The sequence below is a fragment of the Musca vetustissima genome, unplaced genomic scaffold (assembly GCF_032173495.1).
Source record: "Musca vetustissima isolate MV318-11 ecotype Yass unplaced genomic scaffold, APGP_CSIRO_Mvet_v1 utg6272, whole genome shotgun sequence".
Lineage (NCBI taxonomy): Eukaryota > Metazoa > Arthropoda > Insecta > Diptera > Muscidae > Musca > Musca vetustissima.
This window is the reverse complement of record NW_026879433.1, coordinates 1-262,358: the sequence shown is the minus strand read 5'-3', so window position 1 is coordinate 262,358 and position 262,358 is coordinate 1. Positions and strand designations below refer to the sequence as shown.

Sequence of the window (262,358 nt, the reverse complement as noted above, 5' to 3'; positions counted from 1 at the left end):
AAAACGTTTGGTGGCGGTGTTGGAAAAATGCCTCGAGGGACCACGGAGGTCGAAGGGTTTATTTCCGAGCGCGAACTGTTGAATGGGGCTTATTTTTACAAAAGTTACACCTAAGGGGGACGGGGCAAATTCGGGAGCTATGGTCGGGGCGTAAACAATTATAGCAATAGTGGTGATACGCCACCGCACGTAAACGCTTCTCAACCGACATTCTCTTAAAACGCGGACATTTATATAGGGGATGAGAGCGGGAACACAATCTACACGGGGATGGGGGTTTGGCAAATTCCGCTTTGGCAACCTGACGCGGAGGATTAATAGTTTGGGTTGTAGGTGCTGGAACGAGAGATGCGGTAGGAGCCACAGAGGTGGTGGGAGCAAGATCCATTGCTGGTTTCCCACTTGGAGCCGCAATTTCCTCAACGGTAACCCTAAACTTCCCGATCGGACATCATCTCGTCATCGAAATCCGACAAGACTACCTCAGGGAACAATTCTTGCCATATCTAACACAAACAACAACACGAAAGATAGAGAGATAGAGAGCTTAATTAGGCAGCACAACTAACTTCATGACTGGCCGCCTGACAATACCCTTGGGAGTTCGGACATCTACTACACGAACCTTACCGTCATCACCGGGATGAGTTTCTACAATATGTCCTAATCTCCAAGACGTAGGTGGCAATTTCTCATGACGAATGATTACTAAATCACCTACCTCAACATTTCTCTGCGGATATTTCCACTTATATTGCCTATTCAAACTAAACAAATTTTCTTCTTTCCACCTTATACAAAATTGATGCGTCAAAGCTTCCAATTGCCTATACCGATTTACCAAGCTCAATGGCGGTTCTTCAACAAGAGGTTCTGGGGGCGAAAGAAGGGGTGAGCCAATAAGTAAATGACCGGGCGTAAGGGCAACTAATTCCTCAGGATTATCTGACATTGGATACAGGGGTAGAGAATTCAAGCATGTTTCGATGCGAGCTAGAATTGTAGAAAATTCTTCGAAAGTGAAAGACATAGACTTGGCATGCCGTTAAAAATGTTTTTTAAAACTTTTCACAGCTGCCTCCCATAGACCACCCATGTGGGGAGCTCCAGCTGGTATGAATTGCCAAGTAAGTTCCTGATACCCCAAAGTAGAACAAACGATATCACGACTTTCACGAATAAAAGTTCTAAAATCTTTTTCAAACTCGTGCGAAGCTCCAATAAAATTAGTCCCGACCTATGAACCGATAGAATGTGGCCAGAAATGAAGCAGATGAGAGATCAGATGCTGCCTCTAAATGTACAGCTTTGGTTGTAAAACAAACAAAGACGCAGACGTACCCTTTAGTGATACGACAAGGACGTCCAATAAATGACTTAATGTCAAAGGGACCGGCAAAGTCTACTCCAGTTGTTGTGAAGGGCCTATTCAACGTAGTTCTTTCTGGAGGGAGTGCAGCCATTATCTGTGGACACGATCGATTTTTCTCTAGCCAACAAACATTACAACGATTAATAACCGTGCGAATAAGTGTTTTTACACGAGGAATCCAAAACTCTGTTCGAATAATACGCAACATAAGCTGATTTCCACCATGAACAGATTTTGCATAAGCAAATTCCTCAAGAAGACGTGCAAACCGACTACTGTAAGCCAAAATAATGGGGCACTTTTCTGTTTCTGATAATGTGGGGGAGTTCACTAAACGTCCATTTAGACGCATAACACCAAAATCATTTAAAACGGGGTTCAAGGGGAGGAGGGAGCTTGAGGTTGGCAAAGGGCGTTTATCTAGCAAATTTTTATACTCCTCCGGGAAATAAAACTTTTGTGTCAATATGGCTAAAGTATTTTTGACCAGTCTAATTTCCGAGGAGGTCGGAATTTTAGTGGAGAAACAATATGGCCGTGGGCGGGGATGAGTTTTATGTATGAACCGATACATATAGGCTAACGATCGCAACGCTTTATAAAGGGAGGAATATCTATTTAAGAGATTTTCGTATCCCGATATAAATGAAAAGTTAACTTTAACGCTACGGGCTTCTAAATTTGTGTCAAGGGAAGTGACATCAGGAATATTCCAAACAGAACTATCTAAACTCAACCAACTGGGTCCCTTCCACCAAATAGAACTCGCAGCAAGTTCTGAAGGCGATGTTCCACGACTTCCCAAGTCAGCCGGGTTATCTTCAGACCTGACGTGAAACCAATGACCATTTCCAATATTTTGTTGAATGCGACAGACTCTATTGGACCACCAAAGTGGTCCAAGTAGTGGGAGTTTTTCTTAACCACGCTAACACTATGGTCGAATCGGTCCAACAATAGGTTTTATGAATTGGAATCTCTAAGTCATTCAATATAGGCTTTAAGAGTTCCGATGCTAATACCGCTACACACAATTCTAGACGAGGCAACGAAATAGTTTTAATGGTTGCTACTCTTGTCTTAGAGGCCAATAAATGAACAAAAATTTCACCTTGAGGGTTTCGAATACGAATATAAATTACCCCCGCGTATGCTTTCTCTGAAGCATCAGAAAACACATGCAACTCTGCTAATGAATTTGGTTCATATTGAACCCAACGAGGAATTTTTATAGAGTTCACATGAGGGTAATTTTTAACAAACGTTTGCCAGGAATTATTGGTAGGAATAAGAAGACAATCATCCCATCCTATATTGTCTAACCAAACCTTTTGCATTATTATTTTTGCTACCACTATAACAGGGGCTAACCATCCAAGGGGATCAAACAATTTAGCGATATGAGAAAGAACTTCTCGCTTCGAATAGGTAGGTTTGCAAGGAATAGGATTCACACAAAAGTAGAACGAATCTAAACTAGCATTCCATCGTATACCCAATGGCTTGGAACTACTTGCCTCAACGAAAGAAAGAACCTGAGCGTCAACTAAATGGGTTGCGGTCCACTTCCTCAATTCAAATTTAGCGGTGGATAGAGAATCAATAAGCTGGTCTCGAGCAAGCAAAGTTGATTCATCCACATACATGCTATTGCGTAGGATTTTTGAAGCTAAAGGAAATTCAGATTCACAATCATCAGCCAGCTGAAGTAAGGTACGAATTGCCAAAATAGGAAGCGCAATTTACACCAAACGTGACAGTTTGCAATTCGTAATCAACAATGGGATCATTTGGGGATTCTCTAAACACAATTCTTTGAAGCGGTGTATGTTGTGGGTGGACGCGTATTTGACGATACATTTGCGTTATGTCGCAATTAAACACGAAACGGAATAAGCGCCATCTTAATATCAATAAGACTAAGTCCGCTTGGAGAGTTGATCCCACATGCAGAATGTCGTTCAAACTAATACCAGTGGTCGTTTTGTTTGATGCATTGAATACAACACGTACTTTAGAGGTCTGTTTTTCAAGATTGACTACAGGGTGATGGGGTAAGTAACAGACAAGTGGCGTTTGAGAGGGAGAAGCAGAGCACATGTGACCTAAGTCAAGATACTCGCGAACTACTGCATCATAAATTTCTTTCAGGGATGGTTTGCGCAAAAGTGATATTTCATTTTTAATGAATTGTCGTAAGACATTCTGCCGTGATTCACCAATTTGCAGACTTTGAGGAAATTCAGCACGAATGGGAAGGGTGACAACGTAACGACCATCTGAATTCCTCGTAGTTGTGGACCTGCAGTTCTCCTCGCAGAACTTGTCAGATGGCGAAAGAACTTTGCGTTTTGGAACCTCCTCAAGTTCCCAAAACGCAGAAGAGTTTTATTAATACTGTCTTCCTCCATAAATTTAAATGTGGTAGTAAAGACCTGCAAAGGGGAGCAGGGAAATGGACCAGAAAGAATCCAACCGAAGACAGTATTTGCGCCAAAAGTGAACCTAAGACGTTTTGTTGTACCCCAGATTTGAGGATATAAATCCGCACCCAACAACATATCTACCGGGCGACAATCAAATATATTAGGATCAGCTAACCGAAGATTGGGCAAAGAACGACTAAAAGCAGGGTCAACAGAAAATGAGGGAAGATTGCCGGATATCTTGGGGAGAACGAAAGCATCAGTTTTCAATAGAATAGAGGAATTTACTCGACTACCTATACAGAGGCGACAATTTCTCCTGGAAGTAATAAAAGATGTACCATTGACACCCGAAATATTCGCAAGTGTGGATGAAGTCGACAATTTTAAGCTATTTGGGAGATGCTCAGTAATAAAAGTAGCCTCAGACGCAGGGTCAATGAGAGCTCGGACAGGATACGAATTTCCTTCGTGAATAATATTTAAGATTGCAGTACCGAGAAGAACTTTGGAATTCTGCGACGTGTGATAAACTTGACGGTTTACTACAGTCGGATTAGCGCCACTGGAAGTAGATGTAACATTATCTAAATTTGGATTAGTCTGCGTTCGGTGGACTAGACTAGAGGTGCCACATTTGCAGTGGTATTACTAATAGGGGTCGATCTATTGGGTTTATGCATAAGAGTATGGTGCTTTCCATGGCATACATTGCAATTAAGGGTGCTGGGACACTGGTTAACCGAATGACCTCTAGACAGACAATTGAAAGAGAAGTTATGCCTTTTAACAACTGAAAGTTTTTGTTCGAAAGTCAACCTTTTGAATCGAGGACAGGAGTAAAGTGCATGATTATCAGTGGAGCAGACAACACAACGATTTTTTGAATTCGATTTTATTGTATCAGAGGACGTTTTTGTCAAATGTGCCTTAACGTTGCGTGGATTGGGAGATTTTGAGGAATCTATACCTTTAATGTCACGCAAACAGGCTAGCGTCTGAATTCTTTCCGTAAGGAACGAATCGAGCTGACACCAAGACGATAAGGACGACCTATCTGAAAGACTCTATTCCCAGAGTGTCACTGTAAGCTTAGGCAGACGCTGAATACAAATAAAAACTAAAATGGGATCCCAATGATCCGTAACAATGTCATAGACTGACATAGCAGACAAACAACCATTGATGCCCCTTTGCAAAGTTTTTAACCCTGAACTCGTCTCATTTGCTAATGAGGGAAGGTCGAATAAAAGCTTCAGATGACTATTAACAAGGATTCTTTTATTTTCAAAAGTATCCCTAAGTGCTTTCCAAGCAAGACCAAAACTTCTATGCGTGAGCGGAAACTTAGCCACGATTTCCCTAGCCTCACCATTGGTTTTCTGTACTAAGTGACATAATCTTTCAACGTCACTTAGCTGAGAGTTATTAATAAACATAGCTGAAAAAAAGTCACGGAATGTGGGCCATGATAAAAAGTCTCCGTGGAACTCATCAAATTATGTATTGTATTAGAGACGCTTGGCGGCAAACTCCAATTAGAGATCGAACTATCTGCAGGATTTTGAACATCTGGATGAACAGTATTGGAGAGCGAAGGCAGATTTAAACTATTGGATCTACCAGCGACATGATTGGTCATCTCCAGATTTTGACTGGTTTGAATTGGGGTGTGTTGAGGGGCGCTAATGTGAACAACCGTTGGAGTGGGAGGAGAAGATTTCACCGACTTCAATTTTTGAATTTTTTCGTTTATTTCAGGCAGACAAACGAAATATTTTTCTCGAGTACTTTGATATTTGCCATCGGCAGCAGAAATATCATCTGAAGAAGTACCATCTACGGTAATCAAATGATCGATATAATTATCATAAGCATCAGAAGCTTTATTCCACAGATTTTGGAGTTCGGAAACCGTATGATCTTCCGCTTGAATATCACTAAAGGCAGTAGTAAACTTGAAGACTTTATCGGTAGCACAGATAAATTGAGTTAAGGCGGTGACAGACATTTTGGATAAACTCAAACAAATGTAGGGGAAACTTGAAAAGAGCAAAACATAAATTCAAATAGAATTTGACGAAAATCCCGTTAAAAAATCAAAAATTATTAAGCAAACATAATTTGGTGGAAAGAAGAATAGGAAAATTCCCAAAAATGAGAAATAAAATAGAAAAAATGCTAAAAACTTTAAAATATCGAAGATTTTTTGTAATAATATGCTTGCAGAAATTAGGAAAAACCTGTTTAAAAAGATGTAAAAAATTTGATAAAAGCAAAATATATAAAAATATAATAAAATAATAAAATTTTCAAAATTTTAGATTTTTTTTCGGTATGTACCGAGTGTAGGGTGCAAAATTTTCCAACAAATTATAATTTATTCAAGTTCTAATAAGGTGTTAACATACGTTTACCAAGAATGTTTATCAAAGATCAGCAAAAATTGCATTCAAAATAAGGAAAAACATAAATGTTGCTTCAGAAATTATGCTGTTTGTCTATGCCCATTATTTGCCAAAAGTATGGTGAATTTATTTAAAAATTCAAAAAATCAATTTTTGTTGCAATTTTATTTCACAAAAAAATCAAAAATATTTAAAAAAAAAATTATTTTTAAATTTTTCCACTTTGACCCACTGTGCCGGTGTGGACGACGGATACCGCTCAATCAAGAATAACACACAAGCAGCGTCAGCTGAGCGATCAACGTATGTGAGTGAGCTACAACTACCACACTTAAACCAAACCAACGACAACGATCCAACAGTGAGAGTTGGGGAGAATAATAAGTTGTTGGTAGGTTTGTGGATTTTAAACAGACGCTAAAAAAAGGCGGTTGGAATATTAAACGAAAACAAACTAAGCGACCACGATCCAACAGAGAGTGTTGGGGAGATACATAAAATGTTGGTATGTACGAAGCAGAATATTATTATTGTTGTTGTTGGGAGTGTGGAAAAATATAAAAAGAATATTAATCTCTCAACAGAAGGTGTGTGTGGGGAATAATTGCAATTAGCAAACACAAATAAATCACGCTACGTTGACAAAGTGGTAGCAAAACCAAATGATGTTTTTTTTTCGATTTAAACAATGTTAATTAAACAAGAATGATTGATTATTTCGCTAAGAAATAATGCAACTATATTTTTTATAAATTATTTAAATATTCTTTTTTGACGAGATGTTTTATTATTTTAGTATTTTAGTGGACTGTAGTGGTTGGTCTCGAAAAGTAGGATGACGTAAAGGCGACCAGTACCGCGGAGCAAATTAAAAACACATTTTTCTTTCTTTTTTTCCACAAAATAATAATATCTCACACAAACAAAATGCACTGAACTTACGTACCTTGCTTTTTGATGATTTGATGTGATGAGATGATAGACAAAGTTGATGGTTTTTGAGTGTAAGATGTTTTTGATGCTTTTAAGGGTGTGTTGTTGCTGAGTTGTTGGTGATATTTCTTTAAGGGGAGAGAGAAAAACAACAATTAATACCCAGGCAAAATTCTCAATGTTGCAGATCCGGCTCGATGCGACCAAAATGTTTATGTGGAGCGATGACGGCAAAAATGCAAATAAAATAAAAACACTAGAGAATTAGTTTTTTTTTTGTAATAGTAAGGGTTTGCTGGTTTATTGAATAGTTTTTCTATAACAAGTTACCTTTATGGCGTCAGAGGCCGAGGTGCTTTCTCTTTCAACGTTAAAAAAAAGTGAACGCAGAGGTTCAAGTGGATCGCAGAGGATCTTAGTGATCGCAGAGGACCGTTGGAATCTTACTGATCTTCGATAAGTACAGCTACAACTACAATTATTCAAGTAAGAGCATAGTCTCTTATGTATTAAAACGAGCAAACCAACAACAACCGTCGCCCGTTGGTATATACACTGTGCGGTGTCCGCAGAGGGACGTGTGGAGGCAATACCCGAGCTATCAATCAGCATCCGTGATCGACTGAGCTCAGGAAGTTGAAGGCCAACGTATCTAAATTATGTTTAAATTATGTTTAATCAGTATGTTTAATCTACCCACAATTAAGAGGGAACAGTTACAGAATAGCCATTCGAATTTTGGGGACATTAGCGGAAGTACTAGTGGTAGCCGATGTAATATGATATCTTTGCAACAATGTATGATGGGGTTAATTCATTTAAAACGTCAATGTTTTCTATCACATTTCTTAAGTCTTTCCATGATGAAAGAGAGGGTAATCTTGGGTAATCCTTGATGACACAAAAATGCCGAAATAGGAACTTATTTTTCTTTAATAACATCATATACAGGCATGGATGATAAGTATTCATTAATTTCAAATCTACATTGAAGTATATACCTAAAACGTAGCCTAAACAATTATTCTACTTAACCATAACAACACATAATAATTAAGAAACATATTGTGAACAAACAAATGAACTACATTGAAACAAATAAACCTAAAATAAAAAGATAAAATAAGTTGTAATATCACCAAGAAAAAATTAGAAACAGCGGAGTATAATTATAGTGAAAAACCACCAAAAAATCTAAATATTGTTCAAAACATTTCGGTGCAGTAGTTTTTGACTTTAGCGATCACGAACAGACACGTAATTTTTATATATATAGAGATATAAGGTTCAAAACATTTTTGGTCCTTAGCGACAGAATGTTAAGTGAGGTTAAGGAATAACTTAACCACTTTCAAGTGAAAAAAATAAGAATATAAAATAATACATAAACAAAGTAGAAAAATGTGAAGAGGAAATATAGTGAACAAAATATATATCTATATATAAATACGTACATAAAGTTGAGTGACAGTTAAACATCACATATATATATATATATATATAGTATATATATTGTAAACATTTACAAATACACAAACAGCACAAAAATTAAAGTGAAAAAAACGAAGTTACCAAGGCCTACAACAGCGTGAGCAAACAAAATCAAAACCCCAGATCCACAAAGTGAGTACCTACTTGAAATTTCATAAGAATTACAGAATATAAGAATTACAGAAAATGGAAGAAAATTTGTAAGTAATGCAAAGTTTCATTAAATTAGAAACTACTTCCTTATATATTTTTAGGCAAGTTCCAGATAGAGGGCAATGTATTGATGCAGGAAACTTAAATGTTCCCGAGGAACATACCAAATCAATTTTTCTTTTATTTTTAATATTAAATGCAATACAAATAATTGTATTCGTCCTCTGTTTGTTGTTTATTTTAACGCAAATCAAATGTTTTCTTGAATCAGCTGTTTATTTGCTAAATCTTACTAAATGTCGTCTGTTTACTTTTCTCAGTAAAAGAGCAAAAGAGACTAAAAACGGCTTACTCTCTGAACTAGAACTTAATGAATAAATGTTACTGGAAAAGTAACCAGACACACCTATTATTTATAAACTCAACTTCTGATACAATTTTATATGACACTCATACTTGATCAGTTTTTTTTTGGAAAAGTCTGGTTGGTGTTATAACCACAAACCTTGATCAGTTTTTTTTTTTGTTGATAGTTGTTATAACCTCAAACCATTATCATAATTTTTTTTGAACCTGAGTCTGGTGGACAGACATAGGATACATGAAATTTAGATTTTTTTACACCTTTATAAATTGGACATGTTCTTATTATTATAAACCATAATAATTTTTATTTTTAAGTTTCTATTTTTTTTTTTTTTTTTTGCATCTGTCGAAGTCTCCGTAGCTTTGAAAATCTCAAAAGAATTTTTTTTCTGTAAACCAAAATAATTTCTAGTCTTTATCGCTGAAATATTTTGCTGGTGATTTTTTTGTTTGGTTTTTTTACCCAACAATTTTTGACACAAACTCCAGATCTGGACCAAAGAGCAAGACTCCTAATTTTTGTAGGAAAAGTTGAAGTTCCTCGTCTGTTTCCCATTACTAAATACAACTTGGTCAGCATTTAACGGCGCAATCAGAAAATATTTGAATTTGTTCATTTATTTATTTTTGTTTAGTACAAAAGTTTCGTTTACGTTATTGTAAAACCTTTACGAATTTAGTCCTTTTCTGTTGGGCTACTGTCTCATTTTTGACATGAATCTAAATTTTTGAAAAGACACAAGCTCAAACATTGAGATGCACAAAACTTTTGAGCGATAAATTTGCCAATTGCGTCAATGAAATTCAGAATTATATTCCTATATTTCCAATTACAAACCCGGATGACATCATACATACGCTGGAAACTACTAGAATGGAACTAAACTCCACATGGGACCATGTCAAGAGGGCTTACGTGGATTGTCGAAACCATGCTCCGGGGAAGGAGGATAGACCTATCGACAAAAACAAGTTAAAGAAAGCTTATATGGAGGCAATGGATTCTTACAAAAAGGCGCTGAGCTCAATAAATTTGCAGCTCCAAGCAGCTATGTATAACCAAACGTTGGAAAAAACAAAAAGGGAGTCAGAGAGGTCACAACATGGAAAGGAGATGGACTTAACGCCAGTATCTCGACTGTCACCATGCGACACAGACATATTCAAAGGAGGTTACAGCGAATGGCCATTGTTAGGGATTTATTTTCCGCCATTTACATGAGGAATTAAATATTAGCCAAGGTCGAAAAATTATTCCACCTGACACAGAAAACTACTGGAGAAGCAAGAGAAATATTAGTAACTTTCCATTAACCAACGATGGATTTGACTTAGCATGGAAAAATCTCATTAATCGCTATGACAATAAAAGGATGCAAGTCAATGAGTTAATCAGGACTCTTTTTAACTTATCACCTGTTTCAACGGATTGAAGTCAGACTATTCAGAAACTACAACGTACGGTGAATAGTTGCATCCAAACTCTGTAGACCCTTGAAGTCGATACTAAAGGATGAGATTCAATCCTTATTTACATTTGTTACCACAACATTACCCAGAAATTTACTGCTAGAGTTTGAGAAGTCATTATCGGATTGCAAACTTCTTCCTAAATGGGAACAGTTTGACACATTTTAATCAAATAATTTCAGAACAATGGATGCAGTAGAGAATACAAAGCCATCTACTTCTAAACCCAGCCAATTAAAACCATCTCACAACAATAAACCAAGATTTTTTAACTCGTAACTTGTACAATGAGACACCATACTTTGTTACACAAAGGAACGGAAACCCAATCATGTCCACTACAAATCAAGAACCACCTACTGTCACTACTTTGACCCTTCAAGATACACAAGTTGATACTCAACAATCTGGAGGAACTTTACTTTTTACAGCAATAGTACAAATTGAAGCCAAAGGACAAATTTACGATGCCATATCACCCACTGACTCCGGATCATAATCAGCATTTATTTCGGAAAAAATGAAGAATTTTTTGAAACTGCCAACTCGAAGCAACTTTATTCATGTAACGGGACAGTCAATTTGAGATAACGATGAGATCCAAATACGATTCTAGCTTTACAGGAATCAAAGGAGCAAAGGAATAAAATCTCATTATTTAGCACCACATCAATTGCGAATGTACTTACACGAAGAATTTTTCGAAACTGCCAAATCGAACTTAGTCAGTTTGTGTCGGAAACTTCGTCGAAGCCTTGCCTATTCAAGATGAGATCCAAATACGACTCTAGCTTTAAAGGAATCAAAGGAGCAAAGGAATAAAATCTCATTACATAGCATCACATCAATTGAGAAAGTACTTACACGTTTTTGGGAGGTGGAAGAGACCCCTAAAAAAGTTTTACGGTCAGAGAACACACACAGCTATTATCCGCCGCATCACGCTGTAATACAACCAGATCGACTCACTACGAATTTAGGAGTGGTTTTAAACGCCTCTTGCCCCTCAGCAAACAAAAGAAGTCTCAATGACATATTATTTCCTGGACCCATTCTGCAACAGTAGTTAGCATGGTATAATTAGTACAAGGTAGGGCACAGCTACCAACTAATTACAATTTTTCTCAAGGTGGCTTGTTCCATCAAAACAAAATGCATATTTTGTGTATGTGTGTGTATTGTTTTGAATACTATGCCAAATAAATTCAAAATAAACCCAGTTGTTCAAAAAATATCAATTGTCTGCTATTATATAGTTATATAGCTACTTACAAATTGACCTAGTTACTTTATACCCCAAAATGGTACAAAAATTAGACAGTTTGATTTATTTGTCAATTTAAAAAAATTGTATAGCAATATCATTCCAATTCAATAGTTACTGGTAATGCAAAGAGTTATATATTACAAATGGATAGAGAAATAATCAATTTTTTTTCATTTCGAAAAAAATCTATTGAAAAACAAAATATAACAATTGTTGTCATTTTTTAGACAATTTTATATTCTTGTTAATATTGAAAACAATTGTAGGTTTAAATTCGCTATTATTCAGCTTTATAGCAGCCATTTATAGAAGGAAATGCTGTCCAACTCGCTGTCATATCGTAATGATATATGATACTTAGGTTTTAAAATGGAAGTAAAATAAATACGAATCTATGACTTCTGCGGAATTTTATTATTTTACAGATTTTCTATAAAAAGACATCTTTTAGAAATCTCCTACATTCCGAAGGACTGTCCAGAAGTATTCAATTGGTACAGATAGCAGACCTTCCAAACCTACATATGACAGCCTTCTACAGATATACTAGATGCTCCACGGGTGTTATATAAGCAAGACTTTTCTCAGGGATAAGATGGCGGTGTACTCTAACTTGCTGATGATGTAAAAATGTCAAATAAATATATATATATACTGAATAACTTTCATACAAAAATATTTTTAAAACTGTTATAATAGTTTATTTTATATAAATACTAGCAGACCCGGCAAACGTTGTTTTGCCTATTCAGAATTGCATCAATATAGGGTTGGTAAAAATTAACGAATTCATGGAAAATATATTTCAGAAACTATTTACCAAAAAATTTGCGTCAAATTTCCACAATCAAAAAATATGCATAATATTTTCCTCATGACGGTAAACCTTCATTTGCTGATACTCCAGTATATTAAGTAATATTGTTATTGTTATTAAATGTTATGTTCCACCAAACATTTTTCAGGAGAAGGTCAAGTTTTGATCTAACTACTCGTATTTCAAAAGATAATAACTACTTTTTATCACATACGATTCAAAAGTCCTAAAAACAGTTGTGTTGTGTTCAATTTCTCAAATCTCCAACTTTTTATGTTTTTCTCAAAAATTTCTTTGGTAAATCTCTTCCAACATATAACTTAGACACCTAGAGCATCTAATGCGCAATTGTCTCCATGTAGGATTCAAATTATATATACTTCCCCAATATAAGCTAAATATAGCTAAGTTGTTGAGGTATTTGTAATGGGCATTTTGGTATATTCTATGTATATGTATTGAAATTTTTCACAAATAAAGCTGGTTTTATTTCCTATTTAGAATACGTTGAAAATTGGCTTACCATTATTGTGCGTTTTTAAACCTCCATATATTTGGCATAGTACGATGTTGTGTACTTTGAAAGTAGTAACACATACCGTATATATTGCCTTTAATTCGGTATTTCATGTAGGATAGGGAACTTCTCTGTAAATTATAGGTATAGTATCACTTTATGGTATATATCCCACATAATGGTAGGCAAATCGGTCCAGCCGTTCCTTCAAAATAGGTTTTGCAAGATTTTCGCGGATTTTTCTCAACATGTTCTTTCATAAAAGCTTTCCCACCTAAATTGCAGGCAACTGAAAGAAATTTTGAATCAAATCGGTGCCGCCGTTCTCAATTGATGAGGTACTATACATTTTACATCACTTTTATAAATAGATTTAAATACATTTTTCTTCAATTTGATAGGGTATTATTTTTTCGTTTGACTCCCACGCGCTTTTCACTAGAACAGGTTATGTATGAGTCGGTGTCGGAATACATAACATCGGCACATACCGATTAAGCATCCAATATTTAATCGGGCAAAACACAAAGAAGCTATATATCCCGCCATCTATCGGACGAACTTAAAATTAAACACAAAAATACTACTCACACCCCATAAGACATATACGTAAAGTTTGGTTAAAATCAGCGGAGTAGTTCTTGAATTATAGTGAAAAACCACCAAAAAATCTAAATATTGCGCCATCTGTCGGATGAACTTCAAACTACACAGAAACACTCCTCACGCCCCATAGAGCATGTACATACAATTTGGTCCAAATCGGTGCAGTAGTTTTTGAGTTTAGCGATCACGAACATACACGTAATTTTTATATATATAGAGAAGAGATCTAACTAGACACTTCACCTGTCAAATATATCTACCCACTTAGATGACTACAATTCTCTACTCAAAGTACTATAATTTGTTGACTACCTAAATGGCTGTTTACTGGTAAGGCAGGCAGGGGACAATTGACTTCCCCAATGACATACCCATGTTAAATTCACCAGTCTAGAGCATGATGTGGTAACTATTAAAGTTTCTAGTTATTCACCAGTTACTTGAACAACTGGGAATTGAAATATATTCAAATTTAATTGAAAATTATGTTTTAACATGTTCGTCTGGAAGTAATTACTTTGTTATGGATGAAACAAACATTTGATGGTATTCCCTACTGGATTTTGGGAAGAAATCACAACCTTTCATGCATTTTTCGCGTTTTTAGTTTTGTGTTGAAAAAATTCCAAATAAACACAAACACTTGTTGCGTATATTTATTTTATTTTTGGCAGAAGAATCCACACATGCATAGTTGCTTTTTGTTATTCACCTCAAGCTGCCCTACCTTGTATTATTGTACCATGGTAGTTAGTACTACTGTAGCCAAGCTAATAATTGACTGGGATTACCAATTGAAGCCAGTAACCTAGAGAAACTGGAACAATTTTGTTAAAAATAGTAAATATATCGAATTTCTGAAAGTTCCGAGACTCATTCTAGATTTTTCTGTGGAGATACATGGAAAGTGCATTCGGAGCTACTTTATACATTCGAATAGAAAACAAAGATCAGAGCACACATACCTTTTTATTGACAGCCAAGACCCGTGTAGCACCAATCAAAAAACTTTGGACTTGAATTATGCGGAGCTGTACTACTATCGAAATTAGAAGCATCCATTATAAAGAATCTTCAAATAACTCCAAAGCATGTCTGAAAAAGCCTCCTTGCCCCAGTGGCTCAAATTACCTAAGGCTATGTGACCATCTTATGAAGTTCCTGAGGACACATTTTTAGTAGCCATAAAGACCTTGACCCTATTTCAAGAAGGGGATGACCCACATAACAATTTTTGGTCGTTATCTAGAGTATATCGGTCTCACGCTTATGCTTTAAGATTTTCGAAAAATACTGAGGAAAACAGGTCATATTTTCGAACATCGTCGCCAGATCTTTCTACACCAGAAATTCAGGATGGAGTATAATTCGGACACAGAAGTTCTTTTATCCCGAAGAACATTAATCACGTGAAAATAAGACCTGAATTTTTGCATCCACCTCATTTTTGACAATTAACTCATTTCTGGACCCAAAAGTCGTCATGCGTTCAAATGACAGATTGGTACCATCACCCGCGTTTACGTACGGTGAACCACACCCTATATTATTACCCCATGGAACAACACTTAGCCAATTATTAGTAGACTTTACTCACAAAGTTACCCTCCATGGAGGCAATCAACTAATGACCGAAGGGCCGAATTCTGGATATTCAGTCTCCAGTCATTGGTCAAAAGGACTATACGAACTTGCAAGACATGCATAATCCATAAGAAACGAACGCAGGAGCAAATAATGTCTTCCCTTCCGCCGGAGCGTACACTTCTATCTAGACCCTTTACCAATGCTGGAGTAGATTTTTTTTACTGGTCGAACTTTTTTTAACCAGAGGTTACGTATGTCTCTTCACAACGAAGACCATACATCTGGCACCAGCAACCCATTTGTCATCCTACGCATTTCTCGCTGCTTTGTCTAGATTTTTTAGCCGACGTGGATGCCCATCGACTATACAGTATTTTTCGGTTATTTGACCCTACGGTTAATTGGTTTCCACGCTTAATTGAACCACATGGTGGGGCAAAAAATATTTCGTATTTCGTAAACCCGGATAATTGATTTTCCCTCTTAATTGGTTCAAAATTCATGTCATCAAAAATAAATTTCCTTTTACGTTTCACCGGTTAATTGCATAATAATAATTGACAAATAATCTGTAATTTTTTACATACATATTTGACATAATTTAATTCAAAACATTTGTTTATTTGGAAAAACTGCGAGAAAGCGTAATTTGTATTTGACATTGGATTTTTTTAAATCATTAGTAGTTCCAATTATACGTGATTACTGTAATTGAACAAACTATTCAATTAAGCGGGTTCGGATAATTGGTTCCTCGGTTAATTGAATAAAAAATTGTGCAAATTTTGATGTGCAATTAACCGAAAAATACTGTATAAAGTTCATTTACAAATGTATGCCAAAAATTAATTTTACGTTCCAAGAGTTTGCAACAATTTGGTCACTTTCTCATAGGCAAATCTATCCTTACTGCACCCGAACCTGACATTTCAGATACAGACTTTAGTTTAGTTAACCGTTGGAAGCGTCTCAAAGTTATCTCTCAGTATAGCTTCACAGATGAACTACGTGGAAATACGAGAAGGATAACGTTAGAGAAGGGGATTTGGTGGTGGTAAAAGACGACAGGAATGGAAGCTAGGTCGCGTTCAAAGAACATACCCAGGGACTGACCAGAATACCAGGGTAGTCGAGAAAAGGACTGCTGGGGGCAATATAAGTAGACCAACTGGGTGCCGATACCAAAGAAAATAATGAACACTCTGATCATGGCGACCTAATGAAACAATTTAAATTAAAAGCTACGATGAAATAAGTTGTTTCCAAACCGAGCTTGGTAGCAAACAAGGTTAGGTTAGGTAGAAAAGAGGGGTGGATGATACCACCACATGTCCAACATGAGAAGAACATACACTTAAGCCATATAAGGCCTGTTGTGCGCTCTAAATGTGCGGAGAAAGTACAATCAAGAATTAGTGAAAGTGTATATTAATAAAGAAAACATTTGGGTTTGATTTCCTATGAATCTAGGAATTCCGTGTTTTTTACGAACTCCTTCAGTCTATTCTATTCACACCCCCTCAGTCCGTGAAGAGTGTCATTTCCCAAGAATTGTCTCCGAAGGCATGTAAATGCTGGGCAATGGCATAGGAAATGTTCCAGCGTTTCACAGTCTTCCTCTCTGCACTCGTTACTTCCTTCGCATCCACTCTTGAGTAGATGTGCCTTCAGGCCTAGGTGTCCCGTCAGTAGGCTTATTTCTTCTTTGTTTAGCTCTAGGATTTGCTTAGTTTTTTCATTTGGGTTTTGTGGCTCTCGTGTACCCATTTCCTCATTTCTTGGCGTGTTTCGCTGAAGGGTTTGGCGGTATACACCCCTATTGTGGGTAGTGCAATGGCACTCCTGGCTAGTTGATTTGCTATCTCGTTGTCTATGATTCCTTGGTGACCCGGTACCCATATAATTCGTACATGTCCTCGTTGTGAGAAATCATTAATGGTATTTATACATTCCAGTACAGTTTTGGATTTAACTGTTCTGGAAGATATTGCCTTTATAGCTTGCTTGCTGTCCGTAATAATATTTGAAATTAACCAATTAAGACACTCTGTTATAACTTGAACCTCCGCCTGTAAGATCGTGTACCCGGTACCTTCGATAAAAAGTCCCAGTCCAGTTTTTCCTCCTAGTCGAGAGCCATCCGTGTAGCAACAGTTACCAGGCGGCATCTGAACTAGTGTTCCGCTATTCAATTATTCTCTATCTGGTATTATAGTTTCGCACCGCGTCACTACTCTCGTTTCAGGTATACGGTCTGAATCAAAGATATTGAATGTCGACTCATTTGTTGCCTGTAAAATGTTTTTATGCGGTGTGTTGTGGCCGGTGTCTATCCACTCGTCCATTGCTTTAAGCCTTAAAACTGCAACCGCCGCTTCATATTTTATTTAAATGTCTAGTGGATGTATATATAATATTATCTCAAAAGCCCTAGTTGGTGTTGTAGGCATTGCTCCACATATTCTTAGGCAACACGTTCTTTGAACTTTCTGCAACGTTTTTACGTTACATTTTTTATCCAGACAACAGACGCGTATGTTAGAATTGGTCTAATAACGCTCTTATATATCCAGTGTATCATCTTTGGATTGAAACCTCATTTAGAGCCTACGGCTCTTCTGCAGAAACACCAGCAACTTTGGGCCTTGTCAGCCCTTTGTTGTATGTGGTCTTTCCATTTAAGTTTCTTGTCTAGAATTACTCCCAGATACTTAAGTTTGTTTGATATGGCTATCGTTTTGTTTTGGAAGATGGGCTCTTCGTACTGAGCTATTTTTTTATTTGACTCTCTCATGTAAAGCGGTTTCCACTGATCTCCCCTTTGTATTTCAGCGTATCATTGGATATACTGCTCTTTATCATTGTGTCGATTGTACGTTCCATGGATTTGAGTAGGAAAGAAGTAAGGCTTATTGACCGATATGATTTAGGTGTGGCGTAATTTGCCTTGGTGGGCTTGGGTATGAAGACTACCCTTGCTTCCTGCCAGGCTTTCGGTGTATACGTCAACCTTAAGCAAGCATTAAAGAGTGCGGCTAGATGTGGTGATAAAAATACCGCCTCTTTTTGTAACAACGTGGGGAAGACGTTATCTGGTCCTGCCGCTTTCAATGGTGAGAAGCTTTTTAGGGCGTTTAACACCATTGACTTGTCAATAATTGGTTCCTCTGATCTTTCTTCCCTATCTGTCATGACATCGTCCATTGTCGATGTGTTCGATGGGAAGTGAGCATTCATTAGGAACCTTAGTGTTTCCTCGATTACCCTCGCTGTATACAATAGTTTCGGGTTGGGTGTGGGTCTTGGATAGAAATTTCATAATTTTTGAAACGTCCCTGTCATCCACGGTTTTTCAAAGGCTTTCTCGAAGGGGGCTGATTTCTTCGAAAGACTTTACAATTACTTCCGTTAATTCGTTGATGTTCCTGTCTATGTCATTCGTTTCTAGGCATTCATAGTTTGGTTGCCCTAAACCCTCCTTGACTAGTCTCCCGAACTTTATCCAGTTAGTTTTGGAGTTGTTACGGAAGTGTATTGGTTCCGGCGGTGTCCGTAGGATTTTGAACATAATATATTTGTGGTCAGAAAAGGAGTACTCTTCTGAGACCCTCCACACCTGTACCTCATATATTAAGTTTGCTGAACATAATGTTATATCTAATACCTCCTCTCTAATTCTGTTAACAAAGGTAGGTTTATTGCCTATGTTAAGTGTTATCAGATCGTTAGTTAGTATTTGTACTGCCCCACGCAATATGATGTGAGTTAGCATTACTACCAATTAGTACTTCGTTACCGTTCCCTGTACTTTCTTCACAAGTCGCTGCAGCTCCGCCGTTGGTAGTGGTATCGGCGAGTCGAACGGGAGGTACACTGAAGCCAGGTAAATGTTACCACTCCCCTGTTTCAGTACAGTGGCGTCCGATGTTGACAACTCTGTGTAAAAGAGAAAGCATACATTTTTATGACATATTATACAGGTTCTCGGACGAGATCCCGTATTTGCATAGAAGAGTTGCTAATTTATTTGGCTTAATCCAGAGACCTTGTTGTTAATTGTCCAAGGTTCCTGGATCAGTCCAATGTGTATTTTACTTTTTTTTATATTTTCCATCAGGGCCAGGGTTGCCATCTCGCTCCGATTGCGGTTAATCTGGATGACTTCTATCAGTTGTCCTCCAGTAACCGGTTTTCTTGGGAGTCTGTGATATTCACATCGGCTCCCTCCTCTTTGTTGCTGGGAATTATCCCCTCACTGCTTTCTTTGGCTTCATCTTCTACAATCCTTGCCTTCCCGATTTTGAAGTACACGGCATTGGACACGTAGTACGCCTTGCCCTTGGTCTTAGCCAGACTTGCCATTGAAGGCCTGTCTAAGCCTTAGACGAAGACCTGTCTAAGTCTAACACAAGGAGAGTTCTCCTCCCTGTGGAAGACTTCCCATTTCTTCACGTGTAGTGTCTTGTTTTGTAGGCTGAAGACCTTGAGCATGCGTTCCGTGTCGAAATCGCTGCCCCAACCTCTGACGAAGACTGTTGCCTTTTATGGTTGAGGAATGTCTTTTTTTCTCACCAGCCTGAGCTTCATTGTTCCATCTATTGGTCCAATGCTTGCCACTATCTTTCTCAGGGCTTCTATGCTTTTTGGACTTTCAAATTCCAGCATTAGATAGTCCCCTTTGAAATCGCAGCTATTCATTTCTATAGAGTCCCCTCCTTGCAGTAGGTACTCCATTATCTTGGTGTTGACCACATTTAGTACTTCTTTATGGGTCTCCTTCTTTAGCTTACCGGACGCGCTATTTAAGTCGATCGCTGCATAGCAGAGCTCGTCTCGATAGCGCTTCCTGGCAACCTTGGCATAAGACGGCGGCTCCTTACCATCTGTTGCTGTCATCTTCCTCTTTCGCAACTTCCGGTTGGTCCTTTTAGGATTCCCGGTCTTTGCGGAAGATTCCGACTCAGCACTCGTCTTCCTGATATCAGAGCCAGCCTCGTCTGCCCTCGTTAGGTGATTCTCGTGACAGTCTCCTTTGATGTTGGTTTGACTCAGCTTCCTCTTATTATCATTTGACGGGAAGCTTTTTTTTTCTTGTTGGCGGATTTGGCAGTCGCCTGCTCATCCGGAGACCTTATCCTCTTCGCCGCGTCCGCAGAAGTGGAGGGAAGGTCAGGCTTATCCTTTTGAGTTTCTGCCTGTGTTTCGTTCTTTTTGTTTATCCGGTTCAATCTGGCCAACTTCCGCCTTTGTGCCCCAGACAACCGCTTCTTCCTAGTTGTGAGTTTGGCGATGTTTTTACTCACCTCCTCTATCATCTTGTCAGCCTCATCTCTCTTCCGGCTCTCCAAGACAGTTATGTTTGTCTGATTATCATGATCAGACTCAGATTTCGAAGTTGAGTCCCCTCCTGTCTCTGAAGGCTGGGTCGAGATTGCTCTTCCCCTGTGATTCCTCAACTTCGAGTTGGAGTTGCCCGAAGGCTGAGTGATTGTAGCTATACCTTCGACTACAGATGCCAAGACACCCACACCTGTAGGAGATTGTTGCTCACGATCGCAGGATGACGACGTGACTCGTGTTCAGATCAACGACACCCGCCGGTACTGAGTTATTTAGGTTCTGCACCGTAATGTTTATTCTTTTTTCTTCTTTGTCCATCTTTGTTTTTTTGTTTAGTTAGTTAGTTTTGGTCCGCGGGGACAGTAGCCCTGAAGCTGGGTTATCAAACTATTCCATTACTTACAGCCTGCACTGGTTGTAATGGATTAGTATGATCATCCACATCCCCCCTATCCGCCACCTGGGGACGCGCCCGGTAGGATACTAACAACTCCCTCGGGGGTAGCAAACAAAGTTCGAGTTGTTTTAAAAGCTGAATGCAGAAATGCTAAGGATAGTGCGGATCAAATTGTCTTTAACGAAATGCAGAGGCACTTGAGGCGGATAAAGAGCCAAGCTATGCCGAAATCTCCAAAACTCCTCAGGAATTTATTAACCTATTTGCAAAGAGCGAACTCATGAAGCAATACGGTATGTGTGAGAACGCGCCAGACGAACCATTTTATCCAACAACTGTCCTGGAGACAGACTTTAGCTACACCCTTAGTCATCATACATTAATTTCTACAATGGATGATGACTATCGTCACTATCTTCTCAATGCGACATTTGCAACTGTGTCATCAAGTGGTTACAAACAATTACTTCTTATATGCATCGGATACGAGCGCCACGTAAGTTAAGTTAAATGTTATGTGTATTAAATGTATTCTTTATTTTAAATTAGAAATTGAGTAATAAATCAATTGAAATCAATAATTAATTGAAAGCTATTGATCAATAGTCATAGACGGTGGATTTATGTAAGAAAATCGCAACATACGTAGCGCTCGTGGCGACAAAATTAATATACCATCCATACTATGGTGGAGGGTATAAAAAATCTATTCTGTGTATTACGCAGACGCCATATAGAAGAAGGTGACCACGATGGGTCAGTATCAGGATTGTATTCAATGAAAGGAATGAATACTGATAACACATCATTTAGGGTTTTGTAGAAATAAGAAGTATGCTTAAGTTGACACATTTTTCAATAAAGTTCGAAGTTCATTAAAATATATCTGGTTCGATACAGAACATTTGATGCTTTGAAATGTCATCCTCATCTTTCCATCGAATTCGTGGCCTTCCGTTTCTGCGTAAATCATCAGTAGGAATATTGAACGCAGACATAGCATTAAACACCTCTGAGTGGATTAGGCTGTCGAATGCGCTTTTATAGTCGACGAATAGGTGGAATGTGTCGTGGGTCTTTTCACGATTTGGCGCAGTGTGAAAATCTGATCTATGGTGAATTTGGTAGGTCTGAAGACGCATTGGTATGGGCCAATAATGTCATTGACCATTGGCTTCAGTCCTTCACACAGCATCCAGCTTGCTGTGTGCACTTTATATGCTTCGGAAAGGAGACTATTTGCTCCATAGTTGCAACATATCGTCATGGTTTCTTTTTTGTGTACCGGACACAGGATGCTGAGATTTCAACACTTGCATGCTTCCTTCTTCATCCCTACAGGAGGATGTGCCTGATAAAATGTCCGGAATTCATTCTGACACCTATACATCTCGATATCAAGGTGTTGCTTTTGCTGCAGTTTTAAGGCCAAAAAGAGCTTCGACGGGAATAGCGCGTCCTGTAAACTAAATAAGGAGACCCATAAGGAAGTGTTAAATGCGGTCAACAGCTAGATTATGGAGCACCTACGACAAGGAGGGGACTCCATCGACCTGATTAGCTGCGCTTTCAAAGGGGGCTATCTAATGCTGAAATTTGAAACTTCTAAAAACATAGAAGCCCTGAGGAAGTTAGTGGCAAGCACTGGGCCCTTATATGGAACAATGAAACTCAAGCTGGTGAGGAAAAAATACATTTCTTAACTACAAAAGGCTACATTCTTTGTCAGAGTTTGGGCAGCGATTTCGACACGGAACGTATGCTCGAGGTCTTCAGCATACAAAACAAGACACTGCATGTGAAGAAATGGAAAGACTTCCACAAGAAGGAGAACGATGAAGGGACTCTCCTTGTGTTAGGCTTGCACAGGTCCTCAATGGCAAGTCTGGCTAAGACCAAGGCAACCGCAGTACGTGTCCAACGCCGTGTACTTCTAAATCGGGAACGATGAAATCAAAGACAACAGCGAGGGGAAAACACCCAGCAACAAAGAGGAGGGAGCCGATGAAAAGATAACGGACTCCCAAGAAAACCGATTACTGGAGGACAACTGATAGAAGTCATCCAGATTAACCGCCATCGGAGCGAGATGGCAACCCTGGCCCTGATTTAAAATATAATAAAAAGTTAAATACACATTGGACTGATCCAGGAACCTTGGACAATTAAAAACAAGGTCTCTGGATTAAGCCATATAAATAACCAACTCTTCTATGCAAATTCGGATTCTCGTCCGAGAACGTGTATAATATGTCACAAAAATGTATGCTTTATCTTCTACCCAGAGTTGTCAACATCGGACGCCACTGTACTGAAGCAGGGGAGTGGTAACATTTACCTGGCATCAGTATATCTCCCGTTCAACTCGCCGACACCACCACCAATGGCGGAGCTGCAGCGACTGGTGAAGAAAACACAGAAAACAGGTAGCGAAGTACTAATTGGTAATGATGCTAAATCACATCAACGATATCACTGACGATCTAATAACCCTTAACATAGGCAATAAAACTACCTTTGTTAACAGAATTAGAGAGGAGGTATTAGATATTACAATATGTTCAGCAAACTTAATATATGAGGTCCAGAAATGGAGAGTCTCAGAAGAATACTGCTTTTCTGACCACAAATATATTATGTTCAAAATCATAGGCCACCGCCGAAACGCATATACTTCCGAAACAAATCCAAAAATAACAGGATAAAGTTTGGGAGATTCGTCAAGGAGAGTTTAGGGCAACCAAATGATGAGTGCCTAGACACGACTAAACTGATGACCGATCTACATTTAAGGAACATTTTTTGGAATTTGATAATGCATACGACTTGGACAAATAAATTTTAAATTATTATATTTTCTGACGATAACCAGCTGATTTTGGATGAACCAAATTATTATAGTTGTAGCATAATCGATTGTAATAATTAATTTAAAAATAACAATATTTTGAAGTTTGTTTTTAACGTAAGTGACGACACATAGCAGTGGGAAATGTATTGTAGTTGTCTGTAAATGCCTTGTTGACCACGAAGTCAAGCGCCAACGAAACGAACTTCTCATTGGGGTCGTATCGCTGGTAACGTAAGAACTTCGAATTGTCACAAGAGACATTTGGGTTTGAAAGGTTTTTTGTAAAGAAGCTATTAATAGCTTCTGGGGAGAATATCCCAACAAAAAACTAAGGGAACTGATGAGGATCAGTGGCGAGATCCGAAACTATAGTCTTCCCTGCTTTACCCCTCGGCGGACAATGCCATACATTCCCCACTAATAAATAGTTGTTTTTTATAAAAACAACAAACTGGGATTAAGCCTGACTATTTTGCAAAAACAAAATACAAATGGTATCCCAAATAACCCGCCAACACTACTGAAGTTGTAGACGAGGCACGGTCATACTGTTTGGTTTATTGCTTTAACTAGCAATACCAACAACAACGTTATGTGCATTCGTCACAAAGTGACGACACATAGCAGTGGGAAATGTATTGTAGTTGTCTGTAAATGCCTTGTTGACCACGAAGTCAGGCGCCAACGAAACGAACTTCTCATTGGGGTCGTATCGCTGGTAACGTATGAACTTCGAATTGTCACAAGAAACATTTGGGTTTGAAAGGTTTTTTGTAAAGAAGCTATTAATAGCTTCTGGGGAGAATATCCCAACAAAAAACTAAGGGAACTGATGAGGATCAGTGGCGAGATCCGAAACTATAGTCTTCCCTGCCTTACCCCTCGGCGGACAATGCCATACATTCCCCACTAATAAATAGTTGTTTTTTTTTATAAAAACAACAAACTGGGATTAAGCCTGACTATTTTGCAAAAACAAAAAAAAAAGTAAATTTTGATTTTAAAATGAGCTGCGGTCAAACGACTTTCCTGCAAAATATGCCTTATTTTTAGTTATTTCAAAAAGTGTATGGACAATTTTTTTTAAAAAAATATAATAATGTATTTTCATAGTGAAATCTCAAAAACATCATATGCACTCACACGAATGTCCTCTACTGTATAAACAACATGCATATGTAAAGGGAAGATCAGTGGAAACTGCTTTACATGAGGAAGTATACTATATTGAGGGCACCTTCGCTAAGAAGATGTATACATAAGCCGTATGGATTGACATTGAAGGAGCCTTCAACAATATCAGCACTAACAAGATTATCCAATCCTAAGATAATTTCCAGATTGACCGGGCAATCATAGACTGGGTTAACTATTTGCTAAGGAATATATGGATCAGCTGTAGCATAAGGACATAACAATCAGATACAAAGTATTTCATGGAACACCACAGGGAGGAATTTTGTCACCGCTCCTGTGGGTAACTACCAAAAATGGACTCTTAAGGAACTTAACCCATGAAGGATTTGAACCAGTCTATTATGCAGGAAAGCCGAAACGGTGCTAAAAATCGACTTCCTGCCTTACCCTCCTGCCTTGCCTCACCAGAAAGACAAAAATAGGTCAGTATGAAGAGCCCATCTTCCAAAACAAAACGATAGCCATATCAAACAAAGTTAAGTATCTGGGAGTAATTCTAGACAAGAAACATGAATAGAAAGACTACATACAACAAAGGGTTGACAAGGCCCAAAGATGCTGGTGTTTCTGCAGAAGAGCCGTAGGCTCTAAATGAGGTTTCAATCCTAAGATGATACACTGGATCATCTGAACAATATCAATAGAACTCGTCTACGTGCCAAATAAAGTTGCATCCCAATTGGATGGAATTTTACAAATTTCATCCCGTTCGGATCATAAAGGTGAAATGCAACTTGTTTAAAATAATAAATGGATGAAGGGACATGCATAAATCGTCTCAAAAAATAATTCTATGTATATACTAAAAATAACTATGGGTCTATTTCGTTTCCTTTTGGATGTTGCAAACGTATGTACCAATACATAACGCCCAGTGCCACAGTGCTGTGAAAAAATATCAAACAAAATAAAAAGCTGACCACAATTTCAGAGATGTGTTTTTTTATTTTTGTTTTATTGAAATTATCTATAAATTGTCGACATCGTCGCATGAGTGTTATGCCATGTTCTGACGGGCATTCAAACAACGTAGTTCGCTCTCAGAATTACGTGCATGAATTAACCCGTTCATACAACACTATTCTTAAGGGGACCACCCCATTCTAGGGGTCAAAATTTTTTTGATTTAATTCGAATTTAAACTAATTAAAGAATGTCCCTACATGTGAAAATCTCAAGAACTCTTGAAGATATAGCCGATTTATTGTGCCAGCATCAAGTGACGACTGAAGGGCTTCTCAAACTTTAAACGCGTTTTTCTCCAAACATTGATTTTGCGAATGGCGGGCACGAAACTCAAAAACTAATAACCCAATCGATTCCAAATTTGTACACGTTCCTCTGTGAGTGTATAGCTATCGTATGAACTAGGATAAAACAAAAAATAAATAAAAACGATGAAGTCGGGTGCCTGATGGGATGGGACGATGTGTCTCATATTCACACTTAATATTAATATTGTAAAAAATAGTACTACGGACAAAGTTTCCATCAATACAAATTTTCAAAATGTTCACCCTTTCTATAACATGTGTTAAAAGGATAAGGGCTTGGCACACATTGTGTGCCAATATCGGATATTTCGTTCTCACGACATTATACATCTACGTTTAGTTTTCAGAAAAAGTTTGAACATTTTGTGTGGCAGATACCGAAAGATATGGACCGATTTTACCTAGATCCGAACTTTATTTAATTTTGCAAGAAATGTTGAGATGTCCAAAGTTTCGTTCATATCACTTACTTCTTTCGAGAATTTTTGAGCATACCTCCAGAGAAAGAGGCGGAAAAGCAAACATTTCTAAATCGGTTCATCAGATATCATTCAAAATGATGAAAATTGTGTGATATTATATGGGGCAATAAATGTTAATCAAGTAGAATTAGAATTTCATATTTCCGTCCCCATATTGCTTTCTTATTAAAAAAAGAAAGACGAGCCTCACTTGGCGTCCAAATTGTTTACATCGAATATTTACGTAAGAAATTATGATGTTAAAATGTCATCATTTCTCCTGGGAAGATTACATTAATACAAATGCACTATGAGCCAATTTTCCTTTTTAGGTAGATAGGATAAAATGGTTTATATTTCAAATATGGAAAATTTGAGCTTTACAGCATGAGGTCAAAATTTCATGAGGTCAAAATAAAAATTTAATATCTTTGTGAATATATATATTTTTTGGTCCCCGTTTAAAATGGCATGAAGTCAAAATCAAAACTTAATATAAACATTGACATGAGCAAAATATTAAAATGCTATGTGGGTAAATTAAACAGATGGAACTGGTGATTATATTGAAAGTCAAAATTATCAGTAATTTGAAGAAAATAATTAAAAGTTCCGGAACTCTCTCATATGAAGAGTTATTAGCAAGGTGTATGCAACAGCTACAACAGTGAACATTTTACAAAAACAAAATTGTTGTTATAGAAATTAAATTGTCATTCTGACAATTAGTTTATGTTGTGAAGAGACAAAAACTAATAAATAATTTTGACAAAAGTTGTACAATTAAAGAAAAAATATATCGAAAATAGAAAATAAATACCCTTAAAAATATCCATTCTGGTCGGAAGCGCTATTATATTTATATTGCCGCCGATTTCCTAATAGCAACCATACATATTTTTCAAGAAAGTCCGTACTACACAAAAATCGGCTTCCAAAGCTGCCCTTCCAAATATAAAATTGAGGTGATTGTCCGGATCTTGAGGACAACTTCACTTGGAACCTACCCATATAAATATAAAATTGAGTTTGGCCGGATCTCGGCAAACAACTTCACCATCGATTCTAATGCAAGATATGCAACGGAATTTATTATTCAATCAAAATTACTTCTACATATAGCTTTCTAAACCTGAAGAAATAGAAGTAGGTGGCAAACATTCGCTGCAATTTAAGATTTTCGCCTATGCAACAAGGGCTTTAAATTTGGTTTTTTGGGAAGCTATAAAATGATCCATTTGTTAATAAAATCTTTATTCCAAAAACTATTCATCTTCGCATTTGTTTATAAAAATTTTTAAAATGTGTTTGATAATTAGATTCACAAACAAAGAAGAAAAACTTTGAAACCATATGATTGTCACTTACACCTTATTAAATACACCTTAGTTAGTAGTAGGCAGTCGTATAAAAATGTTGAAATATTAGCAAGGTGGAATACTAAAGTTGTCGACGTATAATAGAAGTTTTTATTGCATGAATAGGGTCCGAAAATGGTTAATTTGTCCACTTAATCATTTTATAACAAATATGGCTCTAAGCATTAATCTTTCAAGATTTGGAAGATCAATCAGTTGTAAGCGGTTAACGTACGGTGGAAGTACTTCAAGTGATTCCAAGGCAATCCCCTAAGAGCAAAAAACTGGGTTTGGACCGATTTTCTTTTATTAGAATAAGTTTTATAAAATGGACTCCAAATTATACATCCATATACTAACATTGCTCGAACAAGGCCAATATACGGATCATAAAATTTTTTAGGCAATCGCTTTATAAAGCATAGAAACGACTTAGATTTATTAACATTGTTATCTAAATGAATGGCGAAATTCCTAGAAAGAATTAATATTTTACACATTCTAGGGTTTAGGGACAATGCTGCAAGTGAAAAGTTTATTTAGGCCACAAAAAGGTTTACATCATACATATATTTGGATTAAGCCATATAAATTACCAACTCTTCTCGTCGGAGAACCTGTATAATATGTCATAAAAATGTATGCTTTCTCTTCTCCCCAGAGTTGTCAACGTCGGACGCCACTGTACTGAAACAGGGGAATGGTAACATTTACCTGGCTTCAGTTTACCTCCCGTTCGACTCGCCGATACCAACGGCGGAGCTGCAGCGACTGGTGAAGAAAGCACAGGAAATAGGTAACGAAGTACTAATTGGTAGTGATGCTAACTCACATCATATTGCGTGCTTACATGAGGTAGTATATTATATTGAGGGCACCTTCGCTGAGAAGATGTATACCTTAGCGGTATGCATTGAAGGAGTCTTCAACAATGTCAGCACTAACACGCTTATCCAATCCCTAGATACCTTCCAAGTGGACCGGGCAATTATAGACCGGGTCAACTGTATGCTAAGGAACAGATGGATAAGCTGTAGCATACATTATATAACAATCATAAACAAAGTAGGTCAGGGATCACCACAGGAAGGTATTCTGTCACCGCTCCTGTGGGTAAGCACCATAAACGGACTCTTAAGGAACTTAACCGATGAAGGATTTGAACCAGTCTGTTATGCAGACGACCTTATAATACTTCTTAAGGGAAAGAATTGAAACTTAATATGCAGGAAAGCCCAAACGGTGCTAAAAATCGCATACGATTGGGCAAAACCGAGGGGCTTAAACATAAATCCGGACAAAACGGAGATATGCCTTTTTACTAGAAAGACAAAATATGCCAGTACGAAGAGCCCATCTTCCAAAACAAAACGATAGCCATATCAAAGAAAGTTAAGTGTCTGGGAGTAATTCTAGACAAGAAACTTAAATGGAAAGGCCACATACAGCAAAGGGCTGACAAGGCCCAAAGATGCTGGTGTTTCTGGAGAAGAGCCGTAGGCTCTAAATGGGGTTTCAATCCAATGATAATACAATGGATATATAAGAGCGTTATTGGACCAATTCTAACATACAATATTATATATACATCCAATAGACATCCAAATAAAATATGAAGCGGCGGTTGCAGCTTTAAGACATAAAGCAATGGACAAGTAGATAGACACCAGACACAACACACCGCATAAAAACATTTTACAGGCAATAAATGTCGACTTTCAATATCTTTGATTCAGACCGTATACCTGCAACGAGAGTAGTGATCTTACAGGCGGAGTTATAACAGAGTGTCTTAACTGGTTAATTTCAAATATTATTACGGACAGCAAGCTATAAAGGCAATATCTTCCAGAACAGTTAAATCCAAAACTGTACTGGAATGTATAAATACCATTAATGATTTCTCACAACAAGGACCAGTACGAATTATATGGGTACCGGGTCACCAAGGAATCATAGGCAACGAGATAGCAAATCAACTAGACAGGCTCTTTTCAACCTAACCTAACCATACATATATTTTTAAGATTTAATATAAATTTGCTTTTGACAAATTTAAATAAATATATGCATACCATGTGTTCAGTGGCAAAAATCGCTAAATCATTTATATTTACAAATATTTTGTAGTGTCCTGCCTCTAACAACTTGTTTTTGTAAAATTCGAAAGTTAAACGAACGAATTCGAGTGACTTACGACCAAACTCCTTAGTTTTGAAAAATATGTCATTTATTTTTATCATTTCCTTCGAAATATATGCATACCATGTGTTCAGTGGCAAAAATCGCTAAATCATTTATATTTACAAATATTTTGTAGTGTCCTGCCTCTAACAACTTGTTTTTGTAAAATTCGAAAGTTAAACGAACGAATTCGAGTGACTTACGACCAAACTCCTTAGTTTTGAAAAATATGTCATTTATTTTTATCATTTTGTATATAATACTACCTTCCATACTTATGCCATTTATCATCCTCTTAAGGTAAATAAAGTGGAAAATGGTTTACCTTATCTCTATGGTACTAATAACCGGGTCACCAAGGAATCATAGGCAACGAGATAGCAAATCAACTAGACAGGCTCTTTTCAACCTAACCTAACCTAACCATACATATATTTTTAAGATTTAATATAAATTTGCTTTTGACAAATTTAAATAAATATATGCATACCATGTGTTCAGTGGCAAAAATCGCTAAATCATTTATATTTACAAATATTTTGTAGTGTCCTGCCTCTAACAACTTGTTTTTGTAAAATTCGAAAGTTAAACGAACGAATTCGAGTGACTTACGACCAAACTCCTTAGTTTTTAAAAATATGTCATTTATTTTTATCATTTCCTTCGAAATATATGCATACCATGTGTTCAGTGGCAAAAATCGCTAAATCATTTATATTTACAAATATTTTGTAGTGTCCTGCCTCTAACAACTTGTTTTTGTAAAATTCGAAAGTTAAACGAACGAATTCGAGTGACTTACGACCAAACTCCTTAGTTTTGAAAAATATGTCATATATTTTTATCATTTTGTATATAATACTACCTTCCATACTTATGCCATTTATCATCCTCTTAAGGTAAATAAAGTGGAAAATGGTTTACCTTATCTCTATGGTACTAATAACTAAAATCGAACGGGAAGTTTGAATGATTATTTTGGAAAAATAGGATAAAATATGGAGCTTTTGAAGTCTTGTCCAAGACTAGGCCAAGAAATCCAAAGATTTGAGAGTGGGCTGATATCGGATAATTAGGGCCCTAAAAATGAAATTTTGCCTTAACTCCTCAAGAACCCATAGCTTCCAACATACATATGTCATATATATTATAATGATATGTACGTATATAAACATATTGATCAAAGCCCTTGATGATAAAGCATCTTTCTGAATTTCTTCGCGTTGAAAATATTGTGACTCCAAATCTATTTCGGGCTCATTTAAATTCATAGTAGTAACTTCAGGAATACGAGAGAGTGCATCTGGCACTCTGTATTTAATGGTAAAATTGAATACTTGTAGTTTGAAGACCCACCGTGCTGGACGTTCCGTCAAATCTGGTTGTCTATTAACCGTTAAAGACGATTGGTTTGTGACTACTTCGAACTCTTGTAGTTTTATATAGCACCGGATTTTGTTGATGGCTTCCACTGCTGCGAAACACTCACGTTCGGTCACACTGTAATTTCTTTGTGACGACGTTAATTTGTGTGACATAAACGCAATAGGCTTCTCCTTGCCCTGTTCGTCCAGTTGCACTAGCACCGCCCCGATACCATAATTTCGGCGTCGCAAAAAATCAGGGTTGGAGAGAACGGGGGCTGTATTAAGCAACGTCTTTAAACGGTCAAAAGTTTTTGCGCTGCTTCGGCCCATTTTAATTTGATTTTTGTTGACAAAATTTGGGTTATCGGAAAATCAATACGGGAGAAATTTGCAACGAACATGCGGTACTAACCGACTATGCCTAAAAAACCTCGTACCTTTTTTATATTTTTAGGCACATGCCAATTCAAAATAGATTCAACTTTTTGTGAATCCGTTTTGATACCTCCATCTACAATAATGTAACCAAGATAGCCTCAGTTACACAAAAATTGTATTTGATAATGTTAAGGGTGTGATTCACTTTCCTTAGTTGTTCACCCAATCTTACTAACATGGTGAGATACGCAGTGAAATCTTCCGAAACCACCATTAGGTCATGTATGTACCCAAATACGCAATTTCTTAAGTCCGGCGGTATAAGCTAATAGACACATGGTGGCAGGGGCATTACAAAGCCCAAAAGGCATTACAACGAACTGGTACAGAGGTCTCCGGGTAATGCAAAAGCCGTCAAGACAAAGTTGAACTTTGTTGGGCTTTAAAACCAACCGCATGGACGAGCTCCAAGGCGATGAAGATGACTCTATAGATCCCAGAGATAGCATTCGGTCCACCTCCTGATACATAAGTTTTTCTACGCCTGGCGACGCCGGATAATACCTCTGCTTGACTGGAGCAACGCTCTCAACTTTAATCTTGTGTTTTATAAGTTCAGTCCCACAAAGTCCCATTTTATCTGAGTTCGGAAACAAATCAACAACAGCTTCTAATTGCTGACGTTGAAATGAAGTAAGGGGCTATTCCCTTTTATTCTGATCAATAGACTTTTCAGTCATTCCAGACATATTTGGTTCTAAATCGGTGGGACCTGAAAAAATTACGTTTTCAAATATATTGGATGCTAATTCGAATTTGGTCCAAAAATAAGCCTTTGGCTTATGGTAGGAATTATAATGATTTTAATTTTTTTAATTTTGTTTTTAAAATGCATATCGATATTCAAATACCCTGTGACTTTTTCTGCTACAACGTCGGCCGTTCTGATGGATGACTTTAAGGGCATAATTCTTTGAAGTTACTAAAATAAATGTTGGGTAATCCGACCCAATACAGGACACATCAGCTGCCGTGTCTAACAGACCTAACTCGCAATATGTCAGGAGCTAAACGAAAGAGTAATATCTACGATCTTTCGCATTGTTGATTATCGTTGATAAATAAAACTTCGAAGTGAATTTTCGCCCAAGTCTCCAATATTGCCTTTCTCCTTGCAAGTTATATTCCCATCTTTTTGTGGTACGGCAATTTAGGGGAAATCACCGGAATTATTTAAATTGTCATTATGAATATATGAGCATGGTCGTGGAAGTATGGAAATTTTTGCCTCTAAATCCATGATAATTGAAGTATTGAATTTTTTCTTCACATTATGTGGTGTTTGTGAACACGGCGAAGGTTCTGGGAGATTCTAGTTTTTTGGTTTCCACAATTTCCTTTTGTCAGATTTCGAGCACTGAGGCTTGTAAGTGTTTTTCTTCCCGCAACCATAGCAAAATGTATTACGTTAGCCCACACAGTCTTTCCAATAGTGTCCAAGTTCATCACAGTTCCAACATTTCACTGTACGTGATGAATTGATTTTTTGATAACAATAACTCTCTCATTTGGACCAGACGTAAATGCGAAAGAGGAAAAATTGGAACATACAACAACTCGTGCTTCATTTCAGGTCGCATGTTCCGAGTTAATATTTCTATTATCTCCTGCTCCTCCATGGGTTGTTCAAAGGTCTCATTGAATTTCATTTTTCGGGCTCTAATTTCCTCTTTTATATCATAGGATGATTTAAACTCTTTGTATTGGCATTTTAAAGCTGCGCAAAAGGAGTTCCGCTCAATCTGTGGCACTTGCTTATGGTACCTCCAATACCAGTCTTGATATTTTCCCGATAATAACAAAGGCAAGTTTTTACACAACTAAGAGAAATCATTATGTACAGTTTCTTTCAGAGTTCTGACACTTTAAAGTAATTCGTCTACATTGATCCCATTATGAGACCCGCCAAAGCGAATATTCTAATCTCTAATTATAGCGGCTACCTTTCCAGTTCTAATGTTGTGGCCGCCAATAGCGAAAGATAATGGCAAACTGACCTACAACATTTCAAGTGATCCTAGAAAATCCGCTATGGGTCAATCTAAAGTCCAATACACGCTACATCAAGTCTATATGATGACCAAACCCGGTAAGAACACTTAAAGTAATTATTTAGTACTTCATTTTAATTCAATATTTTGGCTGAGAAACTTATTAATGTAACCCTGCCTCAGGGACGTACGCAGAAGGGGGCGCCCCCAATTTACACAGTAAATTTATGTTTGCAGCAGAGATTTTTTCATTTTGTACTACCGGCCCCCCCGAAATAAAGTCCTGTATACGTTGCTGCCATGCCTAGTATATGATGATCACACCTGGAAAGAACACTTAAAGTAATTATTTAGTAGTTCATTTTCATTCAATATTTTGGCTGAGAAACTTATTAATGTAACCCTGCCTCAGGGGGGCGCCCCCCCCCCCCCCCCCTCTGCATACGTCGATATGAATTTATTTCACAGTAAATTTATGTTTGCAGCAGAGATTTTTTTCATTTTGTACTACCGGGCCCCCCCGAAATGAAGTCCTGTATACGTTTCTGCCATGCCTAATAATTAAGTATCAATCGGGTATAATAGGAAGTAAGCAAGATATTTAAAATTCATGTTTGCATTGTAATCACGATAGAGACTTCTTTGATAGCATAGCTCACTTTGGAATTTTGGTACTATCAACAATGTATTAAAACAAAATAGAAAATAAAAAAAATCAATAACAACAACATCTTAAAAAATTACATGAGCATCAAATGATTGATTTTTGCCAGTTTTTACGCAATTCAACAAGAACAAAAGGAATGTAAAATACAACAAGGGATAGGCAAAACAAAATCAAAAAGACAATTTTTTTATTAATCATTAACACTCACTATTTTTATGCGGATGTCGCCGCTGCGGGATGAGGCCTCGTCCTCTGTTGGCGCTGTTATTTATGTGGTTGATATGTAATTTTGCCTTAATTAATTATCGATTATGTGTATTTAATAAATATTGATGGCATTATATCTTTCCTTTTTAGTGTAGATCAGATGAAATTAAGATATATGGGTAATGATGATGGCATGACATTTAGAATCGGTTCTTTGCGATGACGTCATTAGAACTTCATTATGAAAATGAGATGGGAGTGTGTAATTACTTGGCTGACATGGGGGATGATGATATTTTTTAGTTGACTTCGTGTCTTGGAAATGGTTGATAATGACCGTAAAAATAGATGTATTGGGCCGAATATTGTAAATTTTTATTTAGTGATTTTTCGATTTTCATAGGCTATCAATGATAAGCCGAACATGAAAAATACCATGCCATGATCTGCGTATTCGTTTGGTTCCACCCGGAACTTATATAATTGGAGGGCAATTTCTCTAATTTGGGTCAGATGTATACTAGAATTCTGAGTTCGATTCTTGATAACCACTTATGTAAATGGATCTTTATAGCTGCGAAAGGTGTGTTTGTTACTGTTAGTCTTTCCTCTGTGATGCTAAATTCAGTGTTGTACATTTTTTTTACTGTCTATGAAAGCTCCAATGGTTTTTTGGGCTCTAAATCTTGGTCAACTTTAGCGGTCTGCATAAGAAAGAGAATAACTTATTCAGTACATTTTTGTTATACTGAACTTCATTTTATATTTTCTTACTTCGGCTAAAATTATTCGCTTTTTTGGAAAATAGAATGAAAATCCAGTAATAGCTTGGTTAAATACAAGATTTTTCCTATAATTTTCAGAAGATTCTTTTTAGTTTTATTGGCGAAATACAAGTACAAAAGTAAAGAAGGTTGCCAAACTAAATCGCAGACAAGAAAGCTTCGGCCTTAGAGAACAAGCAATTATTAGATGAAGAATTCAATTATGTGTTATCGAAATATGTTTGCAATTTTTGTTTGTTTGTACAGTAAATATTACTGAAAAATGTCCTTAATAATGACATGATTCAAAAGTTGTTGTTTTGCACTTTACCTTTTTCTTTTACTTTGCCGTTGATTTTAAAAACTTTATCTTTCTTTGCTTGTTTTGTTATATTCAGGTTTTATTTCGGATTATTTTAGCTTTTAGTTTTAATTATATTTCAATCTTGGATTAATTTTACAATAGTGCAATCGTAGTTTACTTTTTAAGTTTAGGTTTATTTCAAGGATAGGTTAACTTCACAATAGGGTAATAGTAGATAGGTAATTTTATATTTAAGTATCAACCGGCGCTTTTTAACTTCTCTCAAAAACTGACCTACGATGCCAAAATCAATCCAACAGCAAGCCATGTATTCAGTGATGCTGTTGGAATTGTTTACATTGCTGAATGGAATTAACCATTAGCACTGCCTAAACACGCAGCACAATTCGAACGTTTTATGAACATTTTCTGCCTGCCCTGATCTGACTAGTCTGACCGAGAACAATTTGACAATCTTCGAAATGGGTCTGCTTATTAAACCACCAACAGTCCGAATATCGACTACCCTTGTATTGTGGTCAGTTCCTGGATATGTTTTTTTAATACGTCCTAACTTCCATTCATGGGGCGCTAATCTGTCATCTTTTATCACCACTAAGTCCCCTTCTTTGACGTTATCTTTCTCGTATTTCCATTTAGTTCGTCGGTGAAGTTCATGAAGATACTCTAATTTCCACCGATAGGCGAGATAACTTTGAGTCGCTTCCAACGGTTAACTAAACTAATGTCCGTATCTGAAATTTCAGGTTCGGGTGGAGTAAGCCTATGAGAAAGTGACACGGGGTAAGTGGCGAAAAATCGTTGGGGTCCTCGCTAGACTGACTTAATGGTCTAGAGTTAAAGCAGGCTTCAATTCGTGTCAGAATTGTAGCAAACTCTTCGAACGTAAAATTCATTTTTGGCATACATTTGCGTAAATGTGTTTTGAAAGACTTAACTCCAGCCTCCCACAGACTGCCCATATGAGGAGCACCAGGGAGGATGAACTTCCAATTGGTAATGGTTTGTGATCATATTGGTCTGTACATTTTTCATAAACGCTAATCGATCCCGCTTTAACAGATCGACGGCTCCAACAAAGTTTGTTCCGTTGTCAGAGTTGACAGTCGACGGGCATCCGCGTCTGCTAAAAAATCTTGAGAAGGCGGCAACAAATGCATAGGATGACAAGTCGCTTACCGGCTCCAGATGTATGGCTTTGTAGCGAAGCACACAAAAAGGCATACGTACCCTTTTGTTAAAATACAAGTGCGACCAGTAAAATTCTTAATGTTGAACGGTCCCGCAAAATCTACTCCTGTATTTGTAAAGGGTCTGAATAAAAGGGTTCGTTCTGGCGGAAGGGAGGCCATTATTTGTTCCTGAGTTCGCTTCTTATGGATTATTCATATCTTGCAGTGTCGTATAGTCTTTTTGATCAAGGACGGGAGACCGAATATCCAGAATTCGGCCTTTGTGAGTGAAGTCTACAAGTAGTTGGCTAAGTGTTGCTCCGTGAGGTAATAATATAGGGTGTCGTTCACCGTATGTGAGCGCTGTTGATTGTACCAATTGTGTCGAGTATGATGTGATTTGCAGGTTTTTTTGTAATGGATGCGGCTAATTTGGAGAGTAGTACCGCTCCGCATAATTCTAGACGCGGAATTGACAGTTTCTTGATTGGTGCAACTTGGGTCTTGGTCGCCAATAGAAATGTATGAGGGCTAGAATCTTTGTTTTCGATTCGAAGCATCGTATGCGTTTTCCGAAGCATCGCAAAATCCATGTATTTCTACGGAAACATCTGCAGTGAATCTTATCCATCTTGGAACCGTCAGAAATTCGATTTCTTTACTGTTTTTTCACAAAATTATTCCAGTTCATTTGGGTCATTGGCTTCAACGGGTCATCCCAGTCTATTTTATCTAGCCAGATTTGTTACATTATTAACTTGGCTACAACCACGACTGGCGCCAACCAACCGCAAGGGTCACATAATTTGGCTATTGTTGATAGGACTTCTCGATTGGTGGGGTATTGTGATTTTCCATTGCCGGCGGTGTGAACGAGAAAAAATCGCCAGAAATATTCCATCTAATTCCCAATGTCTTTGTGGATGAATCTTCCGAAATGTCTAACCAATTAAGAGGTAGTAATTTTTCTTGTGGAATATCTTCGATAATCTTGTGGTCGTTTGATGCCCACTTTATGAGTTGAAATCGAGCCGAGGCTAAAGCGGCAGCTAATTCCTTACGAGCTTTGATGCATTCTTCTTCCGTGTGACCACCAGCTAATACATCATCCACGTACAAATTATTTAAAATTATATTTGCGGCTCTTGGATACACATCCTTTATGTCCTCTGCCAGTTTTAGAAGGGTCCTCAATACCAATTATGGTGCGCAGTTAATTCCAAATGTAACTGTGAGTAGTTCATAGTCTTCGATGGGGTCGTCAGGTGACTGTCTGAAGAGAATTCTTTGAAATTTGGTTTGGGTCGGATCCAAAAATATCTACCGATACATCTTTGTGATGTCCGCGTTAAAAACGTATTTAAAAAATCGCCATTTTAAGATATGTAATACCAGATCTTGTTGCAAAATGGAAAATAGTGTGTAATTGACGCTTGTTTTGTTTGCTGAGGGACAAGAAGCGTTGAACACCACTCGCAACTTCGTAGTGCGTCGATCTGGTTTTATTTATTATGATGTGGCTGATAATAATTTGGCATGTTCTCAATTTCATTTTTGTGAATTTTTCGCATGTGTCCAAGTTCTAAGTATTAGAGTATCGATTTATCATATTGTTCTTTTATCTCGGGTGTTTTCATAAGTTTTTTCTCCATTCGGTAGAATTGAGCCAAGGCGATGTTTCTGGAATTTCCTAATTCCTCGCATTTTTTGAATGGGAGAGCCACCACATATCTTCCATCCTTATTCCGTATAGTTGTCTCAGTAAAATTTCTTTCGCAAAATTGGTCTTCCTCTGACCGTAAAACATTTTTAGGGGTCTCTTCCATCTCCCAAAAACGTGTAAGTACTTTCTCAATTGTGTGGTGCTAAGCAGTGAAATTTGATTTCTTTGTATATTATTTCCTGGTATAGGTCCTCCAACGATCTATCCAAATTTGGTTTGTTGTGTTAAAATTGATCCAAATATTTATCTAAGTTTTGTGGTGGTAGATTTGAAGGTAACGTTCGTAAAACTGGAGCCCATACCTCCAATTTGAAACTAGGGTCGTATTTGGATCTCATTGTGAATACGCAAGACTTCGTTGAAGTTTCAGACACAAATTGACTAAGTCCCGTTACATGAATCAAGTTACTTCGAATTGGCAGTTTCAAAAGGTTCTTCATTTTTTCCGAAATAAATGTTGCTGTGATCCAGAGTCAACGAGTGCTCCGGCATCGTAGAGCTGTCCTTTATCTTCGATTTGTACTATTGCAGTAAAAAGTAAAGTTCCTCCAGATTGTTGAGTGTCAATATGGGTATCCTGAAGGGTCAAGGTAGTGACAGTAGTGGGTTCTTCATTTGTTGTGGACTGTATTTGATTTGTAAGAGTGGCAGCACTGTTACTAGATTGTGCCTTCACTCGAACTAGGTATGTGTTTGTTGATTGGGTTTCCGTTCCCTTGTGTAACAAGGTGTGGTATCTCATTGTACAAGTTCGACAACCAAAGCGACTTTTGCAATCCCTTACTCAATGATTGGATGACAAACAGTTGTAGCATTCACATTCCTTCTCAAAAACTCGTTGCAATCTATTATGAAGTGATTGGCTTTACATACTGGGCATTGTTGGGGACTAGATGTTCTGCTTGTTTGAGTCTGATTGTAGGGTGTTTCTTTTCCTCCAGATTTGTGACGATCTTTGGAAACATTCGTTTGAAACTAGTTAAAAAATCTCTTGTTGCCAGCTGGTTTTGATTGGCTGATTTTAGAATTTGTTGGCTTTATATTCCCGACTGATTCCATTGTTTTGAATTTATTTGTCAAAAAAGCATCAAATTGTTCCCATTTTGGAAGAAGTTTGTAATCCGTTAGTGAATTCTCGAGCTCCTCCAGGAAATTTCTGTAATTTCGTAGCACAAATATAGATTAAAATAGGATCCCATCCTTTAGCGTCGACATCAAGGGTCTCCAAAGTTTGAATGCAGCTGTTCACAGTGCGCTGCAGCTTCTGTATAGTCTGACTTGAATCAGTTGAGACATTTGGTAAGTTAAAAAGTGTTTGATTAATTCATTGACTTGCATCCTTTTATTCTCATAGCGATCAATGAGATTTTTCCATGCTAAGTCAAATCCATCGTGGAGTGGAACGTTACTAATGATCTCTCTTGCTTCTCCAGAAGTTTTCTGTGTCAGATGGAATAATTTTTCAACCTTGCTTAATTTTAAATTCCTGATGGCGGAAAATAAATCCCTAAAAGTGGGCCATTCACTGTAACCTCCTTTGAATATGTCTGTGTCGCATGGTGGCAGACGAGATACTGGCGTAAAATCCATCTCCTTCCCTTGGTGTGACCTCTCTAACTCCCTTATTGTTTTTTCCAACGTTTGGTTATCCAGTGCTGTTTAGATCTGCAAATTTATTGCGCTCAGTGCCTTTTTGTAAGCGTCCATTGCCTCCATATAATGTTTCCTTAACTTTTTCTTGTCGGTGGGTTTCTCCTCCTTCTCCGGAGTGTGGTCTCGGCAATCCACGTAAGCCCTCTTAACCTGGTCCCATGTGGAGTTTACTTCCATCCGAGTAGTTTCCAGGGTGTGTATGGTATCATCCGGGTTCGTAATTGAAAATATAGAAATATAATCCTGAAGGTCATTTACGCAATTGGCGAATTTATCGTACAAAGTTTTGTCCATTTTAAAGTTTGGGCTTGAGTCTTTTCCAAAAAAATTTGATTTATGTCAAAAATGAGAAAGTAGCCCAACGAAAAGGACTAAATTCGTAAAGAAGTTAAAATTTTAGTGAAATTTTGACGTCGTTGACGCTGATCAATTTCGAGGTAAAAATTGGATTCAAGCGAAGAAATAAACTTTCCGATAAAAAATTAGGAGTCTTGAACCTTAGTCCAAAAGATTTACCAGCAAAATATTTCAGCGAAAAAACGCTAGAAACTATTTTGGGTCACAGAAATGATTTTTTGAAATCTTCAAGGCTACAGAGGCCTTGGCAGATGCAATATATATATATATATTTAAAAATGCTGCAAAGGAAGAATTATTGTGAGTTACATGAGTCGGACATAAGTTCGATGACCTGGTTATAAAAATGTTCCACAAAAATAAATAAATAAAAAATTGTGTGTATGATGTCTGTCCACCAGACTCGTTTTCCCAAAATGTCGTATTCAAAAATAATTTCAAAATTGTTGGCTTCTGGTTCAGCTCATGTGTGTGTCTGTCCACCAGACTTGTTTTTCCCTAATTTTGTACGAATATTAAGTTACAAGGTCTACGGTTAGGAATATCCGCTTGGGAGTATGTATGTGTGCATTTAGGTTAAGTTTTAATACGCTTAGGTATAATAGCTTTAAGAGTTTAATTATGTATGTTTAAGCGAGAATGCTATTTAAAATGGTTAAATAGTTAGCCTTTAATTTGAAAGGCCGTAGCCGTTGAAATCTGTCTACTCCTTTTTATTACACCCTTGTAATAGTATAAGGCTGACAGATTTCAACGGCCTTTGTTTACATTTTTGAGTTTGCGCCACCTTAAGACATCTATATGTCAACAAGCATTGTTATTACTTGGTTAACTCTCGTTGTAACCTACTGGCCACACATCTTGTTGTAAACTCCCAGGCTTAAATAGTAAGCCATCGTACATATTGTTGTACATTAAAGGTAATATCGTTACCTACCAATAAATACTCGGCATTGGTCGAAACCTTTTCTAAAACTATCGTGTTTTATTTATTTTCTATTTCTATATTTGCTCACGAGTACGTATTGGGCGTACTGGCTCTATTGGGATAACCACAATTGCACTGTACCTGCCAACCACCCAAGTCCCTATAGTGCGGACTTAACATTTGGTCCTTCGAGCCGGATATTCCAGCGGATTACATTTGGAATTATATACAGTCCACCTAAAATTAATAATTATTGGTACGTATAGTGCAAGTGAGCAAAAAAAATAATAATAATATCAAAGTGTTCGTTTGTTTGTGTGGCCGTCGTTACAACGCGTCACGGATTCCCTCCTTTTGTTGACGATCGGTCAAAGTCCATTCGCGGACAACCATACGGGAATATTAAAAACAAAACAAAAAGTAATAATTCTTCTTCTTTATATTTGGTTACTTTTTGTTTTTCTCTAAATTCGTAGAGAAATTATCGTTCACATTCCATAATTTGTTGTTGTAAAATTAGTGGAAGAACTTATTTTCTATTGTTACATCTCGATCATATTGCTTTGAATATTTTCGTTTACAAAAATACACAAATATATATTCATACATATTCCTGTGACATACGTACGTTTACAGCCTATTCGTGGCTACCTAATTGTTGATTTACATACGTACGTATAGTTACATACTTCAGCATCGTCGCTTTGTTGTTCTGGCTAGTTGGCCAGTCAGCCACTTACATGCGAATAGATATACACACGCATGTAAGCATACATACTGTATTTTCGCTAATTCCCTTTTCTGTTGTGTCCGTTTTATTGCACGGTCTCCGGCCAGTGTATTATTACACAGTCCCCGGCTGGTATATTAGGACAGTGACACATATTATTATATTTTATGGTAAATATAATATTTGTGTCAGGGAATAATATTTACATAATTTTGGACATTTTAAAATCCAGTGCACCCTACAATCGGTCAATTGGACTTTGTATAGTGTAGGGTGCATATTAAGCATATCGTTGCATATAAATAATTTTGTGGAATTTAAATATTTATTTGTGTTTTATTGTGCATATAGTTGCATATTATTTAATTTTTTTTGATTTTAATATTTATTTACTATTGGTTGTGAATTCTAAAAGTGCTCTACAACTGATCAATTGGATTTTTTATTGTTTAGGGCGCAAATTGTGGTATTGCAAATTAATAATTTTGAAGATTTTTAATATTTATTTGATTTTTATTTAGATTTTTATTCATAAAAACCTACAATCGGTAGCTTGTTTTTGATTTATATACGCTGCAATTGGTAGTTTGTTTTATTGTGTGCTACAATTGGTAGTTTGTTTTCGTTTGCTAAATTTTATTGAAAGTGATATAAATATAATCTGATTCGCAGACTATTCTTAAAATATTCAATTTTGTGACAATTTCGTTTCCTTTGAATAATTTTTAAACTATTATTTGATTACTTTAAGTTTTTTTTCGTGGAAAGTTAATTTGATTTCGATTATTTTGTGTTATACTCTTCACTGATTTGTCTTGAACTTGTTTCATATTTTTGGTTAAATTTATAAAATGGCTTCCACTTCCTTGAATTTATTTATTCGTGCTTCCAACTCTATGGTGAGATTCACTGCACACTTCGGTGCATTGAAGGAAGAAGAATTGGATATATATGATCTTGAGGTTAGGAGTGAAGAAATTAAAAAATTGTGGAAATCTGTCGAGGAAACTTTTAATAATTGTCTCTCCCACATTCGAAATCCTGAAGATCTTGATAGTGTATATAGTAAATATGAGGTTTCGTATAAGGAATACATGCTTTGCGTATCAATTATAAATAGACTGTTGTCTAAATTTAGGAATTCAAATAAATTATCAGTAGCGGAGCATCCTGCTAATATTCTTTCGGGAAAGCCGTCAGTTGATGTCTCCCTTCATAACATGAGCTCGTCGTCCCACTCCTCTCGCGAGGTGGGAATACAGACATCTAGTTCCGAAATATTGAATATTGGGAATACTAGAATAGGTCAAAGCTTTGTTGTTGATTCTCCTAATGTTGATAACTTTCATAATCTCGCGATTCCTCCATGCAATATCGATATTTTCAGTGGAAATATTCTTGATTGGCCCACTTTCAGAGATTTATTTAGTGCGGTTTATATTAATAACTCCCGATTGACAGACATTGAGCGTCTATGTCATCTGGTGAGTAAAACTAGTGGTGAGGCTCGAGAAATCGTCTCGAAATTTCCTCTAACTCATCGGAGTTTTGAACTTGCGTGGAATGCCTTGAATTCCACTTATGATAATCCACGTTTGATTGTACATAGCCATTTAAAGTCTTTATTCGCACTTCCTGTGCTGGATCAGGAAAGTAGTTCAGGACTTAAGTCACTTCAACGCGGAATTAATAGCTGTCTTTCCGCAATGGCAATTTATAACATACCAACGGATAATTGGGATCCGATAGTGGTATTCATTTGTTTACAAAAATTGCCTAAATTGACACATGCTTTATGGGAGCAAAGTGTTAAATCCAAATCGTCTCTTTCATCTTGGAAAGACTTAGATGCATTCTTGACAGAGAGAATTCGTACTCTTCTGTGTTTGCATGAAATGAGAAATGTTAACACTGTGTCAAAATCGAAGAAAAGAAAAAGTTCCTTTTCATCTCCATGTGCAACTTCTACTCCTCGTTCGTCCTCTGATTCTTGTTGCGTTCTTTGTGCAGAGCAACATACACTATATTATTGCTATCGGTTTTTAAATTGTACACATGCCGATAGATTTAAATTAGTAAAAAAGCATCGTTTGTGTGTAAATTGTCTTCGTAGGGGACACGAAGTCAAAAATTGTAATAGTCGTACTTGTCGAAAGTGCAATCAGAGACATCATACTCTATTGCACAGAGATAGCTCTATAGTGAGCACTCCGAGTCAGATGGTGACTCCTATAAATTCTAATTTATCGTCTTCGGCACCACCTTTTCGATCACGCAATTTAAATCTTAATAATAATCGTTCGCCTTGTTCCACTGTGATTAATCCACCCGCATCGGTCGGCACTGCTATCCGACAGACCTTTCACACCACGCAGAACAAAGCAGTTCTATTGGGGACAGCCATGGTCAATATTGTTAAACATGGTGCTTGTTATCCTGCTCGAGCGCTAATAGATCCGGCTTCTGAGTCGTCTTTAATTTCCGAACGACTTCAGAAGAAATTGAACCTACCGGTCAAATCCACAATTTCGACAATTCGCGGAGTAAATTGTACTGTCGCTACTACATGTCGAAAAATGTGCTCGTTGAAACTTAGCAGTCGTTCTAATAAGTCTCACATTTTGGAAACGTCAGCGTTGGTAGTAGATTCCATATCGGGAAATCTTCCATCCATTTGGATTACTTCGGATCTTAAATCGGATTTGTCAAATATAGTTTTGGCAGATCCCGATTTCCTTGAATCTCGTCCAGTAGATATTTTGATAGGAGCAGACTTATATCCACAAATCGTAAAAAATCATTGTTTTCGACTTTCGTCTGCATCGCTGCTCGCTCAAAATACTAAATTTGGCTGGATAATTACTGGTCCTATAACATAAATTGTTTTCGTAAATCGTACGAAATCGTTGTAAGGCGGCCCTCAACAAACATAACACAATTTGGCTCACATATCGCGGGGTCCCTTATGGCTCTTTCGTTTCGCGGGGTCCCTAATGACTCTTTCGTTTCGCGGGGTCCTTCATGGCTCTATCGTTTCGCGGGGTCCCTAATGGCCCTTACGTACCACAGGTCCTTTTTGGCCTCACACAACCGCGGGGTCCCTAATGGCCCATTCGAACAACAGGTCATTGATGATCTATATAATCGCGGGGTCCCTAATGGCCCTATCGTTAGCATGTAAGCTTGTTATTTGAAAAAAGTAAAAAAAATGATGAGAAAAAAAATTGGAAAAAATATTTGAAAAAATGTAAAAGGTTTTGCTCACCATGCACTATGCCGTTAATTATAATTTGTCATATATGTTAAAACATATGGATGTTTCAAGGGAGGCGGCAAATGTTTAAGCGAGAATGCTATTTAAAATGGTTAAATAGTTAGCCTTTAATTTGAAAGGCCGTAGCCGTTGAAATCTGTCTACTCCTTTTTATTACACCCTTGTAATAGTATAAGGCTGACAGATTTCAACGGCCTTTGTTTACATTTTTGAGTTTGCGCCACCTTAAGACATCTATATGTCAACAAGCATTGTTATTACTTGGTTAACTCTCGTTGTAACCTACTGGCCACACATCTTGTTGTAAACTCCCAGGCTTAAATAGTAAGCCATCGTACATATTGTTGTACATTAAAGGTAATATCGTTACCTACCAATAAACACTCGGCATTGGTCGAAACCTTTTCTAAAACTATCGTATTTTATTTATTTTCTATTTCTATATTTGCTCACGAGTACGTATTGGGCGTACTGGCTCTATTGGGATAACCACAATTGCACTGTACCTGCCAACCACCCAAGTCCCTATAGTGCGGACTTAACAATGTATGTTGAAATTTTTATGTCGTTGTAGGTTTTATAATTTTGTTCCCTTTTTTTCATTTCTTTTACTTTTAGGTTATGTTAGGTTGAAAAGAGGGGTGGATGATACCACCACATGTCCAACATGAGAAAGACATACACTTAAGCCATATAAGGTCAGTTGTGCGCTCTAGATGTGCGGAGAAAGTACAAATCAAGAATTAGTGAAATGTATATTAATAAAGAAAAACATTTGGGTTCGATTCCCTATGAATCTAGGAATTCCGTTTTTTTTGTTTTGCGAATTCTTGCAGTCTTTTCCATTCCCACCCCCTCAGTTCGCTTAGTCCGTGAAGAGTGTGATTTCCCAAAAATTGTCTCCGAAGGCATGTAAATGCTGGGCAATGGCCTAGGAAATGTTCCAGCGTTTCACTGTCTTCCCCACACGCTCTGCACTCGTTACTTCCTTTGCATCCAATCTTCAGTAGATGTGCCTTTAGGCCGAGGTGTCCCGTCAGTCGGCTTATTTCTTTTTTGTTAAGCGTTAGGAATTGCTTAGTTTTGTCTTCACTTGGGTCGCCCCATATGATTTTGGTAATTTTTCCTGTCCCGTCATTATCCCAATGGGTTTTGTGGGTCTCATGTACCCATTCCCTCATTTCTTGGCGTGTTTCGTGGGTAGTGCAATGACACTCCTGGCTAGTTGATTTGCAATCTCGTTGCCTATGATTCCTTGGTAACCCGGTACCCATATAATTCGTACAAGTCCTTGTTGTGAGAAATCAGCAATGGTTTTTATACATTCCAGTACAGTTTTGGATTTAACTGTTCTGGAAGATATTGCATTTATAGCTTGCTTGATGTCCCTAATAATATTTACTGTATCTTGTCTTTGGTTTGAAACTAGCCAGTTAAGACACTCTGTTATAGCTTGAACCTCCGCCTGTAAGATCATGCTGTGATCTGTAAGACGAAGAGAAATTTCGGTACCCGGTTCTTCGATAAAAAGTCCCAGTTCAGTTTTTCCTCCTAGTCGAGAGCCATCCGTGTAGCAACAGTTACCAGGCGGCATCTGAACTAGTGTTCCGCTATTCCATTGTTCTCTATCTGGTATTATAGTTTCGCACCGTGTCACTACTCTCGTTTCAGGTATACGGTCTGAATCAAAGATATTGAAAGTCGACTCATTTGTTGCCTGTAAAATGTTTTTATGCGGTGTGTTGTGTCCGGTGTCTATCCACTCGTCCATTGCTTTAAGTTTTAAAGCTGCAACCGCCGCTTCATATTTTATTTGGATGTATATATATAATATTGCCTCCAAAGCCCTAGTTGGTGTTTTACGAATTGCTCTTTTACTTTTAGTTTTTATGTATTTTTATGAGTAAGTTTTATTGTACAGTTTTAACTTAATTTTTAGGTTTAAAATTGGTCACTTTTATTATGTTTAGTTTCTTTCTTTCCTTTTGTATATTGTGTGTTGAGGTTATAGTCTTTTTGTTCACTTGCACTATCAGGGGGGGATCAACCGGCGCGTTTTAACTTCTCTCGAAAACTGACCTACGATGCCAAAATCAATAAAACAGCAAGTCATGTATTCAGTGATGCTGTTGGAATTGTTTACATTGCTGAATGGAATTAACCGTTAGCGCATATATGTATTATTCATATATGGCCAATGTTAACTCCACCGCCTGTCATCGCCACTTTTGACGGCGTCAAAGAAATATGATTCAGCTGCCTAAGAGTCTAAACGCAACCAGAGAGTCACGAGTCAGCGTCATACTTTTTCGCCGGCGTGAAAACCAAACGAAAGTGTTAGCGTTAGCGGCACAAAATGTCAATTATTTGTTTTCATTTTCTGACAGAAAATTTTACGTTGTGCAAACCAAAATCAATTTATTATTTAATAAACAGTAATGTCAAGGAACTTGGATAAAATTATTGAAAAAATTATTTTTCTTCCATTTTATTATTAATTCGTTAAAAAACATCCACAATCTTTGAAAATATTTGTTTTTTTTAACAGCACTGCCATTTGTTTTGATATAAATTCTCATTGTTGATTTTTACCTAAAATATGGCAACTCAATTGAGAGCAAGAGAGAAATTTTGAGTATGACGCTGAGCAAAAATTAATAAAATCTATTCTAGCGTCATGCCGCTAGACGCGAACGTCAGCCGTCGCGATTTCCCGTTGCCTATAAGAAACACACGGCAAACGACTGTCGCTGACTCTAGACTCTATAGTTGCGTTTAGACTCTAAACACGCAGCACAATTCGAATGTTTTATGAACAGTTGTAATTTAAAATATGTATTTGTACAAGAAAACAAATATACATAGATATCACATTACAATCTCCACAAAAACCAGATGTTTCAAACACATGTACATGTAAATATATTCAATAAATATCAGGCAATTTGAGGCTGTGTTATTTTCATTTGCAATAATACTGTAAAGGTAAACAGGATTCAGCAAATAATCAGCAGATTCGCGATTTTTTTTTCATTTTTTTAACAACAAATACACAATTTTTGGGGATTGGTCACACTTGCTCTCTTTTACTCGATATTTGGGTAAAAAGACAACATTAGTTCCGTTTCAGAACCTTAATGATTCTACTAATTTTACAAGTTTTGCAACTATTTACTCAAAAACCTTTCCTTAACCTAAAAAATATTTAGTTTTTCAACTATATTTATGAGAACAAAATGACGTTCTCTTAGTAAACTATTTAGTCGATAAATTTGGCCGAATAAAATGGTAAATAGAATTGACTACTTCTGATCGACTGTTGTATTGATTTTAAAGTATTGCCATCTAATTTTGGCATTTTTAGTTCAATAAATTAACTTTTCCGTTCAATAAATTTTTTTAAAATTATTTGGTATTCTGAGAGGGTTTATGGCATGTTTCCCACTTTACAGGTTTTACTTTTAAAAAGTACTGGAACCGAATAATTTAGTAACAATTGTTACAAAATATCGAGTAAGCAGACGCAACTATTAAGTTTGCTTATTGTCAATAATTCCAAATAATTCTGTTTGATGATCGTTCGGCTGAAGGTCAATGAAAAACGTTTGTTTTTGTTTAACTTTGTTTTTTTATTTATTTTTCCAATATTTCGATTGTCATCGACAATCATCTTCAGGAATCTGTTACAAAGAATACAATTAGTTACAAATTGATAAACGACAAATTCACGAATCTTACATTTATATTAATGTAGTTTCTTTCAAACTAAGTTTTCTTTTTTCGCCTGTGCTTATGTACTAAGTTCTGCGTTTAATATTAATACGTCCTTATTATTTTTCAAAAATGTTCTTGTTTGTCCCACTGTTTCAATTATAAATTTATCTCTTATACTCAGTTTTCTCCGCTGTAAGTGATCGTCAATGAGTGATACTAATTTTATTCTTGCATTTTCTTCCTCTTCTTTGTTGTCCAGTGTTTGTATGCAGTCTTCACTCTCAGCAATAACATTGAGTAGGGGGAATGATGTGTGTGTTGTTGGCAGAGCGAACTTCGGTCCCAACGACAACATCCACTGAACGTCGTTTGCTATCTCCTCGTTTGTGTTGTTGGTAAACCACTCTTTATTATGTTGTATGTTGAGTTCTTCTTTCTGTTTTTCTTTTAAACGTTGATATTTATTGATGTGTCTTGTTTTGTTATTGTTGTCATAACTCTTTCGTAGAGAATTTTCGCTCTCAATATAAGTGTTATAATCTTTCTCGTCCATAAAATGTTGGAGATTACCCCTTGTTTTTGAAAGTAATGTTTTTTTGTTGCGAAGTTCCTTATGTTTTTGCTGTATTAAAAGTTTTAAAATTTTTAAATGGAAATTGTAGTTGTATGTTTCTATTATTGTCAGTAAATTTGGCGGGATTTCGTCGTTTCTTTTGAACATGTTGTATGTGTTTTTTGTTGTGTTGCTAATGAATGTTGGTATTATTCCTATATTTCTACACTTTATTTAATATGTTATGGACGCTGTCAGAATTGAGGTTTGTTTATTATATTTTGAATATTGTTTCTTGGTGTTGATCGTGTTGTCATCATATTTTTCTTTTATCTCTTTATACAATTGCATTTTGAACTTGTTATCTTACTCTTTTCGGTGTGCCTCCCGTGTATTTTGTTGTTGTTTATAGTTGACCTGGAAATTTTTAATTCTGTTTGATGATCGTTCGGCTGAAGGTCAATGAAAAACGTTTGTTTTTGTTTAGCTTTGTTTTTTATTTATTTTTCCAATATATCGATTGTCATCGACAATCATCTTCAGGGATCTGTTACAAAGAATACAATTAGTTACAAATTGATAAACGACAAATTCACGAATCTTACATTTATATTAATGTAGAGGAAAAGCGTCTACATTACTTTAACGTCACAGTCAAACTAAGTTGTCTTTTTTCGTCTGTGCTTATGTACTAAGTTCCTATAGATATGTGCACAGTGGTCTGTGTCAGTTTTATAATTAATTCTTTTTTCCGTCGGTACATTTATGATGTGTAACATTTCTAATGTAAATCGTCTCCTGTAATTATTTTCCTGTGCTACAATGTCAATATCTTTGAAATTTGGTTTGTGACCAGTCAAAGTGCAGTGTGCTGCTAGCGCCGTCTTTTGCTCCAATGGTTTGTCAGATTTTTGGTCGGATTTATGTCTGGAAAGTCTAGTTTTTAATTTTGTTTTTGTCGTGTCAATGTATACCTTTTGGCATACATCACCTTCGTCACCGTTACATGCTATCCTATAAACTACATTGCACTTATCCTCTTTTTTTGTCTTTGTCTTTGTTTTACTGAACATATTATTAACAATGTTGATAGTCTTTAAAGCTATCTGGAATTTGTCCTTATTGTACACATTAGATCTGCAAAATCTCTCCGAAAATGTGTACAATAAGGACAAATTCCAGATAGCTTTAAAGACCATCAACACTGTTAATAATATGTTCAGTAAAACAAAGACAAAAAAAAAAGAAATATAAAATAAATTAAAAAAGCAATATAAATTGTATTATTTGTACAAATATCAAAACGTTTCCGTTTGGCATCTAACACAATTTTTTATGTATCAATATGATTCTTAATTTTATATATATATGGTCTTTGGTTTGGTCAAAAAGACTGATATATTTTATGTTACGGAACATGCAATACATAACAATTGATATTCAAATAAAATAGCGATTTACATACGTAGAGACAATTCCAGTATGAAGTTACTATTATTATGGTATAACTTACTAAATACAGGACACTATTCTAAAGAGTTGCCGATGTATTTTGTATATCAAAAAATGCGTGAATGATTTTCTTAATTATATTCTTTATTTTTTATAAATATAAAAAAACATATTTTATTTAAAATGTATAATAGTATAATTTTGTAAACTTCATATAATATACTATACTTTTTCGCCGCTTACGCTTGGTATGTTATAATAATTGTGATCTGGAAATCTCTCTAACTCAATATATTCCATCTCCGCTTGTAATAGTCTATCCAACATTTGCACAAGCTCTTCAAATGACGGACGGTCGTTTGGATCCTTAGACCAGCAATAATACATTATATTATATAGCTCACGTCGACAATGTTCAGGTTTTTCTAGTCTATATCCATCCCGAACCTAAGGAGGAAGTGAAAGCATGGTATAAAATATGTTTCCCATTTATGTGTATAATTTACCTTGCGCATTACTTCAGCCGCAGAATAACCGGGATACGGAGTAGACCCCAGAGTTACAATTTCCCACATTAGTATACCGAAGCTCCATATGTCAGATTTAGCGGAGAATATATTGTCATAAAGAGATTCAATTGCCATCCATCTGAAAAATAAAAATGACAAATGTAATAGTTCCGATTTAAAACTATGCATCATAAAACTATTAAAAATAATAAATGCTCTACAGAAAATTTCTCTTTCGTTTTTCTTTTGCAACTTAGATTCGCTAACACATTATTAAATCTGCTACAATTTCTAAGTACACATTTAGAGCATAAAATGCATTTATTAAAAAGTGTGTGGGAGTTTTGCGTTTTTATTCGACCAATTCTATCTAGCACTTAATGTATATTGATTAGAAACTCTTCTATTTGAGACCATTTTGGCAAGTCAGCGTGTGACTCAAGTGATTGTTCTCATAATGTCAAAGTTTCTATTGGAAGTTTCGTGGAACATAAATATATCAAAATAGGATCCCATTCGCTCACACTGATGTCGTGTGCTTTCATTGCATTGCGAGACAAGCACTGATTGTTAATTGGATCCTTTTTATGTTTTCATTATTTTCGTTTTTGGCGGGCGCTATTTCAAACAGAATTTTTAATTGGTTATTAACTAGAACTCGTTTGTTTTCATACCGTTTCTTTAGTGCGTCATAGAGAAAAAATTAGATCTGATAACGAAAATCTGTCTACAATCCTGCCAGCTTTACCTTAGTTATATTTTTTAGGTGATATAATTTTTGTGCTGGTGTCAGTCTGGGGTGATTGCCATAAATGGCCATTCTTCATAGCACTTTGATACACACCTCCGACATGTCAAAGGTGGTAGTTGGGGGTACATGGCCGAGCTATGAACGAGTGAAGGGTTTGTTAGGTCTTCTCGACCTGAACTGACGGACTGACTTCGTCTTTTTTTCATATCTTCCATTAAGTTAAATTTTGTGAGTTGGTATTGATCCCGTGTGGAATCAAACTCAAATTTTAAAACCTTTTTAAAGTCTTGATTGATTGCCTTGTCATCGGCAAATTAAGCGTTTTCTTAGGCAGTACGTTCATTATGCCAGTCTTCATCTAACGATTTTAATTTTGTTTCAATCATCGAATCTGATAGATCGTTTTCGGACATATTTAATATCTTAGCTCATGCTCCCATTAAATTCACCATGTCGAAGTTGAAACGTGCACAAATTGCTGATCCCATTTCCTTGCATGTTTTAATATTAATTATTTAATTTAATTTTTATTATTGTATTGTTTCATTTTCATATATTTTTATGGAATTTATTTTTTATTTTAATATTATTTGGTTCTATTTTTGCCTTTTGTTAACTTTCTACTTTATTATGGAAATAAAGAGAAGTTGAAATTTAAAATTAATTTAGGCTGTAATAGCTTTGTGCTCAACAAAAGTTTATTTTAAAAACTTTGAGAGCAAGTTATTATGTTACGTTTGTTATGAACACTTTGATGTGAACAAGAGTACTCGGTATCGGATACTCTGAACGTAGTCACTAATGCAACAAAACAATATGTCGCCTGTCCGCGAATATTGTAAACGAATAAATTTAATAAAGTAAAAGAATGGTGAAATTATAAAGTGTGTTTAAGGTGTTAAATTGTTAATAAAACTTTTTTGTAGTTCGTGTTAAAAGGCTCGAAGCACCATGTAGAGACTCTTACAAGGACGCAGGATCTGTGGCGATGTCTAAATTGAGAGGAATTTAGAGCCTTTGAATTAAGAGTTACAACAACTACAACACATACAAATATACAACAAAACAACGCCACAAGTATAGGGCTATACTCACGTGATGGATTTTGGCACAAAATAAATAATAAATAAAATTCACTGTAACCCGCTATCAAGGCGACAGATTTTTATTATTTAAAATGGATTTGTAGGTGTTTGGACAAATTGGGGATCAAGGCGATCTTGGTTGTTTCACTACATATTCAGAAGTGGTAGAGATGGGATTTTCTCGATTAAATCCCCTTCGAAGATGAGAGAACACCGATGACCTAAAGTTCCAAATCGATGAGGTCGTCATCGGTACGCACGACGGCCACACAACCATAGGGCAGGCTGTGCGGCCTCCAACATATACAAAAGACAATGTATTGAGGGGTCCCACCCATTCTCGATTTCTCATATATAATGTCAAAGGCTGTTAACTTCACATACACGTATTTGAAGACTTAAAGAAGAAGTAAATAAATTGACAAAATGTTGTTGTCTTATTGTTGTTTTTGTGATTAAAGAAAATTAATTCTCTTCGACAGTGGACATGATTGTCGATTACTGGAACATCCGTATCTCAAAATTCCAAAGCAATAAGAAAGAGTAAATATTCGGCTCTTGTATGAACTGGGATTATTGACTTCGCTCGAATATGAGCAAAATGGTAACATATATTAGTGGCACAATATTCACGACAATTATGGCATGCAAAATTGGCCTATTCTATACAAAAGGTCTACAATGTGTGGTAGATGCAAAAGGCGGCCATACAAAATATTTAAACTATGAAAATGTGTGTTCAATAATAATATTATAGTACTAGCAGAATGTGCCCGCTTCTTTGTTAGAGAATGTGGAAATTATTTAAACATGTGTAAATATATAATTTAGTATTTGCAGAATGCTAATCAAACTACATACCAATATCCACTGAAGTTTTACTACCATTTAGTGCCTTTGTTCTCTCACAGTACGAATTTTCAAAACTACCTACGTATTTCAAATCTACAATTCTGAACACAATAGAAATCTAGCTCTATATTAAATTTGGTACATTTATTACCTTTTGAACTCCTATAGTACTTATTTCCAAGTTTCATGATTCGAGCTGTAAAGGTTCACACAAATCCAAAATTTAAATTTTAATGTACATTAATATAAATTTCCATAAATACCCACATCAACCATTCAATATATATCATACTTCCCAATTTCAGGATCGGTTCACACAAACTAAAATTTAGTACATATATGTACGCATTTCCAAAATTTCCTACATACTCTAATCCTACACTCCAACAGTGATACTAATTCTAAATTTCAAGATTCCAGGTATATCGGTTCACCCAAAATTCAAATTGTATCAAATTTAGCACATATCCGGTTCGCCAAATACAAATGGTAGCATATTTATTCATTTTCTGACCTTTTCCTGCCGTTCTGGTACGAATTTTCAATAATCTAGACTTATCTTAGAGTTACTTTTCCTGCCGTTCTAGAACAAATTTCCAAAAATCAAGACTTGTCTTAGAGTTACCCTAACTCCAAATTACAATATTCTACCTTCAGTCGTTTCGTCTGTGCGTTGATGAATCGTTAAATCTGTCAGTCAATCACTTTGTTATTTTATTAATATAGACTAGCATATGTCAGCTACGTCGATAACGAATGTGGAATCTATTTAATATGTTTTAACAAATTTTGTTGTTTTCAAAAAAACTGCATATGTCAGAACAGTTTTTGAAACTAAAAATTTTAGTACCCATGTTTTTTTTTCGACCGTTCCCATGCCTCTTTTTCGCACCCCTGCCGACCGAGGGAGCGACCTCCACTTTCGTAGGGATCGCGTACACAGATTAATCCGCATTATGATGGAATATGAGAAGGGATAGAAAACCAGATACAGAAATCTACTTCCACAGCCAGTTTGTTATTAAGTTTTAAGTATTTAAAAATACAATTATATTCGATTTTATTAGTTCTACATTCATGCAAAAATCTACGTTAGAATACACAGAGTTGAAATCAATACACATTTTACTTAGTGAATCTCCCATAAAATAATCTGTGCGATGAAAATCTACGTATAATTGTAGATAATATCTACTGGATCGAAAAGGGACATTTATTCTCTAATGGATGAAATTAGGAAGTCTGAGGGATTATTACCTTTTAATATTTTAACACTAGATTGCCGAAGGCGGTCATTTTGACGGTTTTTCAATTTCAAGTACAAAAACAATTGTGTATATTTTGACACAGCTTTTCAAAATTTGGTGACCTTTTTTACCACATAGAACTACATTTATTAATCATAGTAGCTGCTCCCCCTCTTGCATTCCCCGTATTCACATGTGCTATACCTATATTGCCTAAAATCGGTCATTTTGACCTCTTGTGAAATATTAAATAATAAAACTACTTTTAGTATTGTATAAAGTAAATTTCTTATATGACCAGATCAGTACAACAACATCGAAACCGTTTGATACTCTAGAAACACAAACGACACACACATCGGGAAAAATAAAATTTATATTTCCAGTCGATTTGTGATTTTACTCTTAGAGTAAACACTTACTCTTTTTCGAACATTTTGTCTGCGCTCTTATTATTCAAAAAGCGAAACTCGAGAGCCATACCACCGAAAACAAATAATAGCAACGTTTTGTATGATTGTAAATAATGTAACAAATATTAAAAAATAAGTTACAAAAAAATTCCTTTACACAATAAAATTCTTTCAGATTGAGATCATTTTGACCGAGTTTAGGCAATATCTCTTCTCTTCTCTATATATATAAAAATTACGTGTATGTTCGTGATCACTAAACTCAAAAACTACTGCACCGATTTGGACCAAAGTGTATGTACATGCTCTATGGGGCGTGAGGAGTGTTTCTGTGTAGTTTGAAGTTCATCCGACAGATGGCGCAATATTTAGACTTTTTGGTGGTTTTTCACTATAATTCAAGAACTACTCCGCTAATTTTAACCAAACTTTACGTATATGACCTATGGGGTGTGAGTAGTGTTTTTGTGTTTAATTTTAAGTTCGTCCGATAGATGGCGGGATATATAGCTTCTTTGTGTTTTGCCCGATTAAATATTGGATGCTTAATCGGTATGTGTTTTGTGTTTTTTCACTATATTTCAAGAATTACTGCACCGATTTAGACCAAACTTTACGTATATGTCCTATGGGGTGTGAGTAGTGTTTTTGTATTTAATCTTAAGTTCGTCCGATAGATGACGCGATATATAGCTTCTTTGTGTTTTGCCCGATTAAATATTGGATGCTTAATCGGTATGTGCCGATGTATGTTATGTATTCCGACACCGACTCATACATAACCTGTTTTCGTAAAAAGCGCGTGGGAGTCAAACGAAAAAATAATACTCTATCAAATTGAAGAAAAATGTATTTAAATCTCTATCTCTATATATATAAAAATTACGTGTATGTTCGTGATCGCTAAACTCAAAAACTACTGCACCGATTTGGACCAAATTGTATGTACATGCTCTATGGGGCGTGAGGAGTGTTTCTGTGTAGTTTGAAGTTCATCCGACAGATGGCGCAATATTTAGATTTTTTGGTGGTTTTTCACTATAATTCAAGAACTACTCCGCTGATTTTAACCCAACTTTACGTATATGTCTTATGGGGTGTGAGTAGTATTTTTGTGTTTAATTTTAAGTTCGTCCGATAGATGACGCGATATATAGCTTCTTTGTGTTTTGCCCGATTAAATATTGGATGCTTAATCGGTATGTGCCGATGTATGTTATGTATTCCGACACCGACTCATACATAAGCTGTTTTCGTAAAAAGCGCGTGGGAGTCAAACGAAAAAATAATACCCTATCAAATTGAAGAAAAATTTATTTAAATCTATTTATAAAAGTGATGTAAAATGTATAGTACCCCATCAATTGAGAACGGCGGCGCCGATTTGATTCAAAATTTCTTTCAGTTGGCTGCAATTTAGGTGGGAAAGCTTTTATGAAAGAACATGTTGAGAAAAATCCGCGAAAATCTTGCAAAACCTATTTTGAAGGAACGGCTGGACCGATTTGCCTACCATTATGTGGGATATATACCATAAAGTGATACTATACCTACAATTTACAGAGAAGTTCCCTATCCTACATGAAATACCGAATTAAAGGCAATGTATACGGTATGTGTTACTACTTTCAAAGTACACAACATCGTACTATGCCAAATATATGGAGGTTTAAAAACGCACAATAATGGTAAGCCAATTTTTTATATTATAAAACCAATACATGGCATATATACCACGCGATATCTGAATCATATGACGGTTGAGAGCAGTGTTGCCAAAACTTTGTTGAGGAAAAATGCTAAATTTTGTGGAAAAAAATGCTAGAAAGTGCTAAATAATTTAAAAAAGTGCCAGAAAAAAGTGCTAAAATGTCTCGAACAAAATTGTTAATATTTAATAATGAAATATTAATCAGAAACCCCATTTATTCTTAACGGCTATTCGTTGTCGATTTAGCCATGTCCGTCGCATTGACGTCGCAATATTGAAGACCGAGCTTTGGAATTTTGGACCTACGTTGGTACTACTTCTATGAGATTTGATATTGAAAATGGAATATATCGGTCCTTTTTGGGTACACCATACCCCAATATTTTTTTTTAAGCTTTTAGGCACATTTTTATGCCCTTCACCATAGTATAGAGGGTATATTAATTTTGCTTTTCGTTTGTAACACTCATCGAAATAATCATTTCCGACCCTATAAAGTATATATATTCTTGATCACCGTTAAATTCGATGACGATATAGCCATGTCCGTCTGAGGACAATTTGGTACATTGAGTTCTTATTGGGTTGCAAATATCTCCACTAAAAATTATAAATATGGGTCCATATTTTCGGATAGCCCCCATATAAGGGTACCCCCAAATTTGCGGTATTTTGGGGGAGGGTTTGATCGCATTTATCGACCGAATTCGCTGAAATTCGGTACTTTGAGTTCTTATTGGGTAGAAAATCTCTATATTAAAAATTATAAATATAGGTTAATTTTTTTCGGGTAGCCCCCATATAAGGGTACCCCCCAATGTTCGGTAGTTTAGAGTTCATGTGCGCGGTTTTCAACCGAATTCGCTGAAATTTGGTACATTGAGTTCTTATTGGGTACTAAATTTCCTTACTTAAAATTATAAATATAGGTCCACTTTTTCTCGTTGCCCCCATATAAGGGTAACTCCCAATTTCCAGTTTTTGGGTAATTTTGACGGAATTGGCTGTAATTTAGTACTTTGAGTTCCTATTGGGTAGCAAATCTCTCCACAAAAATTATAAATATGGGTCAATTTTTTCGGGTAGCCCCCATATAAAGGTACCTCCAATTTTCGATATTTTGAAGTTCTTGAGCTCGTTTTTCAACCGAATTCGCTGAAATTTGGTATTTTGTAGTCGCATATGGTTACAAATCTCCGCACCAAAAATTATTAATATTCACCCTTTTTAGGGGTAGTCCTCATATAACCGGCCCGGCCGAACTTAACTCTTTTTATACCCTACACAACTATGTTGTCAGGGTATTATAGCTTTGTGCAGCCCCAAAAGTTTGTAACGCCGCGAAATATTGGTTCTAGACCCACCTTTAAGTATACCGATCGTCATATCCCGACTAGCTGAATCGATCTAGACATGTGTGTCCGTCCGTCTGTCCATTATAATTTGTAAACACGATACAGGCCACAGTTATGGACCAACCTTCACGAAATTTTGCATGTAGGATGGGTTCTGGCCAATGAAGACCCCTATTGTTTTTGGAAAAGATCGGTTAATATTTAGGAGATGAAATGAACCAAAAACTTTCTTTTTGTCGGTTTTTCTGGTCGCTCCAGAGGCCGCAATTATATCCCAAACACCGCGAATTTTTGCATGGAGAAGGGGATCGGGCCAAAGAATAAGCATGCCTGTTTTGATAAAGATCGGTCAATATTTAGCGGGTCAAATGGACCCTGACTTTTGTGTGAAAAATGACAAAATCTGTATTCTGTAGCGTATATATTTACTCCTCAAGGATATAGACCCGATAAGTTGATAGTGTATCGAAGAGCAGTGGTTAGCCTTTAAATTGATACCAATTATATTGTCGTATGTACTCGGATGAGGGAGTTACACTTAAATATTTACAGGTGCTTTCGTATTCAGATATTATTTAGTAACCTATTACCACACTGGAGGGCGGAAATATAGCGCTGTTCGCTTTGAAATGTTCCATGAGGTTCCAGATATGGTCGAGGACAACGCCTAAAATGTTAGGTGATGATCAGATAATAATTTTTCGGATGAAGTGGACCGAAAACTTAATTATTTGTACTTTTTTATTAGTAACATTTGCTGACCTCTAATCAGTTAAAAGTGTGCAAATATCGCGAAATATTGCCCAATCTCAGAATATAGAACCAGAGAAAGTTATATTTTCATGGAAGTTGTGTAGGGTATCGTATGGTCGGCGCCGTCCGACTATACTGCTCCGCTCACTGGTTCCACTTGTTTATATTATAATAGTTATCAAATGTCGGTATAGGTACACTTTTTGGTATGTTCCCTATATTTTTATTTATAGTACTCTTACTATAAGTTATCAATATTGGGCTACTTTTAAGGGTAGCCCTCATCAATTGCATTGGTTTTAATTTGATTGTTTAAATTTTGTTGAGTAAAAAATCTCCTTATGAAAAATGATTAATATGGGTCCATATTTAGGGGTAGCCCCCACTGTACCCTCCCTTTATACGACATTTTGGGGACGTCGGACACGTAACCGAATTGACTAAATTTGTTCTATTTTTTGTTTTGATGGGGTTTGAAATCTTCCTACCAAAATATAACAGCGACTTTAATATAAAAAAATATGTTTGCGGACATTTTTCTATTTTGGTCCTTATTCTGGCACAATCCCAATATAAACGGGTATGCTCGCCTTTTCGGTAATCTGAAGTGGTTATAACTTGGCATTCGGGATTCCCGCTGAATAAAAAACTTGTTTTCAGAAAGTACCAACATAATTCATGATCATTATTTTTACATCGCTCTCATAAAATGTACAATTTAATTTGGTTTTTCATTTTCCCAAATAAACAGTCTACCAACAGACAATATCATAGTCTGACAATATCATAGTGCTGGATAGCATTGGAAAATCAAATTCATCGCGTGAAACATAGCGAAAATTCAACATGAAATCGAAAAACGGAATTTTTTGCATTGAAACTAAATTTTTGTAAAAAAAATGCTAAAAAAAGTGCTAGGTGCTAGATCAATTTTTTTGGTGCTAAACGAGTTCAAAAAATGCTAAATCTAGCACTAAAAGTGCTAAATTGGCAACACTGGTTGAGAGGCTACTACGAAAACCATGTTGAACAATTATATATATATATATATATATACTAGCTGACCCGGCTATATATACTCCGCTGATTTTGGTTAAAATCAGCGGAGTAGTTCTTGAATTATAGTGAAAAACCACCAAAAAAATCAAAATATTGCGCCATCTGTCGGATGAATTTCAAACTACACAGAAACACTCCTCACGCCCCATAGAGCATGTACATACAATTTGGTAAAAATCGGTGCAGTAGTTTTTGAGTTTAGCGATCATGAACATACACGTAATTTTTATATATATAGAGATAGAGATTATTGAATTTTTTAAATGGTGGGCTTTGACGTAGATTTTCTTTTTATATCAGCAAAGTCATAAAAAGATTTAGGATTGGATTTGAAATTATGTCTAGTCTTGTTTAAATAAAGATTATATTGCCATATTTTGTTTTTGCAAAATAGTCAGGCTGAATCCCAGTTTGTTGTTTTTATAAAAAGCAACTATTTATTAGTGGGGAATGTATGGCATTGTTTGCCGAGGGGTAAGGCAGGCTTTGTTATAAGAGACATTTGGGTATGAAAGCGTTTTTTGTATAGAAGCAATAGCTTCTGGGGAGAATATCCCAACAAAAAAAAAAAAACTAAGGGAACTGATGAGGATCAGTGGCGTGATCCGAAACTATAGTCTTCCCTTCCTTACCCCTCGACAAACAATGCCATACATTCCCCACTAATAAATAGTTGTTTTTTATAAAAACAACAAACTGGGATTCAGCCTGACTATTTTGCAAAAACAAAATACAAATGGTATCCCAAATAAACCGCCAACACTACTGATATTGCCATATATTTAGACCATGCAACAGCATATTTAGCATAATCTATAGAGGAGCCAGCGTTTTTATATTTCTTTTTAAATTATTTTTAAAATTTTTAATACCCAGATGTGACCCATTGATATCTTTCCGAGTTCCTAACTCCAACAGTGGGGACACATTCTAGAATAAATTTATTTAGGATATCATAAAATTTATATACTGACAATTCTAGATCACTATGACTCTCACAAATAAATAATGAGGTCCAATTTACGGTTGAGATAAGTGCGTTTAGCTTTCGGAAGTCCGTTTTATTATAATTAGGTACAGATTTATATGACAGTGAATAATTTTTGGTAGCTAAATTATTATGAATCATGGATATGCATAATGTAGGATGGTAGTTATATTCAGGAGTACATACTGGAGGTATTCTAATTATTTTAAAATATTGTGTATGCTTCACACATGCTATATCTACAATTCGATCATAACAATTTGATATGCTATTTCTTTGATAAAGATTTACGTCGCCAAATCGATTTACAATTTTAAAAGTTTATGGGTTTACATTTGCATCAGATGCCAAGGATGTTAGAGCATACATACTTTCTTGTTCTACAGTTTTAATAGATGATCTACTTTCTGAGTAAGCGAAATATGAGAAAAGTGATAAAAATGTAGAGGATTATGTCATTGTTTTCATTATATTCATGACATGCATCCACCTAAAAATTAATTTAAAAATATCTGCGTAATCTAAACACCGCGATAAATCATCATATTTATTTTTTAATTTTAGACAAGAAATTTCAGAAAAAAATTTTGAGGAAAAAAATTATTGATGTTATTCTTCTATTTTACCCGAATTTGCGGATTATAGTAAGACCCTTCCGATAAATCTTAGGGTTCTATACAATTTTAAAAGTATATGGGTTTACATTTGCATCAGATGCCAAGGATGTTAGAGCATACATACTTTCTTGTTCTACGGTTTTAATAGATGATCTACTTTCTGAGTAAGCGAAATATGAGAAAAGTGATAAAAATGTAGAGGATTATTTCATTGTTTTCATTATATTCATGACATGCATCCACCTAAAAATTAATTTAAAAATATCTGCGTAATCTAAACACCGCGATAAATCATCATATTTATTTTTTAATTTTAGACAAGAAATTTCACAAAAAAAATTTGAGGAAAAAAATTATTGATGTTATTCTTCTATTTTACCCGAATTTGCGGATTATAGTAAGACCCTTCCGATAAATCTTAGGGTTCCATAAATAGGAATAAATCTTAAATTAAAACTAGATTTTGAAATATACATTTAAAATTGCGTCTAAATAGCTTAATCTTCAAAATCATTTCATGCGCATGAGGTTTCCAGGAAGTACTGATGTTTATCTCCAATCCATGTATATTTTGCGAAATTTCATTTGACGGCTAAGATGTACTACACGTTTCATTGAAGTACCCAAAAACTCGTAGAACGCGAATAATTTCCGAAAACTCCGATTTCAGTGTGCAACCTAAAAAATACATCGATTTATACCTATTTTAATTCGGTCCATTAAGAACCATCTTCCAGGAGCCTCATTCGTCTAGTTGGGATTGTAGCGGAGAGTTTGCTCTCTTCTACTATATCTCCTGGAAGCCACATTCGCATAGTTCGGATACAGAGAGGCGCTTTTCAATGCTTACCCATCGCAACATCACTTTCTCGCTTTCGGTGATAACACACTTGTTCTCTCGCTATCGTAGTTAACGCATATATAAGGTAAAGTCTTGTTTCTCAAGAAACTCAACTACTTTACAATAAAGATTTGAAATATTTACACTATTTCTTTTTTTGAGATAAATTGTGTACATATCTTTTTCGGCTGAAGTTTTCAAAGTACTGTTTTCGCAAAAGGTCAAAGTCCGTATCAGGTCAATTATTGAAAGTGAATTGATCCACAGAAAATGCAATTAAATCCGTGATATTTTCAAAGACATTTTTTTTGTCAAATTTCGTGTTTTTGGAAGGTCAATTCCCGCGTTCTAGTAGATGGATTTTCACGAAAAAGATTTTATTTCATCCGAGACGTAAAAAACCTTACTGATCGCGGAAACCCATTTCATTCAATTGACAGATCAATTTGGCCCGAAAATGGGGTTTTAAGAAATTTGATCGCACACAATTTTCACCTTTGGATGAGTATTACTCTGAAGCTGTGCATACTAAATACACAAAATATTTAACAAATAACTCAGATTCACGACTAAAATAATCAAATAATCGATTTTTAGAAATTCGTGATTGCGCATTGAAACTATAAGTAAAATTCAAAAAACACTCAAAATCGAGCTTCAAAATGTCAGCATTATTTAAAGTTAGATGCAGATACATTTTTGAAAAATGGTACATTTTGTATGCTCCTAGTTTTACTTTGACACGAAGACCGCGAAATGAGTGGCTTAGTCACAAATCGATAGAGACCATAAAAAAAACTGGTATATATGTATATATCCACAGTCCTCCCGTGTGTACATACCACTATAAATAGTAACATAAAATTTATAGAAAAAGTGGTGAAAATGTATAAAAGACAGTGGCAAAGTAGGCGGTAAAAATCAATCAAGTGAATGAGTTGTTGGCATACTAGCTTTAAAATTTTTTGAAACCGAGAATTTATGATGTGCTTAAACTAAATTAAAAACTAATTTAGTTAGACTATTCATGTTATATTTGAGTGTCAATTCTAACTTCACCAACATTGCCTAAAAATAAATTGTTTTTGTATACAATATGCTATTAAAAATATTGAGACGTAACATATTCCCGTTGAATGTGGTAAAGGGATTCACGAAAAATATACACCCATACATCTTCCAACTGAGACCAAATACAATGTAGCATCTAGGGATAAGTAAATCGACTTTCGACTAATCGATTAATCGACTTTTTGTATTGAAAAGTCTAAAAGTCGAAGTCGACTTTTGATCTATGCGAAAATCGTAAAGTCCACTTTTCAAGATCGACTTTCGATTTTCTTCATAAATATTTGTTTTTTTATCACAAAGCTCAAATGGCCCAAAAATTGCACTTTCCCGAACTTTAAATTATCTGTTAACAATAATTCATATAAAAAATCAAATTATTAGTCGATTTTGCAGAAGTCAGTAAAAGTCGAAAATCGATTTTGAACAGTTTTGACAAAATCGAAAAGTCGACTTTTTAGTCAAAGGCAAAAATCGAAAAGTCTAAAAATCGACTTTTTGGCCGGAGGCAAAAATTGAAAAGTCTAAAAGTCGACTTTTGCGCTCGACTACGTATCACTAGTAGCATCGATACATCCGAAGCTTTTATACAATTTCAACTTACAATTACACAGCGATGGCCTAGACCGTCATATGGGTCCGAAATCGACCGACAATGTAAGCAAATGTAAGATACGTCCGACACCACCAACATTGTAAGCGAAGGTCGGATGGGTCTGACTCTTCCAAGATTGTAAGGGAAGGTCGGATGGTTATTAACCTTATTCTATTAGGATCTATAATGGATGGGTGGTACTAAAATTTCATCTGTTTTATTCTCAAAACATGTTTATTATAGAAGTGTCTAGCATTGTGAACTTTGAAACAATTCCTAATGGTTTTGGCGTAATTTCTCCCATTTTATCTCTCAAATCAGACAGCTTTTGAAATAAAAACAGAAAATAAAAGAACAACTCCCAGCACTTACAATTTCCACATACACTGCACTTACTATACTTTTTAATAGTGTTTGCGGGTTATTTGGGATACCATTTGTATTTTTTTTTTATAAAAACAACAAAATGGGACTCAGCCTGACAATTTTTTAATATTATTATTTTATTTTTTATTACCACAACAGAAAATGACATTTTTCTTCAAAAGAATTGCAAGAACAAGAAATAAATAACGGTAAAACACAAGCTGCAAAACCAAATAACGAAACTATATTAACAATCAAGTGCAATACAATGCCATCCAATTCAGACGCAAGTACGAAGACATTTTATTATATTTGGTTTTGTTCTTCATTTCTAGTATGGATTTTGTTTCACAATGCAATAGATATACGATTCATCTGAATCGGATCCTAGTTGTATGCTATAGGAGGTGATGCAAATGTGGTATACCCATTTGTTTTTAGATTGCCAAATTTTTATTTTTTATCCGATTAAATTGAAAATTTACACTTAACATGCTACATATGTAGTCTTCCCATGTATCAATTTGAAAATAATATTATTCTAACAATTTAAGAGATATTTGAGAAAATATTTGAAATCCCATAAAAAGTGATTTTAAAAAAAGTGCAGGTAATGTGGTATACCACATGATGTTAATGTGGTATAGTATAATTTTCACTTCCAATTGATATCTTATATAATTTATCGTTTTTATTGAATGCGAATTAGCTCGAGATTTATGTCTGTTAAGATTTTTAACGGATACGTTGAGTGCAACTTTAATTTTTATTATATAATAATGTCTACACATGGCAATATTTAATTTTTGTATGGAGAAGTTGTTAAAGCTCATAGCCTTTGTTTTTCATCCCTGTGATTCATGGTAGACTCTCGTAGAGTACAAATGTTTCACATAGTAATGAGATTTTGTATAGTGTTGGCCTTTTTTCATGCAGAATCAAGGTATACCACATTACCTACACTTGTGTTTACTGAAGAAATGTCTAGTTTTTTTCCAAATTGGTGATTATGTGGTGCAATCGCGCATATTATTTGATTTTTAGTTCATACTGATTATTTTAATGCTTTAGTAATAAGGATTAAAGTACATCCGTAAAACAAAAAATTATTTTTAAAATTCAACCGAAAAAAAGTCAATTTCATGAAAAATTTTATTTTTGGTACTGATTCTCAACGTGATTTAAATAAATTAAACAGGTCATTGCTATCTTATTTTTTTGAGAACAGCAAACTATAGAAAATGTTTCAGTTATTCTAAAATTTTCAGTTTACAAAAAAAGTGACTATACCACATTACCAACCTATACCACATTTGCATCACTTCCACTATTAACCACCGTTATTTCATTTTTTCCTATTGAAATACTAGTGTACATTCGGATGGCTACTAAATTGTAATGGCCTGACGACTACTGGGTTTAGTTAAATATGAGTGCTCACATTTGTTTATCTTTCTCTTAGTTTTTAAAAACCAGTATTAACCGGCTTGAGATGATCACCGAGAAAGCACTTTCAAAGAGGAATACATATAAACATTTTAAACATGTAAGTCGTTGAACTTTTCTATATTTTTTTTGATTTTAATATTGATAAACCGAAACAGAAAAAAACTAACAATAACATAGGGATCATATGTTTTGAATTTATTGATTTTTTTTTTGTCTCTTATAAACATATTTAGTTATGATTTGATTTTCCTCTTCACCGGAATGCTATTAACCGTCGTTATTTCATTTTTTCCTATTGACATACTAGTATACATTCGGATGGCTACTAAATTGTAGTGCGGATTGCTGGCTACATTATCGTAATTTAAAATGTATTTGTCCAAGCCATGGGCATTTATCGAATTCCACAAATTGTTCTTGTAAGAGTTCCTTAAACGTAGCTTGGTCATTAGTTTAGTCCATCTTATTTAAGGAATATACTTTAAATATCGTGAAATAGTACGTATTGTAACAGATTGCTAAATATTTCTTTAATTTTGATGTTGGAATATCGGCATTTAGCTGGATTCTTTCGAATTCGTCCTTTATCTCTTAAAGTAGAATTGGAATTTCCTTTGTTGATGGTTTTACACCACATTTTTTTTCCATTTTTAGACGGCTAATCTAATCAGGGATAATAATAAATATATATAGGAAATTACAAAATTCTTTAAAAATTCCATAAAAAAAATGGAATTTTTTTTGCGAGCCCATTCATGATTTTTGGTACATAGGTTAAGGAAAATATGCTGATGATTTATGATTTGATTTTCCTCTTCATCGGAATCGGATCCTAGTTGTATTTTTTCCTATTGAAATACTAGTATACATTCGGATGGCTACTAAATTGTAGTAGCTATAGTTAAATATGAATGCTCACATTTGTTTATCTTTCTCTTTCCCACATCTGAGAATATACAGCAATATTATTGGTATAAACTTAAAGGTCATCTACTTCTCTTGGATATACTGTCACCTTCCCTGGTCTACGTTTTCCGGGATAAATTTAATAATTTTTGCACATTTGATCCGCTAAATATTGACCGATATTCATTAGAACATCCATGCATTTCCTGAACAAATTTATTTCCTCGTATAAAATTCAGTCTTGTCCGGGTCTAGAGCGACCAGAAAGACAGACAAAAATAAAGTTGTTGGTCCATTTCATTTCCTAAATATTAACCGATAATTGCCCAATCCTTTGTCCAGGACCGAACCTACTTGCAATAGATGATTTGCCCATAACTAGAAATTATATCTGTCTTATAATATTTCTAGGCGGGCAAACATGACTTGGTGGGTCTAGGAGCAATATTTAGCGACTTTCCAAACTCTTAGGCCTATATCATACCTTACAACGTAGTTCTATCGGATAAAAAAGAAAAATATCAATTTGTCAGATATATAAAAAATGACCAACATCAAGAAATGTCATTCGGCAAGAATGTGTTAAATGAATCGTCGAAAATTTGCATTTTTTAGCATAATAATCACAACTTCTAAGTCAAAATCTGCCTTAGAACATCAGAACAATAACAACTACAAATATTTAGATCGGTACCACGACTTAATGCTTTTACACCAATATTTGCAATTGATGTGCAGTGAACTTTTGGTAATAAACAGTGAGATATTCAATTTTATAAAACAATTGCAACACTGCCTTCTCTATTTGTGATAACGGTTTGCATACCAAATTTTGGACAGTATTTATGCTGATATCTAACCAGCATTCATTCACAACATATTTACGGTAATTTACAAAAGAAAACTTTATGCCGAGTCATACACTTTTGCCACAGGAATCTCATATAGGTTTGCAATAGGATTACAGTCTGGAGAGCAAGCCGTCTGTGGCAAAATATTTATATTTCTGTCAGAAAAGCAAGTTTTTGTTTGCTTCGAGGCTGGATGGAAGCGTTATCCTGGTGAAAAATTTTATTTTTGTCCTAATTTTAATTAAAACATCGTCTAATAATTAAATATACATTTCAGAATCCATTTTGGTGGACACATCACAAAGTGGAAGCTTATATTCGTACGAATATGCAACCCATACCATATGACCTCCCCCTAGAAATTCGGCTTCGATCTTACCACATGTTTTTTACATTATCGTAATTTAAAATGTATTTGTCCAAGCCATGTGCATTTATCGAATTCCACAAATTGTTCTTGTAAGAGTTCCTTAAACGTATCTTGGTCATTAGTTTAGTCCATCTTATTTAAGGAATAGACTTTAAATATCGTGAAATAGTACGTATTGTAACAGATTGCTAAATATTTCTTTAATTTTGATGTTGGAATATCGGCATTTAGCTCTTAAAGTAGAATTAAAATTTCCTTTGTTGATGGTTTTACACCACATTTTTTCCATTTTTAGACGGCTAATCTAATCAGGGATAATAATAAATATATATAGGAAATTACAAAATTCTTTAAAAATTCCATAAAAAAATTGAATTTTTTTTGCGATCACATTCATGATTTTTGGTACATAGGTTAAGGAAAATATGCTGATTCGAAATCTGTTCGTGTTCACAAATTCGGATGCTGCACACCAAAGTTATCTTGTATTTCAAATATTAATTAAATGAATGTCCTATGGTTAAACACATTTGTTTTCTTTGAATACTAATCAAATCATATTGAAATTAAGTTTAATAGTCGCAAAAAAAAAAAACAAAAACAAAAAAAACACGAACATTTCTAAAAAAGAATTGATTTTTTTAGTATGGTTAAGGGAATACGGTTTTGTCTACATCTTCTAAAATATGCGACGCTTTCTTCTTAAAATTCTTTTAGATGATTGTTATATATCGGTAGATTCCTCTGATAAGAGTTTCATCTTAAAAAAAGACCAAATATATTGCTGTTACAGTATATGAAAATGATCAACATTAAAAAGCATACAGTTCACGTATTCGTTAAAATCAGTTGATGCGCATGCGTATAAACCGAATCAATCTCTTCTAATAATTATGAATTTTTCGTGGTTTCATTTAACGGCCAAAGTGTGCCGCTCGATGCACTTTACCATGCAAAATCCCTAAAAATGGTTAAACATGACGCAAGGGGCATACGATTTCTTTCCGCATCAGATTTCAATAATCTCCTAAACAAAAGTACACCTGTTTAAAAAAAAAGTAGTTAAGAACCGCGGATGTGCCACCACAATCAATTTTGGATAAAATATGCATATTGATTTATTGTATTGATGTATTTTCACCTATTTTCACACATATTCGCGAATTTGATAATACAAACATGAATGTATGTATACGCGAATTTGTATAAGTTTTTGCAGTTTTCCCCACATTCAAGGTACCTATATCCGCCGTTTTATTGGGCGGATTTGAACATGGGCTCATTAGATCCGGCACGTAAAAATTTGAAATGTACTTTCTTAAATTTAGACTCAAAAAATATGTTTTTTTATAAAAATTTACGCACCAAATTTTCTTATTTGGAATCAAATTGCAATGAAGCTAGGGTGACACATTCATGAGATAAACACTAAACGAAGCAAAATCTCGAGTTCTACAATCATATAATCAGTTTAGTCCATTATCTGATTGCGCGTCCTGATTATAAGAAAAATTAAAAAAAAAAACACACAAAAAATCCGGCCACAAAATGTCAGTATCCGTTTTGGGTGGATGTAGTGATTATACTAAAAAATCATACATTAGAACGTGCGTTGTGTAGTTTAACCACAAATCAGGAAGGAACACAAAAAAAAACTTGTTGGCTTCAACACATTTTCATATCAAATATAGAAGATATAGTGGAATCGTTGTCTGATTTAATTTAGATTTATTTCTAAGAAGTAGAAGTTTCAAGGCCAAATTCCGAATATTTTATAGAATTATATAATGTAATGTTTGAACGAACTAATGGCAAATACGAGAAGCAGATTTCTGGAAAATGAAAAAAATTAAAATGTTATCGAGAATTATAAAATTTTAATGTTAAGATTTTAAAGAAATCATACAATTTTATGAAAAATATCTGAAAGTGGATCTGTGGATCACTTTGTGAAAAGCGAAATATCCCCGACCTAATCGAATCTAATTCACTTGACAGGGTTGTAGTATGTGACGAAAATCTATTTCCAAATATAAATATATTGTTACAAATGTTAATAGCAATACCGGTAACCACAGCCTCAGCTGAAAGGTTTTCTAACCCACGTCGAGTAAAAAAGTAGCTGAAAATCAAATACAACGCCCACGTTTTTCTGCCTATGCTTAAGGGAAACCCCCCATTCTTGATTTTTTATTTTTAAGATTTTAAATGGGCTAGTAAATGAATACCAATGCATGTTAAGGTTTGTAACTTTGCACAAATGGGAAATTACAAAAATCTTTTAAATTCCTTGAAACTGAGGTTTGCAAGGTTATAACTCGCGAAATATGAACATATTGCATATAATTTAAATTCATTTCTATAAAATGAAGTGTTCTTATCAACATCTTAAAATATTGGTAAAAAAAATAATAAGCTTGGTGGAAACTGTGATGGTGGTAATGTAGAAAAATGGGTAAAAACGGGTTGAAGCCAACGAGTTTTTTTGTGTTCGTTCCTGATTTGTGGCTATACTACACAACGCACGCACATGTGATCAGTGACTAAGTTGCAGAATACCCCATGGAAAATATGGTTTAAATGTATGATTTTTCGATATAATCACTGCATCCACCCAAAAAGGATGCTGACATTTTGAAGCAGGATTTTCGGTGTTTTTTGAATTTTTCTTATAATTAGGATGCGAATTTAGATAATGGAGTAAACTAATTATAGGATTGTAGAGCTCATGGGCTCATTAGATCCGGCACGTAAAAATTTGAAATATACTTTCTTAAATTTAGACTCAAAAAATATGTTTTTTTTATAAAAATTTACGCACCAAATTTTCTTATTTGGAATCCAATTGCAATGAAGCTAGGGTGACACATTCATGAGATAAACACTAAACGAAGCAAAATCTCGAGTTCTACAATCATATAATCAGTTTAGTCCATTATCTGATTGCGCGTCCTGATTATAAGAAAAATTAAAAAAAAAAAAACACAAAAAATCCGGCCACAAAATGTCAGTATCCGTTTTGGGTGGATGTAGTGATTATACTAAAAAATCATACATTAGAACGTGCGTTGTGTAGTTTAACCATAAATCAGGAAGGAACACAAAAAAAAAACTTGTTGGCTTCAACACATTTTCATATCAAATATAGAAGATATAGTGGAATCGTTGTCTGATTTAATTTAGATTTATTTCTAAGAAGTAGAAGTTTCAAGGCCAAATTCCGAATATTTTATAGAATTATATAATGTAATGTTTGAACGAACTAATGGCAAATACGAGAAGCAGATTTCTGGAAAATGAAAAAAATTAAAATGTTATCGAGAATTATAAAATTTTAATGTTAAGATTTTAAAGAAATCATACAATTTTATGAAAAATATTTGAAAGTGGATCTGTGGATCACTTTGTGAAAAGCGAAATATCCCCGACCTAATCGAATCTAATTCACTTGACAGGATTGTAGTATGTGACGAAAATCTATTTCCAAATATAAATATATTGTTACAAATGTTAATAGCAATACCGGTAACCACAGCCTCAGCTGAAAGGTTTTCTAACCCACGTCGAGTAAAAAAGTAGCTGAAAATCAAATACAAAGCCCACGTTTTTCTGCCTATGCTTAAGGGAAACCCCCCATTCTTGATTTTTTATTTTTAAGATTTTAAATGGGCTAGTAAATGAATACCAATGCATGTTAAGGTTTGTAACTTTGCACATATGGGAAATTACAAAAATCTTTTAAATTCCTTGAAACTGAGGTTTGCAATTTAAATTCATTTCTATAAAATGAAGTGTTCTTATCAACATCTTAAAATATTGGTAAAAAAAATAATAAGTTTGGTGGAAACTGTGATGGTGGTAATGTAGAAAAATGGGTAAAAACGGGTTGAAGCCAACGAGATTTTTTTGTGTTCGTTCCTGATTTGTGGCTATACTACACAACGCACGCACATGTGATCAGTGACTAAGTTGCAGAATACCCCATGGAAAATATGGTTTAAATGTATGATTTTTCGATATAATCACTGCATCCACCCAAAAAGGATGCTGACATTTTGAAGCAGGATTTTTGGTGTTTTTTGAATTTTTCTTATAATTAGGATGCGAATTTAGATAATGGAGTAAACTAATTATAGGATTGTAGAGCTCGTGATTTTGCTTTGTTTAGTGTATATCTCATGAATGTGCTCACCGTAGCTTCTTTACAATTGGATTCCAAAGACGAACATTTGGTGTGTAAATTTTTATAAAAAAATATTTTTTGAGTCTAAATGTTCAATTCCGCCCAATAAAACGGCGGATATAGGTACCTTGAATGTGGGAAAAACTGCAAAAACTTATTTTGACAAATTCGCGTATATAATCGAGTTTTTTTCGAATTGATTTCACATACATTCATTCTTGTGTTATCATATTTGCAAATCTGTGTGAGAAGAGGTCAAAAATATATCGATACGCGAATAATATGGGTATTTTATCCAAAATCGATTGTCCGCGGTTCTTAACCGATCCTTTTAAAATAGGTGTCCTTTTGTGTGTTTTCAAAGGAGATTACTGAAATCGGATGCGCATAAAACATCGAAAAATGCATAATTATTAAAAGACATTGAGTCGGTTTATACGAAAAGCGCATGCGCATCAACTGATTTCAAATATTGATAATTTTTATGTATTGTAACTGTAATATATTTAGTCATTTTTACAGTCGAAACTGTTGTCAGATGAATATACCAATATTTAACAATATCTAAAAGAATTTGAAGAAAAAAGCGTCGCATATTTTAGAAGATTAAGGCAAAACCGTATACCCTTAACCACACTAAAAAAATCGAAAATTCAAAAAACATTTCGATTTAATTAAAAAATTAATTTATTTTATTTTCAGACGTCTTCATGCTTCAATTTGTTTTTCGCGACAATTTAACCAAATTTCAATGTGATTTGACTAGTACTGCAAAGAAAACAAATGTGTTTAACCATTTGTGACGATATTCGCGAATTACAATAATTGGAATTAATTTAATTTATATTTGAAATACAAGATTAAAAATACTCCTCACTGGAACATAGGAATCCGAAAATTCCAACGGTGTTAGAAAGAGTACATGTCTGGCTCTGGTATGAACTAGGATGATTGACATCGCACAACAATTAACAAAATGGCGGAACTTTGAATTTAATTTTTTTGAAAAATTGCCTATTTTTGACCACAAAATAAGTTAAAAAATAAGGAAGATCTTCACCGATTGGCTTTATACTAGTTCATACGATAGCTATATACTCACAGAGAAACGTCCCAAAATTTGAAATCGATTGGGTTATTAGTTTTTGAGTTATCGTGCCCGCCATTTGCAAAAACGCTGTTTTGAGGAAAACGCGTTTTAAGTTTGAGAAGCCCTATTGCTGTCACCTGATGCTAACACGATAAATCGGCTATATCTTCAAAAATTGTTGAGATTTGCACTTGAATATTGGTAGGGACATTCTTGAAATAAATTTTTTGAAATCGAGAATGGGTATGGCCCCCTTAAGTCTGTAGTAAATACTGATTAAATAACTAAAAAAAATTAAAAATAGTAGGACCCTCGATTTGAAATAGATATTATTTTTTAATATTCAAAACATTTAATATATACGCAATAAATTAAGAGTAATGAAGTTATATATTTTTGTGAGCTTAATAAATATAAAATATTGCCTTAAGTTTTAATACATTTTAACGAACATTATGTATATTAAAATAATACATTTATTAAACTCATCTCATATATAAGGAAGGCAAAATTCGACTTTTTTTCATTTCGCGCCATCGAGACGCCCCGAAATGAAATCCTGCGTACGTCCGTGGTTCTCATATAATCCCCTTCTTATATAAAAATAGTCCACCACTTATCTCGTTGCTCCTGAAGTTCAACCTTCTACCACCTCCAATAGCTACATTTGTCCACCTGTCGATAATCATATTCTTGTTGTTCCACCTATCGATATTGATGTTTTTGCTGGCGATTTCAAATCTTGGCCCACTTTCGGGGATCTGTATTTGTAAACAATTGTCGTGTCTCGAACATTAAACGTCTCTGTCGTAGTTTCCCTCTAACGTGGAAAGCTTTGTTCGACACATATGACAATAAGCTTATTGTCGTAAGTTCTCACATCAAAAGGTTGTTTGATATCCCTTATGTACAAATTGAAACTTTGAAATCTATCCAACATTGTTGGAATGGCAGCCAATGACGTCACCACGGATCATTGGTATCCAATAATTGTTTATATTTGTTTGCAACGGTTTTCAGATTTAACTTAGACTCTGTGGGAGCAAAACATAAAAAATAATTATTTAGATGCTTTCCTCGCAGATCGGATAAAGATTCATTAATCGTATAAACCAACGTCTTAAGTTGAGCATCAAATTTGTCGCAACAGTATTTGAATAAAAAAGTTGTTCATCCACCGTTATCATTTACCGCCCACGATATTTATGTACTCTTGGGAACGGCTGTTGTTAACATAATTCATAACAGAAAAATGAATCTTGCTCGTGTCATTATATATCCATCTTCTAAGGCATGTGTATTATTAGTAAAAAACTCAAAAATCCACTTGGCAAAAATGCAAATATCGTTCGAACGTTTTTGTAATGGAGCGATACATTATACGTTCGCTCCGAATTATAACTGCATTGCTGTTTTTGGTCATCAAGCCGAACTGAAATCGGCCGCCTATTTGATGTTTTTCTTTGTACGGAATAAATCATGAGATGATTCATCACCACAACAACAAATCACCATCCGCTAGTGTTAAGTTAAGGTAACATTAGGCAAATATTCGACGAAAAGTGTCATATATTTCTTTGCCATAATCTGACCACAAAACAAAATTATTTGACAGCAAGCTAAAATTTGAGCAATGTGCCCAAAATGTGAACACTTAAAGACTGTTTTTCGGTCAAACTTTAGTTTGGCCTTACAATATTTTTGTAACAGCAAACAAAGGAAAATAACAGCTGATTAATACATTGTGTCCGCTTGTATATTTTATAAATTTTGTTTTATGATAAAATTGTGCACGCATTTCAACTACATCCATAATGTTGTTATTTCGAATAGAATATAAGACCATAGATTTATCTTATTTAGTATTCTAATGGTTTTTAACCGTGTTTTCCAATTGAGAAGTCAATGTTTTAAAATAGCCCCCTATATCTAAGGCCATTCCACTTTCAGCTATTTTTTTAGCAGCATTGTGCAACCGAAGTGGTTTCCATATAACGGTACCGGTCCAATTTCGGCATGTTGGTGTAATTCTCCCGGAATTTTTGAAGGCCATAAACATTTTAACAGAACAATTTCGATATAGAATAATATTTGCTATAGTTCATATATAAAGTATGCTGAGGTTTGTATTTCATATTTAAAGTTTTTATGATGTCTGCCATAATACAAGGTTCCGTTTATTTCCAGTTATGTTTCCTACATTTTCCAACCTGATTGTTTGGTATTTCTTTTTCTCCTGGCATTTCCGTCCATTTTATTTTGAAGATGGAGATTCAATGGACGGCCTCGTGTACGATATTTACAGAGTTCTAGCCACATTTCCCCAAAACAAACAATAATATCTTAAAAATAATTCATAAAATACAAAACAGAAATAAAAAAAATCGAAGTTGGCCAAAATTTCTCTCAATATTCTCTGGCAAATAAATTTCTGAGTTTGATCAAACATTTTTTGGTACAAATATATTTTCAAAGGTGACCACCAGTCATATATGTTTTCCATTTACGTTATTTGACACTATTTGCCTTCTGTTTGTGCACACAATTTTGTCAAATATTTGAATGTAAAGTGAACACAAAATCAGGAGTGTTCAATTTGTTTTTTTTTTTTTTTTTTTTTTTTTTTTGATGAAAACAAAACATTTTTGCGCTTTGTGAGCTTAGCTTTAAGGTAAGGTTACACTAGGCAAATATTTTACGAAAATTGTCAAAATATTTTCAATGGCAACAACAAAAATAGCTGATTTTGGAGAAAAAAAAATTTATATGTATTGTTACGTTCTTGGATTTTACTTAGTCCCGTGTAGACGTTGTTTTATTTCCCGATACAATTCGTAACAAATAAAACGCGGGTTCTTTCTGATTACGATTATTACAATGATTTTATTCACACAACTTTACTTTGCACTTTACTTTACACGACGGTTTCAATTCGCGATCTGATTCACAACTGACTCACTGCCTTTCCATTTCCTCTATTTATATGCCCCTTGCCTGTCGCTGCAGAAGTTTCTAGACGATCTGGTAACGCCTAGATTACGAACAATCTACCAATGCAACAAACACACATACAAACTTACATTGAGTAAACAATAACAACAACACATTGAGCGAACAATAACAACACATATACAGGCGAGGGGGTAACAAAGAAAGAGGAATTAAGCGATCATCAATGATGACGTTTAACAAGAATTGTACGACAATAACAAAATAGAAAATGAAAGAGGAAATGGAAGGATGTAGAAAAATCTATACATTAGTTGTTGTTGTGAAGTTATTCGAATAAACTGCGTAGTAGAAATTTACGTTACAATTCAAATTCGTAAATTAACGGAATTCATCTAAATTAACTTAAATCTAATGTTATATTCGTAACATTGCCCCCCGCTTAAGCCTGTTCGTCCCGAATAGGCACAGTTCCCGTTCCGTAGGGGGCCAGCCGCTCCAAATGTACAACTTTCATCTTCGACCTGGGACTGTCGCTCCTCTGGATGCGATAAACGACGTCATTTATTTTCGCGACGATCTTGTAGGGTCCTTCCCAGTGCGTTTGCAATTTGGGGCATAGTCCTTTCTTTCGTTGTGGGTTGAACAATAGTACCAGTTGCCCTTCTTGAAACCCATCAGTATTTGCCGCTCGATCGTACCTTGCCTTCATGCGGTTGCTAACCATTTTTATTCGATGTCGGACTGCATCGTGGACTTTACTAAAAGAGTTTTGACTGTCTTCTTCTTGGTTCACATCGTCGTTTGGGGTAGCACCGAATATCAAATCGCCAGGTAGCTTTAATTCATTTCCGAACAGAACTTTGGCTGGGGTCCGGGATGTGGAATCATGAATGGCCGATCTATAAGCCAGTAAAAACTTTGGAATATGCTCATCCCAGTCTCGTTGGCCACTGTCCACCACTTTCCGTAGATGTTCTTCCAGGGTGCGATTGAATCTTTCCACCATGCCATCTGATTGTGGATGTAGGGGCGTCGTTCTGGTTTTCTTGATTCCGTAGGAGTCGCACATTTCCTTGAAGATCGCTGATTCAAAATTCCTACCTTGATCGGAATGAACCTCAGATGGAACACCATAGCGACAAATCCAATTTTTGCTGAACACATCCACAATTGTCCTGGCTTCTTGATTCGGGATAGCATAAACCTCTGGCCATTTACTGAAGTAATCCATGACCACTAAGACATACCGGTTCCCAGAGTCGCTTGTGGGGAACGGTCCAGCTACATCCATTGCGATTCTTTCAAAAGGGGCTCCTGAATTATACTGCTGCATGTAGCCTCGACTCTTCCGTGTTGGACCTTTAGCTCTTATGCACCTTTCACAATTGGCGATCCAGTCGGCAATGTATTTTTGACAGCCGACCCAGTAGAATCTCTGCTTTACCTTTTCAGCGGTCTTTGCTATGCCAAGATGTCCTCCACTTGGCCCATCGTGAAACTCCGACAAGACATCTCTTATTTTGGAGTCGGGGACGACGATCAAGTTCCGGTGAGATTTACCGTCCTCACTTTCCCATTTGCGATATAAACAACCATCTATTATAAGTAGACTGTCCCACTGGGCCCAATATGATTTTAAAAGAGGGCTTTCGGAGGTAATTTCTTTGCGACTAGGTCGCTTGCCCGTTTCTATGGCCGAAATTATTTTGCCCAGAATGGGATCTCTTCGTTGTTCCGTCGACCAATCTTCACCCGACTCAAACTGCAATAGTCGGACATCAACGATATTTTCTTTATTCTCAGCCTTTGAGCAATGCCTGCATTCTACCTTGCATGGCCGACGAGACAGGGCATCAGCATTACCGTGCTTTCCGCCTTTTCGGTGCTCGATTCTGAAGTCATAACTCTGGAGCCTCTCGATCCAACGGGCTAGTTGACCTTCCGGATTCTTAAACTGCAGCAACCATTGGAGAGCAGCGTGGTCGGTCCTCAGCAGGAAATGCTGGCCATATAGGTATTTGTGGAAGTGTTTAACGCACTCAAGGACAGCAAGCAGCTCTCTCCTCGTCACACAGTAATTCCTCTCAGGCTTCGACAATGTCCGGCTGTAGTACCCGATGACCTTTTCCTGTCCGTCGATTTCCTGGGAAAGGACGCCACCGATGCCGCACGCACTTGCGTCTGTGTCCAGAGCAAACTTTCCGCCAGGTATAGGGTATGCCAAAATGGGGGCTCTGCATAGCATGTCTTTGAGTTTACCGAACGCCTCTTCTTGGTCTTTGCCCCACTGAAACCTGTGGCCTTTTTGCGTCAAGCGGTGTAGACAGGCGGCGATGTTGGCAAAATTTGGGACAAATCGACGGTAGTATGTGCAGAGACCCAGAAAGCTTCGCAGCTCATGGAGATTTCGGGGCTGCGGCCAATCTCTGACGGCTTGAATTTTCTCCTTATCCGTCGATATGCCCTCCGGCGTCACGTGGTGCCCCAGGAACTTCACCTCTCGTTGGAAGAGACTGCACTTCTTTGGGTTCAGCTTGAGGCCTGAAGACGAAAGCTGCTGTAGAACATCCTTTAAGTTCTTGATGTGTTCGTCGAAGTTTCGTCCCATGACTATGATGTCATCCAGGTATATGAGGCACGACTTCCACTGCAGCCCTTTTAACACACGCTCCATCAGCCTTTCAAATGTAGCCGGGGTGTTGCAGAGTCCGAATGGCATGACATTGAACTGCCAGAGACCCCCATTAACGCCAAACGCTGTTTTTTCTTTATCTTTCTCGGCGATCTCTACTTGCCAGTACCCACTCTGCAGGTCGAGGGTGGAGAACCATGACGTCCCGGCTAATGTGTCCAATGTGTCGTCGATTCTTGGGAGAGGATAGCTGTCTTTCTTGGTGACATCATTCAACTTTCGGTAGTCCACACAAAATCGGGTGCTTCCGTCTTTCTTCTTGACCAATACCACTGGGGAGCACCATGGACTTGACGATGGTTCTATTACACCACTCTTTTCCATTTCACTTATCAGCTTCTGGACCTCGTCTCTTTTCGCCAGGGGAACACTTCTTGGAGGCTGTTTAATGGGTCTCGCGTCTGCTGTATTGATTTCATGCTTCACCACTGATGTTCTTCCTTGGTGCTCTTTTGTCAACGCAAAGGTAGAGGCATATTTCCATAATAGCTGCTTAGCCTTGTTCCTCTCGGAAGGTGATAATTGGTGTGTCCACTCTTTTATGTAGCCGTCGAGGTGCTTCTTCTCCATGGCTGCTGGCTTTTCGGTGCTAGTTTCCAAATTAATTACAGCTTCAGCTGGTGTGCATTGTCCAACATCGGAAAATTGGCAAATTTGCTCTTGCTTGTTTGACAGGTTCAAAACTCTAACAGGAATTAATCCGTCCTTGTTGCTTTTCACCAGGGCATTCGCTATTAGGATGTTACTGTTTCTGTTTTCTGCTGGTTCCACCACCCACAACTTCTCGGCTCCACAATCTCCATTCATTGGTACCCATATTATTGCTTCGGCACAGGGCGGTATTATCTCTGGATGGTCCGTAGTCAGACGTCTAATGGGTGTACTTTCGTCGTAGCCCACGTTTAACGGAATTTCGACGTTAGACCAGGTCATTACACGCTCTTTCATATCCAGATTGATGCCGAAGGCAATCATAAAATCTGCGCCTATTATCACTTCGTCTACGATATCGGCAACTATAAACTCGTAATTCACCGATTTATTGGCAATAGTTAGTCTCAGGGTAATCTTGCCGTGTACTGCCGCGGGCTCCCCCGTTGCTGTGCGCAGTCTGACTCCATTAAGTTGCGTTATTTTTCCCTTTACCAGATCTGATCTTATGATGGACTTTGATGCGCCAGTATCTAACGTCAGAACTCGCTTGTCACCATTGATGTACCCAGTTGTTGTTAGGTTGTGACTTTTCTGTTGTACTATTGCTATGGAGATTGTGGGGCCATCGTCGATGGGAGCCAGTTCATGCCCCGCTGGACTGGCTCGATTTAGTTTAACGGTGACTCATTGGTGGACTGTTGAGCCATTCTTCTACCATCTTTCGTTGGAGGCGGTGACGATGACCTGGATCATTTGCGCTTAGCTCTGCATTCGCGCGCAATATGACCTGCTTTATCGCAGTTGTAGCATTTAACCCTGGGCTTAGTCATCCCTACTGACTTTGTTTCTTCTATTACCTGCCTCATGGCGTCCTTGATCGAGTTAACGAGAGATTTGGTTTCGCAACCTTCGGTCTCCAGTTGGCGAATCCTGTGGGTCTGGGGCTTAACAATTATTCTTGCCGTCTCTTGGGCAAGGGCAAACGACACAGTTTCGGCAAACGACGCTTTTGGTGACGCATATGTTGCACATTTAATCTCAGGGTCACGTATGCCATTCACAAAGGTTTCGATTTTCATACGGTCCAGCAATGGGTGATTCTCTCCTGGATACGCCATTAGCACCAAACGTTCCACCTCAGCTGCAAAGTCTTGTAACGTCTCGTTTGCCCTCTGTACTTTTCCCCTTAGTTCCATAAGGTAGATGTTTTGTTTATGTTCGCCACCGTACTTACGTTCCAGTGCAGCAATAACATCTTCATAGTTGCTTCTAGAAGCGACAGGAATACTCTGTATAACATCAGCAGCACTGCCCTTCAATGCCAGAAGTAGTGCAACCGCTTTGTCGCTGTCGTTCCACGAATTTCTAGAAGCCACTGTCTCGAACTGTAACTTGAAAACATTGAATGACGTAGAGCCGTCGAATACAGGAGGTTTGATTTTTAGTGTGTTATCGGGAGCTCGCACCGGACCACCTTTAATTTCCATTTCCGAAATTTTCTTCTCCAGATTCGTAACCCTGTGGTCGTGGGCCAGAAATTTCTCGTCAACCGACTGCACTTTCTTATCCAACTCTTTAATTTGGACCTCCACGGTTTCCACTCTCCTTCCAATAACTTCTGTAATGTTCTCGAGTTTCTCGTTCATTATTCTCGAATTTTCGTCAAACATTCTACAATTCTCTGCCTTGAGTTCATCTAACTTTCTGGAATTCTCTTCGAACCTTCTGAAATTTTCCTCAAACATTTTAGCCAGCATTTCTCTCAAATCGTCACCCTTGGCAGCTACTGACTGGACTTCCCCACCGTTGGATTCGCCCATTTCCGATAAATCCACTTCATCCTTACTGTCAAACTCATATGCATCGATGTTCATACCACGGCGCTCGAACTCATCCAACAGACGTTTTTGTAGTTCAGTCTTGTTGCCAGTAGAGGACAATTCCAATTTATTCAGCTCCTTCTTCAAGTCTTCCACTCGTAGATCCTTAAACTTCATCGTAGTATTATCGTAATCTCACTTCCGACACCAGTTGTTACGTTCTTGGGTTTTACTTAGTCCCGTGTAGACGTTGTTTTATTTCCCGATACAATTCGTAACAAATAAAACGCGGGTTCTTTCTGATTACGATTATTACAATGATTTTATTCACACAACTTTACTTTGCACTTCACAACTGACTCACTGCCTTCCCATTTCCTCTATTTATATGCCCCTTGCCTGTCGCTGCAGAAGTTTCTAGACGATCTGGTAACGCCTAGATTACGAACAATCTACCAATGCAACAAACACACATACAAACATACATTGAGTAAACAATAACAACAACACATTGAGCGAACAATAACAACACATATACAGGCGAGGGGGTAACAAAGAAAGAGGAATTAAGCGATCATCAATGATGACGTTTAACAAGAATTGTACGACAATAACAAAATAGAAAATGAAAGAGGAAATGGAAGGATGTAGAAAAATCTATACATTAGTTGTTGTTGTGAAGTTATTCGAATAAATTGCGTAGTAGAAATTTACGTTACAATTCAAATTCGTAAATTAACGGAATTCATCTAAATTAACTTAAATCTAATGTTATATTCGTAACAGTATTTATGATACGGGTAATTTCCTATCCCAGTTTCTATTCTGATGGTCAACATTTCCATTTCCCAATGCATAAGTTACCTTCTAGGAGACAGATTTCTAGTCCCAGTTTACCATTTTGGGTTATGGATTGATCGAACATCTCCTTGCACAAAACAATAACCTTTTTTTATCAGAAAAAAAAAACAACAATATCCTGAAAATATTTCATAAAATAAATAACAGGATTAGAAAAATAATCGAAGTTGGCCAAAACTTCTCCCAATATTCTCAGGCAAATAAATTTGGGTTTTCTGACAGTTTGATCAAACTTTTTTTGGTGCACATAAATTTCCAAATGTGACCATACGTCAAACATGTTTACGTTATTGACGTTATTTGACGCTATTTCCATCAGTTTGAGCAAACAAAATGTGTCAAATATTTGAATGTAATGTGAACACAAATTCAAGAGTGCACAAATTTAACATTTTTTGGGCAAACAAAATAAAAGACATTTGAGTCAAATATTTGCCTAGTGTGACGTTACCTTAAGTCTTCCTAGTTTTCAAATTTTTATCGATATGTCCGTACTTTTGATCTATCGTCTATTCACCCAACTACAGTCCACATTTATTACTATTCTTCTATAGTACTGATCATAAAAAACATTGTTGATCGTTGGAGAGCAAATCTGTATTGTTGCTCTAAATTCTTAATTTTTTATCTCACCATAGCAACACACACCTCCTGTTCTCATTTTCTGTGAAATGTAAATTCTTTTGGTCGACTTAAAATATAACTTCTTACATACATATGATACAAATGATTAGTCGTCCATCGCCTTGTACTGATCACCCTACATCGCTTTGATCATACAAAAAAAATCGATGTTGTTGTTACCACAATTCGTCGTCTTAGCTTTGTTGATCGTTTCTATTTTAATACTCTTTTGTGAGCCTCTGTAGTTGAATTACTATTACATTTATTACTATATAGTATTTATTAATAATATCATTTTTAATTTATTATGTTAAGCAAATTATGTATATAAAGAAAGCCAAAAATAAAGAAAAGTCAGTCGTCTTTTGTAGTGACTAAACCAAGCGTTTTATTTGCTATTTGACGGCTCCCTTCAAGTTTATGTGCTTGTAAGGAAAATAATGTGGATTATAAGTGTCAGTTCAAATTTATCTGTTTGAATTGAATAACGCTTGATCCTACTATCATAAACAATATATAAAAGACTTAGAAAACTGCAGTATTGGAGGTGTGGCACAATATTCAGAACAATTACGACTTGAAAAAGTTGGTCCACTTGATGAAAGAACTTTCACCTAACACGTTCACCATATCATTATGAATTTCTTGTCCCGAAAAAAAAAACTTTTTTAAATAAATATTTAATGACAGCGCGCATTTTTAATTTTTCCATTGTAAAAAAATTGTGGATGTGTATTTTTTGAACTCCTCTTTCTATATGAAGGAGTTACCAGATCGAAACAAAATTTAACTTGTGTGGAAGTTTCTAAATCACTTAACTTTTTTCTGTTTTTAGCGCACTTTTTGTGCTAGACTAAGAAGTATTCGAACTGCCTTCGTATGTTCATGTATCGCGAGTTATGAGCTTGCAAATCTCAGTTTAAAACTTTTTTGAATATTCCCTTATACATTATAAATAAAGGTAATACATTTATGTGAACATGAAAACAAATGGTGCATAGTTTCTTTTGACGCACTTTGGCAAAATATCAAATATTAAAAATATATATGTGGATGCGAAAGTTTTCTTACAATACATACCTTATGGGCAATTTCCCTTCACTCTTACGTTCATAAATTTTTGATGTTATAACATCTCGCGCAAATCCAAAATCTGCAACTTTGCATATGTGATCGTCGGTTATAAGTATATTTCTCGCTGCTAAATCCCGATGTATAATCTGAAAAAATAAAACGTATTATCTCCAGAAAAATTTATTATCTAATGTTATCATGTAAAAAATGTAATTGCGTTAGCTGTGCCTTTTTATGAGTTCGAACGATAAAAGGATATCTTGTTATAGCATTATATGATGGGTAGCGTTTATATTATGCAATGGTTACGTACCCCACGAGAAGTCAGGAAATGCATGCCATTCGCTACTTGATACATGAAAGACGTCAAATCTCCAGAAGTTAAAATATCAGATTTCCCATGAGTGTTTCCATAGTGTCTGTAACAAAAAATTAAGAAAATCAAATACCAGATTAATATGCGGACATTAGGTTTATGACTTATTTCAAAAATATATGTTTGAAGTATAACTGAAACCAATGAACTTTAGCCCATTAATGTCTTAAGTAAGGCTACTCAATTTACTTATTAGAAAAAATCACGCTAAACCGCTGTGAAATATTTTTTTTCTGAAAAGGTTACATTTTTATACCCTCCACTATAGTATGGAGGGTATATTAATTTTGTCATTCCGTTTGTAACTCCGACCCTATAAAGTATATATATATTATAACGAGTGGTTTTGTCTAAGGCTGAAGTAAGCTCAGTCGCAGCCAGGGTCAACTCAAGGACCCACAAACCTTAAGTTAAAAACACGAGTGGTAAAATTAAATTCTTTATTGTAATACTTCTGTGTTTAGATAGAGAGTAACATGCGGGATCTTCAATACGATGGAGTTATTAATTCATTGGTTGTCGTTTCGGTGTGTTGGGACTCGTTCCGTCGGACTGATGGGGTGACTGTAATCGGCTTCTAATTGTAGCTAGTAGGCTCCGATTGTGGCACTCATCTGTATTTGTATAGTCAGCTTCGGTTGTGTAGGTTTTGGCATTCGGCTTGTGTTACAGTAGTCGACTCGGGTTGTAGTAGTCGGCTTGGGTTGAAGTAGTCGACTCGGGTTGATGTAGTCGGCTCGGGTTGAAGTAGTCGGCTCGGGTTGAGGTAGTCGACTCGGGTTGATGTAGTCGACTCGGGTTGATGTAGTCGGCTTGGGTTGAAGTAGTCGGCTCGGGTTGATATAGCCGGCTCGGGTTAATGTAGTCGGCTTGGGTTGAAGTAGTCGGCTCGGGTTGATATAGCCGGCTCGGGTTGATGTAGTCGGCTCGGATTGTAGAAGTTGGCTGAGGTTGATGTAGTCGGCTCGGATTGTAGAAGTTGGCTGAGGTTGATGTAGTCGGCTCGGATTGTAGAAGTCGGCTCATGTTGATGTAGTCGGTGGGGCCCTTCGTTCAAGCTCCTTCTGAAACGTGAAGAGTTATATCGAAGCGAACGGATCGCAGCAAGCGAACGAGTCGCGGAAGCGAACGAATCGCAGGAAGCGAACGAATCGCAGGTCGAAGGCTTCGACTATGTTCGGTACAAGGTACTACGACTGCGGGCACTGCCACAAGTCGGTTTCGCTCGTACTTGGTCTAACTCCAGCACTCGACAATTTCTGCCGACGAAAACTGGAACACTTATCTGTACGACAACACAAATTGAATGAGAATTATTTTCCCATATCTCAACAATATCCCCATGACTGTTCATTGAAGTCAAATATCTAGTTATTATAATTGCAAAGTGAGTTGCTCAAATGTATGTATCCTAGTATTATATTAACGAGTATATAATAAGGTGGTGTAAAATGTAGCGGTCACGTTACATCCCCCCTTACATCGAAAAAAAGAAAGAAGAAAAAAAAATCAATAACTTCCCCTAACTTTCTATTTTCGTTGACCCAGATAACGTCTAGGTAGGAAAAATCTTTCTGCTTCTGTACGGAACTGCGGCCACGTTTTTATTTCTGACCTCTTGACACGATACCAATTCAGCGCGTTTCTTTCCAATATGGTGTGTAGTGAGGGAAGAAGACGATCGAGGAGGGTGCTACGGCACTCAGCAAGTTCTTCTAATCTTTCGAGGAATTCCACGAGATTGTTTTAAGCAGGGAACTTAAGGGACCACCGATTAACTATGTTCATAATTTCAAGATCAGACATCCCTTCGAGCCGGTGCTTCGTTGGTACCTCGATGGTGGTGTCGCTGTATATTTCTCGCGCGGCTTTGACTTCCTTCTCTAACTCTCGAAGTAAGTCTTCTGCAGAAGCACGTGTTCGTGTTTCCCTTATGTATTTGCTGAGTTGCTTCCGAAGGTAATCGACTGTATAGCCCTCTGTATCTAGCCCAGCCGTTTTGCTGTGTTGTACTAGTTGATCGCGTTTTAGCAAATATATCCAACTAAGCGACTCGGGGCTTAATGAGTCCTCAATATCCGAATCTCCAAACATGTTTCTCATTGACCTCGACAATTCTTCGCTGGAGGCAGGATTTGGTTTTCCGCTTTTCGTGTCTTTGTCGGGTCCCTGCTCGGGCGCCATTTATAACGAGTGGTTTTGTCTAAGGCTGAAGTAAGCTCAGTCGCAGCCAGGGTCAACTCAAGGACCCACAAACCTTAAGTTAAAAACACGAGTGGTAAAATTAAATTCTTTATTGTAATACTTCTGTGTTTAGATAGAGAGTAACACGCGGGATATTCAATACGATGGAGTTATTAATTCGTTGGTTGTCGTTTCGGCGTGTTGGGACTCGTTCCGTCGGACTGATGGGGTGACTGTAATCGGCTTCCAATTATAGGTAGTAGGCTCCGATTGTGGCACTCAGCTGTATTTGTATAGTCAGCTTCGGTTGTGTAGGTTTTGGCATTCGGCTTGTGTTATAGTAGTCGACTCGGGTTGTAGTAGTCGGCTCGGGTTGAAGTAGTCGACTCGGGATTGTAGTAGTCGGCTCAGGATTGTAGTAGTCGGCTTGGGTTGAAGTAGTCGGCTCGGGTTGATGTAGTCGGCTCGGGTTGATGTAGTCGGCTCGAGTTGAAGTAGTCGGCTCGGGTTGAGGTAGTCGGCTCGGGTTGAGGTAGTCGACTCGGGTTGATGTAGTCGGCTCGGGTTGAAGTAGTCGGCTTGGGTTGAAGTAGTCGGCTCGGGTTGATATAGCCGGCTCGGGTTAATGTAGTCGGTTTGGGTTGAAGTAGTCGGCTCGGGTTGATATAGCCGGCTCGGGTTGATGTAGTCGGCTCGGTTTAATGTAGTCGGCTCGGATTGTAGAAGTTGGCTCAGGTTGATGTAGTCGGCTCGGATTGTGGAAGTCGGCTCAGGTTGATGTAGTCGGTGGGGCCCTTCGTTCAAGCTCCTTCTGAAACGAGAAGAGTTATATCGAAGCGAACGGATCGCAGGAAGCGAACGGGTCGCGGAACCAACGAATCGCAGGAAGCGAACGAATCGCAGGAAGCGAACGAATCGCAGGAAGCGAACGAGTCGCAGGTCGAAGGCTTCGGCTATGTTCGGTACAAGGTACTACGACTGCGGACACTGCCACAAGTCGGTTTCGCTCGTACTTGGTCTAACTCCAGCACTCGACAATTTCTGCCGCCGAAAACTGGAACACTTATCTGTACGACAACACAAAGTGAATGAGAATTATTTTCCCATATCTCAACAATATCCCCATGACTGTTCATTGAAGTCAAATATCTAGTTATTATAATTGCAAAGTGAGTTGGTTAAATGTATGTATCCTAGTATTATATTAATGAGTATATAATAAGGTGGTGTAAAATGTAGCGGTCACGTTACAATATATATATATATATATTCTTGATCAGGATAAGATTCTAAGACGATCTAGCCATGTCCGTCCGTTCGTCTGTTGTAATCACGCTATCTTCTGAAGGAATTGAGATAGGGTGCTGAAATTTTGCATGGGGTTGTCTTTTGTTTCAGGCAGGTCAAGTTCGAAGATGGGATATACCGGTCCACGGTATTTTTGGGTTCTTGAGCGCGTTTTTCAACAAAATTCGCTGAAATTTGGATGCATTGGGTTCTTATTGGGTATTAAATGTATCCACAAAAAAAATATAAATATATGTTCACTTTTTCTGGTAGCCTCCATATAATGGTACCTCCTAATTTCCGTTTTTTTTGTGGTTTTGATCGTATTTTCCACGGAATTGGCTGTAATTTAGTATTTTGAGTTCAAACGAATTCGAATTTGGTACATTGTTATTGCATTTAGTTTTCGAAGAAGTAACATTTTTAGTAGCTAATTATTATGGATCATGGATATATGCAGTACAGGAGGCGTTCTAATTATTTTAAAATATTGTTTACTAGCAGACCCGGCAAACGCTGTTTTGCCTATTCAGAATTGCATCAATATAGGGTTGGTAAAAATTAACGAATTCATGGAAAATATATTTCAGAAACTATTTACCAAAAAATTTGCGTCAAATTTCCACAATCAAAAAATATGCATAATATTTTCCTCATGACGGTAAACCTTCATTTGCTGATACTCCAGTATATTAAGTAATATTGTTATTGTTATTAAATATTAAATTATGTTCCACCAAACATTTTTCAGGAGAAGGTCAAGTTTTGATCTAACTACTCGTATTTCAAAAGATAATAACTACTTTTTATCACATACGATTCAAAAGTCCTAAAAACAGTTGTGTTGTGTTCAATTTCTCAAATCTCCAACTTTTTATGTTTTTCTCAAAAATTTCTTTGGTAAAACTCTTCCAACATATAAGTTAGACACCTAGAGCATCTAATGCGCAATTGTCTCCATGTAGGATTCAAATTATATATACTTCCCCAATATAAGCTAAATATAGCTAAGTTGTTGAGGTATTTGTAATGGGCATTTTGGTATATTCTATGTATATGTATTGAAATTTTTCACAAATAAAGCTGGTTTTATTTCCTATTTAGAATACGTTGAAGTTTCAGCCAATGATTCAGATATCGCGTGGTATATATGCCATGTATTGGTTTTATAATATAAAAAATTGGCTTACCATTATTGTGCGTTTTTAAACCTCCATATATTTGGCATAGTACGATGTTGTGTACTTTGAAAGTAGTAACACATACCGTATACATTGCCTTTAATTCGGTATTTCATGTAGGATAGGGAACTTCTCTGTAAATTATAGGTATAGTATCACTTTATGGTATATATCCCACATAATGGTAGGCAAATCGGTCCAGCCGTTCCTTCAAAATAGGTTTTGCAAGATTTTCGCGGATTTTTCTCAACATGTTCTTTCATAAAAGCTTTCCCACCTAAATTGCAGGCAACTGAAAGAAATTTTGAATCAAATCGGTGCCGCCGTTCTCAATTGATGAGGTACTATACATTTTACATCACTTTTATAAATAGATTTAAATACATTTTTCTTCAATTTGATAGGGTATTATTTTTTCGTTTGACTCCCACGCGCTTTTCACTAGAACAGGTTATGTATGAGTCGGTGTCGGAATACATAACATCGGCACATACCGATTAAGCATCCAATATTTAATCGGGCAAAACACAAAGAAGCTATATATCCCGCCATCTATCGGACGAACTTAAAATTAAACACAAAAATACTACTCACACCCCATAAGACATATACGTAAAGTTTGGTTAAAATCAGCGGAGTAGTTCTTGAATTATAGTGAAAAACCACCAAAAAATCTAAATATTGCGCCATCTGTCGGATGAACTTCAAACTACACAGAAACACTCCTCACGCCCCATAGAGCATGTACATACAATTTGGTCCAAATCGGTGCAGTAGTTTTTGAGTTTAGCGATCACGAACATACACGTAATTTTTATATATATAGAGATAGAGAAGAGATAGAGATAATTCACAGATTTTAGATCTAGCATTATTATTATTATTATTAAGTCTTTATTTTGTAATGAAAAGCCTAAGGGGCCAATAAATTATTACAATATGCTTCGAATAATAATTTGTAAATTAATATTTAAATTATTAGAACTTAAAAATAAATAATATCTAATTAGGAAAAAATACACTTATGACACTTCACAAGGGTAGAACTACTCCTATTAATACTTGCGAGGTCAAAGAAAAAAATTAAAAACGCTCCCAACTATAATATCAGCGGCAATTACTGCCTCTAAATATAAGTATTTTTTAAGGTAGATAAAGATAGCATATAATATTATTCTGCTGCTCCTTGAAATAAGACAAGAAGCTTATTTCGGTATGATGAAATGGTTACATTAAACCTTTTTAAGTTGTTAGGTAGTGTATTGAATAAACATGACACTCTAACAAGAAATGATCTGTCCATGTTAACGTCCAATCTTGGAATAGTTAGATTGGTGTTTCTAGTGGATCTTGAAAAATTAAAGGAACTCGCCAAAAAGAGGGACATTGAGATTTGCATATTTTATAGAATAAGGAAAGACATCGGATATTAACAAAATTAGTAAATGAAGATCCTATAAAACGGAGAACGAACGAAGAAATGTGATAGTAACGGTTAATACCAAAAACATATCTGACGACGCTATTAAAAGCCTTTTGAACTCGCTCCATATTGTGCATGTTAGCACCAGAGTATACCTCAAGACAGTAGAGGATGTTCGGCATTACAATAGCATGGGCCATTTTCACCTTAAAATGGTGAGGTAGAAAAAGGTCACAATTGTAAAGCCTTCTTAGTGCCATGTTCACTCGAGAGACTACTCTATCAATATGTCTTGCAAAATTTAATTTATTGTCCTAGAATCTCCAAAACCTCAACAAATTGTATAGGAATTTCATTATACTTTAAATCCAATACATTAGCATATAAAGAGAACAATAATGCCTTGGTATTACTAACATTTACGCTGAGTTTGTTATATATCGATCATAACAATTTGATGTACTATTTATTTGATAAATATAAATGAGCAAATCACAAAAAAATTCTAGTTCAATGGATATGCAAATAAATAATAAAGTTTTCAGACTAGCACTGATACTCACAGATTTAGGTTTATTCACTTAATTTATATCATTATTGAGTTAAGCGGCCGAATGTGACACAACACTAGCATATGACTGAACACAATCAGTTTCCGTTATATCTATGATATTAGAGGACGCTGATTGTGACACAGACTTGCGACTAGACACGACTTTATTAAAAGGATTTTTCGTAGACCGCTTGCTTTTCTGTCCAGAAACACAAATCCATCAATCTATTGGAACTTTTCAAAGTAATTAGACAAATTACCAAAGCGGTTTAAGCTAATGTAACAAAGGAACAAATTAGAAATAGAACAAAATGTAAATTATATTAAAGCGATTTATTAATACAGTAGTGTACATTCGTTTGAGCGCATATGATGTTTTTGAGATTTTACTATGGAAACACATTATTTTAATATATATTTTATTATTTAAATATATATAATGGTGAATTTATTTAAGGCATCGAATATCAAAATACCCGGTAAATTGGATAAATACCCATTTGTGGGTATTTACTATATTGAAACGGTAATACAACATCTTACACCCTATTTCCGGGTTTCTGTTATTAAATCGATTCAGAATGAATAGTTTTACGATACTTTAAAGACGTGTATAAACTCATTAACTGGCGAACCACTTGACATAGGCGGCCAAAATGCAAAATATTCTGTCATTATCACTAATGCGATGTAAATTGCATGCGATTAACCTAAAATGTAATGGTGCAGGAATTCAATTTCACTTATCCACAAAGGCAATCGAATCAATGCGGTGCACCGCATCATAACAGAACTACTCTATGAGTGAGGTTTGTTTTTATGATCAGTTAATTTTAGAAAGAACTATGACAATCCAGTTTTCACATGTATGAAGAAGGGTAAACATCTAGTTATAAATTAAACACAGTTATAGTGATTACCAAATTTCTAATAATAAGAAATTATTTTGAAGTAGGTATATCATAAAAGATCACAAAATTTCGATGTGTAAGTAAAAACATAAAAAAATATAAATAGATTTTACGAAATGTCGGAGGATCAAACCACTATTGGGGAAAAAATTGCTCAAAAAATTTACACCTTAACCGACAAGCACAAAGGAAGGAGCATTATTTGGAATGTGTTTCTTCAAATAGTAAAATAAGATGAAAGAATTTTGGATGGGTTTGTGTAATACCGCACATGCCACAAAATATGTAAACTGCATGGTCATCAAATATCAAATCTACTTAGGCATAAATGTTGCCAAGGGCTGAAGCAGTCGACAGTTAACATGTAAACAATAAACATTAAAAAAACGAGGTCAATTTTCCTAATGCCATATTGAGTTTGGCGCGAATTTTATTATATCAAGTATATTGACGGTATCAGAGACGTACACAGGATTCCTCTTCAGACCAAGAAAGGTGTTTGCTATAAAAAAAGTTTGTTACAACCGGTGTTTGTTATAAGCGTACCCGACTGTATTACATTTTTTAACTCAGATGTGCCGAGTGTACTAGATGCAGTAAAGCTGTTAAACATTGTTTGTTACTGCTAGTTAATTTTTCGAATGAGCTCGTTGAAGCTCTATCGACCATACCGCAGCGTCGAACTTTATTTTCTGCAAAACGTTACCCTTTTGATTGAAAAAAATAACGTGCATGTTGCATCCTCGGCACATATAATTTAATTTCATTTATGAACAGAAGTAAGTGTGATAACCACGGTCGTGGTTTATCACGACGGAGCGGTATGAGCGGTGAATCCGAGTTTTCCTAAAAACTAATAAACAATCCATTGCTAGACCTGTGTGTCCGAACAACCGAAATTAACCGGAACAATGAAAATTTCTCCGGTTATATGAAGGAAACATCCATGCATAAAAAATCATTTGAAGTGGCTGTCAGCTAATATTATACATCAATTTTCATGTAACAAAATTATGTTATAAAAAGAATCACCCCTATTCCGTAAGTCGTTTCTTTGTCGACATCACTTCGCATCGACATCACTTCGACATTGCTTTGGTATTCTGTAATACTCATGCGACGATGTCGACTATTTATCGATAATACCAATAAAACAAAAAACACGTCTCTAAAATTGAAGTCAGCTGTTCATTTCGTTTGATATTTTTGTGCAAAAATGTGTTTGTATCCTTCACAACCCTGTGGCACAGGGCTTTATGTCGCGGTACATGTATTTGCAACATACAAATGGAAACGAGATAGACCCATAGTTACTTTTTAGTATATACATCGAATTACTTTTTGAGTCTATTTATGCATGTCCCTCCGTCCATATATTATTTTAAAAAAGTTACAGTTCACCTTTATGATCCGAATGGGACGAAACTTTTTTTTGGCACAAGAGGAGCCCAATTCATATTGGCCAGATTTATATACAGAAAGTTTCCAAAACTTATTGAGTAGAATCGAGGATGACGTATCCTCTTCTTGACCGGACATATTTTTTTTAATTTCTTAAAAAGAATGTTCAAACACTTCATTCGTCAACAAAAATAATGACGAAGAATCTTCGGCATCGTCGTCGTCACACTGTGTTACGGAATACCAAAAAAGTTTCAATAGTTATCGATAAATGTCGACAACGACATAGGGAATACCAATTTGCAAAAGACGACTCTCTTCGACGTCGTTTTGTGTCGACGACGACATACGGAATAGGGGTGAATATGTTAAACAAATGTTTATCGTTTTGTTTGGAACCCGTACTTCCAAAGCTAATAAGTATGCCTCTTTATTTTAAAATGACTTACCGTTCAGCTCGTGATGACCTTAAATATGTTTGCAGTTTTCCTTTATTTACGTACTCTATAATAACAAAAATAGGATCTTTATCCGTACAGCAGCCTAAAAATCCTACAACGTTCACATGTGACTCCAGGGATTTCATTACCTAAAATTGATTATAAAATGAAAAAAAAATGTTTGTGAAGGCGTTTAATATAATAGAAAGATTTCTAAGTGCACAACGTAAATTAATTTTAGATGGTATTTAAGTAATTGTGTTTGGAATGCTTTGTGTTTAACCAAATTTGTACGTAGTATGCTAACGAATATTACAAGAGAATATATTTGCTATGATAATAAGAAAATGATTGGGTGTTGATTTCCATTATAGCTTTGTGAAGTTTCCCATAAAAGTTTCGTCTTATTATAGAATAATAGATAAATTCTACATATATGCAGTGGCGAGCAAAAGGGACGTATCACAATATGACTGTTTCAGGTTTAGTTAGTCATTTATTATATTACATAATTTAAATATAAAAAATAAAAACATATATAATTAAGAATAAAAAATAATAATAATTAAAAAACAATATTAAGATATTTTTAATGTCCACAATGTTTGCTCTTTTTTACACTTTAAAAGTGCGCTTTGGCATACTCTCTACCAATTATGTGATGATTTCACCCAAATGCCCCTTGTAACAAATCGAAGTACTTACGTTACCAGCGATAGAACTTCAATTAGAAGTTGGTTGGTGCCTGACTTCGTGGTTAACAAGGCATTTGCAGACAACTGCCAAGAACAACGAAAGGTATTGCAAAACAACAAACTGGGATTCAGTGTTGGACATTCAAAATACCTAATACCGGGTCTTTCAGGATATTAATAAGTCAGGGAATATTGACAATTTTAGGTTGTGAGATTTGGCTCCCAATAAGAATACAAAGTATGTACTTACTGTTGAAAATAGAGTCCAATATCGCCAAAATACAGAATATTCGGAGGTACCCCAAAATACTTATGCATTCAGTCAGTGAAATTCAATATCCTTACAGAGTAAGATAATATATCTAATTAAAAAAACTACTACTCTTTATTCATAGAAATATTTCATACAACTAAGGGTTAATTGTAAACAAATTAATTGTGTTTGATTTATTTTATAGTTCAAGTTTAATTTTGCCTCCGAAAGTCGCGTAGTAAGTGACCGCGGAAGTGCCCATATACATATACCATATTTTAAGTTTGATTTAAATATGATGTTGCTATTTTAATGGGCGAAGTCAATATGTTCAAAACGCTTTGAACAAAGCTTGAATGACATTGCTTTTTACAGGGTTTATGTTCTAGTATATATGGGCAATATTGCAATTTTTAAATATTCCATTTTCGAAATAAATATTCCAATACATCAAGATTTTAGGTAATTATATAGGGAAAAATGTCCTGACTCCGAATACGGCAGGTGCACACAAAAGTTATGGAGATTTTATTATAAAGAAAAAAGTTACACATTTGAGAAAAAAAATAAAAATATAGGATATTCCATCATCATTATTTTCATAATATTAAACATTTATATACCCACCTAAAAATTAATTTAATAATCGCCCTTATTCTATTCGTCGACACAATCCGTAATCCGTATTTTTATTGTCAATATTGGCATTAATCTACAACTATCGATATAGTTTGGTATTCTGTAAGATAATGTGAGACGACGTCGCATTGAATTGACCCTGATTTTGTCGTCGACGTTTTTGATGACGACTTGAATTTATTTACAAATATTCCATGCAGAGTTTTTACAAAATATGAAATAAAAATTAAGAAAATAGTATGGCTTCAATTTTTAAACCTCTGTCATTTCGACTTTTATCCATTGAGGACAAATATTCCATGCTTTAGACCGAATTTTCTACACGACTGGGTGTGATAGTCGCAAATTTAAATCATTTCCAACACTCATCTGGATCGACCCTTTGGCTAAAAACGTTGCTGCTAATTTGAAGGTGTTCGAAGGAACGTCTTGGTCCTCGTTCCACATGTTTCCAATACTCGGATTTTTAATTTTTTCATTTTTGCTGTAAATAGACCTATTTTACCTACAAATCTACGAACAGTCAAAACAATAGTGTGCTAATTTATCGACTTGGTAGCTATTTTCCAAATGTGATACATTTCGGTAATGCATGTCGTCTTTTACGAACAATGTGGACAATATTATGTGCTATTTTTAAATATTTAGCATCAGTCATAAATACGATTATTTTCTTTTTCTCGACACTGTATATATGTTATTCATACATATGGCAATTTTAAATTTTCTTTTAAAATTGCAGTCGAATTCGGAAGGGGGAAGGCCGGTTTATCGAAAAAATCGTTAATTGAAACCAAAAATTATAAACTAATATTTGGATGAATTTTCAAACACTTTACTTGGCTTAAAAGAAAAACTGGTAAATTAAAAATCCGTATAAGAGAAAGACTTTTTTGCAACAACACAAAATTATATAAAACGAGCAACATTTAAGAGAAAAAATATTTTTGTAACCGCGGCGAAACTCACTGAATTTTTGTATGTGTAATCTCTATAATTATTATGCATATTTTTTCAACCATAAAAGCAAAATGTCTACAGAAAAAGTAAGTTCTTACTCAACTCACTCCATTATTTATTAATTTCACGTTTAATTGAAAACTTCGTTTAAGGGAACCCCCCATTCTCGATTTTAATTTTTCAAGATTTTCAATGGGCTGGTATATCAATACCAATGCTTGTTAAGGTTTGTAACTTTGCACATATATGGGCAATATTGCCAATTTTTTAACATAGCTGAAGCGGATGTTCACCCCTTTATAACTCGGGAATTACTTAAGTATATGATATATAAGTATATTTTTCGGGCCAAATTTTTAGATCTGTCAACTGAATGACATGGGTACCCGCAATCAAAAAGGTTTTTTACGTTTCGGATGATATAAAATCTTCTTCGTGAAAATCCATCTACTAGAACGGCGGGAACTGGCCTTCCAAAAACACGAAATTTGGCAAAAATGTTTTTGAACATATCGCGGATTTATTTGCGTTTTCTGTGGATCATTTCAGTTTCAATAAATGGCCTCATACGGATTTTGTTCTTTTTCGAAAAGAGAACTTTAAAAACTTCAGCCGAAAGAGAGATGTACCCAATTTATCTCAAAAATAGTGTGAGCTGGCACATCCATGGTTCTTAATGGACCACATTGAAATCGGTATAGATCGATGTATTTTTTTAGGGTGCACACCGAAATCGGATGCGCGTTAATGGCATATGGAGTTTTCGGAAATTATTCGCGTTTACGATTTTTTGGGTACTTCAATGCAACGTGTGGCACATCTTAACCGTCAAATGAAATTTCGCAAACTATATATGGATTGGAAGATAAACTTCAGTATTTCCTGGAAACCGCATGCGCATCAAATGATTTTGAGAATAACTCGATTTAGACGCAATTTAAAATGCATATTTGATAACATTATTTTATTTTAAGATTTATCTAGGATCTTTATATAATCCGCAAGGCGTATACTTGTACACAAAAGTGGTTATTATTATATATGTAAATTTTTCGGCGAAATTCGGGTAAAATAGCAGAATAACCCAAACATTTTTTCTAAAATTTCTTGTATAAAATTAAAAAATAAATATGATGACATTATTTTTTCGAACCAAAAACAAATATTTCCCTCAATATCTTGTTTTGTTGTCGCTGTGATTTACATACCGCTACACGGACTTGTGTGATTTTGATATCATTTGATTCATCATGGTGTTTAGATTATGTAGATATTTTTAAATTCATTTTTAGGTGTGTGTATGTCATTAATATAATGAACATATTGATGTAATCTGCTATATTATTTTTATTTGTCTCATATTTCGCGAAGATGTGCAACTTTATCGCGATTATTATAACATATTCATAATCTTATTTTACGGAGGAAGATCTATATCAATGTTTATGGTCAATATAATAAACCGCGTAATTTTAAGATTTTTTTCTTATACCCAAAATTAAAACCTCTTTAACTTTTGCGCGCATCAACCAAAAATTTGATTGCGAACGGTTTCGGAGTCAGAACATTTTTCTCTATGTGTGTACCAAAAATCATTGATGTGCCACAAAAACAAAAAAGCTGAATTTTTGAAAATGGAATATTAAAAAATTGGCAATATTGCCCATATATACGAAGATTAAAAAAAGAAGAAAAATAATTTACAAAAAAATTTTTGTTGTTTTTTGTAATTAAAGAAAGTCCTTATTTTTGATGGCGGGCATGAAACTCCTCACTGGACCATCGGAATTCGAAAATTCCAACAGTGTTAGAAAGAGTACATGACTGGCTCTCGTATGAACTAGGATTATTGACTTCGCTCTAAAATTAACAAAATGGCGGACCTTAGAAAAAATATTTTTGGAAAATCGCCGATTTTTGACCACAAACTAAGGAAGATCTTCACCGATTGGCTTTATCCTAGTTCATACGATAGCTATAAACTCACAGAGAAACGTGTAAACATTTGGAATCGATTGGGTTATTAGTTTTTGAGTTATCGTGCCCGCCATTCGCAAAAGAGAAAAACGCGTTTAATGTTTGAGAAGCCCTTTAGCCGTCACTTGATGATGACACAATATATCTGCTATATCTTCAAGAGTTCTTGAGATTTTCACTTGAAATCTTGTAGGGACATTCTTGAATTAGTGTAGATTCGAATTAAATCAAAAAAAATTTTACCCCGAGAATGGGCGCAACGAGTTTCGCTTATCCAAGGTCCCTTTAATTGAAAATTTAGCAGAAGAGAAAAATACACTGAAATTACGCGTTTTCATTTAAACGGATTCGACTGTACATTAAACAATTTTTTCCGAGCCCATTCCTTTTTTTGGTACATAGGTTAAAATAAATAATTCTTCAAGAGTTCTTGAGATTTTCACTTGAAATCTTGTAGGGACATTCTTGAATTAGTGTAGATTCGAATTAAATCAAAAAAAAAATTACCCCGAGAATGGGCCCAACGAGTTTCGCTTATCCAAGGTCCCTTTAATTGAAAATTTAGCAGAAGAGAAAAATACACTGAAATTACGCGTTTTCATTTAAACGGATTCGACTGTACATTAAACAATTTTTTCCGAGCCCATTCCTTTTTTTGGTACATGGGTTAAAATAAATAAGCTCATTCGAAATCTGTTCGCGTACACAAATTCGAATGTTGCACACAAAAGCTATAGCGGCTTTAAATCTTGATTTTCTAATATAAATAAATTATATATCTCTATCTCTATATCTATAAAAATTACGTGTATGTTCGTGATCGCTAAACTCAAAAACTACTGCACCGATTTGGACCAAATTGTATGTACATGCTCTATGGGGCGTGAGGAGTGTTTCTTTGTAGTTTGAAGTTCATCCGACAGATGGCGCAATATGTAGATTTTTTGGTGGTTTTTCACTATAATTCAAGAACTACTCCGCTGATTTTAACCAAACTTTACGTATATGTCCTATGGGGTGTGAGTAGTGTTTTTGTGTTTAATTTTAAGTTCGTCCGATAGATGGCGGGATATATAGCTTCTTTGTGTTTTGCCCGATTAAATATTGGATGCTTAATCGGTATGTGCCGATGTTATGTATTCCGACACCGACTCATACATAACCTGTTTTCGTGAAAAGCGCGTGGGAGTCAAACGAAAAAATAATACCCTATCAAATTGAAGAAAAATGTATTTAAATCTATTTATAAAAGTGATGTAAAATGTATAGTACTTCATCAATTGAGAACGGCGGCACCGATTTGATTCAAAATTTCTTTCAGTTGCCTGCAATTTAAGTGGGAAAGCTTTTATGAAAGAACATGTTGAGAAAAATCCGCGAAAATCTTGCAAAACCTATTTTGAAGGAACGGCTGGACCGATTTGCCTACCATTATGTGGGATATCTATATATATATATATATATATATATATAAAAGAGCTTAGTGTTAAGTGAGTGACTGACAGATCATCGCCCAGACGAAACGGCTAAAGCTAGAAGCTTGAAATTTTGAGTGTGGGTTGGTGTTGGTGTGTAGGCGCGAGATAAGGCTGGGTTTTTGGAAATTCGTACTAGAACGGTACGAAAAGTACTAAATGTGATACCATTTGTATTTGGCGAACCGGTAGAGCTAGAACTATGAAATTTGGATTGGTGGTCGCTGAGTGTAGGATAGATGTACCAACGTGTTTTTGGAAATTCGAACTATAATTATCCGAAAAGTACTAAAATGTACTTAATTTTGTACAATTTCGTAGCATGTGAATTGATAGAGCTAAAAACTTGAAATTTGGAATGCGAATTAGGGATGAGATGTAGAGTCCATTTAAGGAGATGGTTTTGGAAGCGTGTACTCATGTGTACGAAAAGTACTATATGGTACTATATTTGGTACAAATTTAATTTGGAGATACAAATCGAGCTGGAATCCTGAAATTTGAAATTAACATTACCGTCGGAGTGTAGGACTGGTAATGTACGTAGTTTTGGAATTTTTTACCAGTTTCAGTAATTTATATTCATGGGTACTAAATGGTACTAAATTTGGTACAATTTTAATTTTATGCGAACCAATAGAGCTAGAATCCTGAAATTTGGAGTCAGGATCACTGTTGGGGTGTAAGATCGAGATATGTAGGATGTTTTAAAAATTTTTACTAATGTGTACTAAATTTGGTACAATTTGAATTGTGGGTGAACCGACAGAGTTGGAATCCTAAATCTTGGATTTAGGATCACTCTGGGGGTGAAAGTTTGGGTTAAGTGGGACGATTTGGAAATTCGTACTACTGTGTACTAATTTGGTACAATTTGAATTGTGAGTGAACCGAAAGAGTTGTAATTCTGGAACTTGGATTTAGGATCACTATGGGGGTGTAGGATTGGGGTATTTAGGAAGTTTTGGAAATTGTGGGTGAACCGATAGAGCTGGAATCCTGAAACTTTGTGTTAGGATCACTGTGGTGGTGTAGGATTGGGGTATGTAAGAAGTTTTGGAAATTCGTACTACAGTGTACTAAATTTGGTACACATTGAATTGTGGATGAACCGATAGAGTTGGAATCCTGAAACTTGGATTTAGGATCACTGTGGGGGTGTAGGATTGGGGTATGTAGGAAGTTTTGGAAATTGGTACTACTATGCACTAAATTTTGTACAATTTGAATTGAGGGTGAACCGATGGAGTTGTAATCCTGAAACTTGGATATAGGATCACTGTGGGGGTGTAGGATTGGGGTCTGTAGGAAGTTTTGAAATTTCATACTACTGTGTACTAAATTTGGTACAATTTGAATTGAGGGTGAACCGATAGAGTTGGAATCCTGAAACTTTTATTTAGGATCACTGTGATGGTGTAGGATTGGGGTCTGTAGGAAGTTTTGGAAACTCGTACTACAGTGTACTAAATTTGGTACAAATTGAATTGTGAGTGAACCGATAGAGTTGTAATCCTGAAACTTGGATTTAGGGTCACTGTGGGGTTGTAGGGTTAGGGTAAGTTGGAGGTTTTGGAAATTCATACTACTGTGTACTAAATTTGGTACAATTTGGATTGTGAGTGAACCGATAGCGTTGGATATCTGAAACTTGGAATTAGGATCACTTGGAGTGTAGGTTTAGGTTAAGTAGGAAGTTTTGGAAATTCGTACTACAGTGTACTAAATTTGGTACAAATTGAATTGTGGATGAACCGATAGAGTTGGAATTCTGAAACTGGATTTAGGGTCACTGTGGGGTTGTAGGGTTAGGGTAAGTTATGTGGGATATCTATATATATATATAAAAGAGCTTAGTGTTAAGTGAGTGACTTACAGATCATCGCCCAGACGAAACGGCTAAAGCTAGAAGCTTGAAATTTTGAGTGTGGGTTGGTGTTGGTGTGTAGGCGTGAGATAAGGCTGGGTTTTTGGAAATTCGTACTAGAACGGTACGATTGTAGGATTGGGGTATGTAGGAAGTTTTGGAAATTGGTACTACTATGCACTAAATTTTGTACAATTTGAATTGAGGGTGAACCGATGGAGTTGTAATCCTGAAACTTGGATATAGGATCACTGTGGGGGTGTAGGATTGGGGTCTGTAGGAAGTTTTGAAATTTCATACTACTGTGTACTAAATTTGGTACAATTTGAATTGAGGGTGAACCGATAGAGCTGGAATCCTGAAACTTTGTGTTAGGATCACTGTGGTGGTGTAGGATTGGGGTATGTAAGAAGTTTTGGAAATTCGTACTACAGTGTACTAAATTTGGTACACATTGAATTGTGGATGAACCGATAGAGTTGGAATCCTGAAACTTGGATTTAGGATCACTGTGGGGGTGTAGGATTGGGGTATGTAGGAAGTTTTGGAAATTGGTACTACTATGCACTAAATTTTGTACAATTTGAATTGAGGGTGAACCGATGGAGTTGTAATCCTGAAACTTGGATATAGGATCACTGTGGGGGTGTAGGATTGGGGTCTGTAGGAAGTTTTGAAATTTCATACTACTGTGTACTAAATTTGGTACAATTTGAATTGAGGGTGAACCGATAGAGTTGGAATCCTGAAACTTTGATTTAGGATCACTGTGAGGGTGTAGGATTGGGGTCTGTAGGAAGTTTTGGAAATTCGTACTACAGTGTACTAAATTTGGTACAAATTGAATTGTGAGTGAACCGATAGAGTTGTAATCCTGAAACTTGGATTTAGGGTCACTGTGGGGTTGTAGGGTTAGGGTAAGTTGGAGGTTTTGGAAATTCATACTACTGTGTACTAAATTTGGTACAATTTGGATTGTGAGTGAACCGATAGCGTTGGATATCTGAAACTTGGAATTAGGATCACTTGGAGTGTAGGTTTAGGTTAAGTAGGAAGTTTTGGAAATTCGTACTACAGTGTACTAAATTTGGTACAAATTGAATTGTGGATGAACCGATAGAGTTGGAATTCTGAAACTGGATTTAGGATAACTGTGGGGGTGTGGGTTTGGTGGAATATGTTCGATCAATTGATAAACTTAAATACCACACATACTGACATAATTTAATATTTAATAACAATATTACTTAATATACTGGAGTATCAGCAAATGAAGGTTTACCATCATGAGGAAAATATTATGCATATGAAAGAACATGTTGAGAAAAATCCGCGAAAATCTTGCAAAACCTATTTTGAAGGAACGGCTAGACCGATTTGCCTACCATTATGTGGGTTATATACCATAAAGTGATACTATACCTACAATTTACAGAGAAGCTCCCTATCCTACATGAAATACCGAATTAAAGGCAATGTATACAGTATGTGTTAATACTTTCAAAGTACACAACGTACTATGTACGTACTATGCCAAATATATGGTGGTTTAAAAACGCACAATAATGGTAAGCCAATTTTTTATATTATAAAACCAATACATGTCATATATACCACGCAATATCTGAATCATTGGCTGAAACTTCAACGTATTCTAAATAGGAAATTAAACCAGCTTTATTTGTGAAAAATTTCAATACATATACATAGAATATACCAAAATGCCCATTACAAATACCTCAACAATTTAGCTATATTTAGCTTATATTGGGGAAGTATATATATAATTTGAATCCTACATGGAGACAATTGCGCATTAGATGCTCTAGGTGTCTAACTTATATGTGCCTCTATGGTTCCTCAAATACATTTCTCCTTCGATTATTTTTAATGCAGTGGGAAGAGTTTTACCAAAGAAATTTTTGAGAAAAACATAAAAAGTTGGAGATTTGAGAAATTGAACACAACACATCTTTTATAGGACTTATGAATCGTATGTGATAAAAAAATAGTAATTATCTTTTGAAATACGAGTAGTTAGATCAGAACTTGACCTTCTCCTGAAAAATGTTTGGTGGAATATGTTCGATCAATTGATAAACTTAAATACCACACATACTGACATAATTTAATATTTAATAACAATAACAATATTACTTAATATACTGGAGTATCAGCAAATGAAGGTTTACCGTCATGAGGAAAATATTATGCATATTTTTTGATTGTGGAAATTTGACGCAAATTTTTTGGTAAATAGTTTCTGAAATATATTTTCCATGAATTCGTTAATTTTTACCAACCCTATATTGATGCAATTCTGAGTAGGCAAAACAACGTTTGCCGGGTCTGCTAGTTTCTAACATAAATAAAAAACAAATAGGAAATTTGTTGTAATTTGCGAATTTCTTTCTTGTTTCCCTTGCATACGTGAAAAGTCACATTGAAATACGGTTTAATATTCTCGAAAAACCAAACATTTTCCTACTTTTACGGATTTGGATATGTCTGGGTTCATTAGATTCGGCACGTAAAAAACTAAATTTACGTGGGCTTGAACGTCAATCAAATGGGGAACGTAAGTTTTAGTCCCAAAAAAGTTGTGTAGTTTAAACGCAAATGACCCACTTTTTTACATTACGTTTTATCGCTATTATGTAGATTTAAACTAGAACACTTCAATTTATAGAAATGCATTCATATTTTACAAAATATTTCGAGGAATATGTCCGTAATGTATCGTTATTCGACAATGTAACTGCATCTACCTTAAATTTATAGGATAGTTGTACTCGCTAATCTGAGTAATTTGATATATATTTAGGGTTTGTAATATGCACAGCTTTACAGTAATATCTATCCAAAGGTGAAAATGTTGTGCCATCAATTTTTTTTTAAAAAAAACCTTTTTTCCGGTAAAATTATTATATCTGTTATTTTATTCATCTGGGTATCCGTGATTAGTAAGCTATTTTACGTTTCGGTTAAAATATAAAATAATGTGGTCTTTCTTTGTACTTTTTGCCGTGACGTCACGTTTAAAGAACAATTAAAGAAAAAACTCAGATGCTATTTTTGCCCTACATTCAGAGTTGTTATCTTTTTATATTTCTTCTTTCAGTTCTTAGGAACGAATATAAATTTGATCTAATATAAAGCTCATGTTAATAGCAAGGAATGGAGGGTATATTAATTTTATTTTCAGTTTGGAATTCATCGGAATAATCATTTCCGATCATTTAAAGTTACATGTGCCCATGATTTTGAAAGGGGTATAAGTCATATTTTTTTGTTTCGAGATATTTAGAGTTTTGCATTTTAAAGGATTAAAAAATATTCTTGCATTATGGATTATCATTTTTTGACTTTAAAGTAGTCCCAACAAACAAGTATTTATTATGATTGTGAAATTTATTGCCATTTTTCAAAGAAAATGTGGGTTTGAAAGGTTTGAATGACTCATACCACTTTCAAAATTAACTGCATGACTTTATAAATGACATACCAAAAATGAAACAATTTTAATAGTAATTAACTTTTTATTCAAACTCACTTCATTGTGAAAAAAAGTATATTATTAATTAGTATTTAGAGAAATAAAGTGTTTGTGAAAACTAGGTGGAATATAGGGCTATTGTTATTGGTCTAATGGTTGTGTATAATGGAAGTAAATCAATATTTCCGTATATTCTAGGTCTTCCTTTTTTGTGTGAGAGGTCTAATACTTGGAATTCGGAGTTGTCATCCAAGGAAGATTTATAAAACATCTTATATGGTTAATTTTTTAGAAATCTGATCCATTGTATTTTTAACCAAGGCACAGCTTCTCCACTGATGTTTTTCTTTCTATTATTCGTTGATTCTTTTAGTTATTTTGTAGAAATAAAATCTTTTTGATCCATTTTTACGACCGAAAATGGGTTTCTCATCTTACATGATTCTATTAAATTATAATAATGCTCAGGGACGTATAAATAATTAGATTTTTAATTTTAGTTTCTATCAAACCAAAATCCCGATCATTTGGCAAGAAAGAATGGCCGGATACCCTAAATTTATGATCAATTGTTTCAACATTATTATCAGATGACTGAACAATTTTTAACCATATTAAAGCTATGTTATGTTCATCAGAACATATCATTCTTACTCGTTTCCATTTCTTGGCCGTAAAATGTCTACAATTAACTTTAAATAGTAGGTTTTTACATTAAAAGTTTTACTTCATCCTACCTGAACCACTATCTGAAGTCATGACAAAATAACTTTGTGAACACACTGACTTATACCACTATCAAAACCAACAATATCTGTATTTCAGTTAAAAACTAAAAAATAATCGCATTTTAATGACTTAATTTGCATGGCATGCTGCTACTTTCTTCAGATTTTATTATTTTATTAAGATTTGACAAGTAAAAGCTGATAAAGTAGATTTTTAAAATTTCTGACTTACACCGCTTTCAAAATCATGGGCACACATATACTTGATTAGCGTAAAATTCTATGACGATTTAAGATGATTTAAGCATGTCCGTCTGTCTGTGGTAATCACTCTAGTCTCTAAACGAATTGAGATAGATTGCATAGAGTTGTGTTTTGAATGCTGGCAGGTCGAATTCGAAGATATATCGGTCCACGTATAGCCATAGCCCCCTAAAGTTAACTTTTTCAGTTAACCTTCATATAACGGTGCGCGCTTTTCAACCGAATTCACTGAGATTTTGCACAATAGTTTCTTATTGGGTACCAAATTTCTCCACTAAAAATTATAAAATTATAATATAACGGCACGCCCAATTTTCGGTATTTTGGAGTCCTTGAGTTTTTCAATTCGCTGTAATTTGGTATTTTGTACTTGTATGTGGTAGCAAATCCACCCACCAACATGATTTATATTCACCTTTTGGGAGTAGTCCCCATATAGCCCCCTTATTATTCCTTTTACCACACTGTGGTACCAAAACGTACTGAAGTTAGCATAGCTTAACGCGTGGCAAGTTTGATTGAAATCGGTTCAGACTTAGATATAGCTCCTGTAAATATTTTCCGATTTTATGTAAATATTGTCCGATTTTATGTAAATAGTGTACGAAAGCGATGTAAATATGTAAATAGTGTACGATTTGAACAAAATTTAGTTAATAGTACACCAAATAATCTAATTTAGTTCCATTGGAAAATTGAACACAACGTACTAAAGTTAGTATAGCTTAGCGTGTGCTAAGTTTTATTGAAATTGGTTAAGATTTAGGTATAGCTCCCATATATAATTTCGTCCAATTTTTAGTAAATAGTGCACCAAAGAGATACAATTAGGCCAATTGGCACAAAATTTTGCACAACCTAATAACGTTTATATAGGCTAATGTGTGTCCAGTTTTGGTGAAATTGGTTCCGATTTAGTGTAGGACCCAATTATATTTTCGTCCGATTTTATGTAAATGGTGCACCAAAGACGCTAAGTTTGGCAGATTTGTACAATGTTTCGTTCGTCGTACAGAAGTTAGTATAGTCTAACGTGTGTCAGGTTTTGGTAAAAATGTTTCAGATTTAGATGTATTTACCATATATATTTTCGTGCGAATTTATGTTAATGGAGCAAGGACCCAAATTAAGCCGATAGGAACAAAATGTACTGAAATTAGTATAACCTAACAACCAGTGACAAGTTTCGTTAAAATCTGTTCATATTTGGATATAGCTTTCATATATATTTTCATCCGCTTTTAAGTAAATGGTGCACCAATTTCCTCGCGTTTGTCATATTGACATGCAATTTTGCACGACGTACAAACTTAAGTATAGAATGACTTAATTGCGTTTTGTAGAAGTACAGACATAGACCATATATATTTCCGACCGACTTCGAGTTAATTGGGCTCCAAATATTCAATGTAGGTCCGATTGTTATTTGCTCTAAATCCATTTACATAAATTTGTACCGATGTAACAAACGAATGACAAGTTTTTGGATTGATCTAAGTCGGTTCACATTTAGATAAAGGACACATATTTAGTTCTTCCGACTTTACTACTTTCCTTACTGGTTTATATTGATATATTTAACTGATTTGTTGCGCGTTATGTGGGTTGTCTCCGTATAGCCGTATATAGGGTGAAGAAAAATATTGTGATACAAAACGAACATGTTAGGTTCGAAATTGAGCTACATAGGTCCACAATTGGACATAGCCCCTCATATGTTCGGTAATTCCAACACGATGTAATCAATATTGATCACTCTTATCTATACCCCACATAAAACTTGCAGTATTTTAAGGTAAATTGCAGCACTTTGAGGTTTTTAAACACACAAGTTCCGCCCTTCCATGCATTGGAAAAATTTCTGAAATTTGTATTTCATGTACATTTTGGCTTACAAAATCGCTTGGTACAATTGTCGTTATAGGTAACTTTTTGGTATGTTCCGACAGCATAATTCCCCGTAGGGTGGAAGGCATCATTGCTAATAAATGTCAATACTGCATGACGGAAATATTAGGAACTTAATAACTGGTCGACAGTAGTTTACAATATATCTTGTTTGCAGATGTTCACTTAATTGTAATATGCCCTATGTAAATATCCCACCCATGTTTGTTTACATCGGAAGTTTTAACCACATCCCCCATGGCCATTCGCAATATTTTCCATGGAAATTAATACATTAAGAAAAATAAATATTTAAATGAGTACTACATGTAAATTTTTCAGAACCACAAAAAAACTGACAAGTATAATTTCATTGATTCAAAAAGAATACGGAATTCCAAATTGCAACAAAGGCCGGTATATAGTATAGGATATAGGAGCTATACAGGGTTATGACTCTTTTGCAGCCTAGTATCCCAGCATCATATTTTGATGAGTTTACATACAATTAGATCAAATGTTAATGATAACACGATTCTCTAAAAATCTTACGCACAAAATTATCTGAAGTTTTTTATAAGAATTTTGAAACATTTTTTGAGTTATTCTAAGCAAATAAAGTTACATGGTTTGTATGATTAAAAAAATATTTTTTTTCCAAAAACATAGTTTCAAAGTAGATTTGGCGTGACTGTTTTAAAAAATTAAATTGAATAAACCGTATTTTAATCTTTGTTAAGCAAGAATTGCTATTTAAAATAGTTAAATACTTAGCCTTTGTTTTGAAAGGTTATAGCCGTCGACAACTTTCTAGTTCTCTTTATTACATCCTTTTAATAGTATAGGCTGAGAGATTTCAGCGGACAATTGATTACAAAGATTGTTATTATTACTTATGGTGTTTTTACACGATATGTATTTTACATATGTGCTGTCACTTTATTTACATATGGAAATCGAACTCGTCATGTGAAACATACGGAAATTTCAATGTGTCAAAACGATATGCAATTACATACGTAAGTTTTTTTCCGAATAGGACGCTGTTTGAATGAAACACATTGTTGGATGAAAAGGCAACAATTACAAATTATTATTTCGTTTGTAGATGTTTAATAAAAAAAAACTCTGATGATGATTTAAGAAAAAATAAGTGTTTTTTTTTTTTTTGTTTATAAGTTATGTCATATGTAAAATACATATACTGATTTGAACACAAAAAATAAAAGTTTTGTGTACGCTGCTAATTTTGACACACATAAGGAATACATATGGATGAAATAAGTGACAGCACATATGCAAAACACATAATATGTAAAAACACCATTAGTATTACTTCGTTTGTAACCTTACTGACTGAGGTAATATTGTTTACCAAGAAATAAATACTCGGCATTGGTCTAACCTTATACTAAGACGATCGTGTTTTATGTCTTTCTTTTATTTTTGGAAGTACTACTCTTTTGGGAGAGTTATATTGCACTATATCACCCCAGTTCTTATAGTGCGGACTTAACAGTCATTAATAGGCAAACGTTCGTTCATTTCTATTATTTGATATCGTTGTTGAGAAAAGTCATAACCTTAGTATACACTATATACAATGAGCGACAGTTAAAAAAATCACTTGTTTTTTTATAGTAAACATGCTGTATGTGCTTGTTAATCAATGAATTAAATTTTATTGTTTTATATGTGACCATGAACATCTTAACTAAAAGGTTTGAACACTTCGACTTCGTCCATTAAAACAGTAAAAAAATGTTTATATCAAGCTTAAAGTATGTCACATGTATATTCATTGTAAAGGTAACATATATACCTATTAGTTAAAATTTAAAAGAAACCAAAAATTATAAAATAAAAATGTTTATGAAGCTTGAAAGAAAAAAGTGTTCAAATGTGCCCCATCTTTACTTCCACTTAACCTCACTATGGCGGAAGCCATAAAATCGGCACAACGTCACTATTTTACATAATATTGGGGTACTGGCATTATTGACATTTTTATTGAAAACTAGCTGGCCCGGGCAAACGTAGCTTTGCCTTCAAATTTTTGTTTTCACTGCAAATCTGGATTCGTTGCAAAGTCGTGGCAGATTTATATTTCGAAGAAGAATGAAAGGCGCTCGATATCGACATAACAATTATAGTTCAAATACAGATTAGTAGAGATGGTATATACCGGGAAATACCAAAGGACGCAGTTCGTAAAATGTGTCTAATAGACAAAAAAGATACCTTAGATCGGGAGGTACGGTTGCATTTATTTTCCGGTTATATGGGGGCTATATCAAAACTTGGACCGAGAGAACTAATTTCCCATACCAGTAGTTGTATTGATATAAAGATCATCTGAGCCAAATTTTGGCCGCTTATGGCTAGTGGTTCGCCAGTTAAAGAGTTTATACCCAATTTTTTGATAAATACTGATACCTTTGTATGGGGGCTACCAGAAACGTGGACCTACATCTATACATTTTTCCATGAATATTTGGTACCCATAGAGAACTCTCTATACCAAATTGTAGCCACTTGGACCCAGGGACCCCAATTAGTTCTTGAGTTACGGTGCAAAAACATAAGAAACTAATAAATATAGCGCTACCTGTCGGATGAACTTCAAACTACACAGAAACACTCTGCATTCTGTGAAATCGCTAGCTTGTACATCGCTAGCTTTGATTCATAGGTATCGAATATTAAAATATATAACTGTCGCAAAGTTTGAAATCTCTAGTTAATAAGTTTATTGTTACAGAACGGTTGTTCCAAAAGCCGGCCTTAAAAAATATTTCCAAGCGCGTTGGTTTATGCGCATCTCATCCAATTTGAAAGATCATTTTCCGAGATGTTGTGTTCTACTTGATCTTTCCATCTTCCCCTTGGGCCGCTTTTATACGCCTTTTGAGTGGGTGTATCCTCATCCATTCTAACAACATAACCTAGCCAAAGTAGTCGCTGCAGCTTGATCCGTCTGATTTTGTCGATGTCCGAGAATAAATGGTATAGCTCATGGTTCATTCGTCGGCGATATTTACCGACGACACAGATCGGCCCTTCCGGAGAATTTTTCGCCCAAGCACTACACTGCCTCATCTGCTTGCGTAATACAGGTAATATCAGCGTCTTGTAGAGTGTGAGTTTGGTCTGGCGATAGGTGGGCTTGTTTTTGAGTTGCTTACTCAGACCATAGTAGCACCTGTATTCGCATCACTATTCTCCCTCGACTTCAAAGCTGATGTTATAAGATTTTTTATGGCGGTACCGAGGTATATAAAATCGTTCACTACATCGAAGCTTAGTTTTGAAGTTCGACAGTTGGTCCAAGTCTACTGGACGCCTTTCGGGTTGATACCATAAGCTTGGTCTTTTAGCCATTTACTGCCAGTCCCACTCAATTCGTTCAAAGGTGGCTGTTACCGCTCGCAATGTTCGACAATTATGTAGATGTCGTCGGCGTAGGCGAGCAACATATGCTATTTGTAGAGATGGTATTTACCGTACCTCCCGATTTTAGGTAATTTTTATATATTAGCCAATTTGATTTGCTGGAATTTGGCTCAGAGAGTTCTCCATGAGTACCAAATGGCATAGAGATCTCACTATGCCAAATTATAACCAATTTCATCGTAAAATGTGTCTAATAGACAAAAAATAAAAATAATACCTTAAATCAGGAGATACGGTTATATGGGGGGTATATCAAAACTTGGACCCACGTACCCCATTTCCCACACCATTACTTGCATTGAAATAAAAACCATCTGAGCCAAATTTTGGCAGCCTATGTCAAGTGGTTTGCCAGTTAATGAGTTTATACCCAATTTTTGGGTAAATACTTAAAATAGGGGTGCCTTTGTATGTGGGCTACCAGAAAACATTGACCTACATATATAATTTTTTGCATGGACATTTGGTACCCAAAGAGAACTCTCGGTGTCAAATTACAGCCCAGTTGGCCGTAAAATGTGTCTAATAGATAAAAAATATCTTAAAAGTTTAATGTACCTGCACGTCTTACTCGTAATTATATACCGCTTTATCTTCCTTTAGTGAGATCGAATTATGAGTTATGTAATCCCTTTAGATCACTATGTGAAATATAGAACAACCTGTATAATCGCATCTCTTTATCTGATACAATACATGTAATAAAAAATTCTATTGTACGTTTAGAACTGTAGAGTGCAAGCAGCTGCCAGAAGTTTATGTTTGTCCTTATTGTTGTGTTTAATTCATTTTAAATTGTATAAATTGTATAACCCTCCATAATCCGGATTATGGGGTGTACGTTCTCCCTACGTTATGGGGAGGAGGCCCCCTCGGTCGGCAGGGGCGGTAAGAGTGGCGTGGGAACGATCGAAAAAAAATCAGGAGATACGGTTATATGGACCCAGGGACCCATTTTGGATTTCTATATTTGCTTTGACATTAAATACATGTAAGCAAAATTTTGGCCACCTATGCCAAGTGGTTCGGCAGCTAATGAGTTTATATCCAATTTTTGGGTGAATACTCGGGTATTTACCTATGTATTTTCCCACGTCTTTAAAGTATCGTAAAGCTATCCATTCTAAATCGATTTGATAACAGAAACCCGGAAATAGGGTGTAAGATGTTGGATTACCGATTCAATATAGTAAATACCCAAATGAATACCCACAAATGGGTATTTACACAATTTACCGGGTATTTACCCAATTTACCGGGCATTTACCCATTGCCCATCTCTAGCTATTTGGTGTTCTGTGTCACACTTGCATCTCCTATGACCTTTTCCAGTAGGATGTTAAACAGATCAAACGACAAACTGTCACCCTGTCCGAATCCTCGTTCGGTATGGAAGGGCTCGGAGGTCCTTTCCGACTTTAACTTTGCAGGAACGCCAAACGCAGACATGGCTTTAAATACCTCTGAACGGATAGGTCTGTCGAATGTGGTTTTATAGTCGACGAATAGGTGAAATGTGTCGATGTGTTTTTTGTGGATCTTTTCCAGGATTTGGCGCAGAGTGGAAATCTGGTCAATGGTGGATTTGCCAGGACTGAAGCCGCATTGGTATGGTCCAATAATGTCATTGACCATTGGCTTCAGTCGTTCACACAGCACGCTGGGTAGCACTTCATAAGTTTTTATTGGCGCATATCGTCTTGTCTCCTTTTTTGTGGACGGGGTACCGAATGCTGAGGTTCCAATCATGCTGATCAATGCTGATCCTGACCAACATATGACTACCGGTCTTAAATAGTTCGGCTGGTAATCCATCGGTACCTGCTGCTTTATTGTTCTTCAACCGATTAATTGCTACACTGACCTCATATTGGCGAGGTGGTATACAATCTATACCGTCATCACTTATTGGTTCTTGTAACGCATCGCGTAATTGGTACTCTCTAATTCGTTTTCGTATCTCCTTTCGCATCTAGTTTACGCAAATGTGGCATCACCTGTAATACGAAAACGCATGTCAAACTCGTTCGTTAAGCGCAAATATCTTGCGTTAACAAAATATCAAACGCAAAGGAAGCGAAACCTATAAGTAAGCTCAATTAATTTTTTTATTTATATATAGATTGTAAATTATTTTAAGTAAAAGGCAAAAAAGTCACAGTTGCAGACTCAGCAACGTCAGTTCCTAACTTAAGTAGATTTTATGGGGCAACACAGTGATTTGGCAAAGGGACAGTTGCAGAGTTCAAATGCGAAACAACGCGCCAACAATTTGTGGACAAAACTGTCTGATGACCTCAATTCAAATTGACCTCCTGTAAAAGATGTCGGTGGTTGTATTATATTTTTTATATAAAATGTGAAACTATGTGTGCATATTTACAGGTGGATGTTGATAACCACCTTGTCCTAGCAATTTCAAAGCAGCGGCCTCTTTTATTGGAGTTGGAATTGTTGTGGATCTATTTGGAAAGACGAGCGTTTAATAAATACATAAACGAATTTTTATTGAGACGAACATTTTGTATAAATCTATAAAAATTAAATATTTTAAAACGTTTGTCTCATAATTCGTACTTCTATTTTAATACCCGTGGTCACTTAGGGAGAGTATATTTGATCGATCTCATAAATTTCTGTTTTTGTTTTTAATTCGTTCATCATTTTTGTTTAAAAAAACACTCGTACCACACAAAAACATGTTTTCATTTACAATTTTTTGACGTTTCCTTTTGTCATTCTTCGTTATTGTTTACTTTGTGGCGACAGTGTTGCCCTATTTTCGATGTAGTTTGCGAATGCGTTTGCGTGAGCGTTACAGAGTACTAAATTGTACTCTTAACGCATTTAGCTTTCGCATCGCACTTGCTTTCGCAACGTAATACAGAGTAACCCCCCAGGGGTATATTTTCACCCCACTATTTGATACAAAACGTTTTTAAAAATGTTTCAGATCCTCAACACGCTATCTGTATCGGACACCAAGTTTCCATCTTCATCTCTACAGGAGGATGTGACCTTTGTTGTGGTCCGAACTTCATTCTGACTCCTGTATGTCTCGATTTGCTCACGCTCACGTTTTTCTTGTTCTTTGTTCTTTTTTTTTTTTTTTTTTGAAAATACGTTTCTCTTCTCTCCCGATAATTCTCCATCGCATTACTTGTCTGCCCTATACAGGGCGTTTTTCGCCTCAGTAGCATTACGACACTGCTGATCGTACAACGGGTTTCTTGATGGTGGTTTTTGGTAATCAAGTGCGATCCTTGGCTGTCATAAGGTAATATTCCAAATCGATATTCGCTCCTCGAATCTATCGAACATCTAATGGACTGGATGAATGCTTTCCGTCTATCACAACTCGTTGCTTGATCAGGAGAAATCCAGGAGGCCATGTTTTTTGCTGCCTCGAAGTCAATCGTTGATTTTTTATAATAGGAATGGTTTTCCGAGTGTGGGCAACAAACCCGACGCCTCAACCCATTTTTTATAGTTCTCATTGGTGAACTCGCGGTACATATCAGCTACCTATTTCAACGGATGAGGTCAGTGTCCACCATTGAGATTAAAGAGGGACCAAGATAGGCCCGAGTTTTGCCATGTTAAAGCCAATCAGAGCCGTTGCTTGGTTTCTATAATCCCCCTTAATTGTTTTTGGGGTTGTCTTCAAAAATGGGCCAAAACTACGTACATATATAAAACCAATTGACGCAAATGCGAGGGAAGAAAACTATTTCTGATAATCCGGTGGTAAAAAATACAGCCTTAAATGTCAAACATTGAGTTGAATCTTAAGACAAAATAGAACCTTTAGAAGATGCCGATAGGTGACAAATGTGCCTCATCAAATGTCGAAGCTACCCCGGGTAGGCGCACCTTTGGTACGAGTTTTTTATTAAGTATTTTATATATTTCAAGTTTTAATTCAGACTTTATTGATTACATAATCCACGTGTTTCATTACAACTAAAAAGAATCAAGTAATGACTTATAAAAGTGACAATAGAAATGACTATCCTCATTTCTGCCAGATTTTCCTGTTGGTGTAGAATGTAAAACCACATTGTTTGAATTTCTCCTCGGCATCTGCCCTACCATTGGTGTACTCATTCGGCACAGAGTACAGGGCTTCGGTCTTTGTGGCACTCTACTGTTATTTCCGGTATGAAGTATATTAAATCCCGCAGACCGAATTTGATCAATATGTCTTTTTAATAACTTTTCTCCGTATTCTATTTGGTAATGCAGGTCTCCTATACGAGAGATGACGACACCCAACAACCACTTGCTCATTCTGGGGTTTCCGGACAAGAAATAAATACGATCGTTTTCCCGAAATGTACGGAAATTGCGACTGTAATTCATACATTGTTTTTGTGTTACTTTTTCTTTGGTATCATCGGGACGAAGTAAATCAAAGCGGGAACGTAGCATTCGGCCGAAAAATAGCATTGAGGGCGGTTGTCCCGTTGTAGCATGGGACGCATTTCTATATTGCTGCAGGAATTTATTCAGGTTGACTTGTATTGTTGCTTTCGTTGTTTCCATCGCCTTTATCGCATTTTTTATTGTTTGTACACACCTTTCAACCTGGCCGTTGGTCGCTGGAGCAGGCTGTTTATGGTATACAACGCCACTATTTTGCAGAAATTGTCTAAATTCTTCCGATAAAAAGTTCGTCGCATTGTCCGACACCACTGTATTGGGAACACCATATGTAGAAAATATTTCATCCAGTATTGAAATTGTTGCAGAAGACGTAGATGTTGAAGTCATTTTGACTTCCATACATTTACTAAATGCATCCGTTACAACTAATAACATAGAATCCAGGAATGGTCCAGCGTAATCAATATGAATCCGTTGCCATGGTCCACTTGGGTATTCCCAATGGTGCTCTCCGAATTTGGTTGGTTTGTTAGCTATCATGGCACACGCATTACATGCCTTCACAACCTTTTCGATATCTCTGTCATTAACGGCCAATAAACAAAGGATCGTGCCTTTCCTTTCATTTTCACTATACCCAGGTGTGCTGCATGGAGAGACGTTGGGAGTATCTCTCAGTACTGCCTCCATGCGTCTCTGCCAGATGGCTGGTATATTTGCGGCACTATAAACTGCCCTCCTTAGCCTAATTAATCCATGAGTAGTAGTGTTCAACGTCAACACAAGTGCAAATTCGTCATATAATTGTAGGTGTGAATAGACGTCAGTTACATCTAAGTGGCAAAAAATCGTTAACCCTCTCATCTTATGCAAAATCTTCAATTTTTGGTATGGGATGCTCGTCAATAATAATTTGAGGGTTTACTGTAGGTTTATAATTTCCGGTTGTCCGTATTCCTCCTCCTTTCTTTATTACAACATGTGTTGTTTATGCCCACTCTGAGTATTCCACTCGTTCATACAATCCAGATGCAATATTTGAATCAATTTCCTGCATCTGGTTTCAAATGAACTTTTGCTGGTGGTCCTATTAACTTTCCTGCAACGTCAGAAAACACACCGTCGAATTTGTCAAGTAATTGACAAGAGAAGAGCTTGCTCATTGTGTGGTAATTCTGGTGTCGCTGTAGTGATACTATTGACCTTACTTGAAGATTTGAAAAGTTGTACAAAATTTATTTGGTCCACAAACTGCTCGATCCACTCTCTTCCCATTAGTGTGTCAACCTTGCCATTTACCCCGTATAAATTCAATCAACAAACCTTGCTTCCAAACTCAACGGTGACAGGCAGACGATCTATACAATTGATTTGATGGCCAGAGTAGCTAGTAAATTGTCTTTTTGTTGGCAGAAGTTTAAAACGGTCCTTGATTAAATGCATATTACTGTTGCTGATTATAGAACAAGGCGACCCTGTATCCAATTCCATCCTCACAAACTTGCCTTCTATAGAAGTTGTCACAAATTTTCTTCCACTAGTTTTAAAATAATTTACCAGCTCTACTTTATTCTAATTTTCTGTACCGTCGGCAGGAGTTTCATCATCCAATTCCACTAGCTGGAATGTTTTGCTTCTGCACATCTTGGAAATGTGACCTACTTTGCCACATCGGAAACATTTAGCTTGCCTGAATTTACATATGCTTCGGGGGTGCATTCCGCCACATCCATGACACGCAGTCTGTACTTCAGCGTCCCTCGAAACCATGCGCCCTTTCTGCCTAGAATATTTCGTTGATGCTTGCATTTTGTGGACATCTTCCACCTTTGCCGGCTCTAACTTCGCAATTTCTGTTGCAGTACAATGTGTCAACTCCATAGTTTGTGCAATCTCGTACGCACTATTAAACGTTTCTGGCTTACTATTTATAATTCCATCGCATATGTTGCGTTCCTTCATTCCATGCAGAAACTGCTCTATTAACATGCGATCTAAAAATTCTGCATAGTCGCAGTGGACTGCGCCCTGTTTTAAACGCAACGCAAAACTTGCAATTGACTCCTCCTCTTGCTAAACTATTTTTCGAAACTTAATCCTCTTAGCATATTTATTTCTCTTGCTGTCGAAATGATTTATGAGTAATACCTTTATTTCACCGAACTTTAAGGATTCTGGGCTTTTTGGACTAACCAAAATCTTCAACGCGTTGTTTAACTCACATCCCAGGTGGACTCTGGCATAATTTGGGTACTCGGTTTCATTTATCTTACTTAATTTCAGTGCCCATTGAAATCTCTCGAAGAAATCTTTTAAAGAAGAGTTCTGCTCCGATCTATATTCCGGCATCGAAAATGTTGGGCCTCTCGGTGGAACTTCTGTTGGCGCAGCAGCATTTGCAACAGCAACTTGTGTTGCCTCAACCACCGCTTTCCGTATTGCTTCAGCCAGTGAAGCCGATAATGCTTCCATATCACCTCCTGTAGCCATCCTTTTTGTTTTTTTCAGACTCACTTCTGACACCAATTTTATATTTCAAGTTTTAATTCAGACTTTATTGATTTCATAATCCACGTGTTTCATTACAACTAAAAAGAATCAAGTAATGAGGTTGCCGAAGGTTATAAAATAAGAATTTTAATACTGATTATAATTAGGATTGCATATGCAACAGTATTGGATATAACCAATCACAAAATGTTTATATCTGTTGAATAAATATTGAGATATAAACACAAATGCCAAAGCTGACCCTGTTTCCCCTACACCATCAACAATTTTGATCAGTTAACGGAAGAAGTTTCATGTGGCAACCAAAAATGAAAGTGAATCGGTTGCAGGTCTTGCACTTGAGCACCAACGACTCTGGTGCTATAGTCGTTGGTGCTCAAGTGCAAGTTTGGCACACATATGGAGGCCTTTGTTTTAAATCAATTTTGATTGGCTTGCCAAATTTAATTTTTCGTTCTTTTAACTTTGAATTTCCTGCGGTGACTATGCCCAAAAATTGATGAGATATTCCATAAGGACTGTGCTGTGCGATGCATTGAAGCCAATGGTTAATGACATTATTGGACCATACCAATGCGGCTTCAGACCTGGTTTGTCATTTTGTTATATTTTTTCCGTTTAGGGTGGAAGTTGTCCCAGTATACTTAAGATTTTTGGCGGCCTGCTCTATTGTAAAGTCCTCCCAACATTTTTCATATGTTACGAATCTCCCCAGTCTCCCTGGGTTTTTGGATGTTGTCCTTTCTTTGAATGACTTTACCATTGCTTCCGTTAGGTTATTGGCATTCCTGTCTATATCATCGGTTTTAAGGCATTCATAGTTTGACCAGTCTCCAGAATTTTATCCAATTAGTCTTGGGCTTATTTCTTAAGTATAAGGGTAAGATTTTAACCCAAATACATGTATGGTCAGAGAAGGAGTACTCTTGTGAGACTCTTTAATCTTGGATCTCATCTATTAGGTTCGCAGAACATAATTTTTATATCTAATACCGCCCGTCTAATTCTGTTAATAATGATTGGTTTGTTGTCTATGTTAATAACTCTCAGCTTAATATTGTATATCTCGGGTCGAGATTTTTCTTCCCCTCTGGTTCTTAAATTCATACCAAGACACCCAAATATATATATATAGGAGATGTTTGCTCACGACCGCTGGATGACGACGGTAGGTGACTCGTTGGCAGATCAACGACAACCCACTGTGCTGATTTATTTAGGCTCTGCGCCCGAACTTCGTACCTTCCAGGTTTTGTATTAGCGGAACACACCCGTAGTCAGTTTTGGTCCGCGGGGAAGAGGCCCTAAAGGCGGGTGATCAAACTATGCTATTACCGTCAGAACTGACTGATTTTAATAGATTAGTTGATTAACCACCTTCCTCCCGCCACCTGGGGATGCGACGGGTAGGAGACTCACAAACTCCATTAGTAACGTAAAATATTCAGTTTAAAATTAAAATTACTTCATTTAAAATTCAAATTATTCCATTTAAAATAAAATTATTACATTTTTAATTCAACAAACAGAAACTGTTGCTGTCAGGACTAATAACCTAAAACATTTGAAAGGAAAATAAGTAGTTTCAATTAAAAAAAAATGGAAAATTTTTAATCATATTTCTAATTTTGTTTGTTGTGTGCCATTTATATGTGTGATGGTAAATGATAAATACTTACCTCCAACTCGGAGAGCAAATCTTTTTTTTCTGCTTCTGTAGCATTTTCTTTTAATGTTTTAACGGCAACCGTCGTAATCCCGCAAGTACCTAGACAACACGAAAAGAAAAATCAATTATATATTTTGTTTCAAAAACAGAAAACTAAATAAAATTGTATGAATAAAACTATTAATTTTCATAAACCAAATTGCCACAAAAGGAATTATACCGTAGAAACTGTTAAATTGTACGTCGTAAATCTACATCCATCCTTCTGTAATTGGCGTTTGGAACTTTAGTTATTTGCGTATACATGAGTACACACTTTCGAATCACCTCCATATAACGACCGCACTTCTCAGCCAAATTTCAAGTTATAAGCTCTATCCGTTCACATGCTCCTACTACACTTTAGTATTTTTCGGATACTTATGCTTCGAATTTTCAAAAAAAAAACCTTTGGTACATCTATCCGACACTCCATCTGTGACCCTCATTCCAAATACAAATGGTACTATATTTAGTATTTTTAGTGATGTTCTAGCACGAATTTCCAAACACCCAGCCTTATCTGAGTTACCCTCACCCCAAATTTCTAGCTTCAGCCGTTTCTTTGGGCGTTTTACTACTTTGTTAATATACACTATGGCCTCCATACATAAGGTAGAGTTTATATTAAAATTGGCATTCTGATTGAAACACCTCGAATCGAAATGTGTATGGTCGAAAATGTGGATAATTATTAGTTACTTTGTTGTACTATAATTGTGTTGTAATTTTAGTCATAAAACCTTTAAAAACGCATAACAATTATAAAAAATAAATACGGTTCTATAGTGCAGTTAAACTTTGAAGCAGTAGGAACAAAACGGAAATATTTGATCAACAAAATACGCACAAACAATTACACTAGATAAAACATGTCAATAATGCTTTGTTGACCGTTATATTCTGCAGCGCCTTAGCAACCTTATGTGTAGCGGAAGTAGTTTGTATTACGGGGTTTTGTTTTACATAGCCCCCTTTAAAGCCCCAAGCCCCATTTTCAGTACCGAATTCCTCCGCCGAAGTGCTTAAATTATTTGCCAAATTGTGCTTAAATTATTTGCCAAATGAGCCACTTCACGTGTGATTTATCAAATACACAACAGGAATAACAAAAATGAACGAAGTTGGCCATAACGTCTCTCAAATTCTCTGCCAAATACATTTATGTCTTCTGCTAGTTTGATAATCTTGCTTTATTATTTCTAATTAAAACATACGTCAATTTTTTATGTTATTGGACATTTAACATGTAATTGGTTTTGATTTTCCTGTATTTTATTGAACAAATTGACCAGTAAATTTGATTATTTTTTTGTAAGAATATTGGTGTTATACCCATTAAAATATCCTCTGGCACTGCTTGGCACTAGGTTCTGAAAGCTAAAATTTTCGAGAAATCATATTTAAGAGATTTATATACAACATTTGTGGTTAACTTCAAATTACACATAATTTTTACTTTCATTATAATCACCAGTTCCATCTGTTTAATTGGCCGATATTTCATGTTAATATTTTGACGCGTGTTAATGCTATATAACATTTTTATAATAGAAATTATATTTACAAAAAAATGAAATGTTGATTACGCCCTCTTGTCATTTGTAAACCGTAACGCAAAATGTTACTGGTGTAAATCTCAAATTGTACAGATTTGAAATATATAAAATTGTTTTGCCAAAAAAAATCTTAATTTTTTCCGGAATGTTTCTGAATATACGAAACAATTTTCTGTTACAAAACAATTGTTTATCTGTGTATATGAAGAACATATGGACATTTGTTTTCAATATTTTCAGAAAGGAAGAGTATCAGCTACAATGTTAGTAACACCTCTCCCAGGAATGTATGTAGGAATATAGCATTTGTTTTTGTATCTCATTCCAATTTTCACAAACATACACAAATTTGACAACAATCAATTGATTTTCGGCATCGTTGCCATATTGAAATTGTTTAATTCTGTATATCACGAACTCCATGTCACGCACTGTTACAGCGTGCGAAATATAATCGTTTGTTTAGTTAAGAAAATTTTGTTTCCGAAATTTATTTTGCAATTTTTATTAAATAGTTTTACGCCTTTTACAATACCTGCTAATTTTTATATGAATATGTTTGTAAATTTCGGAGATATTAGGCAAAATGTAGCGTATGCACGCATTACAAAATTTTCCCTTTAAAAATTGCATATCAGTTTCGATATGAAATGTCTGCGAATTGGCTGGAGATAAAATTGCGGATTTTTTACAGCTATAATGGGTTATTCAAGATTATATTTTCATTTTTTTTGAGAAAAACATTTCTAACATATACTTTTTAACTTTGAACATCGTCACGCATATGTTACACTGGTAACGCATCGTTACACACACATGTGCTAAAAAAATTAAATTGAAAACAGATTTTTTTAAAAATGCTAATTCTTATCCCCCACACAACCCCGTTGTCAGGGTATTATAGCTTTGTGTGGCCCCAAGACCTTTAGTAAATCATTATGCAGTTATGGACGAAATTAAATCCGGTTCTAAATCAACTTATTGAGGAAGAATATAACATGTGCGTGACGGATACAACATTTTTCGATGGAGATAGAAGACAAACTTATTTTTATTTGAGTTTTTCATCACAAAATAAACACATAACAGCATTATCAAAAAAATCAAATATTAGAGTCTGTATAGAAATATATGTTAATTTTGTCACGCACGCGTTGCATATTATCTTACACTATTTAACTGCACTTATCACGGGATTCTGTTGTTTATATATTTATATGTTTATATATGTAATTCTTAGTAAGATATTACTTTATTTGAATTAAATATTTATTATAGATATTGCCTTCATACGTACGACAAATGACACGCGAAAATGGGACCAAAGAAAAACTGGCGTTATTTTTCAAAATTCAACAAAAAATATATTGTCCGGATTACAAAAAAAATGTCCTATATAATTTCATATCTCTCTTAACGATTTGATTTTGCACCTATGTGGTTGACCTTTTTGTGGATTTCGTGATATATGTATTTAATTTTATTTTGTGCATTAACAGCACATAAAATTGAGGATAATGTACAAATTAATTTGAATTGACTCTGTTAATAAAAATTAAGGTTGCCGTCTGTCGAAGGCATTAGTGTGTTTCAACTATAAAACATCTTATACAATTTACATGATCTGTAATAATATAATTTGCCCAACAAAATCAAACTGAAAAAAATTTGACAGACTATAGTAAAGCTTTTGAAATGTTAAACCATGAACATTTACTATAGAAACAAAATGGGTGTGAAGATAAATTGGAAATTTTTATATAGTGATGAGTGCGAAAATAAATTGGATTTTTTAGATTTTATTATTTTGTTTTGTGTATTTAGCACATATATGTTAATAAAATAACAATTTATCTTCCAACATTGTTTAGACAAAATCTGAGACCTACGTAAACAAAATTCAACCGATAAAATGTCTTAAATAGTATCGATGAAAATTCTCAACGAGTACTCTAAGGCCATATACCACTTATATTTCAAAACCGTTTCAGAAAGCTAAATTGGAAGAAAATTTTGAAATTTGACATGTATTCAGTAAAGCATATCGTTAGCTAAAATGCAAAAAGGCGTAACTAACAAAAAATTAAAAATTGACTTTTTGAATGAATATTGTGAATGTCAATAAACTACATGTGTTGACATTCAAAAAGTCGATTTTCAATTTTTTGTTAGTTACGCTGTTCACGTAGCGAACATGGGTTTCGTATAATAAAGATAGTGAATTTCTTGCTGTGGGTCTCTTGTGTAGAAGAGAGAACATTTAGTTAAACAGGGATCTATTTTTGTATACAGTCCACTTAAGATAAGAGATTATTTTGGTTGAATATTTGTACACAATAATAAGATAGGAGTTTTCTATTGCCTCACCTATGTTTGGGTGAGATTACGGGGAGTAATCTTCACTACAGACTTATAAGCATGTGTAGCGTGCTTGCCACATGTGAGATAAAGAATTGTGTGTGTCCACTCCATGGGTTATGGCAGATGCACTCTCTCTCTCTCTCTCTTTTACACATTAGTCTAAGATAGGTTAAGTCATATTGTACAACTTAGTTCTTAAGAAACACTTTTTATATTAATAAATCAGTGTGTAAATGCACAGCAAACAAATACAGGCGTGCTCTCACTCCACGGACAATATCCGCGTAAGATCCCTAGTTTTTCATACGCCTTTTTGCATTTTAGCTAACGATATGTATTTTCCATATTGACTAAAATAACACTTTTGTCAAAAACCTAATGGTTTTGCGTGGGTTTCCGACATTTCTCACGTATGCATTATACGTCGGAAAAGTATGTCATTTACGTCACTGTTTCTTGCGGAAAATCTCGGCTAGCAAGCAAACGCGCATGCTTATCCGTCTGTAGTGTGGATTACACCCCGTAACATAATCCAAACATTCCCTCTCTCCCAACAACATTTAGGTTTGGTAAATTGTGTGTTTTGTTTCCTAAGGAACCAAAATTTCCACTGATCTGATATATTCGCCCATGTGCTGCATTTCGGGTCGAGAGTTAAACATGTTCCCATATTTAGTGTGCTTCATTTCGAATACCCAAAAAAAAAAAATATTGGGAAAAAGATGGAAAAAGAAATGAGATTATACGTGTTATTCTGAACACACACAAGTTAAAAAAGAATGCAGAAGTAATATTTTTATTACAATATTTAATTAAAAATCAAAGAATATAAAGAAAATAAAAAGTAAAGGTTAAAATTTTTGAGCTCGATATGGCAGACATGCAACAATACATTTTTTAAACGGGTATAGTTTTTTGAAACGTTTAATGGTAGCCTAGGACGTTTAAGATAATGATCAGAAATACTTACACAGATTCGGACATATCCGTTGTGTCCGATGCGTCCCTAATGCGACGTCGTTTGAGACATTCCAATATCATTAGCCTTCTTCTAAAACATATGTTTTTGTTGATAGTTATTGAACACAGTCTAAAAAAGTATGGGAATTCAAAAACTCTCGAAACATGTCACATGGGCGATTACCAGAGAATATTTGTGTGTGTGTTGTTATCATCAGTGTTACCGCTGGCAATTTTAAAAAAGTTGCACAAAAAGTCGTTCCCTTGAAAAAAGGTCGCAAAGAAAAGTAAATTTGTCAATAAAACTGGTCCGAGGATATGTCAGATACCCTTGGAACTCAAAAACGACGTAGTAAAGTCCAAATTAGTTTGAATTACCAAATAAAAGGGAAAATTCAACTTTAAAAATAACAAAGAAGAAAAGTCGCACAAAGCTTAAAAAGTTGCAAACACAGTTACAGGGCATCAAAAAGGTTGCAAATTGCGCCTTTAGTCGCACAACGGTGGTTATCATTTACATCGTAGGAATTACAATTTAGAGTCGAGACAAAAATTGGGCATAAAATCTGATCATAACGAAAAATAGTTGGATTCGTGGCTCCATAATATATAATCTATGTGTTTGTAGCTGGCATTTAATTGAATTCGGATTGCAAATTCTAGTAAATTCGTTTCCGCCGTGGAATAGTTATTGAGACTTGTTCCTTTATAAATAAACTCTAAAGTTTTAAAATATTCTTTTAATACATACCACCAATTTCCGCGGCTTCACAGCGCCAAACTTGACCAAAAGCTCCTTCGCCTAATATGTTAAAAAATTTAAGCTTATGTCTAGGAAATTCCCATTGTTCGTTTTTACTCGTACTGGATAATCCCAACGTGGTACAATCTGTCTGCGGATTTATGACAGTACTAACTCCTGATGTGTTAGGAATACCAGTGGTGCCAAGGCTTTCCTGTAAAACGTAAAAAATATTTTATTATAACAATGCACTATAGGTAATTTGGACAGTTTTTTAGGCAAAAAGTCAATTTTTCATTTTGAAAAATAATATCTTTTTTGATGGCATTAAAAAGAAATCATGCCAAAATTTATGATTTTTTGCGTAAAAGTGTCTTAAAAGCGATTCAAATCGTAGCCAAACTCTACACATTGAAAATAAAAATCAAGAAATAAAAAAATTTAAAAATAAACGTGCACTTAAAAACTTTAAAAATCGCTAAATACAAAGCATAAACATAAAAATTAAACATGGAGAGTATTGGCGGTGATGTGTGCTGTATATAATATTTGTTAATACGTTTGTGTAGCGATTCAAAATTTACATAGTTGACTATAATAAAAGAAATGAGTTTATTTTTTACACATAAGTCATTTTAGATAGACGTTTACTAAAATGTTTAAATTTGTCTGATCTTTTGACAACTAAAATAGGTCTCGAATTGCGATTTTTTGCATTTTTCGTGATATATAAATTTTTTGTAAAGAACTTCAGAATTAAAAACAATAAAATGTTCGATATTTGGTTTGATAAAAGAAAAAAAAACAAGGAATGATATTGTTGTTTACAACGTCCCCGCAAGTTAAGTCGGCAATAACACAAATATGGACGAAAAATACGTCAAGTTAAAATTAGGTTATTTTGCATGCATTGGTCAAGATGGACCGAATGACATAGGAAGATAGAAGTTTTCCTCGAAATAACGAATACACACAAATTTTGATTACAAAATAAATAACGTTTCTCGTAAACCGCAAATAGGTTGTCGAAAGAAAGATTATTCGTTAATTAATTAATGATTAATTACCAAATGTTGTTTTTGTAGTCAACATTTGGAATTAATAATGTAAATAGAAACTGAAAAATTAAACAACAACTACTGCATATAATTTTCTAGATTCTTCCGTTTGTCTATTTTGTTATTGATGTGCATTCTCTATTCCAGACTCTCGCCTGTATAGTTGTTGTTGTTTGCTCAATATTAGTTTGTGTGTGCATGTTGCAGTAGTAAATTCTAAGTAACCGAGATGTTACTAGATCGTCGAGAAACCTCTATGGTGAGAGGGGACGAGCAAAGTCTACACGGTATTTTTTATTGAGACTTATATATTAATTTAAAACTTAAAACTAATGAAACGAGTGGTATGGTACAAACAAATATAAAGAATTTTGTAGAGTAATAGCAATATAAATGTAAATAAGTTGGAAAATAACAAACAGTCAACGCTTCAGACCTAAAGAATTCGACGAGTTTGGGATATAACGAATGAGGGCATTTGCATTTTTACACATAAATAATAAGTAAACATGTTACTTTGATTTTGTACTTATTATAGATGCTGTTAATAATAGTAGGATATAGTGAGATTCAATTCAAACACATAAATTTTATCTGTCACTTACCACATTAGTTTTAATAGTAAATAAAACACTTGGTTTTAGTAATAAAGAAAATGTTATGTAACAATAAAAAAATTAATGAATTATAAATAAATGCTGTATTAGAAGTTTAAACAAACGACATACATACTTATAAATATGTAGGTAAGCTCGATTGTTTGTGTGTGTTAAACGGAAAATATATTAACATTCGTTCTTTTTTTTCGTTCCCACGCCTCTCTCACCCCCCCCCTGCCACCCCTAGAAGCCACTCCCGCGCGTATGTACCACTGTCCGCACCATGGCGGACAGTGGGAATCTAATCAATTTTAATCTGTCGGTATACGAATTGTCAGTATAAAATTGTTCTAACAAGAGTTGTATAAAGTTGTTTTGTAAAATATGGATCAGAAAATTATGTAGCCCAACGCTTAATAAAACATAAGTCGCCATTAGCCCTATTATCAATAGCAATTACATGGTTATGGAAATTTAGTTTTGGATCGATTAGAACACCAAGGTCAACATATGAGTCAACTGTTGTTAGTAATGTTCCACTATGAGAAAATTGTATATTCATCGGAGCATTTCTATAAAATCACATATGTTTACTTTTTTAATTTTGGTCTATGTTATTATAGGAACAGCAATTTGAGAAAGAGTCTAAGCCATATTGAAGTAAAGTTGGCAAACATTCAGATCTATGTGAGAAGAAATTTTTTACGTCATCAGCGTACATTAGTATTTTTGAGTTTTTAATTAAATATGGCAGATTATTAATAAATATTAAAAACAGGACAGGACCAAGATGACTACCTTGAGGAAATCCAGACGGAATAGAAATATGGGTCCGTAAAACGTTTTGAGACAAACCAACCTGAGATCGATTCTGTAAGACGGATAAAATCCAACTTAAAATATTTGTGCTAAAACCTATTCGAACAAGTTTATAAATCATAAGCTTGTGATTAACTCTATCAGGTGGGGAAAATGACCAAATTTGATTGAATAATCAAATAAAGTGTTTAATAAAATGGATAAGATATTTGAACATGATTTTTTCGTTTTATTTTAACGAAATTATAAAAGCATTTCGGAAGGTTTTGAGTCCAATTTGCACCTTTTCTAAATAGATCTGGATATAGAATAATTTGAGTAATCGATAGAATTCACATTTACGATAAAGTCTAAAGTTCTTTTATAGTTCTTGTGAAACAGAACCTGGTTATATCAGAAAAAGATTGATTATTTGAAATTTGAGAAGAATAATACATTGATATAGTCAATGTTGGATGATGATTATCTTCAGGACAAGATAAGGGAGAATTTCTACATATGTTAAATATTGGAGGATCTTTAACAAATACTAAATCTAATAATCTGTTTTTACAATTTAGAATATGATTGACCTGATAAAGGTTTGTTTCAGAAATTTTGCCACGATGTCAGAGATCCATTGATTTGAAATTGAAGAAGGAGTAAGCGGATTAAAATCGTCGGTGTCAGGTATAGATACCCATTTAACATAAGATAGATTGAAATCGCCTAAAACACAACAACGGTCGGTATTAGCCGTATTAGATGAGATTGAATTTATTGCCGCCAAATGACGTTCGTATAATATTACATCAGATATACACACAGCTACAAATCCAATATCATCGAAGTCATTTAGTATTAAGACATTTGCCAGAAACTTACTTTCTGTGAATGCTATAACACCAACCTCTATATCATAGTTCAATAAATAGACGTTATATCTTCGAATTCAAAATCTCGTACATTTTGATAACATATAGTAAGAAAATATAATATTGACAATATTAGCTTTGGCTCTGTAAACAAATTCATTAACTAGTATGCCGCTGGGCCAAGAATTTTTTTTACAATCATATCAGACATTTTAGAAGGTAAAACAATTTTAAATGACGAAATATCATGAGGAGTAGACGAATTAAACTTTAAAATTTTAATTTCACTATCGTGAACGTCATTTATCTTAGAATGCATGTGTCGCTGAATATTATCTTCAGTAGTGCTTTCATGTAATCTATATATATATATATATAGTTTTTATGAGCGACAACAATTTATTCGATAGTAATGAAGATACATAAGGATTTGTAATCATACATGTAGAAACATCTGGAGGTTTAGACACAGTTATAGAAGGTAAACTATGAGAACCCTTTTAGAAGACAAGATTCAATCGGAAGCTATTTTTAACTACGTTAACATTTTCGCTGCGATGTGAGGGTGAAAATTACGCCGGAAGCTTAATATGGGTTTCTTTTGAAGATTTGTTAGCGTTGTCACGGAACCACAATTGGTGTATATAAGCTAATTAAATTATCACCATTAGCGACATCTAGTGATTTTCTTCATTTTGGAGTTCCATCTACATAATCAAAGTTATTAAACATAATTTCAAAATCTTTAAAACGTGAATATATTGATTCGAAATCATAGGACCAATCTCTGCTTTCGATTCTTTAAAATTACAATAAAAATCAAATTCTAAAGGTCTACAAGCGATACATGTCCAGCGAAGTCCATTTTTACGATCAGTAAATAAATCGAAGTTTCTACCATTAAAACCTGCACATTTAAAATGAGCATGTTTTTCACACAACTAACACGTTATTAGCCTTTCTGTTAGGCGTCGACAAACACATACAATTGTATTTTGTCTGTATCTACCAACAGAATACATGCCGCATTATTTTGATTGTTGTAGAGGCCTTCTAATTCTCTTCGAAATATTTTCCAAGTAGCACAAAGTTTCTCAGGCAATGGATCATCCCAATCTAATGTAAGTTGCCACTGCTGTTGAATAAATATATTTACTTTCACAACAGTTGGTGTCAACAAGCCAAGAGAGTCAAACAGTCTAGCCAGATGTTAAGATGTAACTAAGCATTTTGATATTATTTGATGATGAATAATATTTGTTTCACGTGTAATCCCAATGTTTTCACTAACTGATGTTTGCGTCTAGATCCAAATTCACTTCTCTGTCACTATGTGGGTTGTCCTTCAGCAATCTTGACGTATTGGACAACCATTTCCCTTAGTTGAAGCTCTGTTGCATCAAAATGGTTATCAATTCCTTTTGGCGTTCGACAGATTTAAGCATTTGATAACGATGAATGTTTTTGGAATTTGCCAGTTATATATATATATTCAAATTCTGATTTGGTTGTGCAGGCATAATGTGGGCAAAATAGAATTTGGCAAGTTTTGTATCATTCAGAGGAGTTTATTTTTGTATAAAATAGTGCTTAAAATTTTAGCTTAATTTCGTTTAAATTTGTAGTGATTTTAAACAATTCTGTGTAAATATGTCGATCAGTTTTCAGTGTTTACATATTGTTTTTCTTACACTAACGTTCGTTATTGTAGTTGTTGAAATTTTATTATTTCACATTTTTATGGAACACATGGTGAGTTGTTTACACATCACACATACACTTCCCCTCAGAAGTTACTTCCTGATCTGCTTCTCACGTGATTGGAAATATTAGAACTTCTGCACGTTATAAAAATCCGTTTATTTTTATAACGTTCTTTCAGCAGCATCCACCTCTCTCAAGGATAGATGGCTGATGAGTTTACACGCCTCGTCAATACATTGGGTTTGTTCATAGAACTGATGCCACTTCGAGCAATCCCCATTGAATTGAGGAATTGTTTACTTTGGTAGCGGAAGTGCACTGTTTGCTATGATATCACTCCCCAGTTGAGGTGCAATGGTCACGGCTTCGATTAATTTGTCTTTCAAGGCTGCTAGTCTTTTCAAGTTGTTTTGCACTGAATCTTTCAGCATATCGCAGCTTTCCTGATTCAATCTTATTTTGGATGGGTCTTCAATCTCCTTTGACGCTGTTCCGCTCGATTATACACTACAAATGACAACTAAGGGCAATCATTCGAGCAATTCAATTTAAGGGTACCCTTAAAGTGGACTAATATTGATTATTTTAGTAGGAAGATTTGATACACAACGCTTTAAAACTAACGTCAATTCATTCAACTCATCGACATAGAATGTTATTCTATTTTACTTGATAAAGAAAGAAACGGCCGGACCAACATGTACATTCATCACCATTCAAGATTTTTTGAAAAGTTCGAAATTTTTATATGAAGAATATATCATTGTAATTTTCTCCTAGGAGGTAATTTATGCATTGGAAAATGGAAATACTGGCTATCTTTATACATGGACTTCTTTTGACGCCATTGATGTTTTTCCTTTTATAAAACGTCCTAAGATTATTATTATTCATACTGAAAATATTAATTTTGATGGACATTGTTCATTTAAGAGTAATTATTTTAACGTGAAGCCAAGACGTGTACACGTTATGGTGAAGTTTTTAAACTAAAAATAATCGAAGTATTAAATAAACGTAAATTCCAAATTAATATAGCGAAACAATTTGATTGATTTGAAAATATGTTATTGAGAAAGTAGTAGGGAGATCGCTCTCGAAAAACTTAAGAACGCACATATCAACGTATTGCTCGTTTGCAAAGAATACTCCTTCATTTCATCCAAAAATGTTTTAGATGAGCTAAAACTAAATATTATTATATCCACAGTTAAAAACATTCACTGGGAAACATTTTACGCTGTTCCCTGCCTTTAAATAATAGTTCTACCTTCTCTGCTGCCAAAATTTTGTTGATAAAAAAGTGCTTGAAAGTGGTAATAATTTTAAATAATGCCAAATAAAAGTATATAGAGGGACCTTTGCTTATAGTTAATAATGAGATCTGCATTTTGCACGTACATTGTTACTACTCCTATATTTGATATTCGATTATTTTGAATATTTGGCAGGTTTGTAAACATAATTTGCTTTCATTTGGTTTTATGGATTTTCCTACTAAAAATTTTTAATATTGCTCAACGTTTATATTCGAATTCGTTCTAATTTGATATTTGGGGTTTTCATTGAGTAAAAAATTTCCCTATCTAAGATTTTGGAACCAAGTTTGGGAGAAGCTTCCATAGGGATTTGCACATAGGCCACATATAAAAGTACCGCCCCTTTTTGATATTTTGAAGGATTGAACCGCATTTTCTGTTTTTTAGCATAGAATATATCCTAAATCTTATCCTCCATATAAATTCTCCGTCATATTTGCGTACTTTTATGTGTCTACAACCTTTTTCCCACAGAAGCGAATGTAACTTAAAAAATAGGTGTGCTGAAAGTTTTCGATGTAGGTCCATGTTTTCACATTACCCTCATAAAAAGAGCGACGCAATCCATTTTCGGCACGCTTAAGTTTAATTTTTCATTTACCCAAATAAACATTCTACGTTTTTCAACCGAATTGACTGTAGTTTGATATTTTGAATCCAATAGGATATTTATTTTTGTAATAAGAGCGGATGAGCCTGAGATGGTTCTGCTTGCAGGTGTTTTATTTTATAAAAAAAAGAGGCTGAACAGACGTTTTCCGTCAAATCCGCCAACTTTTTATTAATATTTATATAAAAGAAGCCTTGACAGACGTTCAACGTCAAATCAGGCTATCCTTTATTATTAATATGATTTATAAAATATTTATTAATTTCGATCTACAATAAACCCCAGTAAAACTAGCGGTTATTTTTCAATATCTTTATTGTTTGAAGATCACAAGCAGAATGATCAAAAATTCTAAATAACATCATTATTAATAGAATGTTACAATGCAACGAAACCGAGTTAACGGGAACAGAATGAGATAAAGAGAAATTACAAATAACTTAACATTGATTTGTTATTGTAAAACATAAAGTGAGTGTTTCAAAGCAAATTGAGTGAAACTATAATTATAGCAAAACAAAGAAAATGAATGAGTATAATTGAAAACAAAACAAACATGATCGAAAATATAGCAGTAAAATTATTTGTATAAACATTATCGTTGTTGTTGTAAAAATATAGAAATAAAAAGGCAGCTCGTTACAACCTCCCCCTCTGCCATAGAAGTCGTCCCGACAATGTGGCAGCAACTAAGTCGTCTTCTTTGCTTTTCTTGGGCGGAGTACTCTTCCAGTGTCGTCTTTGTTAGAACTACTTGAATTTTCATCTGAGGTATTTTTGTCTGTTGTTGTATTGTTATAGTTTTGTTGTTTGTCTTTGGAGATTTCGATATTATCTTTTCTTTTGAGATTGTTTTGTTCTATTGTATTTGTAGGATTTGTTGGTTTTGAAGGTGGGCGATCTCTCTTTCTTATTGGGTATATCGGTTTATTAGTTTCCCCACCATAGGGTGTTAATTGGGATATATGATATGTTCCCATGGGGATATTAGGACGTTCTACGGATGAAACAATAAAGCATGAGGAACCTTTTTTTCCCGGTTATTACGTATGGACCATCCCTCCGGGGTACGAACTTCGATGAGATGTTTTTACCAGCATTACTCAAAACATGTGTAGCCACTAGTACCTTGTCCCCGATTTTTAATTCCAAACCCTTTCTACGCTTTATATCAACATGAGCTTTATTTTTGTCTTGTATCTTTTCTACGGACTCATTTGACGTCTCCAATACATTTGCCATTTTCAATAAGAAAGGCGTGATTTGAGGTATAAAATTTTCTGACAAAATAACAGCTTTTAGGTCAAGTTGTACTTCTAATGGACTCCTTAATTCACGACCAAATGTCAAATATGCTGCAGAATAACCCGTGCTCTCACATTTAGCTGTGTTCATGGCGAAATGAATCGATGAAAGTTTTGCATCCCAGGATGTGTGGTCCTTACCAGCTGATATGGCGAGCTGTGTCTTTAAATCACGATTTTTCCTTTCCACTGGATTTGATTCCGGATGGTATACAGGTGTAAATGATTGTTTTATGTTTAAGCAATATGCCAATTTTTGCATGATAGCTGAAATGAACTGCGGGCCATTATCAGTGTGAATCCGCCTTGGGACTCCGTATCGCAATATAATGTCATTTAAAATGATTTTAGAGCAAACATCAGCAGTAGCCTCTTTAATTGCAAACAATTCCACCCAACGACTGCATATATCCTCTATTACTAGAATCCACTGATTCCCTTTTTGTGTCCGTGGCAATGGGCCAACAAGATCAATAGCAATAACTTCGAATCGTTGTCTACTTGATACGGTTTGAAGGAGTCCTGCCGGTTTTAAGTTGGATGGCTTATAACGCTGACATTCTAGACATTCTTTTACATATTTTTCTATTTCAATTCGCATTTTCGGCCAGTAGTAATTTTGTGCTATTCGGTGAATTGTACGATCAATACCATAATGGCCTGCCATTGGATCGTCGTGGCATCTCTTTAGTATGTCTCTTCGCATTGACTTTGGAATGACCAACTGACCTGATTCGCTATCCTGATCCGAACAATATCTGTACAATACACCATCCACTAAAATATATCCTCGGTTTGTATATCTAAAGACATTTTCATTGTTTTCTTCAAATGCTTCAATTATTTCCTTTGTATCACTGTCTTCCAATTGCAATTTACGTATTTCTGCAGCGCCTTTTCTAGGGAAATCTATTGATATGGAAAAACATTCACATTTAATATCGGTATGCGTCTCTACTTGACAGGGTGGACGGGAAAGCGTATCGGCAACAACATTTTGTTTTCCCGGAGTATAGCCAAATACGAGGTTGTATGTTTGTAGCTCTAGAGCCCATCTTGCTAAACGTCCTGTTGGCGATTTGATTGAGAATAGCCATCGTAATGGTTGATGGTCTGTTAGAACGTTTATAGTGGAACCCTCAATGTACCCTCGAAATTTCTTCACTGCCCATACAACTGCTAACGCCTCTCTTTCCGTAGTCGAATAATTACGCTCGGCTGGCAGCAACAAACGACTGACATACTCTATGGGGTGTTCGTCCTCTTTCTCCCCCTGCATCAAAACTGCTCCAAGCGCATAATCGCTGGCATCTGTTTTTAAATTAAACGGCTTATCCTCATTGACTTGTTTAAGGATTGGAGGAGATGACAACATCGTCTTCAATTTCTCAAACGCGTGTTGTTGATCTTCCGCCCAAATAAATTTTGCATCTTTCTTTGTGAGTTTGGAAATTGGCTTCGATATTTCAGCAAAGTTTGGGATAAAGCGGCGGAACCATGAACAAGTTTGAAGAAACGATAATAACTGCTTTAGGTTCTTTGGGCGTGGTCTTAGCATAATAGCGCTCGTTTTATCTGGGTCGGGCATTAGTCCCTTAACCGTTAAAATATGACCAAGATACTTAACTTCTGACCTGCAGAAGAAAGACTTATCGCGGTTAAGTTGGAGCTTGAAATTCCGTATCTTTTCGAAAACCAATTTCAAATCACTTATGTGACTCTCAAAGTTCTTTGAACATATAATAATATCGTCTAAATATGCCAAGATCATAATTTGCGGAAGACTATTTCTGAGCTTATCAATGAGTCTTTGGAATGTTGCCGGAGCGTTTTTGAGTCCAAATGGCATTCTTTTAAATATATAAATTCCAAACGGTGTTGTGAATGCGGTTTTGATCATATCCGATTTGGCCAATTTTATCTGCCAATAACCTGATTTCAAATCTATAGTTGACATGTATGATGTGGCTTTGGCTGCATGCAATAAGTCATCCATACGAGGTAAGGGGGTATTTATCGGTTATTGTTATGGCATTTAATTTTCTATAATCCACACATACACGGATTCCTCCAGTTTTCTTTGGGATCATGACAACAGGGAAAGCCCATGGAGATTCTCCTTCTACGACAATGCCTTTTTGCAACATATCAGATATTTCTATTTTTAATTTTTCTTTCATAGCTGGGGATAGTCGGTACGGGGGACATGATATTGGCGGATTATTGCCGGTATTTATGGAATGTTCAATATCCGGTACAGTTTCCGATCTGTCTTCAAATACGTCTTTTACATTAACTAAAAGGTTTTCAATAATTTCTTTCTCTTGTAGAGACAAGTTTGTTCCTTCTTTATCCTTTAGTTTGAAATCGAACACATTCAGTTCCATTGGTTCTTCAGAAATCCTTCTACGTTTCATGGGAGGAAACAATTGGGAATCAACCTGTGGTACATAATTTTGTGGAACGCAGTCTAAAAATTCTATTAATAGATCCAGGTGAGTAGTCCGTGACGGTGTTAGATGTGGTTGACCTGGTTTGTTCGAACCATGATAAATAATTATTGATCGCCTCGTGACCTTTTACACTGGTGTGTGTTATTGGTATCGAACGTATTTCCCCAGGTTTATTCATTTTAAACTCAAAATGTTTATTTGGTTCATCTTTAAAGTGCCAACATCTATCTGCCAAATCCAAAACAATATTAGCCTGTTCCATAAAATCGATTCCAATCAATGTTCGATTATCCTTAGCTTTTGGTAAACATATAAAACGTATTTTTCTAAATCGTTTTCCTATCAGAATTTTGACTATTGTAGAAAATACTGTTTCCTGCCGGGGTATTCCATCAGCTAAAACAATTTCTGCTGAAACGCTCTGGAATTCGACTTTTCTTTCCTTCAATTTTTGAAAAAGCTTATATCCCGCTACACTGGTTCGGGCTGCTGTATCAAAATAAGCTTCACCGTCCATTCCGTCTATATTAATGGCAACTGTTGGAACATTTCTGCCAACAATGGTAGTGGACAATGAATTAAAATCCAACTTTTCTGGGCTATTGATTGGGTTTTTGTTATTGTTGCAATTGGGACAGTTTGCTCTAAAATATCCAGCTGCACCACAACCGTAGCAATTTATTGTCGACTCCTGAACTTTCGTATTACCTCTTCTGTCCGATTCAATCTTTTTATAACACGTATCAATTGTGTGATTTTTCTTTCGGCAAAAGGAACATCTAATATTTGACCTTTCAAACGATTCCTGTCTTGGTTTTAATTTAATTTTATTTTCTTCTAAAAACATCTCAATATCTCTGGCCTTGTGAAGCAAGTCTTGAAATGTCTTCACATCATCTCGAGATAGTTTTTCTCTTATTGAAACATTCAATTGAAAGAATATCATATTAATCATGGTGTTCTCAGACAATCTTTCACAGAAAGTTGTGCGAACAAGCGTCGTTTTCGACATTCAAAAGAGCCAGTGGATTTGAACATTTTCTGTTTATCCTGTGTAATTTCGGCAAATATTCGCCAATCTGGCCTTGGAGGGGAAAAAGCTTTGCGCAAAAAATCTATTGCCATATCGAAATTTTTCGCCTCATTTTGTACTCCTTGCCACCACGTGGATGCATAACCTTCCAATAGCAACGGAAAACTAGTTAATGCTAAAATATCCGACACATTTTGGGCCTCTTTATAAACGAGTATTGTGGCTATAAAATCTTCGACTTTCGTCGTGTTGCGGCCACCATTAAACCTTGCGCTACAATTCACAAAGGTCGTTTTTGGTTCAGATTTTACATTAAAGTTGTTCATCAGTTGATGGAATTGGTCTTGGGTAAGAGTTACATTTACAGCGTTATTATTAGACAAATTGCTATTATTGGCAAAAGTGCTTGAATTCTCAGACATATTAGAATTTTGAGCTGATAAAATGTTTGCTGGACGGGTATTAGGCGAAACATTTACGTTTTGCAATAATGCGTTTGGAATATCGTCGCCAGGGTTTTGTTCAATATTCATATTTTGAGCTGGGTTAGAAGTATTATTCGATGAGTTTGGGGCAGTTACTTGATTTAAAGAACCAACATTACAAACATTAGGAGCAGTACGTGGACTTTTCCTAGTTGCATTTGATAAATCAGCATTTGAAGATGATGATAAATTATTGCCTGAATTTGTTGGTGTATTTCTGGGGCTACGACGAATCATCTTTTCGATATAATTCTTCTGTACCCACAGGCAAACAAAACTAAGAAATCTCCAAACAACAACTACAAACTGTAACAATGCCTCCAAATTACGTGGATTATTTATAGTTGGGCGCCAATGTAATAAGAGCGGATGAGCCTGAGATGGTTCTGCTTGCAGGTGTTTTATTTTATAAAAAAAAGAGGCTGAACAGACGTTTTCCGTCAAATCCGCCAACTTTTTATTAATATTTATATAAAAGAAGCCTTGACAGACGTTCAACGTCAAATCAGGCTATCCTTTATTATTAATATGATTTATAAAATATTTATTAATTTCGATCTACAATAAACCCCAGTAAAACTAGCGGTTATTTTTCAATATCTTTATTGTTTGAAGATCACAAGCAGAATGATCAAAAATTCTAAATAACATCATTATTAATAGAATGTTACAATGCAACGAAACCGAGTTAACGGGAACAGAATGAGATAAAGAGAAATTACAAATAACTTAACATTGATTTGTTATTGTAAAACATAAAGTGAGTGTTTCAAAGCAAATTGAGTGAAACTATAATTATAGCAAAACAAAGAAAATGAATGAGTATAATTGAAAACAAAACAAACATGATCGAAAATATAGCAGTAAAATTATTTGTATAAACATTATCGTTGTTGTTGTAAAAATATAGAAATAAAAAGGCAGCTCGTTACATTTTTATTTTTTGTAAATGGCATTTAAAATTCAAAATGTTCACACAATTCGCAATGTTTTACCGTTACTGTTATCAATGATGTCTAAAGTAATGTATATTTGAAGTGTGAGAGCGACCGCTCTTTTTTAGAGATGCCAAAACACCTCTGACCACGCTGTTAAAAACTTGAATACAAATAAAAATTGGTTCAAACAGAAAAACCATATCAAGTGCGTCGAATATTAGTTATAACGGGAGTGTCTCCACATTCATAAATATTTGTTAAATAAAATAAAGAAAAAAACATCTTTATTTAAATACTTGGACTCCACATTCTGCCTATGATTTTGAGCCACAAATAAAAATATGAAAAAGCGAACATTTCAAATGAAATGATCAATCGCATTTCTTGGATCGCATATTCGGATTTAGTAACAGCGGCTTTTTGTAAGGGCAACCACCAAGTCCCAAAATTACTTCTGTTGCACCCTTATAAAAATTGAAAATATTTTATTGAATGCGTTAACGACCACAAAAAAACGGAATAATGAGGACTCAGGACTTTATATTGAGAATGAAAGATGTATATATGAAAAACTTATAGAACACCTTATGGACAAACAAGCTTCCGATAAATCGAAGGAACATACGCATAAAGTTAAAGTGGTCTTAAGCCTTAAGCGAAAGTAAAAAATGTCGGAATACTGTCGTTAGACGTAGAAAATATAAATGAAGGAAATTGGAGAGCGCTGTTGCGATATAGAACGGATATAGAACAAGTTTCCAGAGTACACACAAAATGCAACATACCTGATTCTTAAAAACAGAACGTGTTAATAGGAATAATTGAAGAATACATCGGTAAGTTTATTGTTGAAGAAGTAAAAATAACTTTTATATCATAAAACACGATGGCCTGAGAGGTGTGATTGCCTACAAATTTTTAACGAGTCTACAGAAGAGGTTTTATAATTGTTGGAAGATATAGGGGGAAATGGTAAGACTTAATTTTTATCTATTTCTAATAAATAAGTAATGGATGTTAGATCAAACCATTCTTGTTACATACAGCAGTAGTGTTATACCATGTACAGACGAGCGTTGTTTGCTCTCTCATTCGTTGTTCGACCCTAAATTATAAAGTAATTACTTAGTTCCCCATACAAAATTGTCTGAGCGAACACCGACTTTTGTACGTTGTTCAATTCGAATCACTCTCTGAATCACCAAAAATTTTGTCCCATCTCTAACAATTGAGAGTATTTATCGAAAATAAATTAATTTTGACAGCATGAAAAATTTTTTAAAATTTTCAAACTTTTTCAGTAAAATTGATAATGAGGAATGAAAAGTAACCACAATTCCAGTTTTTATATATGCAGAAGGATGTAAATTTTGTTGTCTACATAATGCAATGCGCATTTCTTTCCCCTTGGTTCTAATTAGCGTACAAAACGAGAAACAAAAGTGGGGAAACCCAAACAAAAATTCTCCCATTTTTTAAATGTGACATTTGAGTTGAGAAAATATAAAAATGTATTGAAAACAACAATATTTTCAGAAAAAATTGAAAACATGAATTAAAAGTAAAGAGATAGGGGTTGATATTATAGTCAGAAGAATGAGAATTATTTTTTCTATTTAAATCCATAAGTTATTTACGAAAACATGTTACAATTTTGGTGTGAAACAAGAAACAAAAATTTTGAAATAAAAAAACTCTGATGACATGAATTAAGTATAACGTTGTTGTTGGTATTGAGGTCTCACTTTGCGACGAATAAACACATAACGTTGTTGTTGGTATTGAGGTCGTATCGCTGGTAACGTAAGAAATTCGATTTATTACAAGAGACATTTGGGTATGAAAGGTTTTTTGTAATGAAGCTATAAATAGTTTCGGGGGGAATATCCCAAAAAAAAACTAAGGGAACTGATGAGGATCAGTGGCGGGATCTGAAACTATAGTCTTTCCTGCCTTAACCCACGGCGAACAATGCGATACATTCCCCACTAATAAATAGTTGTTTTTTATAAAAACAACTAGCTGGGATTCAGCCTGTCCCAAATAACCCGCTAAAACTACTGAAAATATATATAATATAGATTACTTATATACATGTTAAATTGGTATATGTCTATTAGAAAACATAAATATTGTATATTTTTATATTTTAGTTTTATGCATTGACATTCGAGCTAATGAATAACAACGTGGGATTTGCATTTGATTTTTCAGATATGTTTTTACTAGCCGGATGGTAGAAAACTTCATTCAGCTGATGCTGTACTTTTGCGTACCAACACTTCTTGGTATTGGAACTTCTACCAATTTTTCAGGATGTATATATGAGTTCCACCGTCGTCACTATTTTGTCGTACAACATTTAACTTATCAACTACTAAATGTATGTGATCATATGCTTTGACAATGACCTGAGTAACAGTCTAACGATTCTGGGACAGGTGTAGAGTGTACTTAAGTACGATAGACGCACTGCTACACCTAATAAAAATTGAGTTTATAATTCTGTGATAAGAATTTCATATTTTAATAATAATTTGGAAAATACCTAATATGTGTATAAGTGTCCAGATACGATCAATATTAATCTGCATCCAGTAAGTAGTGTTTAATCTAACATCCATTGCTTATTTATTACAATTAAATCCAAATTATTATTATTTCCCCCTAGATTAGGTTAGGGATGTAGTTACAACCGTGGTTAGTAACAACCGTCCACTCGGAGACTATGTCCATTGTGATCATCCTTTTTTAACTGCAAAGTAAAGAGAAAGAGAACAAGGAGAAAAGATTGCGAGAGAAGAGAAAAGGCTATTTTAGCCATGTCAAATTGTTTACAAAGCCTAGGATCTGATTTGGGTCTATATCCCCTATTTCTTCAAACTATTAGATTAATTATATATTTGCTAAATCGGAATATCCGATCCAAGAAAGTCGATCAAACCTACTTATTTGAAATGTTTTTGTTTGTTGCTCAAATTTATAAGCAGAGTGTGGAATCCATGTATTTTAATACAGGTTTTTCTTAAGTCGTCCGCAATGGTGGTTTCAAGATGTTGACTAATGTCAAGAATGTGGATTTCACTCCGAGAATTAATTGAACATTGATCATCACAATTAGGAAACCTCATTTGAGTTAAACCAGATTTAGTGTTCGGATAAATCCCGCGTTTAAGTTAGTTGCATTGTCATTTAACTTCTCAACCTTCTGTAAGTAACGTATCATACAATTATTTTTAAACACTTAAATAATTGAAGAAAGCCTACGTCAATAAGTGGTATGATTTTAACAGTTGTCATTTGTTGATAATACTTTATTGAAGTATATAATAAACAAATTTATAAACAATAAATTTATTAACAGCCTATCCACAACTTGGCTTTTATCTTACTGGTCCAAATTACCCGCACATACTGGTCCACACTGCCCGCCAAGCTATTTTTATTTGCAGTTTTGAGTTTTTTTTAATATAATGCAATAAAATATTTATAGACAAATATATAATGTTTGACAGGAATATATTATGTTGGGAAAAATAAATCCAATATGATTATTTTTCTTTTTTGGTCGATTTTCAGCTCCTGGGCGATGTTACTACTTCTAACATGTCGGTCAATTTCGATCATTTCTTTGATTTTATCGACATTTTCGACGACCGGCCTACCTGTGCGAGGTAGGCCGGTCGTAAGATTTTGCAAACTCAGCCATTTTTGAATCAGCTGTTTTATGACCAAACCAAAAAATTATTCAAAATATTTTTTAAATTTAATTTTAAATTAAGTTATATAAAAATTACAGAAAATGGAAGAAAATTCGTAAGTAATGCAAAGTTTCATTAAATTAGAAACTAATTCTTAATATTTTTAAACAAGTTCCCGTAATAGGGCAATGTATTGATGCAGGAAGCTTAAATGTTACGGGGGAACATACCAAATCTTTTATTGTCCATTTTATTTTCAACATTAAATGCAATACAAATAATTGTTTTTGTCCTTTATTTATTGTTTATTATGGCGCAAATAAAATTTTTTCTTGAATCAGCTGTGTATTTGCTAAATCTTACTAAATGTTGTATGTTTGCTTTTCTCAGTATTATCGCAAAAGAGAGTAAAAACGGCTTACTCTCTGAACTAGAACTCACTGAATAAATGTTACAGGAAAAGTAACCAGACCAGTGTTGCCGTTTGAAAATTTTATTTCCGCCCAAAATTTCCCTAAAAAGTGCCCAAAATCAACAATTTATGACCAAAAATTCAAGAGTTGAAAAGGTATACACTGACGTTAATTATTAAAAGCGAGTGTCCTTTTTGCTCTACATTTTTTCAAATGCAAAAAAGTACACTTTTTTGCGGCATGGAAATATGCCGAAATTTTTAAAATTTGTTCATCCAATATCAGTTGAACGGAACCTAGATTAAGTTCATTGCTTCAGGGTCAATATTTTAAAAGGTTGTAAATGTTGATTTCATGCATTGATTCCACATCATAATATGTTACCAAATCTGCATTAAATCCGAATAAATAGCCTCTAGGGCACAACTCTTTAATAAAAACATATACCTTAAATAAAGCGAATGGTAAATACTGTGTAGTCTAAACATGAAAGGCCTTAATATTTATAATTAATATAAATTTAGGGCAATAATCGGTCACAATATAATAAAAATGTTCCACCTTGGCAATAGAGACCACAGCAAACCATATTGAGGTAGTATATATGTAGGGAAACCCAACAGAATGACCTAAAAGAAAACCAGTAAGCGGTGCAGAATATTCGGAAGGGGTTGACAAATACCACTGGACATACATTTTCAGTGAATGTTTGTCCACATATGAGCATTTTGGTAGATCCCAACACATAAGTCAAGATAGCTGAGATGATTTCAAAGTACAAATGATTTTATTTAATATGTTCCTGGATAAAACATGTCCACCATAGATTGTTATGTTCTTCGATGCCCAGATCCACTTCCCGGATAAATTATATGATATTCGGATCATACTTATGATCTATAGAGCGATTAGAATAAGACATTAATAAAGATATTGGTCAATTTTATCCCATAATGATTGTCCGATCACTACAGAAAACTATTTCTCAAAAAATATTTGTGTAGCGTAAACAAATACAAAAAAAATGTGCCGGTGGTTGTTTTGAACAACCACACCACACTCGCCATAGAATAGAACACAAACACAACAATTGATCATTTCGCTCGGCAAACGTTTGGAAACGTTTCCATGTATTTTTGTTGTAACTGAGAACTTTTTGATTTCGTTCTGTTTGCGCTCATTTGTTTCGTTTTGTTCTTTCGAAAAGTACGGTACGAAACGATTGCAAACGTTTCATATAGTTTATTTTAATACTATGGTAGTCACATTACCTGAAGTTCTGAAAATCATAAAAAATAAAAATATTCCGTTTGTTGCAAAATATTTTGTGGACATATGTTAGAGAGACGTTTTTTAATGTACATACAATGATACGCTTCTCAATTATTTTCTTTTCACATAAGTGTTTTGGAAACTTCCATCTCCGTTATGAACACATGTTGAATTTTGTTTCGATCTGGCAACTCTTTCATATAGTAAGAGGTGTTCAAAAAAGACGCATCCGAAATTTTTTCGCAATATAAAAATTAGAAATGTGCGCTGTCATTAAATATTTACATAAAAAAGGTTTTTCGGGAAAAGAAATTCATAATGATATGATGAATGTGCAACAGTGAAAAATTGGGTTGCTGAATTTAAACGTAGCGTATTTCTCAAAAAATATTTGTGTAGCGTAAACAAATACAAAAAAAAATGCGCCGGTGGTTGTTTTGAACAACCACACCACACTCGCCATAGAAAAGAACACAAACACAACAATTGATCATTTCGCTCGGCAAACGTTTGGAAACGTTTCCATGTATTTTTGTTGTAACTGAGAACTTTTTGATTTCGTTCTGTTTGTACTCATTTGTTTCGTTTTGTTCTTTCGAAAAGTACGGTACGAAACGATTGCAAACGTTTCATATAGTTTATTTTAATACTATGGTAGTCACATTACCTGAAGTTCTGAAAATCATAAAAAATAAAAATATTCCGTTTGTTGCAAAATATTTTGTGGACATATGTTAGAGAGACGTTTTTTAATGTACATACAATGATACGCTTCTCAATTATTTTCTTTTCACATAAGTGTTTTGGAAACTTCCATCTCCGTTATGAACACATGTTGAATTTTGTTTCGATCTGGCAACTCTTTCATATAGTAAGAGGTGTTCAAAAAAGACGCATCCGAAATTTTTTCGCAATATAAAAATTAGAAATGTGCGCTGTCATTAAATATTTACATAAAAAAGGTTTTTCGGGAAAAGAAATTCATAATATGATGAATGTGCAACAGTGAAAAATTGGGTTGCTGAATTTAAACGTAGCGTAACTTTGGGTAATTTTCTTTTTTCTTTTTTTTGATATTGTGGGCGTACCAACGGTAAAAAATTAAAACAAATTATGTTGACGACATAGTCGATTTGTCGTCTAAATATATTCCAGGTCAAAAATGATATGTATTTACCTATAAAAATGTTATATATATATATATATAAAAGAGCTTAGTGTTAAGTGATTGAGTGACTGACAGATCATCGCCCAAACGAAACGGCTAATGCTAGAAGCTTGAAATTTTCAGTGAGGGTTGCTGTTGGTGTGTAGCCGCGAGATAAGGCTGGGTTTTTGGAAATTCGAACTAGAAGGGTACGAAAAGTACTAAAATGTACAAAATATGGTACCCTTTGTATTAGGCGAACGGGAAGAGCTAGAAATTTGGAATGTGGGTCACTGATGGAAAGTTAGAAAGATGTAGAAAAGCGTTTTTGGAAATTCGACCTATAAGTGTACTAAAAGTACTAAATTTAGTTCTAATTCTACATATATTGAACATAGAATACAGGTTGGGAAGTGCTGTTGATGTATAGAAAGGGTTTAAGATTTTCGTACTTATGTTTTTTAAAAAGTACTAAATGGAACTAAATTTGGTACTATTTGAATTTAGTTGAGTATATATAGATGGAATCCTGAAAATCGAAATTAGGGCTACTGTTGCAATACATGATTGAGGTAGCTTTAAAAAATCGTACCTTTGTGTACGAAAAGTACTTAATGGTACTAATTTTGGTGCAAGTTGGATTTCGGTTCAGATATAGAGCTGGAGTCTTAAAATTTGGAATTAAAATGACAGTTGCAGTGTAGAATTGAGGTAGTTTTGGAAATTCGCACTTATTGGTACGAAAAGTACTAAATCGTACTAAATATAGTACAATTTGGATTTTGCTTAAACGGATGAGCTTAAAACCTGAAATTTGGAATTCTGATTACTGTTGAAGATTGAGTTATAGAGACATCTGTGGAAATTCGTATTTGTGTGTACGAAAAGTACTAAACGGCACTACATATGGTACAATTTGGATTTGGATGAACGGAGAGAGCTGGAAGCCTAAAATTTGGAATAATGGTTGCTTTTAGAATATAGAATTAAGGTACGGAAGCAAAGTACGTATGTGTACTATGGTATTATATTTGGTACAACTTGATTAAGTGGATAGAGTTGGACTCCAGAATTTTGGAAATAAAATTACTTTTGAAGTGTAGGATTGACTTGGTTTAATTATAGAAACAAAAAGTACTAAATGGTTACAATTGATAGGGTTGAGATCCTGAAATTTTGATTAAATTAATATTACTGTTGGAAAGCAGGCTTGAAATATGTCGGTAGTTTTGAAAATTTGTCATTTCGTGTACTAAATGGTACTAAATTTGGTACAGTTTAGATCAGTTTATTTAGACTGAGATAAAAAACTTATATTTTAAAATAAAATTACTGTTAGAGTACAGGATTGAGTGTTGAACATTTAAACTTAAAGTACGAAAAGTACTAAATGGTACTAAATATGCGACAATTTGGATTTTAGTGAACGGATAGGGATGGGATCCTGAAATTTATGATTAAAATTACATAAATGTGGACTAAAGGTTATTATTGGAGAACATGACTGGGGTAGTTTTGGAAATTCCTACTTATGGGTACGAAAAGCACAAAATTTGGTACAACTTGGACATTGGTGAACGGGTAGAATTCGAATCCCGAAAGTTGCAAATTAGTTTACTGTGGGAGTGTAGATTTGATAAAGTTTGGAATATGGGTACGAAAAGTACAGAATGGTACCAAATCTGGTACAATTTGGTTTTTGATGAATAGACAAAGCTGGAATTCTTAAATTTTGACTTACGATTACTATTTGAAATAAGGATTGAGTTATATTTGGAAATTCGTACTTATGAGTACGAAAAGTACTAAATTTGGACTTTGGTAGAATTAAGATTACTGTTGGAGAGTAAGATTGATGTAGTTTTAGAAATTTTTACTTATAAGTATGATGGTACTATATTTGGAACCATTTGGATTTGGTTGGATTCTGCGATTTGGAATTTAGATTACTGTTGAAGTGCAGTATTTAGCTATAGAGATAACTATGGAAACTCGAATTGATTTGTACGAATAGTAAACAGACTAGCAAATGCACTAAATTTCGATTTCGGCAACGGAATCACATTATATGCATAGAATCACATTCTATGTCGATTTATGCATGTCCGTCCGTTCGTCTGTCTGTCCATGTTAAATTGAAAACAAAGTACAGGTCGCATTTATGATCCGAAATTTGGCATACGTCACATATTTGGCCCAAGGACGAACCCTATTGAAATTGGGAAAAATCTGTTCAAATTTAGTTATAGTTCCCATATATATTTTAGTCCGATTTTAGGTAAATAGTGCACCTAACTTCGATTTACACGAAGTTAGGCACAGCGGGTTGAATTACGTCTAAAACGATGTGTGTTAAACATCGTGAAAATCGATTCCGATTTAGATATAGCTCCCATATATAACATCGTCCGATTTAATTTAAATGGTGTACCAAAGTCTCTATATATCTTTCGACTTGGACGAAATTCAGCATGGGGTACTTTACTACTTTCCTTACTGGTTTTATTCTGTTTAATGGAAGTAAGAGAGATTTCGGAAAATATTGCTTAAGTATATGAAGAGTACTAAATCGCAAACTATAGTACAACAAATTTACAGTATTTACGATACCATATGAAATATTTTTTGCATTCCCTTTCCGCATACGAAGTAGCGGGCACTTTGCTAGTTGCATTATATTTAAAAAAACCCAAAACTGCGAATAAAAACAACTTGGCGGGTAATGTGGACCTGTAAGTTAAAAGATAGGTTGTGGATTGGTTGTGATAAATTTCAATTCATTGCAATCTTGGATAACAATAATTGCAAAAATATATGGGTATGAACCCATATATTTTTTGAAATAGCCCCCATTTAAGGGTGCCGCCCCATTTGCGATATTTTGAAGGCCCTAGCTTCAGTATCCAACCGAAGCAGCTGTAATTTTCCATATCGAGTTGTCAGAGGATAGAATACCTCCGCATAGAAGTGTTTTCAATATGGGGCCATGTTTGGAACTTTTCCCCATAAAAAATAAAACTAACTTTTATTGAACACTTGTACACTTTTATTGAAAAAAAAAATAAAGTTCTATATAACTTCTTGTGCTAAAAAAATTTCAAATCACAGATTTCAAGAAAAGCCTAACTAAATTGAAAAAAAAAATAAAGTTCTATATAACTTCTTGTGCTAAAAAAATTTCAAATCACAGATTTCAAGAAAAGCCTAACTAAATTTTCAACTTTGCAATTATTTTCTAAAAAGCATGTTAAATGTTTGTTTTTACAAATTAGGAAAACATATATCAAGGCGGCATTGACATATTTTAAACATTTTTTTAGATATGGAGGTGGTCCACATTAGACGCATAGTCCACATTACCCGAAGTTACTCTTCAAGAATTGAAGATGAACCACGTAGTGTTCGTCCAAAAACAGCAACAACAACAGAAATTGTTGCCAAAGTGCATGATATGGTATTAAATGATCGACAAATAAAAGTGCGTGATATTGCTAATATTATGGGCATCTCAAATGATCGAGTCCATTTAATTTTGCATGAACAACTACAGATGAAAAAGCTTTCTGCAAGATGGGTACCGCATTTGTTAACAGTCGATCAAAAACGCATAACAATGAATATTTCTCAAGCTTGTTTGGAATTGTAGTACAAATTGCTTGACCACCCACCTTATTCTCCTGATTTAGCTCCAAGTGACTTTTAGTTGTTCCCAAATTTAAAAAAAAATCCTTTCTGACAATCGTTTTACCTCAAATGAAGATGCAATTACAGTTGTAAACAACTATTTTGAAGACCTCGAGGAAAACTATTTTTAATCAATGGATAGAATTGCTAGAAAAGCGTTGGATTAGTGTATTGAAGTTTGAGGAGATTATATTGAAAAATAAAAATATTTTGGAAAAAAAAACTATTCTCTTTCATTGATAGGCAAAAGAAGTTTCCGAACCGCCCTCGTAAGGTTAAAGGAATGATACACCACCAAATTTCATCAGAATATGCAAAAAAACCAACTATTACGTGATTGAATCATAATAACTCCATACTGATACAGCTTCGATATGAACTGTCTTTGTTGCTAGGCAAACAAACGCGCTATATACGTTTTGTATGACAATTCATATTTTAAATACGTAGTTATGTGACCATAGAAAAACCTATAAGGTGTTTTATAGGTTTCAGGATAATCGGCAAGTTCGAGATGAGCACCAACCTTCACAATTGCAATTTCACTCAAATGGATTAAGGCCTTTATGTGGGCCTGCGATTCTTGACTGTGATCGTTACATCTTCAAAACTATACCTAACGAAGCATATCCTAATTCTTCGTGTTGTAGGCAATCAAAATTAGAAAACATAGATTTTTGAGAAGACAGAAACAAATTATCCATGCAACAACTTTAATTACCCTTTTGTAAGAACTGCAGTCATCATGAAGGAGTGTGTATTCGCTTAGTCCCAGGTTTTGAAATTTTCGGACACTGGGCCCAATTTGAAATACATACAGTGTTGCTGCATGTGCAGTCATTTTCAGGGTTTAGTGCATTGGGGTAGCACATTTATTAATTTTGTCCTAAATCTACCTATTTTTATTAATTTTATATAAAAACTATCGTAAAATCTATTAAATTTATTTATTTTTCAATTCTGTTAACTATTTATCAGAGCTCTGTTAATGGGTTAACAGAGCTCTGTTAATAACATTACAATTTAACTTTCAACAATTTATCTTCACGCTCATGCAGTCATCAATAAAGTTTCTTAAACTATTAGGTTTTACTCCAAAGGAAGTGTAGTTTTTCGTTTTTCCTTATTGACTTCATCGGGATTTATTTCATTACGTCTTTTGAATGGTCACATATCTTCATTATGGTCGAGAAAAGTTTGACCGCCAAACCAAATCGACGACTTCAACTCCAAAACAGTTGTCCTCTAGATGCAATATCTGCAGGATTTAATGAGAATCCCAACAAAAATCGAAAAGATAAAAGAGTGTTGCCAGTACAAGGCTACTTGGTCGATGCACAGAAACACAGAACTCCTTTGTATGTTTTGAATATGTTGTATAGTTTGGATAGTGAGTTCTTAAGGTTTTCCGTGCTGATTAAGACTTGCCTATAATTTTTTACAATATCTACTAACATTTCGTTGAATGATTACAACTCGAAGCTTTGTTGATGTGTTATTAGATTTGAGCACACAGTGGTGGGGAATATAATAATGAGGTGCATCCACCTTTACATTTTGAACAAGAGCTATACAGAACATTTCTGTACCAATCAACATGTCGATTGTGTTTTGGGTATTGGAAGGTATATTCCAAAATAAAGAAATACGTGCCGGTAAAAGACGATGAAATGACAAAAAATTACTTGGAACTTTTTGTTTGTGATGATGTATGTGTGCGTGAAATGTGAACAGTATTCCAACGAAAAGTAACGGTATTCAACATTTTATGTGTTGTTGAAATTTGCAATTTTCCATAAGAAAATGGAATCACTTAATAAAATGAAAGTGGATGAACTGAAGTGAAGTGTGAAAGTCTTGGTCTTTCGACGACGGGAAAGAAAATCGATTTAATCGAACGAATTTATGCACATGAATTAAAAGAAAAAGAACGATTAATAAGAGAAATTTCCCAGAATTCATTTCAAAGTGTAGGAGCAAATGGAAGCGGAACACCATTGTGTGCCTCATCGCCTGATTTTCTTGGATTTGGCCAAGAACAGTCGGTAGTTACTACGACGTCATCTAGTACCTCTACCACTTCCTCTTGTGATGTTCAACGGCATGTTGCTGTACCAATTTCGACGTTGTCCAGCGGCTTAGGACGAAATGTATATTGGGCATACGAAACAACTGCAGAACTACGACAAGCAACGACAGCGAATACAACTCCAACTTATACGTATTGTAACCCGATATTGTCAACAATACAAAATATGCAAACATATGATATCCCTGTTTCAACGTTTATTTCCAACCAGAATAATCAACCGTATATGCAACGATATGCATCGCAACAACCGTTATATATTCCTCCAGTCTCTGCAACGATCCCGCAGCAGCAATATATGCCGACGTCAACGTTAGCGCAAAACGGTTTAGCAACACAATTTATACCACTACAGCCACCGACAGTATTTGTTACAAATAATGTAAAAGACATAATTTCGATACTACCATCATTCGACCCTGCCGATAAATCGATAACTTCATATAAGTTTATTCAACGAATTGAGCAACTTCGCCAATCCTATGGTTGGGAAGATAAAATTTTACTTTTTGCTGTGCAAACGAAACTGCAAGGTGTAGCAAAATTGTGGATTGATACGGGCGTAGATGTTTTTATTACATGGGGACAATTTGTGAAAGCATTTTAACCGAATTCCCATCGATAATAAATGTGGCAGAAATTCATATGGAGTTAATGAACATGCGTCGTACTTTTGGAGAATCGCCGAGACCTTTTATTATAAATTTTTGTCTGTAGGCAGAAACGGGAACCTCGATGATCAATCTGTAATTAAATATGTTATAAACGGGATCACCGACAATAACCTAAGACGAGTGCTATCTGTCAAAAATTTCCTTTCGTGTTGTGAACTCTTAAAGACTATAATCAATTACAGTAGCTATAATAACATTTATAATTATAAAGCGGGTAATACGAGCAGAAAGGTTATGGATAAACCAAAGAGTAATTTACTTAACGATCACCAGGCGACGAAAGTGACCAACGAAATAAAGTGTTACAATTGTCGAAAACTCTGACACATAGCCCGTGAGTGTCCTGAACCACTGAAACGAAATCGTTATGAAATATGTTCGCGTAGTGGGTATATGGCAGCGGATTTTAAAGCCGACACGAAACCCAATACTACGTGTAACCAAATTAGTGACGTCATCGAAGGACTATGCTTTAAAAATGTGGATATCAGTGGAACTACTGTAAAAGCTCTAGTAGATAGCGGCAGTGCTCGAAGCTTAATTAAAAATACAATAGTTAAAGATATGAAGGAAGAAAAAACTCCTATGTTCGACTTATTGGATTCGGAGGTGGCGGATACGTATGTTTTGAGAAAATAAAATTGAAAATTACAATCGACGACGTCAATGTTGTTCACTCTATACTTATTATTGAAGACGACAAACTGGCTTATGACATGATACTCGGGAAAGATATTTTGTGCTCTGGAAATACGCAACTAGTAATGGACCACGAAGGATGTCATATTCAAACGAAACGGATAAATAATATCAATGACTCTTTGCCAATGGAAACGATGAACGATTTGAACGATGTTATAAAAAATATGCTGGACGTTTTGGTGAGGGAACTAGATTGATTGGAAAGTGTAATACTGTTAAAATGGATATAAAAGTTATCTCGAACGAACCAGTATGCATGAAACCTTATAGAGTACCATAATACGTGAAATAATAGAAGAAATGTTAGAAGCTGACATAATAAGACCATCTACGTCACCATATTCTTCCCCGATCGTACTTATTCAAAAGAAAACAGGAGAATTCCGAATGTGCGTCGATTACCGAAGGTTGAACCAAATTACGGTGAGAGAACCATTCCCGATGCCAAATATAGAGGATATTTTAGCACAGATGGCAGGTAAAAGTATTTCAGAGTATTGGATTTGAAAATGGGCTACTATCAAATAGAATTAGAGGAAGCGGCAAAATCATTCACATCGTTTGTAACTCAAGACGGCCAATATGAGTTTAATAGGATGCCCTTTGGCTTAGTAAATGCCCCATCAGTGTTCCAAGGGATGATGAACAGAATCGTAAATATGGAGAAACCGGATAAAATCATTGTTTACTTGGATGATATAATAATCCCTAGTAAGATTGCGGCAGAAAGCCTTCGAGTTTTAGAAAGATTTTTGACGATCTTAGAAAAGTGTAACTTAACGTTTAGATATGATAAATGTAACTCCTTACTTGATAAAATAGATTTCCTCGGACACCGAATAGATGGAAACGGAATAAGACCTGGTAGGTCAAAATTAATTGCCACTGAGAAATAAAAGACACCTACGAACGCAACGGAGATACGAAGATTTATGGGATTATGTGTATTTTTCTGGAAATTTGTCCTGGACTTCCAAATCATTGCCAAACCGCTTACCAAACTTACAACAAAAGCGCCACAGACCAATTTTGTATGGGATCAAAAACAAGAGATAGCGTTTAATGCGCTAAAAGAAACCGTACTAGCGTTATACGATTTTAATGCAATACACGAAGTACATTCGGATGCAAGTAGTGTTGGTCGTGCCGGAATACTTATGCAGTCAACCGACGAAGGGCGATCTTGGAAAGCCGTAATCTATTTTAGTCGAGTGTGTACCGAGGCAAAATCCCGTTATCACAGCTACGAACTTGAGGTGTTAGCTGTGGTTGAGTCATTGGCCCGATTTAGAATTTATTATGCACTAGGGAAAAAGTTCAGAGTTGTCACTGATTGTTCTGCAATTTCAACGATTAAGGCGAAGACCCAAATCATTCCGCGAATTGCTAGATGGTGGATGAATTTAATGGAGTATAATTTTGAAATCGTACACAGACCAGGAAGTCGAATGGCTCATGTCCATGCCATTAGTAGAGCCCCCGTGGAGGAAACATGCAGTTGCAAGACAAATCCCTATTGAACATAATTATGATACTCAGAGGAGATATAAAATCAGATCTAGAGAGACAAATTAAAAATGATTACCAGCTTGAGAATCAGCGCCTGTACCGGAAAGTCGATGGAAAGTTAATGTATGTAGTACCAAAGGCAGCACGTTGGAGGATTGCGAAATATTATCACGATGATATGGGACACTTCGGAAAAGAAAAAACGATACAACGAATAACACAACATTTTTGGTTTCCCCGCATTCGGAAATAAGTGACAGAATATATTGCTGCCTGTGTGGAATGTTGTTTTAATAAAGGAAAATCGGGAAAACCTGAAGCAAGAATGTATAGCAACGAAGGTACTCCTGTCCCATTCCAGACTATTCATATAGACCATTTAGGACCGTTTGTCCGTAGCAAAAAGGGGTATAATTATATACTCGCCATTAGCGATTCGTTTACAGAGTTCTTGATTGTGAAGGCTGTCCGTAATACCTCAAGTGCACAAATCTTATCTGAAGTTTTTGGTTATTTTGGTCTCCTTGAACGTATTGTGTCTGACCGAGGAACTGCGTTCACCTCAAAACAGTTTGAATCTTTTTGCAATGAATATGATATACAACACGTGAAAATCGTACGAACTCCTAGCGCAAATGGGCAGGTGGAAAGAGCCAATAATATTATATTGAACTTTCTTCGTACATCTACGAATAACCCCCGCGATTGGGATTCCCAACTACTACCTATTCAGTGGACGGTAAACTCCCAGAAGACCAATAGCATTATTTAACTTCAAACTTAGAGATTATCAGAAATAAATTCTTAGCTGCCATAATAGAAACCAACAACGACATACCAGTTGCTGAAAACCAAGACGATGCCGAACGTAATATGAAAATTTGTAGAAACCAATGGAAAGAGCGATTTGACCGACGTCATGGAAAATATAAGGAAAATGATTTGGTAATGATACAGAACGAGCTACAATCAACCGGTGAATCTCGTAAACTGGAACCACGTTTCAGAGGACCTTATGTTGTGTCTAAGGTTCTTGGTAAAGACAGATATCTTATGGAAGATATAAAAGGTATGCAGATAAGCCAAAAGCCATTTAGTTCAGTCTATACTGCTGAGAAAATGAAAGGATGGTGTGAACTACCTCCAGAAGACGATTCTGACGAAGATGACATCGGGACGATGTCAAGTCAGGAAGGGCCGAGCTGTCACGAATGATATTTTACTTTTATACTACGTCACTGATCCACTAATTATATTTAACGTAACGTAAGCTATTTGTCATGAATTGAGTAATTTTTGTTTTGAGCGTTTTTCTTTTTTGTCTAGTCGTGATGTAGAAGTCAGAGGGTGAACAAGTTTAGCTCAATACGAACACTTGAGCGATCGAATTTTTATTTATTAAAATAAACTCTGAATTAATTTTAATCTCTTACTAAATCACATACATGCGATTTATTTGGTCATCTTCCTGACACAAACTAAACTTGCAAATCACTTCATACTCTAAAAACAACCCGGAAAAATCTGGGCAAAAGACGGACTTGCTTTTTTTATAAATAAAAATATAAAAAAAACAAAAGCAATATTACAATAGAAATTTCCCTTAAAAAACATTTATCATTGTTTCGATTTACAAATTTTTCGCTTGCCGACATACTAAACCTAATCATCAATGTAAATATTTGGAAATGCACTACATTCACAAAACCTGTGTATACTAAACAGTACTTTACAGTAGTGATCATTTTCTAATAATCACCAACATTGTTTGGTATGCCTTTCGCAAAAGTTAAACCATAATCTAAAGAAGGCAAATTGGAACTCCTTCTAAATGGAAATTGACACTTGACTTGATGTCAAAACGCCTGACGGAAGTCCTAAGAAAATTAATGCAATTTTCAATAATTGTTTATTTATAACAAGTAGACTTGTTGTAAATTTAAGAATAATTAATAAAGGTATGAACATTGGCTACAAAGATCAAATACTTTAATATTCTGCAGTATTGGATAATTACTATTTTACTTAAATTATAACAATATTGTTGTTAATAACTTCCAAAATAAGATCAATATTTTGCGAATTTATGGTTTTGAGTATGTCGTATCCATAGTTACGTACAAAATTCCGTGGTTTTTGAGATAACAAACAGTCTGCACCATTCCTGTTTGAGTTTGTGTAGCGATCAGACGTATTAAAATTGTGTGTGCTGAGGATCAGATAAAAAGGAGAAGAGAATAAAGAAAAATTTGTGGGTGCTGTGGAGCTGTTTTTCCCAAGTGATAGCTGGGAAGCAACATAAAAAGAGTTGATCAACATTGACCTAGGAGGAAGCTAAAGGTAATTGGCGGATCGTTTGGTGAATTTTTTTGGGTACAGTGGCCAAGCCAATGGCCCAAAATTGTGAGGTTATGGACGCCACGGCGGCCATGCCTTACACAGAAAGTCGATGTGGTGATAGACTAACGGAAAAAGAAGGTGTAATGACAAGGAGCAAAAGAGCTCTAGAAAATGGCGGATGGAATGAGAATGGTGGCAAAGACGACAAGGCATGTTCGTATGCTGATCAGATAAGACTAAATATGAAGAAGAGGCGCTTCAATGATGAAGCTGTGTTGTACACAGAGGAGCACAAGGGTGAGTTTTTGGTGTTGGTTGATACAAGTGCAGCCGAGAATGTGAGAAATAGGAAAATTAAAAATGCTTTATATTTAATTGAAAAAATGAAGGATGTGCATGTTAAAGAACTGGAAAAGATGGTGCGTGTGGAAGCTATTGGTACTACCCTGTATAAGATAACTTTTGCACACAGGGTTTCTGCGAATAGTTTTGTGGGTAATGAAGAGTTGAAAGCGAAGAACCTAAGGGCTTTTATTCCCAAAAATTTTGTGGAAACCTTTGGGGTAATCAGGAATGTACCCCTATGTTTTTCGGAAGAAGAGTTGCTAAAGGGAATTAAGTGTGATAGGAAGGTGGCCTCAGTGAGGAGGTTCAAAAGGAGAGTTGGCAATGAGGAACCGGTTTTTATGGACACTGAAACCATTAAAGTGGGTTTCTATGGGGATGATCATCCGTCATGGGTGCTTTTTAATTACACTGTGCTTGTGGTAGATACCTTTTACCCAGCAGTCAGGCAGTGCTATAAGTGTGGAAGATTGGGACATACGCAGATGGGCTGTCGTTCCAGGGAAAGATGTCTGAAATGTGGTGTGGATGGATGTGATAGGAAGTGTGAAACTAGAATGTGTGTTTTGTGTGGTGGCGAGGACCATGACTGCAAGAACAAAGAGAAATGTCCTAAGTGGGCGGAGGAGTTAGAGCTTAACATGATTATGACGCGTAAAAAAATGTCTAAAAGAGAAGTGATAAATAAATATAAAAGCCAGAACAGATTTGAAATCTTGTGGGATGATAACAACATTCCACCTCTCTCAGCAGGTGCGAGGAAAGGTGCTAGTGAGAAGCAGATGGGAAAAAACAGAATAGATGATGATGTGAACGTGATTTTAACTCCGTACACTTATAGTTCAGTGGCAAAGAGACCTAAAAAGAAATATGTACACAGGCCGGGTGCACAAATGGCACAACGAATGTTTGATGAGCCGTCTCCCAAGTCTCCTGTTTTTATTAAAGAAAGTCAACGTACAACAGAACTAGAAAAAATCACATTAGAGTTGTTAAAATTTATGCAGGATATCTTTAAAAAAGAAGATAACCAAGTGGCGTTAGAGGCAATGTCTCATTTCCAAAAAAGAATTCAAAATTGTGGAGTTCCTGTGAATGGAGAAGGCAATAAGAAAAATATAAATCAAAATGGTGAAGAATCTCAAGATATTCCAGTTTAATATTCAGTCTTTGAAGCATAATAAAAACTATGTAGAATTCTTTACTAACAAAAACAATTTTGATATACTAATGCTATCAGAAATATTTGCTGAGGACAGAAGACAAAATAATAAATTGATTAGCTTTAACTTGGTCCAAAAATTTAGACCTGATGGCTACGGAGGAGTAGCTATCGCACTAAAAAAATATATTAAATTTGCAAAAATTATATATGATACGGAATATGATATTATTTTAGTGAAGACACAAAATCTTCAAAGGAATTTTGTGCTTGTCTCGGTCTATTTTCCACCATCTGTGCCGTTTGAGAGTTTTAGAGAAGAACTGACTAAGTTAACCAGCTTTCTGGAGAGGTATGAAAATGTCATTCTGTGTGGGGATTTTAATGCAAGAAATCAATCTTGGGGTGATCATGTAACTTCCAGGAAAGGAAGAGAGTTGGAAAGTATAATGATTGAAGCGGGATTATCATGTGTCAATAATGGAAAGGAGACTTTCAGGAGGAACAGGGATTCCCGAGGATCAGTTCCGGACCTGACTTTTGTGAGCTGTGGTAATGTCCAAGGATGGGAAGTTGTGGAAGGCTCGTTTGGAGGCAGTCATCATCTTCCCATTTCGTTTGAGGTTGAAATGTGCAGAAAAAAAGCAGGCATGTTTCTACACAAGCAGAAACTGATGTCTTCATTAGCGGAACTCATTTTGGAACCAGATTTTTCAGACATTGAAAGCCATATTGTGGAGGAGGTTAAAGCTGCTACAAAGGAGTTAAGAACAGGATGGTCTCCAAAGTACTGGTGGAACGAGAACCTTACGGTGGCGTATAGGAAACAGCTGGCTGCTGTCAAAAAATCGAGGAAATATCCCAGTTATCTGAATCTGGAGAATGCCAGGAAAGAGATAGAGGCATGGAAAGCTATGGTACAGAAGGCAAAAAAGGATAGCTTTCTGGAAAAAATAGATGAGGTGAATAAGAAAGGTAATGTAAGAGAGGCGTGGAAGTTTGTGAATAATGTCAGGAAAAGGAATGTATCGGTTAATGGACACTGGAATTCGGACAACAATGCAGAATACCAGAGGTTTCTGAAGGAGCAAGTGAATGATCATACAGTGCAGTTGACCACGGGGTATGAACATGGTGGAAATGAACAACCAATCATTTTTGAATTTGATCACTTTGAAAGCGTCCTGAATAGGAAAAAGAAAGGATCAGCTGGTGGTCAAGACAAAATCACATATGAAATGATCAAAGCACTTCCGGGGATATCAAAAAGAGCAATGCTTACTGCCATGTATAACGCTTTCTTGGACAACTCCATCAAGGACAGTTGGAGGATTATTAAGATAGTTCCGATACCTAAACCTAACAAGGACCTTATTGACATTACCAATTTTCGTCCGATTTCGCTAATTTCTGTATTTATCAAATGCATAAATATGATGTTAAAAGATTTTCTACTCAACCATCTGGAGATCAATAATATAATGCCTACACGATCCTTTGCGTATAGGAAGGGATTTTCCACGGCCTCTTGCTTGAATGATTTCCTTCATAGGATTGCTCTTCTTAAAGCAAATAATTATAAGGTTCTCGTACTGTCCTTGGACATAAGCAACGCCTATAACTGTGTCAAGATTGATATTTTATCCAAACAGCTTAAAGAATATGGAATCAACTCACTAATATCTAGATGGATAATAAATTTCTTGTCTAAAAGGATACTCAAACTGGGTGATGAAGAAATTGAGGTGACAAATGGCATCCCACAGGGAAGCTGTTTGTCGCCTGTACTCTTCAACTTGTATACTGCTAAACTACATGAAATGGAAGATCATAGAACAAGAATCTTCCAATATGCTGATGACTTCTTGATAATGGTTTTTGACAGAGATTTTGATGTGGCAACAGAGCATCTGCAAAGAAAAGCCATTGATTTTCAAAGGAGCTGCGGTGATTTAAATCTGGGGTTTAACCCTGAAAAGTCTAGCACTATTTATTTCGCAAAAAACAGTATTAAGGAAATTGTAGTAAATATTAATGGTCATCAGATACAGCAGGTTAAAAAACTGAAATTCCTGGGAAGAATTATCTCTAATTCCTTAACTGTTAAAGACCATTACACCCACATTAGTGAGGAAGTTCACAATAGAACTAACCTGCTCCGGTGTTTGATGTCGGTGAAAGGGGGTCTACACCCTAATGCGGCTTTAAATGTATACAGGAGTATAATAAGATCTAAAGTTGAGTATGGCAGAACGACGACGGCACATGCACCTGCGTATGTGAACAAAGGTATTGAAAGGCTTCAAAATGAAGTTATTCGCTTTTAGTCCCAAAGGCTACGCCCACACATGTGATCTATGCACTAGCTGGAGAACTGCCCCCAGAATACAGAGCCAAGATCCTCACGGCTAAGGAAATCATAAAAATCATGAGAACTAATCAGAGGCTGTATGACATCATATCGGATAATCCTTTGGTGAAATCCAGTTACAGTACAATTTATAATGAATTTGTAGAAGTGTTCCAAAACATTAGGTTCATTCCATACAAATACCACTACAAAACAAAACACTCCGGATGAAGTGATAAAATCAGTTTATAGTGCTGAAATTGCACACTATAAAAATAACAGGTTCACTATTTTTGCCTCAGATGCGTCGGTTGGTGAAACTACCACGGGATGTGGCATTTATAATGCCTCCAAAAATGAAAAATTTCTCTTCAAAATCAAACATAAATCCTCGTCAATGTTTTATGCCCTGCGTAAAGCGCTTGAAATTGCGACAGAGGATAAATGCAACAAATGTGTCATTTTTAACAGCCTTGCGGCCTGTAAGGCTTTGGGCTCCGATAATTCTGACAACTTCCTGGTTGCGGAATGTCACAACATCCTGGAAAGATCAAGCATAGATAACTGTCATGTGGTTTGGATGCCTGGCCACAAAGGCATCAGCATAAATGAGGAGGCAGACTGGCTAGCTAAGCATGCTGTTGAGGCAGGGGCACCCATGGATGTGGGGCTTTCGCCCAATGAGGCGTTAAAATGCATTGAGAACAAGGTCTATGCAGAATGGAAAGAAAGCTATAATAATATTAGTTTATCTAAAGGGCGTTTTTTCTACGAAGCTACGAATGGAATTTTGGGAAAACCATGGTTTCAGATGGTTTTTCTTAACCCTTCTGAAACTAAACTTATAAACAGATTGATGGTTGGCAAAACTTATGACAAAGTATTCTTGCATAGAATAGGAGCATCTGATTCCGATTTATGCGATGCATGTGAACAACCGGAAAGTGCACAGCACAGTATTTTTGAGTGCTGTAAATTTATTAATATAAGGAAAAATTACCCTCTCCTATTTTCCCAACACCAAAACTTAACAACCCTCCTCCAATCCAAAGATATTAACCTTTTCCGCTGTATCCTAGGGTTTGTCAAGGAGGCAAACCTTAACCTTTGATCCTCACTAACTACCCAACCACCTACTGTGATAGTAACACTGTGATATTAGTAAATAAGTATTCACCTGAGTCATACTAAACTAATTAAGTTTTTACGATCCCCATCCCCGTTTTTGGCCCAACTCCTGTTTTTTTCCACAGACTTCGATGTCAGATGCGGAATATCTGCCCTGTATGCAAATCTAAGTACCTGAATTTTATACTATTAAGCACTTTGGATAATAATCCTATCGAATCTACGACAGTGGACTGGTCTTTACTTACACACTCGATCCTACAGCTCAAACAGGTTTACGTGAGTCGTTTTTTTTGTAATTGTTTTTATTGTTTGCATGTTAAAACATTACTTAACCATAATCTAATGATACATATGTACTCTCGCTATCATTTTCGTTTGCCTTGTGTTGCTGTTTTTGCAGCCTTCGTTTAATGGACAATTTACCAACTGAAGAAGATAAAGTAAAAGAACGATATCAATATACCCGCAACAGGGTGCCGCTCCGCAACAATCTGCTACTTGGAAACATGTAAAGAAGGAGAATCAACATTTATGAGTATACCCTGGCACCGCTTGACTTGAATCCACAGGATCGCCAACCCACAAAGCGGACGAACTCAAAAAAAAAAAAAACAGTCTGCACGACTGAAGTATGTATGGGTTTGACATCAGCAACTGCACCACATTTGGGACAGTTGTTGTCAGTGTTCTTATTAATAGGTGTTGATGTGTTAAAATTTTATGTTCCGTACGTAATCTGGAGAAAGTTTTTATTTGCTTTTATTCGGTGTTAGTTGGTTTATTCCTGCCTGCTTATGAAGGTTATTACATTAAATTTAAATAAATTGAGCTTTCTGTTTATATAGACGTAGCTTCTACTGGATATATATTTAATTATTTTTGCCCCGCAGATACTTTCTTTCTTTAAATTCATATATGTCTGCTCCATCTGATTTTTTTTTTCGAATGTTACGCTCAAGATTTTTAATTGGTTGACATAAGGATAGGTTATGTTATTGATTTCAAAGTTATTTTGTTTACATTTCTGTTTTCGTCCAATAATTGAGGACCCCCGCAAACGTATAAAGGACGGTGCATGTCGCCGTCGAATGAACCATGAGTTGTACCATCTATTCTCGGACATCGACATTGTCAGACTATCGAGTTGCAGCGACTTCGTTGGCTAGGTCATTTTGTGAGAATGGATGAAAATGTCCCCAGCTCAAAGGGCATATAAAAGCGAACTAGCCTGGTTCACGCAGATGGACAATTAGATGGAAAGATCAAGTGGAAGACAACGCAATTCTCTGCACAATTCTGTCAGGAAGTTTTGTGTCCGAGGACTCATTTGACCATCCTTGACCAAAAAAAATTGCAATATCAGTAGGATCAGATAACATAATATTGTTTGTTTCTATTGCTGTTAATGTCGTGTTTGACGTGGATCGGTCTCTAATAACACGCCAACACTACTGAAGGTAGTGCTTTTTTCGAATAGCCTTCAATCAAATCAGCAACATCATAAACATATATCCCAAAATATATCATTGCCCATGCGCAGGCGACCTATATATTCTGAACTCTAATAAAGATACCGATGCTGCCAACATTCAATTTTCTAACATCCACACTTAGGCCAAAATATCTCTAATCTTCAATTTTATATGTGTCGAAAACATAAATATTAACTCACCAATGTCGATTCCCTACTTCATTCGGATTCCTCGGAAAAATTTCTACCTTTTTAGGGATAGTCAAATTTGTATTGTAACTCCCCTGATAGAAGGCATCAATATGCAATTTATTCAAAACAAAAAACTATAATTATTTCCGACAGTTTATCCGTTCTTAAATTGGTATATTTACATCAAATAAGAGTTGAGCTTCAATTAACAAAATTCGACATAACGGAGAGCAATAATATAAAACTTTTCTTGGTACCTGGGCACGTAGGAATTGAAGAGAACGAACATAGCAATGTATGCATGCTCCGCCCCAATTATGTTAGCGGCGGAGGAAAATAAATATAAAAGCGTGCATAAAAAACGCACTTAAGCAAAGGGCTTAACAACAACGCACAACACCTTTTCAGAGGGGTCTACGATCCGAAATGACCCGAGTTATACTCGGCCGACGTCTTTCACCTCAGCCCATTGTGTAAAATCAATAGGGCTGCTACACAACAACAACCTTTTCATATAATCACACCGCTTGGATCTTCATATGGTCATACTTAAGTTAAATATACGCTGACTCACACTTTATTCATACACCAGTGATGCACGCGGTGAGAGGATGGCAATTTGTAAATGTATGTGTGAGACTAGCACACAAAGTTAAAGCGGGCCACACACGTTAAACATGTGCTTTCCATCGGTGTGAATTAAATTTAAAAAAATAAAATAAATAAAATTGATCGGTCTTTTTTGCGTCGTCACTATCGCTGACCATCTTCATTTTTTAAAAATCAAATTTTTGTTGATTCACTCGTGGTCTATCAGATTCACACCGATCAAACGAACGTGTTTGACGTGTGTGGGGCGCTTAAACGTGGCCGCAATATGATCCACACCACCATAGACATGTTTACTTGTTGAAGTCTCAACATCGACTAAACAAATGAGCGTAAGAATCCGCGTGAGTTAAGCAGACCGCTAGAGTGCAAGGGCGTGCATCCCTGTCATACACTGACTTATCAAAGCAAATATTTAAATTTTATAAAGTTGTTGCAATAATGCAATGAACCACACTGATCAATGCACCAACAAATTTTATCAATAAATTGTCTGAAATTCACACCGCTGCACAATGTTTAATTATTTTCAATATCTCCGTTGTAACCAAGTTTATGAGCTTGAGTTGCTCTAACCTTTATCATTGTGATACTGCCTTGATAAAAACACATTGAAAGACACAACCGTCCACTCAATGTACATTTTGTGACCGCAAGAATTATTGAAGAACATAAAAAATACGTACTCTAGCGAATTACCTAAGATCCTGCAACATTAAACAGGATCAACGGGTCGATTTGTTGCAAAAAGTTTAAATTTGTTGGCACAGCAAATCAGCAATATACATTTAGCTAGATAATGCTCGCCAATTACTCGCAACCGCGAATCAACAGCCAGGATAGCAATCAACGGATCATCAGTGCATCGTTCTAGCGCAAAAAAAGGTGCCTAGATAAAGCTCCCCATTAACTCTAACCGCGAATCAACAGCCAGGACAGCAATCGATCAACGCAAAATAAGTGACTGAATAAAAAATCTATATGGACGTATTGGCTCAATCCCATCGCGAAACGGTTGATATAACACAGGGAATCATAAAAAATTATAAGAAGGACTCCCAGCCCAGGAAGAACCTTGACTACTATAAGGAACGCCTAACGCAGAATTCGAGGTAACTGACAACAAAATACGTTGTTTTGAACATCCACCATTGGACCACGATTATTTTATCAGTAAGAGTGTCACAAATTACCTTTTCAATTAGAATAAGTGAGCGACCTCAAAGCTGAGGCCTTCATAGGTGCCAAAGTTTATATTCTGATAACGCAACAAATTTCGTTGAAGCGAAAAATAAGATACCAGACCTGTAATATGTAATACACACCCCTGTTGCCCAAGAAGCCATTATAAACGCCTGCACCAACAAGTGGAAGAAGCCATTATAAACGCCTGCACCAACAAGTGGATCCGGTTCAGAGAACCACACTTGATGACCTCTGGGAAACGGCAAATGCTTCCCTAGCCTATGAGGAACTTAAAACATGAATCATAGAAATTGATGCATTTTTCAAATATCAAACGACATAAACGACATAGGCAGGACGTTTTCAGATCGGTAAACCACTTACGGCCCATGTTGACGCAGACGTAAAGCAAGTGGCGTCGAGCCTGGTCACTAGATGGAAACTGGTCTCCCAACTTAAACATCAGTTCTTGAGCAGGTGGTCCCGAGACTATCTCAATGATTTGCATTATCGCTGTTTATATATTCAAACTGCTTGGTTTTTCATATGGTTTTCACACTTAATTTACATTTACGATGGCTCGCACTTTGTTCAATTTCCACAAAACATCAATAATAAACACACACATACGTATGCAAAGCAACTATTTCGATTTTATAACGTTGCTGCAATAGTCCAATGAACCACATTGGCCAATGCACCTAAATATTGTAAACATAACAATAATATCGTATTTAAAGCCAAAGTTCTATCAATAAATTGTCATAAATCCACAACCCTTTGCTGTGTTGACTTATTTCAAATATATCCATTGTAACCAAGTTAATGTGCTTGAAACACAAATTCAAATTCATTGAAGGACAAAACAGTCCTTTCAATCCCTCAGATCATTAAATAGGATCAACGGGTCGATTTACTGCAAACAGTGGACATTTGTTTACATAGCAATATACATTTGGGTCCTGCAAATTATCAGGACCAACAAAGCCCTCAATAAACTCGCAACTGCGAATCAACAACCAGGAAACCAATCAACGGATAATCAGTATGGACGTATTGGCTGAATCTCAACGGGAAAAGGGGGATATCATAAAAAATTATTAAAAAATATATATTAGGAAGACCCTTGAGTACTATAGCGGCGCTCATGGAGAAATACAGGAATTTAACTCGGCAATGCCCTCAATGAACTCGCAACTACGAATCAACAACCAGGAAACCAATCAACGGATAATCAGTATGGACGTATTGGCTAAATCTCAACGGGAAAAGGGGGATATCATACAGGAAATCATAAAAAATTATTAAAAAATATATATTAGGAAGACCCTTGAGTACTATAGCGGCGCTCATGGAAAAATACAGGCAGGAATTTGAGTCGGCAACCATCAAAAAGCTACAACCGCAACAAGCAGAGTACATCAGGAACTGGCGACCGCTATGTCAACTACAACACTGGCAAGTTCACAAGCTCATCATCATTATCAACAGCAGACTATTCCTTCCCCAACAGCTAACCCATCGGGAAGAGCATGACAAATTACCTTGTCGATTAGAGGGCAAGACGCAATGATATCTCTAAAAAGGGTAATCGCAACAGATCCAACAGCAACAACATGAAATTAAAGGAGAATCTATGGGAACAGATCCATGAGCTACATTTCTCAATTTGGGAAAACTGTGCCAACCCACTCGAAAAAGCATATGACATGGGCTTTTACACATTTGTAGAAGAAATAGTGTTGCAAAATTTCAAGCATACAACTGTACCTGCAGCACAATACATGGCATAGTGCGCACATCCGAACGTGTTCCCACTTCCCAAAATTACAATACTAAAATTGACGGGAATTAGTTGAAATTGCCTGCATTCGCTGGCCTGTTTTCACAGTTGGTAGTCAACCAAAATATTCCCGCTGTGCAAGAAATATGGTATATCAAGGCGAACCTAACCGGTGAAGCTGAAAAAATCGTCAGCCATGTTTCCGCCACAGCTGATAATTATGAGACAGGCTGGAAAACATTACAAGACGGTTAAAACAACAAGTGTGTACTGGTATGCACACTAATGCAGAAACTAATTGATCAACCGTCATCTGGGAAGTCAGCAGCCTCCATAAAACAGCTGCATGATGTCACTCAAGAGTGTCTACATGCCAATTCCTAGAATATCTAGGGACTCGGCTTCAGTCAGTGGAAGCCATGGGTCAGAAGAAAAAAGCGTCAGCCAAATCGTGCGCTTCAGGAACATCAACTAAAGGAACTCAAAACATGGCAATGCTGTATGCAAGCTATGCGACTATGGGGTTCACAGACTATTTCAGCGCAATACCCTTTGTGAAAATCAAAAGCTATCATCAGCCGCAACAACAACTTAGGAATCAAGGGCGCAGAATCCGGAATTAAAAGCTCAGTATGGGAATTTCATGGAAGAATACAAGGAGATGGGACAGCTATTTTATCCGACATCACTCCGTGCAACGCATTGAAAGCTCAACTACTAACCTTCGGGACGTATTTGATGTTTCAGCAAAAACTGTTCAAAGTGATTTGTTCCCCATACTACTGCGTTTTGTTCCCCATACTACTGCGGTTTAAATTGCCACAACTGATGTTGAGAAGATGTATCGACGACAAAAACTCGTTTCGCCTAAGGATCGTCGTCTTCAATTTATCATTTGGAGAAAGGAGCCTTCGCAACCCATAACGTATTATCCACCATATATGACACCAGAGCGGGGTCAGAGCTCGGCGTTGCGCTTAAAACCTTAATAAGCCCGAGAGTGCCACAAGACTTAACATTCGAGGAAATCAAGTCTACGTTGATGAATCATTTTGACAAAATGAAGAATAAATTTGCGGAGAGCATAAAGTTTCGTCAAATAATTCAAGGAAAGGAAGAATCATTAGCAGATTATATACTACGTCTTAGGAAAGGAGCCACACATTGCGGGTACGGAGAGTTTTTGGACAGAATGCTAACTGAACAGCTGCTATTTGGTTTGGAGTCGCGTAGCATATGTGACCAGATAATTGCTAAGGAACCTGAAAATTTTAAAACAGCGTATGAAATTGCTCAACGTTTGGACGTGTCACATATGACCGCACTGGAAATGAAAAGCATAGCGCACTGGAAATGAAAAGCATAGCGAGTGGTGCAGTGGATCCTCCTGTATTGAAGGTACAGTATAAAACGACGAATACCAAGGACACTTCGAAATTGAACACGTCGAAGACAAATAATGCAGTACGGGCCAAGTGTTACGGGTGTGGGGGACAGCATTCCAGGGACCAGTGCAAATTTCGTAATGTCAAGTGCTACAGATGTGACAAAACCGGTCACATCGCTAAGGTATGCAAATCAAGGACCGCACAATGTGGTGGATGATGAGCACATGGTGGATGATGACGACTGCGATGTTGTTCAACGTGTAAACCAAGTTGGGGCTGTGAAGGCAGGCAAATAATCGGCGTAGAAATTAATGGTGGTAAGGTTAACATGGAATTGGACACGGGTGCTCCTTGCGGTATAATGAGTTTGACGAATCTGAACTGCTGCACTAAAAAGTTTAAATTGCTACCAACGTGCAGAAGGTTCACCAGCTATACAGGCCATAGAATCAATTGCATAGGGCGAGTGGTAGTGGATGTAAAAGTGGGCACCACTACACGCAAACTAAATTTATACATAGTGGAAGGCAATTTCGACTCATTATTTGGCAGAGAATGGATTGAACAATTCGTTAGAGAAATTGATTTTGTAAAATTATTTTCGACATCAGAGGCGGTGGGTGCAATCAAGATGGATTTTCCTCGGTTAATGCCTAGTGAAGCGGAGCAACTACAAAAACTATTAGAAGAATTTGAAAACATTTTTAGTGATACAGCTGGTAAGTTGGATTTTCCACCAATAAAACTACACTTGAAGGATGATGCAAAACCGGTATTTGCCAAGGCAAGAGAAATACCCTTTGCTCTAAGAGATGCGTATGTGGCCGAAATTGATCGTAAACTTAAAGCAGGGTTTTATGAGAGGGTCGAATTCTCAGAGTGGGCTTCAACCACACACGTCGTTGCTAAGAATGATGGCAAAATTCGAATAACTGGCAATTACAAACCGACTGTCAACCCTCGGATCATTGTGGATGAACATCCGATTCCAAAAGCGGAACATATTTTTATTAAAATGAGTGGAGCAAAATACTTTTGTCATCTTGATATAACCGACGCATATTCGCACCTGCAGATCGATGAGGATCTAGCACATACACTTACATTAAACACGCCCACCCATGGTTTAATACGTCTCACACGTGCAGTTTACGGCGCCGCAAACACTCCGGCTATATGGCAGCGGACTATGGAGTCTCTTTTGCAAGACATTCCGAACGTTTGCAATTTTTTTGATATTTTAATTTTCGCGGAGAGTTTCGAAAAATTACATACAGTATTGAAGACGACATTGGTACGGCTAAAGGAAAAAGGATTGAAGTTAAAACGATCGAAATGTGTGTTTGGTGCAAGAACAATTGAATTTCTTGGTCACAAGATTGATGGTAGTCGAATACATAAATCCGATAAACATGTGGAAGCAATAAGAGATGCACCAAAACCTTCGAGTCAAGAGGAATTACAACTTTTTCTCGGGAAAGCCACATATTATGGCTCATTTATACCAGACCTTTCTACACGTAGCAGACCACTTCACAACATGCTGAAGGAAAATCCGTTTCAGTGGACAAAAGAGGGCGACGTAGAGTATAATGACATCAAAAATGCATTGATTTCACCGAAAGTGTTGATACCATATAATCCAGCATTACCACTATTATTGGCTACGGATGCAAGCAGTACAGGATTGGGGGCAGTGTTGTCGCTTATGCTAGTCGCACTTTAACGGGAACTGAACGCAAATACCCACAAATGGATAAGGAAGCCCTTTCTATTGTATGGGCTGTTCAGAAAATTTTCCTCTACCTATATGCTCGCCATTTCACACTAATTACAAACCACTAGCGCAAATTCTTGATCCAAATAAGTCTCTACCCGTTTTATGTATCAGCCGTATGGCCAACTATGCGGATTTCCTGGGAAATTTTAATTTCAGTGTAATGTTCAAGTCGACAAAAGCCAATGCTAACGCGGATTATTGCTCGAGAGCTATTAAAGATAGTGCAGTGAACAGGGTAATTTTGATTTTGACTCATTTTTAATTCACCAGATTGATGTACTTCCAACGAATGCAGATAAAGTGGCTTCGGAAACACGTAAAGATGAGAAGATCATAAGATTATTGGAGACCGGAAAATCCCTCCAAGCATACGGTTATAAGTCCCCAGAAGTTAATTATAATATAGCGGGCAATTGTCTGACTTTCGAACATAGAATGGTGATACCTCAAAAACTTCGTTCAAAGATTCTTAAGGACTTACATTTAGGCCATTTGGGTATCGTCAAAATGAAAGGCCTCGCAAGATCATTCGTGTATTGGCCAGGAATTGATAAGGATATTGAAGGTGAAGCTAAAAGTTGTCATGACTGCGCTATGTTTGGAAACGAACCACCAAAATTCAGGAAACACCACTGGCAATACCCCAAAGGGCCATGGGATCGCATTCATGTGGACTACGCGGGTCCATTTCTCGGAACGATTCTTCTTATTGTCACCGATGCGTACAGTAAATGGATCGAGGTAAAAGTAACGCATACCAGTACTTCAGCTGCAACAATCGCAATTCTTGATGAATTATTTGCTACCTATGGGGTGCCAAACACATTGGTTTCAGACAATGGCACTTGTTTTGTTTCAGCAGAGTTTAAAGAATTTATTACCAACGTAGGTGTCAAATACCATAAACTCACAGCACCATATCTTTTTTTTAGTCTTAAGTCTTTTCTTGTACAATCAAGTTCATTCCAGTAAACATTCTAGTTATAATATTAACACATTGCTGTTTAAATACATAAAAATGGGCTACCTTCAAAAACGACATGAACGCATTAAAAAGCCTTCGGGTACATCGACACATTAGCAAAGGAAAGGTGCCGCAGTCAATTCATATCTTCACAGACGCATCAGAAAAGGCAAACGGTGCAGTGGCATACATCCAATCCAAATTCAAGGATGGGATTACCATGACTCGAATTTTTTGCCCAAAATCTCGGGTCCCCCCTTTAAGCGACAAACCATACCAAGTACTCTGCGCTGCAGTACTTGGAGTTCAGCTTGCATCTGGACCGACTCAGAGATCGTTCTGGCTTGGATAAACTCATCGTGTACCGCCTTTCACACATTTTTGGCAAACAGACTTGCAACCATTCAAGAATTAACCCAAGCAGATCAATGGCGCCATAATCCAGCCAGTGTTTCATCTCGCGGATATCAACAGCCGCTCTTAAATTTGACTTTGTGGACTTTGGTTCTGTGGCCCTCTGTTTTTTCGTGAAAACGAGTCGTTGTGGCCACCAATATACAGAGACTCTTGTCACTTCAGTAGCTTCATCTGACTTTATGGATTTAATAAGACACATCAACACATTTGCCCGTCTACAACGCATTATAGCTAACACCCTGCGTTTCAGTAATCGAAGCAAGTGCAATATCATTAATCAAAGGCTCAGTGAACACTTACAACAATCGAACTATACAAGAGTCGAATTTTAGGGAAGATACTGAAAAGCTGAATACACATAAATATTGCGCTGAACAAGTAATTTACGCAAATTTTCACCATTCCTGGACAATTTCGGCTTACTACCCCTTGAAGGTCTTCCTGAAGTATCATTATTGCCATTCGAATCAGCATGACCATTCATTAACAACAGGGTTGACACTGTGGCCCTCTAACAGTTCACAAGCTGCAAGTAAAAAGGCCACATAAGACCTACATTGGAGTCTTTTTCTGTTTCACTACAAAGGCTAGACACCTAGAATTAGTGAACGACCTCACAACTGAGGCCTTCATGGGTGCCCTCAAAAGATTCGATGCAGAACGCGGCTCTGCCAAAGTTTATATTCTGATAACGCAACAAATTTTGTTGGAGCCAAAATAGGCTACCAGATGTCATACCCACCCCTGCTGCGCAAAAAGCCAAATCCCCATACTTTGCTGGCATCTGGGAAGCGGCTGTCAAGTCAATCAAACATCTTCTGGTAAGAAGCGCAGCAAATGCTTCCCTAACCTACGAAACATTAGTCACATAAATCGAGGCAATACTGAATTCATGTCCCATTTCTCCAATGTTAAACGATCCAAATGACAAAGGCGTGCTGACCCGGGACATGTTCTGATCGGTGAACCACTTACGGCCGAAGTTGACGCAAAGCAAAGCCAGGCGGCAACAAATAGTCTGAGGAACCTGGCTGCAGAATTACAGAATTACAATGGATATCGAACTCACTACAAGATTATAAAAGGTCAGTGCAGGATTAAATCACTTACATCCAAATGGGACATCAATGGCATGGATTATGGTGAGGATGAGAAAGAGGTTCAACCAATGAAGCATAACCACTTTAGATATATACCGCTAAGTAGCAGAAGGTATCGGCTGTTTGGTAGATATGAACTTAATAATCTAACATTCTTCTCTGGAAAAGAGTCACATAAAAATGTTAAGCAAAATCTGTTTCCATCTCCTTCTACTATCCAGTGTATAAAAGAGTAACATTTGGAACGTGGAAAAATAAAAAAAAAATAAATAAAATTGGAAAAATTTAAATTTCGCGATAAATTCAACAGTTAAATAGCAGTTCTTTCGACAATAGATTTAAAATTTTTCCGGTAAATAATAAATAAAAGTATGATATTTTATATACATATAGTCATGCGAAAGTCATATAAGTTATTTGCATTTAGCAATTTGCATTTGGTGTTATTGCAATATTACTAAGTACAATATTGTGTATTCATTATGTAAAACGTTGTTTATTCAATTCGCCTTTTATTAAAATTTCTAAATAGGCAATAAATGATATAAATGAGTAGAGCACTTACATTTGGTTGTTGTTCATCATTGTACTGAGGATTTCTTTGATGGTCGGATTCCCAAGGTACATAACGATTGTTATAAGCCATGGGACCGTGCCATTGATTCAGAACCATAGAATTACGACTATCGTCATTTAAATTCATACTGCTAAAATTACTTTGATTGGACGCTCTTGCCATTTCTTCTTTCGATTTGGAATTTAAATTTTTACCAAAAGAGCATAGACGTCTTCGATACACTATGCTAATTGCTACGACACTGATCAGGAAAATGCTACAAATTGTCACCGTAATTAGATATATCTGTGCGCTATATTGATATACATTTTTGTCGTTTTCACTATACGGCGATTCTGATGAAAAGTTATCAGGTTTCTTTCCCGGTGTATCGTTTAAACCCCAATTTTGAGTTGTTGTTTGACGAGTCTGATTATTATCCATACTCTTCAACTCATTCGTATTTCTGGTATCGTTACCGTTATTTTGCTTAGAGATATGGGTATCGACATTTGATGTATATACTGGCTGAATATTGCTGTCATTTGCGGGTGACATGTTCGAGAATTTGAAATTTGGTGCTTGATTTCGAATAGACTGCACTCCTGGTAGACGATCAAAAGATGGCAACAATAATGTTACATTATTTAAAACTTTTGCAATAGAAGGAGGTGTTCTATAATATTTATTTTTAGTGTCATGTGCAGATAGTACATTAACATACACCTCATTTTTTGCTGTCAATTCACCATCAGTAACAGTAATATATAGGAAAAAGCTTTCTCCACCCTAAAATATAAAAAAAAATTAATCTAAATCATTGCATTTAAATAGCATCGTACTTACCCGGCCAACCAGACTTTCGTTGAGATACACAACGCCTCCTACAGGATCTATATGAAAAGGAACTTTATATTGCGCTTCAAGTCCATATATAAGGTCGTCATTTTCTGGATCATCCGCACGGATTCTAGCAATGATTTGACCAACTGGTTCGTTTTCTGAAATACGCCAATTCCTATCCGGCACAATAAGTATTGGGGGTGTATTCAGGTGATAGTGTTCTTGACATGAAACTAAAAAAATTTTCGAAATAGTTTTGTATCAGTAAATAAATAAAAACGAGAAGAATAGTTGGACCGTTGGAGAATAGTTGGCCGACAGAACAATATGTGGACTTTAACTTTTTGGGAATGTAATTCCCGTCTCAGGGCAAAATTCCGCAAACTATATACACCCTCTGGTGTGGTCATAACATTACTATACTGCTTTAAACATTTAAAAGTAAATCTCATAACATAGTACATACATCAATATGTTTTATATTATTATGGATACACTAGATACTTTACTTTTCCGCAAAATTCCGCAAACTATATACACCCTCTGGTGTGGTCATAACATTACTATACTGCTTTAAACATTTAAAAATAATTCCCATAACATAGTACATGCATCAATATGTTTTATATTATTATGGATACACTAGTTACTTTACTTTTCCGTATTAATAATAAATGTCATGGAATATTTTTTCAAGTGATGTCTAGGTTTATTTGTCCTTTTTGACCGTAACCGGACCAAAAGGACGTCATTTCGTGAGAACTGTACTTTGATTATAAGTTGATTAGCGTTTTTATTCTTAATATGCCTCTGTTACGCTTGAGTCCCCCTACATTTGTTACATAAACTATTTTGTCAAAATCAGTGTTCGCAAAAAAACGGTACACTATCGTAGTGTGCCGTACCAGGAACACAAACACTAAAAAAATGTTAGCGTTTGTGTTCCGGTACACAAACATTAAAAAATATTTTAGTGTTACTGTTCCGGAGCACAACGAAATTCGTAGTGTACCGCGGTCGGAGCACTAAAAATCGTAGTGTACCGCGGTCGGAACACTAAAAAATCGTAGCGTACCGCGGTCGGAACACTAAAAATCGTAGTGTTTCATTTGGCGGAACACTAAAAATCATAGTGTTCCATTTGTCGGAACACAAAAAGATGTATTTGTTATATTTTTATGAATAAAATTTATATTTTTATTGTTTTCCAATAGATTTAATAAATATAAAACTTTTAAATTTTTTTATATATTTTATTAAAAATTAGTAATATTTTATTAGCATCAACCGTTTAACATAATAAATATTTTATAACTAAAAAAGGTCGTCTAGTGAAAATTCAATCAGATGCCAACTCGCAACTGAAAATTCCATAATCGATTGTGTTGATTGGAAAAATGTAATGCATAAGACTACCTGTGCAAAAATCATAAAAAGGAAGAATATTCCAATAATGGATATGTATATGAAACTCGTTGTTGATATGGTACCTGTGTGTGGTTTTGTAATATTTATCCCAAAATCATAAAAATATGTTTTCTATATCCGCGTAATTTGTGCACTTCTTTTAATGAATAAACAGGTAATTACTATGTTGATTGTGTGACAATCACCAAATTTTGAATATTTTTGCTAAAATTTCCTAAAAGTATGAATCATAGATGGATGCAGGTATAATTATTTTAAGAAATAATGTTTTCGTACTAACATTTTACAAGGAGATCTCCCAATATTATGGGAAAAATCATGTTCGTTGTGTAAATCAATGAACATTTTATCCAAAGCTGAATAATTTTGTCACAAAAACTGGCCAAAATACCTATTTCTGATGGACATTTTCACTTTTGTAATTGCAAATAAAGTTATAATCAGTTTTATTTTTTTATTATTTTATCTCATTTTACCTACAAAAAATAAAAAACAGACGTGTATGGTACACTACCAGTACAGTTCCAGTAAGTGGAACGCTACGATTTTTATTGTTCCAACCAGTGGAACACTAAGATTTTTAGTGTTCCGACCAGCGGAACACTAACATTTTTAGTGTTCCGACCAGTGGAACACAATGATTTTTAATGTACCGCAGTCGGTACACTACAATTTTTAATGTACCACTGCCGGAACACTACGATTTTTAGTGTTCCGCTGTCGGTACACTACGATTTTTTAGTGTACCGCAGCAGGTAAGCTAAGATTTTCGTTGTGCTCCGGAACAGTAACGCTAAAAATATTTTTAGTGTTTGTGTACCGGTACAGTACGTTATTTTAGTGTACCTATCCACCTTGGTACGGTACAGAACACTATGGAACGGTACCATAATGTTTATTTTCGAACGCTGGTCAAAATGCATTTTGCTAAGTCTTTACGGTTTCTATCTCTTTGCTTACATGCCTTCATGACATATTCATAACCTAATGTAATCTACCAATGGTCTTGTTTGTTTTGTTTTATTATAAATTATCTACGGACATAAAATAATAAATTTAATAATACCATTGATAATTTAAAAGTATGGACATTTATTTTCACTTATCTATCGGGAACTTTAAAAAAAAAAAAATAATAAAACAATATTATAAAAACATAAATACATTTTTGCTTAAGTGTTGTTCGGATACAGAGTATTTTTACATTTAAAATATTGAACTGTAGTAGCCGAAAATCGAATGGCAAATGGTCGCTTATTGTACCAAACTGGCGCTCATTTGTTTCAGGCTAGAACCAAATTAGAGCATTTTCTGACATTCACTTTAACGGTAGAAGTGTATCGAACACACGTCGATCTGTTCTGAGAAACAGGCTGACTTCCAAAAAGTTATTTACTTTGCATCCTTAATGCAACAGTACCAAATATTTACATTGCATACTATTTTAAATATTTACATTGCATACTATTTTAAAATGTCGCTGCCACGTATTTTCGACACAGTTAAAAACAATCAGGCATCGGTTTTATTGTAGATGCATTGTTTGTTTACCAGCCCAAAATGAAATACCCAAAGAAAAATGTCAATGACAAATTCACAAAAGTAATTTTAATAAAAATATTAATATGTGTAACAAATAAATGCATTTTTTACGTTGTTAATTGAAAATCATCCTTCTTTTTTGTAATTATTCGGGCAATATTAAAAAACATTTTTTCTTTTATTTAGTCTCGGTAATGACTGAGTGCCTATTATCCCTGAACTGATGAGGCGAGAATGGCGCCGCTAAATACCCATATCAAAGGTCTGGGTCACCAGCTCTTAAAAGTGACCCCCCTAACGCTGGGACCTCGTGTCCATCAGTGTTCTACGGTTTGCAGTCAGTGTTAGAAGGAGCCTTTTGATACCTGGTCACCTCAACAAGTTCATTCAAGTGGTGAGTCCTCTCAGCTTAGCCAGTATGGTGGTCATAAAACCTTGCATCCTTAAGGAATGATGCAAGGAAAGCATATAATAGAGCTAGTAAGAAAAAACTCAGTAAAGATTGGGATGTTTATAGAGAACAGTTCAATAGGTACAAGAATGAAATCAAGAAGGCTAAACGTGAGTCTTGGGTCTGCTAGATTTGGGGTAGTATTAAGCGAACATGACAGGACGTGGTCAAATTCTGGTAGTGAGACTCTTGATCTTCCATCTTCAACCCACTTCCCTGGTTGTAAGGACCATAATGACGATGTGCAGTGTACGCATCGGCTTAAGGTTCGAACCAGGGAGGGGAAGAAGCTGATAGAAAACACTATAAGCTACCCAAAACTGGCATGGGCGATAAATAGTTTTCTACCCTACAAATCCCATGCCCAGATGGTATAATACCGGCCATGCTGCAGCACGCAGATGAACGAGTATTAGCCACTCTGCAAGACATTTTTAGGTATTGTCTACTCTTATCATACATACGTAGTCTATGAAAAGATATAACAGTGACCTTCATCCCGAAAGCCAAGAAGCTGAGTCATACTCTACCAAAGGACTATAGACCGATTAGCCTCTCTTCCTTTCTACTCAAGACTCTAGAAAGGTTACTAGACTCCGAAATTAGGAAAACTATTGACCCAAATAAAATTAGCAACTCCCAGCATGCCTACATCAAAGGCAAGTCAGTTGATACAGCCTTACATGAGCTGGTTGGCTGCGTTCCTATCCATTCTGCTCTCGTAAACACAGGTATGTCCTCACTTCTAACGGACTGGATTGATAGAATGCTGGAAAGCATAATTATCAACCTTTCAACAGAAGCACGCCACAAGGAGGAGTATTATGAAATGGAACGTACTATGAAATGACCAACAACAGTCTATTCCTGCAAGAATTCCATAGGTAAGGTTTGGGGACTAAGACCAGAGATCATACATTGGTTGTATGTGACGGTCGTACTCCCCATTCTTACGTATGTATGCCTTGTATGGTGGTAGGGGGTCAACAAAAAAATACTGCTGAATAAAATGAACAAATTAGAACGATCGGCTTCGATCCTGACCACCGGAGCGCTAAGAAGCACACCACAGGCCGCCTTGAATGCAAGCTCGAACATCCAACCACTGAACTCTCTGATTAAATTCCAGGCCGCTAGATGTGCCCTGAGGCTCCGAGAAACGGCTGTCTGGAAGTCGCTGGACTTTGGTCACGCTGTATCCTCAACATGACGCCAGGTTGTGACTTCTTGAGGAGGAGTACTTACATTAGTGACTATGTTCCCTCTCATAGAGATTTTAACATCAGAGTAGAGTTTCCTAGTAGGGAAACCTGGACTAGTGCCTCTGCCTGGTCTGTCATTTTTTACAGACGGGTCAAAGATGGAGGATGCCACGGGTGCAGGCATTTACTGGGAATTAGAAATCTACAACTCATATAAACTTAACGATCTTTGTAGCGTTTTTCAAGCAGAAATCCTTGCAATCACGAGAGCGGCCGAGATAGTCAAAACACTTACTGCCGATAGGGGAGTTGTCAATCTCCTACTAGGTGCGTCTTCCCGGGTGGCGGATGGGAAGGGGGTCTCCATGAAGTGCAGAGAGAAACTGACCTAGGTCTCCTAGATCAACTTCTCTCTGTGCCTTGTGGAAACCCTGGGGATCTTCGGATCCTTCGTGGACCAAAATGGATCGGGGTAGTGCCCTTAAATAAATCAACTTAGATGGGAAAAAGAAGTAAAAAGAATAAAGTTACGGTGCAGGGAGATAATAACCCAGTACCGGCGGCAATCGTTGGTGAGATCACAAGCCACGTGTCGTCGAGATCAAGCGATTGTGATCCGGCTGTTCTAGGTGTGGATGTCCTTGGCTGACAGGACTGCAGTTCTGGGAGGGGACGACCTACACGGGACTCTACGCGCTATCCGCGATAGTCTAGAGGAACAAAGTAAGGAACTCTTCGACCAGTTAGACAAACTGGTACCGTAAGAGCAATGTGGGGACACGCTTCCGGAGGAGCTGCTATTAAATCTTACCCTAACTGATGATGAGCTGGACACCACGGTGATCCCAGCCAAGTCTACACAGGGGGATAGCCATAGCAGCAACGAAGGAAATGTGGACCCTATTGTCCAACCGACCTCCAGTCTGTCTTCAACAGGTCCTGTGTCGGCACCTGCCGACAAACTTCAGAGGCAATCTGCAACAGAGGTGATGTCCGACGATGGGGAATCTGTTGATCCCCCGGAAACGGACAGTGGCTCGAAGGTTGGGAAGGCCCGAGAAGTGACGGATGCGAAGCATTACAAACGTGCTGTTTCGTATCTTCACAAATTCGTGGGGCGAGACGCGAATTTGATCTCGGAGAGGGAGGTTCACCTCATCAAGGGTAAGATGAGATATGTGAGGAAATTCGAGAGGATTTACCCTCACGCTCTCCATCGTGAACTCGAGATGGACAAGATCTCCCTCCCGAATCTCACTGCTCGCACAAAAGTAGTGGAATCGGCGAAGCCCATTGTCTCTGACAAAGGTGCTAAGCCGATTTCTGACCCGAAGCCCAGTGCTGATCCGAACCCGAGTAAGAAAGCACAGGAAAAGGTTACTGAGAGTATCCCCAAACAGAATGTCACCCATAAGGGTGATCAACCTGCAGAGGTCTCTGCCTCAAAGCCCGACTCTGCGCCTAACGACAAGGGGGAGGCAAAGGCGCTGGGTGGATCCAAGAGTGGTCGAAACAGGAAGAAGGGAAAATCAGCGAAGGAGCCATCGTCTCCTGGGAAAGCAGATGTCGCCCCACAGAATAAATCTGTGAAGCGTATCCGCTCTTCGGAGGGTCCTCAACCCTCACCCATGAAGACGATGACTTCTCGTCTGGTAGATCCTTCTACCTCTTATGCGGCTTGTGTTGGACTACAAACTGCGGAGAAACGACCGAGTACGGAGAAGGCTTCAACCTCCTCTGGAAAGGCGACCTCCAAGACTCGTAGTCAACGACGTAAGCCGTATGAAAGACCAACTAAGGTAGCCACCGATGAAGACCTTCTTGTGGCAATCATAGACAAAGCTGATCCTCAGGGTAGAATCAGTGAGAGTCATTGGTAAGAATATGGTTTCTGGACTAAGGAATGCCAACTTTGATATCTTCGCCACGTCCACGGGGCACAAGGTGAGAACATGCATAGTAGGTAAGAAGAGCTTAAATATAATCTTTCTGTCTAATTACAGCAATGGTGACATGTGCACTGTGAGGCTGGAGCACAAAACGGGGAAGGCCACCCTGCTCTCCTCAGTCTATATGCCCTTTGAGGAGAGGGATCCACCAGGCACATGTGTACGGAAGATGCTCGATGAAATGACGAGCACCTGCAATGTTATCTTGGGATGCGACGCAAATGCTCACCATTTTCAATGGGGTAGCAAGGACACAAACATACGAGGTGAGTCCGTTTTTGATTTCATTTTATCCTATGATTTACGTATATGTAATAGGGGTAGTGACCCGACTTTTAAAGTTAGGGGTAGAGAGGAGGTCATCGACTTAACCCTCTCAAATCTAGACGACTCCGTCATCAGGAATTGGAGGGTATCTGATGAATGTTCCTTTTCGAATCATTTAAAGATTCTCTTCGAGTACTCCTTTGACGGAGATAGACAACAGCCTTATCGGAATCCAAGGAGAACAAACTGGGAGAAATTCACGGGTCTAACGAACTCCCAGCTGACTCTTAACACAAACTTAGGAACAGCTGTGGAACTCAACTCTAACGGACGTTCCCCTATGCTGCCATAAGGAATCCTGTCCGCTCACACATCCTGGGAAGAAATCTCGGCCAGTGTGGTGGAACAAGGAACTTGGTGAGCTCAGGAAAGCGACCAGACGACTGTATAACAGGGCGCATAAGTCTAAACTCGACACTGATTGGAACTCCTACAGAGTTAGTTTCAATAAATACAAGAGTGAGATAAAACGCGCGAAGAAAAAGTCATGGGTAAATTTCTGTGAGTCGATAGAAGGGGTCAACGACGCTGCTAGGTTTCGAAAACTACTATCCAAGGACCCGAAGTCCATCGGTAGTATTAAGAAGCAAGATGGAGCGTGGACGGACTCAGGTTCTGAGACTCTTAATCTCCTAGCTGAGACTCATTTCCCGGGTTGCAAAGACATGGATACCATCGACGGTGATCGTGATGTCACTCGGCCTTTTGCCACCCCAGATCTGGATCTCATTAGCAGGGTGGTTAACAGAAATATGATACGATGAGCCGTCAACACATTTAAGCCGTATAAATCGCCAGGACCGGATGGTATTCTTCCGGCGATGCTTCAATATGCCTCGCCAAATATTTATCTGATCCTTGAGAAGATTTATACTGCGTGTCTGACTCTCTCGTGTGTTCCGGATCTATGGAACGAGGTAAAGGTCACTTATATTCCCAAAGCAGGGAAACCAAGCCACTCTGCACCAAAAGACTATAGACCCATTACCCTATCATCCTTTCTCCTCAAGACCCTCGAAAGACTGATCGACCTGGAGATAAGGAGTCGTATAGACACCACTTCTCTCAGCAACTCACAACACGCATACATAAAGGGCAAGTCTGTGGAATCTGCACTGCACGAAGTGGTGGGATATATTGAGAGGAACATGGAAAACTTAAATTTTACGCTGGCCGCCTTCTTAGATATAGAGGGAGCCTTTAACAACGTTAAACTTGAATCCATAAACCACTCACTTAGGGAAGTCGGCATTCCTAATACTCTGACATATTGGATAAATAAAATGCTTAACAGCAGAATTTTAAATTCAAGTGTGGGGGATACAAAAATCAGGAAAACAGTAACTAGAGGCACACCTCAAGGAGGGGTGCTTTCGCCGTTACTATGGCTGCTGGTAATTAATATCATTTTGAGGGAATTGGACGGGGAAGGTATCAAAGTTGTAGCTTACGCGGACGACGTGGTGATATTGATTTCCGGAAAATTTCCGTCTACAATCTCTGAGCTTATGCAAAGGGCCTTACTGACGCTGTCACGCTGGGCCAAGGCAAATGGTCTTGGTGTAAATCCAACGAAGACGGAACTGGTAATGTTTACTAGGAAGCGTAAGCTCGGCGTTTTTGTTCCACCAACATTGGATGGGGTGCAACTTCACCTATCTCCCGAAGCAAAGTACCTCGGCACAATCCTGGACTGTCAACTACGATGGAAAAGGAACGTTGAGGAGCGGGCGAAGAGAGGAATGATTGCACTCTATGCATGCAAGAACTCTATTGGGAAAAACTGGGGGCTTAAACCATCGACTATACACTGGTTGTATAACACTGTGGTGAAGCCCATCTTGTCCTATGGCTCTCTTGTTTGGTGGAACTGTCTGAGCCTCAAGCCGACATCTAGTAAATTAGACAAGGTACAAAGAGCCGCCGCAATTTTAGTTACAGGAGCCAGAAGGAGTACGCCACAAGCAGCTCTGAACGCAATGCTGTACTTCAAGTCTTTGGGCCTAAGCATTAAGTGTTAGGCTGCGCGTAGCGCCCTAAGGCTACACGAACAAAAACTCTGGCGGAACTGTACCTTTGGGCATAGTAGTGTTCTAAATGAACCAGGTATAGCATTGGACCAACGCGCTAAACTAAGCGACTATATATCACCAATCCTTAGATTTGACGATGTAGATGTCGTTATCCCTAGTAGAGACGACTGGAAAAGAAGTAACCCTCCTCTGGACGGTCTGGCCTTCTATACAGACGGATCCAAGATGGAAGAAGGTACTGGGGCAGGCGTCTACTGTGAAAGGTTAGGCCTTGAGTTGACCTACAAGCTGGATAGTAATTGTAGTGTTTTCCAAGCTGAAATCTTCGCGATCTGGAAGGCAGCGGAATTGATAAAAAAACCTGGATGCTGAGGTCGTTGAACCGGTGACTATCTTTGTGGATAGTCAAGCGGCTCATAAAGCCATCAAATCTTGCCACATCAAATCCGAAGCCGTCCTCAAGTGTAGAACAGCTCTGGAAGAACTAAACCATAGCTACCGGTTGTGTTGGGTACCAGGACATTGTGACATCTTGGGTAATGAAAGAGCGGACGAACTAGCTAGACGAGGATCTCAATCCACCGATCTAGAAACTGATGACTCGCTTAAACCACCCATATGTCTTTTCTATAGGAACTTGACGAAACAGCCCGCGAACTTTGGCACAACGAACCTAGGTGCAACGTGTCAAGATCAATCTGGCCGACTCTGTCTTCCAAAAGAACGCACTCACTATTGAACCTGAACAAAGCTGAAATTAGAGTGATGACGGGAATCATCACTGGTCACTGCAACATCAGGGCCCTTACTAGTAAATGGGATCTTGACGCAACTGATTACTGTAGACTCTGTGTTGACGAGGAGGAGACGGAGACAATTGAGCATCTCCTGTGTCACTGCCCAGCCCTGGCTTACAGGCGACAAAGACTAATGGGTGCTCATATTCTACCGGGTCTCAGCTTCTTCTCATCAACCGAACCTGCTCTAATCTACAGCATAATTAGAAACATAAAATGGTTAGGAGCACATAACATTGGCACGTAATGCTTTTTTCTGTCTGACTCATAGGACCATCGACCTTTCACTCATTCTTCACCCCTTTAATCTACTACTCTTCTCTCCCCTACAGATCTGTCTTCTTGATCTCTTCTCTTCACTGTATCTTTTCTTGTGAATGATCACAACGGACCTAACCGGTCTCAGAGTGTTGCAGTCACACATGTGACTGCACATTCCCAAACCTAACCTAACCTACTGCCGATAGTACAGGACCGGTGATAGTCAGGCGGCCCTCAAGGCTTTAAAGTTGTGCACATAAACTCAAAAGCAGTTTGTAATTGCAAGGCTGCTCTATATTATATACGGCGGATAGTTAATTTATGTAGGGTTCCAGGACATAGCAACATAGAAGGGAATGAGATTGCCTACGAGCTTGTTCGAGGGGGTTCACAGTTTTCCAACCTTCCGATTAAGAGATCTATTTCATTTGCAGAATCCGCTTGGTCTACGGCGAGGTAGTCGGCAACAGATCAGGTCAGAATCTTGAAAAATATTTATCCTGAATTCTCTCGCCGAAGAACTCCTTCGCTGTTGTCGCATAATAACAGAGAGATTAAAATCATCACTGCAAGATCAGATCCCCCGCTTCGAAATGGGACACCAACGGAGAGGATTACTGTCGTCTATGTGAGGACGAAGAGGAGCTAGAAACAATTGAACATATCCTCTGTAAATGTCCATCGCTGTGTGGCAGAAGACACAGACAGTTTGGAAGATACGAAATTGATAACCAACTTTCTTCTTCAAAATAGACCCCAATTGATGACCTAGCTTTCTTCTCCAAAATAGACCCAAAATTTGGCATGGCGAAAATAACTATCTTCTGAGTTCTCCAACTATTTTCCTCTCTTCCACTCTCTTTTCCTTTTCTTTTCATGTATCAAGGATGACCACAATGGACAATTGTCTCTGAATGAACGGTTGTAAATTGGGTTTGGATGTCGCGAGTTCATATTAACAGCGGCCAAAAATAGAAGGAGTTATCGTAGGTGGATTAAATTTGATACAAGTGCTTATTATTGGCCTAAAACTGAATAGATCGGACCAAGATTTGGTATACCTCCCATACAAAGGATCTTGCCAACTTCGCTTTTTGGGCCTATAAAATCGTTAATATTCAGCCAAGTTTCATGATAATTGAGAGTTTACTTAAAATTTGGAGGAAGACATTAATAAGTGTTGCAATTTAGTTGTTGGTTAACGTTTCAGAACGCTTACCATACAAAAGACCCTCAATAAGTAACTATATTCCTAAATAAGTAACTATATTCCTAAATAAGTAACTTTATTACAATAAAATCGTTATATTCGCTATTGTCCACTATATTTGTATTGTTTTTTTATTAATAAAAAATATTTCATATACTTTAGTTACTACATACGTTCCTAATTTATCATTCATCAGATTTTCAGAACACACATCAGAAATAAATTAAATATTGTCTTCCCAAATGTACGATATCATATCATCCAATTTATAATTTCGGGCCTTTATTTTATGGCTGTTCATGGATATAACAGGGTCGAATTATAAAATAAAATACAGAATAAAATCCTTATTTGACTTGGCTCTTCCAATATTCGGTTTCCTCCTAATTATTTTGTTGCATGACTTGATAGCATCTTGTAAATATCACTCCAAAGGTAATTTACTGTACTATACATCTCCAATGCCATGAACGACAACTATTCTGTATGGTATAAAGGTAATGCAAGTGCGTTGCCTAATTTTAGATAATAATTTTCCTAAAGAAGGACTGAATAATGAGTTAAATGAGTATAATCTTCAAGCTGACCAAATCTAATTCAAAAGCAACCATGTAAAAGCAATATTTTAATACTAATTCTACTATATCTCCGTTTTCGATAATTTTTTTTGAATTAAATTGCAAATTTTATGTAAAATATTGTATGATTACTATGTTATGAATTAGTCCTTCTCCTTCACAGTTGGTCTTCAATAATTTCTTTAATTGTATGCATAGCATATTCGATCCTTAACTTCGAACTATTTCTTGAATATGTCATTTTTTTATTTTTTTTTACACGTTGAAGAACACTCTTTGCACGACTCAAATAAAAAAGTATTATGACGAAATTTAAAAATTGCTTTACAAATTATACGAACTAAGTACTACAGGTGTGGATAGCTGTAAACATCTTCGTTTTTAACATCCGAGGCAACCAAAATAAAGACTTTTATAATAACCGTTAATTAAAATATTCAAAGATTTTAGCATCAGATAAATGAACCCATTTTTTCGAAAAAAGTTGGAAAAAAAGTTTGTCAACAATTATCAGATTTGAACCTTTGTATAGACAAAACTACTTGACGTATCAATACCAAATTTCATATTTATTCTAATTGTGGTGTTTTCTATCAATTTTCATCAATAAATTTTTCCTCTAAGGAAGTTGGTTTTGACTATTTTTGGGCGCGGTCGTGACACTGTGCTTCGCGTCTAACATGTCAGGTAATTGTAATGGAGTCAGACCATTATTAAATAAAATTTCATTTCTGCGGTATACATTCATTATTCTTTTCACATTTTAAAATTAAGTTTAAATGCAGAAGTATATTTTCTATAATTTTGGAAATTTGCTCATTCTTTAGAAAATCCAAGAAGGTATCCTACTTTATGTAGAATATTTCGAGAAACAAATAAATCATTCAAATGATTACATTCATATGATGAAACAGGTTAGATTGAGTAGAATGATTGCGTTCAAATATGGAAGAGATAACGGAATCGTTGGAATCGTTACTGATTGTAAATGAAAAATCATTTTAAAGAAATCATACAATTTTATGAAAAATTTTTGAAAGTGGATCTGTGGATCACTATGTGGAAAGCGAAATATCCCCGACTTAGTCGCATCTAATCCATTTGATGCGATTTTAGTATGTGACAAAAATCGATTTTCAAATATAAATATATTTTTACAAATTTTAATAGCAATACCGGTAACCATAGCATCAGCTGAAAGAAGATTTTCTACCCACGTGGAGTAAAACAAAAAAATTAATTACATTAATAGTAATGAAGGTATATATTTTTGTGAGCTTAATGAATATAAAATATTGTCTTTAGTTTTAATACATTTCCATATATTTTCTATTAAACATATAACAATTTACAAATGATGTATATTAGAATATTACAATTTTTAAAAAACTTAATCATCTACTCGTCTCATATTTCAGGAAAGAAAATTTTGACTTTTTTCATTTCACACTATCGAGCGAATGAATCTTTAATAGTAGTATGAGAATAGTATCGCTAATAAATATTTCAGAATAGTTTTCATTTATTTAATGCTACTTACCTTTGCTAAATATAGTATCAGATAGTCCAACAAAAACCAGTGATATTAGATAAAAGTGGTATATTCCTTTACATCTTCCTGGAACTACATTGCGCTGTGTAGTCATTATGTAGTCGTGATAATCCTTCGAATTACACCTGAATTTAAAAGAATGTTATTATTTATTGGTTTAAATTAAGGTGACACGATAATTGTGCAAGAAATATTTTAACATATCTCTTAGGGTCGTACCTAAATTCATGTGTATGAGGAATAGCGATTTCTGACTATGAAACGTATCGGTTGTGATTTTTCTATCAAAAAAATTATAAACTAAAATTCAAATTTGTGAAACAAATATATCAGATTTTCAATGTCAAATATGTCTGATCAGGAGACGATTTTCATGGACCAAGAATTCAAAGAAATTAAAAGGAAGAAGAAACGAAAACATGTTGGTGATGTAGAAATTGACTTATCTAACCATAATTTTAAAAATCTATGAAAATTGGAGTGGTGTTAACTGTTCAAATAGGTTTTCCCTATTAGGCGATTAAGATATAGAATCTAATTGAAATGTAAACACTAATGTTCATTAAAACAAACCGCATCCACAATCCAAAGCTGATGAAAGATATTCGTTTTGTCCACCTATATTCCTTCAAAACATTAATATATGCTCTCTTATTGAGCAGTTGAAAACGAAAAACGTTTTTTTAACTTTAATACTGATATCTTTGATATTAAGTCGGAAATTTATCATTTTGTTCCAGATACAATTGAATCAGTTTCAAAGTTCTCTACTTAGTTTTCCAAAAACATGGGATTTGGTACAGGGTTTTTTAATAACACTTAAACCTAACCGGAAAATAAACGAGATCCTCGACATAAGGAATATCCTTGACCAAATTGTTACATGGGAAAGACCAAAGACATCGACAAAAATCCCCCAGTGATGGAGATGCCAGAAATGGGGACATATTTCAAAAAACTGTACTCGCCATTTTACCTGCTTAAAATGCGATAAAAATCATGAAATTTGTGAGTGCCAATTAGGTTCATATGATAAAGTTTTTTAGGTCAACTGCAAACAGTTTGGACATACGGCAAATTATAGAGGATGTAGTGCGTATAATGAATATATTTCACACAGAAAAAATTTGTAAAATCAATTAAAATCAGGCCGATTCAACATTTTTTCCTAACAGTAAAATTAAAATAGCATTTTTTCTCTTAAAAATAGCACGAAACCATCCTAATTTAACTGTGTTGTTCTAGTTGAATTTTAAATTAACATTTTTAAAGTTAAAATAACACGAATTCATGTTGTGCCAATTAGGTTCATATGATAAAGTTTTTTGGGTCAACTGCAAACAGTTTGGACATACGGCAAATTATAGAGGATGTAGTGCGTATAATGAATATATTTCTTATAGGAGAAAGAATGCTGAAATTACAAAATCTCAGAATATTACAAGTATTACAAATGTGACATGTGCGTTGAATTCGTCAAACTTAGTTACCATAAATAAGATTTTTGCTAGTGCTATTAAAGGTGCTAGTGGTGTATTTGCTAAACAAGAAAAGCCTGTTTTGGTTCAGGAATTTTTAAAGGTTGCAAAACTGTTATGCGGTCCCGATTTAACCCTGGAGGAGAGGTTAAAACAATGTATGGCTAATTACAAACATATGATCAAGCAAAGGCCGAGTGCTTGAAATTGCTAAAAGATGTTCAAGATGAGTACTCACCATAGAGGATTAAACTTAATCACATTCATTGTTGGATCTCTTGTCAACATTTGTAGAAAAATCGAACTGAACATATTACTAGATCAATATAAAGCCAACATAACTTTTTTGCAAGAGTTGCATTTACCAGTGTGCAGAAACATATATTTAGATAAATTCATTGTTTTGGGTGATAATAGTGCGCTAGGGGTAGATACAGCAATTAGAAAAGTTATTTCATATACAAAGATTACTATTCCCAGTTTAAATCTTCCAAATGCGTTTGTTGAAGTAAAAGTTTTGATCAATGGTACATTACGTAAACTAGTATGTGGCTCAATTTATTTCCCTAGCAATTTTGATCGCAGACTTATGTGTGTTGGCTTAACGTCAATTTTAAATTTTGTAGAAAATTTTGATGGCTTTATAGTAGCAGGTGATTTAAATGCTAAAAATGTTGTTTGAGGGATGAAATTAACAACTATCAAATTGGCTTGGTACCGAACATTTGAATGTGTCTAGAATTTGTGATTCACATCCCACCTATCCAGGTGGTTCGTCTCATTTGGACCACTTTATAATTAGTTCACACAGAAAAAAATTGTAAAATCAGGCGATTCAACATTTTTTCCTAACGATTTTGCTTCATTATAGTTTCATGTTGATTCAACATGATTTTACAGTTAATTAATATAGCATTTTTCTCTTAAAAATAACACGAAACCATGCTAATTTAACTGTGTTGTTCTAGTTGAATTTTAAATAAATAATTTTTTAAAGTTAAAATAACACGAATTCATGTTGAATAAAAACGAATGTAATGTTGAATTAAGTATGAAATCATATTAAAATAAAGTGAAGACATGTTGAAATAATACGAAAACCCCATTGAAACCACTTGGAATGTTGAAATAACAGTTGTTCATGTTGAAATGGTTTGTAATTTTGGTTATTTATTTATTATTTTCTTTTATTTTATTACCACCATTAATATGGAATAGATATAGAAGAGGAATTGTAAATTCATGGAGTTCTTTAACTTGTCTACAACGTACGATTGGAAATGTTCATAATGAGCAATTGCTAAGGAATTCGTAATTTGCTACCACAAGACTTCAGTTCGCTTTGCCTTAATGAAAATGTTCTTTGCCATTTGTCTTTAACTTCATCCCAGTAAGAAAAATTAACATTTTGTAATGTTGATTTTACATACGTTTTTTTCTGTGTGTTGTAATATACTAGGTTATCAAAATTATTCAAAATGTACTTTGCCTACTTTTTCAGATCACTTACCTCTTAAACTTGAACTGTCCTTCCCATAATTTGATTTCATACTAAATATTCCTGATAACTTTATTTCCTTCAAAAATACAAATTGGAGTGCATTTAAAAATGATACTGTAAATGTATTATTGAATCAATTCCCCCAAATTGACCGAAATTTATCAAACAATGAAATATACACTTTTATAGACGAGTTCGTAACAACGGTTCGGATCGTAAAGATCCACACTTCCGAAGTTAAAGGACGAAGTCCAAAATTTATAGTTTCGAATAATTTAAAGAAATTATTAAAAATTAAATATGATTGGCAAAGAGATCTAAAAAAATTTACTCTCGATAGGAAGCATCCGGAAAATAAACTTTTATAGACTCTCAAAGTCCAAAATTTATAGTTTCGAAGATCTAAAAAAATTTACTCTCGATAGGAAGCATCCGGACTATTTGTTAAAATCAAAACAAATTCAGTTGATAAAAATAATTATTAAAGAAAAGCTGAACTAGACAAAGCTAATATTTTTAATAAAAAACTTGAAAAAATAAAACCTGGACCTTGGGCGTACAAGCAGATCTTCAAACTTATCGGGAAAAATCATAAATCTAAATTAAATGATATTTCGGTAAATGGGCTAAATATGTCGGATAAAAACTAGAAGTCCTTAACGAACATTTTACTTCCATTTATCAAGGTTCCCCTCCCAATAGAGACACATCCCACATAGATGACACTATAAACAAAACTATTTCTACTGTTCCGGACTTTTTGTGCACCTTTGTTCGAGTTACGTCGTTTTTGAACAACCAACATGTTGTTCAAAAACCACATGTTTGAGGTCTCTTGTTGAAATTGTAAAATTTATCAACAATAAGAAGTCATACGGTGTGGATAACATTTCAAATTATTTAATTAAAAAACTTCCATTGAATATTTAACAGTTATATTAAGTAATTGTATTAATAACGGTTATTTCCCCCGAGCGTGGAAGATAGCTAAAATTATAACTATTCGGAAAAAACATGACAACAATGACATTAATAATTTAAGGCCCATTTCCTTACTTTCTAATTTAAGAAAACTCTTTGAGAAGATTATTAAGGAAAAAATGAATTTAGGTTTGCAAGACTCTTATATATCCCGGTATCAATGTGGATTCAAAAAGGGAAATTTCACTGTTCACGCATTATTGAAATTTCATAATGACATTGTACAGAATTTAAGGAAAGGAAAATGTACTGTCGCCGTGTCTCTTGATATCAAAAAAGCTTTCGACAAAGCGTACCATAATGGTATTTTGTATAAATCGATTTCAATTGGGTTCCAACCTGCGATGGTTAAATTACAATTTGATACAAAAAAAATCCGGGGTTCTAATGTACTAATTTCGTTTAGTTGGAGTCCCTGGACCACGAAAATAGCTTTGGTTTTTCTGAGTCACTTCGAAAATTTGTTTTATAAGGGTGAATGTAGAGAAAAACGTGGTTTCATAGATTTTCACTTTGAAACGCGTATAACTTCATTTCTTTTTAACAGGTTTATATCTATTGGATAGTTTGAAACACGCAGTGGTTTTATATCGTACAAACGTCTTTATTAAAGTTCTTGAATGGAATGGAAAAAATATTGAAAATATTTTTTCACATAAAACATGTATATGTATATATATCAATGCCTACTACATTTATCTAAACAAGGTAGATATATATACAGTACGATATTTGGTTATACATTGTACACCAACACCCCTTCTCAATGTATCAGATATATTTAACGTAAATACATATGTATATACATTTAAAGCAAAACTGATAATCCAATTAAATATCTAAATTTACAAATATTAATTTTTTGTAACGGTTTAGTTAAAATATCAACTAACATTTTATCTGTTGGGCAATATTCGTAGCTTATTTTTTCAGACCTTCGCAAATCACGAATAAAGTAATATTTAACATTAATATGTTTGCTTCTTTGATTAATTTTATCTTCCTGTAGAATTTTGAGGCAACTTTGGTTATCTTCATACATTACTGGATTGGATATTTTGATTCCAAATTCTTTCATTAATTGACAAATCCATAACATTTCCTGCGATGCTTCCGCTAAAGCTACTAACTCTGCTTCCGTTGATGACAAAGTTACGTTCGATTGTTTTCTACTTGCATAGCTTATGATGGCGTCACCAAGTTTAAATACAAAACCGCTTGTTGATTTTCGATCATTGGCATCTCCAGCCCAGTCAGCATCAGCATATCCTTTTAGATCCAAATTTGACTTAGAACCAACACACAATTTCAAATTTGGACTGCCTTTCAAATATCTTAACACTCGCTTGACTTCTGTCCAATCTCTTTGACTTGGTTTTTCTATTTTTCGAGATAATATGGACACAGCAACTGAAATATCCGGACGTGTATTATTTGCAAGGTATAGCAGAGATCCAATTGCCTTTCTATACAAATGATTATCTTCCAGCAATTTATCATCTTTAATATCCTTTAAATAACCCGGATCCATAGGAATTGAAGAAGGTTTTGCATCAGATAGCCCAAATTCTTGCAACAACTTTGTAACATAATTTTCTTGACACAAATAAAAAACTCCATTTTCGTTACGTGTAACTTCAATTCCCAAATATAATTTGATATCTCCTAGTTCGGTTATTTCAAAGTTCTGCTTAATGGTTCTTGTAACTGTCCTTATTTCCTCGTTACTTTTACTGGCAATAATGATATCGTCTACGTAAATTAAGACATAAACAGTTGAGTTGTTCAATTCTTTTACGTAGACATGGATCAGCCCTTCCCCTTCTGAATCCAGAATTAACTAAAACATTGTTTATTCGCAGATTCCAACAACGAGCTGATTGTTTTAGACCATAAATGCTTCTTTTCAATTTACATACCAAATGTTCTTTGCCCTTTTCAATGAAGCCTTCTGGTTGCCGTATATAAATTTCAGAATCAATCTCACCATTGAGGAAAGCGGTCTTTACATCAATGTGTTTCACGTTCATATTCTTATAGCTTGCCACTGCTAATAGAGTCCTCAACGTTGTTTGCTTTACCACAAGCGCAAAAACTTGATCATAAGTTTCTCCGTACTTCTGGGAATATCCCTTTGCTACATATCTGGCCTTGTACTTGGCTCTGTCGTCAATGGTTTTCTTCACTTTAAAAACCCACTTACAATCAATCAACTTGTGTCCTTTAGGCATTTCCACAAGATCCCATGTCTGATTGTCATGTAGCGACTTGATTTCCTCATTCATAGATTTCATCCACTCCTTGCTGTCGGATTTCGATATAGCATCCTTGTAAGAAACAGGATCATCAACATAAGAAACTTTACACGCATATCTTTTAGGCGGTACATTTTTGTTTGCTCTCGTTGAGACTCTTCTTTCAGCATTGTGATTTGATGTAACATTTTCAAGAACTTCTTCTCGATGCGATTCATCAGAAGATGACGTAGAATTTATTTCATCTGCAGACTCAAAACCATAAAACTCGTCTTCCTCTTCTCCACTTGATATGCCTTCATTTTTCATATCAGAATTTGAAACTTCCGAGGGTACATTAACCATATTCTCCGACGTTCTTTCAACTTCAATTAAATCACTACCCTTGTGACGACGACCGTCTGGTTCAATAAATTCCACATCTCTACTAATAACAATAGCGTTTGTCTTAGTATTGAGTAATCGATATGCTTTCGATTCATCACAGTAGCCAACCAAATTGCATTTGATCGCAACATTATCTAACTTTCTTCTCTTTTGTTTGTTAATATGTGCGTACGCAACCGATCCAAAAACTCGAATATGGCTTAAGCTTGGAGTTTTGTTGAACCATAGTGAAAAAGGAATAACATTTGTAATGGAAGTTTGAATCCTGTTCTGAACATAATTTGCTGTGTTCACAGCTTCCGCCCAAAATTTTACATGAATTTCAGAGTCATTCAACATGCAGCGAGCCATCTCCATCAAGCTTCTATTCTTTCTTTCGGCTACTCCTTTTTGTTCAGGAGTGTAGGGGGCAGTTAATTGATGAACTATTCCTTTTGACTTTAGGTATGTTTCCATCTTATTGCTACAAAATTCACCCCCACGATCAGATCTCAATATTTTCATACGCTTACCGAATTGATTTTCCGTCATTTCCACAAATTCTTGTATTTTATCAAAAACCATATCCTTGGATTTTAAAAAATACACATGACAGTATCGGCTGTAGTCATCTATCATTACTAAAAAGTAACGGTTACCACTCGGAGTCCGCATACATCCGCGTCAATTATTTCCAAAATAGCCTCGGACTTTGTTTCTGACATTTTTGGAAAAGACTTTCTTGTTAATTTTGATTTTAAACACACCTCACATGCTGACGAACATGATCATTTCTTTATATTCAATCCAGCCGCTAGACCTTCACTAGCACTATTTTTGATTGCCTGAATATTTCTGTGACCCAGTCGACGATGCCAAACATGAACGCATTCCGCATTGACTCGACATAATTTACGATGTATGGACGAAAAGCTGTGCTAGGCTAGCACAAATCAGCACAACTTTCAGATTTCGAAAATTTTAATTTTTATGGATATTATAAGAATTTTTCAATTTTAGCGAGTAACGAGTAGCGGTAGAAATTTGCAATGTATTGCGAAAAAATTGTGCTAGGTTAGCACAAATCATCACAACTTTCAGATTACAAAAATTTTAATTTTTATAGAATTTATAAGGATTTTTCAATTTTAGCGAGTAACGAGTAGCGATAGAAATTTGTAATGTATGGACAAAAAATTGTACTAGGCGAGCATAACTCAGCACAATTATTTTTTTTATATTTGCATTTTTACCAAATTTACAAAGATTTTTCATACAAAATACTGGTTTTATATCATATAGCAGACCCGGCGGCAAACGTTGTTTTGCCTATTCAGAATTGCATCAATATAGGGTTGGTAAAAATTATCGAATCCATGGAAAATATATTTCAGAAACTATTTACCAAAAAATTTGCGTCAAATTTTCACAATCAAAAAATATGCATAATATTTTCCTCATGACGGTAAACCTTCATTTGCTGATACTCCAGTATATTAAGTAATATTGTTATTGTTATTATATATTAAATTATGTCAGTATGTGTGGCATTTAAGTTTATCAATTGATCGAACATATTCCACCAAACATTTTTCAGGAGGTCAAGTTTTGATCTAACTACTCGTATTTCAAAAGATAATTACTATTTTTTTATCACATACGATTCATAAGTCCTAAAAAAAAGTTGTGTTGTGTTCAATTTCTCAAATCTCCAACTTTTTATGTTTTTCTCAAAATTTTCTTTGGTAAAACTCTTCCCACAATTGTGTGCTCTGCTAGCACAATTCAGCACAACATAAATTTTTTCGAAATTCGAAAATTGATATCCTGCCATACGTTCGAAAATATCGATTATTTCGAAAACGGTACATGATATCGAAAAAAATTAACGGCACAATTGAGCACAAATTAAGCTTTATTCAGCACAACTTTGATTTTTTTCGAAATTCGAAAATTGCAATTCTGTGAAATTTTTTCGAAAAAAAATGTTTTTTCGAATATCTTCCTTAGTTTTTCGAATTTCGAAAAAAAAATTACGGCACAATTTGGCACAAATCTAGCACAATTCAGCACAACATTCATATTTGCGAAATTCGAAAATTGCAATTCCAACGTACACCACATCACTGCGGGTCAAAGAGAAGCCACAGAGCTTCGGTAAAAATTTTGGCCTAGAAGCATTCTCGATACCCTTTTCGGAAATGCATACCACAATATTCTAGTCCCCGCCGTTTTCTTACAGTGGGACCTAACCTATTTTAACCCTTATATGGAATTTAATTCTGACCACTGTGGTCAGAGCTTCGGGAAAAATTTGGTCTAGAAGCATTTTCGATGCCCTTTTCGAAAATGCATACCACAATGTGATAGACCCCGCCGTGGGGCCAAACCCTCTTATCCCTTGCAAACCCTCTTATCCCTCTTCCGAAGTTAAAGGACAAAGTTCAAAATTTATAGTTTCGAATCATTTAAAGAAATTATTAAAAATTAAATATGATTGGCAAATATCTGAAGAAAATTTACTCTCGCACACTCGATAGGCGGCATCCGGACTATTTGTTAATATTAAAACAAATTCAGTTGGTAAAAATAACACTGTGCTACAAAATAAAAAAAATCAGGGGTTCTAATGCACCAATTCTGTTTAGTTGGAGTCCCTGGACCACGAAAATACCTTTGGTTTTTCTGGGTCACTTCGAAAATTGATTTTATAATGGTAAATATAGAGAAAAACGTGGTTTCATGGATTTTCAATTTGAAACTCGAATAACTTCTTTTATTTCTAACGAATTTATATTATTTTTTTTTTCGAAGAAATGTGGTTGATACCGTATACGTTTTATTATATTGTGGGGAAGAAAATTAAATAAGCTTTCGAAAATGAGAAAAATCAAAAAATAGGTTAAAAATGGATGACATATACACATTTTGATTCTATGCAAATTTTCTAAAGGAACTATGGGTCTATCTGTTGAAAATCTGTACTTTTTATTACTGTACTTATTAATTACCATCCCTAATTTGCATATGTCAAACAAACGTCACTTTATATTTTTTCTCATCTCTATTGTCATTCTTAATGCCTTAATAAAAACTTCACTTCTAATTTTGTCACCACAAAGTAAAGCTGTGTTTTTATCACAACAGGTTATGGGCACAGTAGTGATCCCAGATAAATAGTACATGTGATTTCTGAATTAGTGGATTTAAAGTGCGTTCGTCGTAATTTTGTTAATCTTGTTTGTCCAGGTTAATAAAAATAAATTCATAATGGCAACCAGATCTGACTTTGGGATTGAGAAGTTGAAGGGTGGTGATAATTTCCACAATTGGGCATTTGCCATGGAAAACTACTTGGAGTTGAAGCAATTAGGAGATTGCATTCTACCATCTTCTGACAATCCAAATGTGTGCAAAGAGAAGTGCAAGAAAAACTAAGCACAGCAAAAACTACGTTGGCGCTAAGTGTGGAGCCGAAGTTGTTTGTTCACATTAGGACATGTACAACGGCGTTGGAAATTTGGACTAAATTCCAAAATATTTATGAAGACCGCGGGTTGATGAGAAAAATTGGGCTGTTGCGTACTTTAATTTCAATTCGCCTCGCAGAAAGCGAAAGTATGCAGATTTACATCGATCAAATCATGACAACGGCAAGTAAACTAACATGCATTGGTTTCAATATAAACGACGCACAGTGGGTTAGAATACCCAGTTTCCTTGGATTAATTAAAAAGTAAAATTTTAAGTATCGTTAAAAATTTTTGCACACGGGTAAAGTATATAAAATTCTACATCACTTGTCGTTGAAATAAATGTCAAAAGTTGACTGGTGTTTTTGTAGTGAAACTTCAAAGTCAAACTTCATAGAAATTTTTGTGCCAAAAAAGGCTGAAAAAAGTGAAAACGTTCCCGTTGAAAATTTTATTTATTTTAAAAAGTATTGTAAAAGTTAAACATTTTTCAATGGAACCATGAAGTTTAGGTTATTTTGCAAATACTTCGTTAACATTTGAGTATGAAATTGTGTTTGGAAGTGATTAAGATTTAGTTATTTATATTGAAAATGCCAAAAAAAATATTTTTATATTTTAAATGGATAAATAGTTATTATTCGTCCACATTCGTGTCATAATTTTTGGTTTATATTAAAGAGAACATAAATCTGTGTTATATTGCAAAATTGTACGCTGCCCTTTTGTGCCTTTTAGAAGCTATGCATTGTTTAATGCAAGTGTTGCAGCAATCAAATTAGCTGAAAGTCACACTGATCTCGCGACTGGTGCTGTTGTTGTGTGTTGTGTTTTCTTGTTTTTCATGTTATTTTTTCTAATTATTTTATTGTTGTTATTTTTGTTTCTTTTAATAATATTCTTTGTTACAATAATATTTTGTTTTTGTTTATTTTAATAATATTCAACAAATAGTGATTGTGTTGTGCAGTTTCAAGTAGTCGGGTAAAAGGGTTCTTTATTAGCATTTTTTATAGATACAAGTTCGAACGTTGTTTTTTATAATCGTCGAAGCTTATGATGAATTCAAGCGCTCAAACAATGAATGACAAGATGACATTTTTAGATAAAGAAATCTAAAAAACGTACCAAAACGCAAAAAAAATCTGCCGAAATAACAAAAATATATGTTAATTTAATAAAAAATGCACGTGTCGGTTATAGCTGTATCCAGTGGCCATGAGATTAATAATGAAAAATTTCAAATATATGCACACAATACAGGACGACTTTTTGTTGAAACGTATCCTTGGTATAATATGCCTAGTTTTTTATTCACGGACCCGAAATTGTGTCAAATGCCCTTTTACATATTGAGCAATTATCAGAAGTTGGTGATGCTGCGGACAGAGATGGCCTGTCAGAAACAGTGACATAAATGACATACATACATTTCCGACGTATAATACATACGTCAGAAACGTCGGAAACCCACTCAAAACCATTATGTTTTTTATAAAATAGCTATTTAAATTTATCGATTTGGAAATAACGTATGCTTTACTCAAATTCAGATCGAATATCAAAATATTTTTCTTAAAAAAATTCAGAATTTTTTATCAGTTCTAGTAATGAATAGCCAGATATACAGTAAAAATAATATATGTTATGAAAATGAATGTATATGGTGATAATATTGAAATAAATGACGTTTACTACATTTTATACAGGTATATGACGTTTTCGACGTTTACACCTTTTTGACAGTCGAAAACCTGAAAATTCGTCATACGGACCATCCCTGGCTGCGGATGATGACGACGTGGATGATTAACTTAAAGATGTATAAAATTCAATGTTTATGTTCTCATATTGTACTCTTTGCACTATATACCTACACCGATATTTGGCATTACTTAATAAAATTATACTCAAATATACTTAGAAAACATTTTTTTTAACTTCTTTTAATGGTATTAACTGAAAAATAAAGAAAAATTATTCGAACATAGCTTCCCTGATTTGATCCAAGAAAACATGGTACTCTAACCCACTGTGCGACGATTGGCTGGCTGTAATTATGCTTGCAGGACTAACGGGAGAATACAAACCGTTAATATTGAGTTTCGAAGCATGTCCAAAAATAAATGCAGATGACATAAAGATGAAGCTCTTAGACACACAGTATTCTTGTGACAACAAAAACAATAGTGCGTTTCTCGGTAAAGGTGGAAGTAAGCAGAACAGAAGGAGAGCAAAAAATCGTCGTTTTATTAAATGTTATTCATGCGGAGGCCGGGGTCATGTTAGTGCAGAATTCAAAAAGAAGTTGAATAAAGAACAGAGAAAAACGCAAGACAACAACAACAAGTCTGAATTTGCTAAGAGAGCATTTACAGTTAAAGAGGCAATGAATACACACATAAGCGAGTGGTACATAGACAGCGGCGCATCGAGCCATATGACACCAAATGAAGATTTACTTCAAGATCGCAGTGCTTCAAGTGTTAAAGAGATTTTAACGGCAAATGACGCGAAAATTCAAGTTTTAGGTGAAGGCAGATCGAAATTGTTTTTTAGTGGTGACGAAGTTGATGTCACAAACGTGTTGCATGTACCAGAATTGTCGGCGAACTTATTGTCAGTATACAAAACCGCACAAAAGGGTAATACGTTGGTTTTTAATAAAAGTGGGTGCTCAATCTATGGCCCAAATTTGATTGAACTGGCACATTGTAAACCAGTAAATGGAATATACAAGCTGAAAGCGTCTGGTGGTGCGTGTATGTTATCACGAAAAGAAAGTGACGCAATTGTATGGCATCGAAGATTTGGTCATTTAAATTACGGCAGTTTATGCAGGATGCGTGATGGAATTGTGACCGGGATGAGTTTTTCAAACGAAAAAATTAATATGCAGAATTGCCAAGTGTGTGCTGAAGGAAAACAATCTCGGGAGCCATTTAAAACAAGCCAGAGTTGCACAAACGATTTGCTGAAAATTGTCCATTCGGATTTAGTTGGACCGATGGAAACGAAATCTATTGGAGTTGCAAAATATCTTTTGACTTTAATTGACGACTATTCGAAAAAACTGTTCGATTACTTTTTAAAAGAGAAGTCTTCTTTGCTGGATATTTTTATTGAATTTAAAGCCTTTGTTGAAAACCAGACAGGCAAGTCATTAAAAATTATTCGCACAGATAATAGCAGTAAGTATTATTCGAGTAAAATTGATAAATTTTGTCGTGCCAAAGGCATTCAACATCAGCTGACAAATGTGTACACTCCTGAACAAAATGGCAAAGCAGAGCGTATGAATCGCACTGTTATTGAACGTGCAAAGTGTATGCTTTTTGGTGCTGGGCTTAGAGACGAAATAAATAGATCAGCTTGCTCAACATTGAAAGATAAGACGCCGGAGGAGATGTGGTCAGGTACCAAAGTTGATGTTGGACACATTAGAATTTTCGGATCCCCAGTAATGGTACACATTCCAAAACAACGAAGATTTTTCATACAAAATACTGGTTTTATATAATATATTCGAAATTGCAAAAACTTGAAAAGGTTAACGATATTCAAAAAATGTAAACGGCACAATTATGTGCTCGGCTAGCACAATCCAGCACAACTTTTATTTTTTCGAATTTCGAAAATTGCAATTCTGGCATATGTTCGAAAATCGTATTTTTTTCGAAAATGGTAAGAGATATTGAAAATTTTTAAACGGCACAATTGTGTGCTCTGCTAGCACAATTCAGCACAACATTAATTTTTTCGAAATTCGAAAATTGATATCCTGCCATACGTTCGAAAATATCGATTATTTCGAAAACGGTACATGATATCGAAAAAATTTAACGGCATAATTGAGCACAAACTTTACAACTTTAATTTTTTCGAAATTCGAAAATTGCAATTCTGTGAAATTTTTTCGAAAAAAATGTTTTTTCGAATATCTTCCTTAGTTTTTCGAATTTAGAAAAAAAAATTACGACACAATTTGGCACAAATCTAGCACAATTCAGCACAACATTCATATTTGCGAAATTCGAAAATTGCAATTCCAACGTACACCACATCACTGCGGGTCAAAGAGAAGCCACAGAGCTTCGGGAAAATTTTGGCCTAGAAGCATTCTCGATACCCTTTTCGGAAATGCATACCACAATATTCTAGTTCCGCCGTTTTCCCACAGTGGGACCTAACCTATTTTCCCCTTATATGGAATTTAAATCAGGCCACTGTGGGTCTAAGAAAAGCCACAGAGCTTCGGGAAAAAATTGGCCTAGAAGTATTTTCGATGCCCTTTTCGGAAATGCATACCACAATATTCTAGTCCCCGCCGTTTTCTTACAGTGGGACCTAACCTATTTTCCCCTTATATGGAATTTAATTCTGACCACTGTGGTCAGAGCTTCGGGAAAAATTTGGTCTAGAAGCATTTTCGATGCCCTTTTCGAAAATGCATACCACAATGTGATAGACCCCGCCGTGGGGCCAAACCCTCTTATCCCTTGCAAACCCTCTTATCCCTCTTCCGAAGTTAAAGGACAAAGTTCAAAATTTATAGTTTCGAATCATTTAAAGAAATTATTAAAAATTAAATATGATTGGCAAATATCTGAAGAAAATTTACTCTCGCACACTCGATAGGCGGCATCCGGACTATTTGTTAATATTAAAACAAATTCAGTTGATAAAAATAACACTGTGCTACAAAATAAAAAAATTCAGGGGTTCTAATGTACCAATTCTGTTTAGTTGGAGTCCATGGACCACGAAAATAGCTTTGGTTTTTCTGGGTCACTTCGAAAATTGTTTTTATAACGGTAAATATAGAGAAAAACGTGGTTTCATGGATTTTCAATTTGAAACTCGAATAACTTCTTTTATTTCTAACGGATTTATATTGTTACGAATATAACTTTAGATTTAAGTTAATTTAGATGAAATCCGTTAATTTAAGAATTTGAATTGTAACGTAAATTTCTACTACGCAGTTTATTCGAATAACTTCACAACAACAACTACTGTATAGATTTTTCTACATCCTTCCATTTCCTCTTTCATTGTCTATTGTGTTGTTGACGTACAATTCTTGTTAAACGTCATCATTGATGATCGCTTAATTCCTCTTTCTTTGTTACCCCCTCGCGTTGTGTGTTGTTGTTATTGTTCACTCAATGTAAGTTTGTATGTGTGCGTTGCATTGGAAGATTGTTCGTAATCTAGGTGTTACCAGATCGTCTAGAAACTTCTAGCGACAGGCAGGGCTCATATAAATAGGGGAATGGCAAGGCAGTTAGTCAGTTGTGAATCAAATCGCGAATTGAAACAGTCAAGTAACGTGCAAAGTAAAGTTGTGTCAATAAAGTCATTGTAATAATCGTAATCAGAAAGAACCCGCGTTTTATTTAGTACGAACTGTATTGGGAAATAAAACAACGTCTACACGGGATTAAGTAAAATCCAAGAACGTAACAATTGGTGTCGGAAGTGAGATTACGATAATACTACGATGAAGTTTAAGGATCTACGAGTGGAAGACTTGAAGAAGGAGCTCAATAAATTGGAATTGTCGTCTACTGGCAACAAGGCTGAACTACAAAAACGTCTGTTGGATGAGTTCGAGCGCCGTGGTATGAACATCGATACATATGAGTTTGACAGTAAGGATGAAGTGGATTTATCGGAAATGGGCGAATCCAACGGTGGAGAAGTCTCGTCAGTAGCTGCCAGGGGTGACGATTTCAGAGAAATGCTGGCTAAAATGTTTGAGGAAAATCCCAGAAGGTTAGAAGAAAACACGAGACGAATGTTCGAAGAGAATTCCAGAAAGTTAGATGAACTCAAGGCAGAGAATTGTAGAATGTTTGACGAAAATTCGAGAATAATGAACGAGAAACTCGAGAACATTACAGAAGTTATTGGAAGGAGAGTGGAAACCGTGGAGGTCCAAATTAGAGAGTTGGATAAGAAAGTGCAGTCGGTCGACGAGAAGATTCTGTCTGTGGATGAGAAATTTCTGGCCCACGACCACAGGTTTACGAATCTGGAGAAGAAAATGTCGGAACTGGAAATTAAAGGTGGTCCGGTGCGCGTTACTGATAACACACTAAAAATTGAGATTAAATGTGCAACATATGCGTCACCAAAAGCGTCATTTCCCGAAACCGTGTCGTTTGCACTTGCCCAAGAGACGGCAAGAATAATTGTTAAGCCCCAGACCCACAAGATTCGCCAACTGGAGACCGAATGTTGCGAACCCAAATCTCTCGTTAACTTGATCGAGGACCCCATGAGGCGGGTAATAAAAGAAGCAAAGTTTGTAGGGATGACTAAGTCCAGGGTTAGATGCTACAACTGCGATAAAGCAGGTCATATTACGCGCGAATGCAGAGCTAAGCGCAAACGATCCAGGACATCGTCACCACCTCCAACGAAAGATGGTAGAAGAGCGGCTCAACAGTCCACCAATGAGTTACCGTTAAACAGAATCGAGCACAGAAAAGGCGGAAAACACGGTGATGCTGATCCCCTGTCTCGTCGGCCATGCAAGGTAGAAGGCAGGCATTGCTCAAAGGCTGACAGTAAAGAGAATATCGTTGATGTCCGACTATTGCAGTTTGAGTCGGGTGAAGATTGGTCGACGGAACAACGAAGAGATCCCATTCTGGGCAAAATAATTTCGGCCATAGAAACGGGCAAGCGACCTAGTCGCAAAGAAATTACCTCCGAAAGCCCTCTTTTAAAATCCTATGGTTGCCTATATCGCAAATGGGAAAGTGAGGACGGTAAATCTCACCGGAACTTGATCGTCGTCCCAGACTCCAAAATAAGAGATGCCTTGTCGGAGTTTCACGATAAGCCAAGCGGAGGACATCTTGGCATAGCAAAAACCGCTGAAAAGGTAAAGCAGAGATTCTACTGGGTCGGCTGTCAAAAATCCATTGCCGACTGGATCGTCAATTGTGAAAGGTGCATAAGAGCTAAAGGTCCAACGCGGAAAAGTCGAGGCTACATGCAGCAGTATAATTCAGGAGCCCCTTTTGAAAGAATCGCAATGGATGTACCTGGACCGTTCCCAACAAGCGACTCTGGGAACCGGTATGTCTTAGTGGTCATGGATTACATCAGCAAATGGCCAGAGGTTTATGCTATCCCAAATCAAGAAGCCAGGACAATTGTGGATGTGTTCAGCAAAAATTGGATTTGTCGCTATGGTGTTCCATCGGAGGTTCATTCCGATCAAGGTAGGAATTTTGAATCAGCGATCTTCAAGGAAATGTGTGACTCCTACGGAATCAAGAAAACCAGAACGACGCCCCTACATCCACAATCAGATGGCATGGTGGAAAGATTCAATCGCACCCTGGAAAAACATCTACGGAAAGTGGTGGACAGTGGCCAACGAGACTGGGATGAGCATATTCCAAAGTTTTTACTGGCTTATAGATCGGCCATTCATGATTCCACATCCCGGACCTCAGCCAAAGTTCTGTTCGGAAATGAATTAAAGCTACCTGGCGATTTGATATTCGGTGCTACCCCAAACGACGATGTGAACCAAGATGAAGACAGTCAAAACTCTTTTAGTAAAGTCCACGATGCAGTTCGCCATCGAATAAAAATGGTTAGCAACCGCATGAAGGCAAGGTATGATCGAGCGGCAAATACCGATGGGTTTCAAGAAGGGCAACTGGTACTATTGTTCAACCCACAACGAAAGAAAGGAATATGCCCCAAATTGCAAACGCACTGGGAAGGACCCTACAAGATTGTCACGAAAATAAATGATGTGGTTTATCGCATCCAGAGGAGCGACAGTCCCAGGTCGAAGATGAAAGTTGTACATTTGGAGCGGCTGACCCCCTACGGAACGGGAACTGTGCCTATTCGGGACGAACAGGCTTAAGCGGGGGGCAATGTTACGAATATAACTTTAGATTTAAGTTAATTTAGATGAAATCCGTTAATTTAAGAATTTGAATTGTAACGTAAATTTCTACTACGCAGTTTATTCGAATAACTTCACAACAACAACTACTGTATAGATTTTTCTACATCCTTCCATTTCCTCTTTCATTGTCAATTTTGTTGTTGACGTACAATTCTTGTTAAACGTCATCATTGATGATCGCTTAATTCCTCTTTCTTTGTTACCCCCTCGCCTGTATGTTGTTGTTATAGTTCACTCAATGTAAGTTTGTATGTGTGCGTTGCATTGGAAGATTGTTCGTAATCTAGGTGTTACCAGATCGTCTAGAAACTTCTAGCGACAGGCAGGGCTCATATAAATAGGGGAATGGCAAGGCAGTTAGTCAGTTGTGAATCAAATCGCGAATTGAAACAGTCAAGTAACGTAAAGTAACGTGCAAAGTAAAGTTGTGTCAATAAAGTCATTGTAATAATCGTAATCAGAAAGAACCCGCGTTTTATTTAGTACGAACTGTATTGGGAAATAAAACAACGTCTACACGGGATTAAGTAAAATCCAAGAACGTAACAATATTATTTTTTTCTTTCGAAGAAATGTGGTTGAAATGTGAAAAAATACGCATAAAATGACAAAATTTATTTTTTTCGGACAGTACGATGAAATTGTGATATCAGTCCGTATACGTTTTATTATATTGTGGGGAAGAAAATTAAATAAGCTTTCGAAAATGAGAAAAATCAAAAAATCGGTTAAAAATGGATGACATATACACATTTTGATTCTATGCAAATTTTCTAAAGGAACTATGGGTCTATCTGTTGAAAATCTGTACTTTTTATTACTGTACTTATTAATTACCATCCCTAATTTGCATATGTCAAACAAACGTCACTTTATATTTTTTCTCATCTCTATTGACATTCTTAATCTCTATATATATAAAAATTACGTGTATGTTCGTGATCGCTAAACTCAAAAACTACTGCACCGATTTGGACCAAATTGTATGTACATGTTCTATGGGGCGTGAGGAGTGTTTCTGTGTAGTTTGAAGTTCATCCGACAGATGGCGCAATATTTAGTTTTTTTTTTTGTGGTTTTTCACTATAATTCAAGAACTACTCCGCTGATTTTAACCAAACTTTACGTATATGTCCTATGGGGTGTGAGTAGTGTTTTTGTGTTTAATTTTAACTTCGTCCGATAGATGGCGGGATATATAGTTTCTTTGTGTTTTGCCCGATTAAATAGTGGATGCTTAATCGGTATGTACCGATGTTATGTATTCCGACACCGACTCATACATAACCTGTTCCCGTGAAAAGCGCGTGGGAGTCAAACGAAAAAATAATACTCTATTAAATTGAAGAAAAATGTATTTAAATCTCTATCTCTATCTCTATATATATAAAAATTACGTGTATGTTCGTGATCGCTAAACTCAAAAACTACTGCACCGATTTGGACCAAATTGTATGTACATGCTCTATGGGGCGTGAGGAGTGTTTCTGTGTAGTTTGAAGTTCATCCGACAGATGGCGCAATATTTAGATTTTTTGGTGGTTTTTCACTATAATTCAAGAACTACTCCGCTGATTTTAACCAAACTTTACGTATATGTCTTATGGGGTGTGAGTAGTATTTTTGTGTTTAATTTTAAGTTCGTCCGATAGATGGCGGGATATATAGCTTCTTTGTGTTTTGCCCGATTAAATATTGGATGCTTAATCGGTATGTGCCGATGTTATGTATTCCGACACCGACTCATACATAACCTGTTCTAGTGAAAAGCGCGTGGGAGTCAAACGAAAAAATAATACCCTATCAAATTGAAGAAAAATGTATTTAAATCTATTTATAAAAGTGATGTAAAATGTATAGTACCTCATCAATTGAGAACGGCGGCACCGATTTGATTCAAAATTTCTTTCAGTTGCCTGCAATTTAGGTGGGAAAGCTTTTATGAAAGAACATGTTGAGAAAAATCCGCGAAAATCTTGCAAAACCTATTTTGAAGGAACGGCTGGACCGATTTGCCTACCATTATGTGGGATATATACCATAAAGTGATACTATACCTATAATTTACAGAGAAGTTCCCTATCCTACATGAAATACCGAATTAAAGGCAATGTATACGGTATGTGTTACTACTTTCAAAGTACACAACATCGTACTATGCCAAATATATGGAGGTTTAAAAACGCACAATAATGGTAAGCCAATTTTTTATATTATAAAACCAATACATGGCATATATACCACGCGATATCTGAATCATTGGCTGAAACTTCAACGTATTCTAAATAGGAAATAAAACCAGCTTTATTTGTGAAAAATTTCAATACATATACATAGAATATACCAAAATGCCCATTACAAATACCTCAACAACTTAGCTATATTTAGCTTATATTGGGGAAGTATATATAATTTGAATCCTACATGGAGACAATTGCGCATTAGATGCTCTAGGTGTCTAAGTTATATGTTGGAAGAGTTTTACCAAAGAAATTTTTGAGAAAAACATAAAAAGTTGGAGATTTGAGAAATTGAACACAACACAACTGTTTTTAGGACTTTTGAATCGTATGTGATAAAAAGTAGTTATTATCTTTTGAAATACGAGTAGTTAGATCAAAACTTGACCTTCTCCTGAAAAATGTTTGGTGGAACATAATTTAATATTTAATAACAATAACAATATTACTTAATATACTGGAGTATCAGCAAATGAAGGTTTACCGTCATGAGGAAAATATTATGCATATTTTTTGATTGTGGAAATTTGACGCAAATTTTTTGGTAAATAGTTTCTGAAATATATTTTCCATGAATTCGTTAATTTTTACCAACCCTATATTGATGCAATTCTGAATAGGCAAAACAACGTTTGCCGGGTCTGCTATACCTTAATAAAAACTTCACTTCTAATTTTGTCACCACAAAGTAAAGCTGTGTTTTTATCACAACAGGTTATGGGCACAGTAGTGATCCCAGATAAATAGTACATGTGATTTCTGAATTAGTGGATTTAAAGTGCGTTCGTCGCAATTTTGTTAATCTTGTTTGTCCAGGTTAATAAAAATAAATTCATAATGGCAACCAGATCTGACTTTGGGATTGAGAAGTTGAAGGGTGGTGATAATTTCCACAATTGGGCATTTGCCATGGAAAACTACTTGGAGTTGAAGCAATTAGGAGATTGCATTCTACCATCTTCTGACAATCCAAATGTGTGCAAAGAGAAGTGCAAGAAAAACTAAGCACAGCAAAAACTACGTTGGCGCTAAGTGTGAAGCCGAAGTTGTTTGTTCACATTAGGACATGTACAACGGCGTTGGAAATTTTTACTAAATTCCAAAATATATATGAAGACCGCGGGTTGATGAGAAAAATTGGGCTGTTGCGTACTTTAATTTCAATTCGCCTCGCAGAAAGCGAAAGTATGCAGATTTACATCGATCAAATCATGACAACGGCAAGTAAACTAACATGCATTGGTTTCAATATAGACGACGATTGGCTGGCTGTAATTATGCTTGCAGGAATAACGGAAGAATACAAACCGTTAATATTGAGTTTCGAAGCATGTCCAAAAATAAATGCAGATGACATAAACATGAAGCTCTTAGACACACAGTATTCTTGTGACAACAAAAACAATAGTGCGTTTCAAAAAATCGTCGCTTTATTAAATGTTATTCATGCGGAGACCGGGGTCATGTTAGTGCAGAATTCAAAAAGAAGTAGAATAAAGAACAGAGAAAAACGCAAGACAACAACAACAAGTCTGAATTTGCTAAGAGAGCATTTACAGTTAAAGAGGCAATGAATACACACGTAAGCGAGTGGTACATAGACAGCGGCGCATCGAGCCATATGATACCAAATGAAGATTTACTTCTAGATCGCAGTGCTTCAAGTGTTAAAGAAATTTTAACGGCAAATGACGCGAAAATGCAAGTTTTAGGTGAAGGCAGATCGAAATTGTTTTTGTGTGGTGACGAAGTTGATGTCACAAACGTGTTGCATGTACCAGAATTGTCGGCGAACTTATTGTCAGTATACAAAACCACACAAAAGGGTAATACGTTGGTTTTTAATAAAAGTGGGTGCTCAATCTATGACCCAAATTTGATTGAACTGGCACATTGTAAACCAGTGAATGGAATATACAAGCTGAAAGCGTCTGGTGGTGCGTGTATGTTATCACGAAAAGAAAGTGACGCAATTGTATGGCATCGAAGATTTGGTCATTTAAATTACGGCAGTTTATGCAGGATGCGTGATGGAATTGTGACCGGGATGAGTTTTTCAAACGAAAAAATTAATATGCAGAATTGCCAAGTGTGTGCTGAAGGAAAACAATCTCGGGAGCCATTTAAAACAAGCCAGAGTTGCACAAACGATTTGCTGAAACTTGTCCATTCGGATTTAGTTGGACCGATGGAAACGAAATCTATTGGAGGTGCAAAATATCTTTTGACTTTAATTGACGACTATTCGAAAAAACTGTTCGTTTACTTTTTAAAAGAGAAGTCTTCTGTGCTGGATATTTTTATTGAATTTAAAGCCTTTGTTGAAAAGCAGACAGGCAAGTCATTAAAAACTATTCGCACAGATAATAGCAGTAAGTATTATTCGAGTAAAATTGATAAATTTTGTCGTGCCAAAGGCATTCAACATCAGCTGACAAATGTGTACACTCCTGAACAAAATGGCAAAGCAGAGCGTATGAATCGCACTGTTATTGAACGTGCAAAGTGTATGCTTTTTGGTGCTGGGCTTAGAGACGAAATAAATAGATCAGCTTGCTCAACATTGAAAGATAAGACGCCGGAGGAGATGTGGTCAGGTACCAAAGTTGATGTTGGACACATTAGAATTTTCGGATCCCCAGTAATGGTACACATTCCAAAACAACGAAGATTTTTCATACAAAATACTGGTTTTATATAATATATTCGAAATTGCAAAAACTTGAAAAGGTTAACGATATTCAAAAAATTTAAACGGCACAATTATGTGCTCGGCTAGCACAATCCAGCAAAACTTTTATTTTTTCGAATTTCGAAAATTGCAATTCTGGCATATGTTCGAAAATCGTATTTTTTTCGAAAATGGTAAGAGATATTGAAAATTTTTAAACGGCACAATTGTGTGCTCTGCTAGCACAATTCAGCACAACATTAATTTTTTCGAAATTCGAAAATTGATATCCTGCCATACGTTCGAAAATATCGATTATTTCGAAAACGGTACATGATATCGAAAAAATTTAACGGCATAATTGAGCACAAACTTTACAACTTTAATTTTTTCGAAATTCGAAAATTGCAATTCTGTGAAATTTTTTCGAAAAAAAATGTTTTTTCGAATATCTTCCTTAGTTTTTCGAATTTAGAAAAAAAAAAATACGGCACAATTTGGCACAAATCTAGCACAATTCAGCACAACATTCATATTTGCGAAATTCGAAAATTGCAATTCCAACGTACACCACATCACTGCGGGTCAAAGAGAAGCCACAGAGCTTCGGGAAAATTTTGGCCTAGAAGCATTCTCGATACCCTTTTCGGAAATGCATACCACAATATTCTAGTCCCCGCCGTTTTCCCACAGTGGCACCTAACCTATTTTCCCCTTATATGGAATTTAAATCAGGCCACTGTGGGTCTAAGAAAAGCCACAGAGCTTCGGGAAAAAATTGGCCTAGAAGCATTTTCGATGCCCTTTTCGGAAATGCATCCACAATATTCTAGTCCCCGCCGTTTTCTTACAGTGGGACCTAACCTATTTTCCCCTTATATGGAATTTAATTCTGGCCACTGTGGTCAGAGCTTCGGGAAAAATTTGGTCTAGAAGCATTTTCGATGCCCTTTTCGAAAATGCATACCACAATGTGATAGACCCCGCCGTGGGGCCAAACCCTCTTATCCCTTGCAAACCCTCTTATCCCTCTTCCGAAGTTAAAGGACAAAGTTAAAATTTATAGTTTCGAATCATTTAAAGAAATTATTAAAAATTAAATATGATTGGCAAATATCTGAAGAAAATTTACTCTCGCACACTCGATAGGCGGCATCCGGACTATTTGTTAATATTAAAACAAATTCAGTTGATAAAAATAACACTGTGCTACAAAATAAAAAAATTCAGGGGTTCTAATGTACCAATTCTGTTTAGTTGGAGTCCATGGACCACGAAAATAGCTTTGGTTTTTCTGGATCACTTCGAAAATTGATTTTATAACGGTAAATATAGAGAAAAACGTGGTTTCATGGATTTTCAATTTGAAACTCGAATAACTTCTTTTATTTCTAACGGATTTATATTGTTACGAATATAACTTTAGATTTAAGTTAATTTAGATGAAATCCGTTAATTTAAGAATTTGAATTGTAACGTAAATTTCTACTACGCAGTTTATTCGAATAACTTCACAACAACAACTACTGTATAGATTTTTCTACATCCTTCCATTTCCTCTTTCATTGTCTATTGTGTTGTTGACGTACAATTCTTGTTAAACGTCATCATTGATGATCGCTTAATTCCTCTTTCTTTGTTACCCCCTCGCGTTGTGTGTTGTTGTTATTGTTCACTCAATGTAAGTTTGTATGTGTGCGTTGCATTGGAAGATTGTTCGTAATCTAGGTGTTACCAGATCGTCTAGAAACTTCTAGCGACAGGCAGGGCTCATATAAATAGGGGAATGGCAAGGCAGTTAGTCAGTTGTGAATCAAATCGCGAATTGAAACAGTCAAGTAACGTGCAAAGTAAAGTTGTGTCAATAAAGTCATTGTAATAATCGTAATCAGAAAGAACCCGCGTTTTATTTAGTACGAACTGTATTGGGAAATAAAACAACGTCTACACGGGATTAAGTAAAATCCAAGAACGTAACAATTGGTGTCGGAAGTGAGATTACGATAATACTACGATGAAGTTTAAGGATCTACGAGTGGAAGACTTGAAGAAGGAGCTCAATAAATTGGAATTGTCGTCTACTGGCAACAAGGCTGAACTACAAAAACGTCTGTTGGATGAGTTCGAGCGCCGTGGTATGAACATCGATACATATGAGTTTGACAGTAAGGATGAAGTGGATTTATCGGAAATGGGCGAATCCAACGGTGGAGAAGTCTCGTCAGTAGCTGCCAGGGGTGACGATTTCAGAGAAATGCTGGCTAAAATGTTTGAGGAAAATCCCAGAAGGTTAGAAGAAAACACGAGACGAATGTTCGAAGAGAATTCCAGAAAGTTAGATGAACTCAAGGCAGAGAATTGTAGAATGTTTGACGAAAATTCGAGAATAATGAACGAGAAACTCGAGAACATTACAGAAGTTATTGGAAGGAGAGTGGAAACCGTGGAGGTCCAAATTAGAGAGTTGGATAAGAAAGTGCAGTCGGTCGACGAGAAGATTCTGTCTGTGGATGAGAAATTTCTGTTTACGAATCTGGAGAAGAAAATGTCGGAACTGGAAATTTGGTCCGGTGCCGTTACATAACACACTAAAAATCAAACCTCCTGACCACAGGTTTACGAAATCTGGAGAAGAAAATGTCGGAACAGTGGAAATTAAAGGTGGTCCGGTGCGCGTTACTGATAACACACTAAAAATTGAGATTAAATGTGCAACATATGCGTCACCAAAAGCGTCATTTCCCGAAACCGTGTCGTTTGCACTTGCCCAAGAGACGGCAAGAATAATTGTTAAGCCCCAGACCCACAAGATTCGCCAACTGGAGACCGAATGTTGCGAACCCAAATCTCTCGTTAACTTGATCGAGGACCCCATGAGGCGGGTAATAAAAGAAGCAAAGTTTGTAGGGATGACTAAGTCCAGGGTTAGATGCTACAACTGCGATAAAGCAGGTCATATTACGCGCGAATGCAGAGCTAAGCGCAAACGATCCAGGACATCGTCACCACCTCCAACGAAAGATGGTAGAAGAGCGGCTCAACAGTCCACCAATGAGTTACCGTTAAACAGAATCGAGCACAGAAAAGGCGGAAAACACGGTGATGCTGATCCCCTGTCTCGTCGGCCATGCAAGGTAGAAGGCAGGCATTGCTCAAAGGCTGACAGTAAAGAGAATATCGTTGATGTCCGACTATTGCAGTTTGAGTCGGGTGAAGATTGGTCGACGGAACAACGAAGAGATCCCATTCTGGGCAAAATAATTTCGGCCATAGAAACGGGCAAGCGACCTAGTCGCAAAGAAATTACCTCCGAAAGCCCTCTTTTAAAATCCTATGGTTGCCTATATCGCAAATGGGAAAGTGAGGACGGTAAATCTCACCGGAACTTGATCGTCGTCCCAGACTCCAAAATAAGAGATGCCTTGTCGGAGTTTCACGATAAGCCAAGCGGAGGACATCTTGGCATAGCAAAAACCGCTGAAAAGGTAAAGCAGAGATTCTACTGGGTCGGCTGTCAAAAATCCATTGCCGACTGGATCGTCAATTGTGAAAGGTGCATAAGAGCTAAAGGTCCAACGCGGAAAAGTCGAGGCTACATGCAGCAGTATAATTCAGGAGCCCCTTTTGAAAGAATCGCAATGGATGTACCTGGACCGTTCCCAACAAGCGACTCTGGGAACCGGTATGTCTTAGTGGTCATGGATTACATCAGCAAATGGCCAGAGGTTTATGCTATCCCAAATCAAGAAGCCAGGACAATTGTGGATGTGTTCAGCAAAAATTGGATTTGTCGCTATGGTGTTCCATCGGAGGTTCATTCCGATCAAGGTAGGAATTTTGAATCAGCGATCTTCAAGGAAATGTGTGACTCCTACGGAATCAAGAAAACCAGAACGACGCCCCTACATCCACAATCAGATGGCATGGTGGAAAGATTCAATCGCACCCTGGAAAAACATCTACGGAAAGTGGTGGACAGTGGCCAACGAGACTGGGATGAGCATATTCCAAAGTTTTTACTGGCTTATAGATCGGCCATTCATGATTCCACAACCCGGACCTCAGCCAAAGTTCTGTTCGGAAATGAATTAAAGCTACCTGGCGATTTGATATTCGGTGCTACCCCAAACGACGATGTGAACCAAGATGAAGACAGTCAAAACTCTTTTAGTAAAGTCCACGATGCAGTTCGCCATCGAATAAAAATGGTTAGCAACCGCATGAAGGCAAGGTATGATCGAGCGGCAAATACCGATGGGTTTCAAGAAGGGCAACTGGTACTATTGTTCAACCCACAACGAAAGAAAGGAATATGCCCCAAATTGCAAACGCACTGGGAAGGACCCTACAAGATTGTCACGAAAATAAATGATGTGGTTTATCGCATCCAGAGGAGCGACAGTCCCAGGTCGAAGATGAAAGTTGTACATTTGGAGCGGCTGACCCCCTACGGAACGGGAACTGTGCCTATTCGGGACGAACAGGCTAAAGCGGGGGGCAATGTTACGAATATAACTTTAGATTTAAGTTAATTTAGATGAAATCCGTTAATTTAAGAATTTGAATTGTAACGTAAATTTATACTACGCAGTTTATTCGAATAACTTCACAACAACAACTACTGTATAGATTTTTCTACATCCTTCCATTTCCTCTTTCATTGTCTATTTTGTTGTTGACGTACAATTCTTGTTAAACGTCATCATTGATGATCGCTTAATTCCTCTTTCTTTGTTACCCCCTCGCCTGTATGTTGTTGTTATTGTTCACTCAATGTAAGTTTGTATGTGTGCGTTGCATTGGAAGATTGTTCGTAATCTAGGTGTTACCAGATCGTCTAGAAACTTCTAGCGACAGGCAAGGCTCATATAAATAGGGGAATGGCAAGGCAGTTAGTCAGTTGTGAATCAAATCGCGAATTGAAACAGTCAAGTAACGTAAAGTAACGTGCAAAGTAATGTTGTGTCAATAAAGTCATTGTAATAATCGTAATCAGAAAGAACCCGCGTTTTATTTAGTACGAACTGTATTGGGAAATAAAACAACGTCTACACGGGATTAAGTAAAATCCAAGAACGTAACAATATTATTTTTTTCTTTCGAAGAAATGTGGTTGAAATGTGAAAAAATACGCATAAAATGACAAAATTTATTTTTTTCGGACAGTACGATGAAATTGTGATATCAGTCCGCATACGTTTTATTATATTGTGGGGAAAAAAATTAAATAAGCTTTCGAAAATGAGAAAAATCAAAAAATCGGTTAAAAATGGATGACATATACACATTTTGATTCTATGCAAATTTTCTAAAGGAACTATGGGTCTATCTGTTGAAAATCTGTACTTTTTATTACTGTACTTATTAATTACCATCCCTAATTTGCATATGTCAAACAAACGTCACTTTATATTTTTTCTCATCTCTATTGACATTCTTAATACCTTAATAAAAACTTCACTTCTAATTTTGTCACCACAAAGTAAAGCTGTGTTTTTATCACAACAGGTTATGGGCACAGTAGTGATCCCAGATAAATAGTACATGTGATTTCTGAATTAGTGGATTTAAAGTGCGTTCGTCGCAATTTTGTTAATCTTGTTTGTCCAGGTTAATAAAAATAAATTCATAATGGCAACCAGATCTGACTTTGGGATTGAGAAGTTGAAGGGTGGTGATAATTTCCACAATTGGGCATTTGCCATGGAAAACTACTTGGAGTTGAAGCAATTAGGAGATTGCATTCTACCATCTTCTGACAATCCAAATGTGTGCAAAGAGAAGTGCAAGAAAAACTTAGCACAGCAAAAACTACGTTGGCGCTAAGTGTGGAGCCGAAGTTGTTTGTTCACATTAGGACATGTACAACGACGTTGGAAATTTGGACTAAATTCCAAAATATATATGAAGACCGCGGGTTGATGAGAAAAATTGGGCTGTTGCGTACTTTAATTTCAATTCGCCTCGCAGAAAGCGAAAGTATGCAGATTTACATCGATCAAATCATGACAACGGCAAGTAAACTAACATGCATTGGTTTCAATATAGACGATGATTGGCTGGCTGTAATTATGCTTGCAGGACTAACGGAAGAATACAAACCGTTAATATTGAGTTTCGAAGCATGTCCAAAAATAAATGCAGATGACATAAAGATGAAGCTCTTAGACACACAGTATTCTTGTGACAACAAAAACAATAGTGCGTTTCTCGGTAAAGGTGGAAGTAAGCAGAACACAAGGAGAGCAAAAAATCGTCGCTTTATTAAATGTTATTCATGCGGAGACCGGGGTCATGTTAGTGCAGAATTCAAAAAGAAGTAGAATAAAGAACAGAGAAAAACGCAAGACAACAACAACAAGTCTGAATTTGCTAAGAGAGCATTTACAGTTAAAGAGGCAATGAATACACACGTAAGCGAGTGGTACATAGACAGCGGCGCATCGAGCCATATGATACCAAATGAAGATTTACTTCTAGATCGCAGTGCTTCAAGTGTTAAAGAAATTTTAACGGCAAATGACGCGAAAATGCAAGTTTTAGGTGAAGGCAGATCGAAATTGTTTTTGTGTCGTGTTGCATGTACCAGAATTGTCGGCGAACTTATTGTCAGTATACAAAACCGTACAAAAGGGTAATACGTTGGTTTTTAATAAAAGTGGGTGCTCAATCTATGACCAAAATTTGATTGAACTGGCACATTGTAAACCAGTAAATGGAATATACAAGCTGAAAGCGTCTGGTGGTGCGTGTATGTTATCACGAAAAGAAAGTGACGCAATTGTATGGCATCGAATATTTGGTCATTTAAATTACGGCAGTTTATGTAGGATGCGTGATGGAATTGTGACCGGGATGAGTTTTTCAAACGAAAAAATTAATATGCAGAATTGCCAAGTGTGTGCTGAAGGAAAAACAATCTCGGGAGCCATTTAAAACAAGCCAGAGTTGCACAAACGATTTGCTGGAACTTGTCCATTCGGATTTAGTTGGACCGATGGAAACGAAATCTATTGGAGGTGCAAAATATCTTTTGACTTTCATTGACGACTATTCGAAAAAACTGTTCGTTTACTTTTTAAAAGAGAAGTCTTCTGTGCTGGATATTTTTATTGAATTTGAAGCCTTTGTTGAAAAGCAGACAGGCAAGTCATTAAAAATTATTCGCACAGATAATGACAGTGAGTATTGTTCGAGTAAAATTGATAAATTTTGTCGTGCCAAAGGCATTCAACATCAGCTGACAAATGTGTACACTCCTGAACAAAATGGCAAAGCAGAGCGCATGAATCGTACTGTTATTGAACGTGCAAAGTGTATGCTTTTTGGTGCTGGGCTTAGAGACGAATATTGGGCAGAAGCAGTTAACATGGCATCGTATTTAATAAATAGATCAGCTTGCTCAACATTGAAAGATAAGACACCGGAGGAGATGTGGTCAGGTACCAAAGTTGATGTTGGACACATTAGAATTTTCGGATCCCCAGTAATGGTACACATTCCAAAACAACGTCGTAAGAAGCTGAGCCGAAAAGCAAAGAAGATGATTTTCGTCGGATATGATGTAAATACAAAAGGCATTCGTTGTATAGATCCCAACACTAAAAAATTGGTGATAAGCCGTGACGTAATTTTTCACGAAAAAAACGACCCATCCGAAATCAAAGTTCCGATTGAAGAAGAAATACCGGATCGAGTGAGGGCTATTGACCAACAGAACAACATACAGCTTTTAAATACATTGCCAGTAACAACGTTTGGAAATCAGCAATGTACCAGTATTGACGAATTGGTTGAAGAATCTGTTGTCAACGATCCACCATATATTCCTAACGAGCCAGTTATGTTGGAACAAAATGGAATTCTTCGACGAACTGCTAGAACACCAAAGCCAATTCTACGTGAAGGTTATGTGACTTATCTATCTTATAATGTTGACGATTTGGACCCTGTTACAGTTGAAGAAGCTATGAATAAGCCCGATACTATGAAATGGAAAGAGGCAATGGATAGTGAAATTGATTCGTTAAGAGAGAACAATACATGGAGTCTAATGGAATTGCCAAAGGGAAGAAATGTAATCAAAACGAAATGGGTATTTACCACAAAACGCGACATGGATAACAATATTATAAAGCACAAAGCTCGCTTAGTCGCAAAGGGCTGTAGCCAAGTCTATGGAATGGACTACACTGAAACTTATTTTCCCGTGGTACGGTACTCAACCATACGTTACATGTTCGCATTGGCTGTGAAGAATAACCTTAAAATTGATCAAATGGATGCGGTGACAGCATTTCTGCAAGGTAACCTGGAAGAGGAAATATATATTGCTCAACCAGAAGGATTCCACGATGGTTCAACGTTAGTGTGTAAATTGAATCGAGCAATGTATGGTTTAAACAGGCTGGAAGACAGTGGAATCTGAAGCTAGAGGCAGTGCTGAAATCATTTGGTTTGATAAAGTCGGAATTAGATCCATGCGTGGATTATAATATCAGTGGGTCACTTATTCTGACAATCTACGTAGACGACATATTAATTTTTTGGAAGGATTTCAATATTTTGAAACAAATCAAAGATGCACTTTGTGGGTCATTCAAAATGAAAGATATGGGACCGATCAACAGTTGTATTGGTATTCGAATCACGCAGACTGATGATGGTGTTGAAATGGACCAAAGTAGATATATTAAAGCTATTTTACCGCGTTTCAATATGGAAGATTGTAAACCTATTTCAACACCAAGTGACTGCAATCAAAAACTTTCGATTAGCATGACTTCAGAAAACGTCAAAGAAGATGAACTGGCAAAGATACCTTACCAAGAAGCGGTGGGCAGTTTATTATACCTAGCACAGTGCACTGACATCGCATTTTCAGTCAATGATGTAAGTAGATTCAATGAAAATTACAGTACCGCCCATTGGAAGGCGGTTAAACGTATCATGCGTTACCTTAAGGGCACCATCAACTTTAAATTGAAGTATACATCAGGTGGATTGCCAGAACTGCATGGATACTCCGATGCTGACTGGGCGTCTGACATCGACAAGCGTCGTTCGTGCACAGGGTATGTATTTAAAATATCAAATGCAGCACTTACATGGGCAAGCAAACGACAACCTACTGTAGCAATATCTACCACTGAGGCCGAGTATATGGCTATGTCAGCAGCTATCCAGGAAGCACTATGGTTGAAGCAGCTAGCTGCTGAACTAGATTGCAGAGATATCTCATCTATTAATTTTCACTGCGACAATCAAGGCGCTATCAAATTAGCAGAGTCTGATGGATTTCGACCGAGATCCAAACACATCGACATAAAATACCATTTCTTGCGAGAGACATTCGAAAAGGGATTATTTCCATCATGTACGTGCCTACATCTGAAATGGTGGCAGATAGTCTGACGAAGGCAGTGACCAAGGAAAAAATCTTTTTTGTTTGCAGCATATGGGTTTATGTTGAATTTTAATTCATTTTAAATAATTTTGAATTCTAAATCTACAATTTCTTTTTTATGTTTTCAGTTATTGATATTTTTTAGCATATATGAATATTGAACTGAATTAAATATCCAACAAGTGAGGTTGTTGAAAATCTGTACTTTTTATTACTGTACTTATTAATTACCATCCCTAATTTGCATATGTCAAACAAACGTCACTTTATATTTTTTCTCATCTCTATTGTCATTCTTAATACTTTAATAAAAACTTCACTTCTAATTTTGTCACCACAAAGTAAAGCTGCGTTTTTTCATCGTTTTCTTTTGCTGTTACAAACATAACAGTTTGTAAGTTTGAATTCAAAATTCCACTGTTCATGCATTATTGAAATTTCATAATTACATTGTTCAGAATTTAAGGGAAGGAAGATGTACAGTCGCCGTGTCTCTTAATATCGAAAAAGCTTTCGACAAAGTCTACCATAATTGGAACTCAACCTTAAATGCGCTTTTCCATGATTGTTTATTAGCAAAAGTAAGTTTAAGGTCGGTACTCTTGTATGCCTTCACAATTTGGTTTAACATTTCGCCTACAATGATGAAAAAATTCGACATTTTTGAGCGCCATGTGCATCGGAATGACATAGGTCGAAATTTTCAACCTCCATCTGTAACATTCTCCACAAAATGGCATTAAAAAATTGTGGTGTATCTGAATTTTTCTTATCCCAGTCTCTGACTTTTTCCAGACAATAAAACGATTTATAATGAAAATGCACACGGCTCACTTCAATTTTTTTTTTTTTTTTTTTTTTTTTGAAATCCAAATAACATTTTGTTTGATTTTGTTCAAAATAAACATGTTTTCACAAACTGACAAAAAATGGAAACTTTTTTTCAATTTGACACAATTTTTATTTTAATATACACACATACACCATATTTTCAAGCCGCTACCTTAAGATGTACCCATAGAATATAATACTTTTGATGATATTACTCCTCAATTTTATGTTACTTCCACGGGACTCTTGACTTACTAAAAACATTTTAATAAAAATTCTTTAATGATTTTTGGTCCACAAACAATATGTTTTCTATTTTCTATGTATAGATTTAAATGCAATGAGGTGTGCATTTTCCCTTGTCCGCGGTCATGTTGTGTGGATGATGCGTATTTACACTCAAGTTACTCGGGAATAGTTTGAAGTCGGTATCTGTAACCGTACTTAAGATATACACAAATTACATGTTCATTATTTTTGAGGTATGATTACGTCCGATGCTATAACACCTCATCCTCGGGAAATCTTTAAAGTTTATATAGCATATGTTATTCCCAGGGCATGTTTTGACGTTCTGTGAAAATCTCAGTAAAATTTGTTCAGCATTTTTAGAGTCTACAAACAAAATATTTTAAATTTTCATTATGCTGATTTTTAAAATGCAGTAAAAAGAGAATTTTCCGTTGATCGTACCATGCTCATTTTTGAATGGATGGTGTGTATACACACCGTTGTTATTCAGCCAAATTTTGAAAACGGTATCTGTAACCGTTCTTAAGATAAACGCATATTACATGTTCAGAAATATTGAGGTATGTTTACTATTGATGCTATAACTTCGCATCCACGCGGAATTTTAAAAGTTTATATAGCCTATGTTACTTTAAGGGCATGCCCCGACATACAGTGTAAATCTCATTAATATCTGTTCAGCGGTTTTGGCGTCTATCGGTAACATACAAACAAACAATTTTTTTCTATTTTAGCATTTCCAGATTAAATGAAACCTTTTCCAAATTAAATGAAACTTTTTCCAAATTAAATGAAACCTTTTCCAATTGGAATAAAACTTTTTACAAATAGAATGAAACCTTTATTCTTATCCAAGGAAATATTATATTTGCAGTAATTTTAAACCAATATTTGAAAATTAAATCAAAGAATATTAACAAATATAGTTGTATGGCTATGTAATTAACATAAATATTCTTTAATTCGGTGTGATTTTATTTAATAGCTTTACTACATAAAACGAAATAAATAGTAATACAAACTGAGGTATTTATTGACATTTTAATAAATAAATATTTTAGAACAAGAATTGAATACCCGGTCCTAAATGCGAAATACATATTTGATTTAATAAATTGTAACTGTTTATCTTAATGAAGGGGTTCCCGACTTGCTGCTTGTGGAATTTTCAAAACCACGTCCATAACGTAGTTAGAACAATCTTGCCGAGTAAGCTGCTGAATTTAGCATTGGAGAATAAGGCGGTAAGAATTAAAGGTTGCATCTTTTGGATTCGATCAAAATGTTTATGTCATGTCGCTTGTGTATTTCAGCGTTATCCATTATCAAGGACGAATTTTCCAACTCTGGATTATTTTCTCCAAAAGACTTTCTATAAATAATTTAAATCTATCTGCATTGACACTGGAATTAAAAACGATTGTGTGATGTACAACTCCCGCGTTGTTTATTGCTGCAATTATAGTGACATTACGACTTCTGACCGTAGGCAACACAATGTGTGCTCCTGTTCCTTGTCTTGAACGGGTTTGGATTCTTCGTATGTGAAGACTAAATCCACACTCATCAATGAATATTAATTTTCTCCTTGTTGGGGTATCCATTTTGTAAAGTCTTGAGCATATTTTTGTTCGTTCTATTTTAATAGGGGCCATCTTCAACGTAATTTTTAATTTCCGTAATCCATTTTCTATGCAGCTTGTGGAAATATTTAAAACTTTTGTGTCAAAAACATAGTTCTACTTCCTCCACGATTATTTTCTTTCAATGTTCCAGAATTTTGTTTGTATCTTCTTATTAATGATTTTGCTGAATTTATTTTTATGCAGGTCATACAATTTAAATAATAACAATTTCATGTCTTTTGTTATTTTGTAATACTGACCCAATTTGTTTCGGGGTCTTGTAGATGTAGCTTCGGTAGGTTCTGGCGAGGATATTGGCGAGGATATTGATTCTTCCTCAGGTTCCCAATTATCAGAGCTTCCCGAGCTAAAATCAGGTTCGCATTTATTTTAATCGTTACTATTAGTAGTTATATATAGAAAGTCAACCTGGAATTACCCTCAAAGCCATAAAAACTAAACTGTTGGGAGAAAATTATATAAATATTTCCACAAGCTGCATAGAAAATGGATTACGGAAATTAAAAATTACGTTGAAGATGGCCTCTAGTGAAATAGAACTAATGAATGACTCCAGAACATTAGGTTTGAGACAAAAATATGCTCAAGACTTTACAAAATGGATACCCCAACAACGATCAATGAATATTGGGGATACCCCAATCACACAATAATTTCTAATTCCAGTGTCAATGCAGACAGATTTAAATTATTTATAGAAAGTCTTTTAGAGGAAATCAATCCAGAGTTGGAAAATTCGTTCTTGATAATCGATAACGCTCAAATACACAAGCGACATGACATAAAAAATTTTATCGAATCCAAAATATGCAACCTTAAATTCTTACCGCCTTATTCTCCAATGCTAAATCCAATCGAAAATGCATTTTCAAAAATAAAATTATGTGCAAGAGCTGAGCTGTGTGACGTTTCAATGGAACATAACATTGTCGATGTAATCGAGCGAAGTATTCAAAAGCTTACTCGGCAAGATTGTTCTAACTACGTTATGGACATGGTTTTGAAAATCCCACAAGCTGCAAGTCGGGAATCTCTTCTTTAAGATAAGCAGTTACCTTATCATCAACAATTTTTTAAATCAAATATGTATTTCGCATTTAGGACCGGGTAATTCAATAATTGTTCTAAAATATTTATTTATTAAAATGTCAAGAAATAACCCAGTTATGTTATGTTAATTACATAGCCATACAACTATATTTGTTAATATTCTTTGATTTAATTTTCAAATATTGGTTTAAAATTACTGCAAATATATTTCACTGGATAAGAATAAAGGTTTCATTTAATTTGGAAAAAGTTTCATTCTATTTGTAATAGGTTTCATTCCAATTGGAAAAGGTTTCATTCTATTTGTAAAAGGTTTCATTTAATTTGGAAAAGGTTTCATTTAATTTGGAAAAGGTTTCATTTAATTTGGAAAATGTTTCATTTAATTTGGAAAAGATTTCATTTAATTTGTAAAAAGTTTCATTTAGTCTGGAAATGCTATATATAGATTATTTGATCTCATTTTACCTCCAAAAACGTGAATGGTACACTACCAGTACAGGTCAAGTAAATGGAACGCTACGATTTGTATTATTCCGACACTACGATTTTTACTGTACCGAAGTCGGTACACTACGATTTTTAGTGTACCGCAGCTGGTACGCTAACATTTTCGTTGTGTTCCGGAACAGTACCGGTTTTTGTACCAGTACCGGTTTTTAGTGTACCTATCCACCTTGGCACGATACAGAACACTATGGAACGGTACCATAATGTTTATTTTCGAACGCTGGTTTACAATAACACCAAGACTTACACTCAATTTTCGAGACATCGAAGAGAATTTGATGGAATCTTTGAGTGAAGTAGCAAGTTATTTGTACAAGATATGTATACCAAATACAAATTTCAACAATTTTTTATGGCACCGATGTTGATAACGCATAGTAGAGTGGAAAATGTATATGAAATCCTCAAACTACTTCACTTTAGAGTGCAAAGTTACATGAGGCTATGTCTATAGGCGGACCAAACTGATTACTTGAGTAGGAATTAGCGAATATTTAGGGTTATCATTATATGAGGGCTATGCCTAATTAATGACCGATATTGCTCTATTTCGAACCTAATATTTTAGTTTTGTATCTTAATACTTTTCTTCAGGATATATCATTTTAGAGAAGATGCCTAAATGATGGCTGATATATTTCATTATCGTCAGGTTCGATTTTTTTATCACGATATCCTTAGAAGGCGGGATGATTGCAACAGATGGCTAAATCGTCTTATAATTCATTACTTTGTAAGTAGGGTTTGGGTCGGGAATTCCCGTCCCGGGATTTCCCGATACTACTTCCCGGGAAAACGGGAAATTATATTTATAAATAATATAAATACGGAATTAAAAATTTCAATACTAAACGCATAATCAGAATGGATCCATTGATCCATCCGTCGTATTATTTGTTATTGACAATAGAAAAACTATAAGGGGAGAAAAATGATTGAGGAAAAACTGCTAAAATTATTTTTTGAAATCCACATTGTAGCAACTGTTTCTGGCTGGGCGAACGTCATGATAAAAATTATTCTTAATGTCGTATAGATGGGTTCCTTTGCTGGAATCATGCCAGATTTAAATTATTGTTCATGCTGTATCGAAAACATTGTAAGATCAACAAACTTCCATCGTCTATTCAATTTCACTGATACTACAAAAAGAAATAAGTGACCGCAGTGACTTATACTGTATATCTCAACTAAAGTTTTTAAGAGACCCAAATAGTTTGGGGAATACGAATTTGCAAAAAAGTTGTATGAGGAAGATATTTAGATTTTCAATGAAGTGGAATCTGGTCATCTAGTAGTGATGAATATACTCAAAGGCATAAATGTTTTGAAATTAAATTATAATGGTTGCAAAGTCAATCCCTTTAAGATCAAAACCTTGCCACAGTAGTTTTACATGAAGTGAGTAAAAGTCCATAAAATGAGGGAGAATATTTTTAATTGATGTAAATGTGTGTATTTTGTTTACAAAAACAAAGAATACATTTCAACAGAGAGTTAACTCTTTATTTTCACATTCTCTGAAAGGAAATTATTGGAAAAAAACGGAAAAATATATTGTATTGATTTTTTGGGTTCTGTTTAGTTGTTGTCAAGTCGCCAAAGACACTATTTTAAAAAGTGAATTGAAAATTATATAAAAATAAATTAATAATATATGAATGTTACGTGGTACTATAATGAGAGTAAACATCAAACAAGCTGAAGGAGCAATTTATGGAAACAAGTGAATTCTGTTTGTTTATGGGAAATGTCGCCAAGGGAAAGAGGGAATAGAAGCTTGTATTGAAGGATGTTTAAAGTGGCCCACACACGTCAAACATGTGCGTTCGATCGGTGTGAATCGAAGCAATGTTTGACGTGTGTGGTACGGTGTTCACACCGATTTGCCGGTGCGCACACCGATCGAAAGAAATTAAAAATTTTTAATTTTTCGTTGTGCGACGCGCACGTGTTTGACGTCTGTGGCCTGGTGTGTGGATATTTTCTCATTTGTTGAGAAATTTCGTGGAGTGCGGATCAGCGGACAAATGCAATACATATGTATTTGGAAGATTTTTTGATATTTTTACACATATTCTACTGTGTGCCAAATAAAAATGTTTTTTCCCGGAATAAAGTAAAAGTATTTAATACATTTATATTAAATAAAAATATTTCATCTTTTTTCCGTCATCACTATCGCGGTCCATCTTCACGCTTCAAAAATAAATATGAAATGAAGTTTAATGGATCCGTTTGACGTGTGTGGGCTAGGAGCTTCACACCGATCGAACGCACATGTTTGAGGTGTGTGGCCTACTTAAGTTTTATTCATGCGCACCAGATTTTTTTAAGATTTTTGAGTTAAACTTTCCAAAGTATTCAGAGGAATTTCCGAACTTAGGATCAAACACCCGAATTGTATTTCAACTTCTGAACTTTCTAAACGAATTCGTAAAGAAACTCTTATGTTCCCTTCCTATGAATCTTGGAGTTCTATAAATAGGAATAAATCTAAAAATAAAACTAAAGCAACGTCTAAATCTCATAATCTTCAAAATCATTTGATGCGTAGTTGTTTACAGAAAGTACTGAAAAATATCTTCCTATCCTGGCCAGGCCAGTTCGCGCCGTTATAGTAGATGGATTTTCATTATTGGATTATTTTATCCGGATCGTGAAAAAGCTTACTGATGACCACTTTACGTCGAGTATTACTCTGAACCAGCACATACCACATACATAGAATACAACAATCCTATAATTAATATTTGGAAATATATATGTATATATATACTAGAGGACCCGGCATACGTTTTTTAGCCTTATCAGAATTGCATCAGTATAGGGTTGGTAAAAATTAACGAATTCATTGAAAATATGTTTCAGAAACTATTTACCAAAAAATGTACGTAAAATTTCCACAATAAAAAAATATTCATAATATTTTCCTTATGACGGTAAACCTTCATTTCCTGATACTCCTGTATATTAAGTAATATTGTTATTGTTAAATATTCGTAATAGTTTAGAAACACATATCGATGTTTAAGTCGAAATAAATATATATATATATATATATCGACTTAAACATCGATATGTGTTTCTAAGCCTCTATTAAAGCTATCAACGTAACAGTTTAGAAACACATATCGATGTTTAAGTCGAAATATATATATATATATATATATATTGTAGGGCAACTACATATTGAGGGTTTAATAGAACCCTAGTAATGAAAGTATAACTACAATTATCTCCAAATCCAAACCATCCAAAGCCCTTGGCCCAGACGGCATATCCATGTTCATGTTAAAGAAGCTTGGAGCAATAGGGCTGGGCTATCTGACCAAAGTCCTCCAGTTATCGATGTCACAGTTGGTAATTCCTGACATTTGGAAAGTTGCCCGGATTATTCCAATCCTAAAACCTGATAAATCCGCTACTAATGGGGAATCCTACCGCCCGATTTCTCTGCTGTCACCAGTAGCCAAGGTTTTAGAGTCTCTATTGCTTCCGTCCCTGAAACAGCATTTCGTTCTTGCTCCCCACCAACACGGTTTCAGGGAATCATATAGCACAACAACGGCTTTGCAAGAAATTACTTCTAAGATTGCGAATGGCCTCAATCAGCGACGACCACCTGAACGGACCATTGTGGCAGCTCTAGATCTGTCCAAGGCGTTTGATACGGTCGATCATTCCGAGCTGATTTCCTTCCGTGTGATATCAAACGTTGGCTTGCCAACTACCTTAATGGGCGGCAGGCCTTCGTTGAGTTCCGTGGCCAAAAATCCAAATATCGCAAGATCAAAATGGGAGTACCGCAAGGCGGTGTCCTTTCTCCCATTTTGTTCAACATGTATCTTGCGAAACTCCCCATCCTCCACCAGATGTTTCAGTGGTGTCGTACGCCGATGACTGTACGATTATTTCGTCCGGCGTTAACATTGACGACGTAAGTGCAAGAATTTCCAACTATCTAGCCACCATCACCAACTTCTTCCGGGAGCGCAATCTAAAATTATCCACTGCAAAGTCTACCGTGTCACTTTTCACTTCCTGGACGCGAGAAGTCAATCTAGAACTTGACATTTCCGTTGAAGGTAGGCGCATCCCCACCGTCCATAATCCGAAAATCCTTGGGGTGGTCTTCGATAGCCTCCTTCATTTCTCCTCGCATTCCAATTACATCAACCAGAAGGTGAAAGCTAGGAATAAAGTTCTGAAAGCTTTGGCTGGCACCTCCTGGGGCAAGGATAAAGAAACACTGGTAACGACTTATAAGGCTATAGGTCGTTCCATCCTGAATCATGCTGCCCCAGTCTGGACTTCTTTCCTTAGCGACACACAATGGAGATCATTGCAAACTTCCCAAAATAATGCACTCCGAATTGCAACCGGGTGTGTCCAGATGACGAGCGTCGATCACCTCCATGAGGAGACCAGGATGCTGTCAGTCAAGCAACATAATGTGTTGTTGACTAGACAGTACCTGCTGGCATGCTATCTGCCGTGTCATCCTAACCATCACACTGTGATGGCAGATCCACCTCCGCGACACATCCACCAGGACTTCAGGCGCTATCGTGATGACATCCAAGACGTCATTCCATCGGACGTCAACAGATTGTCGATAGCGAACGCGATGAAATCCGTGCATCAACTGGCGGTCTCCGATGCTATAAATGGCTACAGATGCAATAAAGTCCTACAACAACATCCTCCTGCAATTTCGGAATGTGAGAGGCTTCTTCCTAGGCAAACCCGTTAAATTCTGGCACAACTAAGGTCCGGATACAGCAATGTACTCAACTCGTATCGAGAGCGCATTGTCCCCGGAACCCTAGACAGGTGTCCCTCCTGCCAGCAAAGCCCTCACGACACACACCATTTATTCAATTTACGAGTCTATTGCCCATAGACTTATGGCTAAAGCTATTAGAGGTGGCACAATTTCTTCGACTACCCTCTTCAAATCCGAATTCCTAATTAATTAATATATTTTCCTTTTCCTTCTTCCGTTTTCTTCTATCAACATTTTCAGGAAAGAATTTTCGTCAGCAGCCAACCTGTTACAACAACAACAACAATTTATACTATTTACTCAAACTTATTACAATATTTAACATTAATTGCGCAGGACAAATTATAAAAATGGGAGGAAACAATATTAAAAAATTTGTTATTAATTGCGTAACGGAATTATAAAACCATGTTTTATACCCTCCATCACATAGAGTGCATTCAGAATTCCTTAAGTCGATTGGGACATATATACATGTGGACGACTTTATGGTGTTATATGGTAGTATATATTGTTTATGCTCCAAAAATAGTGTTCCAAATTACAGACACTGTATTTAGAAAACATAAATGGGCCTTTTTTAATTTATTTTTTATTCTCCAGGAATCCGATATGTCAAATTTTAGCCACTTTTATAAGAACATTCGGTTAAAAATGTATTAATGCAGAAAAACAAGCAGAATATTTAATTGAAGTTATATCAATAATAGTACGTTTACATTTAACAGGATTTCGTTAACCCAGTAGGTTTCAACTGTCAATTCCTTTGCATATATGTCAAATAAATCCTCATAAAGTAGGTTAACCCGGTAAAAAGTTCTAATGTATATGCCGTTTAATTGTCATTCATTCCCTTTTTTTATTATGATATTTACGTATGTATAATTTTTTCGTTTTTATTATTATTATTTTTTTAGTTTATCCTTTATTAGTTTAAGCGTTTCATATGTATTTCATTAATACTATGATAATTACTATGGCGACATGGCAAAAGACAGATAAACAGAAATTTTGGACATTGTGTATTTAAAACAAATAAAATCACAATAAAAGGACGACATTGAACCGGATTTTCAATTCCTTTGAATATATGCCAAATAAATCCTCATAAAGTAGGTTAACCCGGTAAAAAGTTCTAAATGTAAATGCCGTATAATTGTATGTATTAATGTAGACAACCGTGATTTAAAGGAATCTGCACATACTCTGAAGGGAAATTTAAATGTGTATTTTGTTTACAAAAACAAATATTTTCGACATTTTCTACCCTTTTTCCGATTACTTGCGAATTGATTGATTTGGCTTCTGTTTGTTGTTGTTAAGCCGCCAAAGGCACTATTTTAAAAAGTGAATTGAAAATTAAGTAAAAATAAATTAATAATATATGAATGTTTCGTTCCGAATTCTGAACTAATTGTTAGATGGGCAAAGAGAAACAAAAAATAATTCTAAAAGTTTCGTTCGAAATATGTATAATGAAGAACTTAAAAATCTTGAAGGCAGTGGCAGAATTGTACGTCCGGGGAACTCTGACGAAAAATTATGTTTTTAAAAGGGTGTTAACATTACAATGTGTATCAGAATATCTTGCAATAATTACCATCGCTAGCCCTCTTGATACTCATCACAACAGCATACTGTTTAGTGAGGAAATTAATACTTCCTGAGATATGGGGTTCCAAAGTTCCAAAAAATAATACCATTTGTTATTATATATCACAAAGACTATGTTGAGTTAACGGGCTCAGCTCGGATTGTTCTGTCCATATTAAGAGAAAATTAATTTTGCGTAGCCCAGTTTTCTACCTGTGTCTAGGAGGATGTCTTAAATTCCTATTATATAGAACGAAAATGGATATTAAAAGAAAATTCTGGGCTTAAGTCAACTATAAGGGCTCCTCTTATGCGGAAAAATTCATACTTCCTAAGATATTAACCATGAACGTTGGGACAATATTTTGTTAAAACCAGCAGTATTTGTATTACCACCAATCAATAAGTGTATCATTTTAAACCTAATGGATAATAATTTAAATTAATGTATGTATATAAGAGCACTACCTAAAATTCGACTAGCTCGTTGGACGTTCTTCACAACAAAAGTAAAACACATATATTTAAAATAATTGATATAGAAATAGAGTAAGTGCTCCTAATGCCGGTTCATGGCATAATTACATTTGAGAATTTTATGATGTCAACCCTTTTTAATTTGTAACTCACATCCATAAAATTTTATATATGTCGATTGGCATATTTCTGAATATTTTCTGAACTGAGCATTGCTATCAAGATTTAACCTAAGTTATTACAACCCATTTTTATAAATATAAAGCGTACATTTCGAAGAATATTATTTTCATTTAAATTTTGAAAGCTGAATACTGCCAAAGTCAAATTTATGAAAAAATTGGAAACATATGAGTGCATGAGACCAATTTGCATAATTATGCCATGTGGCGGCATGTACCAATAAAAAACTTTTCAGAATTTAAAATTATTAAAAAATATTTGTAAATATATTTTTATCGACGCCGTCCTTAGGAACAACAATTTTTAAGGTTTTCCTATAGTTAAAAGGGTGTTAACATTATAATGTGTATCAGAATATGCAATAATCACCATCGCTAGACCTCTTGATACTCATCACAACAGCATACCTTTTAGTGGGGAAATTAATACTTCCTGAGATATGGGGTTCCAAAGTTCGAAAAAATAATACCATTTGTTATTATATATCACAAAGACTACCAATAAAAAACTTTTTAGAATTTAAAATTATTAAAAAATATTTGTAAATATATTTTTATCGATGCCGTCCTTAGGAACAACAATTTTTAAGGTTTTCCTATAGTCAGTGAACTATAAGCATCTTTTTGATCATTTTGATTTAAATTGGAAAAAATTTTAAATAAGAGGTCTTAATACCGATTCATTTATAAAAAATCAGTTTAGAGTGGTTAAAATAAAAAAGATGGCTTAATCTCTGCGTAATTTAGACATGGCGAGAATTGGATAACAGGTTCCCAAAGTCGGCACCATTATTATTATTGTAATGTTTATAACTTTTTCAATAAGAATTTAAGTAATTTCACGGTTTAAAAAAATAGTACGTTTTTGCCAATAGTCGCCGCCAGTTACCAATCGTCGACATTTCATGTTCCTATAGTCAGCATGTCGTATTATAATTGAAAAAAAATTATATATTTTGACCAATTTTTTCTCAATAAATTTGAATTTAAATACTTTATTGTGTTAATTGATTTTTTAAAACTTTATTCACTTTATTGTTTAAAATTGTTTGCGATTAAAAACATTTTTGACAGATTTTTATTATCTTTTTTAATAAATTTGAATTAAAATACTTTGTGTTAACTGATTTTTTAAAACAATCACCATAACCTGTCGCTCACTTTATTGTTTAAAATTGTTTGCGATTAAAACCAAGTGAAAAACACCCAAAACTGTTTTTTTATATGAATCAAATTTTAATATACATTCTTTCACATTTTTCTCAATTATAAGCTTTCAATTCATTTTTAAACTAATTAAAAGTAGGAAAACGTCGATTTTTTTGTTTCCAAGGACGGCATCAAAAAATTTAAAAATATTTTTAAATTGTAGCATGTGAAAAATACTTAATATTAATATAAGGTACGTACGACGAGTTACTGTGCAAGTCAGTAACTTATGTTGAGAGAGTTTGTTCTCGCTCCAGTATGAAATCAAATGTATGTATCACAATTGGATACAAAATAACAATTTTTAAGAACTGAATTTTAACTATTTTATGTCATTATGTGCAATGCATAATGGCATGAAATATCTCTAAATAAATATTAAAAATTCGGATTATTGCTCTCAACATGAAAATTCCTTAATTTTACCAGTGAGAATTTTTCAATACTTAGTACACAACTGCCAAAACTCAACTTTCCTTCATTTACTATGTGTGACATTTACTATGTGTGAATTGAAAAAAATACACCTGTCCATCATTAAACTAATTCCTAAATTCCACTTAAGAATTTTATTTTGTATGCCCCTGTTCAGAGGTAAAAGTCGCAATATGTGTAAATTTTTATTTTATCATAAAATTAATAACAATATTTTTTCTACAAATAGCATTAAACTGACTTGTTTTAACCAAGTCCTTTATAACCTTTAACACGGTACCTAAAATTTTTTCCGAAATATGAGACTTGATATATGAGCCTTAATCATATCTCTTTCTGCATAGGTAGGGGAGAGGGGGGCAACTTTGAACAGCGCTCTTAAAATCTCGGTTTAAAGTTTTTTCGACCCGCAACCAAATTTTTTATATGTCAATCTTGTTCTTTATCTGCGTAAACCATTTTGGCTAACTTTTTTCGGTTGTCGCGAAATTTATATGAGTGACTATGTTTTCCCACTGCAATTGTAAACTTTTCATTTTTTCTTTTTGCAAAATAGTCAGGCTGAATCCCAGTTTGTTGTTTTTATAAAAAAAAAACAACTATTTATTAGTGCGCAGCTATTTATTTTTTTTTTTGCATTCCAACAATCATTTCAAACATAACTAATGTATTTTCTTTCATATATATTTGCTACAAAAAAAGTTATTTTAAATTTCCGTAAAATACCACAGGTGGGGCACCTTTGAACATACTCAGTACACTCCAGTAAAAAACGGAGTTTTTAACTTTTGCTTCGATTTCTCAAAAATTTCAAATGTGCTAATAAGATTACGAAATTGCTGTATTTTCCACCATATAAATTTTAGTTTTTGTCATTTTATGGGTTAATGCATTTTGATCAGAATTTTTTAATTTTCGAATATTTTTGTTTATATTTTTTAATAAATAAATGCATTTCTGATACATATGAATACAATACATATATATTTGAACATAAACACTGTAAAAAACCGTGCCGTTCAAAAATACCAAGCTTTGTTCAAAGGTGGCCCCCTGGGGGCCCAGTTTTGAACACTTTGACTTCGTCCATTATAACAGTAACAACATATGTATATCAAGCTTAAAATATGTCATATGTATATTCATTTTAAAGGTTACAGATTTACCTATTAGTAAAAATTTAAAAAAAAAAAACAAAATTTATAAAGTAAAAAATATTATGAGGCTTGAAAGAAAAAAGTGTTCAAAGGTGCCCCCTCTCCCCTATATAAATTTCCCACACAAAATTTATGTCACGATAATCAACGCAACGAAAACTACTACTAAACACTCCGAGTGGAGCCACTAAATTTGACATGTTCCAAATTCTGTTCGCGTAGCGCAATTTTTCAACTGTCTATAGAACACAGCCTCAAAAACAAGGCTATAGCCGCCCAGCAGTATGAAACGAAATTTGAGATTAAAAGAAATTTATGTTCGCATAATACAGTTTTCCACATGGCCTTATGGCTAGGTTCCCATTCATGAAAAAAAAATAATTGGAATTGAAAGTGTTAAATTCCCGACCAAAGGCCGGCAACATAGAATGAAATTATATATCAAAAGGAAATTCTATTCGCTTATCCTAATATGTCCATGGGAGAAAATTTGTCATCTATTCATAGAAGAAAATCAGAAACCCTCGCCATATTTCTAGAACGAATTTGAATAAGAAAAATAATGCAGCCGAAAGTAGTGTTAGTCCTGATTTATATTAGGCGAGTTTACTTGCGGCAATTATTATCGTTCCCTTTTGAACTTGCTTCATGCGTCTATACAAGGCAATTCGGTTTCAAGAATATTTCTGTTTTCATTTGATGTCAAAAGTTTTTTTCACATTTAAATAAATATAAAATGTCAACAAATACGAATACACAAAACGAATTGCCAGAAAATTGTCGGTACGAGCAATTTTTTTCCATTTCTATTCCCCTTGCCCCTCTCTCCTAAAGTCAAAGACTTGCCGCAAGTAAACTCGCCTAATCTAAATTGGGACTTATTATAAAAATTGTGTTGCCTAAAGTATTAAGTTCCCCTTGATAAATTATTGTTGTGGCAATCAGGATTGAAATATAATATAACATCGAGTGTATGTGTCAGGATATATTGATTACAAACCTCCGACAACCCCTCCCAAAATATAGGAATCTTGGTGTAATAATTATTACGGGTATGGTTGGGCAGACTTGCACACCAGCGTTGATGCGTTCTCTTAACATTTTATTAAGTTAAGACAAAAACAAACTAATGAAAAAATTTTCTAAATTTTTTTAATGAACCTATTTTTTTATTTTATGTTTATGTTTTAAAAATTTTAAATTAAATTAATTCTACAGAATAATTCTTGTTTTTATTTTCACATAATTTATGTGGTGAACGTATGGTAACATTTTCAGAAATTGCACTTCCTCTATATAAATAAATCGTATAAACAATTTTTCACGTTATAAGCAGTTAAAATAAATACGTTTGCAAATATTATTCAAAACTTACCTTGTCGATAAAAAAATAATGGCGTTTCTACTTGAAATCTATTTTGTAAACACAAATAGTCATTACGCATTTGGTTGATAGATTACATGAACTTTTAGTTGAGTTCACATCAATAATTTTTTACATAGAATGGTAAATAGTATTTAATGCACACAGATCAACTGATAGGAAATCCTAAAATATAAATTGAACAACACAATAGAATTTATATCATATCCACATATAATTTTGTAAACTGAGATTATTTATAAAAACTCACGGAACCGAACAGGGTATTTTTGTAAACCAAATTGTCGTCAAAGGCACTAAATATTCATGTTAATGAACAAACCAAAATGAAAGACTTAAAAAGCAAACCTGTTTTCAGTTCATGCGGGGCTTTACACTTATTGGCATTGGTGTTGAGAGTTTCTCTCTCTCTCTCTCATTGGTAGTCTCAATTTAGATTAGGCGAGTTTACTTGCGGCAAGTCTTTGTTTGACGGAGAGAGGGGCAAAGTGAATAGAAATGGAAAAAATTGCTCGTACCGACAATTTTCTGGCAATTCGTTTTGTGTTTTTGTTTGTAGTGTCATTTCAGAAAAAATAATTCAATTCAGAAAATATATGTATGCTACCGAATTGCCTTGTATAGACGCATGAAGCAAGTTCAAAAAAAGAACGATAAGAATTACCGCAAGTAAACTCGCCTAATCTAAATCAGGACGTAAATTGTGAATTGAGTTGGAAAACATTACCACAGGTAGGAACAAAAAAGTACGAAAAGGTACCTAAAATTCTACTTCAAATGAAAATAAATCATAATTATCGAGAAATATTGGGCAATATTTATACCAGTTATTTGCATAAATAATATTGGTCCGTTCCCGTACTACAAGTATCTACTAGATTTTACTATTTTCTTCGATAACATAAAGGAAAATTCGTTATCGTAGTAAAAAGTAGCATATTCTTGCAGTACGGGAACAGACCATATACAGTGGTGGTCACAGAATTAAAACATTTACTGTGGTAAACATTTTTTGATCAGCCCTCGATTCGTTTGAAGTATTTTTGAAAATTTTTTTATTCAGAACACTTCGATATACTGCACTTAAGAGATTTAGTGTGAAAATAGAAAATTTTTGCATGCAATTTTTCCATAAATAACGGTTTTTATGAAAATACCTCGACTTTGAAGTGGCCATATAATTAAAACATTGTGTGGGATTGTTTACTTTACTGCATTTTTTGAAAATATTTTTAGAAAATCTCTTTAATTTAGTTAAATTATGTAAACTAAGCACCGATAAAATCATTTACAGATACAAATTGTTGAAAAAATCTGTAAAATCTATCAAAATTGCCAACAATTTGTACAGTACACCTTACGTTCAGAAAATCACCTTAATTATAGAAAATAAAGGTCCGAATGCACCAGAAATTGCTAGAATTAGTAGAAAACATTAACTTATTATCAAAATAAAGAAATATTTGAAATAAAAACTCAAAAAATTGGAATTTACCTAAAGGAACGATTCAATTTCAATAGCCTTTACTGAAGAAGGCCGGAATATTTTTGCAGTATGTGAGAAAAAATCGATTGATATTGTTATTTATTATATCAAATCGACTGTTCGAGTAGTAGAGAATATATTTTATCAAAAAATATATCTGTCAGAACAGAACGAACAGAGATCAACGCCTAGGTTGACCAGTAAAAGTTTCTGGCACACAGCAGCATGTTTGACGGTCAACTCTTGACCCTTAAAATCTATTGAACATGACAATATTTTTCCAAAATAATATTTTTTGATTCGAATAACTTCCACTTAATCTATTTTAGTATCAAGGAAGTAAAAATTTTACAGTGTGACAAATATTTGAAGTCTTGTGTTGAACATCAAAAATGCTGCTGTGTGGCAGAAACTTTTACTCGTCAACCTAGGCGTTTATCTCTGTTCGTTCTGTTCTGACAGATATATTTTTTGATAAAATATATTCTCTACTACTCGAACAGTCGATTTGATATAATAAATACCAATATCAATCGATTTTTTTCTCACATACTGCAAAAATATTCCGGCCTTCTTCAGTAAAGACTATTGAAATTGAATCGTTCCTTTAGGTTAATTCCAATTTTTTGAATTTTTATTTCAAATATTTCTTTAATTTGAGAATTATTAATTATTTTCTACTAATTCTAGCAATTTCTGGTGCATTCGGACCTTTATTTTCTATAATAAGGGTGATTTTCTGAACGTAAGGTGTACTGTACAAATTGTTGGCAATTTTGATAGATTTTACAGATTTTTTCAAAAATTTGTATCTGTACATGATTTTATCGGTGCTTAGTTTACATAATTTAAGTAAATTAAAGAGCTTTTCTAAAAATATTTTCAAAAAATGCAGTAAAGTAAAAAATCCCACACAATGTTTTAATTATATGGCCACTTCAAAGTCGAGGTATTTTCATAAAAACCGTTATTTATGGAAAAATTGCATGCAAAAATTTTCTATTTTCACACTAAATCTCTTAAGTGCAGTATATCGAAGTCTTCTGAATAAAAAAATTTTCAAAAATACTTCAAACTAATCGAGGGCTGATCGATATATGTTTACCACAGTAAATGTTTTAATTCTGTGACCACCACTGTATGTGATATAATTTAAGTGTAAATGTATTAACGAATAGTAAAAAAAATCTACTTTTTGTTTTGGTACGTTTATGTCAATTCGTACCTTTTGTGAACAAAAAGTACGCTTGTTACAAAATTAAAAATAGCGCAACTCCAATTACTCTCTTAAGAGAGAAAAACTCTCAACACCAATCCCAATAAGTGTAAAACCCCGCCATGTTGGAGTTGCCATTACTTAGCATTCACAAACTGTCGTATTCTTTTCTCCAATATGCGTGGTTTTATATTTGCCGGGATCGGGATCGGTGTTGAGAGTTTCTCTCTCTCACAGTGGTAAATTGTGAATTGTGTTGGAAAACATTACCACAGGTAGAAACAAAAAAGTACGAAAATGTACCTTAAATTCTACTTCAAATGATAATAAATTATAATTATCGAGATATATTGGCCAATATTTATACCAGTTATTTGCATAAATAACATATGTTATAATTTAAGCGTAAATGTATTCACAAATAATAAAAAATCTAATTTTTGTTTTGGTACGTTTACGTCAATTCGTACCTTTTGTTAACAAAAAGTACGCTTGTTACAAAATTAAAAATAGCGCAACTCTAATTACTCTCTCTCGAGAGAGAAACTCTCAACACCGATCCCGATCCCAACAAATATAAAACCACGCTATGATCATACCCATGATGCAATAATAAGGTGATGTATACCAACAAAAACCTTTGTTTTTGTCTCGATTATCTGTCAATTTTTCCATATAATATTTCAAATGGTTGGCAACACTCCACATCGAATTCAAGTAGAAATTTCCCACTTTGACAGTTAATCAAGACATCAGCTGCGCTAAATAGACTACCTATTCATTGTGCCATAATCATACCCAAGGTAGATATAAAAAAGGTAGCCGCATGAGCACAGCTGTTGGTGCAAATAAATGTCAAATGTCAACATGTTGTCATTTAAAACCAAAAAAAAACTTGTTTTTAAAATTGCTTTAATAAGATGAATTCAACCAGGGTACAATATATTTTGTTATATTTTTCAAAACATTACACACACAGTCACACATTTTGTATATGGCTTTGACATAACAAGCCACGGTATGAAAAAATTGTAATTCATAAGTTGCCATAGCAACCTTGAATAATTGTACCATGAATTCGACTACTAAGTCTGCTTTTCCACAGGCAAATTTTTATTCGGCAAATACTGAGTTTGTAGGCGAGAGGGGTGCGAGGAAGAAAAACAAAAATTTGCCTGTTCAGAATTTGCCGTACACGCAAATTCTGCTTTACTCTGTTCGTTGAAAACAATTTTGTTGACATTTCCTTTTGAACCTATTCGCTTTACTGACACACAGCCGGCTTTTGTTTACAAACCTGTTGCTTTAATTTGTGCAAGTGAAATTTAATTTTTAATTTTTGCAATTTATATAATAAAATATATAAAAAATAAATAAAATATTAAAAAAAATCTTTAAAATGCAAACACTTTTGACTTTTATTTTCTTTCTTTTGTATTTTGATTCGCAAATTTGGCAAAGAAAAATTTGCTAATGGAAAAGCAAGCGAAAATTTCAAAAGAGAAAACAAAAAATTTGCCAAATAAAAATCTGCCTGTGGAAAAGCAGACATACAGAAATAGAGCGGTTGCTAAAGCGGACCACACACGTCAAACATGTGGGTTCGATCGGTGCCAATCTTCACACAAAACTTAATTTCATATTTATTTTTTCAACTTAAAGATGAACAGCGGAAACAAGGTAGCGTATTTTTTTAATTTAAGTTTATTATATTCCGGGAAAATATTTTCGTTTCCCCACACAGTAGCATTATACGAGGGCACCCTTAAACAGCGCCTATAAAATCTCGGTTTAAAAATTTTCCGACCCGCATAATGACTTCGTTCATTAAAACGGTAACAAAAGTATGTCATATGAACATTTGAAACTAAAGTATGTCATATGAACATTCACGGTACAATTTACAAGGTAGGGTATCTTTTGTCGACTATGAAAACCTCTACGTTGGTAGGTTAAATTGTCAGAATTAATAAAAACAAATGCAACAAGTCGTTCTATTCATTTGTTATGTTTTTATAATCATAATATAAACACAAAAAAATAATGGAATGTCAGGGTTTTATTTTAAGCTCGAGTTGGGAATATAATTTATTTACTGATTCATCCACAAAACATAAATTTCTTTTTACAAATGCTGTAAAAGTTGTCTTTACACAAATGGATTTTTAAATATATATTTTTGACAGAACAAAATAAAAAATAAATTATAAAAAGAAAAAAGGAATAAACTGCGTAGAGCAACATCCTTGCATTCACGATAAAAGAATGAAATGAAATAAAGGGCCACGCCCTGAGAACATCCAAACATTTGACAATCATAGTTCCGTTCCAGAACCTAAAAGAATGTACTCATTTTACATGTTTTGCAACTTTCTACTCGAAAACCGTTCCTTAACCCACAAAACTGGTAAAACATTGAATATAATTTAAGAGAACACAATACAAAATGGCATTCTCTTTGTAAACTTTTTACTCGAGAAATTTGGCCGACTAAAAATGGTAAACAGGAATACCTACTTCTGCTTGGCTGTTGTGTTGATTTTGAAGTATGGAATCTAATTTTGGCATAATTACTAGATTTTCGTTACTGAACTTTTTAAATTATTATGTACTCTGAGAGCGATTTTGAAATGTTTCTCTTATACTAGCTTTACTATTAAAAAAGTACTGGAACAGACCACATATGTTTGGTGAATAAAGGGGGAACACATATGAGGACTTCAGGCCTGCCATTCTAAGTTGGCTTATTGTAAAAGAATAAAGGAGAACGACGTCCAAAATCAATTTTGACTTTGACATACAAAGCCAACTTAACATGCCAGGCCTGAATCCTTACATGTGGTTCCCCTTTAACGCGGTGTTTGTGCATTAGTAAAACCTGACGCGGTTTCCATTAAGACGCGTAAAATAAAAGAACATGCAACGCGACCATTCTGCTTAGCTCCTTGCGTCATGTATTTCCCAAAACCGGCAAAATTTTGTGTCATTTACCATACAAAAATAAATAAATAAGGGTTATTTTTGGAATCTCCATAAAAGTTCTCATTTTTATAGAATGTGAAGAATGAAGACATTTTTAGTGAATGTTTTATTTTACAATTGCCAAGCATGACCTGATCCTTACCACCTTTTCTTCACTATTTTCCTTTTCTAACCTATGTTACCATGGCATAACCTTTTTAATTTCGAATTCATCTATAAATTTCAAATTGTTTGAAAAATAAATTCCATACAATTTTTTTCATGTCGATTGGTATTTTTTTAAAAAAATTAAAAATGTATATTTTTTTAACGATTTTAAGGAGGTAAAGGATTAATGATTAAGGAGGTAAAGGAGGTTTAAACGACCACCCCACCCAAAACGTTTTTAAGTACCGAATGAGAAAATAAATTCTGGGTGTGTATTAATTTATACATTTATCACTTTTATTATACACTACATCACTATGAGAAGATTGATTAATTTGACACTCATCGTCAAATCATTCTGACTGACTTGACATTCTGAGTGACTGAATAATTTGTGATTATTCTCTTGGCATTTACGTTTCATTCCAAAATACATAACTTCTGAATAGTGGTGTAATGTATCGTGATTTCGGTCACGTCGAATATCAACTTACTTACTTTGTACTTTTATTTTATAAATATCGAAACACTGAACTCTTAGACAATGCTGGGAATGCTTATAATGATTCAACACAAAGGATGTCATTTTCTCATGTACATAACGCATCTCATGAAGACACTGTGCAAGAAAATGAAAAAGATGGCAATGACGACATTCAAGAAATAGAATTTCAATTTTGGCATATTTACTAGATTTTCGTTCCTGAACTTTTTAAATTATTTTGTACTCTGAGAGCGATTTTGAAATGTTTCTCTTTTACTAGCTTTACTATTAAAAAAGTACTGGAACAGACTACATATGTATGGTGAATAAAGGGGGAACACATATGAGGACTACAGGCCTGCCATTCTAAGTTGGCTTATTGTAAAAGAATAAAGGAGAACGACGTCCAAAATCAATTTTGACTTTGACATACAAAACCAACTTAACATGCCAGGCCTGAATCCTTACACGTGTTTCCCCTTTAACGCGCTTTTTATGCATTAGTAAAACCTGACGCGGTTTCCATTAAGACGCGTAAAATAAAAGAACATGCAACGCGACCATTCTGCTTAGCTCTTTGCGCCATGTATTTCCCAAAACCGGCAAAATTTTGTGTCATATACCACACAAAAATAAATAAATAAGGGTTATTTTTGGAATCTCCATAAAAGTTCTCATTTTTATAGAATGTGAAGAATGAAGACATTTTTAGTGAATGTTTTATTTTACAATTGCCAAGCATGACCTGATCCTTACCACCTTTTCTTCACTATTTTCCTTTTCTAACCTATGTTACCACGGCATAACCTCTTTAATTTCGAATTCATCTATAAATTTCAAATTGTTTGAAAAATAAATTCCATAAATTCATATCGATTGGTATATTTTTTAAAAAATGTTTACTTTTTTAATGATTTTAAGTATTTTAAGATGGACAATTCTTTTCATAATTGCATATAAATAAACATGCTATGTACAGAATTATTAATTTTTTAATCCGGACATGCGGTCAGTAAAATGCAATGTCATAAATATCTAATTATTCGCTAACTAAATTATAAACCCCACAATTCTAATTCCCTAAATAATTGTTGTTAGGAACCATACGGGGTATCTTAAGAAAAACAAAATAAAATTCTGATGGATTCTAGGAAAGAAAGGTCTGTGTTATTTAAAAAAACGTAATAATGACAAGTAAAGCTCTTTATATGCTCTTGGAATATCTACAAGAAAAATTGGCTTGCAAGTTGGCAATGACGACATTCAAGAAATAGAATTTAAGGATATTCAAGAGATCGATACCCTTAAATAGGATGATCTTGAATATATATCAGTTTACATTATCCGAAAACTTAATCTTCCCGAGTACCTATGCAAGGAAAACTCCTTAACCTGGGTTAACCCACTTTCTAAAGGGTCCCTCAAGAAACCTTCAAGACATTTTATTTCAAAAATTAGGCAACTTGAAGCAATTTTCAACCATTTAAACGGAATTGCTCATGGAGAACAAATACATAGCCGAATGTGCAAAATGGGTGCCAATATAAACATTTCTGATCAAATTAAAAAAATAGAGAATTTCTGGCCACAAAAAACAATTAAAAATGCAATTGCAAATATATATATATATAATTATTCACAAGCTAAATATTACTATATTATTAGAAATATTACGATGTGCAAAGTGTGGATGAAATCGGTACTCCCTTCAGGAGTTATCACGCGCACCAGTCGGCCAGATAGACGACTCAACAATGTCCGAAAGGGATTGGTTCAAAAAGCAAAATGATTGTATTTGTTTCATTTTCGTGTCTCATATTCCGGTCTCCGACGCCACCACCAACATCCCTGGCAATCCCACGACGGCCGGTTCTATGCACCGCATTGATTCGGAGGAATCAACTTCCGACCAAGGGCTGTCAACCCAGCAAGTACAATGTGTATTTTTTCAACTTGGGAGCTTCATTACCCGGAATGTTTGCTCCGGATTCTTTTGGTCCGTGCCGGGATTGAGACAAACCCTGGATCATGGTTCTGCTCAGTTTGTCACAATAGCATCCACCACCACTATCTCTGTGAGGTGCAAGGGATGCAGAGAATGGGTACATTTCAGGAGTTGTTCCGGCATTAGCCGGATACAGGAGTATAGCGAAAGGGACTACGTTGCTTCATGCTGTGCCAATGCAGTCCCCAGGGAGTCGTCGTCATCACCGTGGTTCACGTCATCATCGTCGTCTTCGGATTATATGACTCCCCCGCAATCTTCGCAGCAGCAACCTGCGCCGCAGCCGTTACACCGCACATTGCTGTCGCAGCTCCTGATAACGTATCCTTTCTTCAATTCAACTGCGATGAACTTCGAGGGAAAATCAATGAGATAGTGGATTTTATTAGTCGAAGAAGTATTATGGTCGCGATCCAGGAAACGAAGCTGAACAACACCTGCAGTCTTCAGAGTTGTGATGGATACAACGTGATTAGAAAGGATCGTACAAGAGGTGGAGGATTAGCATTCCTATTGCACCATTCTGTCCAGTACAGACCTACCTCGCTTGAGCTAGACTCTAGTGACCCATACATGGAATGTATGGGGGTAGCGGTCAAGAGTGGTACCGCCGAGGTAGAGGTGCTTAACGTTTACATTCCGCCGTTAAATAGCTGTGCATCGCGTTATTTGCCTGACATTAGTCATCTTTTGGAAGGCAATAACCGTCTGGTGCTAAGGGATTTCAATGCACATCATGAGTTATGGCATTCCGTCATTGGTAATGACTAGAGTGGCATGGCGTTGGTCGAGCAAATTGATAGCTCAAAGTTTTGCACGGTGAGTGAGGACATACCAACCAGGAAAAGAGGAGACTGCCAAAGTTCACCGGACATATCCATCGTGTCTCCGGGTCTGAAGAATGACGTGGCTTGGACACCCGTCATATCATTGGGGTCAGACCACCTCCCTATTATCATATCCATCAACAGACCACCCGACTTCATAACTTCTGAACGCCGTACTTTCCTTAATCATGGGAAAGCCAATTGGCAAGAGTTCAGAAATTTCACCAATCGTCGGAAAAAGTGGCTAGAACATCTGAAGTGTTGCAACATCAGTATCGGAGTGATTAAATTGTGGGCAACGGTTAAGTCGCTCTCGAACCCTGGAAAGAAGGAGGATCGGACTTCTGTCTCATTTAACGGCGTTGAGGTGACAGATCCGAAGAGGTTCGCGTGTTATTTTAAGCGGCAGTTTATAGAGCACCTCGAGAGTGACCGGGCGAAGAGAAAAGTATTGCGCCGTATACGCTCTCTTCAGGTGGAGGAGGAACCACCACAATTTACGTTGGAGGATGTTGCAAGTGTCATAAGGAACGCGAATTCATCCAAAGCGCTTGGTCCAGATGGAGTCTCCATGTTATCCACCCTAGTAGTTCCCGATGCCTGGAAAATGGGCAGGGTGGTCCCGCTACTGAACCCGGGCAAGGATGCCAGCAAAGGTGAATCATACAGGCCGATCTCACTTTTGTCGCTAGTAGCCAAGACACTTAAGGCTTTACTACTCCCTAGCATTCGTGAATGCTACTCAGTTGCTGATCATCAGCATGGGTTACGGAAGCGGCACAGCACAACAACATCTTTGCACGCCACTTACGCACACATAGCAGAAGGACTCAACCAGAACAGGCCGTGTAACAGGACAGTCATGGTGGCGCTAGACCTATCAAAGGCAATTGATACCGTCAGTCACGCCAAGCTGTTCGATGACGTCGAGAGAACAACCCTCCAGCCAAGGTTGAAACGTTGGATCGTGAACTATATGTATGAACTCCAGTCGTACGTGGAATTCAGAGACAGGAAATCGAAGGCCCGTAGAGTTAAAAAGGGAGTTCCCCAAGGAGGGTTGATATCTCCGGAACTGTTTAACCTCTACCTCTCTGGAATTCCACGCCCATATGCGGATGATTGCACGATTCGTCGGCGTCAAGACCTAAAATTGATGACATTTGCGAGAGGCTGAACCACTATCTCGTGGATATCGCTGACTTTTTCCGGCCACACTGTTTACCACATGGACAGCAGAGATGCGGCTATCTTTGGATGTGCAGGTCGACAGGTCCACAATTCCGACCACTAATTACCCCAAGGTTCTAGGGGTCACATTCGATAGTCTATACAAGTCGTCCGCGCATGCCACAGCTATTTCCGATAAAGTCAGGAGCAGGAACAAGGTTCTCAATTCGCTAGCCGGCGGCACTTGGGGAGCTGACAAGGAAACCTTGTTAACGACTTATAAAGCAATAGGCCGGTCTGTGGTAAACTATGTGGCGCCAGTGTGGTCCGCTAACGTCAATGCAACGTAGTGGAAAAGTCTTCAATACTGCCAGAATGCCGCCCTGAGGACTGCAACAGGGTGTCTCCTCATGACTCCAATAGACCACTTACATGAGGAGACGAAGATCCTTCCGTTGCGTCAACACAACAAGATGTTGTCGATGCAATACCTGCTTAGGTGTTACAGGAGCAGCCATCCAAACCGCTGCCTAATGGATAGGCACCACCCAGGCATGTCAGGAAGGATCTCCATGATCTGGAGAGAGAGTTCCAGAGGTACAAAAGGGAGCCTCTAGACCAACAGGCCTATCAAGCAGGATTGAATAGTATTCACACGGACGCAGTTGGGGAAGCAGTTCAAGAATATCGTGTGAATGCCATCCTCGGAGACCATCCGCCTTTGATAGCTGCAGAAGAGCAGCAGCTTCCTCGACAAACTAGAGTGGTCTTGGCACAACTGAGATCTGGATGGTGTAGCCGCCTCAATTCATATTGGGCACGAATTGATGGAGAGGTCGACAATGTCTGCCCGGCATGTGGACTCAAGTTCAGTTTTTAATCTTTGCCTTGCGTGGCCTTAATTGGAATCCATGTAAAGTATGAGTCAATTGACAACTTCAGAAAATGGGAATTATGTGTCACCATCCATGAAAAACAAACTCTAATATACATCCCCTTCTATGGAAAAAATGCGGCAAAAACATTCAAATTATCGATTATGAGCGGAACCTTTACTTTACTATCAGAAAATGGACCTATAATTATCATGTTCTTCATAGATGTATGTCAGCCTCGGAATAACAACTGACACCCACTTCGATGTGAAAACATTCAGTCAGTGTTGGTGGTCTTCTGTGTATTGCTTACTTGTTGATCCAATCAGTGCCATGTCCAACAGACTTCTTAAAACATCTTCATCAAGAACTATTTCATCTTATTGCACATTTGTCCAATGATTATCCATATTTTGCAATATTATCAATTTCCATTGAATGGCTTGTTTACTTTTAGTTGTTGTGCGTTGTAAATTTAATGTTGTCTTTTTCATTCGTAAATTGCAATTGGATTAAAGGTTTCATTGTGATCTACACCTTTACATTTTGTGTATCCTTTTATACCTAACTTTGCTTTGAATTTGTCTGTAATTCATCATGGTTAGTTTTTATCTTATAAACCCACTTTGATGGGAGTACCTCAAATTCCCCTGGGAATTTGAATCAAATCCCACGTGTTATTTTCTATAAGAGAATTCATTTCAGAGTTCATTGTCCTTATCGAAGGATATTTTCCGTACTTTCGATAGCATCAATAAAACTGGTAGGTGTTTAATCTTGACACATAAAATCTTGAGCCGACATACATAGACATAGTCATCATATTTTGAGCGTTGATCAATCTCTTAAACGGTTTCTAACTGTAATTTCATTTGTATTTTCTGTTGAATCAAATCAACGGAAATCGCATTTCTTTCATTTTCTTTCAAACATTCTTCAAACATGTCATCTTCTCAATTTTATTCACAATGAATATCTTGAAAATTTCTTGATGTACTCGGTTTTATATGATTTTTTTCTAATACTACTTCTTTAGATCTTTCGTATATTTTAAATGACAATTTTATTTTTTCAACTCTATTATTTGAAGACACTTCATTCATATCTTCTTTTTCATCATCACATTTTGTAAGTTCTTAACTAAATAACACATTTCTTGACAAAACTACACTGTGATTTTCTTTGGTATAAATTCTAAAATGCTCTTCAGTATCATATTCCATTAATTATTTATTGATTGCCTTTGAATCCATATTTTTGCTCTTCTGACTTGGAACATGGACATAGCATTCACTTCCAACTATTCTCAAAAGAGTAATTCTGGGTTTCCTTCCAAAGTTCATGTGGGCATTTGACATCTACTGGTGTCTTGCGAGTACGATTCAGAGTATATATGGCGGAACGAAATAGTTCAGTACAAATAGCTTCAGGAAATTGAACATTCTTATTTGAGTACTTAAAAGTACGGGCCATCTCAATGACAGTTATATTTTCCCTTTAGCTTCCACAATTCTTTTGCGGAGTGTAGGAGTTAGTCTCTGTGTAACTCTATATTGCTTTAGAATTTGCCTTACTTCATAACTATCGAATTCGCCACAATTATCGCTCAAAAATTATTTTATTAGATTTTCTTGGTTTGCTGAAAGAGCTAGAAATTCCATCAATGCATTTTTAACTTCGAATTTTTCCTTCAAGTAATATACAAAATTATATTTACTGTAGGCATATTTAAATATGACCAAATACTTATTTTTACTGAAAGACATTTGGAATGGGCCACATACGTCAGCTGACATTAATTTGCCTGGTCTATAAAAAATCCTCCTTAATTGTGTTAATCTCTGCAAACATTTACTGCAAAATCTGCTGTTGGGGAGTATTTGCTTTAACAAATCAATTTTGCTTTTATTATTCATTTTATTTTTAATATTAAATACAATACAAATAATTGTTCGTCCTTTGTTTGTTGTTTATTTTGGCGCAAATCAAATTTTTTTCTTGAATCAGCTGTTTATTTGCTAAATCTTACTAAATATTGTCTGATTACTTTTCTCAGTAAAAGAGCAAAAGAGACTAACTTTTTAACTTCGAATTTTTCCTTCAAGTAATATACAAAATTATATTTACTGTAGGCATATTTAAATATGACCAAATACTTATTTTTACTGAAAGACATTTGGAATGGGCCATATACGTCAGCTGACATTAATTTGCCTGGTCTATAAAAAATCCTCCATAATTGTGTTAATCTCTGCAAACATTAACTGCAAAATCTGCTGTTGGGGAGTATTTGCTTTAACAAATCAATTTTGCTTTTATTATTCATTTTATTTTTAATATTAAATACAATACAAATAATTGTTCGTCCTTTGTTTGTTGTTTATTTTGGCGCAAATCAAATTTTTTCTTGAATCAGCTGTTTATTTGCTAAATCTTACTAAATATTGTCTGATTACTTTTCTCAGTAAAAGAGCAAAAGAGACTAAAAATGGCTTACTCTCTGAACTAGAACTTACTGAATAAATGTTACTGGAAAAGTAAACAGACACACCTATTATCTTTACGTCCTTTCAATTTGGCCGAGTAAAAATGGTAAACAGGAATGCCTACTTCTGATTGGCTGTTATGTTGATTTTGAAGTATTGCCATCTAATTTTGGCATATTTACTAGATTTTCGTTCCTGAACTTTTCAAATTATTTTGTACTCTGAGAGCAATTTTGAAATGTTTCCTGAAAGAGTTTACTGAAAGATTTTTATGCAGTAAGACTTTGCAAACTCAGCCATTTTTGGATCAGCTGTTTTATGACCAAGCACAAAAATTATTCAAACCATTTTTTTTAATTTGAAAAGTTCAATTTTCCAGAAACAGGGCGATGTATTGATGAAGGAAGCTTAAATATTCCCGGGGAACATACCAAATCAATTTTTCTTTTATTTTCCTGACGTTGATCTGCATTGAGCTTCGGACAATGAACGCGTTAACGTTTTTTCTTAAGTTGTAAGCAGAATAGATTCGTTGAGCCATCCGTCGCGTTATGTGTTATCGAAAATACAACAACCACAAGGAAAGGATTACTCTAACGCTTGAAGTTTATTGCGGTGCACTTCGGAGTTAAATATACATTTTTGCGAGCGTTAATGTGATAACAAAAAACGCTCAACCTTTAAGGCCTAAGCAGAATGCTCGCGTTGAGCCATCCGTTGCGTTAAGTGTTATCGAAAATACAACAACCACAAGGAAACTATAACACAAACGCTCGAAGTTGATGTGTGCTGCGCTTTGGAGTTAAATATATTTTAACTTTTTGCGTGCGTTAACGCGATAACAAAAAACGCTCAACGCAAACATTCTGTTTAGCCCTTTAAATACATTTAAACTTTCTGCGCGCGTTAACGCGATAAAAAAAGATATTCTAGATGTGATAATTTTTTAAAATTTCATCCATCTAACATAATCAAAATGCATTTATGAAATTGATTTTTTACAATTTATTAATGTCCTATCTTTATAATATATATATGCATTAACATTATTAGCATTAGCTTTAGAAATAAACTTAATAATGTTAAAAGGCGCTTTTAAACTATAATTTTTAAAGTGTAAATGTGCCTTATATCGATTAAAGTCCCTTTTAGACTGTAGACGTGATCAAGGCCTATATAAGGTCGGCCAGTAAGCGAATTCATAGACAAAACTAAAGTTTAACGTCAATTGTTTTTGCCGAGGCGAAAACTAATTGTTTCGCCTTTAAATGAAAAACACAGCCAAAACAAAACACAATCTATAATTTGTAGGATCATTTACTTCAAAATCATCTTTAAACTCTTGAAATAGTCCAAATGAGCTTCACAAAGACAATATAACTTAAAATTGAATTGAATGTTGAAAAATATTAATATTTTTGTTTTGACGTGTAACATAATTTTATATGTATGTGTAGGTTTCAAAATATGATTTGACAGCAAACTTTATACTCACCTGTGCTTACTGGCCGACTTTATATAGGCCTTGGACGTGATGAAGAGCATTATTTTGATTCAATAACTTAGAGCCATTTAGACTACTAAATTCAATCGATTCCAAACGTCAATTCCATAGCGTATGGGCATTTTATCCCTGGTCACACATCCAGAGGATTATATTTGATGTATACGCTATGGAATTGACATCGAGATCGAATAGATTTAGTAAATCTAAACGCAATTTTCGATTTGATTGAAATCCTATGCTAAATCGGGATAGCTTCAAATGCATCCCTACTTTTGCAGCAATAAAATAATTACACTATGCTACAAAACAAAAAAAATATTCAGGGGTTCTAATGTACCAATTCTGTTTAGTTGAAGTCCCTGGACCACGAAAATACCTTTGGTTTTTTGGGACACTTCGAAAATTAGTTTTATAACGGTAAATGTAAAGAAAAACGTCGTTTCACAGATTTTCAATTTGAAACGCGAATAACTTCTTTTATATTTTTCCGCGTAATATAATAAAACTTATACGGCTTTATATCATAATTTCATCATACAGTAGAGAAAAACGTGGTTATACAGTTTTTCAACTTGAAACGCAAATAACTTCTTTATATTTCCCCCGTAATATAATAAAACTTATACGGCCTCATATCTTAATTTCATCGTACAGTCCGAATAAAAATAAATTTTGTCTTTTTATGCATATTTTTTCAAATTTCAACGACTGTAATTCAGCCAATCCTCAACAGATTTACCCAATATATATCTTGTTTGAAAATTAAATGCACAAAATTAAACTGAATTTATACTGAATTATACAATTTCAATATGGCAATGCTATCAAAAATCAATTGTTTTTTGTCAAATTTGTTTACGTTTATGAGAAATAAATTTAAAAATAAAGGCAAATTTGAACCTTTCCTCTGTGAGCTGTTTGCTAACATAATAGCTGCTATTTCTCCTTTATATCATCACAAAGATGTAATCCCGAAAAAAATGAAGCAATTGAGAATATTTTCTTTTCACACACAGACAAACAATTGTTTTGAAACAAACAAAAAATGTTTCGAAAATGCCGAAATTTTCGTCTGTCAAACAGACTGCTCGCCACATAGGATACGTTTAGACTACTAAATCCACTCGATCTCAAATGTCAATTCCATAGCGTGATAATAGGTGTGTCTGGTTACTTTTCCAGTAATATTTACTCAATAAGTTCTAGTTCAGAGAGTAAGCTGTTTTTACTCTCTTCTGCGATAATACTGAAAAAAGTAAGAAGACAACATTTAGTAAAATTTAGCAAATAAACAGCTGATTCAAGAAAATATTTATATTTGCGCCAAAATAAACAACAAACAAAGGAAGAACACAATTATTTGTTTTGCATTTCATATTAAAAATAATATGAACAAAAAAAGAAAAACTGAGTTGGTATGTTCCTCGGGAACATTTACGCTTCCTGCATCAGTACATTGCCCTCTTTCTGGAACTTGCCTGAAAATATAAAGAATTAATTTCTAATTTAATGAAAATTTGCATTACTTACGAATTTTCTTCCATTTTCTGTAATTTTTATAAACTGAACTTGAAATTGAACTTTGCAAAATAAAAAATGTTTTGAATAATTTTTGTGATTGGTCATAAAACAGCTGATCCGAAATTAGCTAAGTTTGCAAAATCTTACTGCATAAAAATCTTTCAGTAAAGTCTAGTAAGTTTGTTGTTGTTGAACTGTCAAACATGCTCTCTCACTTGACTCTCTTTTACTGGATTTTTTGGTAAACAGACAACATTTGGTTACCTTTGGTAACAGTTGTTAACAAATATCTAGTAAAAAGACAGAGCTAATGTGCATTACCTCGATTTATCATACAAAATTAAATCTACTCAATATCTCGATTTTCTCTAAATCCTATGCTAAATCGAGATAATTTCAAATACAACCCTGCTTTTGTCCCAAAAAAATAATCATTTCTCCTCAAAACATGCTTTAAAACATGTTTTGGTAAAAGGTTTATATTTTATGTTCGTTGATATGGCTTTGCCGGTATGCTGGCGTTTTTTTGCGCGGCTAAAGCTCGCCGGATGAGGGGTGGTTCTTGCCAACCAATAAACGATACGGCTGTACAAAAACAAACTAAATCATACCGGGCTTTTAATCGAAATAAGTTAATGTAATATTGGGGAACCCGAAATATGCCAGAAAAAGAAAATGGAAAAAGAATAACTAGAAAATAATGCTTGTAGTTTAACTTCACAAACCTATAAGTATAGAAACAGTTGTTCCCCCGACGGTTTACCTGCCGAGGAAACTCCCACCCACCGAGATTCCTTCTCGCCATGACACATTTTTGTGTCCCTAATCTGACCTACCCCTTCCTCTCCTTTACCACATCCCTACCACCTTCCTAAAATATTCTTCACGCCAAATACATTTCAACCTATTTGCAGAAAATTATATCCTTAATTACCATATTTTTTTCTTCACTATTTTCAGGGTAATCTTCCCCAAAGCTCGCGTATGGTATGTTCGTAAGTATATAGTAGCCTTTTTTTAATACATTCCAGTATTTTTTATTTTCTAATTTCTTTTTTTTATGTTTCAAATATACAGAAAGAGGCAACCAAGGCGTGTCTGCCTTTACACTTTAAAGGCTGTCTATGTTGGTGGTCCCTAATCCTGGCCTGAGCTCAACCCCGAATTAGAACAATAAAAAAACAACAGGTGACCACAATTGATATAAAGAAAATGCACTTGTTCACCCTTTAACTTTGTTCAATTTTTGTATAGCAAGATCAGTTTTGGAATGTATCAAATTCGAAGCTGGTCGTCCGTCCAGAGTTTAAAGTAGGTAGTCGCTTTGGCAAGATACCTGGGCATGCCGGACTGGTCATGCCATAAAGTGCTGATTCTCCCTCGTTGGATTGGATGTGCGATGCTGTGGCTCCTGATATTTATTTTTAATATTATTTTAAGCAAAATTGTTTTTCAAATGTTTGATATGTTCATGCACATTCAGTTGGTTTCTGTTTGTATTGTATTGCTGTTTTGTGTTTTCTTTCAAGTTCAAAATCAATATTCCGCAATAAAAAAATTCAAATTGAAATTTACAAAAGATGTATTTTCGTCACTCCAATCAGGGCCACACAACCAATCTTCATCAAGCGTCAAATCAAAAAGGAACGAAATTTATCCATTTAATCAGGAAGAAAGGCTCCTGTCATCATATTTTTTCTTTTGTTTATAATTTATTCCAATTCTCTCAGTCGTGTTTTGTTTGACATTATTCACAAACATATGGTTTGACTATTGTGAATGATCGTAAATATGCATGCTTCTTCTTATTCCCAATAGCAAACAGAGGCGCACCCCACAAAGCCAACTATCCTGCTGATATCCTTATCAAAGGATAGGAGGAAAAAAGTGCGACAAAAATATAAAAATAAAAATAATTCAAAAATTTCATCTTGGGTGTTTTTTTAAAAGTATCGGTATTCGAAATCCCTCCTTTTATTGTGATCTGGCAACCCTAAATATTAATTCTGAGGAAAAATTAATTATTTAAAACATCATGATTTATTTGCCACGTGTAAACGGTTAACCTCATATATGATTTTACCATGTGTAAACCGAGTGTAAGAATAACGTCATACGCCAAGCGTTACGGTTTAGTGCGGCGCAATATAACATATGGGCAACTGACGTTTATGAATGAAAGCGTTGGGGACGCGGCAACATTCAAGGTAGATATACAAGGTAGCCGCATCGGCGAATTTCTACAACAAACATCGGTTGTTGTATTTTGATATGTCAAAAATATTTTGCCAAAACAAACAGATTGACAAGATTTTTTTACACAAATTCTTGTAGAAAATGTTAATAAAAGTATTGCCGAAAAAGCTATTATAAAATTCGGAGATTTTCATTTATAATTTTGTTTTTTAATTTTTTGGTTCAACATTACAACAACATTTTTGACATTTATTTGTCCAACAGCTGGCCCGATGCGGCTACCTTATTAAATATACCTTGGCAACATTATTTGGCGGCTTGGATCACGGACGGACGGAAAAATGGAGTATGCAGAAATTATTGAATAAAATGGTAAGTAGAGTGCAAAAAAAATTAAAGTGAAAATTTAAATAATTAAATAAAAATGGGTGAAAGTGTCGGGTTATTGTAATAAGTGAGTGTAGTGATTGTGAAAAGTGTTTAAAGTGTAGAAAAATGATGAATGAAAAATTCTATTGAAAAACATACAGTGCGGGTGTATGTGAAAATACTACAAGTGCAACTAATGAATGAAAAATAAAATAAGAAAAAATTCTAAAGAAAATTATGATTAAATAGAAAATAACACGAAATAATTGAATAATAAAAATTATAAACTCAAATCAGTAATAGAATGAAATTAAACAATCCGGTGTGTGTAAGTGTATGGGTGCATATAGTGTAAAAGTAAAATGAAAAATTGCACTTATTCAAAAACTTGAGTTTGGCGGAAACCTAGTGTTCGAAAACTTAGAATGTTTTCGAAAAATATGAGTGATAAAAAAGTACTAAAATTTGAGTGATAAATATGAAAGAGAATGATAATGAGCAAAAATAATCAAACTAAAAATGGAAACTGCGGAATCAAAACAAAAAGTGAAAATAAAAGAATGAAAATATAACTATGAAAAAAAAGAAAAACTAAGCAAAACAAAAAAATAAAAAAAGAAAATACTTGTAAAAATTAATTTAAAATGAGCCAAAACAAAATAAAGAGGAAAACGACAAAAATAAATATTTTTGTGTAAAAGGTGATCGGACGGACAAAAAGGAATTGGAAATATGTTCCTTGTGTTTTTTCTTTTTTTTTTTTTGAAATAAATAATACTTTGCCAAAGGTATAGTATAAAATTGGTGACGGTGCAAAACTTTCCTGTACTTTGAAAACAGAGTGAAAACATTACTAACCAAAATTTTTTTAAATATGAAGTTATTTCAAAGCAAAGATTTTAAATATTGACTGAAAAGAAAAATAACTTTGTGTGGTTGAAACAAACCAAAAGAAATAATGAATAAAAATTAAAATTAAAATTCGGCAATCGGACGGACGTAGTGACAAAAGTTTTTAACAATGAAGTGTTGTGAAAATGTGTGAAATAGCTAAGTGTGAGGATTATATTAAGTAAGATAATTTTTGTGGAAAAAAACTATTGAAACGAAATGATTGTTGGAAGTGATTGAAAAATAATAAAATCTGGGTGATAACAAACTATAAAAGAGACAAAAATGAATAAAATTAATTTAAAGCGACAGAAGTATAATAATTATTTGAAGGTTATCGTTATCGGACGGGATTTAAATCGGACGGAAATAATTATACAGTCAAAATGAAAAGAATGAATAACTCTACTTATATCTGAATTTAATATTTAAAATTACTATGTATTTCACTCATACTAATGATCAAATTTATTTTCTTATCTTTTTAGGAATTCTTCAAAGCAATAAAATTGGACGGATACATTTTTGAACCAACAAAGTGACATAGTGGTGAGTTCGAGGAATCTAACCCATTTTCTCCTCTGTAGGTGTGCCATCGACTAGACACCCAGTCTTAGTCAGAATGTCGGATACGATGTTTTGCAAATACGCCGAGGTGTATTTGTTCGTGTCTTCCCTCCTTCCAGACTCTAACGTCATAAATCGACAAATGACAGATCCGCGATCGTGTGTACAACACTCCCCTGCCTTGTGCCAAAGCTGCGAATGGGTATATAAAGAGGGAGTGCACTAAAGATCAAGGACAGTTGCAACCGTGACTGCTCAGGAGTCGTAGACATATTGTTAGAGTTGGTAAACCTGGGTTGCTTCCTGTCGTACTCTGGCCTCGTATTTCTGACTTCAGCTGGTAGTGTCTAGTAGATTGGACTCCTACTAGTTTAGGGAAAAGTCCACGAGATTCCCGAACTCAGCTACAATGAATTTTTTTCCGCGGAAACTGGTCATATAAGCAGATCTGGAACCACAATACAAAAACGTGAGTTGTCTTCTTCCACTTATAATTCCTTTACCCTATTTTACACCAATTGACAGAAAATTGAATATGAATTAATTGAAATTGCTTTTTGTGGATCTTATCCACTTAAGTAATATTATGTTACAGGTTTAAATTGAGTTTCGTGAGTATGGCTAGAGACTGTACTGCAATCTCACCATTTTAACAATTTAGGTTTCTTTTATTACATTCTTTAAATTATCCTTTGCTAATTCAATTTTATATATTTATTTTCATGATCTAATACTTCGAGAAAATTGCACCCTACACTCAAAACTCAACACACTGGATAAACTTTTGCTATTCTACAGCTTGGATTATAAGCATGTTTGGATTTCGTAAGTAGTAATTCAGGTTAGTAATTTACTATTAATTATTCTTAAAATGTATCTAATATAAAACTCTTATTCCATTCTAGGTATTGCTGACTTCAAACTGAGGAATGATTTGTCCCTACTCTGGATGACTTCAGGTGAGTAAAGGAAAACGTAGTTTAGACAATTTATTATTGATATATATTTAATATTCATTTATAAAAAATAAATGTAATTATTCATTGGCTGGGAATTGACCCATGAGATAGCTGACCAGCAGCAGATTCATATAAAAACGAATAAGGGAATTCCAATAGCTACTTAAACTAGTTAACAATTTAAAAATCGGTAAAAATTCAAGTTGAGAGCCACGAAGGGAAATTAAATAATTGGAATACTCATTCACTCCAAATTCAATATTTGAGTGAAAAAGAGATAATTAAATAATGATTAAAATTCAACATGCTGAAGAAATAACTAATATGAGATCTATAAATTACTTTTTTTAAATTCAGTTGGCATAACAAATTTCATATTTGCCCATTGGATTCTAGTACTTCAATGTTTGAATCCCTCATAAAACTAAAAAAAAATGAAAAAAATTGATAAATAATTTATATTCAGAGCTGATTGCTTTAAAACTATGTTATTATAAAAATTATTGTTTCAAATCCTTGGCATGAAAAACACCATTTCATTTCAAGACTTCCAGCGGAAACCACTACTGAGAAAATTGACCGTTACATCACATCTAAAATTGGAAAATTTAATGATATTAACATACATAAATTCAATTTTTCGCAACAACGCTCAATTGCATCATTCAAAATTACAACCTCTGATGAAATGTATACTCGTCTTATTGATCCTGAGTTCTGGCCGAAACATACTATAGTTCGTGAATACGTATATAGAGAAAGACAAATGCCTGATAATAATGGTTACATTCATCAAAACTCTGTTAACTTTTCAAAAAACTAAGCACTTTTTGTAATGATACATTATCTATAGCCTATCAAAACGTCCGCGGAATTCGATCTAAGATATCGAAATTGTATGTTGACAGTTTTACCTTTGATCATCATAGCTTAGTTATGACTGAGACCTGGTTAAATGAACGTATTTTAAACTCGGAAATTCTGTCAAATAAATACAATATCTTTAGACGTGACCGTGTAAGCAACGGCGGTGGAGTGCTCATAGCTGTCTCCAATATATTTTCATGCCAATTACTGGATCTTGATTCTTCCCTTGATATTGAGTTCATTGCTATCGAAGTAAAAAACAATTTGAAAAAAATGTTTATAACATGCTCATATATTCCTCCATCATCACCGCAAATAATTTATGAAAAGCATAGCCATGCATTAAAAGCAGTTTTACAAAAAACTAAGCCAGAGGATCTAATTTGTATACTTGGCGATTTTAATATACCAAACATGTTGTGGAATTTTTTACCTGGGGATAAATACCTGCTGCCCGAAAATATACACAAATTTTATGAATTATTCTTCGATACACTTTTTGATCTTGGTATTTTTCAAATAAATTGTATCCGTAACACCTATAATAAGTTATTGGACCTGATATTTGTAAATCAAGTGGATGATTGTTACATTCAACGAATTGATCCGTTAACATTTCCCGAAGACCAGCACCATCCAACTATCAAAATTAATGTTTCGTTTCCTACTGGAAACCAAATCATACCCGGGACTCAAAGTGAGAAATCCTTATGTTTTTCGAAAACAAACTTTGAGCAGTTACGTGAACTTATGCATAACACAGACTGGGATATCCTTTTGTCTAGCACTTACGATTTAAATGGTGCTATCGATATTTTTTACAAAAAGCTATACGATTTTATTGATATCAGCGTACCGAAATATGTAATTAAGAAGCTTTCTGGGCCACCATGGAACTCTATAGCTTTGGCAAAGGCTAAAAATGTGAAAAATAAACAATATAAGAAATATAAAAAGACAGGATCTTCCATTGACTACGGAAGATATTCTGTAGCACGGTCTGAATATACTACTATAAATAATATTTGCTATTCAAATTATCTGACAAAACTCAAAAACAACTTTAAACAGAATCCGAAGTCCTTCTTCAAATTTGTCAATTCGAAGCGCAAATCCACCGATTTTCCACCAAATTTAAAGTACGATGATGCTGAATCCTGTGATATAAATGTTATATCTAACATGTTTGCAGACTTCTTCAGTACAACATATTCTACTAAAACATTTAGCGGCAACAACTACCCCTTCGAAATTAATACTAATCAATCAATATCTATTTCACTATTAAACAGCTCTATGGTTTTAAATAGATTGAAAACTTTAAAGTATAGCTATGATTTTGGACCAGATAATATCCCGAGTTGCATCCTAAGGGAGTGCGCCGATGCTTTTGTTTATCCTCTTACCATATTGTTCAATGCTTCCATAACTCAAGCTGTTTTTTCCTGAGGTTTGGAAAACATCGTATATCATTCCACTCTTTAAAAACGGACATAAATCTGATGTGGCCAATTACCGAGGAATAGCAAAATTAAGCGTGATTCCAAAGCTTTTTGAAAAACTGATTACTGAAAACCTTATCCATTGCATTAGTTCTATTGTTTCACCCTATCAGCACGGATTTCAGAGGAAGTGTTCTACAACAACAAACCTCATTCAGTTCACTACAGTTATAAATCGAGGATTTCTTCAAGGAAAGCAAACTGATGTAATTTACACAGATTTCAGCAAGGCATTCGATAAAGTTAATCATAAATTATTACGATTAAAACTTAAAAACATTGGATTTACAAATAGAAGTTCCGAATGGATTTTTTCATATCTACAAAATAGAACACAAAAAGTATGTTTTAAAAACGCCATTTCGAAGAGTATTATGGTTTCTTCTGGAGTCCCACAAGGAAGTCATCTAGGACCAATCCTATTTTCTTTATTTATAAATGATCTACCTTCATCTATAAAATTTTCAAATATTTTGATGTATGCCGACGATGTGAAAATATTTCTTAGCATTTCGGAGATATGTAAGAATCAGCTGCTTCAAAATGATTTGAATTCGTTTGTTAACTGGTGCAACATTAATCTTATGGAAATTAATTATTCGAAATGCAAACTTATGAGATTCGCAAGAAAAAAATTATTGGATACTTGTTACACCCTCGGTGATTATTCTCTGGAAAAAGTTGATACATTCGTTGATCTTGGAGTTGTATTGGATTGTAAACTTAACTTTAAATCTCATATTTCTATATATAGTTCTTGGTTTTGTGAAACGTTGCAGTAAAGAGTTTAAGGATCCTTATGTTTCAAAAAATTTATACATGTCAATTGTTCGCCCAATTTTGGAATACTCTTCGGTGTTAACAACATAAATTTCAATGTTCCTCAACGTACTTACCCGCCACTATGCACCACTAGCAATTCAATTCTCCAGGATGAACTATGCAAACGCTGATCCTTTAACAAGAATTTCAAAAGATTTTAACGCGTTTTATAATTTTATCGATTTTACAATGGATATTAATACTATAAAAAGTAAAATAATAATGTTTTTAAATTCTTAATTTTAATTATACAATTATTAGTTATGTACATATACAGTCTGTAAGGAATTATCCATAGACTAATAGATTAAATAAATAAAAAAATAAATAAAATGAATTAACTTCGAATTTTTCCTTCAAGTAATATACAAAATTATATTTACTGTAGGCATATTTAAATATGACCAAATACTTATTTTTACTGAAAGACATTTGGAATGGGCCACATACGTCAGCTGACATTAATTTGCCTGGTCTATAAAAAATCCTCCTTAATTGTGTGCAAACATTTACTGCAAAATCTGCTGTTGGGGAGTATTTGCTTTAACAAATCAATTTTGCTTTTATTATTCATTTTATTTTTAATATTAAATACAATACAAATAATTGTTCGTCCTTTGTTTGTTGTTTATTTTGGCGCAAATCAAATTTTTTTCTTGAATCAGCTGTTTATTTGCTAAATCTTACTAAATATTGTCTGATTACTTTTCTCAGTAAAAGAGCAAAAGAGACTAACTTTTTAACTTCGAATTTTTTCTTCAAGTAATATACAAAATTATATTTACTGTAGGCATATTTAATTATGACCAAATACTTATTTTTACTGAAAGACATTTGGAATGGGCCACATACGTCAGCTGACATTAATTTGCCTGGTCTATAAAAAATCCTCCTTAATTGTGTTAATCTCTGCAAACATTAACTGCAAAATCTGCTGTTGGGGAGTATTTGCTTTAACAAATCAATTTTGCTGTTATTATTCATTTTATTTTTAATATTAAATACAATACAAATAATTGTTCGTCCTTTGTTTGTTGTTTATTTTGGCGCAAATCAAATTTTTTCTTGAATCAGCTGTTTATTTGCTAAATCTTACTAAATATTGTCTGATTACTTTTCTCAGTAAAAGAGC

General features: G+C 35.5%; 1 protein-coding gene across 1 annotated transcript; it reads right to left on the bottom strand.

The window, feature by feature from the left end:
* Positions 1-52,012: 52,012 nt before the first annotated feature.
* Positions 52,013-179,555, bottom strand: LOC133324338 (tyrosine kinase receptor Cad96Ca). The gene is made up of 10 exons (XM_061533183.1): positions 179,525-179,555; positions 175,190-175,419; positions 174,378-175,132; positions 127,213-127,319; positions 121,553-121,641; positions 95,292-95,431; positions 85,840-85,945; positions 85,533-85,672; positions 52,297-52,438; positions 52,013-52,237 (listed from the first exon to the last, which is right to left on the bottom strand). The coding sequence occupies exons 1-10, from the start codon at positions 179,553-179,555 to the stop codon at positions 52,013-52,015; spliced, it is 1,965 nt and encodes a 654-aa protein (XP_061389167.1).
* Positions 179,556-262,358: the final 82,803 nt, after the last annotated feature.

Coding starts and splice junctions, on each gene's coding strand:
- LOC133324338 (XM_061533183.1), bottom strand. CDS start 179,555: ATGGGGAGTACGACCGTCACATACAACCAAT. Junction 175,420..179,524: donor GACCGTCACATACAACCAAT/GTATGATCTCTG, acceptor AAATTTTTTTAG/TTTCATGTCAAGAACACTAT. Junction 52,439..85,532: donor GAAGGGAAATTGCCCATAAG/GTATGTATTGTA, acceptor TTTATTTTTCAG/ATGGATGGCAATTGAATCTC.